General features: G+C 39.1%; 1 protein-coding gene across 1 annotated transcript; it reads right to left on the bottom strand.

Annotated features, from left to right (window-relative positions):
• Positions 1-45,587: 45,587 nt before the first annotated feature.
• On the bottom strand, positions 45,588-260,241 carry LOC136864414 (transcription elongation factor SPT5). The gene is made up of 23 exons (XM_067141381.2): positions 260,164-260,241; positions 259,908-260,036; positions 259,714-259,830; positions 194,768-195,014; positions 194,565-194,653; positions 194,246-194,481; positions 193,994-194,131; positions 158,219-158,453; positions 158,052-158,142; positions 152,934-153,058; positions 131,812-131,998; positions 124,924-125,153; positions 112,784-113,037; positions 97,840-98,035; positions 88,553-88,678; positions 70,726-70,915; positions 70,101-70,219; positions 69,889-70,006; positions 69,627-69,797; positions 69,436-69,552; positions 68,725-68,880; positions 68,510-68,625; positions 45,588-48,556 (listed from the first exon to the last, which is right to left on the bottom strand). Exons 3-23 carry the CDS (start codon positions 259,792-259,794, stop codon positions 48,314-48,316), a joined length of 3,465 nt encoding a protein of 1,154 aa, XP_066997482.2. The 5' UTR covers positions 259,795-259,830; positions 259,908-260,036; positions 260,164-260,241; the 3' UTR covers positions 45,588-48,313.
• Between the last annotated feature and the right edge of the window lie 28,117 nt (positions 260,242-288,358).

The raw sequence follows: 288,358 nt of genomic DNA, 5'->3' as shown, positions 1-288,358 counted from the left end.
CGTCATGTAAAATAACTCGATAATAATAATAATAATAATAATAATAATAATAATAATAATAATAATAATAATAATAATAAGCTACAAGAAAACTGAAAAACTCTCAGAAACTATGCGAAGAAGGAAGATAAACTTTTACGGTCATCTCCTCAGAATGAACTCTATGATTAACCGAACAAGTCTTGACTTCTTCCGTAACCCAAAACGAAACGGAACTGGTTTAAAGAAACTGAAAAAGACATGGTAGAATTAAAAATTACAAAAAAATTCACTATTCGGTCGAACAGCTAAAGTAATAACTAAAGAAAAAAAAACGTTCCAAAACAAATCTACATTAAAAGCCAAATCTATTATCTCGGAAGACGAGAAGAAACGAAGATCAGAAAGAATGAAGAAATAATGGGCACTAAGAAAAGAACAACACACAGAGAAAGAATTGATTCAACATACCCCAAAGAGGGTGAAACGAAAATAATAATAATAATAATAATAATAATAATAATAATAATAATAATAATAATAATAATAATAATAATAATAATAATAATAATAATCTATATATTTAAAAAAATATGAAAAATAAAGTCAGTCAGTCCGGCCATTCTATCCGGTCGATTTCCTTCATTAATTTTTTAACTGAAAGGTATTCATGCACAGATTTGTCATCAGGTACTATAAATCACTTAACTTCCGCCTTCCTCAAATTATTTGATTTTTCAATTTTTTGTCTCTTTGAAGCAATCATATCTTTGGTTCTAATTGAGGTACAGAGTTAGTTTTGTCCCAAGAACACTCAGTGGATCAACCTCTTTCATTTCAGCTCTTAATTATTCAAATTGGTTGATTCTGAGGAGAGTTATGAGTGCACATTCAATTTGACGTCTCATTTCTTCAACATTTTTTCTCATTGAAGCAATCGTATCTTTCGTTCTAATTGAGGTACACAGTTCGTTTTAGTCTAAAAACACTCAGTGGATCAAGTGCTTTCTAATAACTAATTAAATTGGTACATTCTGAGAAAAATTATTAGTACATTTGTCTCCGTGACGAAGATCTTTGAAAGACGTTTTTTTGCTAGTTTTTTTTTTTTTTGCTAGTTGTTTTACGTCCCACCGACACAGATAGGTCTTATGGCGACGATGGGACAGGGAAGGGCGAGGACTGGGAAGGAAGCGGCCGTGGCCTTAATTAAGGTACAGCCCCAGCATTTGCCTGGTGTGAAAATGGGAAACCACGGAAAACCATTTTCAGGGCTGCCGACAGTGGGGTTCGAAACTACTATCTCCCGAATACTGGACACTGGCCGCACTTAAGCGACTGCAGCTATCGAGCTCGGTGAAGGACTTTTCAACAGTTCGGCGCGTGTTGTTGTTCCAAGGAACGTTTAATTCAATTTCTTTGTGTGATGTATTTTCAAGTGTTTTGTTGACATAATAGTACATTCTATTATCACAGCAGATCATGTGCTTTGTTTCATTAACTCGAAACTTTGCAAATACATCCGTGTGGATAGTAACGAACAACACCATACTTTGTACATTGCAGGCGGAGCCAGCGGGAAATTGCTAGTAATAATAATAATAATAATAATAATAATAATAATAATAATAATAATAATAATAATGATGTCCACCTCTGTGGTGTAGTGGTTAGCGTGATTAGCTGCCACCCTCGGAGGCATGGGTTCGATTCCCACCTCAGCCATCCTGGAAGTGGTTTTCTGTGGTTTCCTACTTCTCCTCCAGGCAAATATGTCGGGATGGTACCTAACTTAAGGCCACGGCTGCTTCCTTCCCTCTTCCTTCCAATCTTCCCATCCCCCACCAAGGCCCCTGTTCAGCATAGCAGGTGAGGCCGCCTGAGCGAGGTACTGGCGGTAGAGGTGAAATCCCTCGCTGAGTCCGAGTGAAAAACCGACCCTGGAGGGTAAGAAGATTAAGAAATAATAATAATAATAATAATAATAATAATAATAATAATAATAATAATAATAATAATAATAATAATAATAATAATATTTTGTTTTAAGGCGAGAAAGCAGTGTTAGACTATATGATCGTTTGCCCCTAGCTCCTTAATGCCAATATTTTGCTGCTTTCTTGTAAAATAAGAAATGTGACTTACGATATGACATATATAATTATATAATTGTTCTCAGGTACAGAAACAAAATATAATTCATAAAAGGAATCACCACAAAGGGTCTGCATATACTGAGTAACAACGTATGCATACGAAGATAACTTAAATGGCACTAGAAGTAATAAGTAATAAAATAATGACACTATAATTATTCACAAAATGAGCACATTCTTGTTTTATTATGTCCACTACATCTCTTCAATTCCAATGAGTCCTCCGTCATCACTTCTGTCGTCCTCACCGGATGACGTGTCGTCGGCTCCCAGCTGGATCGCAAGGGACTCCATAATGTCTTCAAAATGTTCCCCATCCGTTATGTTCCAGTCTTCAGCGGATATTGACACGAATTTCTGTCAAGTGAGTTTCTCTACGTCGTCAATAGTGAAGGTGACGTTGTGAGAAGGTACCCAGTTCTTCACTTTTGCCCACATTATTTCAGTACTGTTTAATTCAGGGTGATAAGGGGGCAGTCGAATTACCGAGTGTCCGTACTGTTCCATGAGTTCATGTAGGACGTAGATTTTGTGTGCCGGCTTGTGCAATTTGATAAGCTCATAAAGCTCGTGTTTGTACATCGTCTCACGGTGTGGAATGTTCCTATTCACTAGCCAGGAGATCATCGTCACTTTACGTGCGCTGGAGGTTGGAGCACGATCTACTTCCTTGTTGTGATATGACACGTAGTCAATCACGAGAACACTGCGAGGTGGAAGTTATCTTTCATTCTCTTAAAAAAAGGGCACTATTCATGTCATCGTGATAGTCGCCACTCTTGCTGCCAGACTTCCAGATTAGCAGACAGTTCTCGATGAAACCCATTTCACCGCCAGCATGTACAACTATCCTCCGCCCGACACTGGGTATTTTTTTAAATAAACAAACCTTTTGTATTTTATGTCATGTTTTTCCATTAGGATGCGCTTGTTAGTGTTAGTTTTTTCTGATGATATCCTAATGATCGAAGAATTCGCTTGACACTAGTATAGGATCCTTTGAACTTTAAGTCTTTACCTAACTTTGCACGAATTTTTGAAACTGTAGGTAAACATTTTTCGTCTAAATAAAAATTGCTAACAATACGACGTACGGCACCTTCGTCAAAGTCGTCCAATCCAGTAATCATTTTTGTGCGCATTCTATTTTTGTTTGGTGTTTCAAACAGACTGTCCATAGGTTTTCCTAATTCTTTCGTTTTTCGCTCTTAATCCGTACCAAAGAACTTTCTGACACTCCAACAGCTGCTGCTACTCTTTCCTGCACTTTTTTACAATTTATCACGAACTTTTCTTCCATTGCCTTCCGTTCCATAAAGTCTATAACGTTCAAGATTGCTGCACGAGTCTGACTCTTTAGCACCTTACGATGCACGCTACTTTTAACGCCTTCCATACTGTCACAGATAGGCCTAACGTACACCACTACTAACCACAGTTACTACTCAACGGGAAATTAGAAAGCAGAGCGCGGCAGCTGAGTGTAAACTTATGCACTGAACTGTCCTTGTGGCAGGAGCTCTGTTAGGAGGGGATACGCTACGCGAGACAGTCTCAAGTGCGCATGCGCTCCCAGATGTCTTCCTAGCTGGCCCGATCTCTAGTACCATATCTGAAGTACTTATTTGATTATTGTTTGGTTGAAGGAGCTATACCAAATGAATGGAGAGTTGCTATAGTAGCCCCTGAGTATAAAGGAAAGGGTGATAGACATAAAGCTTAAAATTACAGGCCAGTAAGTTTGACATGCGTTGCATGTAAGCTTTGGGAAGGCATTCTTTCTGATTTTATTAGACTTGTTAGCGAAATTAATAACCGGTTCGATAGAAGGCAGTTCGGTTTTAGGAAAGGTTATTCCACTGAAGCTCAACTTGTAGGATTCCAGCAACATATAGCAGATATTTTGGATTCAGGAGGTCAAATGGACTGTATCGCGATTGATCTGTCTAAAGCATTTAATAGGGTGGATCATGGGAGACTACTGGCAAAAATGAGCGCTATTGGACTAGACAAAATGACTGAATGGGTTGCTATATTTCTAGAAAATAGATCTCAAAGAATTAGAGTAGGCGAAGCTTTATCTGACCCTGTAATAATTAAGAGGGGAATTCCTCAAGGCAGTATTATTGGACCTTTTTGTTTTCTTATAGTGTATATATAAATGATATGAGTAAACAACTGGAATCAGAGGTAAGGCTTTTTGCGAATGATGTTTTTCTGTATAGAGTAATAAATAAGTTACAAGATTGTGAGCAACTGCAACGTGACCTCGATAATGTTGTGAGTTGGACAGTAGGCAATTGTATGATGATAATCGGGGTTAAAAGTTAGGTTGTGAGTTTCACAAATAGGAAAAGTCCTCTCAGTTTTAATGCGTTGATGGGGTGAAAGTTCCTTTTGGGGGTCATTGTAAGTATCTAGGTGTTAATATAAGGAAAGATATTCATTGAGGTTATCACATAAATGGGATTTTAAATGAAGGGTACAGAGCTCTGCACATGGTTATGAGGGTGTTTAGGGTTTGTAGTAAGGATGTAAAGGAGAGGGCATATAAGTCTCTGGTAGGACCCCAACTAGAGCATGGTTCCAGTGTATGGGACCCTCACCAGGATTACTTGATTCAAGAACTGGAAAAATCGAAAGAAAAGCAGCTCGATTTGTTCTGGGTGATTTCCGACAAAAGAGTAGCGTTACAAAAATGTTGCAAAGTTTGAGCTGGGACGACTTGGGAGAAAGGAGACGAGCTGCTCGATTAAGTGGTATGTTCCGAGCTGTCAGTGGCGAGATGGCGTGGGAGGACATCAGTAGACGTATAAGTTTAAGCGGTGTCTTTAAAAGTAGGAAAGATCACAATATGAAGATAAAGTTGGAATTCAAGAGGACAAATTGGGGCAAATATTAATTTATAGGAAGGGGAGTTAGGGATTGGAATCACTTACCAAGGGAGTTGTTCAATAAATTTCCAATTTCTTTGAAATCGTTTAAGAAAAGGCTAGGAAAACAACAGATAGGGAATCTGCCACCTGGGCGACTGCCCTAAATGCAGATCAGTATTGATTGATTGATTGATTGATTGATTGATTGTATTAATCCGTTTTCAATACAGGGGAGAGTTAAGGTACCCTAACGCTTTCTTCAGGGCGTTGATACGAATGTGTTACGATTTTTTTATTGAAGCAGAACACTATCTCCGAAGAAAACGGTATCTACCGATCTGTACCCACTACCTGAAAGACAGGTTTTTAAGGGAACTCATGTGCAGGACCTACAATAGCGAAACATTCCCACTATCGTTGCTGCAGAAATTACTTAAGCCCTTGTTGGTCAATATTGAAAGGAATATTTCATCAAAGTGCCAAAATATTACGAATCTGGACTGAAAACCTTTGAACAGAAAAGTGTTTAAGTTAAGTTAGGCTAGGCAGTGATGTAAGATTCAAATGGTGACTCTGAACTAGAGACCCATTACAAATACTACATTTTAAGTAATAGCATTCATGTGAGTATACACTGACTATATATTTCCCAAACACTTTAAAACACCTTTGTAAATATGTATAAATTCGTGTTGACTGTGGGTCCATACTACGACGACTCATAACCTCAAGATACTGATGTAAATAAGTTTCGAACAAGACACGTTAATATCATATTGACGGGATTATTTGCACTACAACAAAAATGGATCACGAGCAACATTCAAAACACGTGGTTTCTCCGTAAGTATCATAATTGGCTATAGGTTTGTTCCAACAAGCAGTTTGCGCACGGTTTCTAAAATAATAATTACTTTATTCCAGAATTACGTGAATTTATAATTCGACCACGAGTACTGGCAGCGTAAAAACCGATTATGTAGACGGTTCTCTTCAGAGGATAACCATGTCACCTAAAAGAAAATACTGATCACATTTGTTTCTTCTAAATTATTGCCAAAACATGAACTTCTAAATACTTTGCTAGTCCGGCCCCGCGGTGTAGGGGGCAACGCGTCCGCCTGTCACCCGGCGGCCCCGAGAGCGATTCCCGGCCGGGTAAGGGTTTTTAATTGTAATGACGTCCTTTGTGGCGTCCTTAATCTTCCTTTCCTCACACACAACATTCCACACTACCGCCATTCCAATTACACGCAGGTTCATACAATATGGTGCCAGTAGGGGCAAAAGATCCACATGGGTCGACGCTCCAAACAAATAGCATTAAAAACAATACTCAGAAACACACCCAAAAATGTTCGACTGTGGTCACAAACAGCTTGCATTCATTAATTCATTAATAATAACAGTGGTTTACTATGAAGACATATGTTGATAAATAAAATATACTTGTATGGAATAGTGTCCTTTTCTATATATGAATGAGTCGGGATCATTTGCAGGCTTATCAATTTCAATATGATAGCCACCTATGGCACCAATGACACCTGGAAATCCACTTTCCCTGAAATGTTGCTCAATATTTACTTTCTCATCTTCTGTAGGCCAAGTGATCACTTGTGGAGATAAGTTGCTAATGAAGACAGTCAATCGTTTGACAATTCTATGTAGAGAGCTCAAAGAAATGTCAAACCGATCTGCAACATCCCGAAAACTTGCAGTCTGATGCCCAATAAACCACAGAAAAATTTGAACCTTTATTTGAAAAGCAACACTTAACGATTATTAAAATAATAATATAATTAATTATTATTTATTTTTATTAAATGTATTATTATTATTATTATTATTATTATTATTATTATTATTATTATTATTATTATTATTATTACTCGTCTAAAGGGCCGGTTCGACCATCTGCTGGTAAATTTATTATTATTATTATTATTATTATTATTATTATTATTATTATTATTATTATTATTATTATTATTATTATTATTATTATTATTATTATTGCAGCAGCTGCAGACAAACCTGACTCAGTACAGAAAGTTTTCCATATTGGCCAGACTGATGTTTGTATTGGTCAGAGTGGGAGAGAAAGAGAATTTTTGTTACTAAATTATGAGTTTCTCGTACATGTAGTGAAAATAAATATCATTTAAACATAATTGCAAACAAGTAAAAAAAAAATGATAACCTGCCTAAATAATCTTCATTTTTCGCTTTTGGGATATTGTAATATATCCCTAGATCATCTTCACTGGAGTCCGAGTTCATAAGATCATCATCCGAATTTATTTTATTTATTTTTATTTATTTATTTATTTATTTATTTATTTATTTATTTATTTATTTATTTATTTATTTATTGGTTATAGAATGTCCCAGTGAGCTAGTGGCTCAAGGAACCGCCTTCAAAATCGTCATGCATCATTCTCGTTTTCATCTCGTGCCTCTTACTTTATTAGTGTGGAGGCAAATATGACTTTTTAACTGTATAATTGTATAACAACGCCGTAATTCTTTTTAATTGTACGCGTAACGTGTCGTCTGCTCGCGCCAGATGATACCGATCAGCTGTTCACGCTTCACCAAGTGACAGCTATGGACCACAATGCACAGCTCACACTTATTTTGGTGTACTGCGCATGTCTCTGACGAACAGCACTTGTTCTGGAGCACGAACTGCTTTGCCAGTCCGAAAACTGGTTCAGGAACGGTCCATAGCAAGGATCATATAAGAGAAATAGATCCGTCACTCCCGTATAATAAAGTTGGCTGAGAAAACAGGCCATGGAAACTACAGTGGCCACTTTCTCTCTGCCAACATAAGGAAATAAGTCCCACGATAGTACCTCGTACTAAACACGATGATGATAGTTGTTACTTTGTTAAAATTTCAATTGTGATAGAGATAATGATTGTATTTCGGTAACCGGGCGAGTTGGCCGTGCGCGTAGAGGCGCGCGGCTGTGAGCTTGCATCCGGGAGATAGTAGGTTCGAATCCCACTATCGGCAGCCCTGAAGATGGTTTTCCGTGGTATCCCATTTTCACACCAGGCAAATGCTGGGGCTGTACCTTAATTAAGGCCACGGCCGCTTCCTTCCAACTCCTAGGCCTTTCCTATCCCATCGTCGCCATAAGACCTATCTGTGTCGGTGCGACATAAAGCCCCTAGCAAAATGTATTTCGGTAGAAAAGTTGTATCTAAAGCTTCTCTCGTGTCTTTTACTTGAAAAGTAAATTGCAATTACCGTATTTGTATGTTGGCAATACTGTTATAACGCTAGCTTGTATCCTTGTTTCACCGTTCGCATTTTAATGTAAATTTACATCTATTAAGTGATAAATGCAACACTGATTACTGAAAATGTTAATGCAATTCATATAAAACCCCAAAACGCCCATACTTGCCTAAATCACGATCTAACATAACCTCATTCTTTCGTTCGTTCGTTGAACCCTTCCTACGACTTTTATTTATGGGAATGGAAAACACGAGAAGGAAAGGATGAAAGTAAAACACAGCATAATGCACACAGTTTATATTTTGAATTTATTTATTCCAAACAGCAGGTAAGAAGCACAATCACACAGACGTTTACTCGCAACAGCTAGGTAGTTCAATGTGAAGTACCTTCATGATCATAATACTATTTCTTCACACTAAGAACGCGCATAATTATAATTTCACACCATACTCTCAAAAATCTCGTTCAATGCGAAAGAATCTCAACAAATTTTCGTCTAACAAGCACTATTACATACCGTACGACCAAGGTGTTGTGTTTTGAATTTGCTGTACCACGCAACTGAATGTGTAATGCCAACCTCTGCCTTCTAAATTAACCTTCTAAAAGAGAATTTTAGTTTTCATTGGTTGGCGGAGATCGATTGGCCCATCTCAGAACTGCTTCGGACGCTCCCTATGAAGTGTCACCCCCCTGGTCCATAGTCTGTTGGAACAACCGACTGCGAGTCCGCGTTTGAGTTTGAAGTTTGTTGGAACGCTCTTTCTGTACTGCGTATGCGTCAGCCATTTTTCAAACTGTTCCCGTTCTTGTTGGAACAAACCTTATACACTGACTGACAGAGCAAATGCAACACCAAGAAGGAGTGGTCAGAACTTTATGCCAATTGCAGGGTAGACTGACGTCACTGAGGTATGCTCATGATGTGAAATGCGCCGCTGTGCTGCGCACGTAGCGAACGATAAATGGGACACGGCGTTGACGAATGGCCCACTTCATACCGTGATTTCTCAGCCGACAGTCATTGTAGAACGTGTTGTCGTGTGCCACAGGACACGTGTATAGCTAAGAATGCCAGGCCGCCGTCAACGGAGGCATTTCCAGCAGACAGACGACTTTACGAGAAGGGCAGGTTGGTCGCTTCGTCAAATCGCAGCCGATACCCATAGAGATGTGTCCACGGAGCAGCGCCTGTGGCGAAGATGGTTGGCGCAGGGACATGTGGCACGTGCGAGGGGTCCAGGCGCAGCCCGAGTGACGTCAGCACGCGAGGATCGGCGCATCCGCCGCCAAGCGGTGGCAGCCCCGCACGCCACGTCAACCGCCATTCTTCAGCATGTGCAAGACACCCTGGCTGTTCCAATATCGACCAGAACAATTTCCCGTCGATTGGTTGAAGGAGGCCTGCACTCCCGGCGTCCGCTCAGAAGACTACCATTGACTCCACAGCATAGACGTGCACGCCTGGCATGGTGCCGGGCTAGAGCGACTTGGATGAGGGAATGGCGGAACGTCGTGTTCTCCGATGAGTCACGCTTCTGTTCTGTCAGTGATAGTCACTGCAGACGAGTGTGGCGTCGGCGTGGAGAAAGGTCAAATCCGGCAGTAACTGTGGAGCGCCCTACCGCTAGACAACGCGGTATCATGGTTTGGGGCGCTATTGCGTATGATTCCACGTCACCTCTAGTGCGTATTCAAGGCACGTTAAATGCCCACCGCTACGTGCAGCATGTGCTGCGGCCGGTGGCACTCCCGTACCTTCAGGGGCTGCTCAATGCTCTGTTTCAGCAGGATAATGCCCGCCCACACACTGTTCGCATCTCCCAACAGGCTCTACGAGGTGTACAGATGCTTCCGTGGCCAGCGTACTCTCCGGATCTCTCACCAATCGAACACGTGTGGGATCTCATTGGACGCCGTTTGCAAACTCTGCCCCAGCCTCGTACGGACGACCAACTGTGGCAAATGGTTGACAGAGAATGGAGAACCATCCCTCAGGACACCATCCGCACTCTTATTGACTCTGTACCTCGACGTGTTTCTGCGTGCATCGCCGCTCGCGGTGGTTCTACATCCTACTGAGTCGATGCCGTGCGCATTGTGTAACCTGCATATCGGTTTGAAATAAACATCAATTATTCGTCCGTGCCGTCTCTGTTTTTTCCCCAACTTTCATCCCTTTCGAACCACTCCTTCTTGGTGTTGCATTTGCTCTGTCAGTCAGTGTATATTCGCGAATTTTCACAAGCACTTGTCACAAAATCCATGATGAACATAGGAAGACATTCAAAACTTGTGTCTAAGAAAGGCGATCCTAGCGGGAGAACTGAAAACTAAATTCAGTGACCCCACTTCTCATGGCTCGTTTCCCAGCCTTGTATAATAGCGAAAGCAACGTTTGAGACTGATCGAGGGTAGACATAGGAAGCCATGTCTCCGCTTTACTCGTCTAAAGGGCCGGTTCGACCATCTGCTGGTAAAGTGGCTGGCAGCTGCCCGGGAGGTAAACTACCTGGGGGTGTAAATCGGCTGGTACTTTGGCTTGCGTGCAACCACCTCAACGCAAGCGCTAGGTAGCTACCCGGAGCTAGACACCGATATACGGGGTTGGCTAGACTGATTTTCAGCGACTTCTCACTTTCGAGTGTGGTACTATCTATCGTTAGATGTATGAAGCTCATTTCGATTGTCAAATTTTCCTGTGCTTGCTTCTGCTGATTATCACCAAGAAGCCTAATAAGGGGAGTCTTAAGAGTTAAGGATGACGATTTATGTCAAGCTTTCGTGATTTTAAACCATGAGCTTCAAAATCAATACCTAATTGGGATTAAAATCTTGAGATTATTCCTACGCCAGTTATAACCTTTCATGTAAGGCAGCGATTTTGGAAAGTATTCTCGTAGTAGATTGGTCAAGTCGCTCCGTAATAGATGGTCTTTCTAATTTACATTTAAAAATTTATTTTTGTTCCCTGCCGTTGTTCTTTACTCTCTTACGCGCTTCCATGTACACACACACACACACACACACACACACATATCTTCCTTACGGACTTATTGGCTTTGAGCATTCTATCTGCAGGTTTCTGTGAATTGACTTAGTATCTCCACGATCCTCTATTTGCAAATAGTTCTGTGGCCTCGTTTAGTTCCACATGCTTCCATTTATTGATAATGCATTTCATTCTAATGTTTAACTTTATGAAGATAAAGTTGGAAGATACTGTAAATGTAAAGAACTAATCGGGGTAAATATCCATTCATAGGAAGAGGAATTCGGGAATGGAATTGTTTCCAATTTCTTTGAAATCATTTACGAGAAGACTATGCAAACAACTGATAGGGAATCTGCTACCTGGGCGACAGTCCTGTATGCTAAATTAATCATAACATCATTTATATAAGTAGCATACATATAAAGCATTTTCCTAGTAGACATAATATTGTGATTAAACATTTCAATGAAATATATTATTAACTAAAGAACGTATGAAAAGAGGCATACAGAACATATAGAAAAACACAACACTAAAAATGAAAATAAAAAAGATTCGGTATAATAAAGACTCGAACCTGCATACCTCATATTACGCTACGAGGACGCTTGAGGTAATTGAGATACATATGCTAAGTTATACACGGTGTCTGAAAACTGAAAAATTAGAAAATTAAAGCACATTTCAGATGATTTCCAAATAGGTTTTGATTCATCCTCGTAGGGTTTCTTTGCGAAAGCTTGACGTATAAAACGTGTTCCCTACGCTGTCGATGCAAGAGGCTGGTGTGACCGTTGCAAGTTAAGGGAAGCATTAATGTTCAAAATCCTACAATACAATATCGATCACTGTTCCGGTATCATGCTTTTATCAGTAAGTTTATACTAAACATCCTTCGTCGACTGCAGTGACAGTTTATACCACTGCATAAATCTTTATGCGTGATTAGCTGCCACCCCCGGAGGTCCGGGTTCGATTCCCGGCTCTGCCACGAAATTTGAAAAGTGGTATGAGGGCTGGAACGGGGTCCATTCAGCCTCGGGAGGTCAACTGAGCAAAGGTGGGTTCGATTCCTACCTCAGCCATCCAGGAAGTGGTTTTCCGTGGTTTCCCACTTCTCCTCCAGGCAAATGCCGGGATGGTATCTAACTTAAGGCCACGGCCGTTTCCTTCCCTCTTCCTTGCCTGTCCCATCCATTCCCATCCCTCCACAAGGCCCCTGTTCTGCATAGCAGGTGAGGCCACCTGGGAGAGTTACTGGTCATTCTCCCCAGTTGTATCCACCGATCCAAAGTCTGAAGCTCCAGGACACTGCCCTTGAGGCGGTAGAGGTGGGATCCCTCGCTGAGTCCGAGGGAAAACCGAACCTGGAGGGTAAACAGATTAAGAAGAAGAAGAAGAAGAAGAAGAAGCATAAGTCTTCACGTCCGTCGACATCCGCACACCAAACTCTAACACGGCGATTTATAGTCGCTTAAAAAGTGTATAGACAGGTGGAATGAGTGGTGCGCGAACTGCGGTTTCACCTCAGGACTGATATTCTTCTTTTAGGGAGACTTACTGTATTTACTGTATTTCCTGCTCCCCGCTCACCAAGAGGACAGTCTACGTTTCTGCCTTCTCCACCGAATATTGCAGAGCAGCGAACTGGATCGTCATGTATCGTTACACCGTCACCACCACCAGCGAGACTTGTACCACCACTACATCGACGACTTCTGTTGCGTCAGCCGTCCTCGACTCCGCCACCATAGCCTACCAAGCTGCCATCGGGTCCTCCTTCGCTGATCCCAACTACCAGGCGAGATTTCTACCACAAGTTCCATCTCTAACGTGGGACACCAACAGCCCTTAGTTTAAAAGGTCCGCCCCAACCACCCCTTGGCGGTCAACATACCAGATACTCGTCAGGATCTAGATCAATCTCCAAGTATTCCTACGGAAACTGCATCTAAACCTCCTCTTCCTCCCACCAGTCTCAGGAGCCCGCCGTCCTCTCAACAATTCACACCCTCTTCAGACCCCACCTACTGGTACCCACGTCTATCTCCTTGAAAATACAACTTAGCAATTCCGATCCCCACGCAACATCATTTTCACCCTCATTAAGTTTAATATGTGGCGTGAAGATATTGCAGACATACGGCCAACCACCAATGGCGTTATCATCAAATTGAGTGGAGACCTCGCCGCCCAAAAACTCACTCTGTCCATTGGAGCAGGTCAACTTAGTTCCACCGCTCCCTTCAAGCTTATGTCACAACCAGCGCTCAAGTCACCACCTCTTCCTCCCGGACATAGCCTCTTCAGCTGTGTGGTTCGTGGTATAGATCCAACTATCACCGAGGAGGAAATTACGGAATTGAACTTCGAAGGTATTCCAGCTCGTAAAGCCTGCCGAATCCGGAATGCAACAGGCCCAACGTACAGGGTGAGAATTTTACTGCCTACCACTGCAGATCTCGACAGGGTGCTGGCTTCGGGTGTGTCCATCTACCGACGCCACTACAAAGTTGAATCTTCACGTGCACCGCCACCACAATCTACTCGCTGCTAAAGATGTCTGATATACAACTCACACACGACCAACAAGTGTCGAGCTCCGGGCGGGCATTGTTCACAAGCACATCCAACGTACAAGTGCCCTAACACTGCGCAACCTCCTGTCTGCAATTCCTGTGGAGAAGCACATCCAACCTACGCCCACAGATGTAAAGCTCGCCCCTCTCCTCCTGATAACCTCGAACTCGTCGCACCTATCCGCACAGTCGATCCACCTACCAGCCCCAGCCGCTCTCTTTTCCCACCCTCTACCGCCGAAGATTTAATTCGATTCGTCAACATAGTCCTCTACAATATTCATCAGTACCACCGTCCTTTCCTCCTGACACACCTACAAGCTGCCGCAAACCAAACCCTCAATGTCCACTTTCAAACTTCATATTCCGGCTTAAATACTCACTTCCATTTCACCCCATTGGAAACACTTGTCTGAACCCTGTCCCTCATTCCGCCCCCACCTCTAACTCTTCTCTTAAGTGCACACTGCAGCATCCAGTCAGGAAAGAGAACAATGATGGGGAAGAAAGCTCCAGCACCACATCAGTGACAAACTCCCATCGCTCTTCCAGTTCCAGAAGGATCATCGGTCGATTTTTTCCCACTTTGTGTTATCTATTTTATCCAGTCATGTATTTTTAAGAACAGAATATAAATATTTTTTCTGTAACAACGCTCATTCTCCAGGAAAAAAAGAGAGATAAAAGAGATAAAAACCACCCAAAAACTCCTGTAAATGATAACGAAATAAAATACAGTTAGTCGTTAGCGAAGAGACCAAACCCCTCCTATCTCCTTTTTCTCATCCTCTACCCACCTCCTTCCTCCATCACACCTCCCCAACCCGCCCGCATCTCTTGGCCAGAGAGAGGGCGTTACCCTCTAGGTGGCCCGCCCCACCCTAAAAGGGTGGGGCATGAAAGCAGTATACTAAAATAATTTACGTTGTATGTCACCAGAAATACAGGTACTAATGTTCAGCTCTCAAAACTTGCCCGGTAGGTAAAGTCTTATCGGGCACTCGAAGTGGCCGATAAATTACGCGCCGGGTAACTACAATTTACGCTACCGATAGCGCTACATGGGAGAGGTCGAACAGAAACATCCTTTTACGTGGAGGGAAAGTTACGCGTTACTTTACCAGTAGGTGGTAGAACCGTCCCTAAGATGAAAGACAACTCAACTGGAGTCAGATAAATCCGTTTTAAGTATCCCGTTTAGGGATAATTCAATATATTTACTTGTGGTTAATATTTTTATTGTGTAATTGTAATGTTAAATTTTATTTAGCGTCGGTGATTACCAGTGCATGTGGGTCAAGACCGTAAGATGTTATAGTATACTTCTCAACTCCAGTAAGAACTTCTCTTTTATTTTATTTTTTGGTTGGATCATGTACATTTTTTATCATACGTTACTTTATTTTGGTGAAGTTTTATGATGAGATATTGAGTTTTGTGTTCTACTTCTATTCGCCGTTTGCAAGCCATGTTGGTGATATTTAAAAGGCTTGCCATTATTTGACCGGTATCCTTGCTATTGCGTTTGCTTATCCAAAAATTTTTGTTTTGCCCTCTGATTACTATTTCGGCTCATCTGGGGTGTTTTCTTGCATTATTTCGTTTCGTGCATGTGTTAATTATATTTATTTTTCGTGTCCCTTGGATATGTGCACATTCATCCAGGTATCATTCTGGTCTTTCTGTTATGGTGCATTATTATCTTTGCTTTAAAATTTTATTCAGTAACTGCCTCGTGTTGATCTCATGCACTGCGTAAAGCACCGTTTTACCTTTCTTCTTAGGTTGAGAATTTTCACTTTTATTATTTATTAGTTCATGTTTGATAATTTTTGTTCCTCCTTATTATATTAAAATATTTCATTTACTTAAGAATTCATAGTCGCTGAAAAGTATTAATTTTCATGTACATAGGTAAATTTTAAAGTATGTGTCAACGCGTTATTAATTATTAATACTGGGACGTCCTAGATATTTGAAAGTTTGTTTATTTAAGTAGATGATTTAACTGAAATATTCTAAGTAAGACATGTAACTTAAAATCCATTTTTTGTGGAGGTTTTTGCTTTGCTTAGTGGAGTGTTTCATAAGTTTAATATCCTTAACTTATTTTCTCATTGTTGCATTATCTTGCCTCCATTTGTCCTATTACGTAACTGTGTCGTTGTTGTTCTTATCTTTCGCATCCTTCATAAGTTTGGGCGTGGCGTCGCTGATTTGTTATTGTTAATGTTTTGATCTTGGCGTGAGATCATGTTGGACTCTCTGCGTGTGTTGACGCCTTGGGTTACCGGACTTGCCTCGATTTCTATTTTCTTGCACATGGGATTAAATTGATTTGATTTACTAATCCATTTGATTTTAATTGGGATTTTTGTTTGAATTATCTGTGTTTTTTATCTGGGCCTATTATGTGTTAATATATTTTGTGTCCGAATGGTCCTTCGTTACCTTTTAATTTCATGTGATGATTATGGAACTATGCCTCAGACCATATCTCCGCCGTGTAAGACCTCCACTAGGGATTGCATTGAGTTCCTCACGTTATACACCGTAGCTGTTCGTTCCACATTTAATTTCATTAAATTTTATTAAGCGTTAAAAGCTTGTATAAATATAAATCTAATATTTGTTAAGTGAGAAAATTTATTTTAAAAACTCTACATTTATGCTAGTTTCATCGATTCCTTTATTTTGCAGAAGATTTATTATATTATAAATATTTAATTCCTTATACTGTATTTTCAAATTTTCATTTATTTACAAAATTATTGAATAATTAAACATTTTATTTAATGTAATTTTTACAAATTTAATTATAATTATAATGGACCATGTATTATTTTGAATTTTTAACACTTGTCACTCTATTGGTCAGCAACCCAACATTGGTCAGCATCTCCCTGCCAGACGTATTTTCAGATCGGACCTTATTGAATATAAGATTGAGTTAACTGATTCTATTCCAGTTTGGTTTCCTCCGTGTAGAGCATCGCCATCTAAAATGAAGGCTCTGAAGGAAATAATCGATCAGATGTTAAGGGACGGTATCATTCGACCTTCTAAGTCGGCGTATTCATCGCCCATTTTTTTTTTTTTTTTTTTTTTTTTGGTAACGGAACCCCAAGGTGGCTTCAGGCCTGTGATTGATTAAAGGACTTTAGACCGTAAGGTCGTACTTCAATCTGTGCTCCTTCCGGATCTTTATTCTTGTTCTTCATGGTTTCGCAAAGCGAAGTTCTTTACCATCTTAGACCTTAACCAGGCCTATAATCAAATTCCTCTAGCGGAAGAATCGAAACATTTAACGGTTTTCGCCACGGATTGGAATCGGTATGAATATAACCGCGTGCCATTCGGGGTCCCCGCGGGGGCAGCTGTTCTTACTAGACTGCTAGATAGGGTCTTCTCTGACATCAAATTCGAATATCTGTATCATTACTTCGATGATGTCGTGTTTCCAGAGAACTTCGAAAGCACATAGATCATCTGAAGGAAATCCTCAATCGCCTTAGGAAGGCTGGGTTGACTTTTGAACTATCTAAGGTAGCCTTTGCTAAGCCTTCTATGCCGTTCTTGGTACATATTGTGTCGCCCGATGGTGTTTCAATAGACCATTCCAGAACACAGGCTATCCGTGAATTCAAGCCTCCTAAGGAAATCAAAGGAATCGCTAGATTCATAGGCTTGGTAAATTTCTTCAGGAAAAGTATTCCTAACTTCGCTAAGAGTGCGGCGCCCCTGTACCTACTGCGTAGGAAAGATGTCAAATAAGAATGGGGACCGTCGCAGCAAGCCGCTTTTGATGATCTGAAATTAGCTCTTTGTAACGCCCCTCTATTAGCCATGCCCGATTTCTCTAAGGAATTCATAGTCCAAACGGATGCACTTCATCTGCTGTTGCCGCTGTCCTTCTTCAGGAAACGGAACTCGGAAGGCGGCCCATCGCCTATGCTTCTAGGACCTTATCGACTCAGAAGCCAAATATATCTATAAACTAGAGGGTTTGGCAGTATTGTTTGCCCTGGAAAATTTCTGCCTTTATCTGGTGCATGTCAGATTCGAATTAGAGACTGACAACCAAGCCTTAAGTTGGGTTTTAGGTAGGCCACGTCGTACAGACTGTATCGACCGTTGGGCTATCAGGACTTCAGCATTCCAATTTGATGTGCCACACATTAGATGACCAGAAAATGTAGTTGCTGATGAACTAAGCCGCATGTTTGCCAATGAGGTTGAGACCAGTGAACAGGAAGATAGTTCTCTTCTTCCCACGTCCATACCTTCGTGTATGAATGCTATTCTGACTGATGCCCCTATGTTATTTCGGGATATTAAGAAATATCAACGTGAAGATCCAGTGCTGACTCCTATAATGGAAACCACTTCTTCTGGGGAACATGTGCTCCCTTACGTATTCGGGAATGGGGTTTTGTGTTGCCCTTCGAGGCACGATCAGAAGATGAAAGTAGCGGTTCCAGCTGTGCTTGTGCCCATGATCTTCAAATACTATCATGAGACCCCATTAGGGGGTCATCTAGGCATCTTCAAAACTTGGGAAAAGATCAAAGAGATGTTCATTTGGAAGAGTATGGACGGTGAAATCCGAGAAATGGTTAAAGCTTGTAAATCTTGCTTGCTAAGTAAGCCCACCATGTCTACTAACCTAGGACTATTGTCATCGCACGAGGCATCCCGCCACATGGAGCGTTTATACATAGACTACGTCGGGACCTTCCCCCAATCAAAGGGGAACGGGAATAAATTCATTCTTGCATGTGTGGACGGCTTCACTAGATTTTCATGGTTATCGCCGACTAAGCTGGCTACCGCTCAGTCTACCATCTCTTGTCTTAATACTATCTTTGTTTATTTTGGTCCCTGTCAATATATAGTTTCGGATAATGCAAAGGCTTATTTCGAAAATTCTGTTTTGATCTGTCCATATCTCATGTAAGTACTTCCGCTTATTACCCTCAACCATCTCCGGCTGAGTGGGTCAATCGTAATCTTCGATCTGCTTTTATTGCCTTTCTTCATGAAGATCATTCCAGGTGGGATACTTCCTTGCATTGGTTATCCCTTGCCCCAAATTCGGCTGTTCATGAGTCCCACAAGTTCACTCCGGCATCTCTCATGTTCATGTTCGTTCGCATCACGCCACTCTCTAATCTTTGGTCACTTAATGACATATTGCCAGAGACAACAGATCCCCATAATATTAGAGATCTATGGAAGAAGGCTAAGAGTAACCCTAAAGCTTCTCATGAAAAGGTTAGAGAAAGATACGATCGTGAACGGAGGTCCACCAATTTAAAAGTCGGAGATCAAGTTATGGTTTAAAATTTTGTACCTGCGGGCATGCTTGCCCCCATTTTTCATGGACCATGTATTATTTTGGATTTTTAACACTTGTCACTCTATTGGTCAGCAACCCAGCATTTAAGAGAATATTCAGGGTTCACATTACTCAGGTGAAACCGGTATAAATTCCTTGTTTTAGTACATAGGCCACAGAACCTTGGCAGTAAGCAAAGGTTATATTCCTTACAGTAAAGGTCCTGAATCTTAAAATTAACTAGATAAAGAGTATTTGAAATATCGAGGCCTTCTGCCCCGACCATCAGGGAATCATATTGTGTATTTATTTAAATTTGTACAACCATCCCCTCTAATAAGGTTTACCTTTCGCCCATGGCCTGGTGGCCATTACCTAGCCCCCGACTCCTAAACCATGCCAATTAAACACACACTCGTCCTAAATGACGCTCGTCTCATCTCATCTCAGCCTACAGAAAAACCAAATAACTCTGCATCTCCATCAATCTCTGTCGCCATATACATTACTGTTCCAGTGCCCTCTCTGACATCGGCAGCCGAGTTGATCTGCCGAGCAAAGCCGGAGTGGGGTAAGAGCCCACTCTAGTCTGGTCCAGTCTCCTTCTGAACGGCGCGCCGGAACTCCGTCATTTCCGGCAAGAGCTGAGGTACGGTAACTCAACCGCCTACCCATCTTGGAACAGCATTACTATATCTGGTCTGTGGCGACCATCAGCATGGCTACCCCTCTTAAGGTAGCGGGAGAGGTGTATCTGAGGGTACTTGGGGAGTCCGGGGGACCCCATCCGGGTATCGGCAGCGGCGGCCGCTCTTGCCGTCAAACTTGAACTAGACATCACGGATTTAGACAACTTCCGGAAGACTTAAAGACGAGTTTTCAAAATTACTTCTCTAAAATGAACTTTCAGCAAGAAATTTTCTATTTATTTAATTCCAGCATAACATTTTCTTTAAGCAAATTTCTACAGCGTCACCCCAGGGAAGGACTTTTTTTGGGGGGGGGCCTGTACCGGGAGGTGCACCTCAACCCCGTGCATTTAAAAGCGCCTTGAAGAACGTTATCTAACACAAAGTTTGCAACAACTATTTCAAGAAATTCGGACTTTTCTCCATAGATGTCTCTATTAAAAACTGATGTCATGCACTCTGGTGTAAAGTGGAACTACTGAAAATTTAAAGAAATTTTGTATATATATAGGTTTTCTAAACTGCATCAATTATTCTTTCTTGTTGATGGTTCAAAGTTTGCAACACTTGTAACTCATCCCGCCAGCTTTGGAGTCTGGCCAATCAAAAATTTTGTGTATTTAACTTTCAGCCAATCACATGCTACTTGTAAACTTTCGATTGTCCAATAAAACGTAGAGGGTGTGTCTGGACTTAGTCCAGAGTCTTCTCGAACCTTCCTCTCGGGTATAAAAGTTGAGCCTTTTCCAGCTAACTTGTCTTATTGATTGTCTGGTCATTGAATGTGTGTGTTAAGAGAGGAGGCGGGAGCCTCATGCATCGGCAAGCAGAACATCAGCTAAGGTAATGGCCACCATTTTTCTAACTCAGTACTTATCTCTGCAAGATGACTTGAGGGGAGTATTTCCTATCTTTAATAATGTAACCGTAAATTTCCTAATATGTAAACTTTCTTTTTTTTTCATGTAATAGTTCAAGTCAGTCAAGAGTACTTAACTGAAATCCGGGGTAGAGCTTGCGTTACCCTCTCGAACACCCCTTCAATTTAATTTGGAGGTGACTACGATTTTGTAACTGTTTTCACTTTTGTAAATGGTAACTTATCTTGTCCATCTAGTCACCTCAGTAGTTTACGATTAGCCTCTGTATTGTCGGGCCACAAGCCCAAGTAGGGTTTTAAACTTTAATTTCAAAGAGCGCAAGTTTCCACCTCCATACATTTTGATTTTTGGGCCAGTAATTGAACCTGTTATTTTCCACAAAGGCCAGGTAGAATAGGTACTCGATAACGCGTATTATTTCTTCCATGTAAACTTAAAAGTCAACTAATACGGTCTTGTAAATTGTAGATTGTGCCTAGAGAGGCCTGAATGTGTAAACTGTATTGAGTAAAGACGCTCTAATCACAACTGTAGTCCGGTTCCATGGCTAAATGGTTAGCATGCTGACCTTTGGTCACAGGGGTCCCGGGTTCGATTCCCGGCAGGGTCAGGAATTTTGACCATCATTGGTTAATTTCGCTGACACGGGGGCTGGGTGTATGTGTCGTCTTCATCATCATTTCATCCTCATAATGACGAGCAGGTCGCCTACGGGAGTCAAATCAAAAGACCTGCACCTGGCGAGCCGAACATGTTCTCGGACACTCCCGGCACTAAAAGCCATACGCCATTTCATTTCATCACAGTTGTAAAAGCTAAAGGCTATACGGGTTTGGGAGCGTAGTCTCCTTGCTAGAATTATAGAGCATAGATACTCTTTCTGGTAATGTAAAAGATATTTGCGTAAATATTGAATGGTGCCTTTCGAAGACCGCATCTTGTAACTTTTGGAGCAAAAGGTGCCCGTGAAAATGGTGTGATTGAAATTGGGAGATTCGTCTCCTTGAGTATCAAACTAAGCGCAAATATAGTAATATAGGGATTTTGTAAATTGGGAGCTAGAAGCTCAAATTTTGTAACTAACCTTACTGAGCTTTTCTGTTTTTCCCTACTTTGTACCAAACTAGCTCTGTACCTGAAATCTTGTTCTTCCGCCTAGCGAATAGTTTTGTTAAAATTTAATATTTGAAAAGAAATATAACCTTTATTTTTAGTTTTAAATTAATCTTTGACTGTCGTGGATAGACCCATTCAAGCCAGAACCTTATTTCACCCCTCTGTTCCACGAAAACACGGTAACAATTTGAACATTGAATTTATGATTGTAATATTCGAGCTTATAGATTTGAACACTAGAGACTTTTAATTGACTACTGTAATTTTGACATTTCATACCTGCCAACTTTTGAAAAAGGCTATTAGTAAAACTCACGCGCGACCAAAAAAAAAAAATTACAATTTTCGAAATACCCTGGCTTGACGAAATTAATACTTCTGGGCTACAAAATACAATAATTCATTTTTTAAACAGATACTTCAGTGAAATCATATCTACTTACATCATAGGCCAATGATTTCTAGATGAACATATAAAGAATTCCATGTTAAACAGCAGCAGGCATGGTGAATAGTAGTTTAGAGCATACATGACAGGACTTCCCTAATAAATTAAGCAGATATGCGATAAATGGAAAAGGCTTTACACAATAAAACTTGTTTAACGTAACACAGGCAAGAAATAATATAATACACACTGCAAATCAACGCTAGTTCGACTTTGAAGTCATAGTTGTAACCCTTCTAGCTTCCTGCTAAAAGCCTGGAGATTATTTTTGTCATAACAGGAACCAGAACTCCTGGCCTTCAAAATAGAAATAGACTCCAGAGATTCATTGGACATGTATGATCTGAACTCTATTTTTCTTCACAAGGCTGAAATCACGTTCACATTCTGCATTACTATGTGGTATGGTGAGAATTGAGAGCATTACTCTAGAAATTCGGTTATACTTAAGAAGTCCATCGGCTCCACGATTTCCTGATATTTGTGCCCAACTGGAATCACTTGCAGCATATTGATTTGCAGCCGAAGTGTCATCTACCTGAAGAGCTGTGACCTGACTGTGAAACTCATTCACCATCTCACATGTAGTTTCATTCTCTTCCTTGCATAACTTTATAGGAAACTTTTCCAAGAAAAACCGAATGGAAATTAAATGTGCATCTTCAATTTTGTCTAACCTAGCAACTTGATAACACATCACCTTTGAGCGTAAACTCGTTGATGTAGTCACAGGCAGTACAAAAGTAGTTTCTCATTGATGAAAAGAAAAGGGATTTATCTGTATCCTCGAGATTATTCACTATGTTCGAAGTCTGAATGCCAATAACTAACTCATCATCACTTAAATCGTTCCTTCCACCATGTCCAATATTAATATCACACACACATACCGTGCAAGAGGAAAATTTTTCTCCCTTTCTTGATTTTAGTATGCACGGAAAATCAGCAGAATATGCTTCTTTAAATGTCTGGAAGTACTGTTTATTATTGGATTTATTCATGATAATCTACAATAGGAATGTAGCGTTTAAAAATGTCCGAGAACAAATGTCTCGATATGTACTAGAAATCGAAATGAATCGGGATCACTGAACGTCACATAAAATTATAACATAACCACACAAGGCAGTCAACCCCTTCATTAAAACATGTCAAAGCGCACAAAGTCTTAAACCATTAAATGAACACGACGCCAACCTCGTGAACAAAGGATACGCACATGGTAAAAAGCACACACACACATGTGGCACGAATGTAATTCTTCTTCTTTATATTTTAATGGGCTTCGCTAATAGCGGTATACCCAGTCATATGAACGAATGTAATTAGCCCAACGAATACAGGAAACTACGAAGCACGAAGTTATAACACAAAAACTCAAACACTTCATTAAAATATGTCATAACCTTAAAAGGCCAAAACGTTCAAAGAACGCCAACTTCGTTAACGAAGACAAACACTCACGTTGTCAAAGAATATAGATTAAATCAAAACAAGCCAACGGAGCGGAAGAAAGTATTTTCGGAGCAGAGCCTTTTGACACCTAAGATTCACACGGCAGAACTGTTATCCCGGCTTTAAATCCAATTCCAATAACGACACAAACGTTACACAGTTGAAAATACCAATCATATCAAAGAATGAGTTATCGACTATCGTGGACTTGCCTTCGACCAAGACCAACTACAATATCTCAGACCTTAACCGACCTATCGAAACCTTCCATAATGGCGGCAGCTGGAGTGTTAGCATGCGTTTGTTTTGATTTGTGAAAGTCGTGTTGTTACCAAATATTTACGGAAATTTGAATATTATTAATCGTACATTATATTTATTTTTGGTCTTAAGAAGGTTATAGATCCTCTTTCAGTGCCGTAAGAAGCTGTTTGTTCTCAAAGAGCTTATTTATTCCAACAATATCGGTGGTGATTAGGTTAACGTTCATTCTCGTGTTGTTCTCTGAAAGTATTTTCTTCATTTTTAGTTACCTATGCAATATGTTTATTGTTTAATGTGCTGTGTGCCTGGATGTAAGTAAGAGTTTCAGTGTTCCCGTTTCCAAAAGACCTAATATTAAGGCAAAATTGGGTTAAGAGCATTCGTAAGGAAAACTTCGAACCGAGTCATAGGCCTAATAATGCTGTGTACATTAATCATTTTATCATTTTTGAAATCAAATGTATTGTTAGGGAAAACATTATATACCCGTAGAAGGTGGTGATCTAATTCGAGTGCCGCGCAAACTTCCGAAGTTAAAACTAATGATGCCTATCCTAGCATTTGCCCTATCAGCCAACGTACCTTACTACAAAGAAAATTAAATCAGTCCCAAAAACATCCGGAAAATCATGACCAAGATTTATGATTTAGAGACGAAATTAAACGGTGGTGCAAGAATGATGTAATTAATTTTCAACGTTTTACAATGAAGGTGCATAAACTAAACCTAACCCCGTTTCCCGTGAGTGAACATGAGGATTATGTTCTTTTTTATGTAATATACAATTTTGCCGTCATTCTGGTGAGTTATAAGGTAACGAGTTCTTTAGATGGCCAAGTGTATCATACAAATATCGCTTGTACCTACTCAACAATACAGGTGGATTTTGGAGGGTTGAAATATTGTTGGAGAAATTTGTTTGCGTGTTTTACATAATGGGCGGTGGTTAATAGTGGTGTCATAGTATTTCATGTAAGGTTAATAATGTTCTTTGTTGACATCTATATATCGTATTTAATTATTCATATTTCGAGTTAATGAGTTGCATTTCATGACGTTCGACTTGTGATCTTTTCTTTAGGTGACTCGGAATAAACACGCATAACCTTGCCCTCAACCTCTCATATTGCCCACCGATGTCCGCCATGTTTTTCCTGGATTACGAAGCAAGACCAACTACAATTACATCAGACCGTAATCCAGAAAAAAAATGGCGGACATCGGTGTGCGATATGACAGGTTGAGGGAAAGGTAATGCATGTTTATTCCGTGTCACCTAAAGAAAATATCACAAGTCGAACGTCATGAAATGCAACTCACTAACTCAAAATATGAATAATTAAACACCAAAAGCAGCGTTATCGCGTATTGTAAGTCTAAATGAAATTTCAGAGGGGAAAATAACGAAGGGAGAATTATTGTATCATCGTCGGGTTGAAACAGACACAGAGTATAAAAATATTTCACATAAATGAATCTCCCGCCAGCAAATACGATATATAGATGTCAACAAAGAACATTATTAAATTTACATGAAATACTATGTAACACCACCATTAACCACAGCCATTATGTAAAACACGCAAACAAATTTCTCCAACAAAATTTCACCCCTCCAAAATCCACCTGTATTGTTGAGTAGCTACAAGCGATATTTGTATGATATACTTGACAATCTAAAGCACTCGTCACCTTAAAACTCACCAGAATTGATGGCCTAATTGTATTTTATATAAAAAAAAGAACATAATCCTCATGTTCACTCACGGGAAACGGGGTTAGGTTTAGTTTATGCATACCGGTAATCATTGTAAAACGTTGAAAATTAATTACATCATTCTTGCACCACCGTTTAAGATTAATTTAGTCTCTAAATCATAAATATTGGTCATGATTTTCCCCATCTTTCCGGGACTGATTTAATTTTCTTTGTAGTAAGGTATGTTGGCTGAAAGGGCAAATGCTAGGATAGGCATCATTAGTTTTAACTTCGGAAGCTTGCGCGGCACTCGAATCAGATCACCACCTTCTATGGGTATATAATGTCTTCCCTAACAATACATTTGATTTCAAAAATGATAAAATGATTAATGCACACAACATTATTAATCCTATGATTCGGTTCGAATTTTTTCTGTACGAAGGTTCTTAACACAATTTTGCCTTAATACTAGGTCTTTTGGAAACGGGAACACTGAAGCTCTTACATCCAGGCACACAGCACATTAAACTATAAACATATTGCATAGTAATTAAAAATGAAGAAAATACTTTCAGTAAAGAACACGAGAATCAACATTAACCTAATCACCACCGATATTGTCGGAATAAATAAGCTCCTTGAGAACAAACAGCTTCTTACGGCACTGAAAGAGGATATACAACCTTCTGAAGACCATAAATAAATATAATGTACGATTAATAATATTCAAATTTCCGTAAATATTTGGTAACAACGCGGCTTACACAAATCAAAACAAACGCATGCTAGTACTCCAGCTGCCGCCATTATGGACAGTTTCGATAGGTCGGTAAAGGTCTGAGATACTGTAGTTGGTCTTGGACCAAGACCGAGCGTGCTTTGACCCACGCAAACAATCAATTGTACGGAAGTGGAGCGATTATCGAATGTTAACGTTGCAAATTCTTGTCCGCGAAGTCGTAAAATGACACCACCCATCCGTAAAACCGTAAAATGCTGCAATTTCCGTCAATTTTACGGATAAACCGTAAAAGCTGGCAGGAATGACATTACCTAGTGTAAAATAGGAAACCACGTAAATCTATTATCATGGCTGACGACATAGGTGATTGAAAAGTAAAACCCTAGTATTTTGCATGATGGTCTTAATTCGTGATGATGATGATGATGATGATGATGATGATACTTGTTGTTTAAAGGGACCTAATATCGAAGGTCATCGGCCCCTAATGGAACGAGATGGACGACATGATATATAATTAAAGTTTTGAAAAGAGTTAAAAAAAGTGATGAAAAAATGATTATGAGTTTTAAACAATCAGTGGATCTAATTCGCAATGCCTTATTTTCTAATAAAATAATAGAAAATACAGGTAACAAAGGAATGATGATGATGCTTGTTGTTTAGAGGGGCCTAACATCGAGGTCATCGGGCCCTAATGGTACGAAGTGAGACGAAATGTTATGACAAATTAAAAGTCCGAAATCCTCCACTGACCAGAATTCAAAGCGTGAGGACGAAGAATAAGAGGATGGATGGATGGATGGATGGATGGATGGATGGATGGATGGATGGATGGATGGATATGAATTTAAAACGACCAGGGGAGCCGACCCACAGTTCCTCACATGCACAGAAGCTGACACAAAACAATAGTATTACTGACCAAGGGACCAGTGGCGAAGCGTGAACTAAGTAAGGAGGTAGACAGAGATTTTTTATTTAAACTATTTTAATCGTATTATATTATGGACTTTTTTCGATGAATGCTAATTTGTATTCAATATCATATTAATGACTTTGAAACTAAGACAAACCCTATAATAAAATATAATCCTACGTGCACTCGTTTTATTTTTAAATATAGGCCTAGACTAAATAGGCAGCGGGAGTTGTCAAATAACAACATACTTTTAGAAAAAACGAACAGCAATATATTTCATTGTTACGTAGATTTAATACGAGAAATAAATAGATTTTCGTACAAGTCATCTTAAACAATATTCTTGTAAACGAGTTCAATCCGCCTATCCTTCATTTTAGCAAATGTATCTACTCTCGTCTTGATGTCAGGCGTCTTGCTAAGATGCCACAGCAGTTCCTTCTCTATATAGCTAGAGTTCCCAAGTTTGTCTCTGGTTGGTCATCGAATTCCTTAAAGAGGTTTTAATTCGTTTGAAGGCACTCATAGCGCGTTCACTATAATAATAATAATAATAATAATAATAATAATAATAATAATAATAATAATAATAATAATAATAATAATAATAATAATAATAATAATAATAATAATGGCGTGTGGCCTCCGGGGAGGCCTGGTGCAGGTATTTCAATTTGACGCCGTATAGGCGTCCTACGCGTCTTTGAGAATGTGGCCCTACCTATGATCAATTCTAATGATGAAAAACACACACACACACACACAGCATCCGAGCCATTGGAATTAACCAATTAAGGTTAAATCTCAGACCTGGTCGGGAATCGAACCGGGGACCCTCTGGACCAAAGGCCAGCTGCTAACCATTCAGCCATGGAGCCGCACAGCGCACTTACTAGAAACTGACGTTAACGGAATATACAGCACCAAGTTAAGCAATTTTGTTGTTCCCGTATGCAAGCTCTGGAGTTCATTATTAAGAATGTAAACCAATACTTGTTGGGGTTATAATACCGTAACTAATATTGGCGGGCAAGAAAATACATGTCCTTGAAGGGTTTTGATGGTATCAATCATTTATTAGGTGTAAGTTTGCTATACTTCATATTTGAATATTATTTTTTTACGAGTCTTATAATAAAGTAAATTCAAATTGTTTACATTAAAAGCATGTCTGAGATGGTGGCCAATAAGAACACCTTTATAACCGAGGTCCAAAACTAGCCAATGAGAGCAAGAAGAGACGCTGGTAAGTCTGTCTACTGGGTGGAGAAATCTCGCTACAGGAAAGTCTTAGTTCCACAGTCAGCACCTACAGATAGCGCTAGTGTTGCTCTATCTGAAAGCTCTGAAAATCAACAGGAATATACACAGAATGGAGAGCGTCTACTTTCGCCTACGCGCTTCGTGTCACTGACGTGAGCCTGAGCATTGCCGAAGCGAGATGAAAATAAGTAAAGCAGGGAATACAATGACACGAATGTGGAAATAATTAATGTTCTAAAAATAACTGAATTACCTAGACAATAATTTGTTCACAAAATGTTAAGGGTACACGCTGTCTACCCTGTCGCTTCGCCCCTTCAAGGGACTGCTTCTACAGGGCTGAATCGATTATGCTTGTAGTCGATCATCGGCCCCTCATAATGGTACTTATCGCTAGGAAAGTAGAACCACGCTATTTGTCATTTGGCGGTACTAATCAAAAGTAGCGTAGACTTGCTGTATTCCACACATTATGGTAATATTCACAGGTAGTGTAATGCACACATGTAACACAGACCTATGGTGTTTCGCACATTGTGGCACTATTTACAGGCAACGTAAACCTATGGCATTCCTCACATAAGTGGACTAACCACACGGACCCGAACTATCCCGTGGTATTCCTCACATAGTGGGAACTAAGCATAGACAAGGCAGAACCATGGTGTCGCTCATACAGGGGTACGAATCACAGGTACTGTAAGACCCTCATCCTGATTCACACACTGTCGTTACTAATCACAAACCTAGTGCGTACCTAACATAGTGGTACTACGCGCAAGTAAATGCGACCCATGGTGTTCCCTGTGTGATGGTACTAATTAAAAGTAGTCTCATGGTTCTAATTTGATCATCCCTTGGTCGCCCCTTTTAGTCACCTCTTACGACAAGCAGAGGATACCGCGGGTGTATTCTACATGTGCGTCCCCCACGCGCAGGGGTAGTGTGTTTGGTCTGCGAGAGGTATTTTATTTCCCCCAAGTCCGCTAGCAAGCCGGTTAGGACGCCCCTATCCGCCATCTGGGATGCGCCAGATGGGTGTATCATCTCTCCCCCTGCTACGCCAGCGTAGTAGGTTCTTGGATTCTTCATTCTTATTACCTCTTCTGCGATGCCTACACAATAAAACATAACTGAAATGTAATTTAACTACATTGTAAAAAAAGCATCAGGATGGTATCTTAAAATTGATTACAAAATACAGAATTAATCGACACATTAAAGAAAAAATTTGAACATGCATACAAGGATACAGTACTTTTCTTCTCTAATATACGCATCACATGGAATCGAACCCTGGTCACACTGATTAATGCTGGAATAAAAAGTACCTCACTCCATATTTTCATGTGCTATCTACACATAATTCAATATAACATTAACTTTATGACAAACACATAACCACTATAAAAAATCACACTATTACTGTGGTGGATTAGAACACTGTTCTGTCGAATGTTAGATTTAAAAAAGAAAATCTCTAACACATGAACAGAAAAAAATCTGTATTACAGATATCTCTCTCTCTCTCTCTCTCTCTGACTTAGTAACCGTAACGGAATAAAAAATCATGGATTTAAACCATGTTCTCCTGGGTTCATCGTCAGAAAAAAATCACTAATACATGGAATCGAACCATATTCTAACTGATTAATGATAGAATAAAAATAAATCACTCCTTATTTCTTAAGTCGCTTGGTAGGCAAATTCTCCATGGTTTCACATTCTTACTCTACGCAAATAGAAGCTTGGAATGATCTATCCACAGCACACACAATGGCTTTCTGCGGCTTCACATTCTTAAAAACAATAATCACCACCACTACTACTATTCAAAATATCCTGATCACTATTTAAACGAACGTGTTACTCGACGTTGTGGAAATAAACTGTACGTCAAATGATTTGGTTGGAGGGCTGTGTGGCTAGGAATCGAACCCGGTCCCCGAGAACTAGTCCATAGGAGCGGTCGCTTCAGGGCTAGCGACAGTGGGATTTGAACCCACTATCTCCTGGATGAGGATTTATCATGCTGACCACACATTACCTCATATTCTGCAGGCCATCGGGGCTGAGCAGCAGTTGCTTGGAAGGCAAAGTCCTGCGTGGTTTCATATTTTCACTCTACGCAAATAGAAGCTATGAATGATCTATCCGCAGCACACACAATGGCTTTCTGCGGTTTCACATTCTTAAAAACAATAATCACCACTACTACTACTATTGATCACTATCACTATCGCCTCCGTAGCTCAGGCGGCAGCACTCTGGCCTCTGAACTTTGGGTTCCGTGGTTCAGGTTTTTCTTCGGGTACTGAAAACCAATAATCACTACTATTGATGAGTTAGCACGACGTAGACCTCGGAGGTTACACACAGCCCTCCCGTCAATGATTGCAGCGTTGTGGCTGCACAACTAAGTAAGATAACATTCACGTGTTCGATTTCCAGTCAGAACAGGGATTGTCTTATAACAATATTCGTTAGAAGATGGTATCATTACATAAATAGGCTGTTGTGTTTGCCGGAATATTTTGAGACGTCTTAAATTCAAAACGAATATCGATAGAAGATTCAGTCACAGCATTTGCTTGGTATTTACAGTACTATAGGCTAGTTCGTGAGGCCAGCAGAAGATACCAAATAAGTAGTGAAGTATTTTTATTCTTGTATTAATCCTGTGAGAACAGGGTTCGATTCCATCTATTAGAGATTTTTTATTCTGACGATGAACTAAGAGAGAACAGGGTTCAAATCCATAATTTTTTCAGGGTTCGAAATCCATGTATTACAGATTTTTTATTCTAATGATGAACAGAGAGAGACCAGAGATCGAATCCATGATTTTAAAATTCTGTTTACGGTGACTATTGGGGAGAGAGAAGTAGTTTTATTCCATGCACATCTGCCTGCATGTTAATTTCTCTTGCTACCACGCGCCCACCTTCTATCAAGCTAAGTTCTTTTTCTGTTCAGAACACGATGGGGAATGTATGCTGACTATTCAAATCAATACTGTAAGATAACAGTCTATATATATATGTTCTATGTCCTCTGAAACATGATTGAACCTGTACAGATTGTCAACATGTTGTCTTGTTCAGGTTACACGTCGGATGGAGACGTAAACACTTAGCGACGGTGTAGATAGTAGAGGGGGAAGGGCTATCTAGCACAGGAGGGCATCTGTCCATAAAACTGTGAGGAGGAGGAGGAACGCGGCTAAGCCCCATCGGAGGTGTGCCTCCTCCTTATCTAGTTTCATCGTCAGATACTTTTCCTTGTCCTCCTCCTCCTTATTAGGCCCAGTTTTACAGATAGAGAGACAGTTATTTGCCGGTTGCAGTGTAAAACTATACATCATATCTACCTAAGTGTGCACTTTTAATAGTAAAACATCTCTTATGTTTATGTGTGATCTTTGTAGTGTGATTTTTTCAAGATTTAACAATCTTCAACGACAAAGCTGTAAAGCATAACTTCGGAACATTTTCATGCAAGACAATGTACTGCTACATTTAACAGGCGTGATAATTTCACACGACATGTAAATTTTAAACACATTAGTTTAAGTAATCTACCAGTAGAATTCTTAGAAACTTTGACTAAACATCGAAAGCGCAATGTAAAAAAGCGTGATCCAACATCGGCTCAGCTTACTACAAGTTCTGTTACTAACCTCACACCACCAGATAAAGAGAAGCAAGAAGAGCAGGTGCATAAGGAAGAAGAAGAACTCAACGTTTCTTTTCCATCAGAGCTTTTTCATTCTACTTTAATTTCTAAGCCGACTACATGTTCTGTAGCTGTGCACATATCACATGAAGAGAAGCACGATGTAAGATACTGTAAAGACATTAACTTACTTGTTGAACGATTACAACTCCTAAGAGCTTATCAAGATGCTGGATACACAGTGTATGAACGAGAGATTCAAGAAATAGAAGAATTACGTCGTAGGCATATCACTGTGTAATAGCTCTCAAGACAACAACAAACTCATTGCACCTACCGTTGTAGATGGTAACATCACATGTAGAAACAGAATAAAAAACCAGTAGCAGTTTTTAAATAAATATTTTATTAAATTTAAAATGTACTTATTGCATTCCCTTTACACCTAACGTAAAGGCTGGAGTTTACTAGAGAGTAACCTTGATAACGAACATGACTAAATATGCATAACCATAACAATGTAATCGCAGAGGAGGAGGAGGGATTGAGCTGACCTCCATAACTGTGAAGGGGAGGAGGGATTGAGCTGACCTCCATAACTGTGAGGGGGAGGAGGGATTGAGCTGACCTCCGTAACTGTGAGGAGGAGGAGGGATTAAGTTAACCTTCATAACTGTGAGGAGGAGGAGGGAATGAGCTGACCCCCTTAGCTGTGAGGAGGGATTTTGTGAGGACGGATTGAGCTGACCTCCATAACTGTGAGGAGGAGGAGGAATCGAGAAGGGCAGCTAGCTTTAATCCTCTGAGGTTATGCCCCTGGCTATGTCCCGTCAAGATAATAGCAGCAAGGTTAGGATCGTTCCCTTTCAAGAATTCCGCAGCACACAAAAGCACGTGACTAAGTCCTGTCAAGGTAATACCAGAGAGGTTATAGGGATCGATCACTTTTTAAAATTCCGCGGCAAAACAAGTGCACATAGTTAGGACCTGTCAAGGTAACAGCAGTGGGGTTAGCCACATTCAAAACAAGTGCCCGTGGTGACAGCTGTTACATTTTCAAATTCCGTGGCCCACGTGGTAAGACGGTAGCAGTGAGGTTAGGGTCTGTCAGATAGCAGCAGCGAGGTCAGCCGCGTTCACTTGTTCCGCATCAAAACAAGTGCATGTGGTTAGGACCTGTTATCTTGACAGCTGTTACATTTTCAAATTCCGCAGCCCACGTGATTAAGATGGCAGCAGTGAGATTAGGACCTGTCAAGATGGCAGCAGTGAGGTTAGCTACATTCACTTGTTCAACAAGTGCACGTGGTTAGGACCTGTCATCCTAACAACGCTTCTTTTTAAATTCCGCGCCCCCACGTGGTTAAGGTGGCAGCAGTGAGGTTAGGGTCCGTCAACATGGCAGCAGTGAGGTTAGCCGCGTTCACTTGTTCCGCATCAGAACAAGTGCACGTGATTAGGACCTGTCAAAATGACAGAGATGACAGCTATTACATTTTCAAATTCCATGTCAAAACAAGTGCACGTGGTTAGGAGCTGACAAGATGGCAGTTGTTATTTTGACAGCTGTTTAAATTCCGCACCCTCTACGTAGTTAAGATGGCAACAGTGAGGTTACCCATGTTCACTTGTTCAACAAGTGCACGTGGTTCGGACCTGTCAAGATGACAGCTGTTATCATGACAGCTGATTAAATTTCGTGCCCTCTACGTGGTTAAGATGACAACAGTGAGGTTAGGGTATGTCAAGATGGCAGCAGTGAGGTTAGCGACGTACTCTTGTCCAAAAAAGTGAGGTTAGCGTCTGTCAAGGTGACAGCTGTCAAAAGTACGTGGCTTTGTTTACAAACAAGGCCACGTCATAACCGACACAGATAGGTCTTATGGCGACGATGGGACAGGAAAGGGCTAGGAGCCGGAAGGAAGCGGCCGAAGACTTTCTTGAAGGTTTTCAAGATGGCGACTACTGTGTGTGAGTCTGTGATATCCGTAGTAGATAATGGTGTAAGATGCAGTGAAAAATGTGGCAAATGCAGAAGAGTAGTTAAAAATGGGATTTTGTGTCGTAAGTGTGATGAATGGTACCATTTTCGTTGTGCAAATATTGTAAATAGGACTGATATTGAAGAAAGTGAGTGGCTGTGTCCCGAGTGTAAACAAACTGATAGTGAGGCAGAACAACAAGAAAGAGAGACTTACGAAACTATAATTAAGATTTTGGGAGTGCTACAAGAGGACTTATGCGCTCTGAAACATGAAAATGAATGCTTAAAGGACAGAATAAAGAAACTGGAAGATAAAGAAGACATTGGAGAAGAAAGATCGCCGTGGACGGAAGTGACGCGTGGCCATTTTAGGCCTAATGTTAAAAACATATGGGAGAAACTACGTACAACTTAAAACCGGGAAAAAACTCTTTGCAGTGCCAAAATAGATTTCAGTTATTGCAGCAAGTTCCAGAAGAAGACAAACCAAGTTTTCCAAATAATTTTAAATCCAGTGGAGGTAAGAAAACCAACCGAAAGTCAAGATCGCCAAAGATTCATCTCTACGCAGACAGTCAAGGGCGGGGTATAGCAGAAGGCATCAAGGATGAGCTGCAGAATCCAGAGATTGAGGTTTTAGGACTAATAAAACCAGGTGCCAAAACTGAAGACGTCCTTTCAAGTTGTGATCCTGTGTTAGAGAAGGACAATTATGTGGTGATTGTGAGTGGTACAAATGACATTGCTGCAAATGAAGGTGAGGAACTAATTACGACTCTCAGAGGTAAGATTTCCAAACTACCTGACTCAAAAGTAATTGTAGTAAATGTGCCACCCAGGTATGACCTTTTAGAGGACTCATGTGTGAACAAAGCTGTACATGATGTAAATATAAAAATCAAGAGATTATGTAAGAGTTTTAGAAATGTCTATGTAGTAGATACTTTAGGTTTTGGCAGGCAAATGTTCACTAGACATGGGTTACATCTAAATGGTAATGGAAAAGCAACTCTCTGTAGACAAATTGCTACAATTATCAACAGAGATTTGCAAACTAATCGGTACTTAAGAAAACCCATACCACTAAACTGGCACATACAGGGAAACTTGCCAGAAAACCCAGACCCTTAAATCAAGATTTATGTACAAGGATCTGGGTTCCAGGGAAGTTCTCAACTCATGAGTCAAACGTTACCCAATTGCAACAGTCAAGTTTTAGGGAGGAAGGAGGTCTGAGATTGCTCTTGGTAAACTGTCAGAGTGTAGTAAATAAACAATTAAAATTCGGTACATTGATGGAATCTTATGAGACGGATGTGGTGATAGGAGTGGAATCGTGGTTGAGAGAAGGGGTGGGTAATACAGAAGTATTTCCAGAAGGGTATACAGTCTATCGTAGAGACCGAGGAGATAAAAAAGGAGGAGGGGTATTTATTCTGGTGAAGGAAACGTATTGTTCGCATGAATGGTTTACTGATGAAAGGGATGAAATATTAGGGATAAAATTAGTTTGTGATAATATGAAGGAGGTGGGAATTATAGGAACATATAGGCCTGGAAGAGAGGAAAGAGATATGGAAATATTTGAGAAAATAATAGATTATACTCATAAAAACAATGATACGGTAATAATTGGGGGAGATCTAAACTTGCCTGAAGTTGAATGGAATGGAGCTGCAAGTGAAGCCCATGAACAGAAACTGGCAAATAAGTTAATTTGGGAGGGAGGATTTACACAAGTAGTACAAGAACCAACTCATCTCAATAACTTCCTAGATGTATTCTTGGTTAAACCATGGGAAATTGTTGATAAAACTGAGGTAATTGAAGGAATAGGTGACCATAAGGCTGTAATAATGGATGTAGGACTCGTACCAAAAATGCTTAATAAGAGGGTCACAAAAGACAAGAAATTATACAGAAAAACTAAAGTTGATGAATTTGGGACTTACCTTAAATCACAATTCAGTTGTTGGATAAGTGAAGGGAATAATGTGGATACACTTTGGGCTAAATTTAAAGGAATAATTTGGGAAGGAGAGAAGAGATTTGTACCTGTTAAGAAGGGTAAAATGACCTCACACCCTGTTTATTACACAAGGGAAATAAGAAAATTAAAAAGAAAATGTAGAATAGTAAACAGGAAAATCAAAGAAGGTAGGGAGAATAGAGAAACTAGAAAACAACTAATGAGGGAACTGAATAGAGTGAAAAAGGAAGCAAAAGAGAATTATATGAATGGCATTCTTCAAGAGGGTAATGACCACAAAGGGAAATGGAAAAAGCTGTATTCATATATTAGGAATCAAAAAGGAAAAGGAATCCAAATTCCTACAATGGTGGGAGAAGGGGGTGAACACTATTTAACAGATACTGAGAAAGCAAACCTCTTTAGTAGGGAATTCCGAGATTCAGTAGAAGATTGTCAGGACTTGGAAACCGTAACAGAAGATAGAGAGGGAGAGACACAGAGGGAAACAAGAAGCTTCTCATTCACAAATGAAGATATTTTCAGAGAAATCCAACTGCTTCAGCAAGGAAAAGCAGCAGGAAGTGATCAAATTACTGGGGAGGTATTAAAGACAATGGGGTGGTATATAGTGCCTTATTTAAAATTTCTCTTTGACTATGTCATAAATAATAGCGTGATACCAAAGGAATGGAAGGAATCTATAATAATACCAATTTATAAAGGAAAGGGTGATAAAAGGAAACCAGAGAACTACAGACCAATCAGCCTGACCAGTATAGTTTGTAAAATACTGGAGAGTTTAATAGCAAAGTACATCAGAGGGATATGTGATGATAAAAATTGGTTCATGAGGAGCCAGTACGGATTTAGAAAGAAATTTTCTTGCGAGGCACAACTGGTGGGATTTCAGCAGGACATATCAGATCAGTTAGATTCAGGAGGCCAGTTAGATTGCATAGCCATAGATCTTTCCAAAGCCTTTGATAGAGTGGAACATGGAATATTATTAAAGAAATTGGAGGGAATAGGATTGGACGTAAGGGTTATACGTTGGATAAGAACATTTCTAAATTCAAGGGTTCAGAAAGTCAAAGTAGGAAATAATATATCACAGGAAGAGAAAGTCTGGAAGGGAATTGCACAGGGTAGTATAATCGGTCCGTTACTTTTCTTAATATACGCAAATGACTTAGGGAACAATATAACATCGAAAATAAGATTGTATGCAGATGACATAATTGTTTATAGGGAAATAAATAACATTGAGGATTGTTCAGAATTACAAAGGGACCTTGACAGTATCCAGGAATGGGTTGAAGAAAATAATATGAAGATTAATGGAGGCAAATCAACTGTTACAACATTTACAAACAGGAGCTTTAAAACTGAATTTGAATATACTTTGGATGAGGTAGTTATCCCAAAAGATGGCAAGTGCAAATACTTAGGTGTGAGATTTGAAAGTAATTTGCACTGGAAGGGTCATGTTGATGACGTTGTTGGGAAAGCATACAGATCGTTACATGTCATAATGAGGCTACTTAAAGGATGCAACAAAGAATTAAAAGAAAAAAGTTACTTAAGTATGGTTCGTCCATTATTGGAATATGCAAACAGTGTTTGGGATCCTCACCAAGAATACCTAATAAAAGAACTAGATGGTGTGCAGAGGAAAGCAGCAAGGTTTGTAACAGGGGATTTCAGGAGAAAGAGTAGTGTATCAGAAATGTTAAAGGAACTTGGGTGGGAAACTTTAAGTAAGAGAAGGGAGAAAAGTAGACTTATAGGATTATATAGAGCCTATACAGGAGAAGAAGCATGGGGAGATATCCGTGAGAGGCTTCGGTTGGAGAATAATTATATTGGTAGAACTGACCACAAGTACAAAATTAGAAGGAATTTTAGCAGAAGCGATTGGGGTAAATTTTCTTTCATTGGGAAGGGCGTGAAGGAGTGGAACAGTTTACCAGGGGTAGTGTTTGATCCTTTTCCAAAATCTGTACAGATATTCAAGAAGAGAATAAACAACAACAGAGATAATAAATTAAATGTTAGAGGGCATTCGACCAGTGCAGGATATTGTAAATAATAAATGTGTGTGATTAAATTAATTCCATCCCCTGGTCTAAGGTGTTTGGACAGCCCAAGTAGGGGACTGCCTGTAGGGGTGAAGTACAGTGGGGACTTCGAGGGCCCTGGGACCGCTACGGTAGCTGTGAAGGCCCTTCAGGAACTCTGAAAAGTGGTGGCAAAAGGGGCTCTGGTTAAGACGCAGCAGGTCGTTATGCTACTTAGGTTCCAAAATGGGTAAAATATAAATATGTAAATAAATTCAATGTTAATTTTAATCTTATACCAGTTGTATAGTATTATTAGAAGTAATTTCACATACCGTACTGTATATGAGTTGACTATGTTTGTAAGATATTATAAGTAGAATTTTGTAAACAATATAAATTTATTAAGGATGATGTGTGTGTTTAATAGAAAAAATTATTAGCGTAATTTGTATAATATTGTATTCTAGGAAAATTTTCTTCGTCTCCTGTTAATTTAAAATTTAGTGCTTGGCAATAATGTATTTTAGTGTACCATTTGCCACCGAGGTAGACACCTCATTTGCAAATAAAGAGATTTTGATTTGATTTGATTTGATTTGATTTGACTTAGTTAAGGCATAGAACCACCATCTGCCTAGTGTGAAAATGGGAAACCACGGAAAACCATCTTCAGGGCTTCTGACAGTGGGGTTCGAACCCACTATCTCCCGAATACTGGATACTAGGGAAATTAGGAGTGAGGTAGTTTCCCGTTGCTTTCCTCTAGAGCTACTATGACCACTAAATGTTTTCATCCCTTCCCTGAATGGGGAGGCAGGCCGCCTAGACAGTGATGCTGTCCCTCAGGCCAGGAGATTTGCATCGTAAGACATGTGCGGTGAAGGTGAGAGGGTTGTCGGCTGTGGCTTATACTAGGAACTGTCCTGCCATTCGCCTTAGTGCAGGAGAATGGAAAACCACGGAAAACCATTCTTAGGACAGCCGACGGAGGGGACCAGCCCCTCTCCGTCTCCTGAATACACAGGCGTGGAGCCACGGTAGAGCAGTGCTCCTTTGCTCGGTTGGCCGGTCGGACTGCAGAGCTGTCGGAACATGAACCGCGTTGGTCACACATATCTGTCAGAAGAAGGCGAAATGTATTCATTCATTCAAGCATTCAAACTAATCCTTCGCTAGCTCATGTTTCATATGTAATGCAAATCTAGCAGGGCACTCCCCAGCTGGCAAATGAAGCATATTTGAGTACCTTACATTTTCTCGAGAAGTACCTGTCCGATTTTCAAAATAATCACGGTGCTAAATTTGTAATGTTTGTAGGTTTAAGACTATGTGTAGAAAACTGTGTAGTTACATTTAAGGAAACAAAGTTAGTACCATTATCTCAGAAGATATTGATGTCATGAAAGAGTAATGTAAGTGGCATTTTGAGCCCCTTGGTGCTATTTCTGAAAGTGAAAACACAAGGATGCTCATGGAGCCGGCTGTCTGGGAGAATTATTAAGCAAGGCTCTTGTCTGGCCCCGCGGTGTAGGGGGCAACTCGTTAGCCTGTCACCCGGCGGCCCTGAGTTCGATTCCCGGCTGGGACAGGGTTTTTAAATTGTAACGATTAATTCCCCTGGTCTGGCGACTGGGTGTTTGTGCCGTCCTTAATATTCCTTTCCTCACACTGAACATATTATGGAAATGAAAAGGAACACGCGAACTGACGCCCAGTGAGAGGTTAGGAATGGGAGGAAACTACGCTGATTGGTGCAGACAGTGAATGTCTCAATTTTGAAGGGAACGTGATCGACGCGAAACTCAGCTCAATGAAATGATAGCGTCATTCTAATATTAAAAAATGTCCGACTCGTTGGCTGAATGGTCAGCGTACTGGCCTTCGGTTCAGAGGGTCCCGGGTTCAATTCCCGGCCGGGTCGGAGATTTTAACCTTCATTGGTTAATTCCATTGGCTCGGGGGCTGGGTGTTTGTGCTGTCCCCAACATCCCTGCAACTCACACACCACTATCGTCCACCACAATAACATGCAGTTGCCTACACATGGCAGAAGCCGCCCACCCTCATTGGAGGGTCTGCCTTACAAGGGCTGCACTCGGCTAGAAATAGCCACACAAAATAAAAAGACCACCCCATGTGACAGGAGTGACAAATGAACTTTGTCGGGGTTAGCACCACCTAGGGAGTTTCCAGAACTCTCCACAAGACGAGCTTCGAACTAATCAAATAGTTTGAAGATGAGAAGAAAATCTATGACTGCTTTTTAAATAACCCTACCTTCTTGGCTGTGAAGTAATAAAAGCCGTGTCTAATTGATGACGCTTGTCATTTTAACGGGCCTAACATCGCAGGTCATCGGCCCAAACCGTGCCTAATTAATGCCCGTTCTCTACACATTGCATTTCTCTGATATTCTCTTACTTTTAATTTTTTTTTTTGCTATTGGCTTTACGTCGCACCGACACAGATAGGTCTTATGGCGACGATAGGATAGGAAAGCGCTAGGACTGAGAAGGAAGCGGCCATGGCCTTAATTAAGGTATAGCCCCAGCATTAGCCTGGTGTGAAAATGGGAAACCAAGGAAAACCATCTTCAGGGCTGCCGACAGTGGGATTCGAACTCACTATCTCCTGAATACTAGATACTGGCTGCACTTAAGCGACTGCAGGTAGATGCAGCTATCGAGCTCCGTTACTTTTAATCTATGTAATATACTCTCTACGATATTCTCTGCTGTACAACTCCACTCTGCTAAATCATAGTACAATTTTCTTTGCTTTTAACTTCTATTTTATACAACTGCACACATTTGAAGCCCAGAATTTTTCATGTAACCATGAGGTCTGCTAAAGGAACTCTTTATTTCGTCTTTTACAAGATGCAGTTATTATATTCTAAATACATGTGAAGGCAATAGTGATTTTAAAATCCCAAGTTAAGTATAATTCATAAGGCCTGACATGGAATTAGACCTGGTCAGAACACATTTAAATATGGTGTTTTAGTTTCAAAGTGAGAAGAATCCTTCAATCTCCAGTGAGCCTGAAATACAAGAATAAAGGAATCGTCATGCTGCTTACAAGAGGAACCTCTACAATCTTCTTGGTGCACCCATCAAGGAAATTATCTACCAGGATGTGCCACTAAACAGAATGATGTTGCTAGACTCTGAGGGGAATACATTGTGAGCCAGCCCGACTGAGACAGACTTCCATTGCTACAATATAAGTGCCTTTTTAAAATATAATTTTAAATTTCAGTAGAACTTAATATGATCTTCTTCCTTGCATTAGTATTTTCTGTTAAATTAGTGTAGTTAGAGAATCTTTCACTTCCAATCTAATTATGGTGTTGGTAGATTTTTTGTATAATTGAAGTAGTTCTATCCATTGGAAATGTGTGGATATTGTGTTTCTTCAGTTATTCCATGCCATTTCAGTATTGTGTAATAATAATAATAATTTATTAAAAATTATAGACCACTTTGTTCAACTTAAAATAATTCAAGTTAAATCAGAATGTATAAGATGGATTTCTTGTATGAATTTATGTGGATTACGACTCATTTTATTTTATTCTAGAAGAACACATTGTCATCTTGATATTATTCGCATGGATTAAGGGCTGAAATTATGACATAAAAATAAGTGATGATAGAAATAATGCCCATAATGTGTTAAAATGGGAAAATAAAAGACTGAGTGTTCATAATTTGTTGTTGTAAGCTAGGATATTCTTCTAGGAAGCATAATGTGCTCCAGAGAAATGATCTAGCCTTAATTAAGCAATATGGCGGGATGTTAGCCTCATACTTGCAATAACCGTATAAGGCGCGATGTATGTAAAATTATGGAGATGATATTGAGCAAGTGTGAGTTGCAACGAAGCAACCTGTGCAGTTGTAATAATCACTTTCATTGCACACTCAATCAGAAATAAGTACCCCAAGCAAGATTTAATGTAATTTATTATTTTAATGGAATTAGGTGAAATTAAAGCCATTCTTAATCTTCGATAATGTGCTACATAGGTGAAGCTAGATGGACAAATCATATCTATGCCTTCAAGTGATCCTTCTTCATGTTTTTCAATCACAATTCAGTTTGTGAGAGTGACAGTAATTCTAGAAGGCTCCTGAAGTTAAGGTCTTCACTAAATGAAGAACACCCACAGGTATAAAAAATACACTTAAGTAAAATGTTAATCAATGCATACCTTGTGTCTGTGATACTTGGTGTAAAACAAAACAATAAAAAATAAAATTCAAAATTAAAATTCAACAAAATTTGTCTTTCTTAATACTGATAAAAATCTTTCAAGTGTCTTTGCAATTTAATTTTACCCCTCACTCAAATTTATAAAAAAAGTTATTTAACATTCAAAGTATTCTTCTTTGCTCCTCGAGGATAAGAAACGATTACAGCAATACACTCCAAGAAGAAAATACACCTTCCATTAATTCCTCTATCTGATGGAAATTAAATAAAGCAAAGTGTTTATTGGAACTAAAACCAAATTCCTGGAAAATTTAAATAAATAGTCTCACACAATTAAACAAATTTTCTCCTACAGTGGCTTGCCTAAGCTTCAGAGTGCTGATATTTTAATTACATTAAATCAATTATTTACAGTATTTTACATTACTAAAAGTAGCTTCAGTCTATCTTTCAGATACGAGTTGCTCACTGTGAATTAACGTCATAATCGGTTATTATCTTGGTAATAGATAATACCGTATTCCTCCTGAATTAAGTTCAACTTAAATTCATTCATCAAAATTTTATCTAGAATTTTCTATCACTTCATCGTAATTATTTAGCATGAATGAATTAAATAATCATATCAAGTCCCTTTACCGTATTTACCTGCATATTAGACCCCCTTTTCCCCCCACTTTCACAGCCAAAAGAAGTAAAGGGGGGTCAAATATGCGGTAACCTCAAATTTTGTGCAGTGAACACATGACTTCTAGGCTATAAAGAGCTATAAATTGTACATGTAAACATTCTACAGTGTTCTTTAACAAACCTATGAATGTATTTGAGTTATACTGGCTATTTTCATTGGAAGGCAGTATTTCTAAATGTAAAAAGACAATAAATGGTGAGCACGACTATTAGGCCAACATATAAAGTAAATATAGTCAGTTTTAGTTGCTCATATCACGTCATTCATTTCATCTCATTAATTCCGCTGTGAGGGTGACGTCAGGAAGGACATACGGTCGTAAAAACTTGCTATGAAGATTCGTTTCACTTCATACTCGACCCCAAAGAGAAAAGGGATAAAGGTATCAAATTATCATATAATGCAATATTGATACAAAATAACTTAATGGCCAGTTATTTGTGTCTTTTAGTTGAGCAGTAAGCCTACCACACAATAAACTTAAGTAAACCTCATCACTGCTTTCATCGTCTTGTGCTGCCAACTTCTCTGCTACCGGCGTGTCGTCATTCCAAATGACTTCATCTTCACTGCCGTCTCATCAGTCATGTACAGCAATCGAGAGCATTTGAGGTCCCATCTTTCTGAACCTTTTAAAAATAGTTTTGTTCCTGATTACAGATTCCAAAGAGTGAGATTCTATTCCCAAATGGTTTCTGTAGATGGTCTCTGATATTCCCAGTTGGTGTATGTGTAGCAGAAGCCACTCCTTCCAAATAAAGCCGTGCTCTAGAAAGCGTACCAAACCACCAGCTGATAACTAGCGTACATTATGAGTTGTACTTCTGAATGTAATACAGGGTGACTAGAAGTTATTCTTTTGATAACTGCGGCTGTTGAAAGCCACACCATTATTTTTAAGTGTATTTTGTGCTTGTTCTCTACATCTATCACATCAGGATTTACCTAAACAGCTGTAAATGAGAAGAGAGACCTCATTGTTTAGGTTAGGTATGCTATCAAGTGCCTGGATAGTGCCAGAAGTTCACCGATGGAAAGAATAAAAATAAATAACAGGAAAGTTTGCTGCATTTATGGATATCTACAGGAGTGGCAGTAATGCGTTTTATTATCATTGTTTAATTTAGTACGTTCATTGTCTCCATTTTTTTAGTTAACACATAGTATGCTTTGTTTGGCGTATCTGAAAATTGTTAAATGTAAGCGGGGACGTAAAATCAATATTATTATTATTATTATTATTATTATTATTATTATTATTATTTGTTAGGTACGTTGGCGACTAAAACAATAGTTATGATTGGATTGTTTTTGACATTTTAAACTTACTTCTCTCCAAAAAATACCTATATTGGCCCGAGTTACAAGATATTAAACGATCACTTTGTTAATGATCTCACCTGCTATATTAATAGCAACAACTGTAAATATTTCTCAACTAAAGTAAACTCGTTGACTCATCCCGAGGCGGTGCAGCTCTTTTTAGACATGCCCCCAGTGGAGGGGGAGTTACATGTACCATTTTTACTGCACGTCAACCTTCCTGCCATTCGTAAATCTCTGGTAGTACGGTATCGGGAATTAAACTCATGCTCCTGAGAACGGCAGCTAATTGTGCTAACCATTACACTGGCAGACATTCTTAACTACAAAACACAGACATAGCATGATTGATGCATGCTTGCAATGCGCGGGTCGGACACGAAACTATTCACCTAATTGTGCGACGTCATCAGAGCTGCAGTAGGCCTATTCTACCGAGGCGGACATTTCTTAACTACAAAACACAGATGTACCGCATGACTTTGACGCATGTTTTCATCGCGTGGGTTGTACGGATGATACTGTTCACAAATTTGTGTAATGTCATCAGAGCTGCAGTAAGGCTTGTACCCGCTTCAAAGCAGAATCGTTGTTCTTCTCTGATGAATTACGTTGGGGGTCTTCTATGCAAGATTTATTTTTTACATTTTCTTTGTCTTGTAAAGTCATGGGGGTTCTAATACGTGAGGGGGTCTAATGCACAAGTAAATACGGTAATTAACTCCATCACTTCCTCATGATATAAGATTATTTCTCCAACATTTAACACTTTCTAGAATTGTGTGTCCTGTGCCATGTACACTGTGATCCTGGTGTGCCTGTGTAGTTGTATGTAAGTAGTTGTTAGAGTTGATTAATAAATTCTGCTACCAGTTCTTGTGTTTGTCTACCCCACCAACATGTTGCAATATTTTGACACTGATTATAAGAGTTACACTGAAGATGCCCTTAATGAGGGGATAAAGATTTTTTTAAACTTATAAATAAATTGTCACCAAATATTGATTGACAGATGAATCTTTACTTTTCTAGTATCAAATAATCAGTACAGGTAAATATAACATTTTGCTTTTTCTAGAGTTGATTTATCGTATTACACCAATAACTTTACTAAAATGAAAGTCACCTTCATTTTACATCCTTCAGCATTACATATTAGTAATTTTCAACACAAGGATATACCAAAATTATACATGTAATCTGATACTTCATATATTTTCTCTTATGTACTCCGTTACAGAGCCCATGTATCACACGTTGTTTGAGTCATCAGTCCATAGACTGGTTTGATGCAGTCGTCCATGCCACCCTATCCTGATCACACACTCTAAAGGGAGTGTGTAGAAATGTCCTTTTATACTCTTATTCAGCAGATGGCTCCAGTTAACCGAGAAGCAATCTGGTTTCTTATGAAAACCAGCAGGAAACCGGACTAGTGCACTTCCAAACATGGTTTCACAGTGAAAGCACTAGTAAAGAAAAGGTTACTAAATTCTGGAAGTACATGCTACGAGTTGTTGTGTTTGTCTACCCCGCAAACATGTTGCAATATTTTGACACTCCAATAATTTGACACTGATTATAAGAGTTATACTGAAGAAGCCCTTAATCAGGAGAAAAAGATTTTCCTTAGTCATGAATAAATTGTCACCAAATATTGACAGGTGAATCTTTACTTTTCTAGTATCAAATAATCAGTACAAGTAAATACAACATTTTGCTTTTTTTCTAGAGTTGATTTATTGTATTACACCAATAACTTTACTAAAATGAAAGTCACCTTCATTTTACATCCTTCAGATATTACATTTTATTAGTAATTTTCAACACAAGGGTATACCAAAATTATACATGTAATCTGATACTTCATATATTTTCTCTTAAGTACTCTGTTAGAGAGGCCATGTATCACACATTATATACTCTAGAAGGAGGGTGCAGAAATGTCCTTTTATACTCATATTCAGATGAAAGGCTTCCTTCTCTAACTTCGGTCAAAATACATGCCAGGATTCAGCACAAATGACCAAACCACTGATACAAAAATAAAAATAAAATAACATGTAAGAAAATAAATAATAATAATAATAATAATAATAATAATAATAATAATAATAATAATAACAATGAAAAGGAAGGAACAGAATGATATGGTAAAAAGGGTTATCAGTTTTTGCCTGCCAAGTAATACAGAAAAATAAGCTGGTGAAAGCTTTCATGGCCGATGTCAAAAGACAAGTTCTGCTCATCTTCTGGTATATTAGGCCATGTTGACATTTCAATCCTATTCAGTAGCCCTTGTCATGATGAAATGTCATGGGCTGGGGTCCTGGACTTTTAGAATTATATAGCAATGAGAAGGCTAGGGAGTGGTACCAGAATCATCTTCCCTCTTGCTTAGACTGGTGTTTCCAGGACTTTCATAACATTACCCAGTAAGGCTATTTTACTATTGTCAAGTGGAGAGCAATGGTCATCACTCTCTACTAGTCTGCAGCCCCTATTCCTTCCCATTGAAACAGGTGACATGATTCAATATCCCTTCTCAACACACACACACACACACACACACACACACACACACACACGCACGCACGCACGCACGCACGCACGCACGCACGCGCGCGCGCGGACGGTAACCAAAATTATGATTTCCTCAACAATTAATTCCATGATTGAGGAATGACTCAAGACAGTTGGAAGAAAATGACAGAAAATTGTATAAAGTACACTTCAAGCTCAGCGCAAGACTGGGTAGTGAAAACAGCAACATAGTTTACCAAGCTGCTTTTCTCTCGCACAAGTTGCAACAGAAGTGTACCTCATCTTGATACAAGAAAAAAATTCCAGTGTCTTGAACCAACAAAAACAATACCAGCCTTGGATATTAGGACTATCATCCATCTCTCTGACCAACAACTGAGAATAAATGCTCAGTTCTCATGAAAGGCAAACTTTATCGCTACTACCACAAAGGTCCCTATTGAAGATATCCCTAACGCTGAAGCTGCCATTCATCCACTTCCTATGGTTGAGGCTCCAGAGGTGCACAATGACACTACAAACTTCTGTTCTGCCTAAAAGTAATATGTTTGTGAGAGAAGGAAAGGTAACTGCATCAGAACAGTGGACAATGGAAATGTGACTTTAATCATGATCAGTGGTGATTAAAACAATAAAATTGGCTAACTACTGGACTCTAACAATTACAGGAAAATGAAATGAGACCACAGGGGAAGGCATGGCCCTATAACTCACTCAAATGAAGGCACTCCCTGGCTGCATTGGAACACACTGTGCAAGTCTTGGAAACACTGATCTGAGGGAGAGGCAAGTCGATGCTGGTGCCACCCAATCCATGTAATTTCGTACTGACAAGGGATATGCTACTGAAGAGTAGTTGAAATGTCAACATATTAAAAGACAATGAATAGTAGCTGAATCATCAATGTATTTATGACAACATAGCCTAATATCCCAGAGGACAAGCAAATTCTGACAGAAAAAATAAAGTTTCCAAATTTTCTAGTTCAAGAAATAAAATTTAATTCGAAGTTTAACTTATTGCTTCTTAAAAGTTACATATTTCAAAGAAAAAGTTTGGAATGATTTTAAAGAAAGAAAGAAAGAAAGAAAGAAAAAAGAAAGAAAGAAAGAAGTTGCCTAAATATTTTGACTAGGCAATTAAGGTCAGAACAGTAAACTGGGGTAAGAATCTAAGCATGCTACTTCCCAAGGGGTGTCATCCGGCAAAGGTATCGGAGTTGTAACATTTTCACATCATCTGGCCCAAATTTTACTACTCCATCCTGGTTGTCAATGGACAGAAGCTTTCCTACAGCTTCTCGATCTTCACCCATGATCACTTTCACTTGATCGCCATGATGTGGTACAATGGGTTCCAGATGCTCAGACATGACTGTTACCACACGGTCCTCTTTAACCAAGTACACAGAACATGTGCCACCCTGAAACAGAAATTAAGGCGTCTGAGACAAATTCAAACAAGTGTATTAAATACATTTGCTCCTCAGATGAGCTCGAGTAACAAAAAAAGTACAGTAGAAGAATGGATAGAACACAGCAGAAAGTTCTAACATTACAGCTCTCTTCAGCCATTGTTTACGACCACATACTTCCAGTGGGTTGATAGATATTATGGACAAGTTGATGAGAAAAAAGTCCCAAATCATAAATTAAATTTCATTCATCATGAACAAAATGGTGCAGACATTTTCAATCAGCCTTCTGTAACTCCTCCAAACTAATGAATCTCTATGTGACAACAGCAGATGAAAAACAGCACAATTAGAAAGAATGTGTAAGAGATGCACATTGCAAACATTACAAAAATAAATGTATCAATGGAAAACTTCAAAAAAATTATAAAACAGCGGCATATCCTAACCCTAATAATAAGGTGTGCTGTTAGTGGTCTTGCAGGAAATGTAGGTTTTCAGTCATTTTACTCTAAATCGATTGTTAATTAATTCACGTAATAAGTTCACATTTCTTTTAGGAATATTCAGTATGACAAGAGAAAAGCTAAAATATAATACTGTATTATTAAACAGGTGCCATACATTACAGCAGTTATTTATATTAAAATACTACATTTTCTTTTACAATCTGCTTTATATCGCAACGACAGAGATTGGTCTTACGGCAACATCAGAATAGGAAACAGCTAGTTTATCCAAGAAGCAAACAGCATCAATTAATCTTCTTAATACCTCCCAGTTCTATACTTCTCATTGTGTTTATTTACAATAGTTCTGTGGAGGGAATCAACAAGAATGTAGATTCTCTCTTTTCCAAAACGTTTGCACACGCAGGCAAGGAACGCCTAGGTTTGCTATTATAGAAGTTTTTCTGCTATTAGATAATATGTGTCGATATGGTTATGCATTTATCATACTCCGAATTCTGACCAAAACGCATATAAACACACCGCCAAAATATTAAAATCACCACAGTTTGCATGATAGTGCTCCTGACCGGTTAAACAAAGCAGGAAAAGATTGTGCCTTATTGCTACAACTTTATGTGCAGGACTGTAGCCGCACACAAGACAGCGGTATTTCTCGGCATGCTCACCACTCCCAATATAAACAACATTGAAGTTGAGTGCAGGTTCCAGCCAGCACACACGAACTCTGCACGGTACCCAACTCCTAACCCTGCTGTGAACAAAGAGAGTTTATTCTCAGCTCTCTATGTAGTTATACGTTATTAACTGCGTGAAATAAATCACAGTGTATACAGTAATCCACTGTGTCAAGGATCAATTTGTAGTTAAACAATGCACCTTATACTTCATTTGAAAGCATGTGGGGAAAGCGTGCACCGCACGCACTGCACCATAAGGCAGTACGCGCATGATATAAAACCTGTAAGATCACAACATCAGGAATATTAGAATAAGTCATACATTGGTGGGTTGAGTGGCTCAGATGGTTGAGGCGCTGGCCTTCTGACCCCAACTCGGCAAGTTCGATCCTCAGTCTGGTGGTATTTTAAGGTGCTGAAATATGCCAGCTTCGTGTCGGTAGATTTACTGGCACATAAAAGAACTCCTGCGGGAGAAAATTCTCGCACCTCGGCATTTCCGAAGACTGTAAAAGTATTAGTGGGACGTAAAGCAAAATAACATTGAAGTCATACATGTACCTTTTGAAACAATGGAAGAATGGACTTAAGAAAGAAGGAATTTAAATATTAAATTTCAGAAGAAAAACATGAGGGAGATTTTTTCCCCCATCCTACATGGCCAGACACACTTTCCCTGCTGAGATTTCTGATTTATTGTAGAACAGATTATGGTAATTTGTTCATATCTGCAACTATATATTTTGGGAATTCCTACTGGCTGTAGTAAGAGACTTCCCAAGTAAAACAAAATTGTGAGTAGTACATAAACTTATGTTTCTATAGGGGAAAAGAGAGTGTGTTAAACGAGAAAATGTGCTATTCAATACTCAATTCAAAAATACAGTATATTCAGCAGGGATATGGAACCACTTTATAGATTTTTCTTCTTTCTTTTTTTGTGAATTTTACAGCATGTATGTAAAGTCAAAGCTGGGTCTACCATTTCTAAACATGAGACTAGAGTATTGTTAGATGTGAAAAACACGAGAGAACAAATATGAGAACATTTGCAAAGAGACCACGAATTACTCAGGTGTTACACATGCCCACGAGTGAGAGAATGACTTTGGCTGCCATCATGAACGCGACAATACTTTGACAATATCCACCAATGATTCGGACCGACTTGAATTGAAGGTGGGAGTTGAATTAGTCATACCAAATCTGTGCACAAGGTATGGATATTGCGGATGCCTATCCACTTCAGGAAGCATTTTAATTTTGTGTTCTTTAGTAAGCGATTTTAGTACTTTTTCCATATCAATAACTAGATTATCATAAGACAGAATGTATGTACCATGCTCCTGATCTCCTGAAGATTGTATTTATGATCTGTAGGTGAGACTATCACATGACAAACATTCACTACCCTTCTTCTTGCTTCCGAATTTGGCCAACTATGGACCGCGTGAAACTTAATGCTTTCTGGCCAGTCTTCTTCTTTTCTCTTCCCAGAACTTCTTCATTCGTTCACTCCTTATTTTTCTCTGCTCCTCAGATATTACAATTTTGGGCCTGTTCTTCCGCTGCTCTTCATGAAATTTGTGGTCATCTACTCGAGTTCTGAACTTCTTTCTCTTGAGGATCAATTCTGGTGTAATTTTAATTTCTTCTGCGTCCTTCTTAACCTCCTCCAACCATTTCGTTGTTCTCCTCAATCCAGTTATATATTTAAATATCCTTTTAGTCAGGCGGTTGTCATTCATTCTGACGAGATGTCCGTAAAATTTCAGTCTTCGTTTTCGCATTGTGTCTGTGATCTTTTCGGAATACTTGTAGAGATCCTCATTTCTCCTTTTCCTCCACGTACCATCTGTTGTTTTCTGAGGTCCAAGAATTTTCCTCAGAATTTTTCTTTCCTTCTTCTCAATTTCTTTAAGTTCCCCTTTTTTATTTAATATAAGGCATTCTGAACCGTACAGCCCCTCTGGTTTTACAACAGCATTGTAGTGTTTAATTTTGGCTTTGTAGGATATTGCCCGTTTATTGTACCTGTTCTATGTCAGTCTGTATGCCAGTTCCAATTTTCTAGCTCTTTCCTTGTTTGCCTCCTTGTCTAGTCCATTGGGTTGGATCAGTTCTCCCAAATACTTAAATTTTTCTACTCTTCTAACCTTTCCGCACTTCACTTCCATGCTTTTCTCTCCCTGATGTCGGTACTCCATGTACTTCGTCTTTTCGTAGGAGACTTTGAGACCTGTTTTCTTCGCAATGTCATGAAGAAGCTCCAGCATCCTTTGGGCATCCTCTCTGTTTTGAGCTAAGAGAGCAAGATCATCAGCAAATGCCAGACATTTAATTTCCAAGTTTTGTCCCTTGCGCCCAAGATGAATTCCCTGTATGCCTTCTACTTTCAAAGAGTTTTCCCAGGTTCTTACGACTTTCTCCAATACAATGTTAAAAAGGATGGGTGATAATCCATCTCCTTGTCTGACTCCTGTCTTTATTTGGAATGGATCAGAGATTTCTCCAACGAATTTAATTTTTGAGATGGTGTCTGTCAGGGTTTGTTTTATTATTTCTCTCGTTTTCCTGTCAATTCCAAACTCTTCTAGGACATTAAATAATGTCTGTCTATCAATTGAGTCATTAGCTTTTTGGAAATCGACGAAGATTAGCACTGTGTTCTGGCCCCTCAATACTCTAGTCCTTAGAATACCCTTGAGGTTGAATATCTGTTCACTGTACAACTCACACACAATGAATGTCTAACTTCTGACGGGAAAGCTAAATACAACGACAAACAGGGTCACTGGTTTATTCAGAAAATGAACTTTCCTGAGCCTAAGAGCTTACTCCCTGAAGGTGCAATACCCTGTGAAGTTCAGGAATTCAAGGCCTTTTCTCATTATTGCGCAGCTTTCCCCAGTCTACCTCCTGTGGCAAGGCAATGGCTTTGATGCATTGGGAACCACATTCCATACATAAGGGAAGTCTAAGAATATTTCAAGGCTGGGAAAAATGATCTTCCTAATTGGTAACAGCAAACATTTGTGATACGGTAAGTGAGGTACTTTTATTTTATTTATTTATTTATTTATTTATTTATTTATTTATTTATTTATCGTGTGGCTTTTAGTGCCGGTAGTGTCAGGATATGTAAGACAGACCCTCCAACAAGGGTGGGCGGCTTCTGCCATGTGTGGGAACTGCATGCTTTTGTAGTGCATGATAGTGTTGTGTACAGTGTGTGAGTTGCAGGAATTATTGGGACAGTACAAACACCCAGCCCCCTCTCAACCGAAGGCAATGTTGCCCATTCAACCAAGGAGCTGGACATTTATCTATAAATTTCATATGATGCGAAGTGGGATTTCGAATTTATGACATGCTAAGCGAGAAAATGTCTTAATAAGGAACATGTTAATGAAGTTTCACTGTAGTAAATTATAGAATTTCCTCTAATTTAATCAGATATGAAATTTAGAAAGTGAAGACTCTGCAGTTACATCATGCAATAGGTACAATAATGTTTGGCATAACAGCTAGCCTGAGCAATATCATGCAGGAAGTGACTAATAACAGTCCCAGTTTCAGTCCTGCCGAGGAGTAGCATGCCGAGTGTAACGTCAGGAGTCGCGTACAGTCATTTCGACTGGAAATCAATAAAAACACCAAACTCTTACTTAATACCCTATTTATTGTTACAATATAAGATAATACTATTTAAACACAAACACTTTTCAACATAATAATTATAATGAGTGTCTTTTGCTGATGAAATTAAAAATACAAATTCAAGTTCTGTTTATGGAAAATACTTTTAAAATTATGTTTAATTTCATTTAATGCACATCTAGACAATGCTCCTTCTCCCTCTACTCAACAATGAATAATAAAAGTGCACTTTCCACATTATAAATAAGTCTACGCCACGAGTCGCGTATGGTTGAATAAAACGGAAACAGGTAATGTGAGGAGTCGCGTGCGAATGAAACAACCGGATAGCCAGCTTGACACTCACTGAAGGAGTGGAGAGGGATAACAGTGGTGTGATAGAAGTGTGGACGAGTCCACTGAAAGGTACTGAGGGGTAAGAAGTATAATAAACAGTGTTTATGGAAGGATTGATCAAAATAAACAGAAATGGTTGAAACGACCAGACGTGACCCCTCATGGATTAAGGAAACAGCAGTGTGTCGTAATGTCATGTGGCCTCCAGAGTGTGCCGTGGCATACCTATTGCCAACTACTGCTGTACGTACTGTAACGGTTCAAATCCCGTTACAAGGTGATATCTGTATTTTTTATTATTATTATTATTTCATATGTGACATTATTTATTATTATTATTATTATTATTATTGTTGTTGTTGTTGTTGTAATATAATTATTATTCAATTCGATTCTGCAATGCTTGTGATACAATTCCTTTAGTTTGCCAAACTAAAGGAATTGTATCACAAGTAGATCTTCAATACGGACGAAGAAAATGAAGTTTATAACCTGCTCTGCAATGCTTGTCGCTTGCGTGATTGTAGTTAACTGTATGCATATATACGTGTGTGTAGATTAACACTAAAGACATGTACAGTAAAGAGTTGCTGTATATCAGATGTGGATGTGACATTGCTACACTGTGCAATACTGCTGGAATAAATGCAGAGTCATCGCTACGTCATCGTGCTCATTTAGCGGTGTGCTCACTGCTGGGAGAGACCTACTGGGTGCCGCGGGGGATTTCACCATTGTATGTAACACTTGCCGCAAAGTGGGAGTAGATAATAGTTATTTCTGGAGGTTACGTAGGTGCGTCAACCAACGTCTATAAAAGGTGGCTGTATCTTGTAGCGTCAGTCATTATTCTACTGGAAGGAGAGGCACAGTTGGCTATTAAGTGAACGAAATGGAGTGGCCTCAGTCAGTCAACGGGAGTCATTAGTTAAACGGAAGGTGAAGAGAGAAGTGGATGGTGAACAGTGATGGAGTCACAGAAGGATACACTTGCAATGGAGTCATACCATACAGACTTACAAAGAAGTCATATGATATGGAGAAGAAGCAAGTCACATGGATACATCACCAAATTAGGCGTGACACATCTACAGTAAACACCAGATCTAAGGAATACATTGTAATTACACTCAAAGTGTTGAAGGTACAGTCAAGTGAAACAGTGAGGGATATATTTCGTATAAATTGTTAAATGTCCGGTCAAGAAGAATTCAAATTCATGCCTAGTTTCTTTCAGTTGCAATATCATAATCTCATATTCTCATTGTTTTATCGCAACAAGACTTACTATTTTTTCTATACAATTTCAATATATTTTGTTCTATCAAATTAAATCTTTCGTTTCATTTATAAAGTAAAATTTCTTAACCTCAAATTTAATGGGGAAACTGAATGCCAATCTCCTTTTCCTAGAACTTATATGGTATGTTGTCAAAAGTAAGCTTATTACCCCACACCCTAGAGATAGTCAAGATTCTCATTCTATTATTGCTGCACTGAGTGGTAGCTGGCGCCCATCAAATAACATATGTGTAAGTAAGCAGGTAAGAAGTAAGTATGAGTACAAGGTTCGACGATTGTGTATTTTATTTAATGACTATTAATTTTCATATTTCCATTTTAAATGCAGATATTTCATGATTTTTCAATATAAATGCAGGTTTATATGTTTGTAAATTCAGTAAAGGAGTTAGGAACTTCTCAGTACCCTTCACATCAATATCAGATCTTGTTTGGAGCCATTTTTGATAGCTGCTGTTATAAGTTTACAAGTTGTCTGATTTCAATATTCCACCAAGAAGTCAGCTTTATGCACAACTGTTCTAATGAAAATTATTCTATAGGGTTTGATGATGATAACTGTCAGAGAAATGCCAGAAGTGCAAGCTGGTTTCTGCAAACAATGTGGCTCAAGAGACCATATAGCTAACCTTTGATGGATAATGGAGAAAGCCTAAGAATATCACAAATATATCCAGGTTATATGCTTAATTGATTACAGGGCTTTTATGTTATCAAATATAACAAGGTACAGTGCCTGTCTGAAAGAAATAACACCCAAACATCTGTTCAAACTCATCAGATTACTTTACACAATCAAGAAGCAATTGTTCAAACACTATATGGCTATGGAGACACAACTGGTTCAATACCTGGAAACAGACTCGTCAAGGTTGTATTCCATCACCTTCAATTTGCAATATATATGCAGAAGCTGTCAAGAGAAAGGTTGGTCTAAACAAGTCTAAGTGTGAAAATTGGTGGAAGAAATATCAACCACCTCACATATATCACCTTTCGGGGGGAAAGCAAGGAGAACATTGAATATTTGACCAGGACTGTAAAGGACAAAAGTGAGAAGGGTGGGCAGTAGTTAAATTTCAAAAAAGACTAAGATCATGACAGCAGAAAACATAGTGTTTAATATTAAAATTAACACATTAATAATAATAATAATAATAATAATAATAATAGTATTGGTTTTATGTCCTACTAACTACTTTTATGTTTTTCGCAGGTGCCAAAGTACTGGAATTTTTTTAAACAGTAGCTCTTTTACATGCCAATATATCTACCGGCACAAGGCTGACGTATTTGAGCACCTTCAAATACCTACCAGACTGAGCTGGGATCAAACCCTCAAACTTGGCTAAGAAGGCCAGTGCTCTATTGTCTGAGCTACTCAGCACAGCAAAGTTAAGCTAAAATTAAGAATGAAGAAACCGAGGTGATTAAGGATTTTATCATCCTTGGATCTAAAATTAATCACTAAAATTAATCTGTACTTCTGAAGTCAAATAATGCCTGGTACCTGGAAGGAACATCATGATAAGCTTGATAAGTATCTGGAAAAGGATGGGCATCAGTGAGAGAACCAAAAAAGATTGGTCAGTGCCATAGTTTTTCCCATGGCCACTTAAAGCTATGAAACATGGACCATGAAGAAGCTGACAGGATGTGGAATGATGTATTTGAGCTTTGGTATGAGACTGCTGATAATACCATAGAAAGCCAGAAATAGTAATAAGAAAACCTTTGACCAGATCAAGTAAAAATTCTCCTTAATGAAGAATACAAGACAAAAGGTGATGATGATGATGACGCTTGTTTAAAGGGGCCCAACATCTAGGTCATAGGCCCGTAATGGTACGAAATGTAATGACAATTTAGAAGTCCAAAATCATCCATTGACCAGAATTCAAAACGTGATGACGAAGAATGAATGGATGAATATGAATGTAAAACAATCAGTAGATCCGATCCGCAATGCCCCACATTCCCAGAAACTAGCATAAATCAATAGTATTACTGGCCAAGGGACTGCTTCTAAAGCACAATCCTGAAACGATGATGCTTGTTGTCTAAAGGTGTCAAAAATCCAGATCATCGGTCCCTCATAATGGTACTTACTGCTAGTAAAGTAGGACCACAGCATTTGTCATGTTGCAGTGCTAATCAAAAGTAGTGTAGACTCGCGGTATTCCACACATTATGGTACTACTCAAGGGTAATGTAATACGCACATGTAACGCAGACCTATGGTGTTTCTCACATTGTGCCACCACTTACAGGCAACACAAACCTATGGTGTTCCTCACATAGGTGTACTAATCATAGGCAACACAGACCTGCGGTATCGCTCATATATTGTTAGTAATCACAGGCTACGCCCAGACCCGTTACGGTCAACAACTAGGAAGATCAGCTTCAGCAGCTAATTGAAGGTTATGAAGCGGCGAAAGACATATTCAACGCCGAAGAAACCAGACTTTTCTATAACCTTCAACTCAGCAAGACCCTAATCTTCAAAGGTGACCCATGTCATAGTGGTATAAAATCCAAGTATAGGACTACAGTTCTTCTGGCCACTAATGTTGATGGAAGTGAAAACCTCCCTTCACTTGTTACTGGAAAATTTAAGAAACCTCAATGGTTCAAAAACATAAGAAAGCTACCAATGAAGTAATGAGTCAAATCTCAAGCCTCGATGATGTCAGAAATTCTCAAGGAGTATCTCGTTCAGCTGGATCAGCAAACAAGCTCCAAAATACCGAAAGATTTTTCTGTTTATTGACCAATGCTTGACTCATCCCAAGAACACTAATTCTCAGAGAAATGTGAAGGTTGTGTTTCCCCCCCCCCACAAACAGAATAAGTCAACGATGACCACTGGATCTGTGGATAATTCATGCTTTCAAATACGACTATAGCAGGCAGCTGATCAGAAGGGCTGTGAACTTTGATACCAGCTAACAATGGACAGGAAGAGTCCCCGATATATGGAGGGGTATTACATAAAATTAGCTTCATGGTCCATATCGCACTTCAATAGATTCACAACTAAGTATTTATTTATTTTCCGCCTAGTCGATACAATGATTGCCTAAGGCAATTTAATGGTTAAAAGTGGTACATGTCTTGTATATTATCAACATCTTCAGCCACATAACACTGTTTAGATGAAAAAATACATAAATTGACAAAGTAATGCTTTAGAGGAAGTGTTCTTAAAATTAACATATGATTGACAACATTAAAACAAACAAAAATCTCAAGAGAAAATATATAAATTATTTCTACAATTGAAAGCAGTCGTCAAGGAAACACTTGTACAATATTCCATAAAGGATATGTCCTAATGAATATTCTTTATTGATAAATTGACCTTTTTTCTTGAATTATTAAGAAAAGATCTTTATTTATAAATTGACCTTTTTTCATGAATTATTAATAAAAGAATATTCATTAGGACATATTCTCTGTGGAATATTATACAAGTGTTTCCTTGACGACTGTTTTCAATCGCACATTTATAAATCATCCTTTCGTACCCTTCAGTTCTATTTCCAACTCTTGCATTGAAATTGCCCATTAGCACTATCCTATCCTTGCTGTTAACCCTGACTATGATGTCGCTCAATGCTTCATAAAACTTGTCTTCATCCTCATCTGCATCCTCACATGGTGAATACACCGAGACAATTCTCGTCCTAATTCCTCCAACTGCCAAATCTACCTACATCATTAGGTGATTTACGTGCCTAACAGAAACTATGTTGCATGCAATAGTATTCCTGATGAACAACCCTACCCCACACTCTGCCCTTCCCTTTTTAACACCCATCAAGTACACTTTATAATCTCCTATCTCTTCTTCGTTATCTCCCCTTACCTGAATAGCATTTACTCCTAGCACATTCAGATTCATCATATTTGCTGACTCAGCCAGTTCTACTTTCTTTCTTTCATAAGCCCCATTAACAATGATGACTCCCCATCGAATTCCATTTCGTTCACCAAGTTGTTTCCAAGGAGTCCCTCGCCTGTCAATTGGAAGTGGGACTCCGTTACTCCCATAGGTCAGAGGCTTGCTTAAAATGTTCTGAGCTTGGTAAATTCGTAAAGCAGGATGCTACCCTACTTACACATAGTCCAAGCAAGGATCTCTCCTCTAATGGGTTAGGAACCACGCTGGATTGTATAGTCCTAGCCGGCTGAGCACAAGGAGGGCCATGATTCAGAATATGTCAGAGATGCTCACTCCCATTCTGTAGCAACTGGTATCCGAACTCTCAGGACCACTCACTAAGTCACTCAGCCGTTGCTCATGGTTCATGAACTAGGACGTGACTACAGTAACCCACACCATGAACCAATAATACGAAGAACTAAGTTGAAAATACAGCAATGAAGAAATTAATAAATATGGCAACGAAGAAATTAAAAAAGAAAGCTAAGCACAAGGAACTCACGCCAATGCCAAGCATAGTCTCAAATTGACAGTAGCTATTACTGTGACACAGCTGTGTGGCGAGATATATCTGGCGACGTGACATCACCAAGCCATAGTAAAAATACTAATCTTGGCTCTTTTTAGAAAACTGCTTCACTAAGGAACATGCGGATACCAGTATCGTAATCCAAACTAACAAATAAAAAAATTTTAATTTTTAGTTCTGTTCTCCTATAATGGGTGAAGAACATCTCACCATCACCTTTTCCTCCTTCATTAACTCCTCTTATTCGGATATTGCAAATTTCTCACAAGTACATACGTATTTGCTGATTCAGCTAGTTTAACCAGCTCTCTTTCATAAAACCCACTGACACTGATAGCATTCCACAAAATTCACTTTCACTCACTAAGATGTTTCTAAGAAGTCTCATCTGTCAAACAGCAGAGGACTCCTTCACTCCACATAGGTACAATGCTTAAGAGTGTATGGTCAATTTCTGTGAAGCACAGTGCTGATCTTACACACATTAAGTCGCAGTGAACATTTCTTTACTCTAGCAGTTTAGGGATCACTGGTGGATTGGGTAGTTCTAGCCGCTGAACACAAGGAGGGCCAAAACTTAGAATATGTCCAAGCTGTTGTCTATTACAAACTAGGATATGACTACATAAATATATACAGTAAAACCCCTACTTAACGTTTTTACAAGGACTTGAATTTTTTAAAATTTTATCTTACATGGGGGTTTATCATGAATCGAGGTTTCAGTAGAAAGCGTGCCTTTTCCAGAAATCTTTGCCTGTATCAACATAAATATCACCACTTCACATCATTTACACAATGACAGCAATAAAACAAAGCGATATCTACCCTACACACTACACTGTAGTTACAACTTTGTACCATTTGTGCTAAAGATTACTTGTGTTAAACTGCCCCTGCTATCTAAGCAAAAAACATGTACTGCACCATAACTAGTTTTGGTTCAGATTGTTCTTCAAAAATAAATAAATAAACACTTGGATACAGCCTTACAAATTTGTTCCTTTGCACTATAATCAGAGTAACACACCTACACTATTTACAGATCCCAACTGAAAAACTGCTGAAGGCTATGGATGATCCTCAGTACATACACAGGGAAATGTGGTTCCTAGATTATGGATCATCTCATACACACAATTTCATCATATACTGTTATGCCTTTCAGCATTCAGTCTGCAAGGCTCTGTGAATTAACTAAGTGCTTCCATAATCCTATATTTGTAACCAGCTCCATAGCCTCTTTTAATTCCACACCTGTTAAAACTGATTGCTTGGGTCTCCCTCTACATTTCTTAGTTGGTTAAGAAATTGTATTTAATGTTATTTAAGAAAACGTTTGCTATTATTCCTGATATTGGTGTCCCCAGGGTTAACCCTTCCTTTTGAAAATAGATTTTGTCAGTGAATGCAAGAACTGTTTCGGTTTAAGGCTGTTCCTGTAAGGTAATACTGTATATGATTTTCCGTAAAGTCGGAAAAGATACCACACAAAAAAAAAAAAAAAAAAATTGAAACAGTATGAAACAGCAATCAGTTTGTTTAAAACTTTTTGCGGATGTTTTCCATACAGCAACTTACTCATTAGTATTTTATTTTCTAATTCCAACAGTTTGTGAACACGAATGTTCGGTTTCATTCTTAAAAATTAATGTTATTCCCATTAACTACTTTTACGGGTTTTCGGGGACGCCGAGATGCCGGAATTTAGCCCCGCAGGAGTTCTTTTACATGCCAGTAAATCTACTGACACAAGGCTGACGTTTTTGAGCACCTTCAAATGCCACTCGACTGAGCCAAGATCCAACCTGCCAAGTTGCGTACAAAAGGCCACCGTCTCAACCGTCTGAGCCACTCACATTCTTAAAAGTTAATAGCATCACTTCAAAGGCTTCTGTGGCAAACATTTCCATTTTCTTACTTCAAACAGCATCACCTAACCTAGGTTTACCACGCACGTATTATGAAAACATATTTCAAGCCCCCTGTAGAGAAATTATAACCTTATAATTATAAATTTACATGGGAACGGCCTTTCTGAAATTTAACCAGACAGGAGAGTATATGAGGAGCGGAAATTTCAAATGGTCTAAGTGCCATTTATTGGAAAAGATGTTTTTGATGATGATGATGATGATGATGATGATGATGATGATGATGTTTGTTGTTTAAAGTGGCCTAACATCTAAGGTCATCGGCCCTGAAAAATTGTTTTTACGCACCATGTGGTTCCAAGTGCCAACGCCAATAACCTGTGTAGGTTCCATGTGCCGTTCATTGCTACAATAGTTTCTATATATGTGAACAGGTGGCAGCATGTTCTAACTCCATACTTGTTGGCCTTGGTTGAGTCTAAGTGCCATGCAGACGTAGTCAGTAAGAGTTATATCTTGACTTTGTTAACAGTACATTGCAGCTGTGCGAGGTGCTTCTAAATACTGTGTATTATAATGAGTGAACCTACTCTAAAAAGACTAAAGAAAGGCGAAGGTTCTTTCCAAAAAGAACAACATCTGTTACGTGCACAAGGGAAGGCATACACAACCAGGAAAGGGAAGCACATGCCTCCCTCATCACTACCCAGTCCAAAGGCACGTTTACAAGCGGCCATACTGTAAATTCACCACTATTTTGAGGTATAGTGCAAACGGGATCATAAGTAGATAAACATGAAATTAAAAACGTAGCATTATATGTTTTAATACAGTATTTTTTTTATTTTATGTTGTACTTAATCTGCAAATGTTGATTCAAATGCAGTTCTCTATCTCCTGATTGGAAACTCAAGCTCTTAGATTATTACCGGTTGCAAGATGAAAATACTCAGGGTACGTATTTGCTCGGACTCATTCACGTTGCTCCAGTACAGCAGTGCCGTCATGGGAGTTATAAGGATCCAGCTGACAGTCACAGACAAACTACCGTCCATTATACTGTCCCAAGTGAAACATGTGAAGGGATTCAGGTTTGTAAAGCAACATTCCAAAATATTTTTTCTGTTGGTCACAAAATGTTGCAGATGTTGCAGAGCATTATAAAACGTAAAACGAGGCAAACGTATTGATGAAAGCAAGAAAGGGAGAACGTCTAATTTCAGAAAGTCCTCTTCACAGGACTGGGACCTTATAAAAATACACACTGACTCATTTCCCAGAGATATAAGTCAATATGGACGTGCCAAATCTAGCAAAGAGTACTTCAGCACAGATTTCAATATCAACAAGATGCATAAAGCATTCATACAAAAGTATGTGAACAGTAAAGTTACATACAAATTTTACCGACAGGTTTTTACAACAGAATTTCCAAATATTTCGTTTCATCGATCACCATTAGATACATGTCGAATGTGTGACCAGTTTCCTTGTAGTATTTCCGCAGTGAAAAATGACATTGAATCACAAAAACTTAAGACTCAACAGGACACACATCATAAAAAATATAAAACAGCAAGAGATGCTATGTCTCAGGATGTTACAATGCACGCTCCCCACATTCTGACACATCTGTAACGTCTACATATCTGCAGCAGGTATTACTGGTGCCAACTCTCACCCGTAGCAACATGTTTTACACAATACGCAACTTAATTGCTACAATCTAGGCATACATATTGCAGATTCTGATGATGGAGTTATGTGCTAATGAAATTGCATCTTGCATTTTGAAGATGATAAACAATGGTGATATTACGAGAAGAAAGCTCATAATAAGGTCAGACAACTGCACAGGGCAGAATAAAAATCGTGTCATGATTTTCCTCATGCTTTTCTTGATAAGAGCATGGTCATTTTCCTCATCAGTGGCCACAGCTATCTTAGCTGTGACTGTGATTTCGGACTGATCGAAAAGAGGGAGAGAGTTTCGAAGGCATACACTCCAGACGATTTGCATGCCATTGTATCGACTGTTCAACCTAATCCATTCAAGGTTATAGCGATGAAAGCAGGCAACTTCTATGATGTGAAACATGCTGCAGACTCAGTTATAAGTTCTGCGAAGTGCAATATATCAAAATTGAGCATTATTAAAGTACCAAAATACTTTCCTGGTAAACTTTTTAATACAAAAATATTCGAGGAAGCAGAGGACTGGAAGGAAGTAAACATTGTGAAACATGGAAAGCGCCCTTCTGATGTAAGATCCACTTATCTCCATAGTACAGTATGTCTCCCAGGAGTCTACTTCCACAAAGAAGATCTCCTTGATGCCGCCATACCTTCCTGTTCATGCAAAGTCATTTTATAAACAGTTATGCTCTGTGTAACAGATGCTGTAAGTTAGTATTCGTTTGTAGTGTTCTGTTCAGTTTATATTATAGAAAGAAAAGATATTTTTGTTCATTGTTCAAAATAATGTCTTATGGCACTTAGAACCTTCATAACAAAAAGTGAAAGGAACTTGTAACCTTCTATAACTTTTGTGTCAGTACTTACTCAATAATACAATTTGTTTTGTATAATGTACCCTAATATGAAGTATCATATATTTCCTGCAAGTTATGATGATAAAATAAAGGAAAATCAAAACTGTACTTAAATGCTAAAGTTCTCTCTCTCTCTCTACTGTAAAATTTTCTAAAAGGCACTTTGACCCTTTGAAATTTCCACTCCTCATATAACCTAACCTCTGAAATCAGTTGTGCACACCACTGTATTTGAGAAGGAGAAGTACCACATCCTTATTTATTTCAGTACCTAGTATTAAAATTAATCAATTGTTTACTTCAGTCTTTATTTCTAAGGAGTTAACAACTGCTGTCAGCGCACAATTTTATTGCAAAATCATGTTCTCCCAATGTTTGTTTACACCGGTCAGAGTTGTGGTGTATTACCGTATTTACGCGAATAATCCCCGCACCCTAACTTTAGGTAGGCTTATTTTGAAAAAAAGAAATGCCAACTTTGATGCAAAAAAAAAAACGCATCCCAATTTCATGCCTCAAATCTTTAAAAAAATGTGCGGGTATTATTCGCGTAAATACGGGTATTTAAGCGAATAATCCCCGCCACCGTATTTACGCGAATAATACCCACCACCGAATAATCACGCACCCTAAATTTAGGAAGGCTGATTTTGAAAAAAAATGCCAACATTGACGCAAATAAAACCCGCACCCCAATTTTGTGTCCCAAATTTTTAAAAAAATGTGCGGGTATTATTCGCGTAAATACGGTATTAAACGACACTGACAGCACGTTTGAAAGTCGGGCAGAACCAATAATATTGGAGATGGTCTTGAGAGAGCTCGCTCGTGCATGTAGCGAGGAATCGATATGGGAGATGATCTATCGCATTCAATATAAATGCTGGAGTAGATTGTATGAACACGGATAGCGGAAAAACAAACGCACCCAAATTTGTTCGGAATAACGGACGAATCAGTGAAAGTGCTCTCACTGTACCTGAAGGATACTGCACAGATTAATATGGGAATATCCGAAGGTCAAAACAATATTGTCATTACAAGGGAGGGAGTTCTCTTCTACTGTACTACAGCGGCTGCCTTCGGATGTGTATGCGAACCCAATATCTCATTTTAGCACTAAGCACCTGCACTCTGAATTCCTCTTCTATCTTAAATCTTCTTTAGCAAGCTTATGATGTCTTTTTAATAGGTACTTAATGTCCCATAACTAATAGAAATAAATACAGTAAAACCTCATTAAGACGTTTCTGCAGGGGACAAGGAAAAAGAATGTGTTAAGCGAGAAAACGTACTACTGAATACACAAATAGAAACTATCCAACAGATATATGGAAATATGACGGCATTTTACGTCATGTATCCGCGGGTAAAATGAAAACTACTATCTACCATTTCTAAAGATGAGAGGAGAATATTAAAAGGTGTGAAAAACACGAGAGAACACATAGGAGTACCTTTCCTGCTGTGGATTATAAAATAACAAATGTGCACTGAATGGTGTGAAAAACACCAAACAAAAATATGAAAACATTTGCACAGGGGGCCAATAAAAATATTATTGCAGATCACACTCTTTCTAAAAACAAATGTTAAAAGAAGCATTTTACTTTGGAGCAGTGGATTATTGAACATTATTTTCCGGTTACTCTCTTAGACAATGAATTGGAGGTTACACTCGACCATGTGCGACTGCGATTTTGGCCGCCATTCTGAAATCGACAAAACTTTGATTCGACCAACTCAAATGATCGAGTCGAAATTCAAAGGTGCGAGTTTCGACATTCACGCTACCTCTGCACACTTAAAGATGCGGGTGCCAGTCCACTTTCTGATAAAATTTAATTATTTCCTCATTAGTAAGGAATTTTACGACATTTTCCAAATCCACAAATAGGCTGTCACAAGACAAATATGCACCCCGCTAGTCACCTTTACACGATTTATGTTCCTAATCCAGGTGCAGACTATCAGGTGACAAATATTTGCTACTCTTCACTGTACTACTCAACACAAAACCAATTTCTAATTTCTGAATGGAATGCGAAATACAAGCACAAACAGGCTCACTGTGTTATTCAGCAATCTCGCTGCTAACCGGCAGGCAAAACTGAACCTTCCTGAGGCTAACGGCTCGCTTCCCGAAGGGGCAACTTATCCTATGAAGTTCAGGAATTCAAGGCCTTTTCCTGTTATCACGCAACTGTAGCAAGGGCTCTTTCTTACCAGAGTTGGAAATCATGTTCCTTTCACAAGGGATGACAAATAACGTTTTCAGAGCTATGAAAAATGTGATCATACTAAGCAGTAATAGCAAAAATTTGTGACATAAGTGAGGTATTTTTATATGGATTTAATACGATGAGAATCGGGATTTCAAATTTACGGTGCGCTAAGCGGGAAAACGTGTTAATGAGGAACACACTAACGAGGTTTCACTGTACTTGAGAATTTTTACATCTCCTTATGCTAAATGCAGATTCTGCACTAATGTGAGTTACATGAAATCGAATATAATTACATTGCCCTTATGGAATAATTTTCGCAACTTGAAACTTCTTCCCTTAAATGCGGATTTACGCTAAATCGAGGTCACGCAAATTCGAGGTTATACTCTATTTAAGAAAATTGTCAATGGTTCATTAATGACATCTGGGTTCAAAAATACACTTTTTAAAATTCCTCAAGAACTGGATTTGAAGGACAAAGCATTTTTTGAATGTTACCTTCTCATATGAATGTGCTTCAAAAGCGAGATGAACAGAAAATGGAAAATTGTCCTCAATACATAACTGAGAGATATGCAGCCAACAGAATAATTAACACCCAGGTAATAAACTTGTAAAAAATATGTTTTGCATCACCCCTGTGGATAGAGCCAATGTGTTGATATCTTGAATGTCCATGTGCAGATTGGAAAGCAGACCCTCAAGCTGTTTGTAAACATTTACAGATAGAACATTCAAACTTAAAGGTAGGCATTTGAAATTGTAGCACCAGTAGGGAACTATTACGAGTCCAATTCTGAAGAGTGTAGTGAAAGTTTACAATGGTAAGAAGAATTGTATTGACATTTAATCATGTCTGCATAAACCCGTCAAGGAGGAATGCAAAAAAGGGAAGTTGTTAGATGAGTGCAGGTGAATCTAAGTGAGGTTCTTCAGACATGGAATTATTTCACAACAGGTTATGTCGATGACTCACAGGCTGTCCACACTCTATAACTGCAACAGATGTCTGCTAACTTTGACTGCTGGCTTGGAGGAACCCTGAGCTAAATGCTACACAGGACAGTTCAGCATTCATGGTAATGCTAATCTAAAGTCCTGAAATCATGCAGACCATTACAGATGAGCAAAAAATCACACTGAAAAGACTCCTCAGAACTGGCATACAAAGCTGTTTACCAGCAAATGCTGCATACGCGTGAACCCAGATGATTGCGACATGTTTGGGGGAATTCAGGAATACCGCATATCTCGGATACTGTGCCCAATGTGTGCAGCAAGAAGATGGCTCATTGGTGTTTAAGGGTAGCATTACACAGGTCACTGTACACCTTTCCATAGTTGTTCAGGGCACACCAAATGACTGAAATGTACAGGGACAAAATTCTTCAACCAAGAATGGAACTGCATCGCCAGCTTTCAGAGAAGACCATCTCAATGGATAACTTGGATGTGTAGTCATTATTAACTATTTCCTTTGTTGTGATGGTATCACCCAAATGGAGTGACCTGCCTATTTCCCAGACATGAATCCCATTGGAATAAACTGAAATGTCCTGCCGGATTATGAATTATTCGCAAAACTTACGCAAAACAGGAAGTGAAGAATGGGACAAATAATACCGAGAATGGTTTGATAACCTAGAAGACAGTATGCCAAGATGGACTGAAGCACACAACCAAGCAAAGGAACGTGCTCCCCAATATTAACACACTCTAGACTTTTTTTTTTTGCTAGTTGTTTTACGTCGCACCGACACAGATAGGTCTTATGGCGACGATGGGACAGGAAAGGCCTAGGAGTGGGAAGGAAGCGGCCGTGGCCTTAATTAAGGTACAGCCCCAGCATTTGCCTGGTGTGAAAATGGGAAACCACGGAAAACCATTTTCAGGGCTGCCGACAGTGGGGTTCGAACCTACTATCTCCCGAATACTGGATACTGGCCGCACTTACACTCTAGACTGATGAATAAAACTCCAACTCTTAAATCAATCATGTGATTTGTAAGTTTTTTTTTAAACGGTTTGTTGAGCAGGAATTAGTGCAAATTTATTATACTTAAATAAACCACATCCATCTTATGTATATCCCATGAACGATAATCTTTATAGGTGATGTAAAATTTATTTTCGTATACGAAGATGTAGAGGAGAAAACCAGACCTCAGTAATCAGCAAGACTGAGAGAAGGGGGGAAATTCATTAAGAACAAGGGTTATAGACAGAACTCATCAGTACAACTGATCTGAAATCAATTCTGGTGGGGAAAAAAATTAAGTCTAGAAAGATCAACAAATTGTCAATTTAAACAAGATGTGTACATTCAATTACCCAGGCAAGTAAATGAGAGCACAGAGTACGTTAATACATGATTCAACTCACTGAAATGCCACGAATCACACCCGTCTGCCCACTGAGTCCAGGATCTTCATGAGAATCTCTAATGCGAACTTCTATATCTGTTGTATGCCAATCCAAAAGTGGCTGTTGATCTAGTCCTAAATGAACAAACAAACAAAAAAACACATTCATTTTATCTCATATTCCAAGAGTTGTTTTTTTTTTTTTTTTTTACCTCATTAGAGGTTACTACAAACCTGATCCAGGCGTTTGTGGATTAAATGGTGATGGAGCTCCACCAGGAGTCATAGGACTGTAACCAAGAGGAGATGGAGTTCCATATGGCACACCGCCTGTAGGAGAAGGTGTATAGCCAGAAGGACTCGGAGTCGCTACATAGCCTGAAGGTGTACCTAGAACATAAATCGAGGAACTGTTATCAGGCTCAGATAAGTACCCCTAATAAAAATGACAGGATCCAAATTTTGCCAGACTGCAAACAAGTTATGAACTTTCTAAATAAGATGTATGTTGAGAAAATACATTTTTAAAGATGCTGGTACACTAAAGATAGTGGTAATAATCATCAGACTGTGTATAATTCAATGATAGCATATAGCTCTACGCTATTTTCAGAAATGTATAATGAATAACAAACGCAAAGATCCAATAATATTTTAAAATGATAATTCTCTGAACATACTTCCTTGCTGGTTCAGTTTTCTGTAACTTATGACAGATAGTGAATAAGTCAATACTTTATAAATTTGGATATATTGTACTTCATTTAGATAGATTTATTAATCAACTGCTTAACTAACTCACAATTATAGATGATATAGTTAAGTCAAATAACCTATAGCTATAGTTAAATAGAAATAACACAAAGTTACAAACTGAACACACACGATCTGGTTTATCAGTGTATTCACACAGCACTACATCTTTTAGCCTTCATAAATAATTACCTTGATAAGCTGTTGGCGAAGGTGATGGCTGATATGGAGAGTATGAGTGATCTGAGCCATACATGGTGCCGGGTGTCTGTGGTGTATATGGACCTCCTGCCTGATAACCCGGGGTACCTGAAAATAATCTCTTTTTAATTTTCCATTCATGTAAAATACAATTAACAACACATAACAATGTATTCACATACCAGGGTTATAACCAGGAGATGGTGAACCATCATCTATCTGCATTGGATCAAAATCATTGGGGCGAGATGGTGTATTGGCAATATTAGCATCCCAAGCGCCAAACTGACTGGGGGTACGTGATCCATCATGAGAGGGTGTCATGCTTCCCATGTGTGGAGTACGTGAGCCAGCTGTAAAAGAAATAAACCATAACCATTAAATAACTGAATCTACGCACATGTCTTTCCTATATATCTACCACTGTAACATACTTCCACATACCATCATACATAGGAGTCTGTGAACCATGCATGGGAGTCTTACTGCCTTCCCGATACATTGGAGTCTGACTGCCTCCACCATAAGCTGGAGTACGATTGTAAGACGAGAAAGAACCATCCTGAAATTTTTGAGACAGAGAGGAAAGTAAGTACCTACTTAAATAAAGACACTCATTAAGTTAGTTATGCAAATCAAAACCATAATAAATATACCTTTGTTGGGACACCAACACTGGCAATATGTGATCTATCCACCGAAATTGTTTGACAGGTCGAATGGAGTTCCACACGTGCAGTAGATTCTGTTGCATCTTTTACAATGCCAACATTACCTAGAACACATTTCTGCAGTATTACACTTTGGCCTTGTACAGTCTTACATATTGAAGTTGTCTTGCTTTGCTATTTCTCCTATCTCTATGACGGTTATCACATCAAAGGATCATTACACAAAAGAAATAGATCAAGTAAACTACAAAAAGTTTTGTATTTAATCTTTAAATGATTATGGATCCAGAGACACACTGAAAAAAAATTAAACAGTCTTTTTGTAAGTCCTGCAGAAAAGAAAAAAGAATGCTATAACTGATCAGGGACTGTTTATTACTGAACTAGCTAGCTGAGAATGCCCCAGGATTCAAAACTCAACAATGGGCACAATTTGAGGCAGACTATATATATCACTTTTGGTGAAGGACTGTTTCTAACATTGATATATAACTATGTGGTACACACAAGGAGGGATGAATTGAAATTTTTTTCTTTTCCATTTTTCCCAGCTTGAAAGCTATTCAATGCAAAGGAAAAAAACATTCTGAGGATTAGTAGTACACCGTACCTTTATATGATCCTCCAGTTATCTTGATAGTCTGACCAATTAACTCTCGATCTCTTCTAATTCCTCCACCTCCTCGGCCGCGTCCTCTACCACCCTCACCACGAGATCTTCCACTTGGGTGCATAGGAGATGAAATATGAGGAGACATGAAACCACCAAATCCTCCAACAGGTCCAGTAGCTCCAGAGCCCTGTCATTTTCAATATCATAATTAATATTTCATAAAAAGTTTAAGCATAGGCAAAGATATCAAAAAGAAAGTATGCCAAAAGGTTGTTCAGGAAAAAAAAAGGAGATGCTGGGAAAGTTTCACAGACAGCTTACAGGAGGACATTAAAGATTAAAAAAAAAAAGGTGTAGTTTAGAAAAAATAATTAATGTTAGATTCACAGAACTAACACCTGAAAGAGAAAAAATCAATCAGGCTACACCAAAAATCCAGATTAATGAGGGCCGGATAAACGAGGTTCTTGCGTATTATGTTTGCAATTTCTTTATAATTGGTGTTTCCCATATCCACAGTTTTCCTGCATCTATCGTTCTCCCCCACCCCCCGAGATCCCGGCGAAAATGATTAATCGAGGTTCCACTATAATCTGTTGTTGAATGTTTCCTTTTTCAGGGATTTTGTAAAAAAAATAAAAAATTACTTCTCAACAGACTGAAGAGCCTAACAGTTCTAGATTTACTGAGTCCAAACTGAAAAGAAATGGTTTCCACTTTAAAAAATATCAGTAATACAATATTGAAACCAGTGTATAATTTAAAAGCACACTGCTCCAACAATTTTTATTGTTTTTCATTTTGACTGAAGCTTCACCTATTCCAGAAATTACCATCCTTTTACCTGCAATCAAGGATTTGGAGAATCCATATAGAACTTGATGGACTGGAAATAAATTCACTGCCAGCAAAATGGTGTTATGTAAGAGTAGCGTGATCTCATTCTGCTACATATACAAGTCTCATGGTCTGAAACTGTGTACATGGCATCACAATGCATTTGAAAAGGCATGTCATACAGTGCTGAATCAGACTGAGAATGTCTGTGGAGCAAAGTAAATGTGAAAAGATAAAATAAAACTCTTACTCTCAGAGAAGTGAGAACTATTTCAGGAAACAATATTCAATGAAAAGATGTGTTAATTACATGACTGAAATTTTTTTTTTTTGCTAGTTGTTTTACGTCGCACCGACACAGATAGGTCTTACGGCGACGATGGGACAGGAAAGGGCTAGGAGTGGGAAGGAAGCGGCCGTGGCCTTAATTAAGGTACAGCCCCAGCATTTGCCTGGTGTGAAAATGGGAAACCACGGAAAACCATTTTCAGGGCTACCAACAGTGGGGTTCGAACCTACTATCTCCCGAATACTGGCCGCACTTAAGCGACTGCAGCTATCGAGCTCGGTATGACTGAAATCGAGAAGAAAGTATGTGGAATACAGCCAGTCTTGTTCATGCTTATTTAACCCCTTGAGTGGGTATGACGTCTTTAGACGTTTTCGCGCTGGGCTTCTACAGTGGGTATGACGGCATTAGTCGATCGTAACATTTATCGCGTATGTATCTTGACGGTGAAGGCATACGGCATGTCCATGGAATCTATCGCATTAGTGGATATGTTTTCCACGAGATCACGCTGTGTGTTGTTTTTTAGAGCTGTCACAGCTTTGTGAAATGCATTTGTTTTGGCGCCTTGCACGAAGTTCCCGCGCAGCCATTTATGTCGCGAAGCATGGCTTCCAAACGTAAAGTAGATCGGCTTGATTGTGCGGGTATTTCGACAGTTCCGAAGGTGTATTTTGTGTTGGTCCCAAGGGAATAGGAAGAAAACATCATACTGGTGTCCTGACTGTGAAAAGGCTTTGTGTGTAATACCTTGTTTCCGCCTATATAACACAGATAACAATCTACAAAACCTATAATCATCCTGATTCAGAACAATGTAAATAATGTTAGTAACACATTTGGATTCATAACAATGTAAATAATGTACATAATGTTAGTATCACATTATTGAAGAATAATAATTACTATCGTATTAGATTAAACTAATTGTGTACATATTTATGAAGGAAATATTTAAATATCACAAAGTGGGGAAAAAGTACCCACGGCAGGTATTTTTGCTCAAGCACATCATCACCTGGCTGGTGTTTAAACCATATCTCCTTACTTATTAGACCCCCCCCCCCTCCTATTCCACTTTTATAGCTGCAAAAATTAATGGGGGAGGAGTCCAATATGCAATGGCCTTCCATTTTGCCCAGTGACTTCTGGGTACAAAGAACTATAAATTCTACATGCATGCATTCTACACTAATCTTTAACAAATTTATGACTGTATTCCATGTCTTACAGGCTACCTTTTCTTGGAAGGCAGTATTTCTAAATTTTTAAAAAAAGACAATAAATGCACACATGACTTTTACGCCTACATATACTGTAAATATAATCAGTTTTATTTACTCTTATATCACGTCATTTGTTTCATTTCATTACCTCCTCTGATGAGGCTGACGTCAGGAGGGGCATCCGATCATAAAAACTCACTATGAAGATTCATCTTACTTCATATTCAACCCCGGAGAGAAAAAGGATAAGGGTTGGACATAGATTTATTGTATTATGCAATATTAACATACAAGAACTTAATGGCCAGTCATTTGTTTCTCTCAGATGAGCAGTAGGCTTACCAGATAGTAAACCTAATCACTGCTTTCACATGAATTATAGTCATCTTGTGCCACCAACTTCCCTCTACCGGCATTATCGTCATCCTAAATGATGTCATCTTCACTGCTATTCTATCACCTAATCAAATTAAATCACATACAATAGTTCCACTTCGTCAATAATTTTACAGTCTTTTTTTTATTATGCTAAATTCCATTCATGTTTCAAGAACCTACTTGTTTGCTTCTTCAGCAGCTGTTTAATCTACCAATCACTTTTATGACTTGCTAACATCACTACCTTTTCCTGCCTCATAAATAAATTACAATTTGCATATCATTTGAATATATATTCATCACTTGTACCTTTACGATTGGCTTTACGTCACACTGACAAAGATAGGTCTTACGGCGATGATGGGATGGGAAAGGCCTAGGAGTGGGAAGGAAGTGGCCGTGGCCTTAATTAAGATACAGCCTGATGTGAAAATGGGAAGCGACGGAAAACAATCGCCTGGGCTATCGACAGTGGGGTTCGAACCCACTATCTCCTGGATGCAAGCTCGCAGCTCCACCTGTACTTAAGAATTAAATTACTGCATGTAAATTAACTAAAACATCAAGATCTCTGTGTATTAAAGTTTCAATTTGAATAACATAACAAATTTGTTGAATTAATTACATTATTATTATTTTTTTTTTTGCTATTTGCTTTACGTCGCATCAACACAGATAGGTCTTATGGTGATGATGGGATAGGAAAGGCCTAGGAATTGGAAGGAAGCGGCCATGGCCTTAATTAAGGTACAGCCCCGGCATTTGCCTGGTGTGAAAATGGGAAACCATGGAAAACCATCTTCAGGGCTGCCAACAGTGGGGCTCGAACCCACTATCTCATGATTAGTGGATACTGGCCGCACTTAAGCGACTGCAGCTATCGAGCTCGGTACTATACTTTTAAAGAAACTTTTATGAAATTAGTAGTCTTGAAATAGAAACATAATTTAATGTGTATCTCATTACGTATTTTATAATTGCAGCTCCTCCTGTTGAACATCATCTCTAACTCATAGTTTAAAGGCTGTTTTGCTATCTTTGTGTGCTCCATATGACAAAAAAAAAAAAAAACTCTTTAATCTGCCACTAAATACAGAAAACTTAACATGAAGATTTACTGATAAATGACTTGCAGAGTGTGCTGCTTGTCTATTCTGTCTAACTATACCTGACCTTACCTCTGATTGTAAGTCTTGGAATCATGCGAGCCAGTTTGTTAAACTTTGTTCTATAAATCTTAAAATAAAACAAAATTAGAATTGCCAGTTTGTTAGTATGAAAAGAAGACTATTTTATAACTGAAAAACAAACTCACTTTGTTGCTCCCACAGCTGATGGTTAAATAGTGTGTTTGTGCATTATGTCTTACCTGCATCACAATTCACAACACGTATGACCTTGCTACAGAGTGACGGTTGTGAAGGGAGAAATCAAGTGAGGTGGCGGGGAATCATGTGCCGCTTTTCATTGGCTTCCCATTTTCACACTGGCAAATGCTGGGGCTGTACCATAATTAAGACCATGGCTGCTTCCTTCCCACTCCTAGGCCTTTCCTATCCCATCGTTGCCGTAAGACCTTTCTGTGTCAGTGCGAGGTAAAGCCAGTTGTAAAAGTACAGGTGGTGAATATATATTCAAATAATATGCAAATTATAATTTATTTATGAGGGAAGAAAAGGTAGTGATGTTAGCAAGTCATAGAAGTGATTGGTAGATTAAACAGCTGCTGAAGAAATGAACAATTAGGTTCTTGAAACATGAACAGAATTTAGCATAATAAAAAAGACTGTAAAATTATTGACGAAGTGGAACAGGAGGGGAAGTAAATAGGGGAAGGGTGTGTGTGATATCATAGTTATATTGTGGCATTAATATTTTCCTTTTCCTTTCTTCTCTTCTTCCTATGCATTTTCTTATTCTCTTCTTCCTTATGCATTTTCTTATTAATCTAAATAGTACATTCTCTTCGTTCAGTGGTTTATTTATATTTAATTCACCATTCCTTTTTTGTGCCAAATAAATCCATATTCTTCCCAAAATGTCTATAGATTTGCCTTCTTGACTGTATGCAAAACCTTCATATCTTTTTCTATATCTGTAAATTTGTTATTGTATTCCTGCATGTGTTCTATTGCTGAGTATCTCCTGTGTTTAAATGCATTTACGTGTTCTTTGTATCCAATTTCAAGGCTTCTACCTGATTGTCCGAAGTATTGTCTATGGCATTCTTGACAAGTAATATAATATACCCCCATATTTTTGAAATTTGTTGGTATTATTAATCTTATGCATATTAAATTTTAAAAATTATCTTACGTTTGATATGCGATGTCAGTTTAATATTTTTTTAGTATTTTATTTAATCCACACGAGTGCCTGTTATGGATTGTGGGCACAGCCATGCTCTTCTCTTCTTTCTGTTCCTTATTTGGGGTTGATTTCGGTTTGATTATTTTATTATTTATTCTATTAACATAGTTCTTGGGCTACCCATTATTTTCTGCAACTTCGTATATTATCCTCATTTCTTCTTTTAATCCTGCTTCTTTACAGGGAACCTGAGTGCCCTGTTTAGCAAACTGTAAGAAGTTCCCTTCTTATGTTGTCCCAGGTGCTTTGAATCACTTCTAATAACTGTATTGGTTTGTGTTTCCTTTCTATAAATCAGGTATTCAAAGCTCTTGTTCGCGCTGACTTATTTATCATGCCGAAATTTTCATCGTTGCGTGGTAAATTACATGGCTATGTTTGCGAATTTGGTTCAATACACTTTCCACTGATGGAGCTATACTCTTTTGCAAAATCTGTGAAAAATCTATTAATCACGAAAAAAGTACTTTTTAACTCAACATTTCGCAACAACGAAACATAAGTCTAGGTTAAATATTGTTAGCCCTAAGATCGATTTAATATCAACAGCAGTTACAACATCCAGCAGGGAATCTCAGTTTTCCATGGATCTATGTAAAGCTTTCTTGGACTCCGGAATTCCGTTCTGGAAACCGGAAAATCAATCCCTCAGGACGTTTCTGCAGAAGTACACTAAAGAAGAAGTTCCGTCTGAATCCACATTAAGAAAAACGTATTTGAACATCTCCTCTGAAGAGACCCTGCAGAGGATTCGAAGCAGAGTTGCAGAAAAGAAGATCTGGATCTCCATTGATGAAACTATGGATGCAATGGGACGTTACATGGCCAACGTCATCATTGGAACTATGGAAGTAAAGCAAACTGACCTATCATCAGTATTTCGTTTGATGACAGAAGAGATGGAGAGAGCAAATGGTTCCACAGTGGCACAGTTGTTCACAAATTCATTAATGTTACTCTGGCCGGATGGAATACGGCATGATGATGTCCTACTTTTTGTCACAGATGCGGCACCTTACATGAAAAACGCAGCTACAGCCTTGAAAGTTCTCTTTCCTAAAATGCTCCACCTCACATGTCTAGCCCATGGACTGCACAGAACTGCTGAAGAGATAAGAGGTTTGTATCCTCACGTGGATAAGTTAGTTTCGAATTCCAAGAAAATCTTCCTAACATCACCCTCCCAAATCCGGGTTTTCAAGGACGTGGCACCAGAGCTCCCTTTACCTTCACAGCCAGTTCTCACCAGATGGGGAACCTGGATCTCAGCAGTCATATATTACAGCAACAATTTGGACAAGATACGTGTACTTCATGCCGTATCAGTAGACGAAGTTGCTTCAGTTCGCGAGGTAAAAAAGTTGTTGGACCATGAAGAGCTCAGCAATGATCTGGCATTTATAACAGCACATTATAGTGTGATACCGGAAGCAATCTTGAAGTTGGAGAAAAGAGATGATTCGCTGGTATCATCTATGGCGATCTTCGAAGATGCAGTAAAACAACTGCTGCAAGCACCAGGAGAAAAAGGAAGGAGTGTTAGTGAAAAGTGTAAACGTGTTCTGAGTGCTAACGTGGACATTGAAAAAATTCAGAACAATCGTGATGTTCTGAAAGGTGAAAATTCTGTTTTAACTGGCATGTGTCCTTCCAAAATAGCTTGTTTCAAAAATGCGCCAATCACTTCAGTGGAAGTAGAACTTTCCTTTTCCATGATGAAAAACATTATTTCTGACAAGCGTCTGTGTATGACAGTTGATACTTTGAAAAAGCACCTTGTTGTTGCTTGTAACCAAGGATAGTAAGAGTAAATATGCTAATTATGTAATACATTGATAATAAAGAAATGAATAAGTATTTAAAATACATCTTGTTTTCATTAATAATGAGTGAGATTCCTCTTTGCTTTCACTCCTAATAAATGCCTATTTTAATTACAGTACTGCCTATTTTCAGTATTTCAAGTGCCTTTTTGCCTGCCTATTTTAACCAAAAATAAATGCCTAACTTTCGGGCTCTAGTTATTAATTACTGCTGTTGAGGTGAATTCAAAATGTTTCTTTAAAAATATTTGTATGAACTTGGCAGTCTCGTATGTTGAAGCTATTCCTAAAAGTTACAGAGGTGGCCAAATTACACTGACCTGCGAATTCAAACTTTCCGATCATTGCATGAAGTTTACATAGTGATCTTTTATATTTCAGGCATGCTGATTCCGGAAATGAAGTCAGTTTTCCCCTATCACATCAGGGTTTTGTGCTAATTCAAAATGTAAATTTGATAAATATGCAGCACGCACACATGCAAGATTACTATTATCACATGTAAAGAATGCCGCTTATTATTTTCACCCCTCTGAACACTCCTATCTTACACTGGTATACTTATGAACATAAAGATATGTAGTGTACTGTGTCAAGAGATCTGTAGAAAAACACAGCCAAATGGACCAAAATTTACCACGCATTAAGCCTCATAACATACTGAGAATGGTAAGTCTTTACTTTCTTTAGTAACCAGCAGTAATCTGCCAGCATGTTTTTGTTCCATTTCCCTTGATATCTGCATTCCATTTCATGTAGATCCTGATGGAATCTTTCTCCTTGCTCTTCGCTCAGCATTCCTAGGTTCTCAGGGAAATAGTCCAGATGTGAATGTAACATGTACACTTTCAAGCTCATTTTGCAGCCTAAATCTTGAAAAGAAACAAGCAATCTATCCACCATTTGTTTGTAGTCTGAATCCTTTGTTTTCCAAGAAAGTTTTTGACCACATTCTGGAATGCTGTCCATGCCAATCGTTCTGCAGTGCACATAACATCTTCAAAATTAGCATCAGAAAGAAGTTATCTGATATATGGACCTGTGAAAATACCCTCCTTGATTTTGGAATTACTGATGCCTGGGAATTGATGACACAGGTACTGAAAGCATTCGCCTTCATTGTCTAGGGCCTTAATGAATTGCTTCATAAGCCCTAGTTTGATGTGAAGCGGAGGTAACAGTCTTTTGCTCTTGTGAACAAGAGTTTCTTGTTTTATGTTTTTCGACCCTACAATCCTACGTGGCCATTCTTTTTGAGTCCAGTGATGTAACCTTGCCTGACTGCCCAACTCACACAGAAAGCAGGGGTGCTTTGTGTAACCTCCTTGTAAACCTAACAGAATACCTATCACTTTGAAATCACCACACACTTGCCACTTGTGTTCCTGGTACTTCAGTTTACACAACAGCATTTCAAGATTTCCATATGTTCCTTGCATAATAACTGAATGAGCAACGGGAATGGATGCAAGTTTGTTTTCGTTGTGAAGAAGGACGCACTTCAAACTAAGCTTAAAGGCGTCGATGGAAAGTCTCCAGTCAATAGTGTCATACTGTGGTGCTCGTAGTTTTAAGATAACCTCCGGAATGTTGTTGCAGTAAACGAAGGCTCCCTCTTCAGAAAAGAAGGGTGTAAATTCTTGTTCGTGATGTCTGTACCAATAGCACATTGTCCTGGGTACCAACATGTTCCTTTCACGAAGTCTAGACCCAAGTAAACTCGTCAGATTCCTTTGTAAGGCCAAGATCTCGAACGAAGTAATTTAATGCACTTTGCTCGAACAGTCTCGGTTCGTTTTCAACACATTCACGGGAGAAATCACAGTCAGAGTTAGTGTCCGCCATTTCTGCATCATATTCATAAGAGGAACAATCCTGTAAATGTTCTGGACACTGTGGTATTGGTGTCAGGGCCATGAGGAACGGGTAAAATTGCAGATCGAATAATTCTTGGATACACAATGTTACCTTTGTTGCTGCTGTTAAATTCCTTCACATTCATATTCACAGAACAGAAGTAGCAGTGAGTACTGTGGTCTAGGGGTTCTCGCCAGACCATTGGAATATCGAATGGCAACGCAGTTCGCTTACCGTTCACCCATTGCCTTAACTGCTCTATACAGGTTCTAAAAGCCTTATGTGATGCCCACGGCTTGTCTTGGTCTCCAAGTTTCAAGCGAAAGTGGGCATAGTAGGCCTTTCTCACGAACTCGGTTCTATTGCACCGCTGTCTCATCAGCACCAAATTTCCACATACATAGCAGAATGTATCTGGATTGTTCTTGCAGCCACATCATGGCATGCTGATAGATGTAACTTCAATAAAAAATTTAACACAGTACGTCACTCACACATAGAATGCTTATGAAGAGAAAAATCTCTTTTCACTAGCAAGCGAAACACAACTCAGACTGTCGTGGACGAAGCACAACGAGAGAATGACCCCACTCAGCCAAAACCGCGCGTTGCCGGCTATGTTGTACATAGTTGCCGGCTCTATACTCTGAGCGTGATAATACAGGACTACGAAGTGGCTGGAGGACGTCGAATTAATAAAATAATAAAAGAAAAATGGAAATCTAAATTAAAGCAACACTCTTCCTAACACATGAGAAGTGCAATAGTGCATGTGATGAAATAAATGTAATATAGGATTTTTGAGAAAATATGATGTGATGGGGAAAAATTAACATCGGATACTGATTCAGGATGCAGAAGTCATCCTAAAAAGCAATACAGGATGGCGGCAACGGGCGAACTTTCTGGCTGTTTCACAGGTACCGCATGGCCAAGCCAGTATTGAGTTTATTTTCCCGCTTCAATCCTCTTCATGCTATAGGTAATGAAAAAAAAGAAACACAGGTTCGAAGTTGCAGAAATGAGTGCATGGAAAAGTATCTGGGGTTTTACGTGGGAGTGATAAAGGCGCAGAAGCAACGCTAGCACATCCAAACATAAACGGTTTCTTTCCTTGCGAGAATTTTATTTCATGTCTCCTCAATCTTGTGCTACGTTCTAATAATGCAATGTAATAATTACGAGTGATACGATAATATACAATGTTTAGCTCGTATAAAGGTAAAATAAAAAATAACTTTCAATTTTATGCCAACACGTGGTATTGCAATGCCTCTGTGTGCCTCCCACCAACACCCAGTTGGCTATCAACATTCGTTCAACTTCGTAAACGATCGGGATCTTTCGGCCGGCTGTTTGGCGGCATGTGTATCAGCTGGCTGCTGGCAAGTCGGCTGTTTTGTGCATAGAGTCGGGAAGTTGTTTATTCACCTCACTAATAATGGACACGGAAAATCTTATCAGTTTAGTTCAAAAAGTAATTTCTTCTATGGCAACACCCATAAGTATTACTGCAAAAACAACGTAAGAGAGAATGCCTGGAAGGAAATAAGCAAGGGAATGAAAAATCAAACAGGTTAGAATATTCAATTTTGTGGTAGATTAACAGTAATATACAATAATAAAGTAATGTTGTGGACAAATACACTTTACGGTTTTTAATTAATGTTTAGGCCAACTTGATTAATGACTTCACCCTGCCGCGGCCTGCAAATTACTGCATTAAAATTTTATCAAACCATCCACTGCGTGCTTTATGTTTCCCACGTAGAATCCTGTTCGATTCTATTTCGCTAGATGGAACGGTGGAGCGGAAATTTCGACTGATGGGTTTGATTCGATTCCACAAGGTGAGAGTGAGCATCTGGTGTCCGTGTTTTCATAGCGTGACGTCATGGCCTTGGTAGGCCAGCACAGGTTCTGTGACACCAGAGACACACCGTGAGCGCACGAACGGTCTAACACAGGGTGCAACTTGCGTGGAGACAGGAGGGTTCTAATCGTGGGCTGCTTTGAGCGGACGTTTTCTATCTCAAGGCGCTCTAAAATCTGAACTGTTTAACCGGGAAATATATTTACAACAGAACACTTTAAATGGGAAAAATATAGATATATCTTAATGCAACTGATCAAGGGACCAAGAATATCACACTTCTTAGGCAGGAAAACTTCTTATGCGGGAACTTCTTAACCGAGTTTCACTGTATTAGTGCTCCTAAATTAACTATTGCCTCAGGCTCATGAGTGGTTTGGAAACATGGACTGTCAAAGTTTCTTCTAGATAATGAAGTCAGTATGCTCCCATGGCCAGGTAATTCTCCAAATATGAACCCCATAGGAATCCTTTGGGCAATTCTGAAGGAAAAACTGAAACAGAAAAATGTTACAACCAAAGAACAACAAACGTGAACTTGTCGAAATGTGGGATAATGACACTGATGTATGTACAGCATGTATACATCTTGTGGAAGGCATACCCGAAAGGCTGGAAATGTTGATTAAGAACAAGAGGATGCATACGAGGTTCTATAAAACTCTTAACATTCATATACAGTGTGTGATAACCATAGGTAATACAAAATACGTAAAAATAAACAAAATTTAAAAAAAGGTCATGATGAGTATAATAATTTGGCCACCTCTGTACTGTACAATTGGCCTAATGGGTATGTTGTCTTTATGTATTTTCAGCAATGCTCTCAGTGTGGGTAAACCTGGCTTTATATTTATGAACTTATTTGTATCTTTAGAATCTAGTAACAAACTTATTTTATTCAACATTTTTTTTAGGATTTTTGGATTACATTTGTGGGTTTTTCTCAATTAATTTTGATCTCTCATGTTTTAGAACATTTTTGGTTTTCTCAATATATTCTTGTTTATTAATTATTAATATCCTGTTTCCTTTGTCTGCCTTAGTTACTATTATGTTATTAAGTTCAATTTTCTGTTTAAGTTCCTTAATGTTGTTATTCTTTCTAATCGCTTCTTTGTCTTCATGTTCCATTATCTTAGAAAGATTCTTAGCAACCTCAAGTCTTACTGCCTCTTGATCTTCTGCCTCTATTCTGGAAATGGCCTGTTCTGTTTCTGTTGCCATTTTTTATATTTCACTCTTATTATTAATCTTTGGCCAATTATGTTTAGGTCCTTTCTTCAATATCCCCAATTCTTTCTGTTAAATGCAGTCTCAGTTAAGTTCTTAACTGGAGGAAATAAAATATGCTCACTTTTATTTAGTTGTTTTTAACACCCTCATTCCATCCTTTTTCCATGTTTCTCATTTATAAGGGATTTGAATTTCCTGTCTAATGTGCCCTGCTTCTACTAGAGAGTAAAATACATTGAGAGTTCTATAATATATCCCATTTTATCCCATTCCAAGTTCAAAATCTGTTTCTTTTTTAGATGTCATACAGGGGTTTTGATTTAATAGGGTTTTTTTGATATGCAGAAATTTAATTTCATTTTTTATCTGTAATTGATTTACTTTCGTGTGAGTCTTCTTTTCATGATTATGTTTAGAGAATTTATTATTTTAATCATAATGGTTTGATTTATTTGGGTCCGTACTAACTTCAAACTTATCACCTAATCAAATTAAATCATATTGTCAATACTTTTGGTTTCTTTATTATGCTAAGTCCCGTACATGTTTCAAGAACCTACTTATTCTCTTCTTCAGCGGCTCTTTAATCTACCAATCACTTCTAAAACTTGCTAATGCCACTATCTCTTCTTGCCTAATAAATAAATTACAATTTGCACATCATTTGAATAAATAAATATTCACCACCTGTACCTATAGTACACAATAGTAATAATTAATAAAAAAGAATATACTGAGAAAACAGAAAGTTTTCTAAAAATTTAGAGATTTAAATAAGTCAAGAAAGACCCCAAAAATATAACCCAAAAAGAACCTAAAGAGAATGTCAAATGAAATAAGGTCTTTTCTAGATTCTAATGATACAAATAAGTTCATGAATATGAATCCAGATTTACCCACACTGACAGAGTTGCTGAAAATACATAAAGACAACATACCCATTATGCCGATATTAAATTTAACAATAGCTTGACATGCTGAAAATACATAAAGACAACATACCCATTATGCCGATATTAAATTTAAGAATAGCTTGACATATGAGACTGCCAAGTTCATACAAATATTTTTAAAGAAACATTTTAAATTTACCTCTTAACAGCAATAATTAACAACACTAGTGATTTCTGCAACAAAACCAAGGACATGTTAGAAGACAGCAACACAATTCACAGCTGGGACATCAAAGACGTGTATTCCACCATACTGATTTCTAAGACAATAATATTATAAGAAAGAATCTAACAAAGCACAGTGAATTAAGCTAGAAATAGAAGAATTAATTACAATATTAACATTCATATTAGACAAAAATTATTTCACTTTCAATAATAAGATATATAAACAAGATGAGGGATTAACAATGGGCTCCCCTGCATCAGGTATGCTACCAAGTACCCGCCCGGATATTGCCGGAAGGTCCACGAAAAAAAAAAAAAAAAAAGCTTGCTGTATTTATGGATATCTAAATGTGTGGAGGTAACTTGTTTTATCATCATAACGTTTAATTTCACACGTTCATTGTCCCCATGTTCTTATTAACACATAGCATGATTTGTTTGGTGTGCCCGAAAACTGTAAAAGTAGTTAGTGGGATGTAAAACCAATGAAAACCAATAACAATATTATTTGTCAGGTACAGTGATGAGTGAAACAATCATTATGATTGTTATTTTTTCATGCTTTAAAATCACTTCTTTAAAATTTACCTACTTGCCTGAATTACAAGATACAAAATTTTAATATTCCACCTACTCAATACTAAAAAATCATGTGATGTTTTTACAAGAACATTACAATGACATTAAAAGGTACTAGTTTCGGTCCACTGTGGACCATCATCAGCCTAGCCAAATTACAACAGTAAAAGACATAGTGATAAAAATAGTATGGAGAAATGAGAGGATCTAAAAGGATGGGATGGTGGTGGAATGACAGATAAAAGTGAAAAAACCGTATTTGCGAATAATGATAAAAGTAACAGAAGTGTTCACAATGACGAGTAAAATCTTGTGAAGTCACAGTAAAAACTCTTGATGAGATAGTCAGGTTGGTAGTTGCTCCTCTGTTGCACGATTGACATATATAACTACGTATATGCTTCTAGAAAGTTGTAGATGTAAGTTCCACTTTTGCGTAGAGGGAAGAATTGTCCAATGAGACTAGCACCAGATTAAAATTGACAAAGTTGAACCTGTTCTATGGTGGAATTAAAGGCTTTCTGTGTTGAACAGAAGTCTCAGATCAATCGGGACCCCAATGAACCTTGCGCTGCGTGGAACAAACTTGTTGGATTGAAGTTTGTTCCACGCAGCGCAAGGTTCATTGGGGTCCCGATTGATCTGAGACTTCTGTTCAACACAGAAAGCCTTTAATTCCACCATAGAACAGGTTCAACTTTGTCAATTTTAATCTGGTGCTAGTCTCATTGGACAATTCTTCCCTCTACGCAAAAGTGGAACTTACATCTACAACTTTCTAGAAGCATATACGTAGTTATATATGTCAATCGTGCAACAGAGGAGCAACTACCAACCTGACTATCTCATCAAGAGTTTTTACTGTGACTTCACAAGATTTTACTCGTCATTGTGAACACTTCTGTTACTTTTATCATTATTCGCAAATACGGTTTTTTCACTTTTATCTGTCATTCCACCACCATCCCATCCTTTTAGATCCTCTCATTTCTCCATACTATTTTTATCACTATGTCTTTTACTGTTGTAATTTGGCTAGGCTGATGATGGTCCACAGTGGACCGAAACTAGTACCTTTTAATGTCATTGTAATGTTCTTGTAAAAACATCACATGATTTTTTAGTATTGAGTAGGTGGAATATTAAAATTTTGTATTTACTTTAAGCATAGTCTCAACTCAATACGGAACCTAACAATGAAGTTTATTACTTTTAATGAATTACAAGATATTAAACGATCACTTTGTTAATGATCTCACCTGCTATATTAATAACAACAACTGTGAATATTCTTTAACCCTGGAGTGGGCGCATCACGGCCTTTTCAACCCGGTTTAGAGATAAATGTTTACAGTTTTTTTTTTTTTTTTTTTTTTTTTTTGCTAGTTGCTTTACGTTGCACCGACATGGATAGGTGTTATGGCGACGATGGGACAGGAAAGGCCTAGGAGTTGGAAGGAAGCGGCCATGGCCTTAATTAAGGTACAGCCCCAGCATTTGCCTGGTGTGAAAATGGAAAACCACGGAAAACCATCTTCCCGACAGTCGGATTCGAACCCACTATCTCCTGGGTGCAAGCTCACAGCCGCGTACCCCTGACCGCATGGCCAACTCGCCCGGTTTTACAGTTCGTAACGTAGCGGGCCGCCAGTTTCCTTTCTCACAGTACCTTTCATTGACTTGTCCACTATCAATGTGTGTAAACAATTCACCCCTCACACTCCATAGTTTCAGCCTGAGTGCATTGTTCGACAGACCTGATCTAAAACTCCTGGCATGCCCCATGACGTATGCGTATTTATAAGTTAAGATTTATTTTACTTTTTCAGTTAATACAGTAAGAATGTGTCAGTTTTGTTTTATATTCACTTAAAATAGTGCCTTCGTATATACCGAAGTCCAACACATCATAGATAGAAGCAGGGAAAGAGAAATCAAAAGACTTATAGAAAAGGAACATTTGCCAAATGTTAGGATTGCCTGAAGAAGAGCAGCCCTCTGAAGCACCAAAAGAACTACAGCATATCAACCTTCCTGCCATTCTTAAACCTCTGGATATACTGGGAATTAAACTCGGGCTCCCAAAAATGCCAGTTAATTGTGCTAACCATTATGCTGGCAGATATTCTTAACTACAAAACACAGACATATCATATAATTGATCCATGCTTGCAATGCGTGGGTTGCACATATGAGACTGTTCACCTATTTGTGCAATGTCATTGGAGTTGCAGTACAATACGGAGGTGGACATTCCTTATCCAAGAAACACAAATTTACCACATGACCCTGATGCGTGTGCTCATTGTGTGGGTTGGACGGATAAAACTATTCACAAGTCTGTGTGATGTCACTGGAGCTGCAATATGGCCTGTACCTGCTTCGAAGCAAAATCATTCATCTCTTTGACAGATTACATTGGCAGGATCTGTAGGCGAGCTTAATTTTTTTAAATTTTCTTTGTCTCAAAAAGCCAGGGGGGTCAAATACACGAGGAAATATGGTAAGTGGGTAGTATTCTGGTACAAAGTGCCTTTCCACATATCAAAACATACAGTATGTTACACATAAACACCTGTAAGAAAGATTAACAAGGCATTTTAAAATAAGAGTATGTTTGCACCTATTATAAATGAATCATCGCGAGTTAAAGCTTAACCCCTCAGCGTCGCAGCCATTTAAAGAGCTTCCTACCCCGCGGCCGGATGAAATTTCAAGTACGCGAGACTGAAATACATTGATTCACTTAAAGTGTTACTACAAGTATAAGAGTAGCCCGATATTCACGAAATTTGGAATTCCTTATGACAGAACTGAGTACATGCAGATAATTACATAACTGTTTCATATTTCCTTAGTAATGTAGTTCCGTGTTATAGAGTTCAAAGCACTCTTCGAGACAGAGTCCCATGTCACACTCCTGTCAGCAGTACACTGACGTCTTCTTTTCGTCGTGTTTTGAACACACGATACAACGTATCTGAGGTTTGGATTTCTCACTCTTGGGTGCTAATTTCCTGATAAAATATCTTTCCTGCAACCTTGGAACTGTATTATCTGATGCGCGCCGGCCTTGAATATTTCTTTCCCCGCCCGAGCGAGCGCATTTTGTAAACAAACCTTTCACCAGCTGAACCCGATAAGGTAATTGCTCAATATTTGTCTCTGATCTGTGTGAATATTATCAGAGAATTTACGTATCATAATTCACTGCTGAAAACTTCCGTTTGATCTGTATAATTATCTATAATCTCCTACACGAAATTTCCAAGTACTGTTTCCTCCTCATCGTCACTGTCATCATTTAGCACTGCCACATCATCTATTTCAATATCAGTGCTGCTCATACTGTCACTACTTCCGACTAAACTTTCATCTGAATTATACAATATTTCAAGCACGTTACTGTCAGTCAAACGACGGTTGAGCGCGGTGCGTGACACGGACTGATGAAGCTGCAGCGTGACCGAAAGCAGCAGGACAAAACTGAATGAGGGGAATAACATTTATGACGAAACAAATCAACTCAATACATATTTCAGATGAAAGGTCGAGACATCGTCTTTCAAGCGAGATATATACCATGAACAACTGGCTCTCGTATCGTATGACAGAAAGCAGCACTCGCTGATGCCTACACAGAGCGCTCGTGGAGAGTTACGAAAATATTACGAGCTGAGAAATAAAGACAAATATAATAAATAAACCGCACTCCCAATGTACAAATAGAGCAAAGAATATCACGTGAAAAGACAAACTTCTCAGATCATCATTTCTTTATTTTATTCTGTGGGAAAGAATGAAGCAAACAGACTTTTAAAAAAAGCAGAGAATGGTGCTCAGACTTACCTGACAGATACTTAACCTCGTAAAAACAACTACATTATAACGATCTTCAATTCTTATTTACAACACTGATAAACCCGAAAATGCCTTTTTGGAAACAAAACAATTTGCATATCAATAACTCCAAAACTCTTCGCGCTATAGCCGAAAATGTGAAACCATGTATGGGTCTATACGACGTATAGAGGTCGGCAGCCACGGAAGAAAAGAGGGTCTATACCACGTATAGAGGTCGGCGCTGAGGGGTTAAAGGAAGTTATCATATGTAAAAAATCACTAAGGAAAAACCATTTTATTTAGGAATGTCTGAGTTTAAAACCACAACATCTAGTAGATACTATGATGAATACAAAATAGTACTTCACACTGAGAATAACTTATGAACAAACCTTATTTCCACCAGCAAGCTGAAGATGCCGCGTTTTGCACACAAATATTCCACCATTATCCAAGTACATCCTAGAATGCAGAAAGGCGAAGTTTCGATATAGATGTTTAATTTCTCCATCACGACCCTAAGAAAACACAGAAGAAATTTTATCATTAAAAATAATTCTTAGGCCCTCTTCAAATGGAAATATTCTTCAAAATGACACAGAAGTCAGTACAATAACACTAGTTTGCAAAATAATATTTCTCTCCTCCGGTAAAATGTTCAAAAGGTGATCTTATCTAACTCAGGTTGGCTGAGTTCAAATCTGCTCTCCGTTTTTCTGTATCACATAAGGATTTTTCACAACAGGTGTATCATTTACTTTAATATCATGACTTTGAACACACATCACTAAATTCTGACACCCCTTAAAGATCTGTAAAATGTTATTTAATAAGTGACCGTAAATGACCTGCCAGCAAAATAAACTTTTTTCTGAGGTTTGAGATGTTATAGGTCATTACAAATAATGAATTACAGTGTCAGAGTCCAGTTTTCTTACAGTGTACAAAACTGTCATAAAAGTTAGTTTTTGCCTAATTAAATGCAAAATAGAAGAAAAACCTGTGTAACATAAAACAGACTACCTACATACTTTTACAAAGCACCACTTGAGAAAAACTCTTTTTTCTTTGCCTGGAAGGATGGTGTAACTTAAAAAAGTTTTTTGGTCTGTCGAACACAGAAGTTAAATATAAATATTATACTGTAATATACCTGTAAAAAAATATTGTTAAACAAAGGAGGACATCATTAAGATAAGTTTTAGATTTCAAGTTCCTAAGTATTAAACAGAAACAAATATTTTAAATATTTGAGTGTGATTTGATAGAATCTGATCATGTTCTTTTAGAAACTAAACATGTCATTCTTTGTTTAATAGCGTGCATTTTATTCCTTGTTTAATAATTATTTCTTTTACATTTATGTTATAGTGTAATATTTATATTTAACTTGTTCGTTCGACAGACTGAGAAGCTTTTAAATTACATTTACCATAGTCGATACTGGGAAGTATGGCTTCCTTCTTAACCAGTGGAAGGAGAGTAGTGTTGACTGACGTTTATAGTCGTGTTGCATAGTTTCCCTCTTCCAGCACCAGTCAGCCAACATAGCTACGTTCCACCGTCCCTGGTATCTTCTTTCATTTCCTTTATTTGTTGGTGGAATCCTTCACCCTGCTCATCACCTAGGGCTCCCAAAATGTCAGAAAAATAGTCCAGATGATTGTTCGAGAACTGGAGTTTTAAACTCATGATGCAGCCGAGAGCTTGAAATTGTTTCAACGTATTTTTCACAATTGCCTTATGGTTCAGATCTTTTACATTTCCCAGAAATTAAGTATTACTTCTCTGAAAGCACATCATGCCTGACATTCAGCATCATTCACTGTGCCCAAAAATGCAGCATCCTTCACAAGGAGCCTAATCTGTGGTCCAACAAATACTCCCTCTTTTATCTTAGTTTCTGACAAGAATGGAATCCTTTGGTTTAAATGCTCAAAACACATACCACTTTCGTCCAGTACTTTTACAAATTGTTTAATGATCCCATGATTGATATGCAAGGAGAGAAGTAGTAATTTTTAGGATCAACCAGACTAACACGAATTACATTTTTCTCTCCCTCTTAGGCCACTTTTTCATTGTCCAATGTTTATCTCTACTTCTATCCCAATGACACAAAAAAGCAAGGAAATTTTGTGTAAGCTGCTTGTTGGCCTAGCAAGATAGCGGTTACCTTTAGGTCTCCACACCATAACCATGATTACATTGCACATCATAACGATTTTTTGGTTCACACCAAATCATGGGAATTCCAAAATGGCATGGATTTCTGTTTTCCAACAAAGCACTATTTTACCAGTATACCTTCAAAACATGTTTTATATACAAAGCATCCACTTTTTGTCTCGATCTTCAAGCTTAACTTTGAAATATGCACGGTACACTTTCTTAATAAAGGGTGTAATATTATGTTTCAGACTCCATAACAAGTACGAACCACATACATAACAAATTGTTCGGGCTGTTCACACACTGCCTTCTTGGTGCTGCAGAGACTGAAGCCATATTATATTATCATATCACTACACACAACACTAACGAACACTTAGAAATCATCTAATATTACACTCCGACAACAAGAAAAGAAAGACAACTGAAGACTATGGTCGTACTATGCTAAGATACATTTATCTAAGGACTGTGTTTATCTTAAGTAACCTTTTCTTTCCCCAGATATTTTTTTCTCTTCAGTGCTATCAATGCTGACAGATTTTATTACTTCCTTTCACCACATTGGTCTTGCATTGTCAAATCACCCAATCCTCTGAGAATTTTAAACACATGGCCAGTCAAAGATAAAGAACTGAGGGTGAAATGGGTGTTTTGTTTCACGAAAATATTCTCTGTGCAGGTTCGCTTTTTTCGATTTGTTATTATGTAATACACTATAAAGTTTCCAAATCATTCAATAAATTGAATACCATATAACACTGAGGTTTTATTTATTTTTACCTACGGATGCTAGGGGTGTCTTACCCCGTAGTATTTTTTTTCAGATAGTAAGTCATAATATTATGCATTCCACCAATTATTATGATGCAATTATTTTTTGTATGTGATAAAATTATTTTAATATTTCCATAAATTTGAATAATATAAGAGTTTTAGGATATCTTTTTATTGATATCTTGTAAATAGTATGATAAGGCATTTCTGTCTGCATTTTTTTCCACACTAATATTAGCATTGTTGACTTATTTCTGATGCCTGGTAAAAAAATTTGAAACATGATGAAATGAATTCAAATTTCCTTAAATTTACAAATCTACATAAAATATCTAATTACATAACATTCATGTGTGTTATATGGCAAAACGGTTGGTGTCTTTGAAATCAGCACATCGTTTTCCACGTGAACCACCTATTTTCACCAAAACCAGGAAATCATTGCAGGCTAATGTAATCAATTTAATGAATGACATTACAATAATATGCCAGTTTAAAGAAACCCAAAAACATATGAATTTCTTTCGTAAACAGAGGGTGATCTTTCTAATACTGATTACCAAACACTAAATTTAGAAATATCTATTACTGTATTCTGTTTACTTTTTATGAAACTCCAAAACATTTTTTAGATCTTTTTTATATTGTTTTTAAGAGTGTCCTTTAATTTCAACATTTTTATTATATCTAATGTAAACTAACAAGTGTAAATTCCTTTCTCATTCACAGAATCCTTAGTAAAAAATTTTAAGAAAAAGTTATTAAGAATTCATAAAAACAGCCCACTGCATCATTAGGGTCTTCACTCATTAGTAAATGATTCCAGCCATATTTATCTAACAACATATATATGACTGATTAAAGTCAGCCTTCTGGAACTTCTTCAGACTGACGGGTAATATTTTGACTCGCTCAGTGCTAACAACCAGTTCAATATACAGAGCAGGATGATTAGGATCTTCAGCCACAAGACGGTAGTCTGTTCTGAATATATTTCCTAGCATTAGACAGAACTAGAATGAGTGTTCTACTAATGGTATTTTTCATGTTATTTAACAATTTCAAATTAAATACGGCAATAAAATCCTATCAAGATGGCGCATGCTGTGGAAGTTCTGTAGGAGAGTTCCGTGTACCAGCCCTAATTAACAAAATAAACAGCAGACAGGAATGGTGAGCGTGTGTCAATAATTACATCGGACAACTGATGTCAAGCTCTAGTAAAAGCATGTCCATAAAAAGTGTAAATAAGCATGCATCAGACTTTGAAACAGAGTTCATTAAACAGTCAAACTGACAATCAGCTAGTGCCAGCAGGGCTGCCAACACTAACAACTGCGCCAGTGAAAATCTGACTTCCTTCCGTTCTGAGTTCAAAGACTTCCGTCAGTACATCTGGACAGAAATTTCTTATGTAATGGAGGAGCTATTAATTGTGCAACAGCGTCCTGACTAGCACGAAGCCCGGGCTGACAAAGCCAAACAATACAGTAGACGGAACTGTCTCCTCATACACAGGGTGAAAGAGGAACCTGCTGAGGATGTCTATGCCAAAGTGATAGAAACACTAAAACGTAACCTGCAAATGGACTTATTGATGGATGACATCGATCGTTGTCATAGACTGGGACCTCTATGCACATCAGCTGCAGGAGTCGTGACCTCGAGAAACAGTTAAATTTGTCCGGTTTCATGCTTGCGATCGTGTCTGGCGTGCTAAGAAACTCTTCAAAGGTACCAAAATATTAGTCATGGAATCACTGACTGCTACCAGAAAAGACCTGCTGAATCGACATCAGAATGCGTAACGTTTGGACCCAGGAAGCAAAGCAAAGTCATCTCCGTACAGGCCATGAAGGCCCTTGGAGGGGTGGAAGGTAAAGGCTTCCACTATCCATAACCTCGGCACTTGACGGGGTAGAGTGATAGGCTTTACGCCCGGCCACCTTTGCCCCCAGGAAATAACCCAGGAAGGAAGAATCATAATTCTAAGCAAAAACAAATTTACAGTCACCATTAAAGTGGAACGAAATGCTGTTATTTTACGACTAGGTGATTAGTAGAGCATATGACTCTTGGATTTATGTTTTAATTATAGGTGGTTTTATCATAAGTTTAATGTGAGAGAGTGTTTAAAAGATTCAAGTGGCTTACATATACAAGAGGAAACCATGGTAAGTTGCTCCCTGTTTAATTTTGATTATGGCGAACACAAGTATTACTATAGCTTTCTCTCTGTTCAGGGCAAACGACCTTTATCTTAACACTGAGCCCTCCCACCCTTCTCTTTCCCCGTCTTTTTCTCATCCCGCATACAGTCACCTGGAGAGAGAATTCTCGGCATTTCCCCACTCATTACTGCATGCCCATGTCAGTGCTCAGTCTATAATTGCCCATCACACTGAGCTGAAAGCTATTTTTGAAGGAAGCAGGGTAAAAATTTTGGCAATTAGTGAGAGCTGGATGAAGGACTCTGTCCCTTTAAACATGGTAAATCTACAGGGATTTAATGCAATTTTTCACAACAGACCAAAGCGTAATGGAGAAGGAGCTCTATACTACAGAAACAATTTAACGGGAATAATTACACAAACTTCAACATTATCTACTGCCACCCTAACTGAATGTACAGTATGTTTGATGAAGTACAGTATCTGCTGACAAGACTGAAGTATTTATTGGAGTTATTTATAAGCTAACAAAAGCAGGAAGGTTTACTGAACTCGAAGAAAATCTAATAAGACTCATATATACCTACGAACATGTACTCATATTTGGAGACTTCAACACAAACCTATTAATAGACTCCATTGAAGCAAATCATTTACGGAACATATTTACCTCTCGTAACATGTAAGTATTGCCACTTAACCATACTCACCACGTGTATATGTCCAATGGATCCTCACACCCTCTATTAGATTAACTTATCACAAAAAAACAGACAAACTTCGGTACCTGGTGTATCCTTCCCAAAACAAAGTTGAAGTGGATAACCTATAGAGATATGAATACGTTAAATCCTCAACAATTAATTCAAGATGCTATTGTCTGCCCATGGGACAAAATACAGTACTGCACTTGACTGACAATGCCGAAGAATAAAGAGATTTTAACACATTATTGCTGGGATTGTATAACAAAAATGCACCTAAACGTATTTCCAGGGTTACTTGCAAAGCTGCTCCATGAGTATATTATCAAATTACATTAAGTCCGCAACTGCTGAACGTGATGCACTACACAGATGTTACAAGAAGACCTTATCAACTGACGATTTTGAAAAATATGATGTGCTTCGAATTTGAGTTAAACAAATAATCAGAAACAAAATATGTGCCTACTTCCAACAGCTAGCCAGTAACTTGAACACAAAAAAGTACCTGGCAACAACTCAGATCCGCAGGTATATCCTTCGCCATTACCTTGATAGATGTAGTATTGCCAATTCTAACACACATATGTAACTCATGTCTTTCAGAACGCTTCTTCCCAGCTATTTGGAAGGATGCTTTTAATTCTCTAGCAAATTCTCCATCTGACTGTTAGCCTGTCTGCATACTTTTCTCGCTTTCCAAAGACAATTGCTCCAGTATTTGACGTAGCATTCACTACTTGATCACTTGAGATCTGGATTTTAAAAACAATCAAGAAGAAATCCATGTTAAACAGCAGCAGGCATGGTGAATATTAGTGTGGAGCACACGTGACAGGACTTCCTTGATAAATTACGCAGATATGCAATAATTGAAAAAGGCTTCACACAATAAAACTTGTTTAACATAACACAGGCAAGAAATAATATAATACACACTGCAAATCACATGCTAGTTTGACTTTAAAGTCATAGTTGTGACCTTTTTAGCTTCCTGCAAAACATCCTGAGAATATGTTTTGACATAACAGGAACCAGAACTCCTGGTCTTCAAAATAGAAATAGACTCCAGAGATTCAGTGGACATGCATGATCTGAACTCTGTTCTATTTTTCTTCACAAGGCTGAAATCATGTTCACATTCTACATTGCTAAGGGATATGGTCAGAATAGAGAGCATTACTCTAGAAATTCGGTTATCCTTAAGAAGTCCATTGGCCCCACGAATTCTTGATATTTGTGCCCAACTGGAATCACTTGCAGCATCTTGATTCACAGCCGAAATGTCATCTACCTGAAGAGCTGTGAACTGCCTCTGAAGTTCATTCTATCACCTCATCTGCAGTTTCATTCTCTTCCTTGCATAACATGATAGGAAACTTTTCCAAGAAAAACAAACGGAAGAAAACTGTGCATCTGTGGAAACTTGATGGTGTGTGAGGCAATACAAAAGTAGTTTCTCATTGATGAAAAGAAAAGGGATTTATCTTTTTTGCTAGTTGCTTTACGTCGCACCGACACAGATAGGTCTTATGGCGACGATGGGACAGGAAAGGGCTAGGAGTGGGAAGGAAGCGGCCGTGGCCTTAATTAAGGTACAGCCCCAGCATTTGCCTGGTGTGAAAATGGGAAACCACGGAAGACCATTTTCAGGGCTGCCGACAGTGGGGTTCGAACCTACTATCTCCCGAATACTGGATACTGACCGCACTTAAGCGACTGCAGCTATCGAGCTCGGTGAAAAGGGATTTATCTGTAGCCTATCCTGGAGATCATTCACTATGCTCGAAGTCTGAATGCCAATAACTAACTCATCATCACTTAAATGTCCGACTCGTTGGCTGAATGATCAGCGTACTGGCCTTCGGTTCAGAGGGCCCCTGGTTCGATTCCGGCCGGGTCGGGGATTTTAACCTTCATTGGTTAATTCCAATGGCCCGTGGCAGGGTGTTAGTGCTGTCCCCAACATTCCCGCAACTCACACACAACACATAACACTATCCTCCACCACAATAACACGCAGTTACCTACACATGGCAGATGCCGCCCACCCTCATCGGAGGGTCTGCCTTACAAGGGCTGCACTCGGCTATAAATAGACACACGAAATTATTATTATTACTATTATTATCAGTTAAATCATTTCTTCCACCATGTGCAAGATTAATATCACTCCCACATACCGTGCAAAAGGCAAATTTTTCTCCCTTTCTTGATTTTTTTTTTTGGCTAATGGCTTTACGTCGCACCGACACAGATAGGTCATATGGCGCCGATAGGACAGGAAAGGGCTAGGACTGGAAAGGAAGCGGCCGTGGCCTTAATTAAGGTAAAGCCCCAGCATTTGCCTGGTGTGAAAATGGGAAACCACGGAAAACCATCTTCAGGGCTGCCGACAGTGGGGTTCGAACCACCTATCTCCCGAATACTGGATACTGGCCGCACTTAAGCGACTGCAGCTATCGAGCTCGGTTTTCTTGATTTTAGTATGCACGGAAAATCAACAGAATATGATTCTTTAAATGTCTGGAAGTACTGTTACTTATTGGATTTATTCATGGTAATCTACAAGAGGAACGTAGCATATGAAAATGTCCGAGAACAAATGTCTCGATATGTACTGAAAATCGAAATGAACCTGGATCACTGAACGTCACATAAAATTATAACATAAACACTCAAGGCAGTCAAACACTTCATTAAAACATGTCAAAGCACACAAAGTCTTAAACCATTAAATGAACATGGTGCCAACCTCGTGAACAAAGAATATGCATACGATAAAAAGCATACACACACGTGGAACGAATGTAATTCTTAATTTTCTTCTTTATAATTTAATGGACTTCGCTAACAGCGCTATACCCAGTCACTGGAATGAATGTAATTAGTCCAACGAATACAGGAAACTGTGAAGCACAAAGTTATAACACAAAAACTCGAACACTTCATTATAATATGTCATAACCTTAAAAGGCCGAAACAATTGAGGAACGCCAACTTCGTGAACAAAGTACGTCAAAGAATATAGGTTAAATCACAACAAGCGAATGGAGCGGAACAAAGAATTTTCGGAGCAAAGACTGTTGACACCTAAAATTCACACGGAAGAACTGTTATCCCGGCTTTAAATTCAATTTCAATAACAACACAAACATTGATGCCTGCCTGGCATTTTTTAAAATGAGACGACGACTCCCATAGTGCATTAGCACTGATGGTGGCTCCAAGTAGCCTACGCAGTGGCCTCCACGGTATGCACTAGCCATGCATCTTGGTGGGTGTGCTATTTACCAACTGATGAGCCCAACTTAGCACACTGGGGCAAAACACTGGCAACCAGGAATGAGTTAGCTGGAAAATGTTACAATGTCCAATAATGGACCAACTACTTTGGTATTATAAATTTACTCATTCGGAACAAATATTTCAGGTTCCCTATGGAAATCAACATCTTTATCATAAGTGGTATGTTCCGAGCTGTCAGGGGAGAGATGGCGTGGAATGACATCAGTAGACGAATAAGTTTGAGCGGTGTCTTTAAAAGTAGGAAAGATCACAATATGAAGATAAAGCTGGAATTTAAGAGGACAAATAGGGGCAAATATTTGTTTATATAAAGGGGAGTTAGGGAATGGAGTAATTTACCAAGGGAGATGTTCAATAAATTTCCAATGTCTTTTCAATCATTTCTGAAAAGGCTAGGAAAACAACAGATAGGGATCTGCTGCCTGGGCGACTGCCCTAAATGATGCAGATCAGTAGTGACTGATTGACTGACTCAGGGATCACTGTTTTCAGAGAACAGAAAAGCAAATTGTTACATAGTACAAGCTAATTATAAATAATACTCACTGAATGAGGTCCATCTATCACTTTCACAATGTCCCTTCGCTGTATAGTATTCTGCTCTGAGTCTAATGCCACTGTGTACCTTGATTCCTTACGCTTCTGTAACTGTTGAGGCTTTACTTCCACTACTTTGTCCTGCATACTCAAAACATGGAAGTTCTCCCTCTCAAGACGAACAATCACACCGACTGTCTGTGGACTAACAGAAATATATAGGTGAAATTTAATGTCAATGTTAAAAAAAATACATGGAGAAACACACAGATTTCATAAAAACCAAAAGGAAGTTTTAATATAATGAAGGCTTTTTTTCTGATTTTCAATCAACAGCAAAACTCAAATAAAGATAACAGTTGATCTACCAGTGAATAAATAATTTTATTTTAATACAATAATATGGATACACATTTTGCCCTCATTAAAAACTTCATCAGTGTGATTCTTCAGATCATCATATAAATCACAATTAACACAACCAATTGGGATTTTTGTTCCTGGACATCAACAGTTGGTAAGACTGGCCCCGCGCTTCTGCTATGCTTAGGAGGGACCAATAAGAGTGGGGAAAGTGTGCTGTTAGATATTTTCTGCCGTTCTGTCAGTAACGCTCACGATGTCGGAGAAAAAGGTACACCCCTCCACTGCGCAACGCATAATCATAAAACTTCTTGCTCGTGAAGGAGTTACAGTGGCGGAAACTTGCCAGAGATTGACTGCACAGTTCAGTGATCAAACATTGGCAAGTACGCGTGTGTAAGGAGTGGCGGAGGAAAGGGGAGGCAGCACCAGTGAAAGCCAAGACACGACTGTCAGCTGTCAAGGTTCTTGCAACCATTTTCTTTGATTGACGAGGCATTTTGCTGATTGATTTTTTGCATAAGGTACGCACAATCAATGCTGCTTACTACTGTGAGCTGTTGAACAAGGCAAAGGTTTCATATCGTCGCAAAAGATGAGACCAGCCGATTCGACAATGCGTGGCCTCATATTGCGGCTCTAACTGCCTCCAAGCTACAGGAAATGAACTGGACTACACTTGATCATCCTCCTTACAGCCCAGACTTATAGTCCTGTGATTTCCCTTTGTTCGGACCGCTTAAAGAAGCTCTAGGAGGGCAATGATTTGAAGATAACAAGAGTGTGGAAGACTTCGTGCGCAACTGGCTGGTGACACGACCCTGTTCTTTTTATGATGAGGGCATCAAAAAGCTGCCCATATGCTGGGACAAATGCACTTACAAAGCAGGAAACTTATGTGGAAAAATAAATTGTAATTGCCTTGTGTTTTTCAATAAATGAATTTAAATAAAAAATAAAATCCTGTTCATATTTGATCCCTCCTCGTATCTCTAACAAAGAAATGTGATTGAAGATGCTCAAATACACCAGCCTCATGTCAGCAGATTTACTTCCACGACAAAAGTCTGGCACCTCTGTACCTCATAAACTATCAAAGTAGTTAATGGGATGTAAAACCAATATTATTACAGTAGATCTTGGTTAATCCAAATATTTTAAAATGAAAATTCATGAATAATTCAAACCTTTCTCATGGGCCCTCGACATTCCTATATAACACAATGTTAAAGGTTCACATTACATTTTAATGTTATATTGTTGAATTTGAAGATAGAATACTATAACTCCCATATTTAAAAAAATGGTGTTTTAAGGACGATGTATGGTAACACTGCCTTGCTGGAAGACAAAAGAAGTGCAGAATCATGCTAGTGATGGAGATGGAATTGTTATAATAATAATGTTATATGCTTTACGTCCCACTAACTACTACTTTTACTACGGTTTTCGGAGATGCCATGGTGCCGGAATTTAGTCCCACAGGAGTTCCTTTATGTGCCAATAAATCTACCGACAAGAGCCTGACATATTCGAGCACCTTCAAATAACACCGGACTGATCCAGGATCAAACCTGCCAAGTTGGGGTCAAAAGAACAGCGCCTCAACCATCTGAGCCACTCAGCCTGGCATGGAACTGTTAGTTGTGGCAAAGCTGAGAAAAAAAGTTCAGATCTTGGCCACTTGAGGGTATGTTCCTTGAATAATTTTCTACTAGGGAACAAACTAAGTTTCAGTACACACAAAATCCTGCTCATTAAGTCTATATCCAGCCATTTGGGGACGATTGGCAGAACAGATGAAATGAGACATTCCACTTCGAATTTGGAGCAAGGAGATACTTTGTAAAAGATAGGCTTTACTATCGAGGGACAACAAAATGGAAGTGATTAACCATTTCAGCCAATAAATAAATTTGATGTTTTACCTTAGGATCTTGTGTCAATAAATTCAAAGAAACAAACCAAAATTACCAGCTCTCTTGTATTTTCAAAGAAAATTATAAATGTTAGGCTCTTCAGTCAGCCAAAACTCATTTTGAATAGTAAATTTACAAACTACCTGCAAAAGAACACATATGGTAACAGTATTATACTTGAAAAAAAGAAACAACTTAATTAAAACAGAATAACATGTTTAGTTCTTAAAAGAACATCATCAGAGTCTATCAAAATAACTTGCAAATATTTACGGAAATGTGAAAATGTGAAAACATTTATGTTTATTTCTGTTTAAATACTTGAAATCTGGCACTTAACTACTTCCTCTTTTCTCTCCTTCCAAGCATAGACTGTGATGTGCTGATTATTTTTAGTGCCTCCCTTATTATTATTATTATTATTATTATTATTATTATTATTATTATTATGCAATCATTCGACATGTGAATGAAAGACTATGCTATTTGAGGGTACATTCTAAATGGTTTTACGTATCACTGGTGAACTGCCATGCCCCCACATACGACAAGGATGATCATGTTAAAGACTCCTTTTATGAGGATTTGTTAGAACTGTGGAATAAATTACTCAAACACGATGTCAAAATGATTTTGGGTAATTTTAATGCAAAAGTTGGAAAGGAAGATATTTTTGTGCCAACAATAGGAAGGGAAAGTCTGCATGACGAAAGCAATGATAATGCCATTGAACTAATCAATTTCGATACAGCAACAAACATGAATGTGCGCAGTACCACCTTCCCACATAAAGAAATACATAAGGAAACATGGTATTCATGTGATGGTAAGACTGCCAATCAGATAGGTTGATAACAGGCATAGAAGCTACGTAACTGATATCAGAGCTTACAGAGGAGCTGAGATAGGATCTGAACACAATATAATTGCTTCTGTTAAAATTAAATTGCAAACCTCTTGTAAGTCAGACTGAAGAAAGATGTAAAGATGACACTGAGAAACTGAAGCAGGAGGATGAAAGATTAAAATATAATGTGAAATTACAAACAGATTAGATATTCTGGGAGAAGATCCTACAGAAGACATTGATGAAACAAATGACAAAGTTTGTGAATGAAGTAGCAATGAAAGTGATACCAAAAGGTGTTAGCAAGAAAAAGAAATGGTTCAATGAGGCATGTCAAAATGCAGTTAATGAAGTGGCAATATGGCGTAATAAGTGGCTGCAGTCTAATAAGAATGTAGATGTTGAGGAACTATAAAGAGAAAAACAATGAATGCAGTAAATTAATTCGTAGAAAGAAAAGTCTACCTGAGACAACAAATAGAATAAATCCAAGATGACAGGAACAGGAACATCCGAAGATGTATGGAACTGTCAACACAATTAAACAAGGATTTCAACCAAGATTGAGTATTATGAGAGATTACTCTGGAAATTTAATTGCTGATTAGGACAAATTACTAAATTACTGTAAGCAATACGTCGATTCCTTGCTGAACTGTGATGATCCAGAAATCTGTATTGGTAAACCATCTAGGTCCCCATCAGAAGAACAAATACCAGACCAGAGCCATCATATCAAGAGGTATTACAAAGTATTATACGTTTAAAAAATTATAAAGCTTATTAAATACAGTGGAGAAAGATTACATAAATACATATATAACATCATTCTAAGGAAATGGCACGATGAAGTTATCCCAAAAGAAAGGCAGGAATCACTTATTGTCCCAATATATAAAGGAGGGGATAAGGAAGAACTTCAAAATTATCGTGGTATATCTCTTGTAAACATGGCCTACAAAATTCTGTCTTTTATTCTTTTACAGCGTTAAAAACCATTTGCTGAAAATGTTATTGGGGACAATCAGAACAGTTTTTGTAGTAACAGATCCACTACAGACAACATATTTGCAATTAAGACTATTAATGATAAGGTGTGGGAACACAAGGAGTCAGTTCATTATCTCTTTATAGATTTCTTCAAGGCATAGGATTCGATGATTGATGACGATGCTTGTTGTTTGAAGGGGCCTAACATTTAGGTCATCGGCCCCTAATGGTACGAAATGAGACAAAATGTAATGACAGTTTTAAAATCCAAAATCATCCACTGACCAGAATTCAAAACATGATGATGAAGAATGAACGGGTGAATATGAATTTAAAACAATCAGTGGATCCAACCTGCAATGCCCCACCTTCCCAGAAATGAATCAATAATAGTACTGGCCAAGGGACTGCTTCCAAAGCACAATCCTGAATCGATGATGCTGCTTGTCTAAAGGGGTCCAAAATCCAGGTCAACAGCCCCTTATAAGGGTACTTCTGGCTAGTAAAGTAGAACCATGGTATTTCTCATGTTGCGGTACTAACAAAAGTAGTGTAGACTCACGGTGTTCCACACATTATGGTACTACTGGCAAGTATTGTACGTCGCACAGGTAACGCAGACCTATGGTGTTTTTCACATAATAGTGCCGCTCATAGGCAACGCATACCCAAGGTGTCCCTCACCTAGGTGTACTAATCACGGGCGCCGGTATTCCCGTGGTGTTCCTCACATAGTGGGTACTAATCATAGGCAACGCAGACCCACAATGCCACTCATATTGTATTACTAACCACAGGCAATGCCCAGACCCGTGGTGTTTCTCACATAATGGTACTAATCACAAGCAACATAAGCCCGTGGTGTTCTGCATTTAGTGGTACTAATCACAGGTACTGGAAACTCACAGTGAACCACTCTCTGCTGCTATGAGTACCTAACATAATGGTACTACTCGCAAATAAAGGCGACCCATGGTGTTGCCTGACTGATGGTACTTATCACAAGTAGTTTCATGGTTCTGATTCAATCATCCCTTGGTCGCCCCTTTTAGTTGCCTCTTACAACAGGCAGGGAATACCGTGGGTGTAGTCTACGCCTGTGTCCCCCACCCACAGGGGGTGGTGTGTTTGGTCCGCGAGAGGTATTTTATTTCCCTCAAGTCCCCCGGCAAGCCGGTTAGGACCCCCCTATCCGCCACCTGGGACGCGTCACGTGGGAGTATCACCTCTCCCCCTTCTACGCCAGCGTAGTAGGTTCGTGGGGCATTCAATCCGTAGAGAAGGGCTATGGAACATCATGATGGAGTTTGGCTTTCCCATAAAATTAATTAATTAACATGTGCAAACTGTGTATGGATGGTAATGTAATGTAATGTAATGTAATGTAATGTAATGATAAAAAAAGACACATTACATGGTTGTACAGAGACCGAATCATGAGGAGGATTGGGAACTATATATTTAAAAGAGTAGAGGAGTTTGAATGCCTTGGTGTATTAATCGATGAGCAAAACTGAAGGCAACAGGAACACCAAGTTAGAATTAAGAATGCAAAAAAGGCATTTCACTCTATGTGTCCTACATTAGGCTCCAAGTTTTTAACAAGGAATGCAAAAATGATTATCTACAATACTATCGTTCAACCAGTACTTCTGTATGGTTCGAAGACATGGAGTATAAACAAGAAAGAGCAGCAGCAGTTGCAAGTCTTTGAGAATAAAGTTTATAGAAAAAAATTTGGCCCATGGTTCGATCCTATCTCTCAAAGCTGGCAGAAAAGATCTAATTATGGGATTTACACCCTCTCTCAACAACACACTATAATGGGTGTGATTTCTCCACTTGTCACGTGTCACGAGCATAATTGAATAATTGATTGAATAACTTCCTTCAATGGTTTCTTTCTTAGATTTTTGTGATGCAGTCCTCCTTTTCATCTCTGACCACACCATCTCAATGGGATTAAAAATGCAGTGGTATGGCAGTATGTGCAAGACTGTGTGTCCATGTCTAGCTGCCAATTCATCTACTATATATTTTTTCTTGTTTTAATAGTCGTGTTTCTCCGCAATAATTTCGAGAAGTCCTTGAATTATAGGAACAGGATAAGGGACAGGAATATTTTATCGATCATATGTTGAAGGATTCAATCTTTCTTCCTGGACTGATTAGGTTTAGGGTTAAATATATTGGCTGTGGTAGGAGGCATTGTCAGTAACTCACAGATAGTCCTTCTAAGCGTTGTAGCATCTTCTCTTCAAACCAGTTTTCAACGATTTCCGATTTCACGATGCCATGGTAATCCACAGGAGCATCTGCCATTTTAGTATGTGTGAGTAGAAGAGCAGCACTAATAAAACCAAACCGTCCACCGCAATGAACAATAACGATTCTATCACCTTTGTTGAATGGGGTTGTTACAGCACAATTGTCAGAATCGTCTGTCCAGTTCTTCATTCTGCAACAGTTACTGTCGAAACACATTTCATCTACGTATACGTCAGCATAATCATGAGCCCAAAGTCCATGAATATCTTGAAGATATCTGTACCGGCAAGCAATTATTTCAGGTGTTTTAGCTTTTAAGCACTTTTTAGGTACAGACAGGTATTTAAAACCCACACTTTTCAGAAGGCGACAAAGTGTCTTCACCCCATACTGAAACTGTTAATCTGTACCAACCGTCTCCTTTTTCGATTCTATTAGGTCACCTATTGCTGGAGATTTACCGTCCCCATAATGCTCAAAAACTCTTCGACAAAGCAAGTCTCAAGTGAAACTATTTTATCAAATTTAAATTTCTGCTTCTGAACTTCCTTTTTAGTGGGGCTTCCATAGGTACTGACATGACTGATTTTAACTATTTTTCAATGTAGTAATATAGATTCCTGTCACTTCCGATGCTAAATTATTTAAATTTTTACCAGTTATAATACCGCCATTTCCTAAAACACCTCGTAAGAAATTTTTAATGTTCCTCACCAACATCACAGTTTGCTTTCATAATTTAATACCTCTGCCAATCACATTTTTATCACATTTTGTTGGAGTTCTTGGTGAAGAAGAAGAAGAAGGTCCAGGCAGATAATTTTACCCATTCCACTACAATGAAGGGTACAGCCGTCAAGAGTTCCACATTCATTAACATGCAATGACTGGTACAACTGTCGCCGTGTACTTAAGTTTGAAATACGTCTCTCGATTTCTTTCGATTGTGATGATGTACTTTAGAATTACGTTCCTAGGTAGTGCTAGCGTGTTCGCATGCAAATGTTATTATCCGAAGGCCATTTTGTCAGTTTGTTTTGCTTCTTAAGTTGGTCATCTTGTTCATGAAATGAATGCTACCACGGAGCAAGATGTCATGTAAACACTGCGAGGAGGAAAAGGAAAGAATTTTGCAATTTCTTCTTGATAGTGGTGATGAAGATAACTCAGAATTATCTGATAGTAGTTTTAGCAGTGACAGTGTGCCTGAGAACTGTGACTCCGCTCATGAAAGTGATAGTGAGGATGAAGATAACTTTGTACATAACCTCACCAGATCGAATAACTGAAACTGGAGTTTGGCCAGTAATGTTCCAAAAGGCAATGCATGTGCAGTTGTTGGGGAGCTAAATACTATAGTCAGGAGGCGTCTGGGTGATAATGCTACAGAATATGACATTGTGAGTCAGTTCCTTACGGACACTTTTTGGGAGGGAATTTTCAAGGATACCAATGCCTACGCAAATAAAATTCTGGAAGATGTCACCCTTCCTGATTACGCCACTAGAGGAGGTCCATCTCAAGGTAGCACACCAATGAGACTACAGGGAAGGTACTGGGGTTATTTTTCTGAAAAGATTGCTCCAACATCAAGTAAATCAGCCCCATCAAGGAGAAGTAAAGTCTGTTTTGAGCATGGAATCCGGAAGGCATCTTGCTTCGAGTGCTACAAATGCAAAGTTGCCCTCCACGTGGATGGATGTTTCAAGGCGTACCATACTTTAAAAGACTTCAGTAAATTGTAGTAAGTTAAACTGTAACCCAAAATGTAGTTAGTTTGATGCAGTATGCTTTTGTAACCATTTTAGCATCCATTACATAAACTGTAGAAAAAAATAATCGCATTCTAAGGTACATTTTTCAAGGAAAATATTTGCATGGCGATGGGTTAATTCTGCTTCATTACAATGTGATTCTTGATTTACCCATGACCGGAAGAAGACCGACGTATTACTGCTGTTGCACTAAACTGATAAGTTATAAATATTATTACAAATATCACTAATTCCATATGTTACTATTAATAATGCTCACTAGGTCAATACACTGCACTCGACACAAACCGAAGAAAGAGTCGAGACTGAAAAGAGTGGTTTGGCAACCTCTCCACACAAAGCAAGAATCACTCGGAGCTCAATAACTCAGCAGGGTGCAGGGTGTGATTGACAGCTAGCTTCCAGCTTGCTTCCAAGAACTGAGGATGTCATGTTTTGTCCGCAACTATAATATCACATGGTACTCTCATTACAGCGCATACGTGAAACTAGCAGATTACAAATATGAAGGGAAGGTAAGCAAAACGCATGTAACTTCTGATTGAGCGGGTTGCCTTCCCAACAGCATGTGAAGATTATGTATTTCTTAAAACAAATGTATATTTTATTGTTTTGGAGTACATCATTATGTAGGATTCATTTCTTGTAATAAAACACAAATTAAAGCCAATTTTCCCTTTCTCTTTAAATTCTCTCCTAAAATTAGGGTGTGCAGATTACTTGACGGCATAGATTACTCGTGTATATGTAATATTTTTGTTATTTGTTATGTTTTTTTCCTTGTTATGTGAGTTGAGTGGCCAAAGTCATTTGCCACATCATTTGTTTATGTTTGTACACATTTGTTAATCCTTCTTTGTTACTGCTTTCTTGTTGATGTTTGCTTTTCTGGCTAATAATGGGGAGAAAAAAAAGAAGGAAAGGAAAACTTTGACTATGGAAGAGAAGATTTGAGTCTTGGAAAATGTTGATTCATTCTGCAAAACATGTATTGCTCTGGCACGAGAGTTACAGCTCACTGTATCCATGCTGAATACAAAATGTAAAAAACGGGAGAAGAATATCAAGTGCTTCAGAACACAGACCAAACTAACAAACAAAAACAAATATGCAACATACTCCAAATACAAGCAAGTAGAAAATATTGTGAAAAGTTGGTTTGAAACTTCAAGAGCCGCGGGTATTCCAACTGGTGGTGTGCTCTCAAGGGAAAACCTGCATAAAGTGGCAACATTCTTAGCATTGTAAATTTCAGCATGTTGTATGGCTGGACCAACCAATTAAGGAAAAGGCATAACATAACCTATTAAATTCTTTGTGGGGAAATTAAATGCAGTTAGTGAAAAAGCTGTGGAAGAGTGGGTCAATGGATGATTGCAGGAGCTGACCAAGAAATATGAATCCATGATCATTTTTAATCTACACAAAACTGGACTGTTTTCCACTTTGTTGCCCAGCAAGACTCTGGCATTCAAAGGAGATAAATACCACGGTGAGAAACACAGCAAAAAGGGGCTCACAGTGAAGTTGAGAGCTGATACTGATGACTCTGAGGAGCTCCACCCCTTTGTGCTATGGAAATCTAAAAAGCCTCGTAGCTTTAAGCATGATATAGATGTTGATTCCCATAGGGAACCTGAAATATTTGTCCCGAATGAGTAAATTTATAATACCAATATAAATGGTCTGTTATTGGATATTATAATTTTCCAGCTAACTCATTCCCGGTTGCCAGCGTTTTGCCCGATTGTGCTAAGTTGGGGACATCAGTTGGTAAATAGCATACCCACCAAGACGCATGACTAGTGCATACAGTGAAGGCCACTGCGTAAGCTATTTGGAGCCTGTCTTTTCATTCCCGCCAGTCACATATACCAACTTTCTACTCAGTGAAACTTTTCTTTCCACAGCTCTGTTACTGTGCTGTTCAGCAAAGACAATTACCTTGAAGGCTGCAGAACAGTTTCTATAACCCATAATTACAAATATATGCTTCGCATATTAATGTGTTGCTATGTAAATTTCTATCCATGACCGTTCAGTATTATTATATCCAAAACAAAAATATTTCTGCAAACACCCCAAAAAAATAATAAAATTTAAAATTTTCACGCACACATGCCTACAGTAACCAAGTCGCTTACAAACACACACATGCACCTGTACATTCCAGAGCAGTCGACACTTCTGCGAGAGTACCTAACACACACGAAATGGGAAATACCTCCACAACTTAGAGTGGTCCACTACAGGTGAAGTACCGGAACATTCGATTATTTATTATAGCAGACTACAAGAACATGATAATATTATGAAAAAAGAATGCATTCATTCTGATGTTTACCACTTATAAGAGCAAATATTTACTTCATTTTTCGTGAATTAGATCCTCAATGACTCATTTTGTTGCGGTTTGCTTGTGTATTCTGATACCAAAGCACCCCTGGTTGCAAGGTTTTGAAACTTCATACTCTCCTCATTAGAATTTAAAACAATAACACCAGGCAGAAACCTTTTCCTGTGCGACCACCAGTCTCTCGATGCTACATTCCTCCTTCCCCACCCCGCCTCAAAGCCTCACAGCAGGACATCCTACCGCCGTACCTACATCTGGCGCTATGCCGATTGGCCTGCAATGTGTCGTGCCCTGGAATGCCTTCCCTGGAGTCTGCTCGAAATAGCTAATATCGAATCGGCTCTTGACCTGCTGTACGAATGGCTGCAAGCTGCAATTAAAGACTTCGTACCTGCACAACGGGCTACTACCAGCAAATATCAACACTGGATATCACAAGAGACCAGACTGATACTATTTAATAACAAGAGAGTTTGGCGCCTGTGGAAAGACTTCCCTAACCCACACACTCACAATACCTTCGTTTAAATCCGCCGCCACGCAAAGTTTATGGTCAGAAGAGACTACAAAACACACGTAGACACTGTCACTGAAAACGTCCGCAGCAATCCCAAGCGCTACTGGAGTCTCATCAACACACGGAGAAGGACGGAGCGGATTCCTGTCAGCGTGAACTACAACAATGCAACAGCAGACGGTGCCGATCGCAATGAACTGTTCAACAGGTTTTTCTTCTCCAACTTCTCCCCTCCCTTACAAAACCAACCGCTCCCTCCCGTTGGTACAGCTTCAAACAGAACCCTATCAAGCATAACTACCACAACAAGTGAACTTCATAACCTTCTTCAAACTCTTCGTACCAACAAAGCTACCGGTGTCGACACTATAGGTCCTCTTTTCCTAAAAAATACTGCCAGCACTCTTTGCGTCCCTCTCTCTAAATTATTTAACAGATGTTTTGCCGCGGGCTATTTTCCTATTACCTGGAAACAGGCAAATATTGTTCCACTTCTCAAAACAGGCAACAAATTTAATGTTTCATCTTACCGACCAATTTCTATTCTCCCCACACTATCCTTTATCTTTGAAAAAATTATACACCAGCGTCTCCTCGCATTCACTTTGCCGTATATCTCAACCAAGTAGCATGGTTTTTTACCAGGTGGCTCTTGTCTAACAAACCTGGCCACTCTGCATAGCTTTGCATCACATGCCATTGCAGCTAAATCACAGCTGGATATCTGCTACGTAGACATTTTGAAAGCTTTCGATTCTGTAGACCATACTCTGTTGCTCCATAAACTCTCCGAACGATTCAATATACATGGCAGTCTTCTGACCCTTCTTGCTGGCTTCCTACATAACTGTTGGCAGAGAGTGGTAACATCAGGCACTTCATCCTCATGGTCACCAGTCACCTCCAGTGTCCCACAAGGCAGTACTCTTGGCCCCTTGCTGTTTTCTCTGTTTATGGACGATCTACCATCCGAACTCAACGTAACAGCGAAAACCCTACTCTTTGCTGACGACTGCAAGATATTTAGGGAGATCAGGAATCCAGCAGATGCAGCTCTGCTACAGTCCTCACTTAATGCCCTCTCGAACTGGTGCCCTACTTGGAAACTTATCCCAAATCCACAAAAATGCAGCCACATGACCATAACACTACGTAAATCTCCTCTACCGACATCATATTACCTACTCGACAAGCCCATCACCGTAGTTATGCAACAGCATGACCTAGGTGTAATATTCGATACAAAATTACAATTTAAGACCCACATAGAAACATATACAACCAAGGCTATGAAATTACTAGGCATTCTCTATCGCTTCACAGAAATTTCTGACCCCATTGCTCTTCGTCACTTCTTCCTCACGATCATTCAACCTCTCTTAAACTACTGCTCTCCTATTTGGACAACAGCCTCCCCCTTCACTACTAAGCAGTTAGACAGAGCAGTGTCCTTCTTTGCTGCAACTGTAAGGAACAGAAACCCCAAGCTCAGAAATCTGTCTACGCAGCAGGTATTAATGGCAATTAATATGTCACCGATGCACATCAGGCGACAGGTAGCTGACCTGAGTTCCCTTCATAGGATCTTAAATGGGCATTACCGCTCAGAACATCTTGTCTCATTCTTCTCTCTCCGTGTTCCTTCCTGCTCCACCAGAACCAAAGACCTTCTCCACATTCCCCACACTCAGCACTCAATACTTCAACGATCTTTCCTAATCCACCTCCCAACACTCTTTAACAATATTAATAGGAGACAAGAGCTTGATATAGCATCAAATAAAAGTGTATTCGAGAGGTGTGTAAATAGTCTCTTAAGTTGATGTGAAGGGATTATACTATCATCTTGACCCACGACGACTTGGCTATGAACACAGACATTATCATAGTTTTCGATTCGGACAGTTGTTATTAGTAGGCTGTGTACCTGATCTTGTTATATTTTATTATGAAAGTTTACGTTTGTTAAATAGTCTGTTGACAGTGCAAGTGAAATTTGCTCAGTGTAGCTGTATCTTGTGCTTCGTGAATAAATAAGAAAGAAAAAAAAAAAGTGTGTTTGAAGTGCCGGTATTTTCCGACTTTGTAGCCGATAAGCTATAACTTACAGCCTTACATATTTCAAATGAAAACTCGTAATATGTCACTGGTGAATAAATTGTACAGTGTCTCGCGACCATCTTGTCAAAGTACCAATATATCATGTGGTCGTACGTATACCGGTATTATTTATTATTTATTTATTTATTTATTTATTTATTTATTTATTTATTTATTTATTTATACGTTGTATGACATCTCGCAAACATGAATGTGTTGCCAAATGGTCGATAAGCCATATGCATATTAAAATTGTGCATTCATATGCAACTTACATTGCAGTTTCATTTAACTTTTAAACCAATTGATGAACAAAATTTGGATGTGCAATGATTATGCGATGAAATTTTAAAATCCGATTTTTGTATTGAAAATAACAGATGCAACGATTACGCAGTGGTGACGATTATACGGTGAAATACGATATACTGCTGCCAACACCCTTACCATTAGTATTAAACATGGTCATGTTCCCTTGATTCACTGAAAAATTTGCTCTTTTTTTTTCGCTTCACCAATCTGGTAACCCTAGTGTTTCCGAGTGAAAAAAATGATGTCTGTGGAAAGACGAAGACAAGAATGCTAACATATCTAGAGAACGATTCAGAGGACCAAAGACAGAAAAAATTAACAAAATTGATGGGCTTGTTACTAGATTTGTGCGGGAGAAATGAGATCAAGATGATACCATTTGTCACAAAGTTACAATCAAAATAATACAAATTACAAACCATGTGCCTGTTCCTATTGCTGCCTCTTTTCACCATTTCCCCGAAAACCACTTTCAAGTGCTCCACAGCAGATGAAAATAAAGATCGTATTGTGTAGGCACGGTTTATGGTATATAAGCCGACTTCATAATGGAGTTTCTAATCATATTGTGTCTAAAGAACAAAACAAGAGTTTGAAAACTTTTTTAGTATTTCAATTTTAAAAGTTATGTTTTTACAAAATCGCTCATACCTTGTTCAAAATACAGTTTATTGCCATAATGCACTTACAGCATTAATTTGCAATAAGAGAACTGGCTGCGATTGTGATAAGATGTAAAATGAAAGGGGGCGAGGGGGAGACAAAAATGATACTTTATCATGCAATATTGCCATGCCTGTAACTATTGTACGCTGTGTTTTCACCTGCATATGCAGTCTCTGTTACATCCGCAATCCCTTCTCTGGCAAGCAGCTATATAGCATGCAACATAAATACTGACTTTGATCGGGTGTAACAGTATTCTTTATCTATAATCAGCACTTTTAACATGAACCTGATTTTAGGATTCAGGAATTTGGAAAAAGAAGCCATCTTTTATATACACAGTCAATATCTGGTCAGTGGAAAAGGTGCAAAACTGAAATTTCAGAAGTATGTTACAGAGAAAAAGAAAGGAAAAAGAGATATGGAAAATGAAGTCAGAGATTAAAAATGATAGGAAAAAGAAACCAAGAATGACTCGGATTACAATGGATGGACCTCGTTAGGAACAGTACTATGCAACAAGAGCTGGACTGGAACACAATAATAATGAAGAGATGTGGAGATGTAGAGTAAAATGCTCTAAATAGGCTGCAAAGGGATAAGGGAAAATTATATCTCTCCTACCTACGCAATCTATGTCATCTGTTTGAACTCGGAACAAAATTGGAAAAATTAAAACCTCTTCTTCTTAAAGCAGAATGTTTCTTCTTTTAACATTTCTTTGCACTTTAAGATTCTCAAACTCTATATTTATGTTTAACACACAATAGTACAGATATATGTTACTGAACAAGTCTACTTTATGCTACAGCTTATAGATTACAGTATATGAATACTCACTCAATCTGTACACAGTCTCCCCACTGGAACTGTCCAAGCGAATCTACACCAGTGGCCATATCTGGACTCAACTGTACATCCTTGGGAAGTACCTCCAATTCATGCATTGTCAGGTCAGAAAAGAGAACAACTCTATTTTCTTCCACACGAACAATCAAGCCCGTATCTCCTTCATATCGGCCAGCCAGAACTTTCACATGGTCACCCATACGAAAATACTTCCTCAATTCTGATGCCTGGAATTCTAGAGGATCCTAGGAATAAACACAGAAGTAGATACAATCAATATTTTCTCAATTCTGAACCATAATATTCCAGTGTCCAGCGAAAATACATACATACAGTCGAACCTCAATATCTCAAACGTCCATTAGGCCTACTCGAATTTTCAGTATCCTGAAGTAACTTAAATTTCCCAGACATTTGTCCTATTCTTCACGTGTATTTATTTCTTCATTACTTGAAATTCGGTAACACGAATTTCTCGATTTCCCAAAGCAAAAATGTCCTCCCTTGAAGCAAAAAATACTCTGCAACTCAAATTTTGTGCAACATTAACTGTGCAATACGCCATTTGTGGTTTGTAAGGAACAGTTAACCAGTAAAGAAAGGGTTACAGTGATGCTGGGAGCTAACATGACAGGAACCAAGAAACTAAAACTTCTAGTGATTGGAAAATCGGCGAAGCCTCGCTGTTTCTCGGGTGTGAATTAATTGGAAATTCTAAGTTCCCATGGAGGGAATTAGATATTTTTCACCAATAGAGCATATCAAAAATCAGATCAAAAATTAGATGTATGGCTTTTCAGGCGTTTGCTCTATTAACCAGCATTTCGTCTTAGGTCTGACACTAGACTCTTCAGAGTGGGATGTGTCAGACCCTACCCACTGACGCTGGGGTGTATGCAGGTGAACTTATCAGAAGCCTATTTAACAGGCACAGTCTGATAACTGCATACGGGAGATAAAACTCCACAATGGAATTAATGCCCGCCTAGCAATTCCGAATGGAAATTCTAGAGAATTCTAGAGAATTCATTTCAATTTTAAAAGTTATGTTTTTACAAAATCGCTCATACCTTGTTCAAAATACAGTTTATTGCCATAATGCACTTACAGCATTAATTCGCAATAAGAGAACTGGCTGCGATTGTGATAAGATGTAAAATGAAAGGGGGCGAGGGGGGAGACAAAAATTATACTTTATCATGCAATATTGCCATGCCTGTAACTATCGTACACTGTGTTTTCACCTGCATATGCAGTCTCTGTTACATCCGCAATCCCTTCTCTGGCAAGCAGCTATATAGCATGCAACATAAATACTGACTTTGATCGGGTGTAACAGTATTCTTCATCTATAATCAGCAGATTAAAAATTAGATGTATGGCTTTCTAGAGAATTCTAGAGAATTTCCATTCGGAATTGCTAGGCGGGCATTAATTCCATTGTGGAGTTTTATCTCCCGTATGCAGTTATCAGACTGTGCCTGTTAAATAGGCTTCTGATAAGTTCACCTGCATACACCCCAGCGTCAGTGGGTAGGGTCTGACACATCCCACTCTGAAGAGTCTAGTATCAGACCTAAGATGAAACGTTGGTTAATAGAGCAAACGCCTGAAAAGCCATACATCTAATTTTTGATCTGATTAGTGAATTAATTACCGGTCACGTACAAAAACAATCCCCGAAGTCACTGATGACAAGATCCATTTTCAAATCTCGGCTACATGGTATTGACGAGAAGTTTCAACATGAAGAGAGGAAAAGTTAACAGTAACAAACAGAACAGACTAACGGATTTTTTCCAAAGATGTTAACGGAGGTATGTTTCTGGTTTCACTATTGTATGTACTGCATCCTGTCTTCTAAAAGTTACTATAATGAAGGTTATAATTAATGTGATGCTGTAAAATAGATTTTGTATGTATATTTTTAAATACTGTTAAAAATAATGTATTCAGTATAAGCCGGTAGACTCATATAATTCAATTATGTGCTATACATGCTCAAAAATGCTATTCTCTTTATCTCGAAGTTTCGATAACTCGAAATAAAATTAAGCTCCCGAGGTGATTTGAGATAATGAGGTTCCACTGTACATACATACATACATACATACATACATACATACATACATACATACATGTGATGGGAGACAGGAATGTGGTGGTAGGCCAAGGAAGAGAAGGTAACAGAGTAGGAAAATTTGCATTTGGAGAAAGAAATGAAAGAGGAAGATGGCTGGTTGAATTCTGCACTGATCGTAGTTTAGTCCTTACTAATACTTGGTTCAAACAACAACACAAACTTTTTTTTCTTTTTTTTTTGCTAGTTGCTTTACGTTGCACCGACACAGATAGGTCTTATGGCGACGATGGGACAGGAAAGGGCTAGGAGTGTATTACGATCTCCCTATATACTCTACGTTTCCCTACCTTGCTTGGCGCTGCTTGCTTCAATTCTACGCTCACCGCATGATGTACTCTGCTCACCTACTGTCAACTCGACTGATTACGTCAGCTGTACTACACTTTGCCGTGCTTGTGTACTGTGCACCACGTGACTTTATCTTTCTAGAACTCGCTAGTGTGTATAGCCTTCGCTTCGTTTCTGGAAACTTCCTTTCCTCTTTAAATTGCTCTCTCCGCCCATCCATCCTTGAGTCGGGCTTTCGTGGCGGAGTGGTGGATTTACACACGCTAACAACTGTGTGCTGTGCTATTATGTCAACTTCAGCTGGACATTATCTGCTACAACTCGGTAAGCAAGGCTTATAACACATTTGTTTACATTTGGACTTTACCTTCATTCTGGCATTTGCCTATTATAAATACTTTACTCAGTCGAGTGGCAATGCTTCGCTTTAATACTTTCACATGGACTCTTTCTACTTATGAACTGCGCTACGGACTACAGTAGAAGTCCGCTATAGCGAGTACGGCATATAACGAGAACTCCGTTATAGCGACGACGTTTTTCTGTCCCTTCAAAATTCCTATATTAAACTGTATATCGTCCTTCGGTTACAGCGAGACCCCTATCACTGGCGCATCCGTTATTACGAGCAATTAAGCGCGCGCGATTTTTTACGTTACCGATATTTATTCACCCCAGCGATGATATTGCATGCGATCGATTACCTACGGCATCGTTTCCTCGCTATGTGCACTAGCGATTCCTCTCGTCGACATTCGAAGGCGATGTCGGAGTCGATTAGTAATATCCGTCGACAGCTGTTCCGCAAAGAAAATTCGAAATGAAAGAGAACATATTTTCGTAATAAATGCGTAAATAACGTGTCCGATAACAGTTGTTAACTCGTTAAAAATGAAGGCTGACTATACAACCGTTTAATTTTGAGGCTAAATACTGCAATTAAGTAAGAATGGGATACACCTCGAGATATGGCAGAGTGCTTAATTGATTTCATAGGTTAGTTTGTATTTTGTCGCATCTGGTTAAATTATGGAAAGGCTATTATGAAAATGTATAACGAGAAAGGTATAACTTCTCTACCGGCGCTTGAAGTGTATTTTCATCATACGTATAGTATGGTAAAGTGAGGATACGTGACGCTGTTTGAATAAGAAAACTGAAACGTTTGCAACAAAATGCGATCGATCATCTTCGGTACGGTATAGTTTTCTCACTTTGTGCATTTGCGAGCTCTCTCGTTGACATTCAAAGGCGATGGAGTTGATTAGCAATACCCATCGACTGCTGTTCTCTAGAGAAAATTCGAAATGAAAGAGTATAACACGTTTTCGTAATAAATGCGTAAATAACGTGGCCGATAGCAGTTCTTAACTCGTAAAAATAAAGACTGAATAAACGATATCTTAATTTTAGTGTTATATACGGAAATTACGTGAGAATGTCATACACCTCAAGATATGGCAGAGTACATCACTGATTTCAGAGGATATTTCATATCTTCTCGCGTCTAGTTACGGCTATTTACATGTAAATTTTTCGCGAGGAGGTTATTTCTCTACATGCGTTTCAAATATGTTTTCATGATAGGCTACATATACGGTTAGGTTAGGTGACGCTGTTTGAAGAAGAAAGCTGAGGTGTTTGCCACAGAAATCTCTGGAGTGATACCGTATTTCTCCGAATCCAAGACTCTTTTCCCCCCCCAGAATCTCATGCGAAAACTCGAGGGTTGTTGCATTCACGGCCTAACAGTAAGTTAATGGATAGCACTGGCAACTACCGCGGTAACCACGCTGCTTCTTTTCACACGCACAAAGAACTCATTGACAATAAACGACCGCCTCTTTACTACACATCGCTACCGGTTGTACAGTGTACAGTGCCTGTGTGTTTCTCAAATCTGCAGAATGGCATCAAAATATGCGATCCTTCGAATTCTTAGAAAAACCATGTCTACTCAGTGGCAGAGTCATAACGTGTCTATTGTACTTGACGCTTAGTAAAATTAATATATAAGTAATAATAATAACAACGTAAACGTTTCCACCTTCAGAATGACTTTCAACGTTCGCGATTAGACCTATACATCGCTAGTCATTGAACGTGGCCGCACCCGACAAGCAAGACGTGCGTGTAGCGGTAGCTGGTTTTATCTGACGCTGCGTAAAAGTAACAGTTTTATAGACAGCAAGAATAATTTCCCGATGGATCGTTGCATTGTAGAGATGCATGGAATATGTATTGCCGGAAAATTTTCAACGAGTTCTCTTCGGTATTGTGATGCCAATGTTAAGTTAATGGTCCTTTAACCCGCGGAAATAAAGAAAAATTGTGCAGCCGCAAAAAAGAAGAAATACAGCGTGACGCAAGTCAGTGTTCGGCGTCTAAAAATAGTCTAAAAATGCATAGGCCTGTATGATTTTGCAAACTTCTTTTTGAGCCTGATTTAAATTTTTTGAAGGAAAAAGTGGGGTTCATCTTGGATTCGGAGAAATACGGAACTATATTTTTTTCAGAATGAAATTAAACATACACTTTCACGTAGTATCGGATTACGAAAAATAACAAATAAGTAAGCCGTAGTGTGGATATTATCTGCGGAAACGCAAGTTTTGAACAAACGGATTGCCGTTTCATACCGATTTTAAAGTGCATGAAGGGTTTTCCGACTTTTATACAAAAATCGGATATAACGACAATCCGTTATAGTGAGTACATTTTTTGCTGTTGTGAATTCTCGCTATAACGGACTTCTACTGTATTTGCAAAAAGAAAGCTGCTTCAGTTCTCATTTATGATCTATTGCTACTGCTAAACTATTAAATTACCCGGTGAAGAAGATTCTTTCTCATCCTAGTCCCCTTTCCCTTCCCATGCGTCCTTTTTCTTTTTCAGGGTTCTGGTTTCGATGCATATTGTATACTTTTGTAAATGTGGCACATCTTTTTTAGATTTTTCTTCCATTTCCAAATTTTTATCTGGTTGTTAACTTATGGTTGTTAAAATATATTTATATATTATTTTGCACTGTTATTCTGGTCATCATCTTTTGGGCCTAGTTCCTTCCTTACTGCGCGATTTTCCTCATCATGGCCTACTTCTTATTATATTTTATTAAGCACGTTTGATCACCTAACGTTATCTTGTCAATTATGGTACATTTTATTTCATTGTGGTATATCAAACTATAATATTATCCATGTCGTTGCCTCCGACAAGTGGGAAGGAAGCGGCCGTGGCCTTAATTAAGGTACAGCCCCAGCATTCGCCTGATGTGAAAATGGGAAACCACGGAAAACCATCTGCAGGGCTGCCGATAGTGGGGTTCGAACCTACTATCTCCCGAATACTGGATACTGGCCGCACTTAGGCAACTGCAGCAATCAAGCTTGGTAACATCACAAACAATGGCCGTAGACGTGGGCGAGACTTGGAGACACTGGAAGGTATCAAATATACTTCATTATGATTAGGCAGAGATTCAGAAACCAGTGTTGGATTGCAAGACTTTCCCCAGGAGCAGACATGGATTCTGACCACAAATTCTTGGCCATGAAATGCCATCTGAAGCTGAAGAAACTGAAGAAAGGGAGGAATGCAAGGAGACTGGATCTTGACAAGTTGAAAGAAAAGAGTGTGAGCGATTGTTTCAAGAAACATGCTGCACAAGGACTAAGTGAAAAGGCCGAAGGAAACACAATAAAGGAAGAATGGACAGTCGTGAAGAATGATGTCAAATTGGCTGCTGAAGAAAGACTAAGAAGAAAGGCCAGACCCTGCTTCCAACCGCTTTCAACGAGCTTTGATGTATCCACTGGGGGACACTCAACAGTAACTTGTATAGAAGCGTTTAGATCAGTACGCTTTCGTTTTTGAAAAAACTGAGGTCAAAGGTCATGATGCAGGAACCGCTTTGGACCTAGTGGAGGTGATAGAACACTAAAAGGCAAACAAATTTTATTTAACCCTTTGGATGTTGACCCATAACAGGTCGTCATATGCACAGAATGCAGGCATGTTTCAATGGATTATGCATCACTGTATTAAAAAATTAATAAATGCCTCAATTTAAAAGATATATAGGTAAAATTTGGTATGTGAGCTTGATTTATTCCCAGGACTATAAGCATGTGACTTGCATTTGACAAAAACAATTTCAAACAATCCAAAGTGACTAGGTGAAGATAATTAACATTAACTCTTATCTAGGATCATATATACCAATTTATATTATTAAATTAGGCCTACTTTCCAATTTATAAATTAATTTCCAAAAACATGGAAGGAACGTGTGGAGTGAAAGACACCCACAGTGTCACCTGTCAACAGTCAGATATTTTATGAACTTCGGTAAGTAATAGTGATCATTTGAGAGAACTGTGCCTAAAAGCAGTATCTGTTACTACAGAACAATTCAGGAGATAAGAACATTAAAAAAAATCAATATCTATAATAAAATGAAGAATACACTTTACGGTTTAGGCCACCTCGATTAATGACTTCACCCTGTTGCGGCCCGCAAATTACTGCATTAAAGTTTTATCAAACCATCCCTTGTGTGCCTTATGTTTCCCACGTAGAATCCCGTTCAATTCTATTGCGCTAGATGGAACGGTGGAGTGGAAATTTCGACTCATGGGTTCGATTCGATTCCACAAGGTGAGAGTGAGCATCTGCTGTCCGTGTTGTCACAGCATGACGTCATATGGCCTTGGCAGGCCTGCACATGTTCCGACACCAGACGCACACCGCGAGCATGCGAACGGTCTAACACAGGGTGCAACTTGCGCAGAGACTGGAGGGTTCTAACCATGGGCTGCTTTGAGCGGACGTTTTCTATCTCAAGGGGCTCTAAAATCTGAACTGTTTAACCGGGAAATATATTTACAACAGAGCACTTTAAACGGGGAAAATATACATATATGTTAATGCAACTGATCAAGGGACCAAGAATATCACACTTCTTAGGCGGGAAAACTTCTTATGCGGGAACATCTTAACTGAGTTTCACTGTATAAAATAACCTGTCCTGACTGACTGACTGATTCATCATCGCCGAGCTCAAACTACTAGACATAAAGAAATAAAATTTTGGAGATACATTCATATTAACATGTAGGTGCTCGCTAAGGGAGGATTTTTTTGGATATTCCATCGCTAAGGGGGTGAAAAGGAGGTGATATTTAAAATGAGGATTTCTACATCTCAAAAACTTAAAAGTTTACAGATGTAAAAATTGGTATTTGGAATCTCCTTGAAAAATAAAGAAAAATGATTTTTTGTGTTTGTTTTTGGAAAATCCCATTAAGGGGGTGAAAAATGGGGGTAAAGGGGTTGAACACCTTTTATGAGGAGACATATCTAGAAAACTGAAGATGTTACAGACGTGAAAATTGAAATTTGGAATCTCCTTTAAAAATAAAGAAACACGTATTTTTGTGTTTTGGGATTATCCGATGAATAGGGGGTGAACAGGAGTGACAAACGGGGTGAATTTTTAAAAAGACTATATCTGCAAATTATCTCAGACACGTAACACATTACAGATCTGAAAACTGGTATTTGGAATTTCCTGTAAAAGTACAGAAACAAATATTTTTTTGGAAAATCCACTTAATGGGAACTGAAATAGAGCGTGAATTTTTAAAATTAGCGTATCTACAGTATATCTCAAAAACCTAACATGTTGCAGATGTGAAAATTGGTATTTGGAATCTCCTTTACATCCAAGGAAACAAGTATTCTTTTCTTTTCGGAAAATACCTTAACGGGGGGGGGGGGGGGTTAAAGAATTGAAAAATTACATGAATTATTTGTATGAATATATATATACCAAAAAATCTAAATATGTTACAAACGGGAAAACTGGTATTTGGAATCTCCTTTAAAAATAAAACACGCATTTTTTGGTAGGGGGAAATCAACTTGGTAGGGGGGATGAAAAAGGAGGCGAGTTCCTTTTACGAGGATACATAAATTTCAAAACTGAAGATGTTACAGAAGTGATAATTGGTATTTGGATGCTCTTTTAAAGAAATGAGTACTGTTTGTTTTTGGAAAATTCACTTGAGTGGGGAGTGTGAGAGGAAGGAAAAAATTTAATACTTTTTCTGGAGAAACTTATATCTCAAAACTGAAGGTTACAGACATGGAAATAGGTATTTGGAATCTCCTTTAAAAATAAAGAAACACGCATTTTTTTTTTTTTTGGGGGGGAATCAACTTGGTAGGTGGAGGGGGGGGGGAAGGAGGCGAGTTCCTTTTACGAGGATACATATATCTCGAAAACTGAAGATGTTACAGAAGTGATAAATGGTATTTGGAAGGTCTTTTAAAGAAATGAGTAATGTTTGTTTTTGGAAAATTCACTTGAGTGGGGTGTGTGAAAGGAAGTAAAATAAATGAATACTTTTTCAGGAGAAACTTATATTACAAGATATTAGAATCATTCCGTATTGACGGTTTTCACTTTACAATTGAATTGTACTGAATTAGGAGGATACTCTCATTTTTCACCTTTGTAAAGAGAAACTTATATCTCAAAACTGAAGGTTACAGATGTGGAAATAGGTATTTGGAATCTCCTTTAAAAATAAAGAAACATGCATTTTTTGGGAGGGGGGAGGGGAACAAACTTAAGGGGCGGGGGGTGGAGTGATAAAGGAGTTGAATTCTTTTTATGAGGATACTTATATCTCAAAACCTTTAGCCCGCCTGGTGGCCATGATCATTAAGGCGCTGAAGTCTAAACGGTCTGACACCGAGGTTAGCCGGTCCAAGTCCCATTAGTCGAGAAAATTTTTACCTTCAGAATGTTGGCCGGCAGGGTAGGGGAGGTGGTGGTATACAATTTCTAATCACTAGATTTTGTGCCAAAAGCCTGGATTAAATTCCAAACCTCTCTGCAGTGGTCATATGGAGTGAGGACATATGACGCTGTTGATGGTGATTCATCCGTCGGATGGGGACTTTAAGCCTTGAGCAGACCCCTTGGTGCTATTCGACAGGAGTAGGCTATGTGCTGGCACCGGGTTTCACCCTCTCCCTACTACCACATATCACATCATTAATTTCATCTCATTAACTCCTCTGATGAGGTTGACGTCAGGAAGGGCATCCAGTCTTAAAAACCCGCCACGACAGATTCATCTCACCTCATATCCGACCCTGTAGGGAAACGGGGCAAGGGTTGGACAAACAACAACAACTTATATCTCAAAAACTGACGATGTTAGACGCATGAACATTTATATTTGGAATCTTCTTTCAAAGTAAAGAAACGCGTGTTCTTTTGTCTATGGAAAATACACTTAAGGGGGTGAATGAATTGAAAAAATAGTTGAATTCTTTGTGTGAGGATACTTATATCACAAAAAATTTAAAATGTTGTCTGGCTCCGTGGCAAAATGGTTAGCGTGCTGGCCTTTGGTCACAGGGGTCCCGGGTTCGATTCCCGGCAGGGTCGGGAATTTAAACCATCATTGGTTAATTTCCGTGGCACGGGGGATGGGTGTATGTGTTGTCTTCATCATCATTTCATCCTCATCACGACGCGCAGGTCGCCTACGGGTTCAAACCAAAAGACCTGCACCTGGCGAGCCGAACCCGTCCTGGGATCTCCCGGCACTAAAAAAAGCTATACGCCATTTCATTTCAACTAAAAATGTTAAAGATGTGAACATTTGGAATCTCATTATAAAATAAAGGAACACGCACTTTTGGGGAGGGGGAATCAACTTAACGGGCAGGAAGGGGGTGAAAAAGGAGGTGAATTACATTAATGAGTATAATTATATCTCAAAAACTGAAGATGTTACAGACGTGAAAATTAGTTATTTGGAATCTCCTTTAAAAATAAAGAAACACGCATTTGTTTTTTTCGGAAAATCGACATAAGGGATGTGGCGTTGAAAATAAGCAAATAAAGAATTGAAATACGTTTGTGAGGATACTTTATCTTAAAAGCTGAAGTTGTTACAGCTGTGAAAGTTGGTATTTTGTATTTCCTTTCAAAATAAAGAAACACGTATTTTTTGTTTTTGGAAAGTCCACGTAAGGCGGGAGAGGAGTGGAAAGAAGTGAGGAAGAAGAAGTTGAATAATTCTTATGAGTATACATTTATCTCAGAAACTGAAGGTGTTACAGACGTACAGGCATGAAAACTGTTATTTGAAAATCCTTTAAAAATAATGAAACACGTACTTTTTTTGCTTTCGGAAAATCCAATTGAGGGGCTGAAAAGAATTGGAAAAGCGGGCGAATTTTTTAAATGAGTACCGGTATATCTACATTATATGTCGTCCGGCTCCATGGCTAAATGGTTAGCATGCTGGCCTTTGGTCACAGGGGTCCAGGGTTCAATTCTTGGCATGGTTGGAAATTTAACCATCATTGGTTAATTTCCCTGGCACAGGTGTATGTGTTGTCTTAATCATCATTTCATCCTTATCACGACGTGCAGGTCGCCTACGGGCGCCAAATCAAATGACCTGCACGTGGCGAGCCGAATCCCTCCTGGGATCTCCCGGCACTAAAAGCCATACGCCATTTCATTTTACATTATATGTCAAAAACTTATATGATAGAGACAAGAAACTTGGTATTTGGAAAGTCCTTTAAAAATACAGGAACCTGCACCTTTTTGATTTTGGAGAGGGCACTTAACAGGGGGTGAAAGGTAGTGAAAAAGAGTTGAATTATTTTTTATGAGGATACTCATATCTTGAAAACTGAAAATGTTACAGACGTGAAAAATTGATATTTGGAATCTACTTTAAAAATAAGGAAACATGTACTTTTGTTTTCGGAAAATACACTTAGATGGGGTAGGGGAAGGACTGATCAAGGGATTGAATTCTTTTTATGGGGATACTTACGTATATCTCAAAAACTGGATATGTTACAGATGTGGGAATAGGTATTTGGAATCTCCTTTAAAAATATAGAAACATGTATTTATTTTTTGACTTGAGAAAAGACTGTTTCTCGAATGTAAAGTTCTTTGTCGCCTGGTCGTCTCAGCCCCAAAACGTAACACCACAAACTTGGTTTACAAAGAATTCTGGAGTAAATGAAACTCAATTTTTAAGTGTGTTTTCATACTTTAGGAATTTTCAGATAGTCTCTTAGTACAAAGCCGAGGAACGATTACTCTGATCAAATTACGAAATCCACGCGAGCAAAGCCGCGGATAATTGCTAGTCATCATATATTTTACCGTCACTTTCATTTAGAACTTCGTTCACTCACTCATAAAATTCACCAGATTCGATACAGACTTTATTTGTTACAGGCCTTGGTGCCGCGAGGATCATAATATAAACAAACCACATGCGTATCTGGAAAGATATCCACCGAAGATCAAATACTTACATGAAATAATTTATAGTGATCAAAGAACTTCGAAACACTTCAATACACGCTACAGCTATCAATAATCGGCCCTATCTATATTTATGATTAAGAAATTTGAGATTTAAATGGCGGATGGGCAGTGCCCGTCTTTCGTCATTACGGCAATTAGGAGCCGATGACGGGCAGTGCCTGTCTTTCATCTCCAACCAGCTGAACTGAAATGCCCTCTAGTTTTTAAAAGTCATATTATAAGATGAGATCATTCTATCAGCTTTCTAAAATGAGTTAAGTATAATTAAATTAAACAGAAAAGGATTTATAATTTAAAAAAATTAAAAACACTTACAGAAAGTGCTTCATGCTTTGGCATTACAGTGATCACATTGCCATCAATCGCAATAACTTTGCCCTGAAGATTCATCAACTCTCCTTCACAGACTTCAACATTGTCCCCAGCAGCAAAGGAATGCAAAGCAACATCCTCTTTTCCTGGAGCACCACCCGCAGGCAATTCAATATCGATGCCTTCTGGTGCTTCTTCAAAGCGCTCCAATTCAGAAAGTGTAGGTTTCACACCTGGAAGTATAATTCAGACTATTTAATTACATAAGAAGTTGAATGGTTACTCAAATATTGTGATTTATATTATTTTCCATGCAGACGGTACAGGGTTAACAAAGATTATATCATGACATGCATACATTTCAGAAGATACAGCTTCCAATCTATGGATAGTGCAAAAATGTCCAATAAAAAAGCAGTACATGTAAATCATTAACTCCATCTATATCAGAAGAAGTGTTGTTCTATTCAATGTCAAAATGAATAAGTTTAAGAGCTCTTGAATACACCTAACCTGCAAACCAAACCAAGAGAATAATATTGCAGTTCATTATTTATGAACAATCAAATCAGAATAGCTATTCTCTCTCTGCCATGAAGCATCAAGTCGATTGTTACCTTTATCCAGCATCATATACAAGCAGCCATAATCACGATTCCTCCTTACATTAATTTTTGTTTCAGTGTACAGACCTTGACTGCATATTAAGAATTATGTAGAAACCATTGAACATGCTACAAGTCGTAACAGTCAGAAGAGTATTACAAATTAGGTTGTGATAAAAACCTGTATTTTGTAACAACATTAATGTTTAGAAAATGCTAGGCTGGAGATATAAGACCAGAAAGGTTTTCAGGCAGACATTTCAAAGGAGATTGGTATGATGATTCGTATACTGGGGTAATATCAGCATAGTCAAATTGTCCAAATAAATAGGAATTGTCCAAATAAATAGGAATTGTCCTTCTACAATTTTTAACAACTTGATGAATCATTGATGCTGCTGAAGTTTCTACCTTTATGCACCATTCGCTAAAGCAGTTCTTCACTGCAGAACAAGGCCATTCAGTCTCACTATTCCAGTGTACCACTCTTCACTGGCTTTTCCATCTGTTTTAATCACTATTTCCCAGCCTTTCATATGAATTGCAACCTGTGAGACTGCAAAACTTTCCTAGCATGTTTCACAAGCTCAAATTCTTAAAATCTCCCTCTTTCGTTTACGACTGTTGAATCCCTTTTGCACAGAACTCGAATTTAAAAAATATATATATATGCACTTCAACAAACACCTCACGCTATTCTAAGCATACTACCTAACAAGAAGACAAACTATAACCACATAAACGGGCAAGAATGAGATAGTGGACACTGACCTTAGAAACTAAAATGCAAATGAAATTTTCAACTAAAGGTCTGAAACATGGTAATTACATAAAATATTAACTTAAAGTTTCAGCAAACCACGCTATATGGTAGAAAGGGATGCCTTAATGTTGGTGTTCTGGTTGTGCACACATCAAGCAACATGAAATGATTTCTTGAATAATTTAATTTCAACTCCAGGAAGTATATACTTGGCTGATGGTATCGACTAATGTTTACGATGAAACAGCAGTATCTTATGATGTGTAAGTGGCAAAGACTTTGTATATTTGGACGAAAAGGTATAATTTGGGTTTATACCATATTTACTCGTGTATTAGACCCTCTTTTCCCCCACTTTTACAGACAAAAAGGTAAAGGGGGGTACAATATGCAATAACCTTCAATTTTGTGCAGTGAACACATGATTTCTAGGTTATAAAGAGGTATAAATTGTACATGTAAACATTCTACAATTTTCTTTAACAAACCTATGAATGTGTTTGAGTAATTTTCATTTTCATTGGAAGGCAGTATTTCTAAATGTAAAAAGTCAATAAATGGTGAACGCAACTTTAAGGCCTACATATAAATTAAATATAATCCGTTTTAGTTACTCATATCACGTCATTCACTTCATCTCATTAATTCCTCTGATGAGGTCAATGTTAGGAAGGGCATACGGTCGTAAAAACTCGCTATGAAGATTCATCTCACTTCATAATCGACCCCATAGAGAAAAGAGATAAGGGTATCGCATTATCATATTACGCAATATTGATACAAAATAACTCAATGGCCAGTCATTTGTCTCTGTCAGTTGAGCAGTAGACCTACCACACAGTAAACCTGATCACTGCTTTCATTTTAACAGTCTTGCGCTGCTAACTTACCTGCTACCAGTGCGTCGTCATTCCAAATGACGTCATCTTCACCGCTATCTCGAGAGCTATGCACTGCAATCGAGACCAAGAACATTCGAGGTCCCATCTTTTTGAACCTTTTAAAAATAGTTTTGTTCCCGACTATAGAGTCCAAACTGTGTGAAGCTATTCTCAAATGGTTTCCGGAGATGATCTCTGATATTCCCAGCTGGTGTATGTGTAGTAGAAGCCAACCTTCTGAATAAAGCCGTGTTGAAAGCGCGCCAAACCACCGGCTAATAACTAACATAACTAGCGCATGTCACGAGTTGTATTTCCGAATGTAATATATAGTGTCCGGAAGCATTCTTTTGATAACTGCGGTTGTTGAAAGCCAGACCCTTATTTCTTTAAAGTATACTTCATGCTTGTTCTCTACATTTATCACATCAGGATTTACCAAAACAGCTGTAAATGTTTAGGTTCGGTACAGTATCACCCGGATAGTGCCAAAAGTTCTATGACAGAAGGAATAAAAATAAATAACAAGAAATTTTGCCACATTTATGGATATCTACAGGTGTGGTGCTAATGTGTTTTATTTCATACGTTCCTTGTCTCCCAATTTTTATTAACGCATACCCTATAGTATAGTATGTTTTGTTTGGTGTCTCTGAAAATCGTTCACAGCAAGTGGGGATATAAAAAATCAATATTATTATTATTATTATTATTATTATTATTATTATTATTATTATTATTATTTGTTAGCTACGTTGGCAAGTAGAACAATTGTGATTGGATTATCACTTTGTTAATGATCTCACCTGCTTTCATTAATAGGTCTAGCAACAACTGTGAATATTTCTTAACTAAAGTAAATTAGTTTCATCCCAAGGTGGTGCACGTCCTTTTTAGACAGGCTCCCAGTGGAAGGGAATTGCACGTACCATTTTTACCGCAAATCAACCTTCCTGCCATTCGTAAATCTCTGGCAATGCGGTACATGGAATCGAACTCAGACTTCCGAGAACGGCAGCTAATTGTGCTAATCATTACGCTGGCGGACATTCTTAACTACAAAACACAGATATGTATACATGACTGTGCTTACAATGCACGAGTAGGACACAAAACTATTCACCTATTTGTACGATGTCATCAGAGCTGCAGTAGGCCTTCGCTACGGAGGTAGACATTTCTTAAGTACGAAACACAGATGTACCACATGAATTCAATGTGTGTTTTTATTGTGTGGGTCATACGGACGAAACTATTCACAAATTTGTGTGATGTCATCAGAGCTGCATAAGGCTTGTAGCCACTTCGAAGCGGAATTATTGTTGTTCTCTGACGAATTACGTTGGGGGTCTTGCATGTGAGATTATTTTTTACATTTTCTTCGTCTTGAAAAGCCAAGGGTGTCTAATATGCGAGGGGGTCTAATACACGGATAAATAAGTTAAGTTTCACATCTACCATCCAAGAAAATTATGAAAGTGCAAGTAAATGTAGATAAGTGGAGATACAGATCATCTACATCCTGTTTCTCTGTATGCTCTGAACCTATTTATATATTACCTTTCATATTATCCCTTCAACCTTCAATAAATGTAAGTCACATGTATTTTAATGTCAGAGGCAGGGAGGACAGACCTGCGAAAATTCTGTTAAAGCACATCCGATACAAAAGTGCCTAACATGATAGAGAAATCTATTCTTATTTTTATTTTCCATCGTAATTTGGTCACCAGTAAGGTATAATACCAATATAAATGGTCCGTTATTGGACATTATAAATTTTCCAGCTAACTCATTCCTGGTTGCCACCGTTTCGAACCCCATGTGCTGGCTGGGCTCATCAGTCGGTACCTAGCACACCTACCAAGACGCATGGCTAGTACATAGCGTAGAGGCCACTGCGTAAGCTAATTGTAGCCACCGGCAGTGCCAATGCACTGAGAGACTTTGTCTCACTACCAAAAATTGATGCCTGCTTGGCCATCAGATGATATGGATGTTGATTCCCATAGGGAATCAGAAATATCACCAGTAAGGTGTTTGTAGTAAGTTTCTGCAAGTCTTGTACCACCTTCATTGACTTTTAAATGTTGTTGAACTCGAGAATATGGTTTGAAACGTATCAATTCTCAAAAGTTCTGAAATGCATTATATTAAATTCCACTGTACCCAACAAGTATGATAGGAAGGCAAGGAAAGACAGATTGAGAAATGAAGATGTGAGAAAGGAGGTCGGAATGGAAAAACCTAAATGAGAGGATTGATAGGAGTAACAAAGATGGTTTGGATGTGTAAAGAGGACGGAGGAGAAAAGAATACGAGGATGAAGTTCAAGGGAAAGAGATCAAGAGGGAGACCTGAAGCAAGGTGGATCGATTCAATAAAGAAGAAACCTGGACTGGGACAAAATGATGGGAAGAGGATTGGTGGAAGGAGAGATGAAACTGGAGAAGTGCCGTAAATGCCCCAATCTAGCAGGAGCTGGATAACGGGAAAGGAGGAGAAGGATGATTCTCCACCCTGCTACTCATTCCTGCCACTCGGCTGATGAAAATTTCTGGGGAGAACACTACTGCAGACAGTGGGGTTTGAACCCACTAACTCCTGAATGCAAGCTGAGAGCTACATGACCAAAACCGCTCAGCCACTCATTCGGTAACTTCGGACTAACTATAGATTCTAACTGAATATTTTTGTCTTCGAGTTTCAGCATCAAAAATATCCGCCTCCGTAGCATAACGGTTAGTACTATTAGCTGCCGCCCTCAGGGGCCCGGGTTGATTCCCAGCATTGCCAGAAATTTAAGAATGGCATGTGGTTAAAAAAGTACATGTAGCTCACCTCCATTGGGGGTGTGTCTGAAAAGAGCTGCACCACCTCAGGATGAGGACACGAGTTTTCATTTGCGTTTTAGCATCAACAACCCAAGATGGCAGTACTAAATTAGATGAACCTAAGATGACCACTGTTCTACACTGTTAACACATTGGAGACCATGTCTTAAGGTGGCATATTGGCAGGCAGCCCAATATATTTTGAAAGTTTTTAAAACATTGTAGAAAATAGTAGGTAGGTTGCAACTGTAACAGGTATATCACCATAAAAAAATTTAAAAGGGTCTATTCTACAGATTAAAAAGTTGCATTAAGATCTATTGAATACTTTTCACATTACACATTTTCCAACAGTATGCCTTTTGCAACAACAAAAAAAGTCTGACAACAAAGTCTTACACATAATGAGCTTTAGTGTGTAATAGTTTAAAGCATTCAGGGACACGAAGTGCTACACTCATTGGATACCACCAGTATGTATCTTTTCTCATTACTTTCCCCTTTTACGCTTTTCCTTTAACTGCACAGGCTTTGCAAGTGCATCCAAATCACCAAAAATACCCGGCGAATGTGAATCAGTCCCTGTCTTTGAATTATTATCGCTTGCGTCACTTTGTTCTAAATAAATCTCCAGTCATATGAAGATCATGAAACATTAGCTAAATAAACTACAAAGTGCAAAATCACACCTGGGTGAAATATGATAGAATAGGTTATAAATACCTTCATCACTAACATGAAGTTCGAAATCAGGGTCTAAATCTGAATCATCTCCTCTTTTTCTGAACCACTGTCATCAAAAATCTCTACAATTCCACTGTCATTCAATGATCCAATCAAGATAGCAGAAACAAAACACAGTCTAAACACTTGCACAAAGTAAACGAAACAAAGCGCGCACCTTGAGAGCGGCTGGAAGCATGGAGTGTAGAAGCGAACTAGAGCAAAAATAAGCTGCTATAAGTTCGAGAAAAATAACGACAGAGGACATGAACGCACGGTAGAGCTGTTATAAAAGTTCTTTAATGTGGTATGTACAGTTTCCGCTCGATTCTCGTCCTGGCAGTGTTGACAATATAAGAAATACACGGGTCCGAGTTAGCCTCGGGCGCGGTTAGTCTGCGCTGTTACCCCACCCCGATACACATTCGGGGTCGGTCTCCAATGTGTTAATGACCATAAGAAAGTATTTAAAATGCAGGAAGTCCTACTTTAGAAATACTTATACTCACTGACCGTAAAGTCCTAAAATACCGATATAATTGGTCCGTTATTGGACATTATAAATTTTCAAGCTAACTCATTCTTGGTTGCCAGTGTTTCGCCCCAGTGTGCTAAGTTGGGCTCATCAGTTGGTAAATAACACACCTACCAAGACGCATGGCTAGTGCATACCGTGGAGGCCACTGCACAGGCTACATGGAGCCACCAGCAGTGTCAATGCACTATGAGAGACATTTTCAAAAATTGATGCCTGCCTGGCCATCAGATGATATAGATGTTGAATCCCATAGGGAATCAGAAATATTTGTCCCGAATGCGTAAATTTATAATACTAATATAATTGGACCGTTATTGGAAATTATAAATTTTCCAGCTAACTGATTTCTGGTTGCCAGCGTTTCGTCCCAGTGTCCTAATAGTTTGCCGGAAAACATTCTGGCTGAAAAATAAAGCCATGGTTTTGTGTAACACATAAAATATTTGTTCATGCTCTCTATTCAGCCAGCTGACCGGTTACAAAAATACAGCATTATCAATACTTCAAAAAATCAGAAAGCATTATACCAATTATGTTTATAACTTACCATCTGCAACTATAGCACTCATTGTGAAGTTCTTATACAAGAATCCCTTTCTAGAATAGCGATTTCCTTCAAAAATAAGGAAGTCGCCATCGCTGGTAACTTCTCCTCCAATTGCACGAATTGCTTCAGGATCAAATGGTTTTGCAGGAGGACGACGCTTTTTCTTTCGCTTGGCGGCTTCACTTTCCTGCAGAAGATCAAAATGGTTAACCCTGTGTAAAGGTTGCAAACCTAAAACACTATGAAAGAAAAATAAAAGCAAACATATCCCTATTCATATATTTACTTGGAATGCACCTGAGCACTATTTAACCAATTTAATGAATACCATTAAAATTGGATGTAGACCGCATCAATAACAGGCAAACAGCAACGAAGGTTCAATCATCCTGAGAATCATGTTTCTTTAAAAAGAACGAAAGGAAATAATGACTAAAATACACACTACATGTCCCAAAGCATTCTACTGTTATATCTTGCTTTGCTAATAGTAGATATTGTAACTTCACCTGTCCTCTTGTATTTTACTCTTTCCTTACTTGCCTCTAATGTTTTATTTTTGTATTTAACATACCACAGCAGTTAACAACAACAGCAGCAAAAAATCTTGTATTATGCAATTAAGAATGCATTGCATTATTAAGTAATTATTCTTTCTAGCCTTTTCACAATACCTAGGATCAGCACTTTGATCAGATTTTAGCCTAGCTTTACGACCAGATGCCTTTCCTGATCCCAACCCTGTGTGTGTCGGGGGGGAGGGGGTGCTTCTATGGTGGTTAGTAGTGTGATGTTGTAAGTGAAGATGTGTAATAAGACAAACAAAAACATTCAGCCTCCCAGCTAAATGAATTAACCGGATACAGTTAAAATTACAAGTAATGAAAATAATTTTTTCCATATTGAAAGAATCTTAATTTATAATAATATAAGAAATTTATTTTAACTCAACCTATTCAATACAGTACAAGATGTTAACATATTAGTTAAACATCGTGAAAATTCGTTGAGACATGTTTCGCCCCTTCTGTACCTCAAAATTCTACCAGACGTCTGGTTGGAAATTATAAAAATATGTTACCTGAGTGAATACATTAAAAAACATTTACGTTTTAGCGTGTCGTACAATGTTTACATTTGAATAGCATGCGTTCTCGCACCTATTTATGACCACGCCCCCTACATAGACCACTGTCATTGGGCTTCACTTTCAAAACTTCAAGGCATCTCCCAGTATGTTTTACTCCCTGCTCGCAGGCAACGGTTTAACATAGGAAGGCGCGACTACGAATATTTCTTCAAGTTGCTGTAAGAGTGCAGCAGTAGATGCACAATCTTTGCTGCCAGTGTGCGTATAGCACTGTGTTATTGGTGCATGAATGTGTGTGAAATGCTGAGATTTCCGTACAATGAGTATAGGCGTCTGGTCACTTCCGTTTGTATAAGAGATATCTTTCCATCTGTGCTTGTACGACTGAAACTTCAGATTCTTTCCCCGGAATATTCAACTGTTGTGTACCATTTTGCCAATCTCGGCAAGGTGGTTCGCAGCCAGAAAAGACGCGATTCCATGAAATACCGCATAGAAGGGAAGAGAAAAGTGGCTGTCGGCTTTATCTAGGCAAGGGCCTAATAAAGGAAGTAATTGGAGATCCTCAGATTACTTTGTATCTGTGCCTTTACACCTTATTTCATAAGATGATGGAGCCTCCGTGGCTCAGGCAGCAGCGAGCCGGCCTCTCACCGCTGGGTTCCGTGGTTCAAACCCCGGTTACTCCATGTGAGATTTGTGCTGGACAAAGTGGAGGCAGGAAAGGTTTTCCTCCGGGTACTCCGGTTTTCACTGTCATATTTAATTCCAGCAACACTCTTGAATATCATTTCATTTCACCCGTCATTCATTAATCATTGCCCCAGAGGAGTACGACAGGCTTCGGCAGCCAGCACAATTCTTATCCTCGCCGCTAGATGGGGCTTCATTCATTGTATCCTGACCCAGTCGAATGACGGGAAACATGCTGCGATTTTTTCTCAGAAGGGGATTAAAGCCATGGAGGATAGTGGATTCCTTATGATATGAATTGTGACGGACAATCACCAAACAAACGTCATCATGTTTAGATATTTTGAACAACCTCAAATATCCAGACGTTAATATCCCAATCAAACTAGAAACAGGAAATCAAATTCTAATTTGCGGGTACTTTGTTCGTGTTGTTGAAGAGATGATGGAATGTGACATTTGCGTCAGCAACATCTCACTGCCTAGAGCTTCAACACAGCTAAATGGAAATGATTATGCATCAGGGCAGAGGAGGAGTTTGATACCCAAAACCTTCTTTTGTTGCTCTGGTGAAGTATCTGCAGAACTTCGTTTAAGCTGCTGTGCCCTATTGTCGATGTCCTTCAAACGTACGAGCGCAATACGAGGACTTGTAACGTCTTGCCTTTCAGAATGTGTTTTGTTACAGTGCGAGGTCAAAGAACATCAGCAAACTGTTAGTGATATTATCCTAACCAAGTTCGTAAGACATCTGTTAACTGATATTGCGTTGGCAAGAACACAAAAGATACGGTACCACTCCCAGCCTTCGTCCTGGAAAATCTTCAAATTGTGCATGAAGAGGCCAACTGAGACTTCATACAGGTAATACTACCGATATATTACTGATGTAATTTACGAGCTTCAGTGAACATATGACCATACTGCAGTGTTCTGGAGGCTGTCGTCATTAGAATAAGTTTGGAACATTGTGCGTCTATGCCTGCCATCTAGCGGAGAAATTTTGTCGCAGCCTAGTCACAAAAAACATCGCATAGAGCAGGCAGTATAGGAGGATCGAGACGGCGGTGCACTAATCACAATCAAATTGGAAAGAGAAAAAATAGCATTAACACTTCCGAAATTACAGTTATTCGCGACCTTGAGCTCAGCTGGAAAGCGCGCTCACTGTACAAGTCGGTACAACTGCGAAATGATACATAGTTTCTAAATGTAACGTGTGCAAATAAAACAACTGGTTTTTACAACATTTTAACACAAAAACGTGAAATTCCCAGTCTTATATTACGACGAAAACACTAATAGCAATCCCAAATCCTCCCATGCCTTTATGTATGTAAGGTACAACATCTGTTCTAGTCTCGATAACATAATCGTATACGATAACATTAAAATACTAAATTCGTGTTACCGGTACTTACGAAGGAGCAGTTTCGACTCCTACCTGAAAGCCCAGTGACTATACAGTGCCGTGAGGGAAGTGCCGAAAACCTGTTCGGCGATACACTCTGAGAAAAAAATTTAACCCCGGATCATAATGTAGACGTTTTGCAAGGTCGAACATTTGACAAAACTCGTTCCGTCTTTAAGTAGAGCTATCAAAATACGCTGCGCCTCCTTCCAATTGTTGTGGACACTCTCTGCTTTATGATTTCCGAGGATACTCTAAACAGTACCACCCGAATGCGATGCTAAAATGGTCCCTTATGCAAGTTCACCGCCGATCGCTTTTCTAGTACTTCTTCAAGTTACCGCATTGATGGGACGTTAACACCAAGATCCGTAAGTATGCCGTAGCCGTCCTTTCGTGAGATACAGTATCTTGAAGAACGCGTGATCGAGGATTTAGCGTTGATGGGACTGCAATTTCTGGACAGTTGATCTGGGAAATCATTCCTTCGAGGAACGGATAATGCAGGATTTTTAAAACTTGATTTAATTAGGATGCTTGCGGAACCACATAATTTGAAAGAATAATACGGGAAAACTTAGTTTCCGGGAACATATAATCGAGGTTTTACTGTATATTTGCAACATTATTCCCAATTATTTTTTAGGTGTGTATCATAAATGCTCATGTGATGTATGTATTAGGGACAAAATATTCATCATCATCATCATCATCATCATCATCATCATCATCATCATCATCATCAATCTCCCACTCCAATCGCCTGGGTGTGGTTAACAAGCCTCCTCCACTCCTTTCTGTCCCTCCATATTTCTTGCTCCATTATTTCTGCCACATCCAATCCAGCTTCTCTAATGTCCCTTCAAATCTGATCCATCCACCTTCTTCACGGTCTTCCAACTGTTCTCTTCCCCTTAACTTCTCTTTCCAATTCCCTTCTTGCTACCCGTTCCTTTCTCATTCTTTTTACATGTCCGAACCATCGCAGTCTTGCTTTCTGTATCTTCTGTACTAACGGTTCTATATTGAGTTGTTCTCTGATTTTAATGAAGTGAAATGTCATATGGTTTTTAGTGCTGGGAGTGTCCGAGGACATGTTCGACTCACCAAGTGCAGGTCTTTCTATTCGACTCCAGTAGGCGACCTGCGCGTCGTGATGAGAATGAAATGATGAATACAACACATACCAACACATACACCCAGCTCCCGTGCCAGAGAAATTAACCAACGATGCTTAAAATTCCCGACCCTGCCGGGAATCGAACCCGGGACCCCTGTGGCCAAAGGCCAGCACGCTAACCATTTAGCCACGGAGCCGGACTCTGATTTTAATATTTTGGATTCTATCCCTTCTTGTCTTTTTAACCGATGTTCTTAAAAATTTCATTTCTACTGCTTGGATCTTACTAACTTGTCTCTTATTAGCTACCAGCTTTTCTAGTCCGTATGTTACAATTGGTATGAAATACTGTTTATATACCGTAATGTTAACTTCGTTCTCTTGGGTATTTTGTCATTCCATAAAAGCTCTCCGACTTGATGGTAAAACGTTGTACCTTTACTTAGTCAGTTATTAATTTCAGGGTTGATTCCATTACTTCCATTAATAATGCTACCCAGATATGTAAACTGTTCCACATTCTCTAACCGTTCTCCGTCTATGTTCACTTAGCTTCTCTTTTTCTCTTTTCCCCAGCGCATGACTACAGTTTTCTTTTTACTAATTACCATTCCAAACTCCTTCAGATTTTCATTCCAAAAGTCCAGTCTTCTTTGTACTTCCTTTTCTCCCTTTCCCCAGATCACCACATCATCTGCAAATACCAAAGCATTCACTTCATCAGTACTGATATTCTGTTTTACACATTTTATGATTTCATCCATCAATATAATACTGTAAACAATAATGGTGACAGTGCACTTCCTTGCTTGAGACCATTTTTGTATAAAATGTTTCAGTCACCACTTCCCACTTGTACACTATTTTTACTCTCATGATACAAGATTTTTATCTTGTTAATTAATGATTTTGGTACATTCCTTTTCCGTAGGCATTTCCATACATGTTTTCTCTTAACTGTATCATAAACTTTTTCCAAATCCAAAAATACGAAGATGATTTCCTTGTTCCTTTCCAGATGTTTTTCCATTATCGTTCACACTGTAAATATCAAGTCTATTGTTGATCTATTCGGTCTAAAGCCATATTGTTCTTCCTCTAAATGTGTTTCTATTATATCCCTCAGGCTTTTATCTATGACATCCTTCCATACGGCATTGAGGGCTAGGTATAGCCACTGCAGTCCACTGCTTCCTGCTGCCTTACTCATATCAGCAATGAATTCTTCTTTTCCACTTGCTTTACCTTTGATCATTGCTTTCACTGCCCTTTCAAGGTCCAACCATGTTATCAGGTTCTCTTCTTTTTCTCAATCTATTATTTCCATTTTATCCTTCTTCCTCCAAGCAGTCATCCTCATTATAAAGTTTTTCAAAATATTTTGCCATCACCTTCTGATGACCCTTTTCGTCATGCACTATGGATCCATCTTCTCTTTCTAATGCCTTGATTTATTCTTTTTGACTTTATTACTCTGTATAATAGTTTCTGATTTCCTCGACTATCTTGCTCAATTTTGTTTGTAAACTCTCCCCAACATTTCTCCTTTTCTTCCTTGATACTCCTCTTTACTTGTGGTTTCAATCTTTTTGTATTCCACACGTAACCTTTCTACCTTATTCTCATACCTCTGATACTTTTTGCTTTTCCTTATCCATTTCTTTCTTCACCTTGTTCCTTTCTTTTATTTTGTCTGTCCACCACGTCTCCTTTCCCTTAACCTTTGCTTTTGTTTTCTCCACATACCTCAATTGCTGCTTCCACAAATGTCTGTCTTAAAATTGTCCCACTCTTCTTCTCCACTTCATATTTCTGTGTTAGGAAACTTCCTTTTTATCCAATCCTGGAATGCCATTCTTTTATCCTCCTCCTCTAATTCCCAAATCCTGATCTTTGGTTTCTTCTTCAGTACAATTTTAGGAATTTTTACTTGTTTTAATTCCACAGTTAATAATATTACTTTTACAATTATAACTAATAATATCACTTTTCCTTAATAATTACTTTTCCTTAAAGTAGTTCACTTGTGTATGTTATATTGACTTTTATCTTCTATGGTCTTGACATTTAGAGGCATCGAGTTACATGAAACATATGACTACATATTTAAATTTTGAAAATGTAAAGGAATAAATGCATTAAACGTGTACAAAACTGATCAATAAAGAATATAAAATACAGGAATGAAACAACTGGTACATGTTGAACCCACTGGCATACTAATTTTCAAGCCGTACACACACCACAATTATTACTTAATTTGCATGCACCATAGCTATTCACAGGAAATCATGTAAACTTGAATTTATCAGTTGTAGCTCTTTGCAGGTTCATATGCAAACCTGAATTCATACAATGGCACTCTTGCCTTGGTTCTCTCTGGCATTTCAGGTGGTTTCTAGGCTTTGGAAAATTCCAAAATTAATGGACATGCAAAGCCACAAGACATTTATCACATTCCTATTGGCTAAATGAGGGGCTTTTATGGGCTACAGACTTGCCTGAGTAATACTGGAACTATACACTAGTCTCAACAAATTACATTTTTGTGGTTTGCCACCTCTTCCTCCTATTTCCACTGTTGATTTTTGAGTTTTTTTCTTTCACTCTAACCCAACCATGCAACATTGCATTCTCTCTTCCAGAATTTTCTGATTCACTGTCGCTTTTCTCAGATTCGTCACTGTTATCACTACCACTAAACAATTCTTCATTATCAGGCATTTCTGAACCACTTTTACTCGTACTTCTGTTTAGAATTTCAGACATATCACTGCTTGCTACCAACAGCCTTTAACATGACATGATTACTGCTTCTGGTCTTGGACTGGGTGGAGACAGGCACAACGGGGATTCACACTCAATGTCAAATAGAACATTAACTACTGGAGATAACTGAATGCAGTTTTCCTTGTGAGAAAGAGCAATTCTTTCTTTTTTGAGCAGTAGTCATACCATCTCTTGGCAAACACTGGAAACACGTGCTCAAATCTGATCTAGCTCCTACTCTATAATTTTGTCATTTTCCTTGAATATCCCGTAAATTTCATGATCCCTCCAGAAAAAAATTGTGCCAAATCACCCAACATTTCATATTTAATGTGAGACTATGAGCTAAAAAGTCACATGCTGGGTGGGACATAAGTGGATTGTTAGAACATTGATCCAAATCACACGGTGCAGTGAGTAGATAAACTCTTCAGTACAGAATTGCAAGTGACAAGACCTAGGTGTTGCATATACCATATTTATCCACATAATTTTCCCCCCGAGCATATATTTTTCCACCTTTAATTCTTAAATGGTGATTAGAGGAAAAATAAAAATCTGCAAAAATTTCCCAGCATCATTATGTACAAGTTTTCTGTCATCAGTGTGCTTTCTATTAATTTCTTCTGAGATATGTGGTCTCAAAACATCAAGGTCCCAGCACAGATGCATGGATCATGGCCCTTAATCTTCCAGTAAAGGACACAACTTTTAGTGGTTACACATACGTTATGTAGTATTCGAGCGACCGGGTTAATCACCAATATTATTCAACGTATTCACCACTTTCCAGCCGTTTCCTTTCATGACGTCATCTGACAACCAATAACAATACAACTGCTTTTGTTATTACGATCAATTCCGAAACAACATTTCAAAACACTTCATTTCTTCGAAGTTAGGCTCCTTGGCTAAATGGTAAGTTTGCTGGCCTTTGGTCTAAGGAGTCCAGGGTTCGATTCCTGGCCAGAACGGGAGTTTTAAGCTTAATTGGTTCATTCCGATGGTTAGAGGGCTGTGTGTGTATGCCATTTTTCAGTTTTAGAATTCATCACAACTAGGGCCCCATCCTCGTAGATGTGCAGCTCATTCTGGAGGCCACACACAATTATGCAATAACACCCTACAACATAGGCCAACTACTTTAAAACAGCATTGTGCAGCCAGCATGTTCTGAAACCTGTGGACAAGCGAGAGTGAGTGAAGGTTTCTTCTCTTTGCAAAATATACCCTCACCAGCTGTTGAAGACAGGGTGATATATGGCAATACCTGGGCATGTTTAATACAAAATGGATGCATGTATTAAAAGCCTGCTAAAGTTTAACAGTAAGTGTGATGTCCAGGTTGTTGTATATTATATCACCATACGGTAATAGAAGATTGGCACAATTAAGCTATTCACTTATGTATGTAAAAATAATTAGGTAGCACAGAGACCAGTATATGTTATAGAACAAGTGTGCACCTCTTATTTGGTTAAAGAGAATATTGCTTGTTGTTTAAATGGGCCTAACATCTAAGGTCATCGGCCCAAAGACAATCTTAGTGATGCATCCACTTATCAACAATATGTGTATCCTGCCAACCTGAGTGGTCTTTTTATAGCAGTTTTGCTGCTTGCACTTCTCAGGTGCTGTGACTTACAAACTGATGACCAGACATTGAAAAAATAGGACTGTGACTAGATGGTGTTGTTAAACATTTACAGTAGAAGTCTGTTATAGCGAGAATTCATAATGGCGAAAAATTTACTCGCTATAACGGATTGTCGTTATATCCGATTTTTGTATAAAAGTCGGCAAACCCTTCATGCACTTTAAAATCGGTATGATACGGCAAACAGTTTGTCAAAACTTGCGTTTCCGAGGATGATATCCACACTGCGGCTTACTTGTTTGTTTCGTAATCCGATACTATGTGAAAGTGTATGTTTAATTTCATTCTGAAAAAAATATAGTACCGTATATCTCCGAATCCAAGATGAACCCCACTTTTTCCTTCAAAAAATTTAAATCAGGCTCAAAAAGAAGTTTGTAAAATCATATGAATGCCTTGTTGTACAGTAGGCCTACGCAATTTTAGACTATTTTTAGACGCCGAAAATTGACTTTCGTCACGCTGTATTTCTTTATTTTTGGCGGCTACACAATTATTCTTTATTTCCACGGGTTTAAGGACCATTAACTTAACATTGGCATCATAATACCGAAGAGAACTCGTTGAAAACTTTCCGGCAATACCTATTCCATGCGTCTCTACAATACAACGATCCATCAGGAAATTATTTTTGCTGTCTATAAAACTGTTACTTTTACGCAGCGTCAGATGTAACCAGCTGCCGCTACACGCACGTCTCGCTTGTCGGATTCGGCCAAATTCAGCGGCTAGCGATGTATTGGCCTAATCGCGAACGTTGAAAGTCAACGAACGAGTTTATTGCGCCACGGTATGTCCATTCCGCTCTTGCTTTTTCGTGCACACACGTCGCAATTTCATCTTCGACTTCTTTAAAGGGTCCTTGTTGCGGACCACTGAATGCGTTTTTTGTACAGTAAGCATTTTTTAGCTCTTTGTTCACGCTAACGCCAAATATTGGCTTTAGTTAGGCCTATGCCGTATTTTCTTGCGGCTGCAAAATTATTCTACATTTCCAAGTGTTTAATAAACATTAACTTATAATTGGCATCATAATATCAACTAGAACCCGTTGAAAATTTGCCGGCAATACCTTTCCCATGTATCTTTACAATAAGACTATCCATCACGAAAATATTCCTGCTGTCTATAAACCTTAATTTTACTAAGCGTCAAGTACAATAGACGCGTTATGACTCTGCCACTGAGTAGCCGTGGTTTTTCTAAGAATTTGAAGGGTCGCATGTTTTCATGCCATTCTGCAGATTTGAGAAACACACAGGCTCTGTACAACCGGTTGTCGCGGCTAGCGATGTGTAGTAAAGAGGCGGTCGTTTATTGTCAACGAGTTCTGTGCCCGTGTGAAAAGAAGCAGCGTGGTTACCGCAGTAGTTGCTAGTGGTATCCATTAACTTACTGTTAGGCCGCGAATGCAACAACCCTTGAGTTTTCGCATGAGATTCTGAGGAAAAAAGTCTTGGATTCGGAAAATACGGTATCACTACAGAGATTTCTGAGGCAAACACCTCAGCTTTCTTCTTCAAACAGCGTCACCTAACCTAACCGTATATGTAGCCTATCATGAAAACATATTTGAAACGCATGTAGAGAAATAACCTCCTCATGAAAATTGTACATGTAAATAGCCGTAACTAGACGCGAGAAGATATGAAATATCCTCTGAAATCAGTGATGTACTCTGCCATATCTTGAGGTGTATCACATTCTTACTTAATTTCCGTATATAACATTAAAATTAAGATATCGTTTACTTCAGTCTTTATTTTTAATGAGTTAACAACTGCTATCGGGCACGTTATTTACGCATTTATTACGAAAACGTGTTTTTCACTTTCTTTTCAAATTTTCTTTAGAGAACATCAGTCAATGGGTATTACTAAAACTCCAACATCGCCTTTGAATGTCAACGAGAGAGCTCGCAAATGCACAAAGTGAGAAAACTATACCGTGCCGAAGATGATCGATCGCATTTTGTTGCCAACGTTTCAATTTTCTTATTCAAACAGCGTCACGTATCCTAACTTAACCATACTATACGTATGATGAAAACACACTTCAAGCGCCAGTAGAGAAACTATACCTTTCTCGCAATAAATTTTCATATTAGCCTTTCCGTAATTTAACCAGATGCGACAAAATATAAACCAACCTCTGAAATCAATTAAGCACTCTGCCATATCTCAAGGTGTATCCCATTCTTACTTAATTGCAGTATTTAGCCTCAAAATTAAGCGGTCGTTTAGTCAGCCTTAATTTTTTTTGCTAGAGGCTTTACGTCGCGCCGACACAGATAGGTCTTATGGCGACGATGGGACAGGAAAGGCCTAGGAGTTGGAAGGAAGCGGCCGTGGCCTTAATTAAGGTACAGCCCCAGCATTTGCCTGGTGTGAAAATGGGAAACCACGGAAAACCATTTTCAGGGCTGCCGATAGTGGGATTCGAACCTACTATCTCCCGGATGCAAGCTCACAGCCGCGCGCCTCTACGCGCACGGCCAACTCGCCCGGTAGCCTTAATTTTTACGAGTTAACAACCATTATCGGACACGTTATTTACGCATTTATTACGAAAATATGTTCTCTTTCATTTCAAATTTTCTTTACGGAACAACTGTCGACGGATATTACTAATCGACTCCGACATCGCCTTCGAATGTTGACGAAAGAAATCGCTAGTGCACATGGCGAGGAAACGATGCCGAAGATAATCGATCGCATGCAATATCGTCGCTGGGGAGCATAAATATCGGTAACGGAAAAATCGCGCGCGCTTAATCGCTCGTAATAACGGATGTGCCAGTGATAGGATTCTCGCTGTAACCGAAGGACGATACACAGTTTAATATAGGAATTTTGAAGGGACAGAAAAATGTTGCCGCTATAACGGAGTTCTCGTTATATGCCGTACTCGCTATAGCGGACTTCTACTGTATTCATTTTTTTGCACGTAAGGTTTTATTCTGTTCACCCCAGCTAGACCATATCTTAAATAACGCAGTAAAATAATAGTTGAAACAATACTTGGTAAAGATGCGAGAAATCAAGTTTCGAAAGTCCCACTCTCCAACAGTTCAATCAGCCGCAGCATATCTGAGATATCATCCAATGTAAACGCACAAGTAGCAGAGAAAATAAAGTGTAATACAAAATTCGCCTTGCAAAAAGATTACAGTACTGACAAGAGTGATAAAGCACAACTCATTGGGTTTATTACATTTATTGATGATAAAGATATTAGTGAACAGTTTCTGTTCTGTAGAATGCTGGAGACTAGCCTCGATATTTTTGATTGTGTTAATTCTTATCTAAATGACCATAACCTTCAACGGAAAGACTGTTGTGACGTATGTACAGATTGTGCGCCATCCATGTGTGGAAAATATAATGGTTTTACTGTCAGAGTTGTGGAAGAAAATCCATCCATCATAATAACCCACTGTGTCCTGCCTCCGTAGCATAATGGTTAGCACCATTAGCTGCCATCCTTGGAGGCCTGGGCTCGATTCCCGGTACTCCCAGAAATTTAAGAACGGCAGCAGGGATGGTATGTTATTGAAATGGTACATGCAGCTCACCTCCACTGGGGGTGTGCCTGAAAAGAGCTGCACCACACCTCAGGATGAGGACACAAGTTTACTTCGTCCACGTCCGTTAGTGTTATTAGCTGCTGTTGTCGGGGGCCCGGGTTCGAATCCCGGTACTGCCAGAAATTTAAGAATGCCAGGAGGGATGGTATGTTAATGAAATGGCACACGCAGCTTACCACCTTGGGATGCGGACAAGAGTTTACTTTACCCACTGTTTTTTTTTACACAGGGAGGCATTAGTTTCAAAAGCTTGTGGTGAAGAGCTTAGTGCAGTTTTTAACCAGATTGTGAAAATGGTAAACTACATCAAGTCTCCACCTTTGAAATGCAGGATTTTTGAATAGTTACATTGGGATATGGGTGCAGCTCACACATCATTAATACTGCATGCAGAAATAAGGTAGTTATCGCGAGGTCGTGTACTCAACCAAGTTCTCCGAATGAAAGAAGAAATTAAGGTTTCTTTCAAGGAAGAAATTCAGAACACATTTTATGAAATGTTTCAAAATGATACTTTGTGTTCAGAACTTTTATATCTGGCAGATATATTTAATAACTTAAGTGAACTCAATGTTTTCATGCAGGGGACACAGGAAACAATACATTCCTGAACCAATTAAATTAAAGGTTTTAAGAGAAAGCTCGGCTGTTGGATGTCTGCAGTTCAGAAAGGCGATTTGTCAAACTTGACATTTCTTCTTAATCTGGCAGAAGACAAAGGTCTGAAAAAGCTGAAAGATCTTATTTTTGATCACTTAGCAAGACTGCAAGATACAATGGCCAAATACTTTCCATCTATTTCCACTGACAATCTTGACTGGATTATATCACCATTTGATTTTGCAGATAGTGCTGAAGAAATAGAATTTACAGCTTGTGAATGAGACAAATTCATATATCCCTGTGCTGATTCCACAATAAAAGTTAAATTTACCAAGAGTGAGGCATCAGTGGCAGACTTCTGGCTTGGACTGGCAGAGAAGTATCCTACCCTAGTGAAGAAAGCAACAGATCTACTTCTGCCCTTTTCATCTTCTTAACTGTGCGAGCAAGCCTTCTCTGCTATGGCGACAATCAAATCCAAAACAAGTTTAGCTTGCAGACGATATGCATGTTTTGTTGTCAACTGTTAGACCAGACATCAAACATCTGTGTTCTCAGCATCAATCACAAATATCACGTTAATAAGACAAAATTTGTTTTAATGATTTACAAGATTACATTTTAGTCCTCTACTTTTTAATTTTTATGTGTTAAATGTAATGATTCAGAGTCAGTGTATATTAAACTCTGTCCATTGGCAGGTCATAAATTGTATATTAAATTAATAATAAAATAAAGGAACTATATTCTTCTCTTTGATTTGGAGTTTTTATCTAAACATAACTTAACACCTATATATATAAAAAAATAACATGTCTTGACTGACTGACTCATCATCGCCAAACCAAAACTACTGGACACAAAGAAATGAAATTTTGGGGATACATTTATATTAGGGTGTAAGTGCTCACTAAGGGAGGATTTTTTAATATTCCATCACTAAGGGGGTGAAAGGGGGGGGGTGAATTTTTAAAATGAGGATATCTATATCTCAAAAACTTAAAAAGTTTACAGACGTAAAAATTGGTATTTGGAATCTCCTTTAAAAATAAAGAAACATGTATTTCTTTTGTTTTTGGAAAATCTCATTAGGGGGGATGAAAAAAGGGGAAGAGGTGTTGAACACCTATTATGAGGAGAATTAAATCTCAAAAACTGAAGATGTTAACAGACATGAAAATTGGTACTTGGAATCTCCTTTGAAAATAAAGAAACACATATTTTTGTGTTTTTGGATAATCCGATGAATAGGGGGTGAACAGAAGTGTCAAACAGGGTGAAATTTTCAAGAGACTATATCGGCAAATTATCCGACACATAACATATTACAGATTTGAAAACCGGTATTTGGAATTTCCTGTAAAATTAAAGAAAAATAAATATTTTTTTTTGGAAAATCTATTTAACCTATCTACAGTATATCTAAAAAACCTAACATGTTGCAGACATGAAAATTGGTATTTGGAATCTCCTTTAAAAATAAGGAAACAAGTATACTTGGGTTTTCAGAAAAAACATTTAACCGGGGGGTTAAAGAATTAAAAATTAGTTGAATTGTATGAGAATGTATGTATATATACCAAAAATCTAAGAATGTTACAAACGTGAAAACTGGTGTCAATATAATAAAAATCTTCTGGGCTGTTATGCCGTGGTCCACTCCTCTCGCGAGAGGCATAACAGCCCGGAAGATTTTTATTATATAGTGAAAACTGGTATTTGGAATCTCCTTTAAAATAAAGGAAGAAGCATCTGGTGGGGGGGGGATCAACTTGGTAGGAGGGGATGAAGACAGAGATGAATTCCTTTTACAAGGATACATATATCTCGAAAACTGAAGATGTTACAATTGTGATAATTCGTATTTGGAAGCTCTTTTAAAGATACGGGTACTGTTTATTTATAGAAAATTCACTTGAGTGGGGAGTGTGAAAAAGATAAAAAAAATTGAATTCTTTTTCTGGAGAAACATATATCTCAAAACTGAAGGTTACAGACGTGGTAATTGGTATTTGGAACCTACTTTAAAAATAAAGCAACATGCATTCCTTGGGTGGGGGAAACCAACTTAACGGGCAGAGGTGGAGTGAAAAAGGAGTTGAATTCTTTTCATGACGATACTTATATCTCAAAAACTGAAGATGTTACAGAAATAAAAATTTGTATTTAGCATTTTCCTTCAAAGTAAAGAAACACTTAATCTTTTGTCTTTGGAAAATCCACTTAAGGGGGTGAATTGAAAAATTATTTGAATTCTTTGTATGATGATACCTATATCTCAAAAACTAAAGATGTTACAGGTGTGAAAATTAGTATTTGGAATCTCCTTTAAAAATAAAGAAACACGCATTTTCTGGGGGAAATCAATTTGGGAGCAGGGGCAGTGAAAAAGGAGTTTAATTTCTTTTTAAGAGGATACATATACCGGTATCTCAAAACTGAAGATGTTACAGTTGTGATAATTGGCATTTGGAAGCTCCTTTATAAATTAAAAAACAAGCATTTTTGGTTTTCGGAAAATTCACTTGAGGAGGGAGGGTGAAAGGAAGTGAAAAATTTTAATTCTTTTTATAGAGAAACTTAGATCTCAAAAACTTCAGGTTACACACGTGAAAATATGTATTTGGAATGTCCTTGAAAAATAAAGAAACACGCGTTTGTTTTGTTTTTTCGGAAAATCGACGTAAGGGGTGTGGGGTTGAAAATAAGTAAATAAGGTGCTGAAAATGTTTATGAGGATGCCTTATCTTAAAAAGTGAAGCTGTTACAGACGTGAAAGTTGGTATTTTGAATTTCCTTTCAAAATAAAGAAACACGTCTTTTTTGTTTATCGGAACGTCCACTTAAGGCGGGAGAGGAGTGGAAAGAAGTCAAGAAGAAGTTGAATTAATCTTATGAGTATACATTTATCTCAAAACCTGAATGTGTTATAGATGTACGGACGTGAAAACTGGTATCTGGATTCTCCATTAAAAATAATGAAACACATATTTTTGTTTTCGGAAAATCCAGTTAAGGGGCTGAAAAGAATTGGAAAAGCAGGTGAATTTTTAAAATGAGTACCGGTAAAACTACATTATATGACAAAAGCTTAACATGTTAGAGACAAGAAACTAGGTATTTGAAAATTCCTTTAAAAATACAGAAACATGTACCTTTTGTTTCTGGACAAGGCACTTAACTGGGGGTGAAAAGAAGTGAAAAGTAGTTGAATTAATTTTATGAAGATACTTATATCTTAAAAACTGAAGACGTAACAGATGTGAAAATTGGTATTTGGAATCACCTTAAAAAATAAAGAAACACACATTTTATGGAGGGGGGGGGGGGGAATCGACTTAATGGCATGGGGTGAAAAAGGAGCTGAATACTTTTCATGAGGATACTTATATCTCAAAAACTGAAGATGTTAGAGGCATGAACATTTGTATTTGGAATCTTCTTTCAAAGGAGAGGAACATGCGTTATTTTGTCTTCGGAAAATCCACTTAAGGGGGGTGAATGAATTGAAAAAGAAGTTGAATTCTTTGTAAGAGGATACTTATATCTCACAAACTGAACATGTTGCAGATATGACAATTGGTATTTGGAATCTCCTTTAAAAATAAAGAAACACGAATTTATTTTTTCGACTTGAGAAAAGACTGTTTCTCACATGTACAATTCCATGTCGCATGGTCGTCTTAGCCCCAAAAGGTAATACTACAAACATGGTTTACAAATAATTTCTGGGGTAAATGAAACTCAATTTTTGCACGAGTTTATATACTTTAGGTATTTTCAGATAATGTCTTAGTACAATGCCGAGGAACGATTACTTTGATCAAATTACGAAATCCACGCGCATAAAGCCACGGGTAATTGCTAGCGCGCGCGCGCACGCACACGCACACACACACACACACACACACCAGAGTAAAAATTTGAAAAATTATTGAAGTTCTTAAACTTAACAGGGGTGCCCCGAATTTCTAATATCATTCCTAAGGGTGCCGTGAATGTAAAACGGTCGGGAAACACTGTGTTAGCGATTCATTTGGCACAGACATAAGGGATCAGATGGCGCTCAGGAGGCCTGTCCATGCGATCTTTGTTTTAACTCTGCAGGCAGTAACTCTGCTAAATAAAATGGCGTATGGCTTTTAGTGCCAGGATGTGTCCGAGGACTTCGGTTCGCCAGGTACAGGTCTTTTGATTTGACTCCCGTAGGCGACCTGCGCGTCGGGATGAGGATGAAGTGATGATGAAGACGACACATACTCCCAGTCCCCATGCCAGGGGAATCAACTAATTTTGGTTAAAATTCCCAACCCTGTTGGGAATCGAACCCGGGACCCCTGTGACCAAAGGCCAGCATGCTAACCGTTTAGCCATGGAGCCGGACAGTAACTGTGCTGAGGTTAGAGGTGAACAGTGTTTTCAACACTCATTCTAGTGTATAACCATACCTCAGCGACGAGTACGTGCACCTGTTGAACAACTGCAGCCATTTGAATGGGGTCACATTGTAGGCCTGAGGGAAGCTGGATGGACAAATGGACGGATTGCTGCACACGTTAGGCACAATGTATCAGAGGTGTGTCACTGCTTTCAGCAGTGGTCTGTGGAACATTCCCACACACGTAGACCAGGCTCCAGACGTCCTTGTAATACAGTTGCACGTCAAGATCGATGCATTGTGCGAGCAGCGGTGGCCGACTGAACATCATCCATGAATGAAATTCAGTCACATTTTGCACCTGCTGTGTTGCCAAGGACTATTGGGAACAGTATGATCACATGTGCCTCTGGCGAGGCTACCACGACGACACAGCCAAGCATGGCAACTCTGGTGTCGTGAAAGAGTCGACTGGAGAGGCCAATGGCACTGTGTTGTCTTCAGTGAGCAAGAGTAGGTTCTGTCTGTATGCCAGTGATGGACATACACGTGTATGGAGTAGATCTGGTGAGCAGCCTATTCCAGAGTGCATTCGCCCACGACACCGTCAGTTACAACTTGCGGTCACAGTTTATGTTTCTGCAGGGTAGCATAACCAGTGCCCAATACACTGCACAGGTTGTTGCCTCCGTGCTACTGCCATTTCTTCGACAGGAAGGTGATGTGATTTTTCAGCAGGATAAGGCAAGTCCACACACAGCTACTGTGATGCAACGTGCTCTACGTGGTGTACAACAACTGCCTTGGCCAGCAAGTTCACCAGATCTCTCACCAATTGAACACGTATGGTACATGATGAAGTAGGAACTTACGCATTATCCAGAGCCTGCACGGCATGTTCGTGACCAATGCTAGAATCCCACCGTCCCGCCACCAGAAGAAAATTACCTTATAACCAAACACACCAAAATATGCAGCATTACCCACAACCCTCTGCTGAACACTCACCGCCACTGGATGTATTAATTTGTATGAAACATTAGATCGCTCTCGGAATTTAATGCAATTAGATGTAATAGGCCTCGCTAATCGATCCTAACCAATCAGATCTAACCTCAAATGCGTCGCAATGTAGGCCAGTGGCTGAAAAGAAAACACGCAGCCGCTCTGTTGGGGCTCACTCCCTTCAACAGCTCTCTGCTAAACAACCCTGACGAGTTTGTGAGTTTGTCACTAGCCAACATGTGCACAAACAAATTAAGACAAGCTGTACAATACATTTCCAAAATGTCCAATGTGGGCCAATGGCTGACACAGCCTACGAGGGGCTCACTCCCTTCGAGAGGCTATCTGATAAAACACCCCTAACAAGTTTGACCAAGTGAATTTTATCACCAGCCAAGATATGCACAAACTAATAAAGAAAAGCTGTACAATACATTTCCCCCAACAGCTGGTAGCACCTAATATTGCTCCTATCAGTAGAGCCCTGTGCGGATATACAAAATAATATCCACATCCGCACTTCCTTCATCTGCACCCGCATCCACGAATGGTCATCCATATCTGCAAAATGGTTATCCACGGATATTGTAAATACTTAACTACGGTATATTACACCTAAGATATTCAAACGGCACAGGTTCATGAGGGACTTTCTCTTGCGACAACTACCGACGTATTGACCTTTGTTGCTTACTTCCATTAACTGAGGACAAGAGCCAGCTAGGCTTAGATATTTTTGGCTTTATGGTCTCAATGCTCTGTATATATCACTATTCTCCCATACCAGTGTCACGGGTCACCTAACCACAAGAAAGACAAGAGTATACCTGAGTGAAAATCAATACAGTAGAACGTCGATAATTCGAAATCGGTTAATTCAAAATCCCGCCTAATTCGTAGAAGCTCTCGTTCCCACAAACATGAGATACAGTTTTGCAATGTTATTTAAATTGTTTAATTCTAAATACGGATAATTCGTAATTCGAAGTAAAATGTCGGCCCATTACCGAAATTCAGACTTTTAAATCGAAACTGCCTTTACATTTTAAAACAATAGTATGTTACAGAGTAATTTCACTCAAAATTTATCCGCATCATAATAGGACGCTGTTCCAGAACGTGGAGGGGTAGCTTTCCGCACTTACACTCACTTCGGTGGGTCTACAATGCGCTTTATGATTGCTAAGTTGAATGAAATCGGAATTCTTTTGTATTCAACCTTTTAAGGAACGCCGTAATATCACGCAACAGGCAGTGTGCGGAAAAACAGAATCCGCGAACACTGGCGATGTCGACAGTTGACGAAAAAACTGTGGCTCATATAACACATTCGTAGGCACCGAACAATATTGTCATTGCTGATGAAACTGCATTGCTTTATTTTAATGTGAGCCCAAACGGTCTTGTGGTTTTAAAGGAGGAAATGCCAGTCGGGGAATCGTACATGGGTGGAGGATGGGGTCATTGTAGTGCATTGTAATCCACATGGTAGCGAGAAACTTTATCCCCTCGTCATAGGAAAGTTCGATAAGCCACAATGTTTTAAGGACGTCGGGTACTTTCCGTGCCAGTACAGAGCATCTAAAAATGCATACAGTACAGAAACCCCCAAAAAATAATGCATTTGCACAGGGGAACCAGCATAATTTATCCTCGCATTTGAATTTTTTTCTTTCGTTGGGTGAGGTTATGTTTGTCAGTGATTTATCCAAGTGCATTATTTGAACATTGTAAATGCACCTTGTTGGATACATTTCGGAAATAGTTTTTTCCATGGCATTTGAAAGGTTTAAACTGTGAATCGAACTCCTTGCATGTATTAATGGGTCTTAGAATAATTTGTGACGCGGCAAGTGTTTACATTTCTGAAGTACGAGAGAAGTGCCATGGCGGGAAAACGTACAAGAATAGAGTCATAGGAAAGTTTGATTTTAAGGGCATCGGGTACTTTCTATGTAAATACAAGGCATCTAAAATGTATACAGTACAGTAATCCAATGAATAAAGCACTTGCACATGGGAGCCAGCATAGATTTCTCCTCGTCTTTGAATCGTGCTTTTTTTCTTTCTTTCGTTGGATATATTTTGGAAATAGTTCTTTTTTCATGGCATTTGAAAGGTATAAACTGTGAATCAAGGTTAACTGCATGCAGTAACGGGCCTTAGAATATTTTGTAACGCGGCAAGGGTTGGTACTTCTGAATTGCGAATTGGCGGTTAATTCAGAATCACGTAATTCGAAGTCCGATTTTTTAGTCCCAATGACTTTGAATTAACGAGGTTTTACTGTAAACATCATTATTTAGAAATTATCAGCAAAATGATCCGCACTGCCATACAGTTTGTATCTGCCAAGACACTAACTTCGCGGATATCCGCATCCGTGCAGGGCTCTACCTATCAGCACTCTCCTTAACTAACAACAAAGGAGCATCACCTTGTGCAGAGCCTCCATCTCCACTTTCTGCCGTTCCCGTCCTGGAGATGTACCAAATTCAGAACGGTACGTAAATCTGACAGAAACAGAAATCAACTTGAAGAAACAGGATTACAATAACGAGACAAGCATAGATGATCAAAAGATACCCTTCATCAACAATTTCTCTGACATGTTTCTAACACACATGAATTCATGATTAGACAACAGATCTTTCCTAATCTTGGATGTACATGATTTTTACTAAAACAGAAACTACGCTAAACACTCAAACTAAATGTCCTCAAATTGTATTTAATAAAAGTAAATTATCACTGTAACATTCTGAAATTCTTAGCTGTAATAAATATTTATTAACGAGAGAAAATCTTACCGTTTGTGATGTACGAAGTGCTCCTCTAGGTCTCGTGTAATCTATTCGAGGGAGTAGTTTCAAATGCACTTGGTTTTGAGCAAGATCAACATAGTCCACCTGAGCAATATCATCCTTATACAAGCCTGAAATAACAAAGGAAAACTATTACTTTCATTTCAAACTAAGAACATGATTTTACTGAACTTTATGAAGAGAACTTTTACATGCAGAAATACACATCAGCAACCGAAAATGCATTTGAAAAATTGTTTGTACTCATATAAGAAAGTTAATTAATGACGACAATTTTAAGCAGGGAGCACATTGCATCCGTCCCGCTCAGCTCAGTTCAGTTCAGTTCACCGCCTATCCGTTCGCATCAGTTCGTCTGCCACACATGCCTTCCACCTCTTTTGGAATATGTCAGTGAACCCGCCTTGGAACAGCGCCTGTAGTAGTGTCGAGCTGTTTGTCCGAAGACAGAGAAATTATAGACTGCGAAGAAGAAGAAGACAGAAAAGAGATTTTGTATACATTAAATACAAAAAGGGAACATTGTTGTGAATATTACCTTCACTTTCCGGACTTGCTACTTGATGAGCACAACTTCTTTAAATATTTCAGAATATTACTCTCTCAAGTTTTTGAGTTGCTAAGCATTCTACTTCAAAAAATCAAATTTTAGAAAACCAATTTCACCTTTTGAGCGACTAGCAGTAACAATGAAGTAACTATTGATTTCCTTTCATATTTTATTTAACAATACTACATGGTCAAAGTAATTAGAATTGTATAATACTACAAGTCAGTGTACAGTCTGTCATATTCCATCAGTAGAGTAGTTATTTTAGATTTAAATTAAATTTGTAGCAGAGGACTAAGATATCTCACTGTTTATTCCACGGTTTCATTAAAACTTTTTGCCAGCAATCCGCGGGCTTTCTCTCCACTTTTGCATATTTGTCAGTTAAAAAATTGTCCAACTCCTTGGCCACAGAGGTAAGTCTCTTTCTTTGCATAGAAACCGTGGTCAGACTTGCTGCCTCATTATCACTTCTTGCCGATTGACTTGATCTTCTCCTTGCCATATCATGATATCAGGATGTCATTTTACAACTTCAGTCAGCAGTTCTTCATTGATCATACTCATTGAACTCAAAACACTTCGCCAGAGGCTCGCAAGGTGAGGTCTACCTTCCGTCTTCCGTAAACTTTGCTTGTGAGGGCAAGCTCGACTGAACGGATGGTGGGGGAGAAATGCTGAAGCGTGCAGAACTGAAGCAGTAGGCAGCTGGACATTTGATTACACGTGAACCAAATTTCCAAGGTCAACTCAACTGAACGGACGCAGTGTGCTCCCTGCTTTATCCTGCATGTCTATGTGCACTTGGTGAAATATAGAATTTTGCATGCAAAATGTTGAAGCTCCAGTAATGTATCTTCAGCAAGGTACAGCAGCTACAAAATTTGTACAAACAAATGAAAATGTACAATGACCATTACTGAACAATACAGGGTGTAATAACAAGATACGACCAAGCTTTCAGGACAGATCCTCACACATAGACGAAGAAAATATGTTATAAAACGCTTTATTTCCATGTTAGAACTCATTTTCTACATCTCTATCTAATACATTAATCATGGAAAACACAAAGGAATAGAACGTACCAGCATACCACACGAAATTCTTCCTTGTATGAAATGTTCCAATGCCCTCCATTTAACAATTATGCAGGCATCAACCCACCATCAGCGCATCCGAGATTCAATGCACCACATACACTCAGAATTATACAAAGATAGGGGAGCACAAATACCAGGAGATGTATGTAAATGTTCAAACCATGAATGAATGTGTGAAACCATAAAAATGTTATATCCGTACACCCTGAATTATACAAATATGCATAACTGAGAAATGAATACATGTATAATTGTGCACACAGATAATCAGGAGCACTAATTCATAACAATGTGAATGAATGGCTTGGATGAGAAAATATATTGTAGAAATTGACTAATTTGCGATGAGGTTGGCGAACACTGCAGTGGAATAATAAAAGTCAACGATGCCCAGAGATTTACCCACATTGCATGTAGCTAGTGGTAATATTTACACGTGACAACCGCAGCACCCATAGTTCAAATACTGGTTCATAACTGTTTAGTTTTCCTTAGATTATTTTCAGTACTTCTGGTCTCAAAACCTGTACAATACAAACCTGTATGCTTTGGCTACAAAGGATGTTGACATAACTTCAGATTGGTATCTCATAGATTTTGATGTCTACCAAGAATCGAGAGTGCAGAATCAGTACAAAGAGCAATAGGGTTTGGGTGAAGGGTTCTCTAACAGTTTATTGAAAGTCTTCCTAAAGATAATTTTTTTTGCTATTTGTTTTATGTCGCACCGACACACATAGGTCTTATGGCGACTATGGGAGAGGAAAGGCTTAGGAATGGGAAGGAAGTGGCCGTGGCCTTAATTAAGGTACAGCCCCACCATTTGCCTGGTGTGAAAATGGGAAACCACGGAAAATCATCTTCAGGGCTGCCGACAGGGGGGTTCGAACCCACTATCTCCCAGATGCGAGCTCACAGCTGCGCGCTCCTAACCGCACGGCCAACTCGCCCGGTGAAGATGATTTTGGAGGCATCACAAGTCATCATTTGTTTGCAGACAACTAGGCTACTTCTTGTCACTGGAAGTAGTTGATAAAATTACTGAGCTTGGTATTGGTATAATAGGATCTGCTCAAAGCAAGAGAGTGGAGAATTGCCCCTAAAAAGTGTAATTTCAATTTAAAACAATCAAAGAGAACCATATGAAACAAAATCTGACAAAGAGGGTCAATACCATATTTGTTGTTGGCAAGACAGCTCTATTGTCATAACTGTGTCAAACTTTAATGTGTTCAGCCTGTGCAGGACTGATTGGATCAGATGATAGAAGAGCTGGTTTTCTGAGCCCAAGAGGCAGGTTTGATCCTGGCTTAATCTCATAATATCTGAAGGGCCTCCAATATGGTAGTATTGAAACAGAACTCCTGCAGGATAAAATTCCAGCACCTCAGTGTCTCTGAAAACAGTAAAGGGAGATACGGTAGTGGGACTTTAAACCAATAACATTATTCAGTATTGTTCAGCCTGTCTGCAATAAATAGAGATATTCCATATATATAATAGTTCCTCAGTCACAGGTAATTAAATTATACAATTTAAAACATGGGTGGAACTGATAGAATGGACCAGAATATGAGCTCCTACAGGCGAGCATTAGGTCTAAGAAATGGTGGTGAAGCCTATTCCTTTGTAGAGGATGGATGTTACAACTGAAAATTCGGGGATCCTATTTAGACAGTCTGACAATGAAGAAATGGATTTTGTTACAATCAGAGAAATTCTTGCAAGATATTTGTTACAAACATATAGAATCCTAAAATGTAACCCTGGCCCTAATGTCACTCCAATGCATACTAATATCCCCCAGGTAGAATAAAAGAACAAGGTGCACACTGTCATAACACTTGTTACCTTACATGAAAAATTCTTCTATCATTTTTTAACACAGAGTAGGATGCACTTGGTGGTGAGTTTATGCATCATGACCTATCATATAAGTCATACGAAGTATACAATAAAAATATTTTCATATACTATCGAGTTACTTAAACATATTTTCTTAGTTAACATCATTTTCCTTAAATATGAGTATTAATGGGTTAGGATAAAACCAAAGTTTAGGAAACCATAATTGTTACCAATGAGTTTTATTTCAGTTATGGCACCAACTGAATGTGAAACCAGAATCAACTCTAAGAGAAGCAAGTACAGTGAAACCTTTCCTTGCAGACATTCCCAAGATATGGACGCTCCGCAATTACAGACAGATTTATATGTTGCAACTGTAGTAATACAGAAATATGCACAAAATCAACTCTTTTTTTTTTATGGACACACTCATACACGGACTGCCATTTGAGAGTCCTGAAGCTTGCTCGATCTCTTGACTATAGACAGAGCTGGGATTTCAAGACCTCATACATTGTAAAGTGGGTTTAAAAACAGAAAAATATGTAGTGTATTGGTAAGAAGACAACAAGGGTTCCAGAAAGTAATGTACCAGCTAGCTCACCTACCTACTGTCGACCGAAGATTATGTGTACTCAAGTTTGAAGGTTGTTTATTAAATGACCAACAGGCCTACAAGAAATCCAATAACACCAATATTTTCCTAGTTTAATTTCACGTTAGGTCATGTACTGTAGGTTTGGAATTTTTAGTTTGTATTTTAATACTTTTCATTGCAGCTGGAATGCAAAAAAAATGCCCGTTTTTAAACGTGTATCAACCATGCATCAACATCAAGACATTGTTTCTCAAAAATCCATCATCTGATTAAATCCAAATTTTAACACAATATACCGAGTGAGGTGGGTGTGCAGATAGGGTTGCAAAGCTGTGAGCTAGCATTCGGGAGACAGTGGGTTTGAATCCTACCATTGGCAGCCCTTAAGATGGTTTTCCATGATTTTCCATTTTTATACCAGACTGTACCTTAATTATTAAGACCACTGCCACTACCTTCATAATCCTAGCCCTTTCCCATCCTTGCATCGCCGAAAACCTTCAATGTGTAAGTGCAACGTTAAACCATGTGCAAAAAAAATTAACACAATATACACTGGGATGTTTTATACAATGTTCATATATTTCATAATTGTATGTTTCCCAGAAGAAAGTTATCAACTTTGTATGGTAACTTTTTCTTAGCTCAGGACGACTGGAAAACTGTGTCCTTAGTCGCCTTGTGATCTTTATAATATCCAATGCCTGTGAATACGTAAACGGCTTCGCTTTTTTTAAATATCAGTTTGTATTTGTATTGGTTGGAATGATATGGATTAGTAGCTGGCCAGTGCAGGGTAAGTAATGCGATGTTGTAGCAATAGCACGGGAGACCGCTCCATGGTGTAGCTCGCTTGGAATTGAAAATTCTGATTAAACATTACATGTACACTCCCAGATGGGGAGAAATTGCTACGTCCCTTGGATGTCTGTAAATGAGAGGTTTCACTCAAATGAGGTCAATGAAATGTTCTTCCCCTCCCTTACGAAACAGGTGATACATACCACGTTTCAGCCTCACCCACTGCTTAGACTTCAGGCCGGTCTGCTCTTTCACCACTCTCAACACATCAGTCATCTCCTTGATGGGAACCATCTGCGACACACATCACAATGTTAACCACAAATTCATAGGTAATAACACAAACTACCTTATTCCCTTGTTTACAAACCTGTTGTGTCCACTGACCCATACGTAGGTTGCCAACATTTGCAATAGCAGATTTCACATGTGGTTGTTTGTAAGCTTCAATATAAATGTAGCCTTTCACACCTTCTGGTGCAACAACTGACTTAATCTGCAGAGGTTCATTTGTATACTGGAAAGCAATGAACTTGCGCATCAAAAGAAGTGCTGTACTCTTCTCCTCTCCAATCCGGCATTTCACCATCCATAGGTTGGGATCTCTGATTTAAACAAACAATTTAACTATCAACAGCAATTACAAAGGCAATATACTCAGTAAAATAAGTTCTAAAATTAAATTGTATAAAATCCAGGCTTCCTGAGTGAAATATACTCACTGTGCTCATAATTCAAGAACATTACTAGAAATTTGAGTTTTAAAGTAGAAAGGAGAGAAATATCAACCTTTAAAAATTTCCACTTATCAGATACTTATATTGAAGTTCTAAAAATTTCTAAACATAGTAGAGTCTCAATAATTAGAATCTGCATACTCCATAAGAAAAAAAATAAACACATGACCCTTGACTATCAAATGACAATCTATTCCCAGCACACCTTTGAATTCAGTTATGTCCTTACAACAAATGTCTGATAATTCATTAACCATGACTCCTTTTTCAATAATAATGAATTGTAGTCAAAGAAGTAAAGTACAATAGGTAGTTTAAAACACTGCATCATTCCTCCGAACCACTCCCCAGAATTTCAGTCAAATTCTGATTATTTGTAAAAGAAAATGTTTTTTGAATTCTGTTTTCTTGTTTTAGTCTACAGCATAGTTGGTTTGAAAGTGAAATCCATGTACAGTGTAGTCTGTGTATAGAGCAGGTGGCAGCTGGTGGTACCATAAAACTCAAAATTTGTAAACAAATCTTTCAAAAGTAGCAAGTACAGACAGTGCATATTTACCAACGTTATAAGTTCCATAAAATCAAATTATTTAACTGTGCTAATGTACAAGACTGTTCTTTTAATGAAGTATCACTCGAAACTAATTTAGAAATTGAGAAACTACATATTTACTTTATGCATTTTCCTTAGAATTCCAGTTTTAAGAAAATGACTGAACAAACTGAAGACATTTCAGAAAGAAAAAAAAAGTATTTGTTTCAAAACCTCAAATGACACCTTCAAAGGAACTACCAGTAATAAGAACGGTACTGAAAGTAACACGTGCATGCCTCACATAGGAATAAATAACCACAATTATTGCTAGCATATGGATGTGCACACACACACTTGGTCACAATTTCAGTTGTTACAAAACTGAAATTTAAAACTGGAAGGCTACTTTACACACACATATATAAATTTGGAAGGGATATCTGATGCACCCTATGCATTATTGATTAAACACAAAAATAATTTAGTGATGCTAATCGCCAATTTACATTAATGAATCAGCAAACTTCATTGTAAAAATCCCAGAATGTTACATTACTAACAGAGAAAGATTTATTTGCAACTAATACGAGTTTAAAAAAATAGTCGTTAGGCGTCTATTTTAACACAAGAGAACAAAGAATACCTTGTCATTAAAGGATGTTTAACAGCCAACAGATACAGTGACGAAATCACTACATTGATAACGCTGGATATTGTCTACAGCCATATGCTGTACTCTAAAGGTTGAAATATAAAGCAGTTTTGAATTTTGCTTGTTACATACATGCTGCACTCTAGTGGATGAAATTGAAGCATTGCATCACATAGGCACTGGCACTCCTTCAGCCCTTACAATCGTATACAAACCCACTCCAAACAGTCTTTTGTGCGTCTTACACTCAGAAGCTGTACCCATGATATTTGGTGTACAAATTCAGACAAGTGCCTCCAGAGCGCATGTTGGTTTGCACTCTTGTTCAAATGAAGGTAGAATAAGATATGCATACATACGTTTTCCGAAATTTACAATAAACTGTTCTTGAGAGGAAAAAAAATCTATATTTTCTTTATTACATTGTTGGTGCCATGGTATACTGCACTACCTGATAAGCCACCCCTGCTATGTGAAATTTTGCTTCCCTTTATGCATAATCCAGGGTTACCCACAGTCCCATCCTCTCAAACACAAGACTTTAATGTATTTAACCAACATTTGTTGACTATAAAGATAACCATTTAAAGCCAAAGAAAACCATTTTCCAACTATATGAAGCAATGTAACTGTACAAATGTATGAACCCCAAGATTTGACTAATATAAAAACTCCACGTTAATTGTGTAAAACCTGATATAATTTTATTAGGTTAATTTATCATATCAGATGATGACATTTAGAGTAAGGGATTTTGTATGAATATCAAAGAATTTTGTATAATATTGTAGAATATTTTATATTAGTGGAAGTCTGAAGGGATATTGCTCAAGATGTTGAAACTTGGAAAGTTCCAAGGTATATTTGACACAGCTGTGATTTTTTCATGTAGCATGTAATCATCTCCCATAGCATCAATGGAGGAAGTCCCAAGAGTGAGGTTACAGAAGTATATTCATCAATGCCTCCCCTGCGAACCATGTGACCTTGTCGCAGTGGGGAGGCTTGCGTGTCCCATTAAAGAAGATAGTCAAGCCACAAGTGCAACCATATCGGATAAGTATCTGTTGAGAGACCAGACTAACGAATGGTTCGTCGAGATGGGGGTAGCAGCCTTTTGGAAGTTGCAAGGGCGGCAGTCTAGATGATCAATATGGCCTTGTAATAATACTCAACATGGCTTAGCTGTGTTGATACTGCTACACGGCTGAAAGCAAGGGAAACTACAGCCGTAACTGATTCCCGAGGACACGCAGCTCTCTCTGTATGAATGATGTACTGATGATGGCTTCCTCCCGGGTAAAATATTCCGGAGGTAAACTAGTCCCCCATTCGGAACTCCGGGTGGGGACTACACAAGAGGGGGGCGATCATCAGAAAGATGGATACTGACATTCTGCGAGTCGGAGCGTGCAATGTTAGAAGTTTGAATTGTTGTGGTAGGTTAGAGAATCTGAAAAGGGAGATGGATAGACTAAAGTTAGATGTAGTTGGTATAAGTGAAGTACATTGGCAGAAAGAACTGGATTTTTGGTCAGGCAACTACCGAATTATCAACACAAAATCAAACAGGGGAAATGCAGGAGTTGGTTTAATAATGAATAAGAAAATAGGGCAGCGGGTAAGCTACTACGACCAGAATAGTGAACGAATTATTGTCATCAAGATAGACACCAAACCGATGATCACCACGATAGTGCAGGTAGTGCCTACTAGTTCAGCGGATGAGGAGGAAATCGAAAGAATATATGAAGAGATAGAAGATTTAATACAATATGTAAAAGTTGACGAGAATCTAATTGTGATGGGAGACTGGAATGCAGTGGTAGGCCAAGGAACAGAAGGTAATACAGTAGGAGAATTCGGATTGGGACAAAGGAACAAAAGAGGAAGTCGCCTGGTTGAATTCTGCACTGATCATAATTTAGTCATTGCCTATACTTGGTTCACCACAAACAACGGCTGTATACGTGGATGAGACCTGGAGACACGGGAAGGTATCAAATAGACTTAATTATGATTAGGAAGTGATTCAAAAACCAGGTGTTGGATTGCAAAACTTTCCCAGGAGCAGATGTGGACTCTGACCACAACTTGTTGGTCATGAAATGCCATCTGAAGTTGAAGAAATTGAAGAAAGGAAGGAATGCAATGAGATGGGATCTAGAGAAGTTGAAAGAAAAGAGTGTGAGGGATTGTTTCAAGGAACATGTTGCACTAGGACTAAATGAAAAGGCTGAAGGAAACACAATAGAGGAAGAGTGGACAGTCATGAAAAATGAAATCAGTAGGGCTGCTGAAGAAATGTTAGGAAGGAAGAAAAGATCAACTAAGAATCAATTGATAACTCAGGAGATATTAGACCTGATTGATGAACGACAAAAATACAAGAATGCTAGAAATGAACAGGGCAGAAAAGAATACAGGCAGTTAAAGAATGAAGTGGATAAAAAGTGCAAGGTAGCTAAGGAAGAATGGCTGAAGGAGATGTGCAAGGATGTCGAAGGTTGTATTGTCCTAGGAAAGGTAGATGCTGCATACAGGATAATAAAGGAAACCTATGGAAAAAGAAAATCTTGATGTATGAACATTAAGAGCTAAAATGAAAAGCCACTTCTAGGGAAAGAAGACAAAGCAGAAATATGGCAGGAACATTTCCAACAGTTGTATCAAGGTAAAGATGTAGATGATTTGGTTCTGGAACAAGAAGAGGGTGTTGATGCTGATGAAATGAGAGACCCAATTTTGAAGTCAGAGTTTGATAGAGCTGTGAGAGACCTAAAGAGCAACTAGGCACCTGGAATTGGTGACATTCCCTCTGAATTACTGACTGCCTTAGGAGAAACCAGCATGGCAAGGTTATTCCATTTAGTGCATAAAATGTATAAGACAGAATTGCCATCCAATTTACAGCAGAATGTTGTTATACCTATTCCCAAGAAAGCAAAATTTTAACATGTATTATTTACAGAAGAATGGAAAGACAAGTTGAAGCTGAGTTGGGAGAAGAAAGTGCAACGTAGCTAAGGAAGAATGGCTGAAGGAGAAGTGCAAGGATGTCAAAGGTTGTATGGTCCTAGGAAAGGTAGATGCTGCATTTCAGAAGAAATGTAGGAGCATGTGAAGCAATCCTGACTTTACGTCTGATCCTAGAGGATCGTATTAAGATGGACAAGCCCACGTACGTGGCGTTCGTAGATCTAGAAAAGACATTCAGTAATGTTGATTGGACCAAGCTATTTAAGATTCTGAAGGTGATGGGGATCAGATACCGAGAACGAATAATTATCTACAATCTGTATAAAAGTCAGTCTGCAGTCATAAGAATCGAGGGCTTTGAAAAAGAAGCAGTAATCCAGAAAGGAGTGAGGCAAGGCTGCAGTTTGTCCCACCTCCTTTTCAATATTTACATAGAACAGGGAAATCAAGACCTTGAGATTTGCCGATGAAATTGTTATTTTACCTGAGACTGCAGAAGATCTCGAGAAGCTGCTGGATGGTATGGATGAAGTCTTGGGTAAGGAGTACAAAATGAAAATAAATAAGTCCAAAACAAAAGTAATGGATTGCAGTCGAACGAAGGCAGGTGATGCAGGAAATATTAGATTAGGAAATTAAGTCTTAAAGTAAGTAGATGAATATTGTTGAGTAGTAAAATAACTAATGATGGCAGAAGTAAGGAGGATGTAAAATGCAGACTAACACAAGCATGGAAGAGCTTTCTTAAGAAAAGAAATTTGCTCACTTCAAACAGATATATATAGAAATTAGAAAGATATTTCTGAAGACTTTCATCTGGAGCATGGCATTGTATGGAAGTGAAACATGAACGATAACTAGCATGGAAAGAAAGAGAATAGAAGCTTTTGAAATGTGGTGTTACAGAAGAATGCTGAAGGTGAGATGGATAGATCGAATCACGAATGATGAGATACTGAATCGAATCGGTGAGAGGAGATTGATTTGACTAAATTTGATGAGAAGAAGAGATAGAATGATAGGACACATCTTAAGACACCCAGGACTTGTTCAGTTGGTTTTTGTAGGAAGTTTAGGGGGTAAGAACGGAAGGGGTTGACCAAGGTATGAATATGACAAGCAGATTAGAGCAGATGTAGGATGTAATAGTTACGTCGAAATGAACAGGTCAGCACAGGATAGGGTGGCATGGACAGCTGCATCAAACCAGTCTATACTGATGACTCAAACAACATTAATCTATGTGACAAATGAATAGCACCTTAGGCGCTGGATGTTAGGATATTTGAACCTGACACTCTACATCATGGATTATAAGATGCCGGTAGTTCTGGAAGGTAGTGAAGCTGTGCGTTGGCCGACCGCACACATTGTGTGCTTGCTTTATAAGGGCTGGCATCATGGCGACACAAACATTCCATTCCCTTACTATTCTCACTCTGATTCTGATTGTGATACTGTGACTCTGAAGGTTAATCAGAGTGTGTTTATTGTGATGGTTGTTCTAATTAAACTCTGATTCTTATTATGGACAGAGAACACTGTCTACAGTGACTTGTATGTGTGATTTGTTTGCCACTACATTATTATCAGTTCGGTGATGACGGCTATAAAATTTCAATTTCTACATTCTTGTGAATACTGTATTTTGTCTCATAAACTTCACAAATGTGTTCTCATGTATTGGCAATGTTTGTTAATCATTGCTTGGAATGAGTTAAGTGAGTGTGAGGCAGCCGATGTCTATACTGTATATAAAAATAGTTCTGATATTTTGTGTCATAACCTCAACCAAGCGATATTTTTTCGGATCCGCCGAGAAAACTTAAACCAGCTCTCCAAATGCAAGAATAACTGTGAGGGCCGGGAGCGGGAAAAGTGTTGCATAAACAGAGTTAAGGATGCACTTGGTAAATAAGTACATCCAAAAAGTAAGACAGGCGGTGGCACCTCAATCTTCTATTACAACAATACTATTTATACTACGGTGAAGTTCTGACTCGCAAGTTATTATAGTAGTCTGAACTCTTTGATATGAAGAAAGAACGAAAAGTGCTGACGAATAGTAGGTGTTATTTTCTTTGTAGTGTGTTTGTCTTCAGCTTAAAAATATTGTTATTCTTTAACATATTAATATGATGGTTGGTTCAAATGTGTTCGTATTGAGAGCAATGTTGTGGAAGTCTCACAGAGTGTATAATTTATGTACAAAGGGCACTAGGAAAGTTTTGAAATACGAAAAAACGGTTGGCTGGATACCCCTGTTATGGTGAGGGATGAAAAGAGGAGTGAAAACCAGTCTAGAAGACAGCAAGGCGCGACCTTCACACCAGTTATTACCAAGCAGTTTGCACTGAAAGCAAGTTAAGATGTCAGTGTGGTTTAAAGGTGAATATCGCCTAATTATCCGCTAGAACTTTGTTTGTGGAATAACTGTTGACCAGTGCCTGGAGGAAATGACTCCTGTGCTGGGGAAAGACTGTCCACATCGGACAATAATTTTCCACTGGTACAAAGAGTTCCAGAGGAAAAATGTTGGGGTTGAAGACTATCCTCATTCTGGGCGATCGTCTGAATCAGTGACTGAGGAAAACATTGCAGGTGTGAGGAAAATGTTGCAGCAAGAGAGGCGGTTGACATATCAGCAGGTAGAAGAGACCCTCCACATCCCTGCACCAGCTATTCATTCAATTCTTCACGACCATCTCCATGTTAGAAAGGTTTGTTCCCTTTGGGTGCCCCATTCACTTTCAAAGGAACAAAGGGCACATCGAGTGAAATAGAGCCGAAAAATGCTATAACAGTTTGAAAATGGGACTTTGCGTAACGTCAACAGCATCGTTTCAGGTAACGAAACTTGGCTTTATTATTACGATGTCCCAACAAAATCCCAGAACAAGGTGCGGCTGTTTGAAGATGAGGGTACTCCTGTGACTGTGCGAAAGTCAAGGTCAGTGAAGTAAAGGATGATTGCAGTATTCTTCACTAAACGGGGCATCCTGACTCAGGTTGTGCTAGAAACACAAAGGACAGTTACTGCGAAGTGGTACAGTGAAACTTGTCTGCCTCAGGTCATCCAGGCTCTCAAGCAGCTCCGTCCAAGGTCACGGCTCAACACTTGGCTCTTGCATCACGACAATGTTACAGCACATCCTGCTAATGTAACAATGGATTTTCTTGCCAGATCAAGGTTGACTGTGCTTGATCACTCTCCATACAGTCCTGATCTTGCCCCATGTGACTTCACACTCTTCCCAGAAAAATTCTAAATTCCCATGGAGGGAATTAGATATTTTTCACCAATAGAGCAAATGCCTGAAAAGCCTTACATCTGATATGTTTTTAACAACTCTTCCCAGAAGTGAAGATGAAGCTGAAAGGGCGGCGTTTTGCATCCAACGAGGAGCTTCTGGCAGCATGGGATCAAGAGTGTGAAAATGTAACCGAAGAAAAGTGGCAGAGCTGGTTCAGTGACTGGTTTCGACGTATGGAGAAGTGTATTGAGTGTGGTGGAAATTATTTTGAAAAAGTCTAAAGCGTTCACTCACATTGCAAAACTTTCCTAGTGCCCTTTGTACAGTGCTACATTTAAGTTGTGTGTATGTGTTATTGGGGGAAGTTAATGATGAACCAAAGCTCTATTTTTTTAATTTTTTTTATTTTTTCGTACAGTAAATCAAATTATGTATCAGTTTACAGCTTCTTTCATATGGAGTCATACTTTGTAAATTATGCGCACAATCGAACGCCCTGTGGTATTGGAAGAAGATTTTCATGCTCAATTTAATTGATGTTAATTTCCTGCAATTTCATTACAGCGGTGTCCAAATTTATTTTTAAAGCTATTTGCATGCATAATTTAAGCAAATGGAGGGGAAAACCCTTTTTCTCAGGATAAAATAAATTTAGTTTCATGTGGTTTCTTGTGAACATTTCAAGAAGTCATAATCTGCACCACAACAGTGGAGCACTTTTTGTTAAAATTACAACAGTGATGCAGCGGTTGGGCAAATGATGTTAGTGGGTTGTTGTCGAGTTGCAATTTTCACAAGCGTGTGATGACTCCTATTAGGTGAGTTACAACAACTACATCTTTTCTAAATTCACCTCTTTTATTGTACTTCAAATTTCCTTCAGCATATGCCAAAATAACTCAATATTCAATATCCTTTGTCTGTAATGTTGAGTTCAGTATTTAGTTCAAATCTACAATCATAACCTGCATGTTTCATTACAGATGATCTTGGAACTAATCCTTAAATGAGTATGAACTTATTTTAGAACACAATCACAAGCTTACAGGTGTGGTTATTAATGAAATAGCCATACACATTCTTAAATGAATCTAAATGTTACAGAACCTGCATGACACTCTATATACGTACCCAAAGAGGAACCAGAGAACCTCCATTTTCTGATGAATCCAACCAAGCATTCATCTTGTGTGTGGTTTTGGTAGACACTTCCATTACCTAAACCCCATGGTGATACAGCCCTGATGGGCCTTGGCCTACCGAGTGACCACTGCCCAGCCCAAAGTTTAAGAGGTGACGCAGTTAGCATGACGAATCCCCTTGGCAGTCGTTCTTGGTTTTCTAGATCGGTGTCACGATTTCACCATCACATAGTTCTTCAATTGTACTCACACAGGCTGAGTGGACCTCGAACCAATCCTCATGTCCAGGTAAAAATTCTTGAATTGGCCAGGAATCGAACCCGGGACATCCGGGTGAGAGACAGGCATACCACCCCTAGACCCTGGGGCTAGCTGACACGTATGTTTAACAAATAAAATATACAGCATTTATCTCCTGAGGTCTGTAATTACATACTGTCCTCATGAACTTAATTCGTAAAATATATGATATTCTTTCGCTTCATGAAAAATTTTCAACTGATTTTAACTGTGTTTACATAGAAGGCACTAGCATTCTTTTGTTTACTTTCATTGTAAGTTCCTTTTATGGAGGAAATTTTTTCCTACACAAAATCTCTCTCTCAGAATATCATCTAGTCTACTCTTTTATTTATGTTTCCTTGGTTTCTACACAAATTATTGTGTTTGCAAACATCTAAAACATCAGCAAGGTCTCTCACCTTCGAAAAATTAATGTTTGCCGACTCCAATTCAGAAAATTTATTAAAAACCAATGGTGTGTTTCTTCATGCCTTCACTTGCAGGAATTCTATTTCGGACTTCTCTTAGTTATGAACTGATACATGATGAGGTTAAGAGAAAATGAAATTAGAAAAAGGGTAGCAGTTCATTTTAAAACAACAGATAATTATTTTTACTATATTCCAAGGCCTCAAATTGAAACAATACACAATTGTCTGTCACTTTGGGCTGTCAACACTTCCTTACAAAAATTTCCTGCATTTATACATTTCCTAAGTCCATCACCAAATTTGTCTGTTTGTGTTAATATTCTCTTTGCATTTGAGGAGATGAATGAGAGACCCATGCCAACCATTTTACCAAAAATTGACTTATAGGTACTTCCATGTTCCTTACATATGTATCTCAGTATGTCCACAATCCACTTTCACCATTTCTTTCCCTATAATTTTTCAAAGGATAGTTTTGAAAATTCTTAACATTGATTTATTGGTTTGAGACAGGGATTTATGCTGGTCGGAATCTAGCTGCTGTTCGTAGCAGAAACCAGTGCTTGGAAGCTTGGACAATAGTATGTGAGTTTTCAGTCAATGGCAGTTGATTTGACCATAGTGGATGGTGGAAATGAGTTAGCTGAACGCAGTTGCAAAAAAAAGCTTGTAAGAAATTACAATAATTGAACGATAAAAGGGGTCAAAGTTTATACGAATTTTAGTTTAGTATACTTTACTTGCAAGTTGCTGTAAAATAACTTGCAAGTAAAGTATTCTAAAGTGACAAAAGAAATAAAACAGTCCCCAGAAAGCTGCAGGGAAGTGGCTGTGATTGCAGTGCAGTGATTGCACTCACTGAGAGTTTGTAAGAAAAAAAAAAATAGTGAATTCTATAGATGCAGTGACTATAATAAAAAAAATGCATGTCTATTATTCAAAATCACAAGTTACCACCAATGCAATAAAATATAGGTATGTGAAGAAGAGAATTACAAGTGAATTGAGCAGAAATTTTTTTTCACATACAGTGTTAAGACTCATAGGGACAGCTTATTAGAGTCTGCAGTAAAGCACTGTGATCTCTGTATCTACCAGAAAAGATCCTCAAATGCTGAAGGAGGTATGAAAATAAAATCAGGAACAAAGCCCCAGAATAAGAAAACAACACTAAAGAAATGTTTGCAGCAGAAAGTGAGTCAGATACAAGTACAACACCAGTGTAAGCAAAAACAAACAGACGACAAAAAGAGTAATAGGATACATAAGGGAAGAAATTTATGATCAGTAAAGTAAGTCCGTCCGTCCGTCCATCCCTCCGTCAGTCAGTCAGTCCGTCCATCCACCCGTGAGCCACGTTTACACAATCTACTTGCCCTTCTATCACGCAGACTAATGCCCTTCTGTTTGTTTCTCACCAAAAATCCTGGAGTCCTTAACTTCACCTTACTCGCTCTTCCACCAAGATGTTCCATGGTTTGGCCAGTGGCTTCTGGTTGCAACCCTCATTCCTGCAATCTTTTTCCTGAAAGTTGTTGTTCTGTTCTGTACCTCTTCCTCCTTGACACCTACTTCTGCTAGGTCCTTGTGCAACTGTGTAAGCCAACCAGGCTGTTTCTTCCCTTTTTCCTGTAGAAGGAGTAGTCTGTAGGCAAAACTCTTTTAATTCATAATTTTAGTATGTCCATAAAAGGTCAGTTCCCTTTTACTCACAGTCATTTTTTCTATGGTTTAGAGAGTTATTGATTTGATCTCAACTGGAAAGTATGTTGGTCCTTTTGTGACTTTTGGGCCGAAGATTTTTCAAAGAAATCTTTTCTCTTTTTTCAAGGACTGAGGTAGATACCCTCATCAGTGTTTACCCTCCATAAAGGCGTTTCAATGTTGCACTTAAGCAGCCTGATACTGATACATGTAAAGTTTATGATCAGTAGCTTTCAAAGGAAGAAGACATAGTTTGATTGCAGATAAGAATACATTAATCAGCCAGAACATTATGACCATCTACCTAATAGCTGGTATGTCCACCTTTGGCATGGATAACAGTTTGGCATGGAAGCAATGAGGCCTTGGTAGGTTGGGAGTTGGCATCACATCTGCACACACAAGTCACCTAATTTCCGTAAATTCCGTGGAGCTCTGACAAAACGTTCAATCACATCCCAGAAGTGTTCAATCGGGTAAAGATCTGTAGGCCAGCACATCAATTGCAACTCGCCACCATGTTCCTCAAATCACTCCATCACACTCCTGGCCTTGTGAAATGGCTTATTATCTTGTTGAAAAATGCCACTGCCATTGGGAAACATGATCATCATAATGGCACGTGGTCTGCAACCAGTGTACAATACTTCTCGGCTGTCATGGTGCCTTGCACGAGCTCTACTGGATCCATGGATGCCCAGGTGAATGTTCCCTAGAGCATGATTGAGCCGCCACCAGCATGTCTCCATCCCACAGTACAGGTGTCAAGGAGCTGTTCCCCTGGAAGACGACGGATTTGCACCCTTCCATCGGCACGATAAAGAAGGTATCATGATTCATCAGACCATGCAACGTTCTGCCACTGCGCCAATGTCCAGTGATGATGGTTACGTCCCCATTTCAGTCGTAGTTGCCGATCTCGTAGTGTTAACATTGGCACATCCACGGATCGTCGCCTGCAGAGGTCCATCCTGAGGAGTGTTCGGAGCACTGTGTGTTCAGACACACTTGTACTCTTCCCACCATGAGGGAAAGTCTGATGTTAGTCCTGCCACAGTTAGCCGCCTGGCCTGTTTTACCAGTCTGCGGAGCCTACAATGTCCGACATCTGTAACGAGGGGTGACCACCCGACCCAGACATTCGGACGTGGTTTCACCTTCGTTTCGCCACTTGTTAAGACATTCATCACAGCACTCCACAAACACTTGATAAGTCGTGCAATTTCCGAAATGCTCATGCCGTGCCCCTGGGCCATCACAATCTGCCCTCGGTCAAACTCAGGTAGATCGCGTGCCTTCCCCCATTCTACACACGGCCAGCATGCTCACTGATACTACATGCACCGTGCATGTGTCTGACTAGCAGTCATTCCTAGTCAGGTGACACTGTTATCGCCTGGACAGGTTTATATCGATAGTAGGTAGATGGTCATAATGTTCTGGCTGATCAGTGTTCATCACGCACAGGCGACAGTAGCATATAGTCTTCTTTTCAAGTTCTGAAAAAAATGCTTGTATGAAAGATGTGACTACTACTTGATCACTTAAGACTTACAAAAAACTTTGTCAACACCCAAAATACCGACTGATGTCGTGTTTCACCTAAAACAGCTATAGGTGTACAATTTGGGCATTCACATCTGTAATTTTTAAAAATGCAGTAAAATTTATGTGGTTACAGAATATTGCCTCATGGAGAGCTTCAGATGTTGCTTCATGTCTTTTTGAAATATTGAACAAAGCAGAAAATACATTAAACAAACAGAAATCATGATTTTGTGTTGTCTCCTGCTCTGCAAAGAACGAAAACAATATATTGTATGTTATGATGTATCATGCTCTAATGATGCAGGGAATGTTTGATTCGATTCAACACTATTATCCTGTTCCTAAAATACTTGTCTGCCTTCCAATAGTGATTTTGATGTGATACAGAAGAGAATATTCACACCAGAATATTGGTAACATCAGGTAGAAAGTGCAAGTGTGAATATTTCATTTCAGGTGGTAAGGATGATGATGAAAGGTTTCTTAAATTTCCATGATGCAGCAGCACAGATCATGAGAAATGAGAAAGGCATTTTGGGTATGAAAATTTAGCTACAAATGATACCTGTTTTGATGATTGAGGGAAATAGAAACAAGGATTACTACGGTATAAAACTAGCGCGCCTGGTGGCCATGATCGTTACGGTGTCAAGTCTACATGGTCTGACACCATGGTTAACCGGTTTGAGAACCGTTGGTCAAAAAATTGCACCATCAGAATGCTGGCTGGCAGGGTTGGAGAGGAGGTGCTACACAATTTCTAATCACTTGACTGCGTGCCAAAGGGCTGGATTCAATTCCAAACCTCTCCACAGTGCTCATATGGAGTGAGGACACGACGCTATTAATTGTAATTCGTCCAACGGATGTAGATGAAAAGTCTTGAGCAGACCCCTTGGTGCTATTTGACACAAGTAGGCTATGTGCCAGCACCGGGCTTCACTGTCTCCCTCCCTACTATCATATGTGACCCTCTACAGGAAGCCATACCTGAAGTCAGAAAATCACATTTTTTATTTATTTTATATTTTGACAGTAGATAAATTTGTGATCATTTTCGTGAAAGCCAGAAGTCTCTATCTTTAAAAAAAAAAATCACTTTATGTAACATTGAAGTTGTACGCCGGAATTTATTGAATTTCGAGAAAATCGATTGGAAAATGGTGTATAGTGCTCCGGTAGTATATTAAGGATTTAAGACAATTTGACTGTTTGACTGGATAAAGGAATATCAGCTTTGCATATTGCATTTACATAGATATTTAGGGGTTCTATTCTCCGGATATTAAAAATGTTAATATGTTCAAAATTTTTAAAATATGAAAAAAAGGAATTTTTAGTCTTGCGGCATTCATATATGCAAAAGTTCTGTCATAAGATATACAAACAAGATAAGGACACAATAATAATAATAATAATAATAATAATAATAATAATAATAATAATAATAATAATAATAATAAAAACAACAATCATAATATTACATACTATCCACTTCATTCCGTATCGATATTGTAATCAAGATAACAATTAAGCAAAAGGTTCCACCTGATCGATACTTTTTTATTATATAGCCTTTGGCTCAATTTATGTCATTAAAAACTTACAGAACATGTTTCGATTGCTTAGCAATCGTCATTAGCTGTTTTGCTTAAAGCTTAGGTGAAAAAAGCATAAATCATTTCATAATTAAAATTAAAATGTGTTAGTAAGGGACGTTTAAGTGGTGAGAGAAGATGAATGGGGGGGGGGGGGGGGTTGTGTTTGTTAGTTAAGATTAAAATTCTACAAATTAAAAACTATTCTAAACTAAAACATCTTTGATTTAATTCGTTGTCACTTGCACTGGTTCATTATTAAGTTCGACAGTTTTCCGTTAATGCTCTTGCACACTTGTCTTGATGGTATAGTGTTCCTTCTTTTTCTAGACCTTTCTTACTGTCCGGTGGAGAAGATTATGTAGATTGTTGGTCGAATTGTTCAGTTTTCATTTAGTTGGATAGTTTGGAGTATGATCCCTATCCAATTATTCGTTGTACGAATTTTATTCGGAATCATTAAGTCGGGAAGTTTGGTGTACTACCCCTGTCCAATTCGTTCTTGTTCCAATGTTTACGTGTTTGTATTTGTCTCTGCCATCCTCGACCTTGTGTAGTAGCTGTGCAATGAGGACCTTTTTCTTTTTCTATTGAAGAAAGTTTCTGTTTTTTCTATATAATCACTTTTATTTAAAATAACTATGGTATCTCCTTTGTCTGCTTTAGTTACGATTCCTTCACTTTGATTTTGCGTTGCAGTTCCTTATTTACTCTGGCATTTCCCTGGTATTTCTTTAAACCGTTTATAAGGGAAGGGATTTTTTCTTTATTTCGTATCTCATGTCATTCTGTACCTCGACTGGAAGGGTTTGTATTGCTGTTTCGGTTTCAGCCAAAGTAAGGGTTAATTCCTTACTTTTATTTAGAGTGTGCCAGTTATGATTCGGGCCCTTACCTAGAATTTGCAATTCTTGTACCGTGAAAACTGTTTTTGAAAGGTCCTCGTCACACAGCTACTACACAAGGTCGAGGACGGCAGAGACAAATACAAACACGTAAACATTGGAACAAGAATGAATTGGACAGGGGTAGTACACCAAACTTCCCGACTTAATGATTCCGAATAAAATTCGTACTAATACCAATATAATGGTCCGTTATTGGACATTATAAATTTTCCAGCTAACTCATTCTTGGTTGCCTGCGTTTCGCCCTCGTGTGCTAAGCTAGGCTCGTCAGTTGGGACATAGCACACCACCCAAGACGCAAGGCTAGTGCATACTGTGGAGGCCACTGCATAGGCTATTTGAAGCCACCAGCAGTGCCAATGCACTATGAGAGCTATGTCTCATTTACAAAAATAGATGCCTGCCTGGCCATCAAATGATGTAGATGTTGATTCCCATAGGGAACCTAAAATATTTGTCCTGAATGAGTAAATTTATAATACCAATATAATGGTCCGTTATTGGACCCAACTGACGAGCCTAGCTTAGCACACGAGGGCGAAACGCAGGCAACCAAGAATGAGTTAGCTGGAAAATTTATAATGTCCAATAACGGATCATTATATTGGTATTATAAATTCACTCATTCAGGACAAATATTGTAGGTTCCCTATGGGAATCAACATCTACATCATTTGATGGCCAGGCAGGCATCTATTTTTGGAAATGAGACATAGCTCTCATAGTGCACTGGCACTGCTGGTGGCTTCAAATAGCCTATGCAGTGGCCTCCACAGTATGCACTAGCCTTGCGTCTTGGGTGGTGTGCTAAGTCCCAACTGACGAGCCTAGCTTAGCACACGAGGGCGAAACGCAGGCAACCAAGAATGAGTTAGCTGGAAAATTTATAAAGTCCAATAACGGACCATTATATTGGTATTATAAATTTACTCATTCAGGACAAATATTTTAGGTTCCCTATGGGAATCAACATCTACATCATTTGATGGCCAGGCAGGCATCTATTTTTGGAACTGAGACATAGCTCTCATAGTGCATTGGCACTGCTGGTGGCTTCAAATAGCCTATGCAGTGGCCTCCACAGTATGCACTAGCCTTGCGTCTTGGGTGGTGTGCTAAGTCCCAACTGACGAGCCTAGCTTAGCACACGAGGGCGAAACGCAGGCAACCAAGAATGAGTTAGCTGGAAAATTTATAATGTCCAATAACGGACCATTATATTGGTATTATAAATTTACTCATTCAGGACAAATATTTTAGGTTCCCTATGGGAATCAACATCTACATCATTTGATGGCCAGGCAGGCATCTATTTTTGGAAATGAGACATAGCTCTCATAGTGCACTGGCACTGCTGGTGACTTCAAATAGCCTATGCAGTGGCCTCCACAGTATACACTAGCCTTGCGTCTTGGGTGGTGTGCTAAGTCCCAACTGACGAGCCTAGCTTAGCACACGAGGGCGAAACGCAGGCAACCAAGAATGAGTTAGCTGAAAAATTTATAATGTCCAATATCGGACCATTATATTGGTATTATAAATTTACTCATTCAGGACAAATATTTTAGGTTCCCTATGGGAATCAACATCTACATCATTTGATGGCCAGGCAGGCATCTATTTTTGTAAATGAGACATAGCTCTCATAGTGCATTGGCACTGCTGGTGGCTTCAAATAGCCTATGCAGTGGCCTCCACAGTATGCACTAGCCTTGCGTCTTGGGTGGTGTGCTAAGTCCCAACTGACGAGCCTAGCTTAGCACACGAGGGCGAAACGCAGGCAACCAAGAATGAGTTAGCTGGAAAATTTATAAAGTCCAATAACGGACCATTATATTGGTATTATAAATTTACTCATTCAGGACAAATATTTTAGGTTCCCTATGGGAATCAACATCTACATCATTTGATGGCCAGGCAGGCATCTATTTTTGGAACTGAGACATAGCTCTCATAGTGCATTGGCACTGCTGGTGGCTTCAAATAGCCTATGCAGTGGCCTCCACAGTATGCACTAGCCTTGCGTCTTGGGTGGTGTGCTAAGTCCCAACTGACGAGCCTAGCTTAGCACACGAGGGCGAAACGCAGGCAACCAAGAATGAGTTAGCTGGAAAATTTATAATGTCCAATAACGGACCATTATATTGGTATTATAAATTTACTCATTCAGGACAAATATTTTAGGTTCCCTATGGGAATCAACATCTACATCATTTGATGGCCAGGCAGGCATCTATTTTTGGAAATGAGACATAGCTCTCATAGTGCACTGGCACTGCTGGTGACTTCAAATAGCCTATGCAGTGGCCTCCACAGTATACACTAGCCTTGCGTCTTGGGTGGTGTGCTAAGTCCCAACTGACGAGCCTAGCTTAGCACACGAGGGCGAAACGCAGGCAACCAAGAATGAGTTAGCTGAAAAATTTATAATGTCCAATATCGGACCATTATATTGGTATTATAAATTTACTCATTCAGGACAAATATTTTAGGTTCCCTATGGGAATCAACATCTACATCATTTGATGGCCAGGCAGGCATCTATTTTTGTAAATGAGACATAGCTCTCATAGTGCATTGGCACTGCTGGTGGCTTCAAATAGCCTATGCAGTGGCCTCCACAGTATGCACTAGCCTTGCGTCTTGGGTGGTGTGCTAAGTCCCAACTGACGAGCCTAGCTTAGCACACGAGGGCGAAACGCAGGCAACCAAGAATGAGTTAGCTGGAAAATTTATAATGTCCAATAACGGACCATTATATTGGTATTATAAATTTACTCATTCAGGACAAATATTTTAGGTTCCCTATGGGAATCAACATCTACATCATTTGATGGCCAGGCAGGCATCTATTTTTGGAAATGAGACATAGCTCTCATAGTGCATTGGCACTGCTGGTGGCTTCAAATAGCCTATGCAGTGGCCTCCACAGTATGCACTAGCCTTGCGTCTTGGGTGGTGTGCTAAGTCCCAACTGACGAGCCTAGCTTAGCACACGAGGGCGAAACGCAGGCAACCAAGAATGAGTTAGCTGGAAAATTTATAATGTCCAATAACGGACCATTATATTGGTATTATAAATTTACTCATTCAGGACAAATATTTTAGGTTCCCTATGGGAATCAACATCTACATCATTTGATGGCCAGGCAGGCATCTATTTTTGGAAATGAGACATAGCTCTCACAGTGCATTGGCACTGCTGGTGGCTTCAAATAGCCTATGCAGTGGCCTCCACAGTATGCACTAGCCTTGCGTCTTGGGTGGTGTGCTAAGTCCCAACTGACGAGCCTAGCTTAGCACACGAGGGCGAAACGCAGGCAACCAAGAATGAGTTAGCTGGAAAATTTATAATGTCCAATAACGGACCATTATATTGGTATTAGTACGAATTTTATTCGGAATCATTAAGTCGGGAAGTTTGGTGTACTACCCCTGTCCAATTCATTCTTTTTCCAATGTTTACGTGTTTGTATTTGTCTCTGCCGTCCTCGACCTTGTGTAGTAGCTGTGTGACGAGGACCTTTCAAAAACAGTTTTCACGGTACAAGAATTGCAAATACTAGGTAAGGGCCCGAATCATAACTGGCACACTCTAAATAAAAGTAAGGAATTAACCCTTACTTTGGCTGAAACCGAAACAGCAATACAAACCCTTCCAGTCGAGGTACAGAATGACATGAGATACGAAATAAAGAAAAAAATCCCTTCCCTTATAAACGGTTTAAAGAAATACCAGGGAAATGCCAGAGTAAATAAGGAACTGCAACGCAAAATCAAAGTGAAGGAATCGTAACTAAAGCAAAGGAGATACCATAGTTATTTTAAATAAAAGTGATTATATAGAAAAAACAGAAACTTTCTTCAATAGAAAAAGAAAAAGGTCCTCATTGCACAGCTACTACACAAGGTCGAGGATGGCAGAGACAAATACAAACACGTAAACACTGGAACAAGAACGAATTGGACAGGGGTAGTACACCAAACTTCCCGACTTAATGATTCCGAATAAAATTCGTACAACGAATAATTGGATAGGGATCATACTCCAAACTATCCAACTAAATGAAAACTGAACAATTCGACCAACAATCTACATAATCTTCTCCACCGGACAGTAAGAAAGGTCTAGAAAAAGAAGGAACACTATACCATCAAGACAAGTGTGCAAGAGCATTAACGGAAAACTGTCGAACTTAATAATGAACCAGTGCAAGTGACAACGAATTAAATCAAAGATGTTTTAGTTTAGAATAGTTTTTAATTTGTAGAATTTTAATCTTAACTAACAAACACAACCCCCCCCCCCCCCCAATTCATCTTCCCTCACCACTTAAACGTCCCTTACTAACACATTTTAATTTTAATTATGAAATGATTTATGCTTTTTTCACCTAAGCTTTAAGCGAAACAGCTGATGATGATTGCTAAACAATTGAAACATGTTCTGTAAGTTTTTAATGACATAAATTTAGCCGAAGGCTAAATAATAAAAAAGTATTGATCAGGTGGAACCTTTTACTTAATTGTTATCTTGAGAACAATCATAATATTCAATATTTTAAAAGATCGTTCTGAAACTGTATAGTCAGTATCCAATTAAGGATTTATATTACTAGTCTATCTTGTATCCTGTAGTAACAAAACTGAATTGTTGCTTATTTTCCTGGAATGTTCTTAATTAAATACCGTACATATGTCTTATCCTTTTGTCCAAACAATTGGTCTTGGTACTTGGCCCAGGTTCAGCGGCCTTAATGTCGCTTGGCCGTGGACACAACAAATCCGTTCCTGCTATGCTGCTTGCTTGCTTGCTTGTTGTTTTAAGGGGCCTAACATCGAAGGTCATCGGCCCGTTCCTGCTATGCAGCAATCTCGAATATTGTCAAAGAGATATTTCGTCCTTTCTGCAGTCATGCCTTTTATTTCCAACTTCTTAGGTAGATTCTGAGGAAGATTATCTGCCTCGCAAATCTTCACAATTGAAGTAGAACCATCCAATTTTTATTGACAGGAAATGACCCCGGGCATATTCTTTATCACAGTAAAATGACTTAAAAGACGTGATCTGCAGAACTTTTTTCCAACCATGTTGTAAGTCATACATATTTACTAACAGCTCGCCAGTTTATTTTCCGATGATGACAGCTTTGTTAAGTTTTGATTGAGGGGTGCTATCTTCAAAGATCAAGACAATATCTATCAGACAAGAAGTACGTGTCAACGCGGTACTTCCTTTTCATGAGTCACCAAAACAAAATTTGCACAACCCACTGGCAGAAAAGAAATTGTTATTTCTTCAGGTAAACCAGACGTAACTCTCCACACATGACGTTATTTTTATTTTGTGCGATGCACTTGTCAGCATGATAAAACAAATCACAGCACTATGACCGGGCTCCTGTGCTAAAAGAAACCTTAGTTAAAATTACCAGTTATAAAATATGCAGCCCAGTAAATGTCTTTAATTGTAACCATACATTACAATATCTTGATGCATAAGCTGGTTTTATCATATTTTGGTACAAGAAGACCTTAAGTCGCCAATGTTAAATTCCCATTACGACTTAAGGTATGGCTTTGTTAAAGCACACAACTTGTTCCCAAGGTTATTTTGAAGACTTTTTCATAGGGTGACATCACTGGAATTCCTTTCATCACGTAGTTCAAGGATTAGACTAACAGATGGTGTTCAATTCTAAAAATCTATATTTCTCACCCTTTCTGCCTTTTTTCTTCGTAGTGTAAAAATGTTGTCACGTGCCTTAAGGTATGGCTTCCTAGAGAACGTTACATGTATCACGTCATTGATTTCATCTCATTAATTCCTCTAATGAGGTTGACATCAGGAAGAGCCAGTCATAAAAACTCTCTACTAAGATTCATCTCACTTCGTACCCGACTCCGCAGAACAACAGGACAAGGGTTGGACATACTACAATGTAAAACTAAACATTCAGAACTATGTCCTTAGTTCAAGTGTTCCAGAAGGTAGGTGGAAGGCCTTGCAGCCTTGCAAGAAAAGCAGTGCACCAACACAGCAGGATCTACAAAATATAGCTCTGCCTTCCTGCTGGAAGAAGAATAAATGCAGCCAAGAACAAGGATTTGATGTCTATTTTGCCATACATACTGCAGAACTATCATGCCATATGCCAAACCTTCATGCCTGATATTGCAACAGCAACTGACTTAAGCAAAGAAAATCGAAATAACTAAAGATAAGAAAACTTAACGAATGTGTAATTATATTTTAATTTTGTTAGGCCTACTATCCTTATCTTTTTATTTTTCATCCAGGGCGGAAACATTTTGAATTTTGCAACTGTACTAGCCAAGGAGGAACACAAATGTGCTCAGAGATGGCAGGAGCTGTTCCTTCTGCTCTATGCTTGCTTGCTTGTTGTTTAAAGGGGCCTAACATCAAAGGTCATCGGTCCCCTTCTGCTCTATCGGTAAGGGAAATCCCCTCAGTACCCTACTACAATTTTTCTCCTGTTAGTGGCAGTTGTGTAATATAAAAGTTGCATGATGTAGTTTTCATGTGTGCATATGTATCAGGTATTTTAACATTTTTCTGGTGAAATTTCATTGCAAAAACTGATTAGTGATACTGATAGAGTGAATAGATGATCCAAAGAAATGTCAGATTTTTAGTGCATGTGACTCTGAAGACAAGAATTCTTTCCTCAGCTCATCTGTCAGCAACAACCACAGCAACAGAGCAGATGACTGGATGACGTAAGTAATAGCGATCCTGGACCCAAGACTATTATTCCCAATCATAATATTGATCTGGGGCCGATATTGCCATCAAACTTTGATCCTGACACACACCCCATAAAATATTTATTATTTATGTTATTTGTGTAGAGCACAGGTTCAACTGCTGTGACAGCATCCTGACTGATTTTTCCACCTTTTGATGAACAAAGACACAAAATGAAACCAAAACATCACTGAAAGTAGCTTTTCGTACATATATTTCATAATATTGGACTAAGTGTACTTCAATTTACATAGTGTCAGATCGTCTCATAGATTGTCACTCGTGCCACTTTTCCAGTGAAAACATTATGCGATGTTTATATTGTCTTCAAACCACTTCAAAGTTGGATTTCCATTCTTATACACTGTGGTATGTGGTTTATTTAAATACATTTTCATGGTTTGAGTGAATTTTCCAAAATTTTGCATGAAATTTTAATTTTTCAATGTAATCATCACCTACAGCCATGAATTACCACCGCCTATGAAGGGTTAAACCAATTACAGAATTTCATGACTGTGACATTAAAAAAAATATATTCCTATCATATTGCTTGTAGAACAAAACTGAAAGAGTATTATCAATAAAAATGTATTAATTATTCATCAATTAATCATTAATTTATGCACGAACTATTTCCATATCAGAAGTGAAGGTAGGATAGATCACATTTTACTCAAATGCTCTAACATATAATACGTTATTATACAAGAAATAAGTTGCTTCATTGTAACATTATTATTTTTACCGTTAACTAATTTGCATCCACCTCAATGGTGTAGTGGTTACTGTGGTTAGCTGCCACCCCCGGAGGCCCGGGTTCGATTCCCGGCACTGCCACGAAATTTGAAAAGTGGTATGAGGGCCGGAACAGTGTCCACCTGTCAACTGAGTAGACGTGGGTTTGCTTCATTCCTCAGCCATCCTTGAAGTGGTTTTCCATGGTTTCCCCGCTTCTCTTCCACGCAAATGCAAAGATGGTACCTAACTTAAGGCTACGGCCACTTCTTTCCCTCTTCCTTGCCTATCCCTTCCAATCTTCCCATCCCCCCACAAGGCCCCTGTTCAGCATAGCAGGTGAGGCCGCCTGGGTGAGGTACTGGTCCTCCTCCCCAGTTTTATCCCCGACCCAATGTCGCTGAGTCCGAGGGAAATACCAACCCTGGAGGGTAAACAGATTAAGAAAGAAAGAAAGAAAGAAAGAAAGAAAGAAAGAAAGAAAGAAAGAAAGAAAGAAGAAAACTAATTTGCATGCCTACAGAGTAACTGTTGAAGATTTTTTTTTTTTTTTCCAAGGAGATTGAAGGATATCCTTTAAAAAAAATAAGAACCACCACATGTTAACCTGATAAAAGTTTAATTTCTAAGAAACACAAAACTCAAAATATCTCTATTCTCTATTCCTTCTCCAGTTGGCATAGGTCCCTCTCTCTCAGCACCTCATTTACAAGGGAGAGTGAATGACAAGCAAGCTGCAAACTAAAGGAAATAAATTTACATGTATGACACAGTATAAATTTATTTTCTCATATCTGAATGTGTAAAATATGTATAATATCAAATGTCTGAGGCTGTAAGGTGAATTATAACCATAGGGGACTAGACATTTATTTGACAGCATAAAATCCTGTATATGAGCGAACAATTTTGAGCCAGCAGACACAGATGTCCAACGTGGTCTCGCAGCAACATTCAAAATAGACACCAGCGCCCACTGTGGAGTCAATGGTTAATATAAAGCCACAGAACTTTGCATTCATATTCTTCTACTTGAATTGAAACTTTAACAAGACAATGTTCCTAGTTTTGCAGAACATGCTTCAACAACAATATTAGAAGGATGTTACAAAATCACATAAGAAAAGAGAGGCACTAAAAATTGCATCAATTCCAGCTAATTAATACCAGTTTAATTGCTCATAGAGACCTGTGACATACAGAGGTGTTGCTAACCCACTGTCTCCTGCAGTTTGCAACCTTTTTATGATTTTGTGAAATAGCAGTAAGTCAATGCAATATCCTAATCACTGATCGGTCTTCCTCTTACACCATAATTACTATAAATATATATTCTCTGCAGCAAATCATTTGCCAGATCAGTACGTTTTCACGATTTTATGCATTACTATATGAGAGTAAGCCCCGAGATTTCTCTTATAGAGTATCATCTTCCTACGGGAGTCAAATATGAACTCTTGACTTCCTACCACAGAGAAAGGAGCTGTTCTATTTTCTCTATGTACGTTACCTACCTTATGGAGTGTAATATGTCTCTTGACTTTCTACCAGAGAAATAAGCTTTTCTTCATTTAAATTGCAGAAAGATTAGCATTACTACATTTTTAAAAATATGTTATCTCTATAATTAAACTCTTTTGCACCACTCTTATCTTCATGTAACTATGAAACTATGTTCCAAACTAGGATCAACACCATAATTACTATAAACAAATACTATCTGTAATATATCATTTACTCTTTTTTTTTTTCAGACAAGTACTTTTCATGATTTTATGCATTACCATATAAGGATACTGATGAATTCAATGCCCTGAGTTTTCTCTCATATGGTATTTACAGGTGTAATCAATAACACCAATAAGGAAGGAATACTTGGTAAACAAAAAATATAATTACCCTGCTAACAAATGTTCAGGAATAGCAAGAATCATTTATGCTGAACAGTCTTTACACATTACTAATTTTACATTAATGAGGAATTAAGTTTTAAGCATGCCACCTCAGTATGAGCAAACTCTGGGCTCTTTGCAATCTCCATATTGCTCATGCTCACAGAAGAAACTTGATCACACAACTGTCAAAAACAAGTCTGGGATCAGCACAGCCAGAAAGAATTATTGGCCACCAGTATGTCCTCTCTTTTTTTTTTTTTTTTTTTTTTTTTTTTTTTTAATACATTTCCTTCCAAAATTAACATTTCCTTGAATATAACAAAGAGATGTCTCAACAGACTGTTCTCCAATCAGATGCAGTCCTAAGAATCCCCAAATACTCTGCATCATGAAAAGGAAAATATGAAGTATGAGTATCAATTGCAAGGATGTCATGATCTATGAAAGTGAACATACCTGAGAGCACTATCAATAAATCAGAAGAATACTTAATGTTTATAATGTTGCCAGAATCCAGCTCTAGGTGTAAAATGTTTATCTTTCTTACAATAACTTTTAATCTTGTAAAGTTGGATTCAGGTTAGAGTATTTTAGTCACTCTATGTAGAAGTCCAAAACCTATGTAACACCTATATAATCACAATTTATTATATTTATCCGATGTGTATTATTGAGAATTACTCTACAACAAGAAAACAGAGCTTCAACACAAGAGGATTTAGAAAGCAATGGAATTCCCTTCATCTCCCAAAATAATTTTTATATTAGTTGCCTTTGTTCAGGAATACCACACATGGAGAGGAGTATAGGTAGAGGCACGATTTTATCGCAATAACCATAAACACAACAACAAATGTTTCGAAGGGATTTTGAGACATCTTAGCGAAACATATGATTCTGGTTAAGAAAATAGCGATTTTATTTTTGCAAAATTACAGCAATGTCCACTGTATGGCCTTCGACTCTTGCCAAGTGAAGCGAGTTTGGAATGTTGTTCCTGTCATTAGTGTCACATCTCACAAAAAATAAAATTCTCAGAAATACTCAATGACATATTACCAGATCTACTATAGTTTTTCGTTTTGTTCTACTGACTGTGTATACAAAGGGTTGGTGGATAGAAAAAAGGCATTCTGGTTAAGGCAAAATAAATAAAAAGACCACAGAATGAGTTGCAAAGATGGGGTAAACGACAACTCTCATGGCGCACAACAAAACTAGAGTTTGTGAGTGAAAGTTCATCATTTTGGAAAAGCAATATTCTAATGCGCAAATTTTGTTGCTTGTGTATCAAGTGGGAGAAAAAAGTTACATTATCAAAACATTGTTTTAAAAACAAGGAACTTTTACAGTGTAAATTAAACACTCCAACAGGAAAATGGCAGACAACAATAGAACTCACATTACATAAGCAAAAGAAAAAAAACAGAAAAACTATGAGTGAATAAACTGAGTTCAATTAAGATACAACCACAATGCTACTCAAAGCAAACATCTTGCTGGAAAATGTGGGCGACCCTGCAGTACGGGAATGGCTTCAAAACTATATTCCAGGTGCGTATATCAATAACATATCAGTAGTCATTATTCAACGATGGTAAAATTCGAATTTTCAGGCCTCTTTCCTGATTGTGCTTTTTCTCTTTCTATAATTACTTTTCCAGAGACATCCCCACAATAAACAAACTACGGAAACAGTAGGCCTATATCCTGCATTGTACAAGTGAAATATTAGCAAGCATGAAATGGTCTTTGGAAGGGAAAATGAATTTAGTTCTAATCTGTGATGAAACTACTGACTCTTCAAGGGTGCTGTGTGTTCACAGTCATGATTAAAACTCAAGATGCCACACATGAAAAGGGAATAGATTTTCTATAACTGTGAAGTTCTTCAGTCTGGCTAAACTAAATAAGGATAAAATAAATTTAGGAAATACCTGAAAAATAAAACATTTAATAAAAAATGTATACCTGAAAGGGATACTGAATTAAACAAAACAAACCAATCTGGTCTTAATTAAGTGGTATCTTACTAAGGTATAATCTGTTATTTAATTATTTCTTTTTCAGGTACTTGCTAAATTTATTTTATCCTGTATTCTGACATACTAAAGAACTTCACTGTAGATTAACCAAGTCGAAACTGAAAAATGTCTTCCACTATAATGAAAGGAAATATTTTTGTCATTTTGTGCATTTCTAGACACTGCGAACAGCAGAACGTGATCTCAAGCAATATGTCAAAGAAAACAAACATATGTTTTGCTCTTATGTAGGCGAAAATCACCCAGATATGTCACTGAGCTGAGATGGATAAGTTGGTTTAAACCCACCTCTTGCATATGAAAACATCTTCCATTCATTGTTTAAACAACTGTCACTTAAATCCATTCCAGTGCAAATTGGTTGTTAGAAATGGATGATGGCAAATTTTGCAACCTGTCAAATTTTGCAGCTTGTCGCTTGAACAGTAACCATTGAGGTTCGAAGTTTTCTGCTGGAATGGGATGTACTGCTGTAACTGGTCATGAAAGGGCACAGCAGTACGCTAATCATGGCTTTTATTGTACCGATTCTGCAACAGTATTTTGCAAATATTGTATCTGCTACGTTGGGTGGAAAGAGGAGGGCAATATTCATAAACACATTACATTGCGAAAACATATTGTAAGGCGACGAGAGTGCGGACCAGTTTCTGAACCTAAATAAACCTCTATTATTGAAAGACTTTTCCTCAGACTTCAAAATGTTCACCAAAACAAACACAGAGTTCCCTATCATCAGATCATAATCACCCTTTTGATTTGCTGGAGTATGATAACCTACATCAAGGAGAGAGGAGGAGCTTTTAAGAACGTGTGGTTTCACAAACCTTGCCACCACATTCTTCAATAGTTCCTCCAAACTTTACTTCAATAAGTGGATGTGCAGCATACTTGAATGAAGAGCTACGTTTGGATTCTCAAAGATATCTATAAAACTTGAGAGAAAAAGGCAAAACGTTTTATGTAAATTTGATGAAAGGAACATGAACAGTTGTTCTTCACGTGACAAAGTATGGCTCTTAGTGTCATCAGTAGTTTCATTTTTTGGGGGGTGAAACTGATGACTGCGTTTTCCTTTTAACTGAGGAGTGTGGTGAAATGTTATGACAACACTTCACGTTTTCAGACAAACAAAACATATCTGCACCTAGACTGTGCTTAGGAATTTTGTCCATCTGAGAATCCTTACTCACAATAAACTAACCACAGGGTCCCACTGCAGCAAAAACCTATCCAAACACCTTCTTAGTGATAACTAGAGCCCAGATTTCCATGCACTATCTAATCTCAAAATATGCATGCATTCATGCCCTATCATATGGCAAAACATGCACAATAAACTGGAAAATATGCACTATCAAAATTCCGTTCCTTTTGAAACATTGTACAAAATCTAATTTCTCCAAGTTGTCTTCATTTAAGCTCATCCTTTCATGTCAGCACATTTTTCAGCACAGAAAGTGACCTTTCTACGTCACAAGAAGTGACAGGTGCATACTTAAATGAAGACATCTGGGACAAAATGAGGTCAAATTTTACGTCTTTGCATTTTTAACTACAATACTTCTTTTAAAAGCTTGACGAATTCAAAATCAGGATTTGAACGGATCACTGTTCAGCTTATCTGTAGCTGCAGCAGCTACTTCTCCGTGCGATGATTGCATATGATGATGTCTTAAAAAAATAGCTAAAGAATGAAGCTGCGATAAGAAAGACGCTAAACGAGTGAGAGTTCCGGGTAGGAAATTTCAGGATAACAACGGAAGGTTCATTGCAAAACCAAGGTTTGTAAGTTGCTATCTCAGTAACGCGGCCTCGCAGAAGTGTGGTACAAGTTTTATTTATTTCGTCTAACAGAGAAAAAAATGAGCCGTCATTTAGTAACGTTCATTTTATAGCAATTTTTAACTAGGACACTTATTCCTTGGAATAACAGAGATCGATGTGGGGCCTTCCGGCTTACGTCAGTGTTTACTCAAGCAACGGATAAGAAAGTGCTTGGTTAATTGGTTTATGGGATCTCTACCGTATTTACGCTACTAACTTTGGTTGTCAAATAGAATGTCAGGAATACATTCCCTCCGTCTCTCAATAACAGACCTACTGTAAAACATGGAAAAACGGTCCCAAATTTTGCAAACCACCATTCATAAAAGGCACTATCATGCAAGTTAACATTATATATGCGCCAAAGTTAGAAGAAAAGTCATATTATGCAATATAAATATCCAAATATTCGCTATTAAACCACAAAACTTCAAAATATGCATTATGCATTAATTTTCTCCTAAAAAGGCCAAAACATGCAAACATGCAGGGAAAAAGACCGGTTATTTGGAATCATTAAGTCATAAAATGAATATTTGCAAAGTTTGTGAAGTGTAACTAGCTTATTTGAAAACATGCATTTGCATGGAAATCCGAGCTCTAGTGATAACCATCAAGTAGAGACATGCTTCAGAATTCTCCTAATCTCGGTGCTGTGTCAAGTCTGAAATTCTCTGAACTTTTCTTTCCTCTTTGTACTCTTTTCCACATAATAACATGTATCAATTATACTTTCATCTATATTTACAGGCAAGCACGCTGTACCCTTCTCTGCAGCAAGATTAATTAGGTGATAAGAGCAGCCTATAATGATTATGTTACTATTTTTCCGCTTCAAACAACCTGCCACACCATTCTTTAATCCTATCATTGCTGGAGCATTATCAGCACCAGGAGCTAAGCAGTTTTTTTTTTTTTTTTTTTTTTTTTTTTTTGCTAGCTGCTTTACGTCGCACCGACACAGATAGGTCTTGTGGCGATGATGGGATAGGAAAGGCCTAGGAGTTGGAAGGAAGCGGCCGTGGCCTTAATTAAGGTACAGCCCCAGCATTTGCCTGGTGTGAAAATGGGAAACCACGGAAAACCATTTTCAGGGCTGCCGATAGTGGGATTCGAACCTACTATCTCCCGGATGCAAGCTCACAGCCGCGCACCTCTACGCGCACGGCCAACTCGCCCGGTAAGCAGTTTTTTAATGAAATGCAGAATTCCTGAAAAATTGAGAGCAAAAGATTGGCAATGTTAGCTTCAGTAGCATCCTCTTCTAAATTAGGCACAGAGAGTAGATAACTCTGAATTTCATTGAGTTCAGGCCTAAACATTTTTACAACAATAGGATATATTTTCAAGTCGCTTTCACTGCCACCATCAGTAGAAGCAGAAAATGCATTCATCTGCAAATGTGATAAAATTTTTGCCCTTTCTTCCATGCACGTTTCTGTAATGATAGCCACTGTTTTTGTTCTAGCACACCCATATCGTTCAGTGATTTCTGAATCAGGAAACATTCTGTGAAACAAAGGCCCCGTGCGATCAGCACAACTTACAGGCACGTTATGTTCTACGATAAATAATGTAAATAAAGTCTCGGCATTCGTCACAGGATTTACATCTTGGTTTTTACATGAAAAGTTCAGTTTCTGGTTTCTTTCTACACACTAGGCACTCTACTTATGTATTTTCGTTTGCACATATTTGAGTATATCGCACTTCCCGCCATGCACAACTGAAAATTCACACCTACATATAGTACAGAATGTGAACGTCGGTCCCTTCCTGGATTCACTGAAACACGGAAACTCTTCCCTATAAGCGCTTTTAAACAATGCATCGTATTTCTTTTTTGACATTCTGGCAAAAGCAAATATTAAGACATACAACCAAGAAGCACTACTACGTGACGTAACACGAGCACTTATGCAGGTCCTGCCCCAGGTAGACGTCTATGGCGTGCTACTTCTGAGGTTAGGTTACTCGCTTGCAACTTCCACTTCCTATTATTAGGCTATTTGAGTATTTGACTGTATTATTTATAGATCGAAGAGGAGCACATGGATGGCCACCATGCCCCGTAATGCCATTTGGTTGTGATTATTAGAACTACTGTCAACCAGCCACACTCATATATTCATAGAGAGGAAACATGCAAGAGTTTAATATAATACGAAAATTACTGAAACTGCTCTGAAAATTGGGGGATCAGTCCCGGCGATTGGGAGATTAGGAAGAACGATGGAAAATCGGGAGTCTCCCGCTTAAATCAGGAGAATTCGCACGCCTGCATAAGCAATTCCAGTGTAGACGTGCTTAATGTAGGCCTGAATCCTGTCTGATGTTTTCCTATCAACAATGAAAATTCTTTCCATGGAGAGTTACTGTCAGGTGAGCTTAATGCTGCAAATACAACATTGCTTAAGATTTTATAGAGGACAAGAGCAGAGAAGATTCACAATGAAATACACAACACCCACGGGTAACGGCAGTGACGATCGAGTAAATGTAGGTGTCAACTCACAAGCATTGAAACGAGGAGGGTTGAGCAGTACTGCTCCAAAGGATGGAACAATTTTCTTCTTTCCTCCTTATTCACAGAAAATTATTTTTTCGTGATAATATCACTTTTCCGTAATAATTTCCCCTTATTCCATAATGCCGTAATCATGAGGTGAAATTCATAACAGATGGCACCCCTGTAATTTCATCATCCCTTGGTCACCCCTTTTAGTCGCTTCTTATGACAGGCAGGGGATACCGTGGGTGTATTCTTCGTCTGCGTTTTCCACCCACAGGGGGTGGGACACTTAGAAAGAATGGACTCACAACAGAATGACTCACAGAATTTACACATACTTAACCCACCGGCTTACCTAACCGTCGAATTGACGGGATGCACAAGCCTGTGCCCGGCTTACCTAACTGTTGAATCGATGGGGTAATGCAGTGTCCTGCTTTTATCGATGGTAAAGGGAAGGTAGTACATTAAAAACTAAACAGATGGCATTACAATCATTCTTTATATCTGAAGGAAGTCTCTTCAGCTGTATCTGAGTCATGTTTAGGGGATTAACAGCCTAAATTTAAGATAGCATTGAGCTGATGTCACGGGTATTCAGTGAGTAAAGATCAGCACGCGCGAAGCTATTAATGAGCGAGAAGTCGTGGATATTTTACTGAATAGTGATTGTTAAGAAGATTATATATATCTGAAAGTTCTTCCTGTGAATCTAGTGATGGGGATACGTTATCTGTGCTTAGTGAAGTTAGTGATAGTAATACCTAAGGGCCTTATTTTTTGGTGAAATAAAACTGTTGATTTCGGTGTTAAAACTAACACTATTTCGGTAGGTATTTCGTGAAATAAATTGTCATACTGATCGATGTTTCTTGTGAAATATTCCTTATGGTATGGGGTAAATCTAACTAATTTTGTGATTAGGGGTTTTAAAGTGAACACTTGTAATGTATTAAATTGTTATTAAACCTTAGAACAACCAAATATACAAAATGTTATAGAAATAAATACCGGTAGGCCTATATAAATCACTGAAACCTCGAAACAAAGTTAGGCGGATGTTAGGAATTTATACATAGCCTACACGTTTTTGCCGGTCATGTGGTGTAGGGGTTGCATGCCTGCCTCTCACCACGAGGGCCCGGGTTCGATTCGCGGCCAGGTCAGGGATTTTTCTCTCGACCTGAGGGCTGGTTCGAGGTCCACTCAGCCTACCTGATTAGAATTGAGGAGCTATCCGACGGTGAGATGGCGGCCCCGGTCTCGAAACCCAGAATAATGGCCGAGAGGATGCGTCGTGCTGACCACACGACCCCTCGTAATCTGCAGCCCTTCAGGCTGAGCAGCGGTCACTGGGCAGGACAAGGCGCTTTCAGGGCGTTAGGTGCCGTAGGGTTTGGTTTGGTTCTACACGTTTTTACATTTTGAATGACTTGTCTCCAAAGTAGAAACTACGCATGGTTTCAACATTATCAGGATTCAGAGTTGTGCGACAGTCAGAAAGTATATTTTTGTAAACAAAGCAGCCCCTTTCACTGACCACATTAGACGTCGGAAACCATAATACTTGCGAACACTTGGTGCAAATCCTCCTAAAACTTCACTAACAATGTCTTCTTTCTTTTCTTCTATCAGACGTGCTTTCACTGCATTTTGCAAAGCCATATATCCCTGGAAGATATTCATGGATATGCTGGTGCTGCCCGGCCGGGGATGAGTAACTCGGACGGTTAAGGCGTTAGCTTTCTGAGCCCAAGTTGGTAGGTACAATCCTGGCTCAGTCCGGTGCTCAAATACGTCAGCCCCGTGTTACTAGTTTTATTGGCGCGTAAAGAACTCCTGTGGGACAACATTCCGACATCTCGGCGTCTCCGAAAACCGTAAAAGTAGTTAGTGGGACGTAAAAACAATAACATTATTACAACTCAACCAGGCGATTTTTTTTTTTTTTTTTTTGCTATTTGCTTTACGTCGCACCGGCACAGATATATCTTACGGCGACGATGGGATAGGAAAGGCCTAGGAATTGGAAGGAAGCGGCCGTGGCCTTAATTAAGGTACAGCCCCGGCATTTGCCTGGTGTGAAAATGGGAAACCACGGAAAACCATCTTCAGGGCTGCCGACAGTGGGGCTCGAACCCACTATCTCCCGATTACTGGATACTGGCCGCACTAAAGCGACTGCAGCTATCGAGCTCGGTGTGATTTATTTACAATATGTCTACTAATATCGTCATATTTTATAATAAAGTCGGTATTATTTATCTTTCCCTTTATATTCATCCTAGTCCTCATGCCAGGATTATCCAATTTATCTATAGAAATGCTGGCTTGCATGAATGCTTTTGTTGTGTTTATTACAAATTGCTCTCTATCACTTTTCAACTCCTTTGTGATGTGTAAAGTATCGCCGATTGTTATTTGCCGCTTAAAATTATGTTCATTTGCTTCATTCTTCTTCTTTTTGTGTGTTTCTGATTCTCTACAGTATTTATCGCACGCATCTCTTCGTTTTCACGTAATGCGAACATTACAGTACTTACACATTAGAATCTTTCTTGCAGCATCAAATACATAGAAGGTCTGACTGTTGTATTTCTCGGCCCTCGGAAAAACTGTTGTGACTTTAGTTTTCAGCATTTTTGTACTTAAATGCTGGACATTTGCTGATAAAGTTTCATAAGTGCCGAACTCTCACTGCGAAAGAGTATAATGCCCACTGCTGTATCTACAACCGATCTTGCTACGAACACAACGCCATTTGCTGTAATCGATAACAGATATAGATTTTTAATGATTGCCTTAGAGATCGCGGAACTGAATACACATACATCCGATACACAGGGCTCATCGCTTTGTGTGCATGTGTGTAGAGAATATACAGCGCTATCAATCAACTGAGAAGGAAACTACTATAGTCAAGTTCTCAGAAGCATTTAAACGTTTATTGGAGATCTTTTCCGATACGATTTCCCATTTTTCGTACCAAGTGGGGTATATTTCGTGATTATTTGCGTGATTCGCGTAATAAATCAGATTTCGCGATATTTCGCGAGTTCATTTCGCTAAAATACGTTACGGTACGGTACATACAAGGTCATATATAGGCTAGAAAGAAGATATGAAAAATTTCGTGCGTATCGCTATTACCAAAAAATACGGCCCCTAGTAATACCAATGAAGAAGCAGACGTAAATATTACGAACGCAAATGTTCCGACGCACCGTAAGAAAAGACAAAAAGTTGAAGAGTGGAAATGGGAATCTGCTTGTCCATTGCAAGGTATTCCTACTAAAATACCATTCACTGGAATTCCTAAGATAAATCCTGTTTTTCAAAATATCGACATTATGCCTACACATATTTTTTATAAATTTCTTAGTGATGATTTCTGGCAAAGTGTGTGTGATGAAACAAGGTGAGTTTATAGTACATAGTTCATATTTTTCACTGTAATGTAGCACATTCCATTGAAATGATTATTTTTGAGTATTTCTATGAAAGTTTGACAACATTTGAGCCAGTAGTTGCAGTGATATTATCATTTAAGCACAGTCTTGCATGGACCTTATAAACACCAGCATTTAAATGGTAATTTAAAGGTCTGGAACTGATGTTTATATGGTAAGTGGATGGGTTAAAGAATAAAACCACTAGATAAAATTGGTACAAACAGAGAAAGACCTGAAGAAATTGGGATCACCAAATCTATTGGACTGAGATGAAATTAGAAAAACCATACTCACACAGGGTTTTGAGGACGATGAGAGAAAGACTAACTAACTGACATGTATGGTCCCTGCAATGAAAACACACCCATTACTGGGCTAAAAGAAAAAGCTAACAAAAGTTTATTCTGCGTTGTCCTAAGTGACTCATTCGCAACAAAGAAGAAAAGAACTGTATTCATAGGTTAAATGCACGATTAATGTAAGGGAAGACTTAGCAGTGGGAGAGAGATATTAAAATACTGGGCTAAAGCATGGGTGCAAAATTTATCTGTATTGTTCATATATTTTATCAATATTTTGGAAACTGAAGGCAATGAAAACATGACAAGCCCACGACCTAACAATAAAGAAATCTTTGGCCTGGTTTTTGCAGACAACATCCTTCTGTAATCCTCAACAACAGTTGGTATGCATAGAAGCATCACAAAAATTGCTGAATATTGTACAAAAATGGAATTTAAAAATTAACATTAAGAAAATTAAAGTTATGGTATGTATAAAGGGAAATGAACTAAAGAAAAAAGAAAGGTGGTGGATAGAAGGCATAGAATTAGAGGTAGTCAATAGATAGAATATTCAGGATTAATACAAGCACCTGACGATAAGTGGAAAGAACAAATAAGACGAGCAAATATGAAAGGACTGGCAGCTCAATCTAGCATGAGATGTTTGGAGAGTATGATACAAAATACTGAATATAAACTGCAAAAAAAGTTTTTAAATTCACTTGTAAAATCCAGATCATTGTACAGGGCAGAAATATGGCACACTGATGTTAGGTCTCTCCTCTACCTCATCTTTAGTAAATAATGGGATGGATATTATTAATAGGCCTAAGTAAAATGTACATGTACTTACTTAACGCCAGGCAGGAGTGTCTGTTGGGTAATCTCATCAGACATTTCTTCTCCTCCATCACCAAAGTGCCTTGCTGCAACTGATTCATCAGCATATTTCTTCCGTAAATATTCTTCAATTTCATCCTCCTTCTGTGAACTGATAAAAAGAGCAAATTAACCAATCATGAGCATCTATAAAAAACTAGTAAATTCTACTACATCTGTAATCACTTCCTCATCAACCACTGAAGTGAACTTCACTCATACTTACTCCCACAGATTGGTCCCTCTTCGTCGTCCTTCAATTTCACGAGCAGTAGGTCCGTGCTCATCAAATTCATTTCCGACAATGCCAATTTCTTGAGCGCCTTCCTCCCACTCATCTTCATCTTCAACTTCATCATCAACTTCTGCCTCATCAATGATAAAACCCCCAAAGCGGTCTTTCTTCTTTTTTTTCCGAGGCCTATCTTCCTCTTCATCTTCTTCTTCTTCCTCATCATATTCCTAAAAGAATTTACTTCTGTAATTAAACAAATATAAATGAACATAAAACTTCTCCAAATGGAATAAACTAAATTTTTTCTCACATCTTCAGTGTTAACGTCTTCTCCCTCTGGTTCCTGCTCATCCTCGACTTCCTCATCTTCCTCTCCTGGAGCTGCTTCTTCAGCCTCATCTGCAATGTTGTAAGCACAATCAAGTTTAAGTACCTCAAATACTTCAATTCCAAAATAATTCCAGACTCAGAAAAATGCATTAAGTACCAAAGATTAAATAGCCAGAAACTTACCAGAACGTCGACTACCCCCACTCTTTTCAGATCTTGCTTCATCATCAGAATTGTTTTGTTCATCCTCCGACTGATTTCCAGCATCCGATTGGTTGTCTGCATCTGACTGATTGCCAGTATCTGACTGATTGCCAGTATCTGACTGATTGCCAGTATCTGAGTGACTGTTATTTCCCTCTTCCTCCTCATCATCACTATTCCCTCCAGCATCCGACCTCGCATCCGATCGTGCATCTGACCGAGCATCCTGCAAATAAAATTAAGTAGGAGTTAGCACATTCAGCACATACTAGCTAATACAGTTCAGGGATTAGGGACACCTCTCATCATCAGTTTTGTTCTAAATTCAGTCTCTGCACTGATATTACCCATTAGTTCTAAGCTCTTCACTCCCACTAGTACACCACTCAACACCGAATAAAACTTTTCACCTGTTCTTTCACACAGACAATATAGTGATTACTACATGCAAGCATAAATAGCTGTAATCACTAAATCTACTAATATCACTCACTTGTTTACATGCCATACCTAACAGAAATTATGTTATACACTATGGTTTTCTCAATGACCAACCCCTAAAAAAGAATTTATTTTTTTATAACTGTTAGGTTCTTCAGTCTGCCAAAGCTAATTTTTCAAGTATAATGCTGTTACCATATGCTTTCTTTTTCTGACAGTTAATAAATAAAAATCAGTTTTGGAAGACTAACAGTTATAAATTAGCTCAGTGAAAACTGAAAAGAGACGGTTTTAGATATTACCAACCCCCCTACAAATGCAATCGACCCAAACACTATTCAATGCTTTTCACAATGAACAGCCCCTACAAACACTTTTATGTTATGATCTCTTCCATCAGAATTTAATCCTGATGTAAACATATATCTAGAGATTTCACATAGACATGGACACATTTCACTGGATAAGTAACAGTTGCATACACTGGAAGGGAGCTGTAAAAATATAGTGCACCACAAGTTACTTTATTATTTTTAGAGATTCGGAAAGTGTACATAATCTCAATACAATGTGTTTATTGCAGTGGTGTATATCAATTTGCATTTGTTTATGATGACTGATTAAATAGGGAGAAATGATGCATCGCGTAGTATAATATAGGAAATCCCCTAGCAGTGCAGGAAACCCTGAGCTGTACAGCATAGCTATGGTGCTGTATTGCATCAGCAGTCAGAATTTTGCATGAGCAAGAGGTAGGACCCTCATGTGCAATATCTCACAATACCAAAGCAGAAAATCAGTTCAAAGTGATTGATCATGAGCAGTACATTGTGAACATGTTCAATAAATTAAGTGAACAAAATTCAGGTTTAGCAATAAAGAAGGTAAGAAAACTTAAGGTCCGAGTTGTGTGGTCTAATTGTCTGTTCAGTACATTATGTAAGAATACAGTTTGTTTTAAAGGAGATTTTTACAATCCTGGGAAAGACTCAAAGATATGCTCAACAGTTTTAAAAGTACAATTTCAATCAAAATGGGATTAGAAGGATTTTTTTACATGAACCCGCTACCATGCGTGAAGTACTGCACTGTGTAGACATTGATAACACATTATCCTAAAAAAATTAACAAGTTTAAACTAAAATTATAGGCTTATAAAAAGATATAGGCTTCCAATTTGTTAAGAGGGAATGCAAAAGTGTGTTAACTGAAAGAAGATGATGTAGAAACAAAATTATTTCCTTGAACCTGATAGATTGTGTGTAAAAGTTTGTATAATTTATTATTATGAAACACAGCTTAACATGGGGTATGCAACTTAAAAAGTATGGCTTGATTCTACCAGCAAATCAAAGAAACAAACTTAATTTCCCTGGACTAGACTGAAACATAATCATAATTATATAGGTAGTGACTCTGGTCCTCTGCATGATGGGACAATGAAATTTGAATGAGATGACAGAGCATCATGAAGAAATAATAAGTAATGTCTTTTCATCTCGGTTTCCATCTGTTTTGCTGAAATTCCAACCTGGGAGTGTAAATGGTCAATGCATTCTACCATTCTGTGAAGGTTGAACAAATTCCTATAGCAATGAGAAAAGACAAAACAATTTCTGGGCTTGATAGTCATCATATGGAATGTAAGGTCAACGTAATCAAGGTACAACTCTTCAAAATGAGTAAAATCGAGAGACCAGTGTAGTAAATATTTAACAGATGAAGTAGCACAGAAAGTGGAGCCACTGTGTTCCATGGCATCCACCTTAAAATTCTACTCTTAACCCCATTGAGCTCAGAGAGTCAGGTAAAGAGTTACGTTATGAGAAACAATATGACCTGAAAGATGATGCCTATTCAAATTTGCACGCTAGTCTACGAAGAGTGGTGCTAGCAGCACCACTATGACCTTGCAAAGCAAGTTTGCTTTAAATATGCGCTGTACACTTTGTGAGCATTAGTCGTCATCTGGTGATGACGGTGTGAGTCAAACATTCCTTTAAGGTGACGAAGAAGGCAGTATCTTTTCTTTCTTTGCTATCGGCTTTACGTCGCACCGACACAGATAGGTCTTATGGCGACGATGGGACAGCAAAGGGCTAGGACTGGGAAGGAAGCGGCCGTGGCCTTAATTAAGGTAAAGCCCCAGCATTTGCCTGGTGTGAAAACGAGAAACCACAGAAAACCATTTTCAGGGCTGCCGGCAGTGGGGTTCGAACCCACTATCTCCCGAATACTGGATACTGGCCGCACTTAAGCGACTGCAGCTATCGGAAGGCAGTATCAGCAGCTTACCAAGTTAACAAGGCCATGTATCGCCAGGGCTATGAGAAGGTGGATGTTCTTTCCTTAATAATGCAGAAGACTTTGCAGGGATGCATCCACAGTGCATCGGTGTTGGCAACAATGGTTACAGGAAGGCACTGTCTCAAGAAGACCGGGGTCCGGCCACACATGGGCCATTATGGAGACGGACGACCCCAACATTCGCCGCATGGCTGTGGTAGATTGTATTGTATCTCCAGCAGACATCAGAATATCAGTTGGCACCAGAGTGACACAGAGGATTGTAAAAAATTGATAACTTGAGGGACAGCTCCAAGCCAGACGTCCTGGAGTGTTCATGCCATTAACTCCGAATTGCTGCCATCTGTAACTTCAGTGGTGTCAAACTAGAGCTCATTGGAGGGTAGGGTGGAGTAGAGATCTGTTGTACTCTCAGATGAGAGCCATTCCTGTCTTGTTGCTAGTGATGGCCATACTTTGGTAACGAGGAGGCCAAGTGAGCAGTTGGAACCCAACTCTCAGTGGCATCAAATAACTGGATCTTCTCCAGGAGTTATGATGTGGGGTGCGATTTTCTATGACAGCAGAATGATTCTCATCATTATCCCAAGAACCTTCACAGCAGATCTGTACGTCAGACTGATGACTGAACCGGTCGTGGTGCCATTCATTCACATTATTCAAGCAGGTGTTTTCGAACAGCATATCACTAGTCCACATACCGCTGCTGTCACCCAATATGCTCTACAGAGTTGCCTTGGCCTGCAAGATCACCAAACCTTTCACCAATTCAGCACGTATGGGACGACAAATCCAGTGTTATCCAACACCAGCATTAACTGTTACTGATTTGACTGACCTAGTGGAACAGACGTGGAACTACTTCCAATAAAATGACATACGACACAATGCATGCATGTCTGCATGCTTGCATTGAAAATCGTGGCATCTACAGCAGTTATTAATGTACCACCATATTGCATGTCTTCTTGCACATACTTGAACATGTGACCTGGAAAATTTAATCAAATATATTATCTAAGCAATTGTATAGCCTAAATTGCATTTGTCTAATGTCTTCTTGGTTTTGGAAATTCATTTACCACCAGCAGATATTCCACACCAAACAAAAGAAGACCTGATGTGACAGTTGGATGGTCTAACATGAAATTTTTTGAGAAGTTTGTTATTGCTGATAGCATCTAGAGAAGCAATGATTTATCAGACTGTGACAGTAACGAGTCTAGAGTGAATACGCCATAAGATATGAAAGGAATTAAACATCTTCAGGACGACTGAGAAAGGTAAACACATAATGTGCATTCACCTCTATTTTCATTATGATTGCAATAAGCTGTATTTCTTTTTCTGTTTGAGTAAGCATCTAGAGAAGCAATGATTTATCAGACTGTGACAGTAACGAGTCTAGAGTGAATACGCCATAAGATATGAAAGGAATTAAACATCTTCAGGACGACTGAGAAAGGTAAACACATAATGTGCATTTACCTCTATTTTCATTATGATTACAATAAGCTGTATTTCTTTTTCTGTTTGAGTAGTTTCTTTTCAATAGATGTTGATAAAATTATGATTTACAGTACTGGCCAACATTTTCAATCTGGTGATTTCAGAACAGGAGTTGCCAAAATTATAAAAATAAATTTTCAAATCAACTCGTCGGATAGCCAGCCTACCAAACCAGTATCCCTAATGCGCCTTCTTAGGAATGTAATTTTGTACTTCAATATAAATGAATAAAATAATAATTACTTGCCTTTCCAAAGAAGATTGCTGTGTAAGCCTATTAATTTAGTTTAAACAGTTTAACATCATGTTTGTTTGTTTGTTTGTTTGTTTGTTTGTTTGTTTGTTTGTTTGTTTACTTTCGACATGGTACATAAAGATGTTAAGTCGGTTGAAACCATGGCTCTGTTCAGACTGAATGATAGCTTCTGTTGGCATGTACGATGACCGGCGTTGTATGTCCGAACATGAGACATTGTTAATGTGGGGCATGTTAATACCATGCTCAGCAAATCTCAAATCTTACTTTGGCAGAGGTATAAAGATAACATGTTTACATTACGATTACACTCCCGTGAAAAATGACCATAAGAATAATATTTAACTTCCAGTGTCATTTTCCTTTCTCCTCAATTCCCCGATAAAAACTGACACCCGAGTTATTACAGCTGCATTGTTAGTACTATCAATAATTGCAAAAGAATAATATTTTAACTTGGACGTACAATTTAGAAACATAATTTCAATGTCCACTGCTATCTCTTCTATTTTTCTAGCGACAATTGCAGTGAACGAACAAACTTCTGAAAAGACTTTCCCGAGCTGAGCACAAAATTTCTGCAACTGTCTCCATGTAGTCTTTAACAAATTCATCATCATAAAGCAGTTTTGATTTGTTAGCAATTTTTTTGTGACAATATATAACTCCCTGAACAGCCAATTCACTCTTCATTTTCAGTCTTTCCAATGCACATTGCCGATCTTTAAAGTTCTTCCCTTCAAGTCCATTACTTTGTGCCGATCTTATTAAAGTTCTTTCCTTCAAGTCCATTTACTTTGTCTGATTGAAACTGTCCTCGAATCATATCAAATTACATGTTACAAACTTCATATTTGGTCCGTATTGAAAATGTACATCAATTTAAGATTATTAAAATTTTATTAGTCAACCTATTCAATACAAATGATATTTGCAAAGTTAGGACTTACATCCTATTAAACTAAGGTCTAAAGGGACATGTTTCGCCCTTTAAAAGGGCATCATCAGCCTTTTTACACTCATGCTAAAGGTAAAAATCAGGATCCTGATTGTCGATATAAGAAAAAGTATATAAAATGAGAATAAAAATTAGAATTAATATTATACAATATGTGCAATCATGAGTTCTTAAATGACAATTGACAATTAAAAATCATTTAAAATGTTTGCAAAGAAATAAGAGTTGGTATGGTAATTACATCAGCAATCTTAACCCTCTTGGAGCCAAGAGCCGATCTTGTCGGCCGTTCCCCATCAGCTAGAAGAGGCCAGAGCTCCGCCTCCACTCTACTACTGTAAAGTGCCAGGCCGTTTTCAGTGGAAATACATGTATTTTAAAATTTGCGTATATCTACCGGTGTATAGCAAATACCGGCATGAAATTTTCTACATATCGACTACGTAGAATAAGAAACTGGTTTGGAATGATATAAAGAGTCAAAGACGTTTTATTGTTGATTTATAGTTGTCGATAACGTTTATTTTTAGGAAGAGAAAAATATTTTCGAACTTTCTCTCTCAATATCTACTTTGAAAAAATAATTTACGATACAAAAGAATATACGTAATTATGTATAATGTATTTCTAAATACAATTCTATAGAATAACGAATTTGAACGAGAAAAATAAAAGCGTAAAAACTAAAAATTCAAACATATGTCACTAATAAAAACAAGACAATTTTACTCACCGATAAAATTCGCGTGTATGTATTGGTGTTTGGCAAATACTGACAACAAATTTTCTGCGTGCGGACAACATAGTATTAAAATCACTCTGAATTATTAAATAAGTAAAAAATAGTAGTTGATATTATAGTTTTTTGTTTTCAGAAAAAATAGTTTCTCTTTTTCGGTTGTAGTATATATTAGAAAAATAATTTTACATTACAACAGAATTTACAAAATTAAGAAATGTATGGCACCAAATCCGTGATTTGTTTTGAACTACTAAGCGACCGCTGCTCAGTTCAGTACCTGCAGTTTATGAGGTGAATCATGGTTAGCGAGACGGATCCTCTCAGTAATTATTCTTGGTTTTCCAGATTTCACCTTCAGATATCTCCTCAATTGTAATCACTTAGCGTCACTTAGATTGAGTGAACCTCGAACCAACCCTCAGGACCAGGCGAAAATTCTTGACCTGGGCGGGAATCGAACCCATGACCTCCGGGTGAGAGGCAGGCACGCTACAGTTGGCCCGCGGAGACCGGCATTTAGGTAATGATAGAGGGCTATATGTGACTATATGGTTTAGCAGAGAGTAAGTGAAAAGTAAATTGAAGTGTGATATGGGCGGAGAATCAGACGGTAGGGCATGTTTAGGTCCAAGAACTTCCTTGAAGGAGACATGAGGTTGAGGAATGTTGTCGGGTTCATTGGGACAAATTTCTACAAAATGTTCTCCAGAGACATCATCATCATATTCGTTATCACTAGTTTCATCTACCACCATATTCAGAGTAGCTTTAGTGCTGTTAGACACAATTAAACGTCTCTTCTTTAACTGTGGTGATTGCGCGGTCGTGTCCGGTATAATTTCGTCGCTACTCTCTGAACTAAATTCCCTATCGCTATCCCATAAATCATCCGCGTTAACGCACTGTTCTAAATACTGCATTAATTTATTGTCATCAATACTTGCTGAAAAATTATCACGTGAACAACATGCAATTTCCCTGTCACAAATCCACTCACAGCAAGGAGCAATATCTTACTGACCGGTTAGCAGTATTTGTAAACACAGGAAACGACTCTGGTGAAAGGTATAACACCCTCTTAGAACTGCCAAAGCAAGGCCAGGCACACAATAACGTGTAGCCCCTTAACTACAGGTTGTAACAAAAGTATGCACGTCACTATAGGTTGCCCCAAAATTATGTATATCACAGAATTTTAAGCCGGCCGATGTAATCGGCTCTGGCGACTTCCGACTAGATTGTTAACGGCCGACCAGATCGGCTCTGGCAATTTAAAGGGCGCATGCCCGCACTACCGCCTGGTACCAAGAGAGTTAAAATGATCTTATAAAACTGTACAAACTAGCCCTTGAACAAATAAATAATAAGAAAGTCTATGGCTAAAGTTGCCGTATCAAGGTCCGTAAAATTCGGCTGGAAGCAACCTGATTTCAAATGGAGAGCAAATTAGAATCCAATGGCCACTCAAGACAACATAAAACCTCTCTCGTTGAAAAGTCGTAATGAAACTGTAGTATGGCGCATGTAGATTATAAAGTTGTGTCCAATCAATCCATTAATTTCATATTACACGAAGTGGAATCGCGGTCTCAGTATTTTTGTTGAAGGAGTTGTGAGAAGTTAACTAATAAGTGCCGCTGTACAAATTTTGTCAGCTCGTACACCGATGGTTAAATGGGAACATTCTTACGTGTTGGCTGTAGTTTTGAATGTGGATTGACTATTGAAGAAATATGGTGCAGAATCTGTAATGAAAAGGAGAATAAAAAGGTAAGAAGTTTAGAGGAAAAACGGTTAAATTAGGGGAATTGATATAAATTAAATTACGTTCTCGGTTTTTGCAGTATGAACTTGTTGCTTGTATGGTCTCGGAACGAGTGAGGTTTGAATGGCGTGTGTTGTATCTGTGTGGAACTGAGGGAGGGGGGTGTGATGGATGAACGGAAATAGGCGGAGCGTTGAGCTTGCGCGCTATTGGCTGTTGAAGATGGGGAGTTAAGGAAGAGGAGTGTAATGGAGAAGAGGAGGTGGACGGAGGGTTTAATCTACATGCCGTTGGCTGTGGAACATTAGCAGGGGCGGGGACGGAGGGAGTTACTTTTAAGGGGAAGTTGGAATCTTTACTGGAAGTTAGTTTGAGGTTTTTAAGGATTTTATTTAAATTTGGATTTAAAGATTGTAATAAATTGGGTAAAGTCTCGTATAAGGGATTTTTTATTTCGATGGGATCATGGAGATTTAGGTCTTTGTTGTAATGTTGATCCAAATATATGTAAATGTTTTCTAATTCGTTCATTAATTTTCCTTTATCTACTATTTTAATGATTGTTAGGTCCTGTTCGATGGTTGTGAAATGATGACCTGCATCTTTCATATGTGAACTCATGGCTGAAAATTTATTATGTCTATTGGCATTATAGTGCTCCTGGTATCTAGTAAGGAAGCTCCGGCCTGTTTGCCCTATGTATGATTTTTCACATTGCGTGCATTTGAGCCTGTATATGCCTGAGTTTGAGTAAATACTATTGTTCTTGTTGAGTGTATTGTGGTTGAAAAATAGGCTGTGATTGGTGTTTGTCGTCTTGAAGGCAATGTTAATGTTTTGTTTTTTCAGAGGGTTTGTTGCTTGGTAAATGCCTGGATTATTGTATGTAAAGGTGGCGAATTTAGATTTTTTAGGTTTTTCAGGGATGAGGTTTGTTGCTAGTTTATATTTAATTTTATTAATTATTCGGTTGATTATTTCTATTTTGAAGCCATTGAATTTTGCTAAGTTTTTAATATAATGAATTTCTGTTTTTAGATTCTTGGGTGATAATGGGATTTTTAAAGCTCTGTAAATTAAAGTATAGAAAGTAGCTTGTTTGTGGGAGTTGGGGTGTATAGATGAATTTTTGATTGTTATTGGAGTGTTGGTGGGTTTTCTGTAAATTTGGAAGTCAAATTTTTTTTGTCACGTGTTATAGTTAAGTCTAAAAAGTTAATGGATCTGTTGACCTCATCCTCCTTAGTGAACTTGATATTTTGATCAAGGGTGTTCAAAAAATCCAAAATATCGTTGCTATTGTTGAGATTACTGTCAATTATTGCAAATGTGTCGTCAACGTATCTGAGCCACAGGCTGAGACCTTTTATTTTTGAAGTTATTTTATGATGTTCCAACGAGTCCATGTATATGTCTGCCAAGATGCCTGATAAAGGATGTCAAATTGCCAGGCCGTCTTGGTGGTAGATTTTGCCATTGAAAGTGAAATAGTTGTTTTTTAGTACGAAGTTTAAAATATTGATGAATTCGTCTATTTCGGGGATGCTGAGATTGCTGTGTTTGGATAGGTTGTCCTTGATAATGTTTACAGTTTGTTTTGTTGGCACGTTAGAATATATGTTCGTGATATCGTAGGAGCACATGATGTGGTTAGGGAGTAGGTTGAATTTCTTTAAAAGATCGCAAAAATCAACCAAGTTCTTCAGAGGGGATTTGTTGTTGAAAGTGTAGTGTCTTTCAAGGAAATTTTGGATGTATTTTGAGGTCTTGTAAGTTGGGCTTTTTCTGCAATTAATTATGGGACATATAGGTGTATCTTTTTTGTGTAGTTTGGGTAATGCTCTGGCTGTGGGAATATTAGGATTCATGGTGAATAGTTTTTGTTGTTCTTGTTCATTAAGTAAAAAAGTTGAATTCTTTATCAATGTTTTTAAATTTCGCTCAATTCCGGTGGTAGGATCTTTCTTAACTATTGAAAAAGTCCCATCTGCAAAAAAGTTTTCTGTTTTTGTAATGTATTCATTCTTATCTAATAATGTGGTAGTCCCTCCTTTGTCCGCTTTAGTTACTATGATATTGTCGTCGTTGATCTTCGTTTTTAAACTTTTTATTACGTTTGTATGAATGAAGTCGGAAGTTTTAATTAATTCTTTGGTGACTGTTGGTAGTTTCTTTTTTATTTCATATCTGGTGTCGTTTTGCAAATCTGGAGGGAGATTGGTAATGTTAGACTCGATCTCTGCTACAGTGTTGATTATGTCATTTTCTTTTTGTATGCTTGGCCAATTATGTTTTAGACCTTTGCTTAGTAGGTCGATTTTCTGTTCTGAAAAGTTTGTCTTTGTCGTGTTAACTATGACTGGTGAGTTGTTGAAGAGTAAATTGTTTTTTATTATTTCTACATTCCTATTGGATGATTTTAATTGGGTCTCCTTTAAGTGTGCAAGCTTTTTGTCCAAAGTTTTTTGTTTTCTGCTTAGGATATCGTTTAATTTATAATCTACATGCAGCTGGAATGAGCTCCATTCTATTGGGGATACGTATTGAGATATTGCCAAATGTGTTCTGTATAACTGTAAATTTAAAAGCATTTTCTTTTGTGGGATGTTTTGATTTCGTGCTTGAGCCAAATTTCATTAGTTCTATTTTGAGTTTTGGTTAAACTGGATGTGGTTATGTCTTTTCTCTGAATATGTCTCAAGAATCTTGGAACCAACTTTAGTTTTTGACATTCTTTTAAATAAGCTATGTCTTTACCTATTTTACAGATTTTTACCTTTAGGTTGAGATACTTGTTCAAGTTATAATTAGCCTGGTTGGCTTTAACATTACATGTTACAAACTTCATATTTAGTCCGTATTGAAAATGTACATCAATTTAAGATTATTAAAATTTTATTAGTCAACCTATTCAATACAAATGATATTTGCAAAGTTAGGACTTACATCCTATTGAACTAAGGTCTAAAGGGACATGTTTTGCCCTTTAAAAGGGCATCATCAGCCTTTTTACACTCATGCTAAAGGTAAAAATCAGGATCCTGATTGTCGATATAAGAAAAAGTATATAAAATGAGAATAAAAATTAGAATGAATATTATACAATATGTGCAATCATGAGTTCTTAAATGACAATTGACAATTAATCCCATTATCACCCAAGAATCTAAAAACAGAAATTCATTATATTAAAAACTTAGCAAAATTCAATGGCTTCAAAATAGAAATAATCAACCGAATAATTAATAAAATTAAATATAAACTAGCAACAAACCTCGTCCCTGAAAAACCTAAAAAATCTAAATTCGCCACCTTTACATACAATAATCCAGGCATTTACCAAGCAACAAACCCTCTGAAAATACAAAACATTAACATTGCCTTCAAGACGACAAACACCAATCACAGCCTATTTTTCAACCACAATACACTCAACAAGAACAATAGTATTTACTCAAACTTAGGCATATACAGGCTCAAATGCACGCAATGTGAAAAATCATACATAGGGCAAACAGGCCGGGGCTTCCTTACTAGATACCAGGAACACTATAATGCCAATAGACATAATAAATTTTCAGCCATGAGTTCACGTATGAAAGATGCAGGTCATCATTTCACAACCATCGAACAGGACCTAACAATCATTAAAATAGTAGATAAAGGAAAATTAATGAACGAATTAGAAAACATTTACATATATTTGGATCAACATTACAACAAAGACCTAAATCTCAATGATCCCGTCGAAATAAAAAATCCCCTATACGAGACTTTACCCAATTTATTACAATCTTTAAATCCAAATTTAAATAAAATCCTTAAAAACCTCAAATTAACTTCCAATAAAGATTCCAACTTCCCCTTAAAAGTAACTCCCTCCGTCCCCACACCTGCTAATGTTCCACAGCCAACTGCATGTAGGTTAAACCCTCCGTCCACCTCCTCTTCTCCATTACACTCCTCTTCCTTAACTCCCCATCTTCAACAGCCAATAGCGCGCAAGCTCAACGCTCCGCCTATTTCCGTTCATCCATCACACCCCCCTCCCTCAGTTTCACACAGATACAACACACGCCATTCAAACCTCACTCGTTCCGAGACCATACAAGCAATAAGTTCATACCGCAAAAACCGAGAACGTAAGTAATTGAATTTACATCAATTCCCCTAATTTAACCGTTTTTCCTCTAAACTTCTTACCTTTTTATTCTCCTTTTCATTACAGATTCTGCACCATATTTCTTCAGTAGTCAATCCACATTCAAAACTACAGCCAACACGTAAGAATGTTCCCATTTAACCATCGGTATACGAGCTGACAAAATCTGTACAGCGGCACTTATTAGTTAACTTCTCACAACTCCTTCAACAAAAATACTGAGACCGCGATCCCACTTCGTGTAATATGAAATTAATGGATTGATTGGACACAACTTTATAATCTACATGCGCCATACTACAGTTTCATTACGACTTTTCAACGAGAGAGGTTTTATGTTGTCTTGAGTGGCCATTGGATTCTAATTTGCTCTCCATTTGAAATCAGGTTGCTTCCAGCCGAATTTCACGAACCTTGATACGGCAACTTTAGCCATAGACTTTCTTATTATTTATTTCGTCAAGGCCTAGTTTGTACAGTTTTATAAGATAATTTAAGATTGCTGATGTAATTACCATACCAACTCTTATTTCTTTGCAAACATTTTAAATGATATTTAATTGTCAATTGTTATTTAAGAACTCATGATTGCACATATTGTATATTAAATTGATCATATCAAATTTACGAGCATGATTACTTTCATAATGTCTCTTAATATTGTATTCCTTCATAGCAGCAATTAATTTGTTGCAAACCATACAGGTTAGCCAACTGCAGTAAATAAATATAAAGTAGTCCACCTATCTTGAAACTCTCGACACACTCATACCCGATTTTCCAGTTCTTATTAACCGAAGCAATTGTAGACAACGAGTTAAAGAACACAGCCTACTGGAGAAACACTGCACTCAAACCACGTTCAGCCAGTACCATTAGGTACTCCAACTAACCATCAGTTTTTAGATTTGCCCTCGCCCGGTGTACAGAACACAGTTTGCCACGAAATCTTGCTGGCTGAGAAAAGCGGTGTTGCTTCACAGATCATGTCAAAAAAGGGATACTAATGCAGCCTCAACAAATCTCCAATGGCCAATTTAATAGTCTCTGCAGGCTGTAGGTAGCAGTCTAAGATCATATGCTTGGCTCATTTAACGGTGTGCAAAATTTACGCAAGATTGGTGATTGCCCGGTACGCCCCCTTCCCTTTCAAGTTCAGTTAACTTTGAGTAATCCTAAAATCTATCACTACTAACAGACATAAATGACCACTCCAATAATTGCAGGCAAAAGCTTGCCCCTAGTCCGCAATACATTCTGTACTTAGCGGGGTTACACACAGTTAAGGAGCAAGATCTTTATGTAAAGACATCAGCAAAGCTAAACGATTAAAAACAACATGCAACCACAGGCAAACCTGCAGCACTATCTGACAATGCAGATTGCCTACCTAGCCATTACCGTATTTAGGCGAATAATCCCAACATATCTAAAAACAAAATGAGGTAAGAAAATAGGGTGCGGGGTTTAGTTGTGTCAAGATTGGCAACATGCTTCTGGCTCACCTAGTTTTCAATGTTGGCAATAATTCACCGCTAACAAGGAGATAACAAATGCCTGGAAATTGAAAGGAAGTAAATGTAAAAACTGTTACGAATATAAAAAATCTGAACGGGGTTACTATGATGGGAAACGTGTGTAGTTGTGCATGGGCCCAGTGTTGCCAATTCAGCAGTTTTCCCACTAGATCTGGAGGCTTTTAATGTTAAGTTAGCGGGTGAAAATCAATGACAGCGGCTAGTGGGTTCTAACTTATGAATAGCTGGAATCTAGCTGGAAATACCATTGCTCTTAAATACGATTTTATTTACTTGTATAGTACCGACAACCCTAAATATGTATTAGTAAGTGAGACTTTATATTTTAATGCTAATGAAAATAAAAAGTCTACATAATGATGCATCATGGCTTTATTTCTTATTCTGCTGAAAATAAGAAATTAGGACATTGGAGTCTTTCTGGTGTAATTGTCTGCCTCATATATGGCGGCTCTACTTCAGATGACAGGGGAGCCGCTGTGTCTCACTCAGAAGAATACTATATGCTCCCAGACCCAGCAATCTGTCGACAGGTGAAAACAAACTTCCCATCAGGTATGCCGCCAGCCAGGCCTTAACATCCAGGCTGCACCATCTAAAATCTCTATGTGTCTGGAAATGGTGGAATAGGCCTATTTTGCGTGTTGTATAATTTGGAAATTAATGTTAACTGTGATATACTGGTCATGTCATTCAATACATGACTGTGCATGTTCAACCACGATCCTTTTAATAAATATAGTAGTTTAAAATTCTAACAGAATTTGGAGAAAACTGCAGATTTATAAGATCCATCTAACGGACTGTGCCAAACACAGTTGGTAACTCTGCGTGGGCCGTGCGTCAGTTGAAGTGAATCACGTGTTTGAGATGGCAACTAAAGATACACGCTATAGGTCTTTCACGGCCAAAGAAAAGCTGCAGATTATAGAAGATGCGGAAGAAATTGAAAATTGTGCAGCAGCAAGAAAATACGACGTGGACGAGAGCTGTATTCATGATTGGCGAAAAAATAAATTACGGCTTCAGCAAACTAGTAGTAATTACCAGGTATTTCGTGGACAGAAAGCAAAGTTTCCTGAAAGTGAAGAAAGATTATGTGCGTATATCGAAGAAAAGAGATCATTCGGTTGCGCTGTTACGAGTGAAATGTACCAACTTAAAACCCCATCGATTCCAAAAGAACTAGAGGTTACAGGATTCCAAGTTAGTCCTGGATGCCTTTTGCAATTTTATGTTCGTTATGGCTATAGTTTTTAAAGTAAAACTACCATCGTGCAGCATCTTCCAACAGATTATGAAGATGATTTTGTCAATTTCCACAAATATGTGATCAATCTACGCAAGAAAAACTCTTATATACTTTCACAAACACGCAACCCGAGCCAAATACCAATTTTCTTCAAAATGCCGCCTGATTAATCTGTAAACAAAAAGGTGCATTCAACGTCATGGTTAGAACTGGTGGGAATGAGAAGGAAAGGTGTACAGTTATGCTTTGTGTAACCGCAGATGGAAGAAAACGCCCCCATACATCGTATTTATACAGAAAACAATTCCAAAAATACACATGAAAGGCATTATCGTAAAAGTGCAACCCAAAGGGTGGACAGATAACAGACTAGTAGCAGACTGGGTGAAGCAGGTTTGGCAACGATGCCCTGGAGTGTTACTAAATCTCAGAAATATGCTCGTTTTAGTTATCGCGGGAATACTACTCTAGAAGTTCACGAAATTTTGAAAAGGGGTAGAATGGACTTATTAATAATTTTAGAAGGTCTAACCTCCGTTGTCCAACCACTTGACATATGCATCAACCGGCCTTTTAAGGCGGCAGTGAAACAACTGTACACACGTTGGATGGCAGACGAAGCACATGAATTTACGCCTACTGGTAAAATCAAGTACCCAGAAGCGAGGCAGATTTGTAAATAGATAAAACGTGCTTGGGATTTCATTCCTCTGCACGTGGTGGAGAAGAGTATCAAGAAATGCGGGACCTCTAATTCGCTGAACGGAACTGAGGATCATGTGCTGTGGCAGAACGATGATGGTAACAACAAGCAGGACTGCGATTCTGCCAGTGATGACTAACACTAAGAAGATTACAGGTAAAGGGGAATCAATGTACAGTATCTTTATTTCCGCGCAATTTGAAGATACACAATTACGGTATGCTTTTTCTATCGTAGGATGTACGACGCTGCTGCTACAATTGTAGTACAATATTGTATTTAATTTTCTTTTTTGTATGTGACTCCTGCACTTTGCTAATTCATGTATTGTTTATAATTTTTATTTGCTGATTCATATACTATTTATAATTTTTATTTACTAATTTATGTTCTGTTAATATTTTATATTTAAGCCTTTATAACTTATACCAATAAAGTAAGTCAAAAAACCACACTTTCCAACCAGAGAACAAATTAGGTGCAAACAAAACCACGTGATTTTGACCGCTCCACACTTCCTTTGTTCGCCCAGTAATGTCGTAGGTATGACATTGTAACTGGTGTAAAACCTTCAATTATTGTGTTTAATACATTTTAATTATACACTGACTGACAGTGACAACGCAACACCAAGGAGGAGTGGTTCGAAAGAGATGAAAGTTGGGGAAAAAACAGAGATGGCACGGATGAATAATTGATGTTTATTTCAAACCGATATGCAGGTTACACAATGCGCACGGCATCGACTCAGTAGGATGTAGGACCACCGCGAGCGGCGATGCACGCAGAAACACGTCGAGGTACAGAGTCAATAAGAGTGCGGATGGTGTCCTGAGGGATGGTTCTCCATTCTCTGTCAACCATTTGCCACAGTTGGTCGTCCGTACGTGGCTGGGGCAGAGTTTGCAAACGGCGTCCAATGAGATCCCACACGTGTTCGATTGGTGAGAGATCCGGTGAGTACGCTGGCCACGGAAGCATCTGTACACCTCGTAGAGCCTGTTGGGAGATGTGAGCAGTGTGTGGGCGGGCATTATCCTGCTGAAACAGAGCATTGGGCAGACCCTGAAGGTACGGGAGTGCCACCGGCCGCAGCACATGCTGCACGTACCGGTGGGCATTTAACGTGCCTTGAATACGCACTAGAGGTGACGTGGAATCATACGCAATAGCGCCCCAAACCATGATGCCGCGTTGTCTAGCGGTAGGGCGCTCCACAGTTACTGCCGGATTTGACCTTTCTCCACGCCGACGCCACACTCGTCTGCGGTGACTATCACTGACAGAACAGAAGCGTGACTCATCGGAGAACACGACGTTCCGCCATTCCCTCATCCAAGTCGCTCTAGCCCGGCACCATGCCAGGCGTGCACGTCTATGCTGTGGAGTCAATGGTAGTCTTCTGAGCGGACGCCGGGAGTGCAGGCCTCCTTCAACCAATCGACGGGAAATTGTTCTGGTCGATATTGGAACAGCCAGGGTGTCTTGCACATGCTGAAGAATGGCGGTTGACGTGGCGTGCGGGGCTGCCACCGCTTGGCGGCGGATGCGCCGATCCTCGCGTGCTGACGTCACTCGGGCTGCGCCTGGACCCCTCGCACGTGCCACATGTCCCTGCGCCAACCATCTTCGCCACAGGCGCTGCACCGTGGACACATCCCTATGGGTATCGGCTGCCATTTGACGAAGCGACCAACCTGCCCTTCTCAGCCCGATCACCATACCCCTCGTAAAGTCGTCTGTCTGCTGGAAATGCCTCCGTTGACGGCGGCCTGGCATTCTTAGCTATACACGTGTCCTGTGGCACACGACAACACGTTCTACAATGACTGTCGGCTGAGAAATCACGGTACGAAGTGGGCCATTCGCCAACGCCGTGTCCCATTTATCGTTCGCTACGTGCGCAGCACAGCGGTGCATTTCACATCATGAGCATACCTCAGCGATGTCAGTCTACCCTGCAATTGGCATAAAGTTCTGACCACTCCTTCTTGGTGTTGCATTTGCTCTGTCAGTCAGTGTATTTTCGTAAATGCTAAATTATCTTTTATTAAATGTTAAATATGACTAATACATGGTTTCCCTGTAAATATGTATTATAAATTTGTATAACCTCAAATACGTATTGTGTATAGGTTTAACCTCAAAATCTATATAGTCGAAAGCGGTAGAAAACTCTACAATGTTCGTATATTAGATTCATTGTACTATAATTTGGTATATATGAAGGGTTCTGGAAACTTCCTGTAAGGATTATTATCCAGATACATGTAGAGACATTAATGTTGGAGAAATTTCTGTGTGTATTGGTAAACAGTAAACGAAAGTTCGAGTATTCCATTCGACTAGCTGGTCGATCAATGTTTCGAGTGTGTTCCATTACAGTGTTGTAAGAACCCTTCCAGAAATCGATAATTCTAGATGCTTGACCAAATAATACAGGGGTTTCCTATTAGTTGAGGCTCGAGGGCCACATTGGAAACCTTAAGTATGATCGTGGGCCGCACTTTAATAATAGGCCAATTTTCATAAATTTCTACAAATAGAACAGAGGTACCAGTATGAGATAATGTTCATAGTTAAATTGAAATGAAGGTTTGATAATTTTAATTGCTTAAAACACTATTGTACATCAGCATAAAGGAGTGACATTAAAAATTAACACCATTATACCATGACAATTGAATTCTGAAGAAGAGCACCCAACAATGACAGTTCATTTGAATTAATATTTAACGAATGACAAAAAAGAAAAAATGCCTTAAGAATAACTGAAATGAATAATGTAGTCAAAACAAAAAAACTTAAAGAAGGACAATTTAGTGGGAGTAGTGTGGTCGATCAGCTGCATCTACCAATGAATGAATGTCTACCTCCAGCAATGTTGTTGCTATCTCAAAAGATGCAGCAAGGAAGAACCTGAAAGTCGACTTCTGTATTGATTTTTAATGAATTTCATAGATGAATAAACACTTTCAAATATGTACGTGCTCCCAAACACTGAAGTCATTTTTAGTCCAAATTGATTTAACTTTGGGTATTTTTCACTGGGTAGCAATTTAAAAAATGTGATCCCTTTTCTTGTCTTGTCTGTGGGAACGTATCGGGGCTTGTAGATCACACATCAAGTTGTAGTCGTGGTTCTTGTTCTTCGATTGCAGCACCAAGAGGATTCACGTAAAGTTGTATAGTGCTTTTCAGAATTTCAGATTCCTTGAATCATGTGTTGAATTCTTCAATGATCTCTCGAATGTGTGAACTGAAATCTGAAAAAGGTATGATTTCTTGGTCCCTTTTTTAAAATGCTTTTTGTTTGGGGCGTCGACCTAGAAAGACCTTTTGCCCCTAATTGCACCATATGTGCCAACAGCCATTGCCTTGTTGAAACACCGGATCCCGTAAGATCTCCCAAGTTAAGCAACATTGGGCATGGTCAAGATTTGGATGGGTTGTCATGCACTGTTGTTGGAGGATAGAGAATGGAGGAGCGGAAAGGAACTGGCCACCCTACCGTACGTAAACTCCAGCTCAGGCACACCTCTGCGGAGGTTCGGACCTGCTTTCGGGCAGAATACACCCTTACCATACCTTGCACCATATGTTAGGAACCTACATGTATTTGGAAATTGCAGAAGTGTAAAGTGTTGAATGTGAAGAAAGGAACGTTAAGGACTACACAAACACCCGTTCCAAGGGCAGAGATAGTAATCATTTACAATTAAAAACTCCTGACCCGGTTGGGAATCGAACCCGGGGCCACCGGGTGACAGGCGGACACATTGCCCCCTACACTGTGGGGCAGGACTTTCTTGGTCCTTCGCCGCTAATTGTAGACAGCAGGGGAAATGAGTCAGTTCATTGTTTTCTAAAGAACATTTGAAAATTTTCAATTTGTTTTGAAATCCATTAACAGTTCCCACCATATCTGACACCTCATGGTTTCTTCTTTGAAGATTCAGATTAAAGTTGTTAAGGTGATTTGTCATGTCTGTTAGGAAAGCTAACTGCTTTAAAAACTCTGGGCTTTGAATTTTCTCTTCCAGTTCTGAGGTATCTGACAAGACAAACTTATTGAGAAATTTGGGAATTTCCTTGCGAATTGCAAACAAAAACGAAGGCACTTCCCTGAAATTCAGCCAACTTACATGGTTGTACAGCAGCAAGTCTCCATATTCTGCGTTAATTTCCAGCAGAAACTGTTTGAATTTTCTATGCAAAATGGCTCGATATCCACCTTTTAACATACTAATAATTGTAACCACAAATTCAAAAACTTCTGTTTTCTTGATTGATTTCCCACACAACACTCCCTGGTGATTAGACAGTGGATCATTGCACACGTTACGCCATTTTGTTTTAGCAATCCCATCAGTCCTGTCTTCATCCCTGTCATTGGTGGCACTCCGTCTGTCACAATGGCTGAACATTTACTGAAGCCTCCAACTCTGTCGACAGTTCTTTTAACAGCATCATAAATGTGCTTCTCTTTTGTTGTTCCTTGAAGAGAACAGACATCAAATAGCTCTTCTTTACTACTGAAGTCTTCGGAGATGGTGCATACAAATATTAGTAGCTGACTGATCAGTGCTTTCATCAAGGCATAGCGAGAAATATGTGCTTTCCTTAACCAATTTAATGAGCGCATTTTTTACTTGTTCTCCCATATCAGTGACCCTTCTCTGTACTGTTTGGTTGGAAAGTGGCACTGATTCAAATTTCTCAGCCATTTTAGCATCTCCAAAAGCCTATGCCATTTCCATAGCGCACTTTTTAACAAGACTGCCTTCAATGAAGTTATTTTTGCCTTTGCATGTTCAACCAACACTGCATAGAAGGCGTTCAGAGAAGACGACTGGTTTTGTAAGACTTCGCTAAACATACCTGTTTGCTGTTTTAATTTCTTTTTGAAGTCTGCAACCAGTGCTTCTCGAGCTTCTTCCTTATATGCAGCATACTTCTTCTCGTGAATTGTTGAATAATCAACAAATTAACTTAAAAACCACCTAATCAATACTTTTTTCTTTTGTCTTGGGCAAAATTAAAAATACATTAGCACACACAGAACATGTTTCGACCACTTAGTGGTGGCAAGCTACAAATTCACTAATATCAGACAGGACCTTCAAATCATCAGTAGGATCAATAAAGGAAGTCTAATGATCAGCCTAGAAAACATCCATATTACTCTTGATAAATTAGAGAACAGGGAACGGAATCAAAACGAAATGAACGAGCAAAAAAACATCTTATACGAGCATATCAGTAAATACATGGAATGGGTAAACAGAAACAAACAAGACGAACAAGCGAAATAATCAAACACAACGTCACGGAAGCACAGCTGGTACTCACTCCCCCCTCACGAGACGTGTTAGATGACGACACAAATCTACTTCCCCTTTCTCCGGAGGATCGCACGAACAATTAGACCGTGTCACATCGCTACTACACTAGGTCCTGCATAAGGACAGTTCCCCAAGGCAGCACGGAATAAACATCTTTCCAGATAAGGTGAGTTAAGACAACACAATTTTCAATACATTCCTTTTCCCGCGATCTATTTAAATTCAGAGCTCTTCTATTTTATGCCATATTTTAATATATTACGACCTCCTGCTGGTTGCAGATCGTGAGGCAAGCTGCCCTAATTAGAAGATCGGCATTTTATATAACAGAGAAGCTACCAAAAGATCTTTGCAATTCAAACAATCAACACATCCTTTTACCATAATTTAAAAAGAGCAATAGTCCAATCAATCACTACTGATCTGCATTTAGGGCAGTCGCGAAGGTGGCAGATTCCCTATCTGTCGTTTTCCTAGACTTTTCTTAAATGATCGCAAAGAAATTGGAAAATGATTGAACATTTCCCTTGGTAAGTTATTCCAATTCCTAACTCCCCTTCCTATAAAAGAATATTTGCCCCAATTTGTCCTCTTGAATTCCAAATTTATCTTCATAGTGTGATCTTTCCTACTTTTAAAGACACCATCCAAACTTATTCGTCTACTGATGTCCTCCCTCGCCACCTCTCCACTGACAACACGGAACATACCACTTAACCGAGCAGCTCGTCTCCTTTCTCCCAGTCTTCCCAGCCCAAACTGTGCAACATTTTTGTAACGCTACTCTTTTGTCGGAAATCACCCAGAACAAATCCAGCTGCTTTTCTTTGGATTTTTTCCAGTTCTTGAATCAAGTAACTCAGGTGAGGGTCCCATACACTGGAAACATATTCTAGTTGGGGTCTTACCAGAGACTTATATGCCCTCTCCTTTACATCCTTACTACAACCCCTAAATACCCTCATAACCATGTGCAGAGATCTGTACCCTTTATTAACAATCATATTTATGTGATTACCCCAATGAAGTTCTTTTCTTATATTAACACCTAGGTAATTACAATTATCCCCAAAAGGAACTTTCACCCCATCAAAGCAGTAATTAAAACCGAGAGGACTTCTCCCATTTGTGAAACTCACAACCTGACTTTTAACCCCGTTTATCATCAAACCATTGTCCACCGTCCATCTCACAACACTATCGAGGTCACCCTGCAGCTGCTCACAATCTTGTAACTTATTTACTATTCTGTACAGAATAACATCATCTGCGAACAACCTTATCTCTGATTCCACTTCATTGATATACATAAGAAAACATAAAAGTCCAATAATACTGCCTTGAGGAATTCCCCTTTAATTATTACAGAGGTCAGATAAAGCTTCGCCTACTCTAACTCTCTCAGTTCTATTTTCTAGAAATATAGCCACCCATTCAGTCACTCTTTTTTATAGTCCAATAGCACTCATTTTTGCCAGTAGTCTTTCATGATCTACCCTATCAAATGCCTCAGATAGGTCAATCGTAATACAGTCCATTTGGCCTCCTGAATCCAGGATATCTGCTATATCTTGCTGAAATTCTACAAGCTGAGCTTCAGTGGAATAACCTTTCCTAAACCCAAACTGCATTCTGTCAAACCAGTTATTAATTTCACAAACATGTCTAATATAATCAGAAAGAATGCTTTCCCAAAGCTTACATGCAATGTGTGTCAAACTGACTGGCCTGTAATTTTCAGCTTTATGTCTATCACCCTTTCCTTTATACACAGGGGCTACTAGAGCACCTCTCCATTCACTTGGTATAGCTCCTTCAACCAATCAATAATCAAATAAGTAGTTCAGATATTGTACTATATCCAAACCCATTGCCTTTAGTATATCCCCAGAAATCTTATCAATTCCAGCTGTTTTTTAGTTTTCAAATTTTATATCTTACTGTAAATGTAATTTTCATTATAGGTAAATTTTAATACTTCTTTAGTATTACTCATCTCCCCTATCTGGACATTATCCTTGTAACCAACAATCTTTACATACTGCTGATTGAATACTTCTGCCTTTTGAAGATCCTCGCATACACCCTCCCCTTGTTCATTAATGATTCCTGGAATGTCCTCCTTTGAACCTGTTTCTGCCTTAAAATACCTATACATACCCTTCCATTTTTCACTGAAATTTGTATGACTACCAATTATGCTTGCCATCATGTTATCCTTAGCTGACTTCTTTGCTAGATTCAATTTCCTAGTAAGTTCCTTCAATTTCTCCTTACTTCCACAACCATTTCTAACTCTATTTAGTTCCAACCTGCACCTCCTTCTTAATCTCTCTACTTCTGTGTTATAATATAGTGGATCTTTACCATTCCTTACCACCTTTAAAGGTACAAACCTATCTTCACATTCCTCAACAATTGCTTTAAACCCATCCCAGAGTCTGTTTACATTTTTATTTACCATTTTCCAGCAATCATAGTTACTTTTTTTAAACTCCCTCATGCCTGTTTTGTCAGCCATATGGTACTGCCTAATAGTCCTAATTTTAATACCTTCCTTTCTTTCACATTTATTTTTAACTACAACAAAAACAGCTTCGTGATCACTAATACCATCTATTACTTCGGTTTCTCTATAGAGCTCATCTGGTTTTATCAGCACCACATCCAAAATATTCTTCCCTCTAGTTGGTTCCATCACTTTCTGAATCAGTTGCCCTTCCCATATTAACTTATTTGCCATTTGTTGTTCACGCTTCCTGTCGTTCGCATTACCTTCCCAATTGACGTTTGGTAAATTGAGATCACCTGCTACTAGTCGCAAGTCAAACAGTCAACACGGCCTTTTACCATAACCTAAAGAGTAACAATTAAGGAAGGTAATCATCACAAAATACAAACAACAAATACCCGAAGACTGGAATATACTTTACATAGACTTTTTATTCAAGACCAAGTGTTTTTAAAAAGTGCCTCACCATCGACGCTTGAAGATATTTTTCAAATATGTTTATTAGTAAATAAGTTTTTCAACATTATGTAGACATGAATTTTAATTTAAGTATCCTTCTCACAAATGCCTGAAGACTGTTACAAACACTGACTTTTTTATATATTTTTTTTCATCCACCTAACATTATTACTAAAAGTGCATCGCTTTTAAATATTCTAAATATGTATATTAGTTAATAAGTTTTTCAACCTCCCCCAACCCCCGACCCCCTTCCTTCTTTTAGAGCACCTAGAGCAATAGTTTTTAGGATCCCATGGGACATAGTTTTAAGGTTTAATGTGCTTACTGTCCAAATATTTTCATCTAAACTATCTTTATACACCTGAAGATGACCACTAAGTGGTCGAAACATGTTCTGTGTATGCTAATGTATTTTTAATTTTGCCCAAGGCAAAAAAAAAAAAAAAAGTATCGATTAGGTGGTTTTTAAATTAATTTGTTGATTGTACTCATCGATACGGTCATGAAGTGGACGGCTTGCAATTGTTGAGTAATGTCGTTTGACATTGTACTCCTTTGGCACCAAACACTGAAGATTCTCACTGTTGTTAGTAATTAAATAGTCACTCACCCCGCTTTCCTAGTGAATTCTGTTTTTATTGTGTGTGCGGACAGAAGGAATAGCCAGCAAGCATTGCTGGGCGAGTCTATTGCTGCATGAGTGAAGGGGATGCAGGTCAGTGGTGGGGCCCACGTCCGGTCTTGCCACATCCTGCCCTGTGTGATACGGCGCGTCGCTCGTAGAATGACTGAATTAATTCTGCATCAACTTCGTTTGCTCATTTTTTCTGTATCCTTTTCAGACCAGCCACTTGCTGTTATGAGTGTCTTTTATACATTTCATTAACATTAGCGATTAGAGTTCAGTTTCTGTGGAGTTGGGACCGGTTTCACATGAATGTGATGATTCTGTAGGCAGTGCATTGCTACGAAAACATTTTTAGACAGGTTGGAAATTATTAAACAGTTGAATGTTGCACATCGTATATATCTGCATGACAATTCAAACGTTTCTGTGTCATCATTAAGATATGTATGACAATATTCAAATGTAAGTTATTGAAAAATATTCTCAAATGTTTAAATAATGATTTTATATTAATTGTGGCAAGATATACATGCAAGTGAAAATTATGTCCACATGAAAATATATGCTCTAGCAAGAATGAGGGTTTAACAATAAAAAAATCTATTCAGATCAAATGAATACTTAAAAACAGGAAATAATATTAAATAATGAATTAGTTCTGACTTGGGATAATTTTTTGAATGAGCTATGCTATATTTTTTGGTACATTTTCTTCAAATTTCTTAAAAAATATATATTATTTTTCTAAAGCTCTCGCGGGTCGCCTTTTGGAAACCCCTGGAATAGTATATATATCGAGCTGTCAGTCAGTGTTGGACTCGGGGACAGGTTGGACTCGAAGGCAAGTGATGGACTGCGGGTGACTGTTGGGCTCCGAGGTGGAGTCGGGGAGTTCAAGAGAGAGTATGTTATAGTGCACGAGTCAGCGTTGTTGATATCTGTACTTGTCAGAATCGACTTCAGAGATTCCGCTATTAAGTGTTGTAGTGTCACTTGCTAGTGTATGTAATTGTGTGTTGTGACTTACAGTGACGATAAAGTAATTTATACAAGGAAGTGAACGTGTTCTTGTGTGATATTTATTTCCGTCAAATAAAATCGCATTAGAGAACGATAGTAAACAGTCCATTTCTAAATTTTGCACGATTGTAACAAGTTGTATATAACAGTTTGAAGTATTGAGTGTGAAAATAATATTAGGCCTACTGTTCTAAGCTTCTAGCGAATATCTTAAACATCTAATACCTGCTCGCAGAAATCAATCGCCTATTTATCTAATAGCTGTAGCAGCTGCGGAGATCAAAAATGCATGACCTTGATTGGTTGCTGTAATGGTTATGCACAGAGCGGTTACTGCACGTGTAAAACATAAAGAGATTGAAACCTCTGAAAAGGACAGAGAGGACTGTTGTGGTAAACGTATTTAATAAATTTATGGAAAATTATCCTGACTGTATAATTGATGATATTGCAAAAAAAAACATCCGAGTTCGCCGGTGTGTCTGTTTCAAGTGTTTACATTGCACGAAAAGAATTATCCACCACTGGTCGTGTTACTATCCGAGAAAAAAAAAAAGAGACAGCGTATGGAAAGTGTTTTAAATGTGGAATGTGACAAATTTGTAAATAATTTAGGAGAGGATTTTAGCAATGTAAGAGACAACGAATTTCCAATTTACAGGGAATTGAGCCTTTTGCAAGCTCAGATTAATGAAATACCTGTCACGTAAGTAGGCCTACTTGTTAATTTTTATGGCAAATGTACTTTATAGCAGTGGTAATGTACTCTTATCATCTCAAATATGCTCAGGCAAAGCAGCTACATCTGTAAATTTACATGTTCATATTTACGCAAAGACCACAAAGACCTCGCCGAGTGATATTAAGTGTTTGTTTATGCCTACGTTAATCTCTTTTGATAGAGAGAATTTTAGTTCATTTCATTTTTTTTTTTTTAATGAACCTTCTTAAAATTAGGGTGCAGCGATTATTTGTGTAAATACGGTGCATTAAAAACACAATGTAGAAATAACACATCGCTACAAGTAGAAAACTAAACTAATACACTGTATCCAAGACTTCTTAGTCACACATACAGAATATATATATTTTTTTTTTTTTGCTAGTTGCTTTACGTCGCACCGACACAGATAGGTCTTATGGCGACGATGGGACAGGAAAAGGGCTAGGAGTGGGAAGGAAGCGGCCGTGGCCTTAATTAAGGTACAGCCCCAGCATTTGCCTGGTGTGAAAATGGGAAACTACGGAAAACCATTTTCAGGGCTGCCGACAGTGGGGTTCAAACCTACTATCTCCCGAATACTGGATGCTGGCCGCACTTAAGCGACTGCAGCAATCGAGCTCGGTCATACAGAATAAGAACAAACCACTTGGACCACGCAAAAATCCACCCCAGATGTCATGGGACACAGTATCTTATAAGGTCGACTGCCCTACCTTTCATTAACCCTTGTATGCACCCTTAACTGTGACAATATGGCTATGTATCTGCCTCAGAATCTAGGAAACAACACGAGAGGTGGACAAAAATGTCATGCACATGCTAAGTGATTGTCCTGTCGATAATGGGTAGTAGAGCTAATTCCTTCTAATATTATAGGGCACTTTTTCAGTCTCATGTACATTCTAAATGGATTTGCTATGCTAGGTTCTCCCAAGGCAGCCAGTAATTATGAATGTATATTGCAGCAGTTTCCACCATTACACTGTGAGGCCTTGCAGGGAGCAACTTAGCCTGGACCTAGCCATGAGTGATGTCACTGAGTTAGGGCCCCGCCAGTTGCCACACAGCAAACCAATTACGGGCGAGCCATCTGCACAAGGACAGCCCCTCTGCCATCGCCTCGTTAGTGCGCTGGAGGCCTCCCAGCGGTGTGAGAAAGGGCTGGACGGTAAACCCAGAGCGTTTCCATTCTCAAAGAATCTGGAAAGGCAGGCCGGGCGGGCCTTACTGGTTCTGTTAGGGCTAAGTTCCGCTAGCGACTGAGACGGAAGTGCAGTCAGTTCAGTATGAGAGTGAGCGCTCTTGGTGAGTGTCACTGTAGAGCATTGGACAGTGACAGTTCGAGTTGAGGAGGCAGTCTGCGTGTCAGTCTCTGCGAGTGTTTGTTCTGCCTGTCTGTTGTTGAGGACTTGAATCTCTTGGTCCAGCTGCTGAGAAGTGAACGTTGTGTCTGTTGCAGCATGGGAGACGTTGATGTGAAGTCGACAAGGGACAGGGAATGAAGACTGTTGGGAGTGAACGGATTATGTACATCGAACAGGACTGAGACTGTAGAGCACGGGCTGTGAACTGAGTGACAGTGAGAGCAACAGTGAAAATAAGTGTGGAACTGATTTAGACTAAACTGTCAGTTGTGGAAGAGTGTGTAGTGTGACTGCTTTACCTTGTGTCAGAGTGAATAACTAGTGTGACCACCGAATAGTGAGAATGAATGAACCAGCGTGACTGTGTGCCTGCGTAGTTGTGTAAATAATTATTAAAGTTAGTTAATAAATAGTAAGATTAAACGGTACGAGTTGTGTGCTCATTTACCTACCTGCCAACATGTTACAATATCGTAAGTTCCAAGTGTCTTATTCATACTCAGGTCTCTCAAAACTTTCAAATTCTGAATTCATTATTGGGTCTCCCAGTTCATCAGCATCAATAGCCTCTTCTTTTTTTCAGACATTTATCACCTATTTCTTTCTGGTGACACAGTGAATGTGTCCCTGCCATTTTCCTGCCTTGTGTTATTTCCATAGAAATGGTTTTCTATCTTAACTCTTAACATTCCTGTATCTATTTTTCTGTTCTCTAAATATTTCTCTGATTTTCCTAAATACAGCATCTACCTTTCATACAATTATTCAATATTTTGACACTTCCCTTTCATCCATTCCACTTCAGCTGCCTTACCTATCCACTTCAAAGTACAGTAGTTTGTTTCGCAACCTTGTAATTCCGCTATTGATTAATCAGGTCTAGTATCTCACAAGTTGTCCAATAATATCCACCCAAAATTGCCTTCCTTCCCATTTTTTCTTCATGACACTTTACTGATCTTATTCTTCAGGACAGTCCACTCTTCATCTAATACATACCCTATGTTTCACCCTTTTCATTTAGTCCTTGAGAAACACACTTCATTAGACATTCCCCCACTTTCTTTTCTTTCAATCTTATTGGTTCCATCTCTACGCATTTTTTCTTCAGTTGGTTCATGTTTGTGGATTACTGTAGTGACGTCCTAGTTCGTGAACTATGGGCAACGGCTGAGTGGCCTAGTAAATGGTCCTGAGAGTCGGGATACCAGTTGCTATGGAATGGGAGTGGGCATCTCGGATATATTCTGAGTCGTGGCCCTCCTTGTGCTCAGGCGGCTAGGACTATATAATTCACCGGTGGTCCATAACCCGTTAGAGGAGAGATCCTCACTTGGACTATATGCAAGTAGGGTAGCATCCTGCTTCATGAATTTACCGAGCTCAGAACACTTTAAGCAAGCCTCGGACCTATGGGAGTATCGGAGTCCCACTCCCATTTGACAGGCGAGGGACTCCTTGGAAACAACTTGGCGAACGAAATAGAATTCGATGGGGAGCTATCAATATTAATGGGGCTTCTGGAAGAAAGAAAGTAGAACTGGCTGAGTCAGCAAAGAGGATGCATTTGGATGTGCTAGGAGTAAGTGATATTCGAGTAAGGCGAGATAACGAGGAAGAGATAGGAGATTATAAAGTGTACTTGACGGGTGTTAGAAAGGGAAGGGCAGAGTATGGGGTAGGGCTCTTTATCAGGAATACCACTGCACGCAACATAGTTTCTGTTAGGCACGTAAATGAGCGAATGATATGGGTAGATTTGTCAGTTGCAGGAATTAGGACTAGAATTGTGTCCGTGTATTCACCATGTGAGGGTGCAGATGAGGATGAAGTGGACAAGTTTTATGAAGCATTGAGTAACATCGTGGTCAGGGTCAACAGCAAGGATAGAATAGTGCTAATGGGCGATTTCAATGCGAGAGTTGGGAATAGAACTGAAGGGTACGAAAGGGTGATCGGTAAATGTGGGGAAGATATGGAAGCTAATGGGAATGGGAAGCGTTTGCTGGACTTCTGTGCTAGTATGGGTTTAATTGTTACGAATACATTCTTCAAGCATAAGGCTATTCACCGCTACACATGGGAGGCTAGGGGCACCAGATCCATAATAGACTGTATCTTAACAGACTTTGAATTCAGGAAATTTGTTAGGAACGTACGAGTTTTCCGCGGATTTTTCGATGATACAGAACTGATCTGTAGTGAACTAAGTATCTCTAGGCCTAGGGTAGAGAAAGTGAAATCTGTCTGCAAACGAATAAGGGTAGAAAATCTCCAGGACGAGGAAATTAGACAGAAGTACATGGATATGATTAGTGAGAAGTTTCAAACAGTAGACAGTAAGCAGGTTCAGGATATAGAAAGTGAATGGGTGGCATTCAGGGATGCTGTAGTAGAAACAGCAAGGGAATGCCTAGGAACAACTGTATGTAAAGATGGGAAAAGGCGAACATCTTGGTGGAATGATGAAGTGAGAGCAGCTTGTAAACGTAAAAAGAAGGCTTATTAGAAATGGCTCCAAACAAGGGCTGAGGCAGACAGGGATTTGTACGTAGATGAAAGAAACAGAGCGAAACAAATAGTTGTTGAATCCAAAAAGAAGTCATGGGAAGATTTTGGTAACAACCTGGAAAGGCTAGGTCAAGCGGCAGGGAAACCTTTCTGGACAGTAATAAAGAATCTTAGGAAGGAAAGGAAAAAGGAAATGAACAGTGTTTTGAGAAATTCAGGTGAACTCATAATAGATCCCAGGGAATCACTGGAGAGGTGGAGGGAATATTTTGAACATCTTCTCAATGAAAAAGGAAATCATCCTTGTGGTGTTGCAAACAGCCAAGCTCATGAGGAGGAGGAAAATGATGTTGGTGAAATTATGCTAGAGGAAGTGGAAAGGATGGTCAATAAACTCCATTGTCATAAGGCAGCAGGAATAGATGAAATTAGACCTGAAATGGTGAAGTATAGTGGGAAGGCAGGGATGAAATGGTTTCATAGAGTAGTAAGATTAGCATGGAGTGTTGGTAAGGTACCTTCGGATTGGACAAAAGCAGTAATTGCACCTATCTATAAGCAAGGGAACAGGAAGGATTGCAACAACTATCAAGGTATCTCATTGATTAGTATACCAGGCAAAGTATTCACTGGCATCTTGGAAGGGAGGGTGCGATCAGTTGTTGAGAGGAAGTTGGATGAAACCCAGTGTGGTTTCAGACCACAGAGAGGCTGTCAGGATCAGATTTTTGGTATGTGCTAGGTAATTGAAAAATGCTACGAGAGGAATAGGCAGTTGTGTTTATGTTTCGTAGATCTAGAGAAAGCATACGACAGGGTACCGAGGGAGATGATGTTCGCTATACTGGGGGACTATGGAATTAAAGGCAGATTATTAAAATCAATCAAAGGTATTTATGTTGACAATTGGGCGTCAGTGAGAATTGATGGTAGAATGAGTTCTTGGTTCAGGGTACTTACAGGAGTTAGACAAGGCTGTAATCTTTCACCTTTGTTGTTCGTAGTTTACATGGATCATCTGCTGAAAGGCATAAAATGGCAGGGAGGGATTCAGTTAGGTGGAAATGTAATAAGCAGTCTGGCCTATGCTGACGACTTGATCTTAATGGCAGACTGTGCCGAAAGCCTGCAGTGTAATATCTTGGAACTTGAAAATAGGTGCAATGAGTATGGTATGAAAATTAGCCTCTCGAAGACTAAACTGATGTCAGTAAGTAAGAAATTCAACAGAATTGAATGTCAGATTGGTGATACAAAGCTAGAACAGATCGATAATTTCAAGTATTTAGGTTGTGTATTCTCCCAGGATGGTAATATAGTACGCGAGATTGAATCAATGTGTCGTAAAGCTAATGCAGTGAGCTCGCAGTTGCGATCAACAGTATTCTGTAAGAAGGAAGTCAGCTCCCAGACGAAACTATCGTTACATCGGTCTGTTTTCACACCAACTTTGCTTTACGGAAGCGATAGCTGGGTGGACTCAGGATATCTTATTCATAAGTTAGAAGTAACAGACATGAAAGTAGCAAGAATGATTGCTGGTACAAACAGGTGGAAACAATGGCAGGATGGTACTCGGAATGAGGAGATAAAGGCTAATTTAGGAATGAACTTGATGGATGAAGCTGTACGCATAAACCGGCTTCGGTGGTGGGGTCATGTGAGGCGAATGGAGGAGGATAGGTTGCCTAGGAGAATAATGGACTCTGCTATGGAGGGTAAGAGAAGTAGAGGTAGACCAAGATCATGATGGTTAGACTCGGTTTCTAATGATTTAAAGATAAGAGGTATAGAACTAAATGAGGCCACAACACTAGTTGAAAATCGAGGATTGTGGCGACGTTTAGTAAATTCACAGAGGCTTGCAGACTGAACGCTGAAAGGCATAACAGTCTATAATGATAATGAATGTATGTATGTATGTATGTATGTATGTATGTATGTATGTATGTATGTATGTATGTATGTATGTATGTATGTATGTATGTATGTATGTATGGTATTTCATGACTAGCAAGTTGAGTTCAGAATCCATGTCAGCTGCCGGAAAGTTCCTGCAATCCAACATCTGGTTTCTGAATCTTTGCCTAACCATAATGTAATCCATTTTACATTATCTAATGCCTTCAGGTCTTGTCCACATGTACAGCAGTTATTTGAAGTTTCTGAGCCAAGTAATAGCAAAGACTCAATTGTGATCGGTGCAAAGTTCAACCAGCCAGCTTCCTCTCGCATTCCTTTGTCCCTGTCCATATACTCCAATTACTAGGGCAGATCAAAATGTAACACCCAACATACATACATAATCATTATAGACTGTTATGCCTTTCAGCGTTCAGTCTGCAAGCCCCTGTGAATTTACTAAACATTGCCACAATCCTCCATTAGCAACTAGTGCTGTGACCTCATTTAGACCTATACATCTTATTTTTAAGTCATTAGAAACTGAGTCTAACCATCATCATCTTGGTCTCACTCTACTTCTCTTAACCTCCATAACAGAGTCCCATTATTCTCCTAGGTAACCTATCCTCCTCCATTTGCCTCACTCGAACCCACCACTGAAGCCTGTTTATGAGTGTGGCTTCATCCATCGAGTTCATTCCTAAATTAGCCTTTATCTCCTCATTCCGAGTAACGTCCTGCCATTATTCTCACCTGTTTGTACCAGCAATCATTCTCGCTAGTTTCATGTCTGTTACAGTACTTCTAACTTATAAGATATCCTGAGTCCATACAGCTTTCACTCCCGTAAAGCAAAGTTGGTCTGAAAACAGACCGATATAAAGATAGTTTCATCCGAGAGGTGACTTCCTTCTTACAGAACAATGTTGATCGCAACAATGAGCTCACTGCATTAGCTTTACTACACCTTGAATCAATCTCACTCACTATATTACCATCCTGAGGGAACACACAACCGAAATACTTGAAATTAACTACCTGTTCCAGCTTTGTATCACCAATCTGACATTCAATTCTGTTGAATTTCTTACCTACTGACAATAATTTAGTCTTCAAAAGGCTAATTTTCATACCATACTCATTGTACCTATTTTCAAGTTCCAAGATATTAGACTGCAGGCTTTCGGCACAATCTGCCACTAAGACCAAGTCATCAGCATAGGCCAGACTTCTTACTACATTTCCACCTAACTGAATCCCTCCTTGCCACTTTATACCTTTTCAGCAGATGATCCATGTAAACTACGAACAACAAAGGTGAAAGATTGATTGATGTTTGTTGTTTAAAGGGGCATAACATCGAGGTCATCAGCTCCTAATCGTATGAAATAAGACGAAATAAAATGATAACTTAAAATTCCAAAATCCTGCACTGACCAGAATTCAAAACATGAGGACGAAGAATGAATGGATAGACGGATATGAATTTAAAACAATCAGTGGATCTGATCCACAGTGCCTCACATGCACAGAAGCTGGCACAAAACAATCGTATTACTGACCAAGGGACTGCTTCTATGGCACGATGCGGAATCGATTATGCATATAGTCGAAACGGGTCCAAAATCCAGGTCGTCAGCCCCGCATAATAGTATTTATCGCTAGGAGAGTAGAACCATGCTATGTGTAATGTTGCGGTACTAATCAAAAGTAGCGGAGACTCGCGGTATTCCACACATTATGGTACTATTCACAGGTAGTGTAATGCGCACATGTAACATAGACCTATGGTGTTTCGCACATTGCGGCGCTATATGCAGGCAACGCAAACCTATGGTGTTCCGCACATAAGTGAACTAACCACAGGGACCCGTACTATCCCGTGGAATTCCTCACATAGTGGGAACTGAACATAGGTAAGGCAGAACCATGGTGTCGCTCATATAGGGGTACGAATCACAGGTACTGTAGGACCCACATCCTGATTCAAAAACTGTCGCTACTAATCACAAAGCTATTGCATACCTAACATAGTGGTACTACGCGCAAGTAAATGCAACCCATGGTGTTCCCTGCGTTATGGTACTAATTACAATTAGTTTCATGGTTCTAACTGGTTCATCCCTTGGTCGCACCTTTTAATCGTCTTTTACAACAGGCAGGGGATACCGTGGGTGAATTCTTCATCTGCCTCCCCCACCCACAGGGGGAAGGTGAAAGATTACAGCCTTGTCTAACCCCTGTATGTACCCTGAACCAAGAACTCATTCTACCATAAATTCTCACTGCAGCCCAATTGTCAACATAAATGCCTTTGATTGATTTTAATAATCTACCCTTAAATCCATAGTTCCCTTGTATGGCGAACTTGTTTTCCCTCAGTATACTGTCATATGCTTTCACTGGATCTACGAAACATAAACACAACTGTCTATTCCTCTTGTAGCATTTTTCAATTACCTGCCGCATACTGAAAATCTGATCCTGACAGCCCCTCTGTGGTCTGAAACCACAGTGGTTTTCATCCAACTTCCTCTCAACCACTGATCGCATCCTCCCTTCCAGGATGCCAGTGAATACTTCGCCTGGTATACTAATCAATGAGATACCTTGATAGTTGTTGCAATCCTTCCTGTTTCCTTGCTTATAGATAGGTGCAATTACTGCTTTTGTTTAATCTGAAGGTACCTTACCAACACTCCATGCTAATCTTACTACTCTATGAAGCCATTTCATCCCTGCCTTCCCACTATACTTCACCATTTCAGGTCTAATTTCATCTATTCCTGCTGCTTTATGACAACGGAGTTTATTAATCATACTTTCCACTTCCTGAAGCGTAATATCACCAACATAATTTTCCTCCTTCCCACGAGCTTGGTTGTTCGCAACACCACCAGCAAGATTTCCTTTTACGTTGACAAGATGTTCAAAGTATTCCCTCCACCTTTCCAGTGATTCCCTGGGATCTATTATGAGTTCACCTGAATTGCCGAAAACTCTTCATTTCCATTTCCCCTCCCTTCCTAAGATTCTTTATTACTGTCCAGAAAGGTTTGCCCTGCTGCTTGACCTAGGTTTTCCAGGTTATTACCAAAATCTTCCCACGACTTCTGTTTGGATTCAACAACTATTTGTTTTGCTCTGTTTCTTTCATCTACGTACAATTCCCTGTCTGCATCGGCACTTGTTTGGAGCCATTTCTGATAAGCATTCTTTTTATGTTTACAAGCTGCTCTCACTTCATCATTCAACCAAGATGTTTGCTTTCCCCATCTTTACACACAGTTGTTCCTAGTTTTTCCCCTGCTGTTTCTACTACAGCATCCCTGTATGCCCCCCATTCTCTTTCTATATCCTGAACCTGCTTACTGTCCACTGTTTGAAACTTCTCACTAATCATATCCATGTACTTCTCTCTAATTTCCTCATCCTGGAGATTTTCTACCCTTATTCCTTTGCAGACAGATTTCACCTTCTCTATCCTATGCCTAGAGGTACTTAGTTCACTACAGATCAGATAGTGGTCTGTATCACCAAAAAATCCCCAGAAAACCCATACGTTCCTAACAGACTTCCTGAATTTGAAGTCAGTTAAGATACCCCTAGCCTCCCATGTGTACCAGTGAATAGCCCTATGCTTGAAGAATGTACTTGTAACTGCTAAACCCATACTAGCACAGAAGTCCAGCAAACGCTTCCTATTTCCACTAGCTTCTACATCTTCCCCACATTTACCAATCACACTTTTCTATAACTTACTTGAATTAATTCCTGTTACACCTGGGTGGAGCATAGGGCACATACAAGAGCTTTCCTTCTGACTCGATTTGCTGCCACACTTTTGATATTCTTCCAGGACTTCCCAACTGACGCCACCTCCGCTTCCACTGTTCAACGTTATGTTAAACTTGGTCTCCCTCTTCTTCTAGCCCCTTGTGGATTCCGTTCAAGAACCTGTTTTGGAATGCTGTCAGGACCTTTACACAGAGTGTGTGACCTATCCATTTCCATTTACGTTCTTTTATCTGGATTTCAGCCTTGTGTTGTTGGGTACGCTCCCACAATTCCTGATTTATACAATATCTAGCCATCACACTCCTAGGATGGTTCTTACACATCTGTTAATAAAAGTCTGGATTGCGTGTTATCTCTCCTGTCATCTTCCAGGTCTCACACCCGTAGAAGAGCACTGATTTCACATTTGTCTCAAAGATTCTTAAGTAAGTCTTAGTTCTCAATTCTCTGGATTTCCACACCGGCCAGAGGTGGGCAAAAGCCCCTTTGGCCTTGTTTACCCTATTTTGGACATCTTCATTTGCCCATCCACTTCTAGAAATTATACTTCCTCTATATACATATTAAATCGGCACCGGGTGCCGGGCTCACTACTGGGGGCACCGCTGACGTTGGCCCAGCTCACGACAGTCAGCGCAAATTTTAGCCTCGCTGGTGACGGTCTCGAACCATGCTACCTTTTAAATTAGTATGCAAATAACTCCGTAGTTCCTCCTTGAACAAGCCAGGTCATGCAGAGAAATCTTATCATGGTGCAATGAACTATATGCACGTGCAGTGACTTGCATAGAAAGTCGCAGACAGTGCATTGTATAAAAGGCCGGTCGCAGATGGGTGTCAAGCAGTCAATAGCAATGGCTCAATGTATTATCAACGCTACTCTATCTGCTGGCTACTGGTGGTCTGCTACCTATGAAGATGCAGTGAACTTAATAATAGAGTACGTGGAAACATAGAACTCTATACACTTGGCACTGCATACCTCAGGCATCTTTCGCCACAAGGGGGAAGAAGTGGGGTCTCACTTTCCTTCCCACCTGGATGCACTCTTGGACGTAGATATCCTGGAATCTACTGATTTCTTCGGCGAGGCGTATCAGAAGTTATCGGACATTGATCATTACCCAAAAGCTCGTGGTTTCGGGTACAATTTCGTTGGCATCCATCACTGGTGGTTTAAGATGGCACTCTGTCAACCCAACAATGATGCCCAGCATAGAGGAGAAATACGAGGTCTCCTACTTACATCAATGGATGACGCAGACAACAGGGTACTGTGCTTGGCTGTATTGCCGTTTACCACATTCCTGAGCAACAATTGAATGCCCGTCAGGTATGTTGTAGGATTGAGGCATGGCTAGCAGAAGAGACGTATTTGATCTCAGACATTAAAGTGACTATGAATAACATAAGGGAATGGCATACACAAATTAATAGATTCAATTTACAGATATTCAATAATCGCAGGAACGTTATGTATCAGGCACGAATGGAACGCGAGATTTAAAAATATATACGTATCTTCCATTCCGATGACAAATTTTCGTTAATATCGCAGTTAGATGCATTTCTCTGGGACAAGACACAAGTAGGGATTTGTGAGTTCTGCAATACTTGTTGTCGCTACCATACTCCCGGAAAATGTTTTTCTTTACAGGGTAATAATACTCTCACCATATCGGCCAAGCCCAGAAGAATGCATAGTATAGTAATATATGCTGACTTTGAGTCTTATATTGATGAGACGAAGCAGCATTTCCCTTTCGGACAAGCCTGGTATGCACTTCTTAATGGGAAAGTGATACATAAAGAATTACAAACTCTTAAAATGGTTAATGATGTAGCCACCGCATTTGTTGAGTCTATTAGGCTTTGAACGAAAGACTGGTTGTCATCACCTGGTGCGACGTCATGTCTAATGTGCGGCAACGAGATGACGGAATGTGATCCTGTGATCCACTATAGTAAAAATACTATAGACGGAAGCGGAGGTTCCTACCACACACATTGTTGGCGTTGTATGGAAAATTGCATTCCGCTATTCTCTCATAACCGTAAGGGGTCCCATTCACATTTATTGCTAAGGGATGTAATTCGAACCTTTGGTAAATCGGTACAGATACGGTGAAAGGGTTTGAAAAAATTTATACCCTACACGTACTGACGGATCAGGTGAGATTCAAAATTTATGATAGTTATACTTCCCTATCTACGTCCTTATCCAACCTTGCTAAAAATTTTGAACACCAAAGGTATGCTGTACATGCAGATGAAAAAGCCATATTTCCATATGAACGGTTTGATACAGCTGAGAAACTAAACACGCCCTTACCAAGCGACGACGCTGCATGGTTTTCTCTTCTTTAACAGGAAAGGGACAAGGTAAAACGAAAGCTTTTGCTGTTTGGGATGCAAAAGGAATGCAGATTTTGAAGAGTATAATAATTATTATCTCGACCTTGATGTTGCTACATTGGCTGATGTGCATGAACAATTCCGCACAGTCGCCTATCAGGCGTACGGAGTAGATCCTGTTTATTTTCAGCGAGCACCTGGTTATATGTGGTACTGTGCGGTGAGCTGGAATAACCACTATTTTAAAATTAATCGTGATGCGAATGTGTTTACAGCCATTCAAGACAGCATGCTCGGTGGTGTGTCTCAATGTATACACCATTATGCGAATGTTGAAAACAAACGGGATGAACATCTATTGTGTCTCGATATCAATTAACTGTACTCTAAATGTATGTTAAATAAACTTCCGATTGAGCTTTTGTTAACAGAAACCAAGTTACCCGTGGACTGGGAAAGTGGGACTAATCAATCGGATAAATGCTTTTTAGCGGTTGTGGATCTTGAGTACTCTGTAGATAAGCACGCTAGTCATTGTCAAATGTCTCTTGCCCCGCATCACTATCTCAAGAGACTGTGCAGCACGTTGTTATATAAGGACAGGTATATGGTGCACAATATCGCACTGAAATTCTATGTTGATAAAGGTCTGAAGATATCCCGTGTACATGAAGCTTATATATTTTCACAAAGTTTCGTCCTAAAAGAGTACATTGAGGATAATACTGTAAAACGACGAAATGCTTGTACGAAACCGTACAGTGCAAATCACTGTACGGTTATGAATAATGCATTGTATGGGAAAACTTGTGAAAATGTCTTTAAATATAAGAAGTCCAGCATTTTAAAAGCCAAGATGAATACTAACAGTGGACGGGAAAATTAATTTTTTATTGGGGACTAAGAAGTTCCTCAAAATTGATGACTACTACTTTTGTGAGTTCGACAACACAGAGATCCAATTAAACAAACCTATACAATTAGGGTTTGCGATCTTAGAATTTGCAAAATTAGAAATTTATTCTTTCATTTCACATTTTGCAAGTATTTGGCAAGAACACCCGCAAGAACACCCACTTATTATATACTGATAGCTTACTGTGGCATTTTCAATCTCAACGAATGCATCCATTGCTAACTATGATGCGAAACCCATGGTTGAGCTCCAAACTGGACTGAAAATGCACCTGGCTATGTTATTAGAACATTCGGAACTCACAAGTAGAAGGATTACAGGCAGATGAGGTAAACTATAAAGAAATTGTAGAGTTTGAGGGGCTACGAGCGAAAACGTACACCCTTCGTTTCCATGATGGTTCATCTACACAGAAACAAAAGGGGGTACGAACGAATGCTTGCACCATTAGCGGCAACTGTGAAATACAGCACAAAGATTATTTAAATTATCTCTTTGATGATAAGGAATTGTTTGTGGATCAGTATTACATATGATATCGGCAACACGTTCCTAGAATAATAAACGAACGTTGGTTGGCACTGGCATCCACTGACAAGAAGCGGATCGTGTTACCAGATCGTGTAAGTACCTTGCACATGGATATGAGGGAGAAAAGAAATAAATACAACAAATTAATGTAAATATATTTTATTAGAGTTTGTAAAACAGATACAATAAATTATGTCAAAAAAGGAAGTGTTGTACCACTGATAGCACCATAATTGTTAATTCCTACTCCCCATCCACCTCGGGTCGCAAATGCACCGTGTCCTAAGGAGTCATTCCTTGTGTTTCATCATAACGAAATACAAATGAGATTTGAACACTTTTTTTGAGCATAAGTGAAGCTCTCTGTTTCATTAAGTTTCCATTTGATTTCTTAATAGGTACCATTGTAAAGATATGGTGCTCTAAGGGCTTATATTGGGCATGGAGCCATTGGAGCCAGCGAGGCATTCCTACGATACATTTTTGGGATTGAAGGTAAACGGCCATGGGACGAAGCCAAATTTCCAAAGTGTTTGTTGGGACTGCTTTTCTGTTCCTTTTACAGAAAAGAAAGTAAACGGTGTAGGCATTCCCAACGTCTCTATCTTATCTCGATACAGAAGGTCACCTCCTACATTGGTCTCTACGTCAAATTCCACTGTTGCACTCGCACCTAAGATATGAATCAAATAACTATCTCGGCAAATGGAGATTGTCATGGGGTCAAGAGACCAATTAGATGTAACTGTCCTCTGTTGTGTCGTTTCGTCTACCATAACAAATGCGTGATCCAGACGGAGCCAGAGCTTATCTTCATCTGTAGAACGTAGTGCTAGCAGTTCACGGTCTGTATATTCCAGATCATTTAATACGTATCCTTAATAACGACTGACATGATCCTTCAAGTTCCCGTGAATGTCAAGTAGGAGAGGGATTGGTCAGATTGTGAGTAGAATAGGCCAACCCTGCCCTGCTATCATCTTAAGGATTGGCAACGAGAATTTTTCAGCCATACTCGACAGCCAAGCCAGCCATTCATTTGTCAACGGGACTGTCGCCAGATTACTACCGCCTATGAAGTCTCACCACCTCGGAAGGGTAGGGGGAGCAGCGGACGGGGTAACCAATTCCATCCAAGGACAGACTAACCTAACCGCTAAATGCATGAACCTGCCTATTGTAATTGACGTTTCAGTGATCCAGAACCTAATACCTGACTTCATATTAGGTCATAATTTTCTGGTCGAATACAAGGTGATCCTAAACTATGCAGCTCATGAAGTCTGTTTGGGAAAAGACAGACGTCTTAGGGTCGCCTGACACGATGGAAATCTCCGGACTCACAAGGATACGGAAAATTACATAAACCTGGGAGATACCCAGCTAACACAACTTCGACCGAGTGAAGAAGAGGAGCTGAAACATACCTTAAAGGACTTCCTGGAAGTCATCACCAATAAAATAGGACAGACTACCACGGTAACACACACAATTGAATGTAGCTCTTCCTTACCTATCAAGCAACGTCTATATCCAATCAACCTGGATAAACGCAACTTCGTCATCCAGAAGATTCAAGAGATGGAAGGGCAAGGTCTCATCGAACCGCCTAATCCTGTTGGGCTTCACCTATCGTCCTACCAAAGAAGAAAAATGGGGAGTATCGACTGTGCGTGGACTTCCGCAGGTTGAACAAGAAGACATTAGTGAAGCCTACCCCATGCCTGACCTGAAGGACTCGCTGAAACAAGTAAGTGGGTCTAGGATTTTCAGCACGCTGGATCTCAACTCTGGATACTGGCAAGTGGAAATCGAGGGAAGTTCTAGACCACTGACCGCTTTCATGACACCGAGAGGATTGTACCAGTTTGCAGTAATGCCCTTTGGGTTGAAGAATGCTCCTGCCACCTTCATGTGACTGATGGATAAGGTATTATCAGGATAACTTGGAGATTTTTGCCAAGTGTATCTCGACAACATTTTAATTCACAGCAAGAATTTTCAAGAACACCTTGTACATCTGAGAAAATTGCTGGAACGACTGAAGATTCATGGAATGACTTGCCAACTGCAGAAGTGCCACTTTGCCCAGTCCCACATTGAATATCTTGGCCATGTCCAAACCTCTGAAGGCTTAGAAAAGCAACCGGAGAGGAATCGAGCTATCGAAGAAGCTGAAGGTCCATGGATCAAGCAATAAATATGTTAGTTCCTTGGCTTGTGTGGATGGTATAGCAGCTTCATGCCATACTTTAAAGAGAAGGCAATACCACTCACCGATCTATTCCATAACAACCACCCATTCCAATGGACCAGCAAGGAAGAAGCAGCATTTGAAGGCATTAAAGCTGTAATATGCAACGCTCCCGGTCTAGCCCATCCCGACCCTCAACGGAAGATGTGCCTGCAGACGGACACCAGCAACTCCGGCTTAGGAGCAGTGCTATTCCAAGAGAGGAGTGATGGCGGAAGGGACATCATCAAGTATGACAGCAGGAAGCTATCTCCCGCCGAACAACGCTACTGTACTGCCAAGAAGGAAGCCTTGGCCGTGGTGTGGGCCATGGGCAAATTCAGAGGCTACTTGGAGGGAAGGAAGTTCCAGCTCTACACCAATAACGCCGCTCTCAAAGGTTGAACTAGGTCTCTGGCTCAAAATCTAAATTGATGCGATGGGCCCTATTAATCGCAGAATTTGATTTTGATGTGCGTCACGTCCCAGGACCGACGAACATAGGAGCAGACAGCTTATCTAGGCACCCGGCGATGGAACCTGAAGCTCAGAGCACCATTGTCGAGAGGAAGTACCCACAAAAACAGCAGAGTGAGCCTAAGGAACCTGTCCTTATGACCATCAAGAAGGAACTTGTTCTGGGAGTGATCAAACAGTGGCAGAAACAAGACAAGCCCTGTAGAACCATGACGCAGTGGATTAGAGGACAGAACACCGATAGTCGACTTGTCCCGAGGGAATTCAAGATGTGCTACAAGAACTAATTAATAATTTAATGTTATTTGCTTTACGTCCCACTAACTACTTTTACGGTTTTCGGAGACGCCTAGGTGCCGGAATTTAGTCCCGTGTGAGTTCTTTTAGTGCCAGTAAATCTACTGACATGAGGCTGACGTATTTGAGCACCTTCAAATACCACCGGACTGAGCCAGGATAAAACCTGCCAAGTTGGGGTCAGAAGACCAGCGCCTCAACCGTCTGAGCCACTGAGCCTGGCGCTACAAGAACTTCCGGGTTTACGAAGGACTCTTGATGTACAGGTCGCACGTCTCCAACACGCCTGCAGTAGGGGTGATCTCCAGATAGCACACGATGGACATCCTCGAGAAGTTCCACGACAGCACAGAAGCCGGACATCCAGGAGGCTAAGAGACATACCAGTCTATCCGACGAAGATTCTTCTGGGTCAACATGCGGAAAGACATCCTGGACTAGGTGAAGGGGTGCTACACCTGTGCCTGCACCAAGGCGAGCAACGGGAAGGCAGATTCCAGCCAACGAGGAAGACGGTCACAACGCCCGTGGGAGGTCATAGCCCTGGACTTGGTGAGTCCTTACCCTAAAACACCACGGGGTAAAACAGGGCTCCTATTAATCACTGACCTATTCACAAGATGGACTGAGGCCTATCCGATACCTGAAGCCACAACGGGATGCATCACCAGCCTGCTACAAGACGAGGTATTCAGCTGCTACGGTTATCCACGGTGCATTCTGTCAGACAACCGGAGTCAGTTCACGTTGAGGAAGTGGCAGCAAATGATGACAGAATGGGGTGTGGAGCACTGGAACACCCCTATCTACAACCCAAGGGCAAATCAAACGGAACAACAGAACCAGGAGCTGTAAAGGATGCTACAAGTCCACCTGATGGACAAAAACCACCGACTGTGGGACCGTCACATACTGCAGTAACTCTTTGCCCTGCGACGACGCATCAGTCGTGTCACCGGCTATTCCCCAGCAGAGCTGTTTCTTGGTCGACAGCTGTACGGCACTGGGGATTGGGAGATTCGTCCACCATCCACTTCGGGTCAAGATGATGCAGCTGTTTCCCTGGCAGAGTGGCAGCAGCAGCAGAACATCAAGGAGAAGCAAGCTTTGGCTGAGAACTGATCCCTTACCTAGACCAAGGCTCAAGATGTCGAAGAGATGCAAATCTTTCTACCAGGCCAACAAGTACCACGACGTAACCATCCAGTCAGTAATAGGATTCGAGGATTTCACGCAGGACTCGCACCTAAGTGGGATGGTCCCACCGAGGTGGATAAACAGCTGGGCCATGGGGTCTACTTACTGAAGACCAACCCCCCTGTCAAGGTCACACATCAGAGTTGCGGCGAGTCACCCAACCGCTGCGCATACAGAGTAAGCCAGGAGAAGAGGCTAATAATGACACAGCATCATCTGGTCATCGTGAGGAGAACACATCGACTATCATCGAGGAAGAGGCTGGCAGCGAGGCCACCCTGAACCCCGACATGACACATGCTGGTCAAGAGGAGGAGAACACATCCAGCAACATCGAGGAAGAAAGAAGATACAACCTACGTCCAAGGCAACGTCGACGAGTGTGATAAAGTGTGGAAATTGTTTCAAGTTATAGGGGGGATACTGACGCAAGTGTGATAAACAGATATAACTTGAGAACAATATTCTCTCACCCATGGGTAACTAACGAAGATATCAAGCTTGAATAATTATTATTATTTTACGATTACTATTATTGTATGTATAGCTGTGAAGTGTTATATCCATTTAGTATTAGTATTATTACATCATGTGTACATACGATATGATCACTTTGTTTTTGAGGTTATGTCATGAAACTTGCACTGTATAGACATTTGTATCAGTTCAGTTAATATAAATACCTGTAAATTAATACTATAATTTATTCTTACCTGTATACATAATTTGTAATCCATAATTATGAAGCACACTGTAACTTCCAGAATGGTAATAGGCACAAGAACGATTGAAAATATTCTATACATTACAACCTATGTATTAGACACACTAGAATTTTCACGAAGATATTTTTTCTTGTAATGTAATTTTCTAGAAGCCTGGCCAGGCACATATATAAGGAGACGATCTTGACAGGGAAGATAGTGTTTGGGAGTAGAGTTGTGGTGTAACAAGGTCATACCTGTGACGTGTCCGACATGCCGAGGTAGGCTGTCGGTAGTCATCTGTTTTCAACTGGGTTTCAAGTTTGCTATCTCCATATTAAAGTGTTGGCAGTTGTTTTTAATAATGGCGGCTGTGTTGATATTAGATGATATAGATGATGATTCCCATAGGGAAGCTGAAATATTTGTCCCGAATCAGTAAATTTATAATACCAATATAAGTGATCCATTATTGGACATTATAAATTTTCCAGCTCACTCGTTCCTGGTTGCCAACGTTTTGCCCCTGTGTGCTATGTTGGGCTCGTCAGTTGGTACATAGCACACCCACCAAGACGCGTGGCTAGTGCATACCGTGGAGGCCACTGCGTAGGCTACTTGGGAGTGACTGGCAGCACCAATGCAGTATGAGAGACTGTCTCATTACCAAAAAATTTATGCCTGCTTGGCCATCAGATGATATAAATGTTGATTCCCATAGGGAACCTGAAATATTTGTCCCGAATTAGTAAATTTATAATACTAATATAAATGATCGGTTATTGGACATTATAAATTTTCCAGCTAACTCATTCCTGGTTGCCAGCGTTTCGCCCCCCCGCTCCACCACTCAAAGACCTTCTCCATATACCAAGACTCTCAGCACATAATCTTTATTTAAGGTACAGCCCCAGCATTTACAATTACAAGGAAGGGTACCATCCACCTAATCAATACTTTATTATGTCTTGTTACTCTCCACTGGTACTGCATACCAAGTATCAATACGGACATGAAACTGATAGATTATAATATTATTATAGCCCCAGCATTTGCCTGGTGTGAAAATGGGAAACCATGGAAAACCATCTTCAGGGCTGCCGGCAGTGGGGTTCGAACCCACTATCTCCCGGATGCAAGTTCACAGCTGCGTGCCCCTACGCGCACGGCCAACTCAACCCGGTAAGAGAGCCTGATGTAGCCTTAAATAAAAGCATATTCTAGAGGAGTGTAAATAATCTTTTAAAAATAAGTTTATGTGGTTATACAACCATCTTGACCTACGATGACTTGGCTATGAATAAGGACATTCTCATGGTTTTCAATGTAGACAGTTGTTATTAATAGGCCGTGTACCTGATCTTGTTACTCATCTGTTATGATTGTCATATTTTATTATGGAAGTGTCCAGCTCCATGGCTAAATGGTTAGCGTGCTGGCCTTTGGTCAAGGGGTCCCGGGTTCGATTCCCGGCAGGGTCGGGAATTTTAACCATCATCGATTAATTTCGCTGGCACGGGGGCCAGGTGTATGTGTCGTCTTCATCATTTCATCCTCATCACGACACACAGGTCGCCTACGGGTGTCAGATCAAAGGACCTGCACCTGGCGAGCCGAACTTGTCCTTGGACACTCCCGGCACTAAAAGCCATATGCCATTTCATTTTCATTATGGAAGTTTATATTTTGTTATTTCGTCTGTTGAAAATACAAGTGAAATGTGCTCAGTGTAGCTGTATCTTGTGATTTATAAATAAATAAATAAATAAATAAATAAATAAATAAATAAATAAATAAATGATGCCTGCATTGTGGATGATTTGAGTACCTTGCACGAAGCAATTCTGCCAGTGTTGTACCATAGGCCTTGGTGTTCACAGTAGTTCCAGATGGTAGAAACTTCACTAACAGTTTGGCACACATGTCTCGGAATACCACAAGGACCAACTTTGGACATCCACATCCATATACATTACCGTATGAATTAATCGGTAATGGATTTTAATGCTCCCTAGTGAGGTTAGCGATCTACTATTTTTTTGTTTTGTTTTTTAACAAGTTGCTTTACGTCGCACTAACACAGATAGGTCTTATGGCGACGATGGGATAGGAAAGTGCCAGGAGTGGAAACGAAGCAGCCTTGCTCTAGGTATGAAAATGGGAAACGTAAAAATCATTTTCAGGGTGGGCGACAGTGGGGTTTGAACCCACTATCTCTCAAATACAAGCTCTCAGCTGTGCCCCTACACGCACAGACAACTCGCTTGGTCCAGCAAACTGTAACCTACCTCCTAAGCAAATGAGTCCATCTTCCATGAATGTGTTGAATCATGCCAATTTGGAATTTGTTGGTAGAGGCAAGTTCTATTAAGTGCTTATACATCTTCAGTGAAAGCTTTCCTCTGAACTGCTTGTACCCGCGGGCCACCAGGAGTTCATCAGCTGTCAACTCTCCAGCAGATTTCTCTCTCTCTGGTGGATTTTGTGTTGAAACAAGAAATCTTATTTCTTTTGCTAGTGGTTTAATGTTGCACTAACACATCCAAAGCTTTTGGTGTCACAAGGATGGGAAGAGGCCAGGATTGGGAAGGTAGTGGCCAGGGCCCCAATTAAGGTACAGCCCCACTATTTGCCTGGTGTGAAAATGAGGAGCCATGAGAAAACTTGAAGATCAAGTAGAGTCAAATGAAAGTAACATACATACATTATCATTATAGACTGTTATGCCTTTCAGCGTTCAGTCTGCAAGTCTCTGTGAATTTACTAAACATCGCCACAATCCTCTATTTGCAACTAGTGCTGTGGCCTCATTTAGTTCTGTACATCTTATCTTTAAATAGTTAGAAAGCGAGTCTAACCATCATCGTCTTGGTCTCCCTCTACTTCTCTTACCCTCCATAACAGAGTCCATTATTCACCTAGGTAACCTATCTTCCTCCATTCGCCTCACATGACCCCACCACCAAAGCCGGTTCATGCATACAGCTTTATCCACTGAGTTCATTCCTAAATTGGCCTTTATCTCCTCATTCCGATTACCCTCCTGCCACTGTTCCCACCTGTCTGTACCAGCAATCATTCTCGCTACTTTCATATCTGTTACTTCTAACTTCTGAATAACATATCCTGAGTCCACCCAGCTCTCGCTCCCGTAAAGCAAAGTTGGTCTGAAAACAGACCGATGTAAAGATATTTTAATTTTTCAAAAAGATTATTGTAGTTATTAACATTGTTAAGGTTGTAATTTGGATTAAATCTTTGGTCTAAACACTGACATTGTTTCCAATCTCCAGAAATGAAATTCATAAGGACCTCACCTTAAGTAAAGCCAAGTCTCCACCAACGGTTGTGCTCTATCTGATGTCCCTTCATATGAACTATAGCTCTGCACTTCAATTTCCACTGAAGAAGAATTTTACATTACACAAGCATGTCAATGTTGACCCACTCCCACTCACAAGCTTTCCATAACCCTTCCATAGTACAAGGACGCCTGTTTACCAATGCCCTTTCCATTAGTCCAAATGCACAAATGTCCATGGGAGAAGCATCAGATGACTTCACTGTGATATCAGTAAAGTGTACATTTCTGTTTCTTGTTCCATTCTCTCTAAAAATATGAGGGTTGAACCGGAAGTATGACTGGACGTTTTATCTTGATGCACCCACACCTTCTCTGAGTCTGCACCATACAGAGCTGGGATCTCAGCTTGGTAAATTGAGGTCAGGACTTCTATCAATCAATACTGATCCTTGAGTCCAATTAGTGGGGAAGGCCGTGGAACATACAATCATGACTTCCACGTTTCTTTCAATTTCTTTGCTCACTGTCGGAAGCAGAACTTAACATGCCCTGATGAAGGCCAATGCAATTTGGCTGAAAGCTCGGCTTCATTAGATAAATATGGTGGCTTTAATCCAGTATTCATTTATTTATTTATGTTAATACTATGAGCCACCATAACCTACATTCATTACTTATTTTCATATACGTACCCTTATTGACTACACGCAAGATAGTGAGATCCTGATCTACTATAGAAAAATAATGATTAAAATCAGACATACAAGAGCTCATTGCCGAAAATTTATTGCGCCTTTTAGTATTCGCATGCTCTCGATGGCAGATTATAAAGCCGAGTGCATTAGAGCTTGTATATTCCTAATTTTAAAAAATTTTTGCTATTATGAACGATGCTGTGATGGTTATAAAACAACTGTTAGTGTTATTAGTTCAGAAAGAAATATGAAATTTTGTTTCTTAATTGATTAGTGATTTGAAAAATAATATTGCTGGTATAAGTAAAAGTAGTGAAGTCTTTCTCTGAATCCCTAATGAGTATAGAAGGTGGTTTGCTTTTGATTTTGTTAATAATTTTATCTATGAATGCTTTATTGCATCCGCTACCAAATGAAATTTCGTAAATGATCTGACTTTCTTTTTTGAAATCTTCACGTGACAAGAGAATATTGTGAGTTCTATGAACTAAACTAAAGAATGATGCTCTCTTATGAGCTCCAGGACGAAGAGAGTCTTGCTTAAGAGTAATGATCAATTGAGTGGGTTTCCCAAAAAATGTGAAAGAGGAGTTATTATTGTTTCTGATCACTGTGATATCAAGGAAATCCATATGATTAGATCTGAACAATAAAATTATGGAATCCTTCAGTGTTTTCCCATTAAGTGCATGCTTATTTTAGTTTTGCCCAATTGAAAGGCTTATTTCCAAAATGACGCAATGCCATTTTTTTCGGATTTCAAGCTGAACGTGGGAATGTATTCTCACAAGAGTACTTTATCATGTGGAAACGTATTTATTTCCAGAGTGGAGTATATCTTTGTTAAAATGGCTTTTAAAGGTTATATTAATACCCAAAGTGATGCAACTCGCTGCAGTTTTTATTTCCAAAGAACTTTTTCAATACAATCAATACTCAGAAAAAAAATATACTGTATTTTTTAAAATTATTTGCATTTACAGTACATGTATCGTCTCTTTTAATTAAAAAGAATAATAATAATAATAATATGTTTTTTTACATCCCACTAACTACTTTTCACGGTTTTCGGACACACAGAGGTGCCGGAATTTTGACCCGCAGGAGTTCTTTTACTTGCCAGTAAATCTACCGACATGAAGATGACGTATTTGAGTACCTTCAAATACTACTGGACCAAGCCAGGATCGAACCTGCTAATTTGGCGCCAGAAGGTCAGTGCCTCAACCGTCTGAGCCACTCCGTCTGGCTCTTCCAATTAACATCAACCCTAATCACACAGCCAATTCGCTTGATAAAAAAAAATTTTTTTAATCTAAGCTGTTGTGTGCAATAGCTTCCAACAAACTAAATTAAGATACATAGATAAGGCTTATATTTTCTGTTAGTGCCAAAATTTGGCTAGATTTCTTCTCCTCAGGAAGTCTGAACAGTGGCTGGCTGAATTGAGGATATTTCTGGCATAAGTCTGAGTTCCTTCCCTAATGCCTTTCAAGTGAAGATGCATCAAAACCTATTCTCCATTTAGCCTTGCCACGTCCTTCCTCACTGCCTGAAGAGGGAGAAAAAACATGTTGGTTAAGTCTTCAACAGAACGACTTCTACTTATTCATTCATAATGTAATCTAGCTTTAAGGTAAATGCACCGGTAGTAATATTAATGTTGGTTTCACATCTTAAAATGTGCATCTAATGTCTGGCACGTCGTCTTTTTTTTTTTTTTTTTTTTTTAATTTCTGAACAAATCATGTTTAACCTCCAACTTTTCTTAATGTTTATTCATCATTGGTGATGAAAATTAACCACTCAAGCCAGTTTGACATTCATTGTACGTCTAATGGACTGTACTCGCTCAGCCGATTTAACAAAACCACAAATGGCCGGTGCAGGTGGAAGTTAGAATGCTTATTATGCATGTATCACTGCTGTTTTCTGGGATCTTTTTTCACCTTATGAATCGAGAAGTTGTGTACTTTCCTGCCATCTCTGTTTCACAGTTAGAACTAATACAAAAATTATCAATATGTGTTGCTTTTGACTCACATCGATCAGGAGAAGAACATGAAATCTGCTCTGTTGAGATTCAAGGAAGATGCTTTAGAAGGTATCATGTTCTTTCCTGCCATCTTGAGCATGCTTTGTGAACTACAAGGTCTTTCATAAAGAATGAAATGATTTCAACAAGCTATATTTTCCCAACAGTCAGTAGTACATGTGTTTGACTGATGTTCAAGTTTAGTCCTATAAGTATTCAATATGACCACCACCAGCAGCACGGACCACACAAGGCGATAGGACAATTGAGGTGCATAGTATCAAACATGGACAAAAGCCATTTTGTTAATTTTTCAGTAGAGCCACATTTTCGTTTCTCTATATGTGTTATATGTGTGAAAATTTTTTTGTGTCATATTTCCAGCCCTATGAACAAGAAACTCATGGTCAACACTTAGGAATTTCAGTCTAAGTCAATGTAAAACATGTTCAAATATGACAATGTCCATTACTGAAACCGAGATTGGTTTTTGTCCATTTCTGATACAAACATGCATGTAATTGTCCACTTTTGAAACGAACTATCCCAATATTTGGAAAATAGTTGCAGGATGACACGGAAGTAAACTTCCATTTTAAAAGAAATATAATTAAAATATGAAAGAAATAAGGCATTTTTTTAACATTCATTTCAGTTCTTGCTTCACTGTATTTCTGGCCAAATAACCTCTGGTTCAACACAAGGGTCATCAAAACAATCACATTCATAAATAATCATTAACAGCTTGTTCATTTCCACTACAAATGTTCATACTGATGACTTCGATATACCACTTAAAAAAGGCATTAATTTCCCATCTTTACCGAAGTGCTTTTCTAGTAATATGTCAAGTTTCTGTGGGTTTACATTCATGTCAATATCAGAAGTAAAGGATTCATTAACATTAGACTTACCTGTCATTCTTTCGTGATCTTACGCTTAATACCTGTTTCCAAATAGTAGCCTACCTCACCTTTAACTACAATATTGCCTCTTTTCGTGGTCCTGAGTATAATTCTTTTACACTGTGAAATCTTGAAATGAAGTTGACTAGCAGATTTCAGATAAATCTGTGCTTGTTCTTTCCAATTCAGTGGTTCCAAGGTTTGTCCTATCACTTTCACTGTGCCGTACATTTTGAACACCTCAAGATATTCATCAGGGCTTACTACGGTCGTCATCTTATTAAGGTCTTTCTCAATGAGTCCAAAAATCCTATCTGGAGGCAGATATGAGTGTCCAGTAACTGGAAATACCAGTTTTAATTTGTCAACAGAGGATGGTGCATACGTTGTAAGCCACCTTGCACGCATCGCCAATATATTACTGTTCTTATTTTGGCCAGCGCAGCCATCAGCAATCAACTTGACTGAAGTGAAGCCATGTAAATCATTAGATCGTAACTCATTGACAACCGCTGATGCTATTTCGTTTGATGATTTCTTTCCCTCATTCTCCAGCCACGTATAAACAGACACATTATCAGGTTGCAGTTTGCTTTGAGATGTGCCTATTACAACAGACAGATTGTAACAGTAGAGTTGCATGGAATAATAAGCTGACTGATCACTTAATTTTGACAAAACGAGGTTCTTTTGGCAATCATAGGACATTAAAAACAGTCCTCCTCTTCCTTCCTTAAGATGTCAATAAAATTTCTCTGGTCGCCATGACAGTTTGATGTCACTTGTAGCATTATGATTGGCTGAAACGTTCATGTCTGTTTTTGATACAAACTACATCTGGAGGTGTCCGATTAGGAAAGAAACTCCATATTTCTATGTTGAAAATTACATACAAATATTTGTTTATGAAAGACATGGACCACTAATTCAGAAAGAGCATTAAAAATGCTATAAGGATCAATCCTTAACTCAATTTTGATAAAGGTGGTGCATGTCCATGTTTGATATTAGGCACCTCAATTCCTCCCAAACGCGTTCCAGCATATCACAAACCACTGAGTTGATCACATGTGTTATCCACTCTTGAAGGTCATCCAGTGTAGTGGGTAGTGGCTGAACAAACTTTTTCTTTGATGTATTCCCACAGGAAGAAGTTGCAAGGAGTGAGGTCTGGGGATCCGGGAGGCCATGCGAGTAGAGCGCGATCCGTATCAGTGTGTCGACCAATCCACTGTTGAGGAGTCGGGGGGGAGGAGCGGGGAGGGGAGAGGAGGAAGGCATAGAGCACTCTACTGACTACCAATAGAAATGTGAGGCCACGCTCTTTGAAACGATATGTGACTCGTTCCGCTGCATGGCTTGAGTATGGCACAATAAGCCTTCAAAATCAGTTCATTCTTTATGAAAGACCCTGTATATCGAACTTCAAAAATCTCACCATTTATAAAGGGAAAGTAAAGAAAGCAACTATTTTTTGCTTTGCAGGCCAGAGGCTGCTCAGTAGCAGAAGAATGACCGGGCCGTCCCATTCTCTTATAGGCGCAGAGATTATTCCTTTGATAGATGCCAGTAGAGGAAATGATGTATTGGGAAGCGACAGAGACTATGCAAAGCATAGTAACTGCAGGTAGCGCAAATGAATAACAGCTTAAGCTGTAATAACTTCATCCACTGTTCACTGGCTGTTGTGAGAGGTAGATTTCGTCACAAGCACATAAAAGATCACCCCCACACGTGTGCCGTGTACCTAAAAGCATTTTGAGTCTGGTTTTAGATGCTTTTCTGCTGTTTTGTTCAAAAGATAATTAGGTATGCAGCAAAATGTATATTTGGCAAGCTCTTGAAACCAAGACCATGTGCAAGGAAGTGGGAGCCAGTGATGGGAGGGAATTTATGTGTTCTTAGGGCTTGTAATGTTTATGGGGAGGGATAATGAAGAAACCCACCCTGAAGAGCTATTTCACCAGGGATGGATTTTTAGAAACCCCTGCATTCTCTCAAACAATGGCAGTATTTACATTTTGTTGACAATTCTACATGGGATACATATATTGGGCCCTAAAAAGCTGTTTAAAATACATCCTTTACTGGAAATTACACATGAACATTTTGAGACTGCCTACATTTGCAACAAAAATATTTCTCACTTATTTTGTAAATATGCCTGAAATAAATAGGTACCAAATGTGGAACGTATCCAAATAATATATTTTTGCAAACATTGCTGGTAGTTGTGGACAATCCTGAATTGCTGTCATCATATAAGTTATATTAGGCCTACTGAAAACATTGATAATTTTTGTAAGTAGCCCTAAAATTTTCATTACATTTCATAGACCTAACTCCTCAAGCCATCAATTTAATCCCGAGCTGCGAGAGTGTATGGGACCCTCACCAGGATTACTTGATTCAAGAACTGGAATAAATCCAAAGAAAAGCAGCTCGATTTGTTCTGGGTGATTTCCAACAAAAGAGTAGCGTTACAAAAATGTTGCAAAGTTTGGGCTGGGAAGAACTGGGAGAAAGGAGACGAGCTGCTCGATTAAGTGGTATGATCCGAGCTGTCAGTGAAGAGATGGCGTGGGAGGACATCAGTAGACGAATAAGTTTGAGTGGTGTCTTTAAAAGTAGGAAAGAAAAAGTTGGAATTCAAGAGGACAAATTGGGGCAAATATTCGTTTATAGGAAGGGGAGTTAGGGATTGGAATAACTTACCAAGGGAAATGTTCAATAATTTTCCAATTTCTTTGTGATCATTTAAGAAAAGTCTAAGAAAACAACAGACAGGAAATATGCCACCTGGGCGACTGCCCTATATGCAGATCAGTAGTGATTGATTGATAGTGATTGATTGATAAATTCTTAACTTGATGGAGTCTAAACCTTTATTGAGCTTCAATTTAAATCCCATCTGGGAAGGGAGCAGCTCGGGATTAAATTGATGGCTTGAGGAGTTAAACAATTTATTGTTTGGAAAATTTTCACCGTACAAAATGAAATTTTTGTGCTCATATTCATCATGTCAACTTTGATTTTGGCCAATGTTCATCACCTGAGTGAACCAAAAGTCATAATATGAAATGTCTATAATGTTTACCATGCAGTAACAAAAATGATTTCAGTAGGGGCACAAAGTAGTAAGCAATAATATTATATAATGATAATAAGTTTGATTATCTTGCCATTTAGATAAATAATTTAATTATCTTTTATTTGGACATGGACCTCTCACATTTACGGTAAGGTAAGGTAAGGTAAGAAGGTAAAGTCTTTGCACAACTAACTTCGAAATAACTTATTTGATTACATGGCAGGATTACCTGAAGTTCTTAACTCACTTTCCAAATCTGCACTAAAAATGATATTTCTGAATCATTAACTACGTCTACATTGTATCTCAAAATCGATCTTCATGAGTGATGTCAAGTTTGCTGATTTCTAACTGATCAATATCAGCGCAAGTTATATCAACCAATAAAACTGTTATGTGGTAATGTGACAGTCAGCCCTCTTGAAACCCCCACCAGTATTTCCCGGAAGGGATGAGTGAGTCAAGCAAGAGAGGCACCAGCCAGCCTGCAGGCACATACAAGAGTGGCTTACATTGTCTCCCATCTGGTGTCTCCATGAATTTTCTGGAAGGCGGAACTAAAACGCTTGTATTCTGGCCGCACCCCAAAGATACTAGAACTTCATCACCAGGTATAACAGCACGCTCACCTTGAACAGGAGTTGTTGGTGTTGAGTTGTGGTCTTGTCAAGTTATACGTGTCTGAGTAGTTCAGTGTGGAGCAGTCACGTGAAACGACTGTGCGAGTTATCAGTCTTGTCTGGAGTCAAACCAAGTGTACAGTCGTCATGAGTCGTGATAGCCGACATCTGTGCCGGAACTGCTGAGTAAGGTAACTCTGGTGCATGTGAAGCGAAAGTAGAAACCTGTCAGTCAAGATTAGGGAGGTATAGCCTGTTCCAGGTAAAGACCGCAAGCCGAAAACCTGCTGTTAGGACAAGAGACTTTTGTAAATAGCCAGTAACTAGTGAAGTGTTATCGTTATCATTCATTGTTGAGTATAATTGTGTACATATGTTTTTACTGATTGGAGGATCCTAGATTTACACATTGGCTGCTAGAGCGGTACATTGTACCGCTGAGTGAGTTTCTCGTGAGGCAGCAGGGGGTATGCAATGAGGAAGCTTTCTGTCAACACTCGGCGTATTCAAACTATCAGAGGCTGCTTCTCCCCCAGTTGTGACACAGAGTGTGATTGTTGAGAAAGGAAGGAAAAACAAAAGACCCAGCCAGGGCTCTAGTGTTAATCAGTCATATCATCATTTAATTTTCACTGACGCATTCATATCGAGCACGACAGTGAAGGCAAAAGTTCAAGCCTTTCGTAACAACTCTTCACTAACCAGAAATGACTCATTCAAGGACAGGGTAGGCAGAAAGTCAGCTGCTGTTGCCACTTCCCTCGATCTCAGTTGCTGTAAAATATTTCAAAATCCTTAGGGATGGTCCAATTAAAACCTGAATGTTCCTGTTGGAGCTGTAATCTTTTATTTCCGCAAGAATTCCATCATTTGAGGTTGTACAGTTTTGTTCATGGAGAAACTTGGTCATTTGCAATGGGTTTTTCTCAATTTTTTTTTTTAAGAATTGATTTTACACCGCACTGACACAGATAGGTCTTATGGCGACAACGGGATAGGAAAGGGCTAGGAGTGGGAAGGAATCGCCAGTGACCTCAATTAAGGTTTAGCTCCAGCATTTGCCTGGTGTGAAAATTGGAAAACATGGAAAACTATCTTCAGGGATGCTGACAGTAAGATTCAAACCCACTATCTCCCGAATGTAAGTTTACAGCTGCGCACCCCTAACTGCACACCCAACTCACTTGGTGCAATGAATAAATTCAACATAATAACTTACTTTAGAACGTATCCTGCCAAGTGATAAACTAAGCGACTCTCTGTAATACCAAACCCAGCAGTGGGCACTTTTAATTTGGATAGGTGATTTTCCCAATCTTCACACTGCAGTTTGCAATCTGGAATATTAATCTTTTGCTACCATAAATTGCAGCATTTCTGGAGACCTCTGAGGCCTGGCAGAAGGAAACTCTCCGATGATGACTCCAAGTAGTGTTCGGCAGGCGGCAGAACTGTGTGCAGCTCAGAATTGTATTTCTCTTGTGCTTTTCTTCCTGTATTTACACTGAGTGAACTATATATTTTTGAAACCTGAACTATATATTTTTGAAACCTGCACGTTTTATATATAGTAATTTTTGAAGATAGGTATTTTTTTCATTAGTGATTAACAAGAAATTCTGAATAACAAAACTGTAATTAAGTTGTTCAAGATGTTGATCATCTGATACCATAAAGCATATGATTATCTAGTACTTACATAAGCATGTAAAATATGGATTTCTGAGTAAAATGGTTTTCTACATGTCAGAAATTTCTCTCACTAAGAGTGATTTAAAAACCTATAAAATCTGCATACAATGCATCAGTAAATGGCCTGGCATTTAGAGGAAAACACTTGGCACTTGGAGGGTTAACAGGCAATAATAGGACAAACAGAATGGCCTGTAAGTTATGAAATTTAAAAGCAAATAACAAATACACTCCTTATGGACTGTAAATTATTCTAATCAATGTCACTAATAACCAAGAAGGTGGATGGATGAGATTTGGAAGGACATTAGAAAAGCTGGATGTAGCGGAAGTAATGGAGCAGGTAAAGTGGAAGGACATAAAGGAGTGGAGGAGGCTTGAAAACCACACCCAGGCAACTGGAGTGGGACATTGACGATGATGATGAATGTCACCATCACCCCGAGGTTGTGCTAATTCAGAATCAGAGGATAAACCATACTTCTTTCACTGTCACCTTCATCTTCATCCTCACATGAATCCTCCATGGGATGCTTACTTCTTTTACCCGTGACAAGAAGATGTTTCTGGATTGTATGGCTCCTCACACGCTGTGGCTATCCAGCACTGAAGTGACAAGTGATCTGCTGCACTGTAGCCCATCAATCACCTCATTTGATCCAACCTAGCCAATGGCGACCCCTGTCATCAACACTTCCTACACCACAGCAATTGACTCTGGCAGCAGTGGTTTTGCCTGAACAGGTGTACTCACGGTACGCTCTTTATACGGTAGCCCTTGGAAAGCCCAATGCCTACACAACTTCAGAGATGGAGTGACCAATACGCTTGGCACCGACAATTTGGCTGCAATCAAATGCGCTGAGGTCTCATCTTACTCATTCTGTAGTCAAATGTTAACTCATGCAGCCCGTACAAGGTCTGATGTCCTCACTGTTACGTGCCACCAACCTCCTATTACATTCAGCGGGCTGAACACAGCACTATTTCCCCATTACGGCAGCTATCCCTAACTCAATTGCTCAGGAGTGTAGCAATTTAAATTGTTTCCAAAATATATGGTTATTTAAAAGATGATACAGTATATAAAGAAGCACCAAATTAAGGCTATCAAGCCAACCAATACAAGAGCATTAGTTTCTCATGAAAAAATCCAGTACTGTTCTGGTCATGCCTAGATTTCATTTTATAGCCTAAATGTTTGATGGCCAGTCTTCAAAATTATTTGCTGTTTTTACCTGTAAGCCTTACACTACTACTTCGGAACACCGTGGACATCAGCCACATGAACTCATTCTGTAACCAAATTCTGTATCCTGTGTTCTTGATGTTTGAATCACAGTATCGACAATTAATTATGACTAGGCCTACCCCTGCAATAGTGAAGTAGTGCTGGTCTTACAAATAAAAGCATCCAAAAACTTTGCCTGGATCACAGTGATTAATTGAAGTGAAGATAATTTGGTAGGTTTCCGTTGTTTGTTTCATGTGACCAGCAGCCATATCTACTTTATGATTATGACTGATCGTATATATTACTGAGGTGAATGTTGTCCTAGGACTAGATAGTTCAATTACAGCACTTACAAGAGTTAGGAAAAAATACCTGAGTTATCAGAATTACTGAGGGCTAAGGTACCATGAGGACAAAAGTAAGAAACAATCTCTGTAAGACTTAGAACATAAAATGTAGAAAAAGCTCTGAAAAGAACTACATACATCATTACAATCAATTGTCAAAATTGGATTTCAATATGAAACTACACATGAAAGTTGGACCAGTAGGAAGGACAGCAACAATGACAGTTTTAACTCTAAACCAAATGTTTCTAATGTTTTGTTTAAAATATTATGAAACACTCATTTTTTGCAAAAAATGAATACTGCAGAATTGCATAAATTATGATAAGAGCTATGGTCAGATCACTAGAGACTTCTAATGTACATGTCGTAAAATGCAAACAATCCAGCTATCAATTTAATAATATCAGTGAAATTCAAAAATGTATATAATAGCAATGCACAATTTTAAAACAGCAAGAATAGGTCAAAGAAACATCAGGAACATTGTAACATAAATATGATCGAATACTATGTAGCCTACCTTGTCAAGAATAATCCTCGAAGAGAATCAGGGCCTAAGCAATTGTATGTAGGCATGACAAGTATGATGAATTGTAAAAGATAGGTGGTCTAATGTTTTAAGGGGAAGGAGATTGCCGGCTAAGGGCTCTGTTCAGGATCAGAATTCAGGACAGGTGTCTGCAAGAAATCGGTATGAGTCACTGCAGGTAGAACAACCGAGGGAAGATGAGGAACACGGAACTGTTGCTGAGATGTGTGGAGGCAGGAGGAAGGGAAAAGGTAGGAAAGGGAAATGTAGTGTAGTGGAAAGGAAAAGACAGGTGGGACAGGGTCATGGGAGGGAGAAAAGGGAGGAAGTAGCTTCTGCAGCAGTGAGAGAAGATAAGGCTGACCAGGAGGGGAGGGGATCAAATGAGGTGGGTAGGGTTGAGGCTCTGGTCATGGGGGATTCCATCGTTTGACATGTGGGGAAAGTGTGTGGAGGAAAGGGAACCAGGGTAGAGTGTTATCCAGGAATTAGGTTGAGGCAGATGTTGAGGAAAGTAGACGAGAAGGAAGAGGGAAAGGAGAAGGTGGTAGTGTTTCATGTTGGTACTAACAACGTACGGCAAGCAGGTATAAGTACCAACATAGTTGGGGATGTGTGGGATCTGGTAAATGCAGCACGGATGAAGTTTAAGGAAGCGGAGATTGTTATCAGTGGAATACTGTGTAGGAGGGATACTGACTGGAAGGTGATTTGGGATTTAAATGAGACTATGGAGTGGGTATGTGTGAAACTGAGAGTGAGATTTCTAGATCCTAATGGGTGGGTAGGAGACAGGGATCTGCACTCAGATGGCCTTCACTTAAACCGCAGTGGTACATATAAGTTAGGAAACTTGTTTCGAAGGGTTAGAGGCAGGTACATTCAGGGAAACGGGGTGGCCCAGGGAGCGGTGTGAAGTGAACAGGGAACTGGAAATCAAGTAGGGATGACATAAAAATGTTAGTGCTCAACTGTAGAAGCATTGTAAACAAAGGAATCGAATTAAGTAATTTAATAGATATATACTTACCAGATATTGTAATAGGAGTTGAATCATGGCTAAGAAGTGATATAATGGATGCAGAAATATTCTCACAGAACTGGAGTGTGTATCGTAGAGATAGGATAGGAATGGTAGGAGGGGGAGTATTCATTCTGGTGAAAGAAGAATTTGTAAGCTACGAAAAAGTTAAGGATAAAACACATGAAATTCTGGGTGTAAGACTCATCTCTAAAGATAATAGGCCACTTGATGTCCTTGGAGTGTACAGACCGGGAAAGGGTAGTGCTGATGCTGATTCAGAATTATTTGATAAGATAATCAGCTATGTTGGAAATGATATGGAAAGGAATGTGATAGTAGCAGGTGATCTCAATTTACCAAACGTCAATTGGGAAGGTAATGCGAACGACAGGAAGCGTGAACAACAAATGGCAAATAAGTTAATATGGGAAGGGCAACTGATTCAGAAAGTGATGGAACCAACTAGAGGGAAGAATATTTTGGATGTGGTGCTGATAAAACCAGATGAGCTCTATAGAGAAACCGAAGTAATAGATGGTATTAGTGATCACGAAGCTGTTTTTGTTGTAGTTAAAAATAAATGTGAAAGAAAGGAAGGTATTAAAATTAGGACTATTAGGCAATACCATATGGCTGACAAAACAGGCATGAGGGAGTTTTTAAAAAGTAACTATGATCGCTGGAAAATGGTAAGTAAAAATGTAAACAGACTCTTCGATGGGTTTAAAGCAATTGTTGAGGAATATGAAGATAGGTTTGAACCTTTAAAGGTGGTAAGGAATGGTAAAGATCCACTATATTATAACAGAGAAGTAAAGAGATTAAGAAGGAGGTGCAGGTTGGAACAAAATAGAGTTAGAAATGGTTGTGGAAGTAAGGAGAAATTGAAGGAACTTACTAGGAAATTGAATCTAGCAAAGAAGTCAGCTAAGGATAACATAATGGCAAGCATAATTGGCGGTCATACAAATTTTAGTGAAAAATGGAAGGGTATGTACAGGTATTTTAAGGCAGAAACAGGTTCAAAGAAAGACATTCCAGGAATCATTGATGAACAAGGGGAGTGTGTATGCCAGGATCTTCAAAATGAAGAAGTATTCAGTCAGCAGTATGTAAAGATTGGTTACAAGGATAATGTCCAGATAGGAGAGATGAGTAATACTAAAGAAGTATTAAAATTTACCTATGATGAAAATTACATTTACAGTAAGATACAAAAGATGAAAACTAGAAAAGCAGCTGGAATTGATAAGATTTCTGGGGATATACTGAAGGCAATGGGTTGGGATATAGTACCATATCTGAACTACTTATCTGATTATTGTTTGGTTGAAGGAGCTATACCAAATGAATGGAGAGTTGCTGTAGTAGCCCTTGTGTATAAAGGAAAGGTTGATAGACATAAAGCTGAAAATTACAAGCCAGTCAGTTTGACATGCACTGCATGTAAGCTTTGGGAAAGCATTCTTTCTGATTATATTAGACATGTTTGAGAAATTAATAACTGGTTTGACAGAATGCAGTTTCGGTTTAGGAAAGGTTATTCCACCGAAGCTCAGCTCATAGGATTTCAGCAAGATATAGCAGATATTCTGAATTAAGGAGGCCAAATGGACTGTATTGCGATTGACCTATCTAAGGCATTTGATAGGGTACATCATGGAAGACTACTGGCAAACATGAGTGCTATTGGACTAGAGAAAAGAGTGACTGAATGGGTAGCTATATTTCTAAAAAGTAGAACTCAGAGAATTAGAGTAGGCGAAGCTTTATCTGACCCTGTAATTATTATTGGACCTTTATGTTTTCTTATATATATCAATGATATGTGTAAAGAAGTGGAATCAGAGATAAGGCTGTTTGCAGATGATGTTATTCTGTACAGAATAGTAAATAAGTTACAAGACTGTGAGCAGCTGCAGGGTGACCTCGATAGTGTTGTGAGATGAACGGTGGGCAATGGTTTGATGATAAACGGGGTTAAAAGTCAGGTTGTGAGTTTCACAAATAGCAAGTCCTCTCAGTTTTAATTACTGTGTTGATGAGGTGAAAGTTCCTTTTGGGGATAATTGTAATTACCTAGGTGTTAATATAAGAAAAGACCTTCATTGGTGTAATCACATAAATATGATTGTTAATAAAGGGTACAGATCTCTGCACATGGTTATGAGGGTATTTAGGGGTTGTAGTAAGGATGTAAAGGAGAGGGCATATAAGTCTCTGGTAAGACCCCAACTAGAGTATGGTTCCAGTGTATGGGACCCTCACCAGGATTACTTGATTCAAGAACTGGAAAAAATCCAAAGAAAAGCAGATCAATTTGTTCTGGGTGATTTCCGACAAAAGAGTAGCGTTACAAAAATTTTGCACAGTTTGGGCTGGGCATAATTGAGAGAAAGGAGACTAGCTGCTCTATTAGGTGGTATGTTCCGAGCTGTCAGTGGAGAGATGGCGTGGGAGGACATCAGTAGACGAATAAATTTGAGAGGTGTCTTTAAAAGTAGGAAAGATCACAATATGAAGATAAAGTTGGAATTCAAGAGGACAAATTGGGGCAAATATTCTTTTATAGGAAGGGGAGTTAGGGATTGGAATAACTTACCAAGGGAAATGTTCAATAATTTTCTAATTTCTTTGTGATCATTTAAGAAAAGGCTAGGAAAACAACAGATAGGGAATCTGCCACCCGGGCGACTGCCCTAAATGCAGATCAGTAGTGATTAATTAACTGAAATCTTATTTTACAAGATATGGGGAAATGTGCAGTTACAAAAGGCATAGAGTACATGCATGAAATTAGTTCCATATTAAATGCTAGACCTAAATATCAACATGCATTAGTTGGCTATAGCGGTTACGTGAAGAATGTTGATCCACGAAATATCACTGTAATATTTGTCACAACTGAAAGGTAATCATTGATTTACTCAGTCTCAAATCAGAGGTTGATTAAGAAATACCATCGTTATTAGCGAGAAATATGTATACGTATTTGCGGGCTGTAAAAGGGACTCCATCATGTTGCGTTCCGCTGCTCGCGCCGTCTTTTGTTTCTTTCTTGAGGTCCAGGGCTGGCACCGATGAATGGACTGCAATGTCTGTGAATTCTCATTTTTTTTCCATACGTCCAGTGCAGGTATTTTGTTGAAAGAAAAATAGCATGATCCCTGTACCAATATATATATATATATTTTTTTTTTTAAGGAAAATAGCATGATCCCTGGACCAATAAATCGTTTAATGAGTCAGTTAGGGCACATGAAGTGACAGCCCTTCAAATTACAGCGGATGAGAAAAATCAATAAAACAACACCAAAGATTTTCAGTGAGCAAAGACATCACACACGACAGTGTCAGACAAACAAAACACTTACGAAAGCGCTGTGACGTAGCAGAAATAGTAGTTGTAAGGCAGTCAAGTAAGTATTCTCTAAAATAAAACATTTCGTATTATTTCTTAACTAACCACCGATTTGAGACTTTATTTGAGTAAATCAATGACTTTCTTCCATTTGTGACAAATATTACAGTGATATTTCGTTGATCAACATCATTCACATAACCGGCTTTAGCTAAGTTACATCAGGGACAGAAATATAAAATGAGTTGTAAAAGTAAAGCCAAATAGGCTGCATAAAACAACAGAAACCGAATAAAACCTTAACATTTCCTAACCTCAACAGCCATGGTCTACGCTTTCCCAACACCACAACCTCTTAAGATTTTACAGAAATCAAATTATAGTTGACGACATGCTACCTAATACTCGCTACATTCAGATGCGTGTGGAATGATTGTCGTTTGTTTATTTCTCGCAGTCTTCGAGTACGTGCTCGGACGGTCTAACAATGCTGCCAACATCTTTAGTTGGGAACTAAGACTAGTGACAAAACCACTGGATTGTGACCAAGGAAAAGGCGCCCCCAGGTTAGGGCCACAAAGCGGCATTCAGATATCTAGCATTCTGTAGGGCGATAGCAGCGCATTCTATGTAAGGCGGTGGGGAAAAGGTGAATTAATTTACATTTCGGGTCAGTGAGAAAGCGATTGTTCTGGAGTTGTTAAGTCCACCTAGTGTCCAAACCATTCGCAAGGAAAGGGAGTCTGGGGGCATAAACCCTCAGATTAAAGCCGCTAGCATTCTGTAGAGCAACAACTGCGCATTCTGTGTTGGACAGTGTGGAAAAACTGAATAAATTTATTTTGGGTCGGTAAGAAAGTGATTGGTCTGGATTGGTTAGGTCTGATTAGTGACAAAATCGTTGGTCTGCATTGGTTAGGAACAGTTGGTGACAAAAACCATTGAACTGTGACCAAGCAAAGGGGGGTTAGGGCCGCAAAGCGGCTTTTATATCTCTAGCATTCTGTAGGGCGACAGCAGCGCATTCTATGTTGGACAGTGTGGAAAAGCTGAATTAATTTATATTCCGGGTCGGCTGTTGGCTGTTGTGTATTTTACACTGTTTCCTTTACATGGTGTTTTCGTCTGTGCTTTTATTCAGCTGGGGATGGTAATGCAATCCAGTTATCAACAGTGATGGCAATGACGTCGCATTCCGTTCACAATGACCAATAGGAATGCAAGCAACTACTTTAGCAATAGTTGATGGCAGGTGCTGCTCTTTATTAGGTTATAAATATACTTCACGTGGGGAATCGTGGATTCCTAGACATCGCAATGAACACATCCCTCCTCCAAACTGAATTCCAAGTAAGATTTGCATTATTTTCACTTCCTTTCGGGTAGCACGGTGTCAACTTTTGCCCCCTTTCAAACCATAACACCACAGTCGCCCTATATCAAGTACCAAAGCAAGAAATCATGCAGTCTCACCTCCTGCTCGCTGTCGCTCCCTTGGTTGCTACCCGCTTCACTTCCATTATCAGAAAAATTGCTACCCTCTGATTCAGACATGCTGATCAGTAATTTTAATGAGTGGTATGGTAGTACCTGGAAAATGAAATGTGAAGTTATCAATGTCGTCAAAATGTAACAAGTATGCCAAAATTATACATATTACAACTTACAGACTCGTTCTAATATACGTCCAGCGATTAAATTCTAGGTTCTAATTGAGCCTAGGATTCAACATCTGATCCGAGATGCGAAAATTACATCAGTATTTATCACAGCCGTAGATACAGTCGTCGTACAAGCTAGGAAAATGAACACAGCTTATGAAGATTTATCAAGTTAGGAGAGCATTCATTAACACAACACCACCCGCAAAAGCTTAGCAGTCATGTTAGAAACATTCCGATTTTAGATAAATAAATAACGTACCAAAATGTAGCATATTTTGTATTGAAATGTGACGTAAACTTCGATCAAGGAATACCATATCCATACACTGTACGGCCGTAGATGGTACTCCTCACGGACAAATTCCTCATCCTCCTCGTACCTGACGACAGGGAACTTAAATTTAGCAGTCCTGTGAGTTCTGTCACAATGAATGCCAAAGTTAATTCTCCGTATTCTTTCCTGCTGAATGTGGACAATTGTGCCATGAATTCCAAAACACCACACGCCCACATTTTGACGCTATATGAGTTATGGGTAACTTAACCTTACCTTATTATTTCACTAATGTAAGTAATAATAATGTCATTGGGTTTACGACACTCAAACTACTTTTGCGGTTTTCGGAGACGACCAGTTGACGGAATTTTGTCTCACAGGAGTTCTTTTACGTGCCAGTAAATCTACCGACAAGATGATGACGTATTTGAGCACCTTCAAATACCACCGGACTGAGCCACGATCGAACCTGCGAAGTTGGTGTTAGAAGGCCAGCGCCTCAACCGTCTGACCACTCAGCCAGGCAGGTTAGGGGTAGGCCTATCAATGGAATCATCTCGTCGTAAGCTTTCACTTGATAATCACAACAGAACAAAACATTCGTTTTGTGAACATGTATTTCGAGAAATTATAATCAAAACATCATGAGAGCACGAACAAAATAATGCTGTTCTGACTCTAAACGCAAATACTTGTACTTAGCGCGGCCGACTTTCAGAACAGCACACATCCGAATCACCTCTCGCTCTCGCTAGGCAGAGCTGCCTTCACATCAGCTGTTACGTTGTGTTCCCGCCAGAACTGTGGAGTGTTAATACTGGAAACATTAGTGGATTTTGTGTAGTATTTTATGAAATAGAATTGGGATATGAGTGACGAGTCTGGTTCAGATGGTATACCAGTTTCAAAACGGAAGTGTCATCCCCAAAACTGGGAGACAAACTTTCTCAATAAGAAGAGACTGTCTGGCCGGAAAACAGGAGATGATTGCAAGCAAATAAAGAACAATGTTTCGAAACCACAGTAGCAAAATATTGTAACATAATATAATAACATAGACATTTGTCGTATTTGTTTTAGATGTAGAAGGCAATTCATGTCAGAACTGTCAAAGACTGCAAAGGACAATATAATAACTAGGGCGCGGATATTTAAAACCAAAAATAGCGGAAATAAGCAAGCAAATATGACCTCAAAAGTGAGGAAATATAACGTATATAACATAAATTATAAATCGAAAGGGCAATTCATTTGATACATGTTTGTTAATTAAATTCTTTATTCTTAGTTTCATATTGATTTGCTGAATATACATGTCTAGCAGGTATTCACAGTCTATTGTCCTTGATTCACTTATCGTATATTCGTGAATACATACCAAATAAAGTACCGATACTAAGCTCGCTAAGTTTATCAGATCACACAACATTTTAAAAGTCACAACATATTTGCACCCTGCACTGGTAGTTTGAAATAGGAGAAAACTAGAAATCAATCTATTTTTCTTAATTACTTCGGAAAATTTAAGCCTAGATTTCATTAATATTAATCAAATGCGTTAAAGTTTAAAATGAGCACCAGGAAACGAATAAAGGAGATTTCCTTCAATACAATATAGTAGGGCGGCAGGGCCTACAGTGCAAACACACATGCCTTTTTCATTCTTCACCGTGGGTGGAATTGAAGTGTATGATAAGATTCATCTTCAAAGCATCGGGCGCGGAAGACCTCCGATTATCACTTAACACGTTCTTGTAAGAAGAGAAGCTCCTTTCTAGTCACAAGATTATTGGTGCATATTTAAATACCATAATGTTAAACCACTGCTATCGAGGATGCACTCATCTCGAAGTGTACTGGTACCTTCGCGTCTAAGAACATAATTCATCTTGCACACATGGCGAAACCGCCATTTAGATTCAGCACGTTTTGAAATTTCCGTTTTACACTGTCGCCAAATATTCCATGTGATTGTTGTACTGAAACTTCAACACTTCTCACAATTTCAATACTTGCAAGAATTGCTGAGCTAGCAGCTTCTAAACGAGTAATTGCACTCGATATAATTCCAAAGTTCGACTTGATATATGCCAGACAAACTCTTGGAAAACAATTCCTGTGCAATCTTGATTGAAAAGGCATCATCTTTGTTGAAGCAGTTTACAGTGTTTTTGATAGTGGAGTATTCTTCGCAATAATACACGGCAGCGTCCAGCCATGTCCCCCACCTGGTGTGAACTGGCTGTGGAGTGGTGTCGAAGGAACTAACTCCTTGAAAGTCGCAACCCGCAGTGGTGCTTTCAAAAAAATTGTTGACATTAGATATTAAATTTTCGACTTCAGGGAAATATACACGAATTTCTTCAGCCAGCGTATGCAGAGCATGCGCAAAGTAAGTGAAGTGAGTTATTCTTGGATGAAATATCTTGAGACCTTCAGCAGTTTTCACCATGTACGGAGCAGATCAGCAACGAAGAGAAGAACGTTTCCCCGCTTAATTTCATCTTTCCACAAACCTTTTATTGCATTATCAAAAAGAATTGCAATCGTTGAATGATCTGCTCTCTCTAAAACTACTGATGTTAGCAGAAAAATATTCCCAGAGCGATCAGCACGGAATGTTTCAATAATTACATTCCCTACGTGTCCCTACTGCAGTGTCCGTCGTCTCATCAATAGATATCCAAATCTTATTGTCTGCTTCAATGTGTCTTATTCGTTTTAGAGTATCTTCGTAACAACGTGATAAATAGTTTCTTTCCGCAGTGTTGATTCAGTAGGAGCAGATTTCTTTGTGTATTTCTCCAGAAAAATCTTGAAACGGTAATTGTTCACCTTGTTTAGAGGAATGTGTACAGACACCATCATCTCACAAAGTTCCTTTGGGAAATCCGAACATCTGTCCATCGCTGAAGATGTAACAGCATAATCGAATATTACCTGCTGCTTCTTCTTATCGACGTGTTGTCGTTTGACTTAGCTGCTGTGTCTTGCCGTGTTACAATGTTGTTGCATATTAAAACGTTTTTCAGCCATGAATTTCAGTTCGCACAACTTGCAAAATAGAACTAAACCGTCTGTACAGAAATATTTTTTCTCCAAATTACTTAACGTAATATGTAGTAGATCGAAAAGGGGGCTTCTGCCCCAGTGGCTAATGTGCAAGACGGCGGCCGCGCTCAACCATTTAGTGCTAGGCCCCCGAGGCAAGATGGCAGCTAAACATTGGTTCTACGAGACTAACTTTAATGAGCTGGGACAGAGGCTAATAGTGGCACATTGGTCCCAAAGGCCTAACTCTACAGAGCTACCTCTGAGGCTCATAACTTGAAACTTATGACCTATTCGTTTTATCGGCCTAACTTTCGAGAACTGAGCCAGGGGCTGCTAGGCAAGATAGGTGTTATTCTCTATTCATATAGACCTAACTAAAGAGCTATCTCAGGGGCTCTAAACCTATAAAAAAAGCAGTTTTGTGAAAACTAGTCCGCATTCGGTAAGTTGAAGATGATTTTGCACAGGTACAGCTGTCATCAAACCGCCGAAATATGACGTTTCTACGAAAAGAGCTCAAAATGTGACCTTATGACAAAAAGGCCAAAATATGCATTTTATGACAAATAAAAATCGCTTAATTATGACGACAATCATCTGATTTGCACCAAAATCCAATCAGGCAAGAAAATACAGACAACCTTGGAGTACTCTGACTGTCATGGGAAATGGCGGAGAGAGCTGGCCATTGAGTGATATGCAGGTGAGACGGTTGGTGATATAGGCAGCGAAGACCGGATGTAGGAGACAGGGAACGTGAAGGACGGTAGTTTGAAAATTAGGGCGGGATGCCACACAGAATCAAAAGCCAGGTTAAAATCGAAGGTAATAAGAATGGACGGACGGGCTAGGTTGAAGTTATAGGCGATTGTTTGGATTAGGCGGAGAAGCTGGTGTGAGAAAGAGAGGCCAGGACGGAAACCACATTGGGATGAGGGTAGAAGGTGGAGTGATTGCAGGTAGGGGTGTATTCCACGGATAAAGATTTTGTCCAAGATTTTGGCCAGGATTGTGATGAGGCAGATGGGGCGATAGGAATCTAGGTCGGAGGGGTCATTTCCGGGTTTGGGGAAAAGGAGCATTGTGGATCTTTTCCAGGAGGAGGGATAAAAGCCTGAGGTTAAGATGAAAGTATATAGGGATGCTAGGAGCATGAGGAGTTCAATTGGTGCTTGGCGAATATGGCGGTATCGGATGTGGTCGGGGCCCGGGGCGGTGTCGCGGGTGCGGGTTAAGGCATTGGTTATGTCGGCAGCGGTTATGGGGGTGTTTAAGGGGTGGGGTGTGAGTGTGTGTAGGGGAAGGTTGGAGTGAGGGGGAAGAGAGGTTGTTCAGGTAGAGGTTGGTGTCCGACGGTCTTGAATAGTGGTAGGGCAAAGGGCTGAAGCGCTTGCGGAAATGAGAAGAGAATATCTCCAACTTTTCCTGGGTGTTGCTTTGAGCTTGTCCGTTGTGGATGATGGAGTAGGAAGGGTTGCTGTGTTGTCCGAGTAGGGAGGAGAGCTTGCGCCAGAATTGAGAGGGTATGGCATGTAGGGAGTTGAGGGTCGTGCAGGTCTGGGACCAAGTTTTGCGACGGAGAGCTTTTAGGTAATGGGAGACGGTTCGCAGTCTGACGATGGAGGCGAAGTCAGTAGGGGACACGTGTGTGGGAATATTCAGATGGGTAAGACTGGGAGAGTTTCTGGGGACGCAGGAACCTGGGAGGGAGACGGGGTTTGGATGGCGTGTGTAGTGAGGTGGAGATGTGTGTCTCTGAGGCATGGGTTTTGGTGGTTTGAAGTCCGCTAGGATGTCTACGGATTGGGCATCAGTGGGAGTTGGGGGCGATTGTGAGAGGGACTTGGTGATGTGTTCACGATAACCGAACCAATTGGCTTTGGCAAAGTTTGATATTAGATGAGGGGGAGGTGGATTTGACCTGGAGGAGTGTTAGGGTATTTAGAGGAGGATGGGGAGATGGTCACTGACGATGCTGGGGAGATAGGAGACGTTTAGCAAGTGGATAAGGGAGTTGTGGGAAATGACGGCGTTGGGGTGGTTTGGCTGAAGGGGCGGGAGGGACCTGGGAGTGGGATTACAAATGAGTCAATACGGTTAAGAAAGTTGTGAAATTGTTGGTTCTCGTTGGGTGAACGGCTATGGAGGTTGAAGTCAGCTAGTATGAGATAGTGCTGGAATGTGGTGTGAAAGTATCTAATAAAGTCCAGGGGAAGGGGGCTGCGCTGACGGGTGTAAGTTGTGGCAAGATGAAGAATCCTGGCTGAGAGGTACACGGTAGCAATCACGGATTCGCGGAAGGAGTCGGGATGGGGTGGGATGTGGATCCGGGTAGGGAAAGAAGGGCGAACGGCAATAGCTGCACCCCCCTCCGAAATCCAGTGGATGATCAGCTCGATGGAGGGTGTAGCCGGGTATGTGGGTGAATTTGTGAGGACGGAGCATTGTCTCGTTTAAAAGAAGGGAGTGGACAGGGTATTGCTGGAGGAGGGTTAGGAGGTGAAGGCGCTCTTTGGAAAAAGACTGTATGTTGAAGAATATGATAGAGATGGGAGAGGAGGATCTGGTTCTATTGGGTCTACTAGCCATAATTAAACAAGGGTTTCTAGGCGGCGGAATTGAAAATGGGTGTTGAGTATGGAGTGAGTTGTCTGAAAGTGGAGGTTAAGGGCTTGGTTTGCTGCTGCTTGGAGGCGTGTGAGGACAAGTTGAAGGTGATACGGGAATATATTGAGGAGTGAGAGGGTGAAGAACCTGACGATGTCCTCTATGGAGGGTGGGGCGAAGATGGTATTTGTGATAGTGATGGGAGGGTCGATGGTTTGGAATGGGGCTATAAGATCCGGGCAGTTTTCTGGAGGAGGAGGAGGCCGGGCTTCGCAGAGTCGGAAATATGTGGGGTGGGCCTGGCCATAGATTTCGCAGAGGGGTGGGAACGGTGGGTTTGGGCACTTGATGGTAGGTTGGGATTGTGAACAGTGCCCACAGACCGGCTGTTGAGCCCTGCATTGAGCGGTACTGTGCTCGTTATAACACAGACACCGCTCGTAGCGTATGGGCTGTGGTGGAGGGGCCTTTTACTCTGTAATGTTATCTGAACAGCGACACTCCGGTCGATAAGAGACGATCAACGTCGGCGATGGTAGGCAGAAGTATTCTGACCATGAAGGCTGGCCTGGACGAATTGCGAATGAGAACTACTTTCTTCATCGGGATGTTTTCCGCAATAAGTTCTTGGTGAATGTCATCATCAGGCATGTCCGTGTCGACCCCCCTGATCACACAGCTGAACAGGCTGTACCGAGGGAGTGGTGGGGTGTTTTGACGCCAGTTTGTGAGAGATGCTTAAAAGGAGTTGAAGATCCCAATTGGGTCGCTCCGATGGTATGAGTCAATTTGTGGGCGGCTTCCTCACCATTAACATTTATGATGAATCCATTAGATGGAGGTGACTGGTCTGATGGCTTGTGAGAGAGGTGAGAATTCAGTGTTGGAGGCAGGGTTTGGTGGGGATGGGGGCGACGAATCGCCCATAGCGTCCGGTGCGTGGTGCTGAGGTGGAATGGAGTCAATCTCGAATTTCTTCTACAGGGTGACTTGTTCTTGAGGCTGAGATGATGGGCGTTTAGGTACTACTCTTCTGCTGTGGTCTCGCTGAGGCGCTGGTGCGATAGGTAAGTGGCGTGTCTGTGTGGAAGTTGACGGTGTAGGGACAAGTGCAGGGAATATTATCCCTGGGTGGTGCGAAGGACAGGTTAGAGTTGATGCAGTAGATGATGCGACGGTGGAGGTTGAAGTTTTCGTGGTTGTTGTAGTAGTAGTGATGCCGGAGTAGGCATGGTGAAGTAGGAGTGCTCAGCGTGTGGAGTATAAACCTCCCTCAAATCCAGGCTGAATATCAATTGGCAGGTGGCTCTCCTGGAGACAACGCCCTATCACGGTGGTGCGGTGGGCGAACCCGGTAAACCGAGAGTCACCCAGCAGAGTCCATGGAAGGGACTGGGAATGGGACACCGGCAGTAGTCCTGTGTCAAGAGTTGAAAACTCATTGTCTCAGTCCGCCTGTTGGTCCATGTTTTCTTTTTCTTTTGCTATTTGCTTTACGTCGGACCGACACAGATATGTCTTAAGGCGACGATGGGATAGGAAATGCCTAGGAAGTGGAAGGAAGCGGACGTGGCCTTAATTAAGGTACAGCCCAGGCATTTGCCTGGAATCCACGTTTTCAAACGGCGATAAACCGCCGTGGTCTAGTTAAGCCTAGGTACTGACTTTGGACAAGCGTTTCGAGGGAAAGAAAAGAGCATAGCACTCGTGGCTCTCTTGTCGAAGGATGATAATATTTGTTATATAATCTGCGCATTTATTAGTGATAACAGTTCATTTACATATGTTTATATTTGTATTACTGCTGATCAGTAAAGTACAAACGAGTGATATCAACTAACCTGCCGTGCCTGTAATTCACAAACATTTTCTACATGAAACACTGTGAACTGTGTTGTGATTAACTGAGTTCTAATACAGTTATCATTAATTTTAAACTTCGTGTGTTGCCGCCACCTTAACTACAGTACGGCTGAATACAGTCTTACCAACACAATTGGTGGAGGTTCCAAAGAGTAGTCGAGCAATTACTGGAGGTTCCAAGGAGTAGTCCAGATCCGTAGCAATAGTTCAAAAGGTGACCACCAGAGTGCAGCCCAACCACTCAGAGTTCTTTGGTCTTCAGCCCTGCTGTGGCAGGATACATCCACCTGATCTGTAAGTAGTTTTGGCATTACCAGTCCTTATCTTATATCCATTATTACTTGTTATACTTCACCATGGATCCTGTCCAGCGAAAAGATCTCATAAAAACGAGAGCAGTTATTAACGCCCGAACACTTCAACAGCTACCTGCAGCCACACATTATTTAATAATAGGAGATATTAGCATAGACATTTTAAACCCAACTGGTCAGTACGCTCAAAAAACTAAAAATGAATACATAAACACCTTAAGTGCTAATAGTTTCATTCCATATATCAACTCTGCAACAATGATAACCCCAAAATCAGAACATGTGTACATCACATACATGATAAATCCCATAGACATAAAACTTTTGAGTCATATGTTCTACATACTAGTATCACAGATCACAGTCCTATTTTTCTCACACCAAAACAATCCCAGAAACATCATATACCACAAATGGAAGGAAAAAACTGAACAATGCCAGAATAAATTATAAAGCTTGAAATAAAGCCTTAAAAAAAGGAAAATTGGGAATCTCTCCTGACAGAACATGATGTCCATAAAGCGACCGGTAGTTTTATGCGGCTATTAACTCAACAGATCTCTGAGCACTCTACTAACACAAGAAATGTAAGAGCAAAATTCAGAAAGATAACACCATGGATCACAACTGGAATCCTAACTTCCATTAGAATAAGGGACAAATTACACCAGACAAATGCAAAACAAATAATATCGAGATCACAAACACTATTAAGAAACATAAAACATATCATGAGGCTCATTAAAGTAGCAAAAGAGAAGTACTATTCTAATAAATTTATGTCAAGCTCAAACAATTCTAAAATCCCATAGAAAAGCATAAATGAGATAACATGTAGAAAGGAGAAAAGGAATTCAGATATAGACAGCACAAGAAACAACCCAACCAACTACCATTGCAGACAAATTTGTAGATTATTTCAGTTTTATAGGTTTAGAACTTGCTGACAAAATAATGAATACCAGCAAAGAACCTAATGTTACATGTATATATGACATTCATGCAACATCTCAACCACAATCAATCTTTTTTCTTCTCATAACAGAAACAGAAATAATGAATCACATAGCTGCACTAGAAGATATCTCAGCCAATGGCTATGACAATATCTCAAGTAAAACACTTAAAACAATTAGTTCACATATTCTACAGTCTCTGTAATATATTCTTAATCTTTCACTAATGAAAGGACAATTTACAGACCCATTCAAAATTGCTATCATAGTCCCAATCCATAAATCAGGGGATAAGAGAGAGTTAAACAATTATCGCCCAATTTCTCTCACAACCCTCCTTTCAAAATTACTAGAGAAATGCATTAAAACCAGATTATTTAATTACCTGAATAAGTATACCATATTGTCTCCAAATCAGTTTGATTTTAGACCAAAAATTTGCACTCAAGATGCATTATTCTACTTAACTGATTATTTGTATATTGTATTTGTATATTGTATTATTTGGATTTAACAAAGACATTTGATGCCGTAGACCATAATATACTCCTTAGAAAATTTGAAAAAGTAGGCATTCGTGTAATTCCTCAAGATCTAATTAAACGCTTTCTTTCTAACAGAATACGAAAGGTAAGAATCAAGGATACTCTAATAAATAAAAGTGCTCAAGTAAAAAATCGGAGTACCCCAAGGAACAGTGTTAGGACCAATTATTTTTCTGTTATTTATCAATGATCTGTGTGAGCTAAACTATAATGCAAAAATTAACTCATATGCTGATGACACGGTAGTCACAGTCACGGGTGAACCTTGGGAGGACTCCTTCAACAGAGCTCAAGAAACCCTAGTCATAGTTCAGAAATGGCTAAACAACCACCTACTTACTTTAAATGAAAATAAAACGAAATTCCTCTGCTTCTCGCATAATAAAACAATGCAAACCTGAGATAACCTAACACTAAAACTCCACACACCAACTTGCAAAAATACTGAAAGCTGCAATTGAAGTAAATAAATGTTTCATACTTAGGGATAATTATAGATAGTTACCTGAAATGGAATTTTCATGCATCAAATTTGATCATTAAACTTCAGAAACTTGTTTATATATTTTACAGAATAAGAAATGTTATGTCAACATAAGCCTTGAAGTCTGTACACTTTGCCTTAGTTCAATCGCAACTGCAATATGGAATTAACAGTTTGGGTGGAATACTTGGCTCAGGTAAATACATGACAGAACTACATACTGAAAGTCATGTACAAAAAGTCACTGATGTTTCCAACATATGAACTGTTCCAGCAAAGCATGGTACTTAACATACGGCACTAATTTGTGCAGTCAGTGATCCTATATATGCATAAAAATTTAAAGCTCTTCTGCAAAGAACACAAGTCAAACTTTTGCACTAGGCTGCAAGACAGAACTGGAATAAGTATACCACGACGGAACACTTTACTTGGACAAGGAAATCTAAGATGTCTAGGGCCACGGATATACAATGCATTACCAGTGGACGTGATCAGTGGCAATCAGAATACCCTGAAGAAGAGGCTATTCACATGGCTCATTAACAATTATTACAATGTAGATCAACTTATGAATTTCCATTATAATATTTAGATTAACTAGCACACTATTCCTCTCTACTAAGAACCCGACCTTCTCCTTAACCCATGCCACTCCTTTCCAGTGTCCTGTTTATTACACAAAATCCAGAAAAAAATAGTTCATAAAATGTCTGTAGTCAAATATCACCAAAATGATAATGAAGTAAATGATATTCACTAGATGCCATTATGTACATAATCTAGCTATTATATTTTTGAAGCCCACACACAAATGTACCTTATGTGGGATTCACACTGTATCTTTTACTACCTCTGTATGTATATGTAAGATATTGATTATGAATAAAAATGTTTAAAATTAAAAAAGAATGAAGCTTAGGGCTAGTTTTGTCGATGCACTTAATGAAGGATTTAATATGCATGATATTCAGGTTAGGCAAAGGCTGCTATGTTCAAGTAAGGATGAATACAACGATGTTAAAATCCAGTTAGAAATTAACGATACGGAAGAAGTTCATGAAGCAGGTAGGGGATCCATTGAAGAATTTATCTTAGATATTGAATCTAAGATGGAAAGTCTGTTGGATGAAAATTCGAGTGCAACTTCCCCCGCAACGTCTAGTTCTTCAAATACTAGTTGCATGCAAGAAATAAAACTCCCTACAATTTCACTGCCAAAATTTACGGGAGTTACTTTGAATTTGTTCACTTTCGAGATACCTTCCAGAGCTTGGTAATTAATAATCATGCCTTAACAGACATACTGAGGTACTATTACCTATTATCATGCTTATCGGGAGAACCTCAAAAATTAATTGAAAGCTTGCCTGTCACTGAAAGCATTTTCAAGGTAGCTTGGGAATTAATATTTCAGAGATATGATAAACGCAAATTGATTGTAGACCTACATGTTAAGCAAATGCCAGATATTCCAGCAGGGAAAGAGAATCAGCTAAGGATTTAAGAGAGCTCTAAATCAACCGCCGAGCATCGTAAGCGCTATCGAAGTAATGGAGATAGATGTGCCTCTATATGAGGTTTTGTTAACTCGCTTAGTGCTAGATCGAATCAGCCTCAACCTTAGAAAACAGTAGGAAGTGAAATCCTCAGGTGAGAAGTTCCCTCGCTTGTAGGATTTAGTAGCATTCTTGGAGAATAGTTGTCAAACTCTGAAGTTAATCAACCCAGAAAAACACCAAAGGTACCAGCAATAGGTCGTACTCAAACATGGTGGTGACAAGGGTAGTAAGAAGTCCTTTGTCACAACATCAACTCATTGTGAGTTTTGTAAAGCTTCTCACACCCTAACAAAATGCCCTCGGTTTTGCGAAGCCAACGTTGGAAATAGAATAGATTTCGCAAAGAAGTGTAAACTTTGCTTTAATTGGCTAGGTGCTAATCATATTTTGAACGAGTGTAGTTCAGGAAATTATCGAATCCGAAATAATAGATATCATTCTCTGTTGCAAAAGGAGCAGAGTACTTCCTAAAATGCGTCTACTACATCAAAAACTAACCAGACTCACCAGCGAGCCTAGTGTGCTGTGAAAAGTAATTATGCTCATGTAGAAGTTCTATTGTCAACAGGTCTCATAGTGGTTACAGACAGACGTGGGACTGCGCATCAGTGTCGTGCTCTACTTTATAGTGCGTCCCAAATGCATTTCACGTCCAGGCATTTTGGCAGATCGCATGGGGATTGAATTGAGTCGGCACTCGATGCCTCTAAATTTAAGTAGTGATGTTACGGCAACTGAATCATTACATTTTGTCAAATTCAACTTACGTCCAGGGTCATAGAACGAACCTCGATAGCTGCAGTCTCTTAAGTGCGGCCAGTACCTAGTATTCGGGAGATAGTGCGTTCGAACCCGACTGTCGGCAGCCCTGATGATGGTTTTCCCATTTTCACACCAATCAAATGCTGGGACTGTATCTTAATTAAGGCCACGGACGCTTCATTCCCTTTCCTAGCCCTTTCCTGTCCCATCGTCGCCATAAAACCTATCTGTATCGGTGCGATGTAAAGCAACTTGCAGGGTCACAGAGTACACTAATCCTATTGTGCTGTATTTCCTCACATAACTGGTCAGGTCCCTACATCACAGCTTGACGCGTCTGACTTGCAGCCCTCACGGGATATTCCCTTGGTGGATCCTCAGTTTAGTAAACCAGGTGAAGTTGATTTACTTGGGGATCCATTTAAATACGCCACTCGTTGTCTCAATCAAATTGAACAGCGGTTAAATCGCCTGTCAGACTTAAAGAAGGACTGTGTCAAGTTCATACAGAATATGCTTATCTTCATCACATGGAACTTGTGACAACGCAAATCAACAAGTCAACATATTATCTGCCTCATCATGCTGTGATTAAGCAGTCCAGCACTACCACTAGGGTCATAGCCGTCTTCAACGCCTCTGCTAAAACTACTTACTGAACGATATCTTGTTGGTTGGACCTACGGTGCAAGAAGACTTGTATTCTATCATCTTGCGATTTCGAACATACAAGTATGCTATGCTTTCACTGCAAATGTTATAAAATGAACAGGCAAATTCTAGTTCATACGGATGACCAGCATCTGCAACGCATTGTATGGCGCTCATTTCTGAATGTAATTATCCAGATCTATCGACTTTCCACTGTCGCTTATGGTAGCTCAGCAGCACCTTTCTTAGCCACGAGATTCCTTTTACAACTTGCTATCGATGGTGCACCGCAATATCCAAGAGCATCGGAGATATTACGAAGAGACTTCTATGTTGATTATGTTCTGAGTGGAGAAGATACCATTGGAGATGCACTCAGTCTGCAATAAGGGCTGATCGAACTACTCAGCAGCGCAGGCTTTCCTCTTCATAAATGGTGTGCTAACCATCCTATTCTTTTAGAGCACATACCTCTTAAGTATCAAGAATAACAACTGCCTGGACTCTGGATGACAAGGAAGAGAGTACCATTAATGCCTTGGGATTACGGTGGCATCCTTTAAAGGACATCTTCCAGTTTGTAGCTACCAGTCACACCCAGAAGACCACATCCTGGACAAGACGAAGTGTGATATCCTGCCTTTTATCCATTTTGATCCTGTGGGGCTCTTATGTCCAGTAATCATAAAGTGTAAAATTTTCTTGCAACACTTGTGGCAAGCGGAAGTGCCTACTGAGCTGTTAAGTACTTGGGAACAGTTTCCGGCACATTTGCCATCACTCAACGACATTCACATCTCTCGAAGCGTGACGGGAGACGAAGAATTTAAACGACATGAGTTACACGGATTCTCTGACGCTTCAGAAAGGGCCTTTGGAGCATCCGTCTATATATGGAGTATGGTGTCAAGGATAATATAACAGAAATGTTGTTAAGCTCGAAATCCAGAGTAGCACCAATGAAACAGTTTTCCCTCCCTAGACTTGAACTATGTGGTGCATTACTCCTTGTAAAATTAATGGATAAGGTTAGAACTGCACTTAACCTAAAGTTGAAAAACCTACTATCGGACAGATTCTACAATAGTACTAGCTTGGCTTGCAGGAGAGCCCGCATCGTGGAAAACATTTGTTGGTAACTGAGTGACTGAGATACAACAGCTGTCAGCTGTGGAACAATGGAACCATGTGATATCACGGGACAATCCAGCTGACATCATTTCGAAAGGGATTGAACCACATCTTCTTCAAGACAAGCAGTTATGGCGGGCGGGGCCATCCTGGATCTACCAGCCACAGTCAGCCTGGGCTGTCAGCGACATGAAGAAAACTCCCGAACTCACCGATGTACCAGAGCAAAGGAAACCAGCTGTTTGCTTACTTGTTGTCAGTCATTTCCTTGAAGTCATGGCCTTCATACTGAGGTTCATGAACAACCTCAGGCTTCCTGATTCAAAGAGATAGGTGGGAGGTCTAACTGTAGTCGAACTTCCAGAGGCATCGGACAGGATCATTCGAACTTCCCAAGGACGAGAATGTGGTAAGGAGCTTCAAGATCTACGACTTCGCAGAACGATCGCAAAGGACAGCAAGTTGAAGTCTCTTCAACCCTTTGAAGATGCAAACCAGATGATTAGGGTTGGTGGCAGATTGGAACAATCTCAAGCTCCGTACAACCAAAAACATTCTATCATCCTACTACCTAATCATCATATGACCATGTTGTTAGTAATGTGAATTTTGCATGCTGGATCTCAACGTTTACTTGCAAGTCTGATAAGTCTGTTATTAGGCACATAACACAAAAGTGTTTCCCTTGCTACAGGCTGAAGGCAAGTACATCAAATCAAATCATGGGCTAGCTCCCACACCACAGGGTAGAATTCAACAGACCATTTTTGAACTCTGGAGTTGACTATGGGAGTCCATTCTACATTAAGCAAGGGGTCCGCAAGAGGAAAACAAAGGTAAGATGTTATATTGCTCTATTCGTCTGCTTGGCAACCAAGGTAATCCATCTTGAACCTGTCTCTGACCTGTCTACTGATGCGTTCCTAGCTACTCTGCATAGATTTATATCTCGTCGGGGTATCTGCCGGAATATCTACAGTGACAACGGAAGTACATTCGTTGGAGCAAGAAACGAGCAACAGGAGCCTCACACCCACTTCAGATCTCAAGTACGTCAGAGGAAACTGGATGACTTCGCATCTCAATGTGTAATACAGTGGAATGTTATTCCACCCCATGTCCTTCATGTTGGTAGGCTGTGCGAGGTCGGCATAAAATCTACTAAGTCCCATTTGAAAAAGGTTGCGGTAAATCTTGTACTGACTTTTGAAGAAATGTCCACATTGTTAGTCCATATTGAGGCATGCCTGAATTCGAGACCAATAACCAAGCTTTCGGATAGTCCTGATGACTATACATTCCTGACTCGCGGCCACTTCCTGATTGGAGAACCCTCTCAGAACCATCCCACACAAACTTGCAGTTTCAGGTTCTCGTCTGTCCAGGTGGCAGCTACTTCAGCGCTGCAGGCAGTAGATGTGGAAGTGGTGGGCAAGGGGCTATCTGTGTCAAATCCTGGAGCGGACTATGTGTTCAGCAGGAAGAGTCAACCTTCGACCCGGAACTCTGGTTCTTCTCAAGGAAGACAACTTGCGACCTCTCGTTTGGCAGACAGGGATCGTGGTAGATACGCAAGCAGCGGCCGACGGCTTGGTGCGAGTTGCCACTATTCACATTCCCAAGGGGACCTTCAAACGCCCAGTTGCTAAACTTTGTCTTTTTCCAGAATAGGTTGAAACTGTACATATTGAAAAAGTTTAATCTTTCATGTGCTAAACCTTTCTTTCTTACATTTGACATTTTCATTGTGAGTGCTAATTTTTATTGCTTTTAATAATATGTATGTTTGTAATTTATATATAACTAATGTCGGCTATATGTTGAACGCCATGTGTACTTGTCCGTCAGAGGGCAGCACTTATCAGACAGCTACATCCCCCGTGGAAGTGGAGACGAGTTGACGCGATTCACCGAAGGCAGTGAGTTACGAGTCTTGGGCTAGAGTGGGTAAATGTGTTGACGTTGGTGTGCTACAACATGGACCACAACGTCCTATTTTTATATATAATGTACAGTGTAATGAGTTTAGTGAAAAACTAGTTATGTAATGTACATTATGTTGGTCTTCCCTTTGCACTTAATGATGATAATGAAGTATATTTTGTGAACTGTGGGAAGAGCTTGGCCTCGTTCGACATGAGTAATCAACTCGAACACATGACCGAACACCTGAACATCCGAGCCCTAAAATAAGACAGTTCAATAACATAGACTATAAAATGCACAAGACAGGTATCTGGTTGGACTGGAAATGTGGCCTTACCAAGAAAAATAACGGTCTCGGATTCATGAACCTATAAAGCTTCATTCAACTGTTTTTCACGGCAGAGTGAGTTATTTCAACATATTTCACATATAACATATACGGTACCCTACTATCCGATATTGCCTACCAATGATCATTCATGGGCAGTATATTCCCCTTCCGCCATTTTAGAAATATGTTTCCATGTAGTAATACATATCTCTTCTCTTTAGATGAAAGTAGGAGATTTCGAGAAATAATGTGCAAGCAAGTCTTTATTTCATTACATGGGATCACTGCATCACGTTTAAGATTAATCAAGTCCCTGGTGTGTGTGAAGGAGTACTGTCTGCCGCTGATGAACGTGGAGGACGTTGTGAAACCTGGTGCAAACCTGAAAGTTGCAAAGACCAAGTGGAGGCACGTGTTATGTTCTATCGCTTCCGAGTGGCACATTACGGCAAAAGTGGCAACAAAACTAGGTACTTAAATTCAGACCTGAATGTTAAAATAATGTGGATGATGTACCTATAGAAATATATTTGGATACAAGAGAATCCTAGTCCCTAATTAATTATGATGTTTTTCCGCTAATGTAACCTCTTCTGTCCTAACGTATACACATGTGTACAAATACATACTAGCATTTATTTTCCACGAAAGCTCAAATGTGCTGCCAAACTGTTGTTTACTCTTCGAACTAGGGCCTTTGCCATACTCTCATTAAGTTTCTCAAGCCTGCAAGCAGATAGCTGAGAGTGAGCAACATGGTTGTCATGTGAAGTCTTAGTGATGCTATCCTAACTCTGCAGTCAAGCAAATATCACCTCTCTGCAATTCAATTACAGTAATTATTAGTGGATTTCATTCATTTTCTGTAATTATAAGAATGAATAAATGGTAAGAAGTTGTTTACAAATCATTTAAAGTGTTTGTTTGACATCCATGCGGTTGTAAATTAATATGTACGCATATATGTATATTGGGTCTCAGTAACAACGTCGAATTTATTATATTTGTACACATATGTGTACTTTAGGTCAAATCACATATAAATTCCTTTGTTTTTCATGTTCATGTTTTAACTTTAAATTTACAATCTAGTCTAATCCAAAGGGAATTTGCTTATAGAAATTACATTCTGATGAAGAATTGACTGAAATTCTAAACAACAGTGACATAGAGATAGACTATATTGCCTGTGACGCAGCTTACATTCCATCTTCGCCATACAGAGATGACAACAATGCTGAATCGCTACCTGAATTCGCTGACAATGCTGATCACTGCCTAAATGAAAAACAAAGTGGCAACCAACGTGAGGATGCAAGCGACAACCAAGGTGACAACTATGATTAGGATGCGGGCACACAAGAAGTGACAACTTAAATGGACACCCGGATTTTGAAGATCTATAAAATGTGGTAGTTCTGAATTAAAAGGACAAGTATCTGGGGAGGGAATGAGGACTTAGAAGAGGCCAGGGATCAAGTAGGGGCTGGAGTCATGAAATTAGCCGAATTCAAGGAATGAAGGAAGAACAAGGAAGAGGCCGAAGATATTCACGATCTGTTGTTAAATGGGTGGAAATAATTTGACAAATGGCCTACCACAATTTATTCTACCAAACGATACTGTTGGGTCTGGAGAAGGCTAGAATCCTCTACAATACTTCAACGAATACTTTGGCTATGTATTCTTTGAAATTTTGGCAGAACAAACCTATAACTATTACCATTTAACTAGAGGAAAAGTACTAAGGGTGACTTCGAAAGGATTTAATATGTTCTCAGGGATATCAATGATGAGCAACCTTGATTACCCGAGAATCCGTCTAGATATACGTATTTTGCCTTTCAAGCATCTGTTGCTCAACGCTGCTGGAAACCACGATGTACAGGCATAATACGCAGGCAACGTGTATTTTAACAATAGTCCACTTACGAGTGACAGTATAATATATGTCACATTAGTAGTGGAGACACAATGTACACAAATTATTTTAATTAAACAATAAAAATAAAATAATAAAAATCACCTGAAATATTCTTAAATAACTTATTTGAATATAAAGAAACAGATTTTACAAAACGTTGTCAGTAAACAAAGTGTCGGGGCTGAAGAGGATAAAGAGAATTTTAACTATCCGTTTGGACGTCCAAGAACAGACATCTGTGCACAAAGTTGAAACTCCAAGTACAGTGTGGAAATACTGGTGCGGTGAGAGAGGATTTTAAAGAAACAGCTTGATTTACATTAACATTAAGCTATAAGTTTTACACTGATATAAAACAATGTGAAATCTTAGTCAAAGTGGGAGGAGAGGAATATGGCTAGTCAGAACGTGTAGTGTTTGATTACATGTAGAATATTCCCTTCTCATACATGCCTATATCTGAGATGTTCTATGCAAGGAAGCTTTGGTTTTATGTTCTAGGTTTCCATCGTATGTCTGACTATCAAGCATTCATGTTTTCGTAGACAGAACTTAGAGGAAAAAAAACGTCTAATAGAACGGTTTGTTTTTGGATCGTGTCATCAAACATTGCGCTGGCCTGCGTGTGAAAAACCAGTATATTTTCATAGGTGCATGTACAGCTCGATACCAAAACAACCAAAGTTGTCAAATATCTACATCACTTATAGAAATGTGGACGCTTTGAATGCATAAGACACGTTTATTCGACAAAAGGACACTCCTATCTACTCTGCGACACAGATTTTGCTCGCATAGTGTGATACTGTGTATACACCTCAACAATGTATCGACACAAAGGAGAAGTGTGCAAGTAATATTGTTCACGTCGATCAATCCTTGATTAAGGATTACAAAACCTTCTTTGCAAAAGCAAAATACCATAAGCCACTGTCTAAATATGAAGGAAAGGTTATTCTTTATTATTCGTTATAGAAGTATTGATGTGACAGCATATCTGCTAGTGGACTAGTGACATTGATATTTCAATTTAAAGAAATGCGTGTTTCTAATTTGGCAACCTTAAGATATGCCTACAAAAGTGAAATTAATTTGAAACCTGTAAAAGCAAAGAGACATTTCGAACTATATACTATCCATTGACGCACATCATCGGCCATGATTTGGGCGTCTACTTCGTTATGGAAACTCAGACAATGATAATGAAGCCTCAGAAATCGAAGTCTGTGATTCAGACTGAACATTTGTTAGGGCAGCACCCTCTGTAACTACAAACCGTGACGTGAGATATGGCAACTCTGTGCTTTGGATGTACGGAATGTAAGCAGAAGTAGGTCATACGCTCATGTTTTGTTTTAAATAGGAGTGTCGTTGATTCCAGCGGGTACTGAAATCAAAATGTGTCCCTTCCTGCAACATTGGTGAAATTAATAATGGCATAATAAGACCCGCTTAAACTGGTACAGGTAAATACTTAACACCCGTTGTTACTTACATAACCTATGGCGGTAGGTTATTTTCACAGACTTGTGTGACAAATATAACTTACTTACCATATTTACGATTCCTAGAAAGTGTTGTATGCCCGGGTGCAAGTCAAATTATGACAGCACTGTAAAATAAAATGGCATCATGTCCACATTTTCCTTCCCTAAAGAAGAGATAAGAAGGCCGATATAGATTCGCGCCATTCAGCGAAAGGACTGGCATCCAACTCCATCGTCTGCTGTTTGTGCCCACCACTTTCATGAAAAGTACAGCTTATGGAAATTTGAAATAACCTCATGAAACAGTCATGACTAGGCGTAGAGATGTGGCAACCTCATCGCCCAGTGGGCAGCTACTGCAATTAACCTCCTGAATATTGGCGGGTAAACCATAAACTTTACTGACTTGAGAAAATGCATGTCAGGCACCGACCAGCTAGTGCATAACAAAATATTAACGCAAAGATCCATGATAGGCATAGCAAGCCAGTGGTAGCTTATTATATCGCTTTCAACAATATAACAGGCCTCGGATCGAATGTAAAACCAATACCAAAATTGACGAAGTCTTTGTGCAGATCTGTCAGGTATGATAGCCAAAATGGCTTCGATGACAGAAAAATCTGTTCAAAGAATAATATAAGAATTGGGACAATGAATGTAGTATCCCTAGAAAAGGAAGCAAGAATTCAAGAAATCACACGGATAATGACAGAAAGAAACATAGCGATAATGGGACTAAAGGCCGGTCTCCACTGATTAACATTTAACAACAACATGTTAAATGTTAAAAGTGTTAAATGTTAACTGGTGACACCATCAGCATGTTAAATGTTAAATGTCAAAAACTGTTTCATTTAACATTGTGTCCACACTCAATAAACATGTCAAACTTGACATCCTTTGTTTATATACAGGTAGTTCATCATATCAGTTTATGGTAATACATTTAGATGGTGTCTAGTATTTTTAAATAAGGACAATGGAATCAGATGAAGAGGAATTGGCCTTTGTTATTGCCACTGTTGCTTCTTGTTATGATTTAGAAATTCAGTTTTATTAGGCACATTTCCTCCCCTCACTCTGCTCATAGCTTCAAAAGCAAACCATTTTGAAGTACAGGGTATAAACTTCGTCCGCTCCCGACTACCGACTTTTCTGAACTTTCTGCAATTCTCGACTGTACTGGGAGCGGAGGGACGCTAGTTTTTTTTTCGATTTACTCGCGGGAACAATTATAGATATTTTCTAGTTCCTGGAAACTGTCGGCTTTCTTCGCTTTATATCTGTATTCCTCTGGTGAGACATCCCACAAATAAGGCCTTTCTATTATATCTCTAATTAAGTCCAGAGTAATCTCCTTGCTCTACCCCATTTCTGACATTTTAGTATAGTGCAGAGAGAACGACACACGTGCGTGTACTGTATTTGTAGCTTATAACAAAGAGAACGAGTATTGCGGAGTGTTGTAATTATAATCCTGCTTCATGAGGAGCACGTCGTTTGCATCGTTTAGGTTATGTGTTGGCATGGAAACATCATGGAAGTTGCCGAAGCTGTGCCGACAACGCACGAACAACGAATTGACTTGACATGTTTTCCACTTGGAGCGGAAAACACGCCAACATGTTAAAAGTGTTAACTCAACATTCTGAGTTAACATGCAAAGTCAATTGGAAGACACAATCACAATATACATGTCAACTGTAACATGTTAAATTAAACATGTTGGTGTTAAATGTTAAACAGTGGAGACCGGCCTTAAGTGAAATAAGGAAAACGTGGGAGTGGTAGTAAGGTGCTGGAGAGGGGATATAAAATGTGGTGGTCAGGAAGAGACAAAAGAAGAAATGGTGTTGCAATATTAGTGGCTAAAGAACTGGCCAACAAAGTGCTCATTGTGGAATATGTTTGCGACGGAATAATTGAAGTACAGTTAATGATGTTAAGTACAGGTTTATGCTCCTCAAATAGGTTGTGAAATAGATGAAAAGGAAGAGTTCATCACCAAACTGGAGGATGTTGTTACATCTAACCAGATTGTAATTATAGGAGATTTCAATGCTAGAGTTGGGAATGATAGAGGAGAATATGAAACAGTTATAGGAAGCCACGGAGAAGATCACAGAAATGTTGAAGGGGATATTTATTAGACGTGTGTCTGAGAAATAAATTGATCATTGGTAATGGATGGTAAATGAAAATAGATAGTTACAAGTTTACCATATACAGTTGGAACTTGCAACAGAAATCCATAATTGATTATATAATAATAACGGAATAAATCAGAAAATGCTTGAAAGTCGTGAAAGTGATACCAAGCATTAATTTTGACGGTGACTACGGACTATTGGTGGGGACATTGATGAAATTCAGAAGGGGCAAATATGGGGGGAAAAGACTAGCAAAAATCAAATGGTGGAAACTAATAGATAGAGAAATCCAAGAGATATATAGGCACAAGTTTAAAACTCAACTCCATAAAGATGAGAGGAAGGATGTTGAGGAAGAATGGAAAAGGTTCAAGCATACTTTAGTCAAAGCAGCAGAAGAAACCTGAGGAAAGACAACAAAAGCCAGACACAAAGAAACTTCATGGTGGAATGAGAGAATTGGAGATGCAGTCAAGAAGTAGAGAAAATGCATGCATAGAATGGTTCAGAAACAGAACGGAATATAATAGAGACAAATGGAAACGACTAAGTAGAGCGCAAGGAAAATGATAGCATTGGCTGAAAAGCTGTCCTGGGAAAAATTTACAAAAGAATTATAAGAATGACAAGTAAATGTTATACCGCATATTAGGTAAGAGAAGGAAGCAAAAAGAAAATACATCAAAAGTTTTCAACAAAGATTGGAAACCTGTGTGGGAAGAAAAACAAGTTTTGAAAGTATGGAAAGAATACTTCCAAAATTTATATGAAGGACAAAGTGAAACAAATGAACCCAAGGAAATAGATGAAGATAAAATAAATATCAATTACAGTGGAAGGGACGAATAAACGATGTGATGAAATAGGAAGAGAAGATCTACAAATGTCGGATGTAGAAAAAGCTGTATTGGAATGAAATATGGCAAAGCTCCTGGAATAGATGACATCACAGTGGGAATGATTAAAGCTGCAGGACCTATTGGAATGCAGTGACTGTATAGAATAATGAAGGTAGTATGGAATGACGGAGAGATTCCTGATGATTGGACAAGGGCAATTATTGTACCTATTTTTTAAAAAAGGTACCGGTAATAAGGCACTTTGTGAGAACTACAGAGGAATAGCATTATTGTGTCATTGCATGACAATTTACAAAAATACAATGTTACAAAATAGCAAGAACAAGATAGTTTCACAATTAAGAGAAGAACAACAAGGATTTAGACCTGGAAGATCAACTATTGATGGCATATTTACAGCTAGACAAATAGTAGAAAAAGATGGTAATTTGGGAAAAACATCGCAGTTGTTAAAAGAGAAGAGATATGGCAAGGACTGAACGGAATGAAATTGTCCAGATAAATGCAATTCAGAATTAGAAACATGTATAACAAATGTCTCAAAGTCATAGCATATGCAGATGATGTAATGGTATGGGAAGAAAATGAACAAAAATTTGAAGCACAACTAAAAGCCTGGCGGAGGGTAATTGAAGAAGCAGGCATGGAAATAATTTTAACTAAAAGTGAGGTAATGAAAATCAGTAGAGAAGAGAAAAAAATAAGGATGATAGGTGTAGCGGAAAAGTTCTTAAAGAAGTAGATGCTTTTAAATATCTAGAAAGTAAAGGAAAGGGAGCATCAAGGAAGAAATTTCGGAGAGGATAGGAAATTGCTAAAAATTTATTACAGTGTATCAGACATAATTAGAAATTGGAGCGTACCTACCAAAGCAAAAACACAATATGTTAATCATATTATTTGTCAATACTGACCTATGGATCAGAATGTTGGACTTGGACAAAAAAGATCTGAGTAGATTACAAGCGATAGAGATGCGCTTTCGACGAGGAATCTTATGTAAACAAGGAGGGACAAGAAAAGAAATGAAACCATACGAAGCACGCTACAGATCAACACTCTAAAAGAAACTATGGAGAGAAATAGGCTGAAATTGTTCGGCCGCGTCAAAAAAATTGGGCAAGAAAGATTACCAAGAACTCTGGAATGGACAGAATCTTGAAGAAGACCAATTGGAAGACCACGAACAAGACGGAGGGATCAAGTTTTAGATTTAGAGGATGACGTAAATCGGAGAGGACTACAGTGACAGGGCGTGATGAACGTTAGAATGTGGGAAAAAGAGAAGATTGGAAGAGGCTCTCTGAACGACCTGCATTAGCAGGAACGTATCAGGAAGAAGAAGAAACAGTCACGAAACTTGCTCTAAGGTTTTCCAAGTTGTGGGAAGTAGCTTTACCCCATAAGTTCCAGAATTTACCTTCCTACCTAACGTGAAGTACACCAGCTGAGAGACGATATCCTGAGTCGCGAAGAGAAGATATTCAAAGGTGAGAACAACAAAAATTACCGTATCCTAAAAACAAGATTTAATTAGTGACTTTAATGATCTTCTGAAACATTTCTCTTCATAATTAAATCTCTCCAATTGGCAGTGTATGATAGGCTGTGCAAGATAGGCAGTGAATGTTTGTGGTTTTATCTTCTAAATGTTGATTTACCTGAAGTACCAGACAGTATGTTTCAGGTTGTATATCACCAGTGGCGTATACTGAGGGCTACCAAGGCTATCAGTGAAGCCCAAACCTCAAATGCGAACGATGGAAATCTAAAGCACATTATAATGTAAGCATCTGACACATTGTTCCATTTACGAACCTTGAAAGGAATGAGAAAAAACGTCGCACTTATTTCTGAGAACAAGGCTTCGGAGACTGATACTACAGACCAGACTCTCGTCCCTTTCCCCTCGACTCACCTAATGTGGCTTGCTGCTCTATGCCTGATAAGCGCGGGGACCGGGGAGATAGGTATGCTAGGCTTCGGTACATCAGATCGTCACTGCTATCCAGTGGCGATTTCTGGTATAGCGCAATGGAGCAATGTACCTCCAGTTTATATCACATTGTACTTAACTACTTAATTTTCACAACTGCCTTGTCAATCTCGAAGCCTTTGCTAAGCTCATCTATCCGTAATATACTCGTACTGACTTTCAATTCAAGCGAGCCGCGCACTGTCCTGGCTGGATACTCGTCTGGAATGCACCCCCCATGCAAGGCCACATCTCCGTCCGTACAAGGGCGAAGGGTGGGGTGAGGTGCGGGGAGATGTCGACCAACACGTAGACAAGACCAGGATTTCGCAGAAATGAATATCCGTGATTTATGCATGCGCAATATGCCACTCTCTCTCACCCATCTTCGTAATCGCAAGTAGTGTTGTTGGGGTTAGAAAACTAGTAGGCCCTACATGCCTGCCATCTGTTGCCCTTACAGGAATTTAACTACGGCAGCAAAGAATTGTACATATAGTTAACACTAGTGTTGGAAAGCATCATTACTACCAAAAGTCACAATAAACTGCCGAATTCCGATTGATATTTTGTCCCAAATATATTACTAATACTTACTGAACATCTATTCATTTGGAGTAATTACGTCTTGGAGAGAACTTAAAAATCATTGAGGCAAAAAATAGCGGGAAGATAATACCAATGAAAATGCTAACTGCCTAGCCCACACGAGTTCGTAAAATTAAGTTACCAACGTTGTCAACAGTGTTTTTCAAATGTGATACTAGTGTTTATAAAACTTTGCAGTATTTATCATAATTCGTTATATTATTTTACGCTGTGCAAGCGTGTCAGTGTACTATTGTGTCGTGCAGAAACTTAATTTTTAGAACATAAAGAAGTAACAATTATGTCCGTGTGTGTGTTTTTTGTGCATTGTGGTTGCGTCCACAATCTTTGTGCTCGGGAAAGGTAAGGAGCTACAAAATGAGTATGAACAGTGTCCAGATACCTAGAAAGACAAAATTTTCTTCCCTCTCTCTTGAGCGCAAACTTGAGATTTAAAATGCCGGCCACCCACTGCCTGATCTTGATATAACGATGCAGATTAAAAGTAAAGAAGTCGTGCGTAAATTCAGAATGGATATAGGCCCTATGCAAAAGAATCGAGTGGATGTGAGGGTGCGAAATTACCAACAGGATGTTTTGTTTTCCCTGTTTATTTTTTGTGACTGATGAAATCGAATGGACTTGACCAAAGTCGGAGTGGTAGTATGTGGGGCCAAGGGGCGGGGGGCGGCATAAGAATTCTTCCTTCTGTTGAACCCCCAGTGACGAAAGTCACGCGCCGCCACTGTATATCACACAATATCTGCAGGTTCCTTAATTCTGAATTTTGTATTGTATGTTTAAGGAAGAAAAGGGTTGGGATTGGCGATTTATATTTTGATCATTTAAAGCGAGGACACCAGTCTCGATCGAGTAAGCAGTGTGAGCGGATGTTCTGAGTGAATGCTGAAGTATGGGGATGAGGATGAAGGGAGAGAAAATAGGGAAGATGGCAGGGCTGCTGGTGACGGTGGTACCTGTAGCGCTGCTTCTACCCAGGGCCAGGCCCAATTGGTGCCCTAGGGTGGGGTGGGGGATGCGCGTCAGATAGACTCATTAAATAAAAGAGATCATTCCAAGGAGCTAAAAAACTTAAGGCAGTATGTTAAGAATGATGTAGAGGAGGTGAAAGAAAAGGTGAAGGATAATGAAGCGGAGATAGACAAAATGCGAAAGAAAGTTCAGATGGTGAAGAGCGAGGTAGCGAAACTCAAGAGAGAAGTAGCGGATGGAAACCAGAAACAAAGGAAGGAGAATATTTTTATATATGGATTTGAAGAAGCTGCGAAACAAGATAAGGTGACAGTAGTTTAAAAGGTGGTGGAGATGGTACAGAACAGAATTACGATAAACTTTATTGAAGTTGATATTGATGAGGTTCAGAGAGTGGAAAGGTAAAGGTGGCAGACCAATTAAGCTTACATTGATATCTACCCTGATGCTGACATTGTCATAAGGAACGCAGGGATCTTAAAGGAAGAGAAGATATGGTTGAAACAGGATATAGGCAGTGAAGCGAGCTGAGAATTTAAAGTGATACGGAGACATATGTGAAGAGCGAGGCAACGAGGATTGAGAGCGTTCATTAGGGTCAATAAGTTGGTGGTGGTTAACGGAAGATGATGAAGAGAATGGTCATCTGACAAGTTGCAGGAAATGGACAAGAATTATCTGCAGGCTATTATACAAACGGGAGCGGCAGGTGTGACAAGAGAAGCTGAGAGTTCGACTGGTGCTGATGGAGTAACGGCTGTTGGCGAGGAGGAGAGTAAAGTCCAGTGTGAAGAGAGAAGATGAGACATCAGTGAAGATCGCCGGGGAGAAGAAGAGGCTGATCAACGTGCGAAGCGAGGTGGGGACCGTCGTGCGTCACCGGCAAGTGCTGTGGAGGTGGGAGACGGGAGTAGCCGCAGAGAGGAAATGAGCAGGGTAAGAAGTGTAATCTAAAGGATCTGTGGGGGAAGAAAAGCAAAGGGCAGAATCAGACGGGAGCAAAGAATCTGCTAAGATATCAAAAAAGGTAGAGAGTTGGAAGGAAAGAGAAGAAATGCGTAAAACTAGAAGTAAATCGACCAACACAGCGGATGTAAATACAAATAAAGTTTAAAAGGTAATGAGCAGGGTTAGAAGTCTAAAGGATCTGTGGGGGAAGAAAAGCAAAGGGCAGGATGAGATGGGAGCAAAGAATCTGCTAAGACGTCTAAAAAGTATAGAGTAGGAAGGAAAGAGAAGAAATGCGTAAAACAAGAAATAAATCGACTAACGCAGCGGATGTAAATACTAATAAGGGTAAAAAGGAGGTGGCAATTGTGAGTAGGAGGTAGCTAGTTCGTTAGATAGGCTTTGTAAATATTGAAGGGGTAGGAAGTAAGTTGGTTAATGTAGAAGCTCCCATAAATTAGGAGCATCCCAACGTATTCCTTCGTGGAAAACATGCCGAGTGACAGCAGAGGTTACAGTACATTCAGGCCCTAACCAGCGGAGTATGCGTAGGGCACAAGATGAATAACAGCGTCATTCTACTGCTTGAATGTGGCAAATGTGGGCCTGTGTCTACGTATTCAAACATCATAACGATGCAAGAATATTTTAACGATACAGGATTTGAACCGCCACTGGCACATTCCTCCGATTGCTAGGCGAACGACCAACCACATCCGCACCGCTACACTACTGGAAACATTCTGTTAGTACGACAGAGCAGAATACATACGCCATCCAGTTCGGTGATTAAGATAATAATTACTACACTGTTACCTAGTTTTATGCATTGATTCCCCTCTTCATTATACCCGGTGACGAAGCACGACACATTAACATAGTTAAATGGTAAAAGGACGTTGATACCTGATTTCAAGGCGTCATGTTTTGCGAACGGATGATATAACATTTCGCTAGGGTTCAGAATCGATTGCAAAATGTGCTCACTGAATATTAGTACCATACAGTATGCCTGCAGGGAAATAGCACCCCTAAAACCATGTACACGTTAGTTGGGCTGAAG

This window comes from Anabrus simplex, chromosome 2 (genome assembly GCF_040414725.1).
Source record: "Anabrus simplex isolate iqAnaSimp1 chromosome 2, ASM4041472v1, whole genome shotgun sequence".
In the NCBI taxonomy this organism is placed as follows: Eukaryota; Metazoa; Arthropoda; class Insecta; order Orthoptera; family Tettigoniidae; genus Anabrus; species Anabrus simplex.
Note: the sequence above shows the minus strand (reverse complement) of the source record. Positions and strands in the feature narration are given on the sequence as shown.

Coding starts and splice junctions, on each gene's coding strand:
- LOC136864414 (XM_067141381.2), bottom strand. CDS start 259,794: ATGTCTGAATCAGAGGGTAGCAATTTTTCTGATAATGGAAGTGAAGCG. Junction 195,015..259,713: donor GGAGCGACAGCGAGCAGGAG/GTGAGACTGCAT, acceptor TTTTATTTGCAG/GATGCTCGGTCAGATGCACG. Junction 88,679..97,839: donor TGATAGATGGACCTCATTCA/GTGAGTATTATT, acceptor GTGTTTTCTTAG/GGTCGTGATGGAGAAATTAA.